The sequence below is a fragment of the Bufo gargarizans genome, chromosome 2 (assembly GCF_014858855.1).
Source record: "Bufo gargarizans isolate SCDJY-AF-19 chromosome 2, ASM1485885v1, whole genome shotgun sequence".
NCBI classification, from domain to species: Eukaryota; Metazoa; Chordata; class Amphibia; order Anura; family Bufonidae; genus Bufo; species Bufo gargarizans.
The window spans coordinates 637970685-638259042 of NC_058081.1; the positions used below are offsets into that span (position 1 = coordinate 637970685).

General features: G+C 46.4%; 2 protein-coding genes across 2 annotated transcripts; one reads left to right on the plus strand and one right to left on the minus strand.

Annotated features, from left to right (window-relative positions):
• Window positions 1-8946: 8946 nt before the first annotated feature.
• On the minus strand, window positions 8947-68454 carry TMEM130 (transmembrane protein 130). The gene is made up of 8 exons (XM_044277607.1): window positions 68335-68454; window positions 64659-64964; window positions 45424-45595; window positions 37938-38098; window positions 34532-34616; window positions 29255-29457; window positions 27045-27166; window positions 8947-9138 (listed from the first exon to the last, which is right to left on the minus strand). Exons 1-8 carry the CDS (start codon window positions 68408-68410, stop codon window positions 8947-8949), a joined length of 1317 nt encoding a protein of 438 aa, XP_044133542.1. The 5' UTR covers window positions 68411-68454.
• Window positions 68455-81760: 13306 nt separating this feature from the next.
• LOC122928872 (transformation/transcription domain associated protein) lies at window positions 81761-234889 on the plus strand. Its single transcript, XM_044282163.1, is given in 72 exon segments — window positions 81761-81875; window positions 90534-90688; window positions 92127-92176; window positions 92638-92748; window positions 94135-94239; window positions 94327-94410; window positions 94989-95045; window positions 95544-95669; window positions 96371-96448; window positions 98168-98256; window positions 99431-99527; window positions 99619-99757; window positions 100002-100080; window positions 101089-101323; window positions 102019-102337; window positions 102415-102512; window positions 103390-103584; window positions 106016-106207; window positions 107865-108030; window positions 108108-108364; window positions 110465-110665; window positions 113220-113371; window positions 114990-115189; window positions 116568-116657; window positions 116660-116784; window positions 117174-117371; window positions 119248-119508; window positions 120092-120253; window positions 121909-122005; window positions 128013-128134; window positions 130631-130801; window positions 131282-131350; window positions 137350-137469; window positions 138716-138835; window positions 139335-139505; window positions 139719-139900; window positions 139982-140180; window positions 140483-140611; window positions 140699-140965; window positions 141073-141279; window positions 143099-143254; window positions 143364-143498; window positions 143624-143734; window positions 144864-145010; window positions 147552-147765; window positions 153072-153197; window positions 156185-156331; window positions 156521-156723; window positions 166564-166685; window positions 167080-167293; window positions 169535-169714; window positions 172101-172247; window positions 172385-172504; window positions 174823-175110; window positions 176940-177077; window positions 178150-178262; window positions 180450-180585; window positions 191886-192077; window positions 196212-196407; window positions 196806-197071; window positions 199795-199895; window positions 203066-203267; window positions 204397-204561; window positions 211187-211277; window positions 213835-214034; window positions 214458-214719; window positions 217444-217669; window positions 220110-220327; window positions 224984-225168; window positions 227915-228118; window positions 229857-230051; window positions 233381-234889. Coding segments are annotated over 71 exon segments (11505 nt in total). The 5' UTR covers window positions 81761-81875; window positions 90534-90588; the 3' UTR covers window positions 233666-234889.
• Window positions 234890-288358: the final 53469 nt, after the last annotated feature.

A 288358-nucleotide genomic window follows, 5' to 3' on the forward strand; every position in this document is an offset into this window, starting at 1 on the left:
ATAGCTGCCTTCAGCTCATATCCATTGTTGGGTCTGGTGTCTCTCATCTTCCTCTTGACAATACCTCATAGATTCTCTAAGGGGTTTAGGTCAGGCGAGTTTGCTGTACAAGCACAGTAATACCGTAGTTATTAAACCAGATATTGGTACTTTTGGCAGTGTGGGCAGGTGCCAAGTCCTGCTGGAAAATAAAATCAGCATCGCCATAAAGCCGAGTAGAGGGAAGCAGGAAGTGCTCTAAACTTTTCTGGTAGATGGCTGTGCTGACTTTGAACTTGATATAACACAGTGGACTAACGTCAGCAGATGACATGGCTCCCCAAACCATCATTGACTGTGGAAATGTCACATTGGACCTCAAGGAGCTTGGACTGTGTGCCTCTCCACTCTTCCTCCAGACTCGTGGACCTTCATTTCCAAATGAAATGCAAAACTTACTTTCATCTGAAAACAGGACTTTGGACCACTGAACAACAGTCCAGTCCTTTTTCTCCTCAGTCTATGTAAGACGCTTTTGACGTTGTCTCTGGTTTATGTACGGCTTGACACAAGGAATGCGATGGTTGTAGACCATGTCCTGGTATGTGTGTTGTGGCTCTTGAAGCACTACCACTAGCCACAGTCCACTCCTTGTGAATGTCCCCCCAAATTCTTGAATAGCCTTTTTGTTGACAATCCTTTCAAGGCTGCCGTTATCCCTGTTGCTTATGCACCTTTTTCTACCATACTTTTTTCTTCCAATCAAAGTCACGCTTAGGGGGGAACAGGGAATCAGGCTTGGGAACTAGAGAAGGAAGATGGACACCTCCTAGTAAAATCCTAACCGAAATCCTGACTGACTACCAGTATGAACAGACCCCAGAAGTAGCTGTGTTCATACGCAGGAATACCTAGAGTCCTATCTAGTCTTATAGGACCCTGGTACTAATGGCAGGGACGTGACTACCTGTTCCTCCAAAAGGAAGGATGAACAGGAGTCTCCCTCAGGACTAATATAAACAATAGGGAAATGCAACACACAGAACCGATTACAAAAGGGAAAGGAAAGACTTAACTAAGGAAAGACTTAAGTAAACAAAATTTGGAAAAAATAGTGAAAAAAAGAAAAGTAGACATATTAGGTATCGCCGTATCCGTATCGACCAGCTCTAAAAAAAATATTACATGACCTAACCCAGGGGTGGCCAACCTGTGGCTCTTGAGCCGCATGTGGCTCTTTGCTTCTTCAAGTGCGGCTCTAGCTGTGGAGCCGGGAAGCAGTCAGGCCGGATCACTCTCCACCCCATGCTCGGATCTCTTTTCCTGATTGGGCACTGTTGCTACTCTGCAGCTCCAGCTCACTCTCTGCTAAATCCTGATGCACACAGTGTGAGAACGTAGTACCTGGAGACACGCACTATGACCTGACGTTGTGCTCATCAGGTCACAGTGGAGAGCGTGTCAGACCCGCAGAGTAGCAGGTGCCCGAGCAGGAGCCCAGTGCCTGATCAGGAGAGGGAAGAGATTTTTTTAAATTATGGAACTGAGCATTGGGGTCTGATCTAAGCATGGGAGGTTCTGATCTGAGCATGGGGGGGTATGTCCTGATCTGGGCAATGGGGGTCTAATCTGAGCATGAGGGGGTCCTGATCTGAGCAATGGGGGTCTAATCTGAGCATGGGGGGGATCTGAGCATGGGGGTTCAGATTTGGGCATGGGTTTGTCAGGTCTGAGCATGGGGGTCAGATCTGGGAAATGGGGAGATCTTAGCATTGGGGGAGATCTGTGCATGGGGGGGGGCAGATCTGAGCATGGGGGGATCTGAGCACTGAGGGTCTGTTACTGGGAATCTGATTTGTGTTGTCTGATCCGAGCATGGGGGTCTTATTTTGGGGGTCTGATGAGGTTTGGGGATCTTATTTTAGGTCAGATGAGGATTGGGGATCTGATTTAGGAGTTTGATCTGAGGTCTAATGAAAAATATATTTTTTCTTTTTTTTCTCTTATTTTTCTTTGCTAAAACCTAGGTGCATCTTGTAGGGTGAAAAGTACGGTGACTCGTGTGTAAATGTGTAGCTTGTGGCTCCTCGTGGCCATACTTTTTTTTGTTGGGCTATTTGTGTCTGTAAGGTTGGCCACCCCTGACCTAACCCCTCAGATGAACACCGTCAAAAAATAAAATAAAAACTGTGCTAAAAAAGCCATTTTTTGTCACCTTACATCACAAAAAGTGTAATAGCAAGCGATCAAAAAGTCATATACACCGCAAAATGGTGCCAATCAAACCGTCATCTCATCCTGCAAAAAATTAGCCCCTACCTAAGACAATCGTCCAAAAAATATGGGAGACACTAAAACATGATTTTTTTTTTTTTGCTTAAAACATGATATTATTGTGTAAAACTTTAATAAATAAATAAAAAGTATACATATTAGGTATCTCCACGTCCGTAACAACCTGCTTTATAAAAATATCACATGACTTAACCCCTCAGGTGAACACAGTCAAAGGCCATTTTTTGTCTTCTTACATCACAAAAAGTGTAATAGCAAGCGATCAAAAAGTCATATGCACCCCAAAATAGTGCCAAACCATCATCTCATCCTGCATACCTTACCTAAGGAGACACTAAAACATTTTTTTGTTTCAAAAATGCTGTTAATGTGTAAAACTTAATTCAATAAAAAAAAAGTATACATATTAGGTATTGCCACGTCCATAAGAACCTGCTGTATATAAATATCACATGACCTAACCCCGCTGGACACTGTAAAAGATTTTTTTTGTCACCTTACATCACAAAAAGTGTAATACCAAGCGATCAAAAAGTCATATGCACCCTAAAATAGTACCAATCAAACTGTCATCTCATACTGAAAAAAATGAGCCCCTACATAAGACAGTCACCCAAAATGTTAAAAAAAATTATGGCTTTCAGAATATGGAGACACTAAAAAATTCAAATTTGTTTCCAAAAGGCTTTATTATGTAAAACTGAAACAAACAAACCACCATATATGAGTCCAGCGTGAAGGAGCCCCGCATCCTCCGAATCTCCTCCTTGCTCCCTGACGTCAAAAAGCTAGAGCGCCGTAATTTCGTGCATCGCGAGATTACGGCGCTCTAGCTTTCTGATGTCGAGGAGCAAGGAGGAGATTCTGAGGATGCGGGGCGGTGCTGGGCTCCTTCACGTTGGACTCATCTCAGGGACAGGACTCATCTCAGGTTAATTTGCATATGTATCAAATCTTTTTTTTTTTACACAATAAAAGCACACAGAGCTATGGGGACTGGATATTGCGGATGTGCTAGCGGCCATCTAGCAGCCCATGTCCTCAGCTCTATACCCGAAATCCAGGTGACAGGTTCCCTTTAAGGTGTTAAGTTTGTGGGTGTAACATAAAAAAATGTGGAAAAGTTCAAGGGGTATGAATACTTTTTCAAGGCACTGCAGGAACAGTCCTGGCAAGCACTGAGTGACATCATCAAGTATCATCATCTTCTGCTCTTGGAAAGCCACTTCTTGTCCAATGATTTAGACATCTGGCTATTGCCGTGGACTAAGATGCAACATTTTGCACCAAAATGACACAATTCTGGTGTAAAATTTGGTCTCAAAGTAAGGCAACCAATAGTTGGTATAAAATTAGGCAATAGTGCATAGCAGTGTAATCAACATAACTTTGCTTGGGGCCCCAGAAATGTCACTTCCGCCCCCATGCAAATGAGTGCTTAGAGGGAGCCCATATGGCTGTATAAAGAAAGGGTGCACAGTCAAAACTGATACCAATGGTAAGAACCTGTTTCAGTCTGGGAAAGCGCTGGCTCCGAGATGAGAAAAGTAAAGAGAATTTATATTGTGCACAATCATTCCGTGATTCCAAGGACAATGGGCTTTATAATTGAAGTCATCCATTTACGAGGTCTCAGAGAGCCACCTGCTGGTTGAAAAGAGTACTGCATACTTGCAATCATTTCCCATTCAAACATGACATTACTGACCATGCTCCCCTTTTTTGGGGGATATCACAATGTGGCAAGGCTTCAATAAGAAAAATCTGTGCTAGTCAAAAGTGAATGAGTAAAAAAATGGAAAATTTCTTTTGCAGAAGTTAATTTATTAATTTATGGAAATTTTCCATACAAATCAAACATAATTACAGCATCGGACTGTATATTTCATATACAGTATTCACAATATACAAAATGTATTATTAGTGCTGAGACTTGTACTGCTGGCTCATGATGGACTCCCCCAACCCTCAACAGAAGCTTCAAGTAAGCTGCAGTAATTACACCCTAAGGTAGACATGGACGAGCTACGAGTAAGTAAGTTATCCCCAAGACTAATATTCTGTGTAGGCAAGGTGGCTCAGTGGCACTTTGTCCCAGCAGCACTAAGAACCTGGGTACAAATCTCACCAGCAACATCTGCACTGAGGTTGGTATGTTCTCCTTGTATTTCCTCCAACACGTCAAAAACATACGGAAAAGTTAAAAAGGTCCCTCCAATGATAATGTTTTCCACCTTCACCAAGTGATACTGGGAGGGCAGGGAACTCTGATGCTCAGGCACCCTTTCCTCCAAGACTTGCTCTATGTTACAGATGCATCATCTAAATTTGAGGTGGGATCATTCTTGGATTCAAGCTGGGACTACATGGTGATCTTGGCTAGGACACCCATGATGCAACCAATGATCACTGTGTACTGAACTGAATTGGGTCACTGTAGCTGTGCAAAAAAAATTAAATGCTGCTCCATATGTGTGAGAGATAAGGGAAATCAAATATGGGGGAATTCGTTACATAACATATATTGATGATATATATAAAAAAAATTAAAAAAAAATTGAGGCACACTTTTACCAAATTCTGTTGCACGCTGCAAAACAAAAATGGAGACATTTTTTTTAAAGGGGTTGTGCACATGAACGTATTTTCTTTCCATGTTCGTTCCTTTTTTTTTTGCATACCGTATGCGGAACCATTGATTTAATGGGGCCACAAAAAAAAAACTAAAGTTACCTCGTGTGCATTCCGTTTCCGTATGTCCATTCCGCAAAAAAATAGAACATGTTCTATTATTATTCACATTACGGACAAGGATAGGACTGTTCTATTAGGGGCCAGCTATTCCTGCAAAATACGGAATGCACACAGACGCCATCCATATTTTTTGAGGATCAGGTTTTGTGGACCTCAAAATACATACAGCCGTGATGCCTATTCTCAGGATAGGTCATCAGTATCTGATCGGTGGGAGTTCGACTCCTGGCACTTACGCCAATCAGCTAGTTAAAGAGAATGCCCATTCCGTGCGAACGCAGCCTTCCCTTCATTCTTTACATGCTCGCCGTCAACATCGCAGCGGTGAGCAGGTGTAATTACATGTTGTCCCGTTTACTTCAATGGGACGGCTCTGTAGTATACACTTGAATAAGAAGGATATGTCCCATTGAAATGAATGGGACGGCTTCTTGTAATGACACCTGCTCATAACTGCTGTGATGTCGACGGCGAGCAGGTAAACCATGAAGGGAGGGCTGCGCTGGCACGGAGCACAGCGTTCTCTTCAACCAGCTGATCGGCGGGGGTGCCGGGTGTCGGACCCCCGCCGATCTGATCCTGAGGATAGGTCATCAATATTAAAATCCCAGAAAACCCCTTCACACACTTGGACAACCCCTTTAATGTGTTTTAGACACTTCTAACTAGTGCTGAGCGAATCGAAGTCAGGATAAATTCGATTTGCCGCAAAGCCGAATTTCCTCATGCTTCGTGGTAGCAAATTAATTTGACCTGAAATAGTGTAAAAAACTAAAAAAATCATACTTACCTTATCCATTTGCTCGTGACGGGTCGGCTGCTGCCATCTTGCTTGAAGACCTCACATGAAATCCTGTGCGCAGTGACGTATAACATCACCATGGCGGCCCACGTGATGACGTCATCATGGGCCACGCGAGATTTTGTGCCAGATCTTCAATCAAGATGGCGGCAGCCGACCCAATACAAGCAAATTGATGAAGTAAGTATGATTTCTTTAGTTTTTATTTTATTTAACACTCTGTTAATACTATCAGATGCCGTGATCATCTATAAACGCGGCATCTGAGGGGTACAGTGACGGGGAGCGGCACACTTGCCATTCCCTGTCATTGCACCCACTACTGACAAAGAAATGTACTTCGTCGCAAAGCAAATTGTTTTGTAAAATTCGACAAAACCGCTGAATCGTATTTTGGAATACTTCGCTCATCTCTTCTTCTAACGTCGGCTGTCTTAAAGAGGGGCACGCCTAAGAGAAGTGATAAAATGCATCATTACAGACGGTGCCACTTTTTGGCACCAAAAGATTAGTGAAAATGGACGCCCGTCAGGTGGGGGCACAAAAAAGACAGAGGTGATTCGAAGGCCTAGGAAATTGTAGCACATTTCTAATCCCTAGCAATTGGTCTCCAACAACTGGGCAGCAGATCCATGACAGATGGGCACCTGGTCCACCGTGATGTCCAGCATGCGTGGTGCTGATGCCATGGCAGGAAGTGCTGGACTATCAATTACGTCTCTATGAATAGAACATGGGACTATTTTTGTAGCATGGAGTCTAGTCCAGATTAATGGAATTTTACATTCACTTTTATTCTCCGCTGGTTGTCACAGAGGGTAATTAGCAGGGGACAGGTATGTAGCAGGTTACGGAAGGAATGTCTCACACAGTCCTAATGTTTAAACTGCATGACTGATGTTGGTACGTGAACCAGGTGTGAATGTGTACTCCAGACAAGCGTTGTCAGTCGGGATTCTTCACAGGCTAATGTGTGTCCACTAACCCGACCGTCAGTACTGGCCTCATCGTGCTCCTAGTGATGTAAAATCTATGGCTTCATTGGTGGAACGCGTCTGTCAATGGGCCCTCCTAGTACTGTATAGTGAGGGCAATCCTGCCATGATTGCAGTGCCCGCTCCGTCCTTTTCCTACAATTTTCTTATCTGTTTATGGCATTCAATGGATGACTTTTCTGTAAACTTGCATTCAAGCAAAGGCAATGCAGTGCATTATTCTCAAAGCAGGGGGGATTTATCAAAACTGGTACAAAGGAAATATAGAGCTTTTGTCCATAACAGCAAATCAGATTTCGGTCCTAATTGGCTCTTATTGGCAACTGCTCCACTTTTTCGTTACACTAGTTTAGATAACTCTCCCCCATTTAGTTTTTCTAGGTACAGTTGTGTACAAAATAATAGCAGTGTGTTTAAAAAAGTGAATAAAGCTCAAAATCCCTCTAATAGCTTTTATTTCCATACATACAAATGCATTGGGAACACTACACATTTTATTCCAAATCAAAACATGAAGAAAAATAAATCAAATTTGTGTTGTTCCACTAAACAAATTGAAGAAAAGTGAATATTAGACTGTTCAAAAAAATAGCTGTGTTTGTATTCTTCTTTACAAACTCAAACATTCACTATATAAACTGAAAAATGTTTGAAGATTTTGCTTTCCTTTGAATCACTTCACTAATATCTAGTTGTATAACCGCTGTTTCTGAGAAAAGCTGTACATCTGTGTTGCATGGAGTCAACCGACTTCAGGCCCCTGTGAGCAGGTATTCCAGCCCAGGATGATTGGACGACATTCCACAGTTCTTCTCTATTTCTTGGTTTTGCCTCAGAAACTGCATTTTTTTTATGTCACCCCACAAGTTTTCTATTGGATTAAGATCCGGGGATTGGGCTGACCACTCCATAACGTCAATCTTGTTGGTCTGGAACCAAGATGTTGCACGTTTACTGGTGTGTTTGGGGTCGTTGTCTTGTTGGAACAGCCATTTCAAGGGCATTTCCTCTTCAGCATAAGGCAGCATGACCTCTTCAAGTATTCTGATGTATTCAAACTGATCCATGATCACTGGTCTGCGATAAATAGGCCCAACACCGTAGTATGAGAAACATCCCCATATCATGATGCTTGCGCCACCATACTTCACGGTCTTCACAGTGTACTGTGGCTTGAATTCAGTGTTTGGGGATCATCTGACAAACTGTCTCCGGCCACTAGACCCAAAAAGAACAATCTTACTTTCATCAGTCCACAAAATGTTGTGCCATTTCTCTTTAGGCCGGTCAATGTGCTCTTTGGCAAATTGTCACCTCTTCCGCACGAATTTTTTTCAACAGTGGGACTTTTCGGGAGCTTCTTGCAGATAGCTTGGTTTCATATAGACGTCTTCTAATAGTAACAGTATTCACAGGTAACTTTAGACCTTCTTTGATCTTCCTGGAGATGATTGTTGGCTGGGTCCTTGACATTTTAGCTATTCTTCTATCCATTCGAATAGTAGTTTTTCACTTTCTTCCATGTCTTTCAGGTTTTGGTTGCCATTTTAAAGCATTTGCGATCATTTTAGCTGAGCAGCCTATCATTTTCTGCACTTCTTTATATGTTTTCCCCTCTCCAATTAACTTTTTAATCAAGGTATGCTGTTCTTCTGAACAATGTCTGGAACGACCCAATTTCCTCAGAATGCACTGTAACCAGCATGTACTACATTTGCTGCCTTCCTTCCGTAAATAAGGGCAATAATTGCCACCTGTTTTTCAAAGAATGAATGACCTCACTCATTAAACTCCACACTGTTATCATTTTGAACATGCCCCTTTCAATAAGTGATTGAATTACAGAGAATCAGCAGCATGCATGGCGTGACTGTTGGGTCTGTTGGGTTTCTAATTCTCTACTACACCTGCTAGTAAATTTTTTGCCATGTAGAAATATCATTTCTATCAAAAACAGTGATCGATCAGGTTAGTGATGTATGACTGCTATTATTTTTAACACAACTGTATGTCCTAATAATGCATTCAAAACTTACAGTCCTGTGGGTACAATAGTGAACTGTACAGCAAGCACAGAGCTCATTAAGGCAACACTATAGGCAGTGCAATATTAAACCCAGGTCACAAAGTGTAGCTCCTCGTGGGTGTGGCTGATGGATGGAGGAGGGGCTGGGTTTCTCCACTCTGTTCTCCTTCCTCAGAGGTGCTGACAGAAGTACAGTATGAACAGCATAGATGTCCTGCCTGGATTTCTTTGTACTCTGGAAGAGCTTCATACTTCTCACTAACCGGAGAGAAATCAAAGTCTGCCACCTGGAAAGAAAGAAAACAGTTAATCGTTTGACATCTTTTCTATTACTCAGCTAGTGAGCGTACATTAAAGAGGTTTTCTGACTTTTTTTTTTATACTGATTGGCGGGGGGTCTGACAACCAGAACTCTACCAATAAGCCGTTTGAGGAGACTGTGGCGCTCTTGTGAGTACATTGGGTAGCGGCTGTGCTTTGTATCACAGCTCAGCTCCATTCACTTGAATGGGACCAAGCTATGCCTAGGCCACGTGATGTCACTGGTCTGACCCCCACCAATCAGATAATGTTGACCTATCTGGAGGAATAGGTCATCAGTATAAAAAAAAATAGGAAACATATATAAAGGAATTACCACCCCTAAACGTACTATTTGTCGGGGACGTAAATACTTTCTGTATGAGGGGCCCGGGCATTGTGGGTGGGTTTTTCAGGTTTCAATACCCCTTTAAGGCACGGGCTGTTGTAACGAAGCGCCAAATTTATGTAGAGGCCTGTGCTTCTACATCACTTTGGCGCTTCCTCCAGCATGGAAAACTCTGGCCTTAATAAATGTCCACCTTAATATGTATGTTCTGCTGAAAGGGGTTCTCTGGGCTATAGACATTAATGACCTACCCTCTGCACAGGACAGCAGTATCAGATTGTTGGGGGTCTGACAACCGGCACCTTCACCAATAAGCTGTTTTGGGCTGCTGTGGAGCCAGAGGCAGACACCTCCATATACTATGTTGTGGCTGTGCAGAGATACTGTGCGGAGCCTTCTATCCTGTACAATGTTAGTGTCCAGCGCTGCAGCAGCCTGACGCAGCTGATCAGTTTGTGAGACCCCCAACGAGCCGATATTGGTGACCTATCCTGCGGATAGGTCACCAATATCTGTAGCCCAGAGATCCCCTTTAAGGGCTCAGTCAGAATGGTAATAGTGCCTGTATTCCAGACCAGATACCCACTGCACCACAGCTCCAGCACCGCAGTGATCTACGTGATATTTTACATACTGTACACCCTTGCAGTAAAGCTTTATCCCTGCCCTACTGGAATTGAGGCAGAAAAAGGAGCAAGTACAGTCACTTTCTATAAAATACCATCTTTACTGCCGCCCACGTGAGTTGTCACCTCCAACAGATCAAGGACAAAATGGGGAAAATATACAAACACCTCCCCCAAACTTCCATCACTCTGCAAGGCTGAAGTTTGGAACTGCCTGTGCTCATTACAGAACAAGAAGTCCAAGCCGGCAGCTGGGAGTTTTGTTATTTTTGCACAATCTGACATATTGCTTCTCTATTGAACGCCTTCACAGATACTAACAATCGCTCTCCGTACTGTCAGCAGACTTACAGTCACACACAATGTGAGAAGAATGTTCGGAGCCTGCGCTGCAAAAAAATTCACTTATCGGTATAGCAGAACCTCAAGCTCAGGGTGCGGGGTTTCGGGGTGCAGGAGCTGTATCACCCTATAATCAGTCAATATGTAAAAGAACAATGGAAAATGTCAAAGTCTGGAGAATAATGGATTCCTGGAAAATCATTCAGGCTCCAGTGAACCTTGAGGAATCTTTCGTTTAGGCTAGAGCTACATAGAGACTTGCAAATTGCAGTTGCCTGGTGAGATTGCATCTAAGGAATGTTGTGTGGTTATGTTGGGGTGTGCAAAATAATGCAACCAAACCTGTTGGATTTTTGGTCACATGCTCAATCGTAGACTGCAACGCGAGCAACATTTGAGAGCAACTTGCTGGTCACCAGGTTGAAATTCAGTGCGTTCTTTGACAGCTGACTCTAAAATAGTTAACAGGGTTGTCTCATCTCAGACGTTGGTCATCTATTGGAAGGATATGCCATCCATGTCAGATAGGTGCGGGTCCCACCTCTGGGATAGGCTCTGATTTCCAGAACAGGCCCCCAAAAGTGATTGAAAGCGCACCATGCAAGTGTGGCCATCCTCCATTCACCGCTGTGGGAGTTCTGAAAATAACTGAGTGCCATGGAGGTGAATGGAGAGGTGGCCGTGCAATGCATGGTGCACTATGGGACTTCCGAAAATACCCATGCCGGTGCTACAATTGCCCAAAACAGCTAATTGTGTGGGTACTGGGTTTGGACCCCACCAATTTGATATTGATGATCTATGTTGAGGATAGGTCATCAATATCTGTAACCTGGAAAAGCCCTTTAAAAGGGTATTTCAAGATTTTTATACTGATACAGCCGGGAACCCTGCCGATCAGCTGTTTTGAGAAGGCATCGATGCTACAGTGAGCGTCGCGGCCCTCTCAGCTCACCAAGCACAGCATCTTACATCGTATAGGGGTTGTGCTTGGTGTGGGGCTGAGCTGCGTCTAGGCCACATGACACATGAACGTGTCGTCACTGGCCTAGGAAGGGCAAATAAAAGGTTGCAGCGCTCACAGCTTTTAAAAGGGTAGAGATTATCACTCTGTATTAGGCTTGACAAAGGCTGGGATACAGTCGAAACGTTGCTGCTTGATTTTATGGCACACTTTCTGTAAAGTCCGTCTAATAAAGGATTCACTGGAGATGCTGCCGCTACCTCTCTTCATTTACTATACGGTTGACTGCTGAGGATATGTGGTCGTGGCTCGGCTGTTGCATTACCGGTGTGGCCATTTATGTCCGTGGGTGCTGCTCTACAAACACTTGTGTCTACTATGCAGAGGATAAGTCATCAGTATATCTTGGAAAACCCCTTTAACTCTATGACCTTGTGGATATATACCTGGTCAAAGAAAATAATTCTTGGGTGACCACTGAGCTCTCCCCATGCCAGGGCATACATTCCATAGTGGTGTACCATTTGGCTAATATTGGGCTCTTGAAGGTAGGGGGCTAGTTCTACCTGTCTCTACAAATTTTGAGATTGTCCAACCAGTGGTAGATGTGTCAAGCAGTGTAGGGACACATATATTAACATGGGGAATGCTAATACCCAGTTGTCAATGTATTTAGTAATTTCCAGGAGGAATAACAAAGGACAAGTACAATGCAGAATTCTACTACGCCGGGTCAATGGGAGTTTATGGCTACAACCAGCATATGCACTATGCCCGGTCAATGGGAGTCTATGGCTGCAATCAGTGTATGTACTATGCCGGGTCAATGGCAGTCTATGGCTACAATCAGCATATGTACTATGCCGGGTCAATGGCAGTCTATGGCTGCAATCAGTGTATGTACTATGCCAGGTCAATGGCAGTCTATGGCTACAATCAGCATATGTACTATGCCGGGTCAATGGCAGTCTATGGCTGCAATCAGTGTATGTACTATGCCGGGTCAATGGCAGTCTATGGCTGCAATCAGTGTATGTACTATGCCAGGTCAATGGCAGTCTATGGCTACAATCAGCATATGTACTATGCCGGGTCAATGGCAGTCTATGGCTGCAATCAGTGTATGTACTATGCCGGTTCAATGTGAGGGTATGGTTACAATCTGTGTATGTACTATGCCAGGTCAATGTGAGGGTATGGTTACAACTAGTATATCTACTGGGAGCATTCTGTAGCCATAAAAAAACTAGATGAACCAAAACTGTAGACAAAAAGCCAGGGATCCCCCAACCACATGTTACACTTTATGGATTTATTTCTGCAAAGTAATTGTAAAATACAAAAAAATCAACATAAGGTTCTCATTCTGATCCACTTGACAACTTCACAATGACCTCTTTCAGGTGGGCCCTTGAACTGTAGTCGCTATGGTGTGGGTTAGTGTGGACCAGAGTCATTGGAGCCTAGCCTCAAAGCAAGGCTGCAGTGGGGCTGTTGGATTGCCTCCTCCGGTGGGTGCTGCATGGGCGGATTGGCAATAGACCCTACAGGGAGATTTCCTGGTAGGCCGATGCCCAGGGGGGCACTTAATCCCTGCTCTTAGCCACCAGCAAGGTACATAAAAACCTGATGCTCTCTGCGTTAATTAATGTAGGAGAATCAGGCACTTATGTACCTGGCCAGTGGCCACAGGTGCACTTCTGAATTTAATGATATTGCCATCCTTAGGACGATGACAGGTTCACACTGTGGGGAAGGCGGCAGTATTTTGTGCTGCACTGTGGTATTTAGCTTGGCTGATGCAGTATTTTGTGCTGCACTGTGATATCTGGTTCTGCTAGGGCAGTATGTTGTGCTGCACTGTGTTATTTGGTTCTGCTAGGGCAGTATGTTGTGCTGCACTGTGTTATTTGGTTCTGCTAGGGCAGTATTTTGTGCTGCACTGTGATATCTGGTTCTGCTAGGGCAGTATGTTGTGCTGCACTGTGTTATTTGGTTCTGCCGGGGTGGTATTTTGTCTAGCACTACGGTATTGCTGGCCACACCTACTTTTGTTGTCCCACCTTTTATTAACTTGGACACACCTATAACATGGGGCCACTTTTATTTTCTTTTCCAGGGCCACTTTAAGCTCCCAGTCCGCCCTTGGGGTGCTGAGTTATAGAACAGCATCGCCATGTGGTGCCTCACCCAATAGCATGGGGGCCCACTTAAACGAGGTCGCCATGAAGCTGGCAAGTTGGCTTACAGAGTTAGATCAAATATGTATACTAAGAAGCTGGATAAATGTGGATATGAGCACCATGTTTTTCGCTCTACAAGATGTGCACAATCTATCAGTTTAAGACATTGTTCACACAAATATAAATTACAGCTGTGTGCTGGCCGTGGCTGCACGCGGACCCACAGAAGAAAGTGGTACTATTCACGCCTCCGTTTTTCCACACAGATCCATGGGGCATACACTATCCAGATCCGAGTCTCACAGAACACGGACCTAAAGACCACTGGAAACAACTATCTCCAATGGTTGTATGCCATGGAGACCATTGGAGACCAAAATCTCTGACAAGACACAGGGACATACAGATCTACTGCCGTATTAAAACCGTCCCAGTGTTTCGGCTGATGATTTATGATATGGATAAGATCTTGGGGTATGAAACCCTGTAGCTTTTGAGCCAGGATCCAAATGGGTGGGGGATTAGTTAGTTTAGAAGGGGGCATTAGAGTTATATATGAAATGTTAATTTCAAGTCATTTCGAGTCAAGAATAATCCTAAATCCTACCTGGTTTATACATTTCATTGCACTTTGAAGAACTCTATCAAGCTACCCCACATTTATGTTGACATCACCTCAAGCAGGGGCGGACTGGGAACTTTATGTTTCAATGGGGTATTTTGTTAAAAGAATTATGCAAAAAAGTACGCCAAGTACACTCTGCTTTTAACCCCTTCCGGTGCCATTACAGCTTTCATCAGATCCAGGGATGCAAGTACCAACATGCATGCTGAACCCACTATATACTTCTCCTTGAGCCAAATGGCTACTAGTAGGTGCTATATAAGCAGACTGAGTTTTATACTGACTTTAAAACCAGCCTCCAGGGCAGACTAACTGGTCAGGTGTGCATGACTGCTTGGAGATCGCCACGCCTCCAATATATACTACAAAGAGAAAAATGGGGGGGGGGGTTCAGCCAGCACAACTCTGTATGCAGGTGCACATTGCTATGGCGAAATACAGATACAAACGCAAAAACACAAATGCAATGGCACTCTGCAACCAGCACTCTGCCCTGCCTCTATGCTGGATGTTGAATGAGGCATTGGTGTACATTTTGGCCAAAGCGTAATAAGCCACTCACCACGTCAAGGTCACCGGACGGGGTTAAAAGCAGAGTGTACTTGGCGTGCATGCTGTACCTGCGCTCCCTGGACTTTGTGTGGCTGTCATGGCCCATAACAGGTAGGGACTAGTGTTAGGGACCACTCATGGAGGCGACCTTGACGTGGTGAGTGGCTTATTACGCTTTGGCCAAAATGTACACCAATGCCTCATTCAACATCCAGCATAGAGGCAGGGCAGAGTGCTGGTTGCAGAGTGCCATTGCATTTGTGTTTTTGCGTTTGTATCTGTATTTCGCCATAGCAATGTGCACCTGCATACAGGGTTGTGCTGGCTGAACCCCCCACATTTTTCTCTTTGTAGTATATATTGGAGGCGTGGTGCTCTCCATGCAGTCATGCACACCTGACCAGTTAGTCTGCCCTGGGGACTGGTTTTAAAGTCAGTATAAAACTGAGTCTGCTTATATAGCACCTACCAGTAGCCATTTGGCTCAAGGAGAAGTATATAGTGGGTTCAGCATGCATGTTGGTACTTGCATCCCTGGATCTGATGAAAGCTGTAATGGCACCGGAAAGGGTTAAAAGCAGAGTGTACTTGGCGTGCATGCTGTACCTGCGCTCCCTGGACTTTGTGTGGCTGTCATGGCCCATAACAGGTAGGAACTAGTGTTAGGGACCACTCATGGAGGCGACCTTGACGTGGTGAGTGGCTTATTACGCTTTGGCCAAAATGTACACCAATGCCTCATTCAACATCCAGCATAGAGGCAGGGCAGAGTGCTGGTTGCAGAGTGTGATTGCATTTGTGTTTTTGCGTTTGTATCTGTATTTCGCCATAGCAATGTGCACCTGCATACAGGGTTGTGCTGGCTGAACCCCCCACATTTTTCACATAATAGAATATGTTGTAAACATGAACATAAGTTGAGGATACAACATTCCTATTATAGCAAATACATTAGTTAAACAAAGGTATGCAGCATTAGCGATTTACATAGCCAATATGAAGTACAGTTTCAATTGCCAAGAATTCAAAGAAAACATCCAGCTAGGTTGATATCAATCACAAAGTAATGCAATGACAGAGATCTGTGGAGTGGGAGGAGGACAGCCATGGTTCCCAGAACTTTTCAAAAGTAATGAAAGTATCCATACGAATAGCCGTTAGCCGTTCATATAAAAGGATCCTGTTAATCCTATCTAAAACTGCTTGATAACTAAGTGAGGGAGATCGCCATTTGAAAGCTATATGGAATCTAGCCGCCAGGAGTATGAATTGTGATAGTTTAAATTTGGCATATTGAAGCCAGGAGGGTTTGTCTCCTAGGAGACATAATTGGAGAGAAGTAGGGTAAACACAACCCAATACGGATGTCAATAGGTTGCTAATCTGGTTCCAAAACCTCCTATCGGGCACGTCCACCAAATGTGGAGCATTGTACCATTCTCCTCACAGCCCCGAAAGCATCTGGGAGATACTTCAGGATAAATACGGTGCAATCTTGTTGTACCAGATAGGTCTTGTGTAGGATTTTTATAGACGTCTCTGCTAATGTGGTTTTCCATGACCCCTTGGTAAGGGTCTGGGAATGTTGGCACTATCTGGATACAGAGTAATCCATATGTATATCCTCCTCCGAAGCCCTCATATAGGGTAACTTGACCCCCTCTGGTGGTGCGTTAAGCACTCCATAAATCTGGGACAATAATCCTTGCTTGTATAGTGAGTAGGTAACTAATCGCTCAAAGGGAGTGAAATCAATGGTTTGATTATTTGCCTGCAGCGAGTATAGGAAAGAAGAAATAAACTGCTCCTGATCAGGGAGGGAATATTTATCTTTAAATTCGGATAGAGAAAGCAATTTACTCCTAGTCAGGAACCTATGGAGAGTGCATAGTTTATTAGAGATCCACCATGCGAAAGCATGTGTCTGAAGGCCCGGGAGAAAAGCAGGATTACCTATCAAGTATGTTAATGGTGAGAGTTTAGATTGTAATGAGAACTTAAATCTTACAGATCTCCATAGGAGAAGGGAAAAGTGTGATAAAATAGAATTAGTGCAGATGACATCTGGTAGGGGGAGAATAGACCAAGTTAAGGCCCTCCAGGTCTAAGGAGCAATCATAGATTGTTCCAGTGGGATCCATAATGGATGTGTTTTGGGATCTAGATGGGTTAGGAACAATTGAGCTGCTTTGTAATATTTTATAAGGTCTGGAACTGAGAGGCCTCCTTGGGTTTTATGTCGGCACATCGTTATCCTGGATATTCGGGGCGTTTGTTTGCCCAGATGAATTTCATGATAACAGCCTGGAGAGCCCGTAGGTCTTTGGTAACGATTTGTACGGGGAGGGTTCTAAATAAGCAGAGAAGTCTGGGGAAAACTACCATTCTTATTATATGGATCCTTCCTACCCAGCATTCCAAGACACGAGGTCTTCTTTAATCTTGTGATATAGAGGCAGGTAGTTGATTTTGTAAACTGAGTCAATTGTTGTGGGCAGTTGTGTTCCCAAATATGGGATATGGGGAGGTTTGCATTGAAATGGGAAGTTTCGCAATATGAGGGATTTAGTAAGGGGTGTAACATTGCATAGCAGAAGCTCTGATTTAGTATTGTTAATCCTAAGGCCTGAGGTCATTGAGAAGGAATCCAACATGACCGGTGTATTGTCGAGTCGCTTACCCCTTAAACTGAACTCCCCCCTCCAATAATGACAGACTCAGCAAGTGGATTATATGGCCACAGCAGCCTTTTATTAATAACATAAATACAAATAAATATCATAAATACATAACTTAACCCTTGGCCTTCTTACCTGAAGGCCCCACCCTAAAACCTTACCGAGAACCCATGAATGCCAACACGGGGAGGGTCCTTGGAGCCCCATAAATGACGGATAACTGGCCTCGCCCTCAGTTAAATTACCTCTAGCCGATAAACGCCAGCTCAGAGGCAGGAACCGGTAACCAAGGGCAACTAACTTGGGCCGCTACCCGCCATATCACACCTTAAACCAGTACCTGGGGAGTCCAGAGCCTCCTTTGGCTCCCTCCCCACCACGCCAGAGCCACCATAACCACCAACTCCAAGGACCCACCACCGCCCCAGGCCGCTATGACAAAGCTTACCCTCCAATCACTGCCGGACCATCCGTAATCCACTCGAAACCCCCCGGCCTAACACCAACACTAAGAAACACTTGAGGACCCCCACCTAACCCAGGCAAACAGCAGCCAAAATAAAAACAAAAAAGGGGTGGGGGCGCGATTGCTGCTGCCACACTGCTGTCCTCACAAAATGGCCCCTTTTCCTGCCCTTGCTATCCCTTTTATGCCCTTAGCCACACCTCCATCCCTTCGTCACTATCCTTCCTCCTTAACCCTTCATAACCCCGAATCCTCTCCCTCCAAGCCCCAGTCATGCCAGGCCTCCATCCAGCCTTGCAGCCCTGATTCCGCCCTGCACTTCTTCATTAGAGAGGGAAAGGATATAATGGGGTTGGTAATGGACAATAGGATATTAGTATCAAATAATTAGAAAAGGCTCCACCAGCAAACTACTGGAGCTCAGCCTCTCAGTTACCAGCTGAAAAAAGAGATAAATCAATACTAATAATACAGGCTGGCTCACAGTATTTTTGCGTAAAATCAATAATAGAATTTAGTATCAGTATCAGCATACATACATAAACAAATAGGTATAAATGTGCAGAGCTCACGCACAGACCTAAATAACCGGAGTACTCCTATAAATGAGACCTAATGGCTAGAGTTATGGTGCAAGGGGTGATGTGTTAAACCGTTCAAATGTCCATGATTATAGTTACCGAATCACCGAATAGTTGGAACCATAGATTCAGGATTGTTGTAATTTCCCACAGGGGGACTCTGTGTTTAGATGTCGTCTAACCGTTCGTAACCACGCTTTCTCCGATCTGTGGGGCTCCACTTACTTGTTCCTTGCGGAGCAAACCATCAGACCCGCTCGCTCAGCGTCCCACGTGTCCAGCCAGGTAGTTGATCGCTGGTTTGTGACGCAGGCGCCTAAGCCGTCAGGCCAGACGGAAGCTGGTATAGCTGAGCCGAGCCGGTAGTTGCCTGAACTTGTCAGGTCAGGGATAGTAAACACAACAGGATTTACCTTGTGTTTATGGTAATCTCAGATGTAGCAACACAGTTTCAGTCCACTTAGTTGATTCTTGGTGAACGGAATCTTTGTAGCGGTAACTCGTTTGAAAAAATCTTCTTGCGTTTTTGAAAAAGCCGCACCGATAGCCAGGTCTCAATACACACTAGACGCGTTTCGGAAACAAGTTCCTTCCTCAGTAGATAGTTGTGTAATGCTAGATACAGACACGAATTGTTGCTTTATATACCCTAATTGGGTTTATTACAAAATATGGGTCGGATTGCGGATTGAGCTAGTTGCACAGCCGCAATCTTCACTTTTAATATAACCAATTGCTGACTACAAATATATCACAATGTATGTCTTCATTTGTACATTATGTTCATACATTGTGACTTACATCTTAAAATAAAACAGTTAAATTGTAACACATGCTGAAATGACTGGATTTTAACATAGGAGGGTTTGATAGAAAATATGGGTCGGATTTTAGACTGGACCAAGTACACAGTCTCAACCTTTACCCTAAATATATAAAGGTCAGTATACAAACGCATATTCAAAATAAATGCTCACATTTATAAATTACAATAAAAATAAAAAACCTTGTAAATAAAATAAAATAAAATCGATAAAAATTACATGCTGGGATGTAGTGTAATATTGTAAAACGTATGCAGCAATGTACTGGAGTATACTGACCTTTATATATTTAGGGTAAAGGTTGAGACTGTGTACTTGGTCCAGTCTAAAATCCGACCCATATTTTCTATCAAACCCTCCTATGTTAAAATCCAGTCATTTCAGCATGTGTTACAATTTAACTGTTTTATTTTAAGATGTAAGTCACAATGTATGAACATAATGTACAAATGAAGACATACATTGTGATATATTTGTAGTCAGCAATTGGTTATATTAAAAGTGAAGATTGCGGTTGTGCAACTAGCCCAATCGGCAATCCGACTCATATTTTGTAATAAACCCAATTAGGGTATATAAAGCAACAATTCGTGTCTGTATCTAGCATTACACAACTATCTACTGAGGAAGGAACTTGTTTCCGAAACGCGTCTAGTGTGCATTGAGACCTGGCTATCGGTGCGGCTTTTTCAAAAACGCAAGAAGATTTTTCAAACGAGATACCGCTACAAAGATTCCGTTCACCAAGAATCAACTAAGTGGACTGAAACTGTGTTGCTACATCTGAGATTACCACAAACACAAGGTAAATCCTGTTGTGTTTACTATCCCTGACCTGACAAGTTCAGGCAACTACCGGCTCGGCTCAGCTATACCAGCTTCCGTCTGGCCTGACGGCTTAGGCGCCTGCGTCACAAACCAGCGATCAACTACCTGGCTGGACACGTGGGACGCTGAGCGAGCGGGTCTGATGGTTTGCTCCGCAAGGAACAAGTAAGTGGAGCCCCACAGATCGGAGAAAGCGTGGTTACGAACGGTTAGACGACATCTAAACACAGAGTCCCCCTGTGGGAAATTACAACAATCCTGAATCTATGGTTCCAACTATTCGGTGATTCGGTAACTATAATCATGGACATTTGAACGGTTTAACACATCACCCCTTGCACCATAACTCTAGCCATTAGGTCTCATTTATAGGAGTACTCCGGTTATTTAGGTCTGTGCGTGAGCTCCGCACATTTATACCTATTTGTTTATGTATGTATGCTGATACTGATACTAAATTCTATTATTGATTTGGTGTATTAATAAATCTTACGCAAAAATACTGTGAGCCAGCCTGTATTATTAGTATTGACAATAGGATATTGTCTGAAAAACGGTTTAGTTTATATTCCTTCCCTCCAACTGAGATACCGGTAATATCTGGGTGAGCTCTTATGTGGGTAGCTAGGGGTTCCATTGCCAAAGCAAATAGGGCCGGGGATAGAGGACACCCCTGTCGTGTACCCCTATGAATCTGAATAGGTGAGCTATATGTGGCTGGTAATTTAAGGCTTGCTTCGGGTGTGGAATACAGGGATTGTATTGCTGTCAGGAAAGGCCCCCCCAAAGCCCACTGAGAAGAGGACCTTATATAGATAGTGCCAAGTCAGTGTCAAAGGCCTTTTCTATATCCAGTGCTAGCACCGCCAGAGGGATATTGGTTTTGTTGGCTCTTTGTATTAGATTCAGGATTTTTCAGATGTTATCTGGGGCTTCTCTATCGGGAATGAAGCCCGCTTGGTCTTTATGTATGAGGTCAGGAGGCAGCCTGTTAAGGCGGCGTGCTAGAATAGAGGTAAATATTTTGTTATCCAAATTGAGGAGGGAAATGGGTCTGTAATTGGAGGGCGATAAGGGGTCCTTGTTTGGCTTGGGTATTACAGTGATTTTGGCAGATAGGAATTCTGACGGGGGCTTGGAACCTTGTGTGGTTACAATAATGGGTGATGTGCGGGATTAGTGAAGGGGCAAATTTCTTATAATATAGTGCAGAAAACCCGTCAGGGGCAGGAGCTTCACCAAGTTTTAGGTTTTTAATTGTAAATTCTACTTCCTCCACCGTAATACCTTCGCCTAAACATGCTGACGCTTCAGGGGTGAGTTTCGGAAGTGGGATAGAAAATCTTCCCCATTTGATCCAGGATGCGCCCCAGGATTAGAATAGTCGCTTGTAGAAAGCATGAAACGTATCGTATATAAGGTCAGGATTTGATGTGGTCTGTCCTGAGCTTGTGCGTATTTGGAATACCTGATTGATTTTCTGTCTAGCTTTAAGTTGGCGGGCTAGCATCTTGTCTGGTTTGTTGGCATATCTATAGTAGTAGGAAGCTGTCCAGCGGAGGGCATTTTCTGTATTGTTGGAGAGTAGCATATTTAGCTGTAGTTTAACATCTTTGATCGCTTTTAGAAGGTAAAGTGAAGGGGCTTGTTGGTGAGCTCGGACCAACCTGGTCAATTTAGCTTCTAAAGCAATTTGGGTTGAGGGACTGGGAACTTTAGGGAACTTAAAGTGAACATAAATAAAAAATGGACCCATGTTGTAGGTGGGTCCAAATTGACAGAAGGCGGGAAAACACAAATAGGCAGGGACAACAGAAGTAGGCGGAGCCATCAATACTGTAGTGCAGAACCAAATACCACAGTGCGGCACAAAATACTTCCTCTGCAGAACCAAATACCACAGTGTGGCACAAAATACCGCCCCATTAGAACCAAATACCACAATGCAGCACAAAATACTGCCTCTCCAGAACCAAATACCACAGTGCAGCACAAAATACCGCACCAGCAGAACCAAATACCACAATGCAGCACAAAATACTGCACCAGCAGAACCAAATACCAAAATGCAGCACAAAATACTGCTGCCGGTGCCACAGCATGGATGGATGGCAATACAGGGCCTGATGCTCCTACATTAATTAACGCTAAGAGAATCAGATCTTTATGTACTTGGCTGGTGGCCATGAGGAGGGCTTGGGCGGCCCCCCTGCACATTGGTCCACCAGGAATTTCCCTGTAGGATCTATGGCCAATCTGCCCCTGGAAGCCAGAGATACTAGGTAGCACGGCTTTGATTTTTCCAGATATACATTTCATCTCCCTTTGTTTTCTTTGTATCTTTGTGATCCAAGGGAGGCTTACGTCATTCCAGTTTATTTTCACACCCGCTGCTTTCTATACGTCCGTACAGCAGTCCATTTTTCGCAGAGCCTGTCTTCTCTGTACATCACACCAGGAGTGTAAATTAGCTTTCTGGTCCTGTGAAATATCCTTTCTCATTCATTTCCCTTGAAACGCGTGGCCCTGGGTATTGTACCTGCCTTCATCTGCAGCCAAGAATATCAAGATGCTGCCTCCTGAAACATCAGCCGTCATTATCGGTGAAAACCAGAATGTTCTCACTCAACACGACACGTCCTCGAACGCCATTGTAGGGCGCATCAAAGGACGGGAACAAACAACTAGCCACCAAATTGAACCCCGTGCCGGTAATGCTCCTCAGTCTACCTGGAAGATCTGAGTATGCAGGTTTTTTGTGTATTATTTCCCATCATGAATCGTCTTTCTGTTTGATGGAGGGCGCTGACGTGCAGAGAAGAGGATTTACAGGTAATAGTGAGTCATAGCTGGAGATTGGGCAGAGGTCGTCAATGGCTTGTGGGTAGGGGGAGTGCATAAATGATGCATCGGGACAAGGATCCAATTCTCCCGCATGCTACTGAAACGTGTTGACAGCCTATAATGAAATGTACGGGGGATAAAGAGGATGACGTCTTCTCCATTCAGTATCTGGAGGCCATTCACAGTTTACCGAGTTACGGGTCACATTGAAGTGCAAGGACGTCATGCCCACAGCGTCAATCACAGGCACCATGCACATAAGTGATGGAGTCATGGCTGGCAATCTATATCTCCATTGTGAGCAGTGAAATTTCCATAGTCTTTGTTCTTCAGTCCATCAACAGAAAAAATAAAATAAAATAACGGCATAGAGAGAGAAAAGACTTGTACTGTGCAAGGTCTGCAACGTCTAACGTTAAAGGGGTTTTCATAGAGCTTAAAGGGGTTATCCAAGACTTAGAGTGGCTAACCAGTGGTGGGGCTCATACTTACCTGGTCCCCTCAGCTGGGTTCCGGCTCCATTGCTCCCCGGCCGTCTATGCGGCTCCGCGATGCTCTGGCATCAACATCCTGTTGATGGGCGCCACGTGACCGCTGCAGCTAGCCTGTCACCCGTGTGGCATGTAACCCAGTGACGTGTTGCATGGGTGACAGGTCACCATTGCATCTAGTGATTGGCAGCAGGGGTCACGTAGGGCCCGTCAACAGGGTGTTGATACCAGAGCATCGTGGAGCTGCAGAGGCGGCCGGGGAGCAATGAAGCCGGAACCCAGCAGTGAGGACCAGGTAAGTATGAACCCCACCGCAGGTCGGCCACTCTCTGAGGTCTTAGGTAACCCCTTTAATATTAAGAACTAATCTTTAGAATAGGTCATCAATATCGATTCGGGGTGGGGGGGTCTGACTTGCACCCCTGTGTGAACTGGTTGCACTTTAGAACTGGCACTGTAACAGCACAGCTCCATACACTGTGTAGTGGCCGTGAATGGTAGTGCAGCACTGTTCCCTCTCCTGGCATGCCTATTTTAGTAACTACTTGCATTCCGCATGTAATAACAATTCTGATTCTTATGACTCTTTGTTGAAACTGGCTGACCTGCTACATATGACCTTGGCAGCGGAAGGCATCTGTGTTGGTCCCGTGTTCATATGTGCCCGCATTGCTGAGAAAAATGATGTTTTAATATATGCAAATGAGCCTCTGGGAGCAACGGGGGCATTACCATTACACCTAGAGACTCTGCTCTCTCTGCAACTGCCGTGCCCTCTGCACTTTGATTGACAGGGTCAGGTGTGATCACATTTATATTTCCAGGCTCTGTCAATCAAAGTGGAGAGGGAACGGTAGTTGCAGCGAGAGCAGAGCCTCTAAGTGTAATGACAACGCCCGTGTTGCTCCTAGAGGCTCATTTGCATATATTAAAATATGAACATGAGACCAACACAGATGCCTTCAGCTGCCAAGTGCACATGTAACAGGTCAGTCAGTGTCATAGCTGCAAATCTGCTGGTAGATGCCCTTTAAACATTGCTGGCCTATTCTTGGGATACATTTCACCTCCAGGACCCCCACTGATCAGCACAATGGTGAGCCCCGTATTCTGAATCCTACAGGACAAGAGCTGACACACACACTAAGGCCTGTTTTATTGCATGCTACTTTTTCTATTGGTACATTCTTGGGTTGTGGAAAGACACCAGAGAACCCAAAAGAACCCAAACAAAACTCACTAAAATATGAGAATTAGGGCTCGTGCACACATGAATGGGTCTGCAATCTAGAAGGTGTGGTGCCCATGCCTCCGCACAGTGTAGTACATGCACTACTTTTTTGTGGTGCGGACCATCGGATGCAGATCACGGACCCCATTTAAGTGAAACAGTCCTGCATTCGCATACGGCGGCCCTATAGTCTACTAAATGGTCACACAATTTCGTCTAAATCAATAGTGCAAGAGAAAAGAAACTTTGTAATATATATTTTCAGAGAAAACGCCTTGTTCTCCAGTTATCAGCTCTTCCCTCTTTTCACAAACTAGCATTCTCTTTAAATTGTGTGATGAATTCATCTTGTTAAAACCAAGATGGGCTGTCAGCTCACTTAAAGGGAGTCTGTCACCACATTTGACCATATTAGACAGATCCTATAGCGTTATATGTGCCACCCAGCAGTTAAAAACGGTACCTTTGTTGCATATAACCGAGTCTTCTTTCTGCCAAAAATGAACTTTGAAGACTGTGTAAACGAGCCCTCAAGTGCCCAGGGCGGTGTCTCAATCTTCCGAGCCCAAGACCGGACCTCCCTAACGGCTCATAACCCTGCCCTCCTTGTGCCTGTGCCCGCCCGTTTACTCCCCTCCCCTCGCCTTTTCCATTGCGGCTGCGCGGACAAATTCGTAGCCGGCGCATGCGCAGTAGGTATTGCGATGCCCTGCCAGGACCGGGCATCGCATTGCGCATGCGCCAGCTACGAGTCTCGTAGCAGGCGCATGCGCAATGCGATGCCCGGTCCTGGCAGGGCATCGCAATACCTACTGCGCATGCGCCGGCTACGAATTTGTCCGCGCAGCCGCAATGGAAAAGGCGAGGGGAGGGGAGTAAACGGGCGGGCACAGGCACAAGGAGGGCAGGGTTATGAGCCGTTAGGGAGGTCCGGTCTTGGGCTCGGAAGATTGAGACACCGCCCTGGGCACTTGAGAGGGCTCGTTTACACAGTCTTCAAAGTTCATTTTTGGCAGAAAGAAGACTCGGTTATATGCAACAAAGGTACCGTTTTTAACTGCTGGGTGGCACATATAACGCTATAGGATCTGTCTAATATGGTCAAATGTGGTGACAGACTCCCTTTAAGGATTGCATTACATCTTCCCACAGACGTCTATGGAGAGGGAAGGGGTGGAGGAGTGAGCAGCAGAGCGAGACAGACAGCCACAGAGGCTGGAGCTAATAGTAATTGTTATATCTCACCCAAGTGTTTATTTACATCCATACTGATCTGTACTTTTCTATAATATCATATATGGTGCTCCTGAGTGAGAGAGCAGGAGGAGAATCTGCTGTCTCCATGTGTAGTCTATGGGGAGACTAGTTTATACTGACAAGATCAGAGATGCAGCCTGCAGAGGAGAAAACTGCTACAACTGCCCGCTACAAGTCACACAATGGTCAGATATAATGCTGTCACTCATGTCTATTATTCTAAAATGTTATCTGAAAGGACCTCTTTAAAGATATGACTAATATGAATAATATGGCTCTTACCCAAGTGCTAATTACCAGTCATTGGTTGGTTGTCCCACGAACAATATTCTACATTTTTCAAACCAGGACGTTGATCTGAATACTTTTGTAATTGCATGTAATTAAACATTTAGTATAGCCGCTGAGTCATTCTCTGAAATCTTTATAGCGCCACCTGTTTTTTTTTTTTTTTTTTTTTTTTTTTTTTTTTTTCTAAATTCTCGGAGGTGGACACACATGTTCAATGCCATCTTTCAACTGCCACCAGCTACAGCAGAAAGTACACGCCCCCTGGGAAAATGCATGACCCCTGAGCTGCCAGCATGAAATACATCTAACAGAGCAACTGAAGCAATGAATGTGGAGATCTCTGGATCCATGTGAGGTGCAGGGCTTTGTTAGAAAGAGGTTGTCATGTCCTATATGATGTCTGATTTTCATTTTTTACATTAATCATGGGATAATACTTTTCATACCACGTTCTAGAAATACTAGGACCGTATAATGTACGAGAATACCTATAGCTGCCAACATCTGATGAGCCACATGCAGAATGCTGCTAGACACTGGTGGGGGAACCGACATTTACAGAATAAATGCATATAATGTTCTAGTGGACAGCGGACATTCCTTGGTGGCTAATGCACAATCCCTGGTGACTTGGGTTTCTCATACAGTAGATCCATTATATATTACTTTCTGTGCACTGGATCCCGTTATCTGACAGCTAGGACACAGACCAGAACGGGCTTCTCCTTACAGGATAACATATGGCAGACCCAGGAACATACCTCCACCAATGACTTCTGATGAGGGCTGTGACTGCCGGCTCGGAATAAAGTATAGAAGATGAAACCAATAGCGATGGCAATGAACGCACCGCATGGGAGCACAAACCAGACTGGGTGCGCGCCTGTAGGAAAAGAAGCGCGCCGTTAGGACTGACAATTCTGTGATGTCTATGATACTTAGACTAGGAGAACATCGTCATATAACATATTGTGTGAGTGGGTAAGTAACTGGCTCAGTGACCTAAAACCGCGGGTGGTTATTAACAGCGGACTGGGTCACTGTTACTAGTGGGGAACCTCAAGGGTCAGTATTGGAGGGGTCACTGTTACTTGTGGGTACCACAAGGGTCAGTATTGGAGGGATCACTGTTACTTGTGGGTACCACAAGGGTCAGTATTGGAGGGATCACTGTTACTTGTGGGTACCACAAGGGTCAGTATTGGAGGGATCACTGTTACTTGTGGGTACCACAAGGGTCAGTATTGGAGGGGTCACTGTTACTTGTGGGTACCACAGGGGTCAGTATTGGAGGGGTCACTGTTACTTGTGGGTACCACAGGGGTCAGTATTGGAGGGGTCACTGTTACTTGTGGGTACCACAAGGGTCAGTATTGGAGGGGTCACTGTTACTTGTGGGTACCACAGGGGTCAGTATTGGAGGGGTCACTGTTACTTGTGGGTACCACAAGGGTCAGTATTGGAGGGGTCACCATTACTAGTGGGTACCACAAGGGTCAGTATTGGAGGGGTCACTGTTACTTGTGGGTACCACAAGGGTCAGTATTGGAGGGGTCACTGTTACTAGTGGGTACCACAAGGGTCAGTATTCGAGGGGTTACTGTTACTAATGGGTACCACAAGGGTCAGTATTGGAGAGGTCACCATTACTAGTGAGTACCACAAGGGTCAGTATTGGAGGGGTCACCATTACTAGTGGGAACCACAAGGGGCAGTATTGGAGGGGTTACTGTTACTAATGGGTACCACAAGGGTCAGTATTAGAGGGGTCACTGTTACTAGTGGGTACCACAAGGGTCAGTATTGGAGGGGTCACCATAACTAGTGGGTACCACAAGGGTCAGTATTGGAGGGGTCACCATAACTAGTGGGTACCACAAGGGTCCGTATTAAAAGGGTTACTGTAACTAATGGGGTACCACAGGGGTCAGTATTCGAGGGGTTACTGTTACTAATGGGTACCACAAGGGTCAGTATTGGAGAGGTCACCATTACTAGTGGGAACCACAAGCGGCAGTATTGGAGGGGTTACTGTTACTAATGGGTACCACAAGGGTCAGTATTGGAGAGGTCACCATTACTAGTGAGTACCACAAGGGTCAGTATTGGAGGGGTCACCATTACTAGTGGGAACCACAAGGGGCAGTATTGGAGGGGTTACTGTTACTAATGGGTACCACAAGGGTCAGTATTAGAAAGGTCACTGTTACTAGTGGGTACCACAAGGGTCAGTATTGGAGGGGTCACCATAACTAGTGGGTACCACAAGGGTCAGTATTGGAAGGGTTACTGTAACTAATGGGGTACCACAGGGGTCAGTATTGGGGGGGTTAATGTTACTTGTGAGGCCCACAGGGGTCCGTATTGGAGGGGGTTAATGTTGCACAGGGATTAGCATTTGAGGGGTCACTGTTACTAATGGGGTACTACAAAAGTCAGTATTGGAGGGAGTCATTGTTACTAGTGGGGTGCAACAGAGGTCAGTATTGGAGGGGTTAATGTTGATAATGGGATACCACAGGGATTAGCACTGGAGGGGTCACTGTTACTGTGGGAGTCAGTATTGGAGGCGTCACTGATATCAGTGGGAAATCCGATAAACAGTCCGAGGTCGGGGGCAGGCAGTTCAGGGTCAGTACAAAGAACAGTCAGAGGTCAGGCATTGAAGGGTCAAATCCAAAAGTAGATGAAACAGGCAAACAAGACAATGGCACACCTGGCAGAATACTAGAACGTATTACCCAGGCACCCTCCTAGAGGGGAAGGGCCTAAAATAACCCAGGGTGGACAGCCGTAGACTGGAGAATGTGCAAGCACCCTGCCCCTTCAAGAGCTGTAGGGAGAGCGTACGAGGGCCCTATAGGTAGTGAGAGGCATTGCCGGCAGGGAGGAAGCCTCGGCCTGAAGAAGGGAACATCGCTATTGTTCATTCATCACTAATTAATGTCATAGATTACCATCCATTTCTTACCTGGAGAGGTGACGGTGATACTCTGATGTCCTGACAACCTGCTGACTTCATTCTGGGCTTTTACACTCAAGCAATAATGTCCGGCAGATCTGAACTGAAATCTTATAATGCTGGTAGTGCCATTTATCACCACTGGGTGGCACTCTTCTCCTTCCAAAGAGACACAGTCAGACTTGATTAGCCAGCAGACTGTCAAAGGGGGGCTGAAAGATGAAGGGTCATGTCATCGATTTCATCTCAATCACCACTTTAAATCTTTAAACATTTCTTAAATAATTAGACATGTATTTTTATATATTCAGTCATCTTGTCCATCATCCTACACAGTTTCATTTAGGTTCACCTTAGAAGATTGTTTAAATATCCCAGATATACAGTAGGTAACCTTAAAGGCAACCTGTCTTCAAATACACCGCCTCTGCACTGCCGTCATAGCGCTATACAGCATGGTAATAACTATAGTCACTCCGTCCCACCATTACAAGCCAGCTCCAGCGGCAGATGAAGCCTGGGCCAGTACACCTCTCTTCACTGCGCATGCGTCATATGCTGCTGGAGCTGGCTTGGAATTACAGATGAGCAAATTATTGGAAAATTTGATTCGCTTGCTTCGCCGAATTTTACTGAAAAATTTGCTTTGTGACGAATGAAGCGCATTTCTTTGTAAAGAGTGAGTGCAATGGACAGGGAGCGTTGATTGCGCTGCTTACCCGTCATTGTATCCAGCAGATGCCGCGTTCATACATGATCGCGGCATCTGATATTAATAACAGAGTGTAAAATAAAAAACAAAAATACTTACCTGATCCATTAGCTCGCAACGGGCCGGCTGTCGTCATCGTGCTTGAAGATCTAGGGCGAAATCTCGCGCGACCCCAGATAATGTCATCATGCCGGTCAGACTGCTCACAGATTTCGTGTGAGATATTCAAGCAAGATGGCGGCGCCTGGCCCATTGAGAGCAAATGGATCAGGTAAGTATGATTTTTTTTTAGTTTTTTACACTTTTTCTGGTTAAATCGATTCGCTACCACGAAGCACCAGGAAATTCGGCTTTGCGGCGAATCTAATTTATCCTGAAATTCAGATGAAGTCAACTTCGTGGACTTCTATTCGCTCAACACTACCTGTAATGCCAGGACTGACTGTACTCCTGAGACTGGGAGCAATTCCATGACACAGCCAGCAAGTTCTACTTTATAACTTTACTTTTCCCTTCGAGCTCCAAGGCTCATTTGAGAAAGTTACTTCATTACCATCAGTACGACACTATGCCTACTTTCCAGATATATAGTTATAGGTAAATTTGGGGCATGTTATCCCTACCCTGGGAACGCCCCACGGGTTAGGCTTACATAAGTCCTACCCATTTTGGCTCAGGACAGCCTGAATTTGAAATTAGAGACAGTTCCTGCTAATTCGGGACTGTTGGCATCTATGCACTATGGTGGCCTTTTGGGGGTTCCTATATTTGATAATAGGTAAATTGAACAATTTAAATGTCTCCCACATTCCAATTAAATCGTATTATTATGGAACTGCCATAGGATCAGACAAGCCCACCAAAGTACCAAAAAGTTTCAAAAGGGTTTCTCGAGACCCCCAAAAATGCAGGTAGAGGAAGCGGGTGTCCTGTTTGATCCTCCACTGTTACAGCTCTGCTGCTCCATGCAGGTCTCTGTTTCTGGAACTGTAGTCCCTGACTACCCCGTTGGATCGCTGCAGCCTGTGACTGGCCTCAGCGGTCAGGTAGGTGGACAGGGACGTCATTGATGGAGCGCCGGTCTCTCGGCAGCTGTGATGACTACCCCACGTGACCACTGAGGTCAGTGATTTGCTGCAGCACCGGCACTGGATCGGACAGGTTAGTAAGGCTTTATGAACACTCCTCCGCTATTATTCAGACACTAGTAGTGACATAGACAGGTCTCTATACCACAAAACCTGCGTCAGCAAATCTCATCTGGAAGCGGGACGTGCCGCATATGCCCTTTACCTCTTCCTTCCTCTTCTGTCATCTGTCAGGTCGTCATAAGGCAATGCTCTCATGACTTGTCACTTGTAATGGCCACACGCTGGTTGTTATACAGGTCCTTCTAAAAAAAATTAGCATATTGTGATAAAGTTCATTATTTTCTGTAATGTACTGATAAACATTAGACTTTCATATATTTTAGATTCATTACACACCAACTGAAGTAGTTCAAGCCTTTTATTGTTTTAATATTGATGATTTTGGCATACAGCTCATGAAAACCCAAATTTCCTATCTCAAAAAATTAGCATATTTCATCCGACCAATAAAAGAAAAGTGTTTTTAATACAAAAAAAGTCAACCTTCAAATAATTATGTTCAGTTCTGCACTCAATACTTGGTCGGGAATCCTTTTGCAGAAATGACTGCTTCAATGCGGCGTGGCATGGAGGCAATCAGCCTGTGGCACTGCTGAGGTGTTATGGAGGCCCAGGATGCTGCAATGCGGCGTGGCATGGAGGCAATCAGCCTGTGGCACTGCTGAGGTGTTATGGAGGCCCAGGATGCTTCGATAGCGGCCTTAGGCTCATCCAGAGTGTTGGGTCTTGCGTCTCTCAACTTTCTCTTCCCAATATCCCACAGATTCTCTATGGGGTTCAGGTCAGGAGAGTTGGCAGGCCAATTGAGCCCAGTAATACCATGGTCAGTAAACCATTTACCAGTGGTTTTGGCACTGTGAGCAGGTGCCAGGTCGTGCTGAAAAATGACATCTTCATCTCCATAAAGCTTTTCAGCAGATGGAAGCATGAAGTGCTCCAAAATCTCCTGATAGCTAGCTGCATTGACCCTGCCCTTGATAAAACACAGTGGACCAACACCAGCAGCTGACATGGCACCCCAGACCATCACTGACTGTGGGTACTTGACACTGGACTTCAGGCATTTTGGCATTTCCCTCTCCCCAGTCTTCCTCCAGACTCTGGCACCTTGATTTCCGAATGACATGCTAAATTTGCTTTCATCCGAAAAAAGTACTTTGGACCACTGAGCAACAGTCCAGTGCTGCTTCTCTGTAGCCCAGGTCAGGCGCTTCTGCCGCTGTTTCTGGTTCAAAAGTGGCTTGACCTGGGGAATGCGGCACCTGTAGCCCATTTCCTGCACACGCCTGTACACGGTGGCTCTGGATGTTTCTACTCCAGACTCAGTCCACTGCTTCCGCAGGTCCCCCAAGGTCTGGAATCGGTCCTTCTCCACAATCTTCCTCAGGGTCCGGTCACCTCTTCTCGTTGTGCAGCGTTTTCTGCCACACTTTTTCCTTCCCATAGACTTCCCACTGAGGTGCCTTGATACAGCACTCTGGGAACAGCCTATTCCTTCAGAAATTTATTTCTGTGTCTTACTCTCCTGCTTGAAGGTGTCAATGATGGCCTTCTGGACAGCAGTCAGGTCGGCAGTCTTACCCATGATTGCGGTTTTGAGTAATGAACCAGGCTGGGAGTTTTTAAAAGCCTCAGGAATCTTTTGCAGGTGTTTAGAGTTAATTAGTTGATTCAGATGATTAGGTTAATAGCTTGTTTAGAGAACCTTTTCATGATATGCTAATTTTTTTAGATAGGAATTTTGGGTTTTCATGAGCTGTATGCCAAAATCATCAATATTAAAACAATAAAAGGCTTGAACTACTTCAGTTGGTGTGTAATGAATCTAAAATATATGAAAGTCTAATGTTTATCAGTACATTACAGAAAATAATGAACTTTATCACAATATGCTAATTTTTTTAGAAGGACCTGTATATTAGGCACATAGGGCAAAGTACAATACGTCCCAGGTGCTGTTTGGTAAATGGGAAGAACATCTACGATGTCATAGACTAAGGCCACTTTCAGGGGGATCATTTACTTACATCGCTATGCTAGTTTTTGGGGTAAAAAAGTCTTAAAAGGGTTGTCCGGGTTCAGAGCTGAATCCGGACATACCTCCATTTCCCCCCCGGCAGCCCCCCTGACATGAGCATCGGAGCAGTTCATGCTCCGATGCTCTCCTTTGCCCTGCGCTAAATTGCGCAGGGCAAAGGCATTTTCAGGAGTTCCGGTGACGAACCAGGCTCTCCATGGGGCTGCCAGGAAGCCAGGTGACGTCACCGGCACTGATGGGCGGGCTTTAGCGTTGCCCTAGCCAGTAAAAAAGCTTCCGCCTGGCAGTGTGTTATTGTAAACAAAAGAGCCCGTGCCCTGCGCGATCTAGGGCAGGGCAAGGGAGCGCATTGGAGCATGAGATGTTCCGATGCTAGCATCAGGGGGGCTGCCTGGGTAAAAATATGGGTATGTCCGGGTTCAGCTCTGAACCCAGACGACCCCTTTAAAGCCTCATTTTGCCTCTTTTTAAACACGTGAGAAAATATTTTGTCGCGGGGCATTTTTGCGCCGTGCTCACCACCTGGCCCAGGCAGCTCAGGCCCGTTTACTTGAAAGAGACTAGGCTGAGCCCAGACCAGGGATCCGTAACCATTGGCACTCCAGCTGTTGTGAAACTACAACTCCCAGCATGCAAACTTACACGGCTGTTCTTGTAACTCCCACAAAGGAGGATTCAGAGAGTTGAAGTTTCAGAAGAGCTGGAGTGCCGGAGGTTGCTGATCCCTGGCCTAGACCATGGGCCCAATGAATGTGACATCACTGATTTAGGGCTTGTTCACACGACTGTGCCGTGTTTTGCGGTCCGCAAATTGCAGATCCGCAAAACACAGATGCCGCCTTTGTGCCTTACGCAATTTGCAGAATGGAACAGACGGCCCTTTATAGAAATGCCTATTCTTGTCCACAAAACGGACAAGAATAGGACATGACTTATAATTTTTGCGGGGCCACGAAACGGAGCAATGGATGCGGACGGAGTGCTATCCGTATCTTTTGCGGTCCCATTGAAGTGAATGGGTCCGCCCCGAACCACAAAAAATGCGGCTTGGATGTGGAACCAAACCACGGTCGTGTGAATGAGCCTTAGGAAGAGGCCTAGCCTCTCACTGGTGCACGACAGCCTCTTCACACTTCTGGGATGCTGGGAGTTGGACCCCCACCGATCAGATATGGATGAATAATCCTGAGGCTAGGCCGTCAATATGAGACTCCTGGAAAGCCCCTTCAAATTTATTGGACTCCAGACTGATACATTGTCCCTGCCCTGATACATTGTAGCAAACAGAACAGGAGACAGACATGCTGATGACGTATTGGCAACATGCAACCAATCTACAGCACATGGAAAATCGTCACCCTATTAATTTTACAGGTCGCCCTTACCTTCCACAGATATGCAGAGACATGTTGACTCGTTGCCTGGTGGTGGTCTCTTTAGGGCCGGCGATGGTGATACTACTTATAACATCTGGAAACCAAAAAATTAATAACTTGTAAACTTTCCTTATTCTATGTCCTGATCCTATGATGTTCCAATAATCCAGAATACCTGATAATGTGGCTTTAGTGGCAGTAGTGTTAGTAGAGGCCCATAGTAATACAAACCGGATTCCCAAAAAGTTGGGACACTATACAAATTGTGAATAAAAACTGAATGCAATGATGTGGAGGTGCCAACTTCTAAGATTTTATTCAGAATAGAACATAAATCACGGAACAAAAGTTTAAACTGAGAAAATGTACAATTTTAAGGGAAAAATATGTTGAATCAGAATTTCATGGTGTCAACAAATCCCCAAAAAGTTGGGACAAGGCCATTTTCACCACTGTGTGGCATCTCCCCTTCTTCTTACAACACTCAACAGACGTCTGGGGACCGAGGAGACCAGTTTCTCAAGTTTAGAAATAGGAATGCTCTCCCATTCTTGTCTAATACAGGCCTCTAACTGTTCAATCGTCTTGGGCCTTCTTTGTTGCACCTTCCTCTTTATGATACGCCAAATGTTCTCTATAGGTGAAAGATCTGGACTGCAGACTGGCCATTTCAGTGCCCAGATCCTTCTCCTACGCAGCCATGATGTTGTGATTGATGCAGAATGTGGTCTGGCATTATCTTGTTGAAAAATGCAGGGTCTTCCCTGAAAGAGATGACGTCTGGATGGGAGCATATGTTGTTCTAGAACCTGAATATATGTTTCTGCATTAATGGTGCCGTTCCAGACATGCAAGCTGCCCATGCCACACGCGCTCATCCAACCCCATACCATCAGAGATGCAGGCTTCTGAACTGAGCGTTGATAACAACTTGGGTTGTCCTTGTCCTCTTTGGTCCGGATGACATGGCGTCCCAGATTTCCAAAAAGAACTTCGAATCGTGACTCGTCTGACCACAGAACAGTCTTCCATTTTGCCACACTCCATTTTAAATGATCCCTGGCCCAGTGAAAACGCCTGAGCTTGTGGATCTTGCTTAGAAATGGCTTCTTCTTTGCACTGTAGAGTTTCAGCTGGCAACGGCGGATGGCACGGTGGATTGTGTTCACTGACAATGGTTTCTGGAAGTATTCCTGAGCCCATTCTGTGATTTCCTTTACAGTAGCATTCCTGTTTGTGGTGCAGTGTCATTTAAGGGCCCGGAGATCACAGGCATCCAGTATGGTTTTACGGCCTTGACCCTTACGCATAGAGATTGTTCCAGATTCTCTGAATCTTCGGATGATGTTATGCACAGTTGATGATGATAGATGCAATTTTTCGCTGGGTAACACCTTTCTGATATTGCTCCACTATCTTTCTGCGCAACATTGTGGGAATTGGTGATCCTCTACCCATCTTGGCTTCTGAGAGACACTGCCACTCTGAGAAGCTCTTTTTATACCCAATCATGTTGCCAATTGACCTAATTAGTGTTAATTGGTCTTCCAGCTCTTCGTTATGCTCAAATTTACTTTTTCCAGCCTCTTATTGCTACTTGTCCCAACTTTTTGGGGATTTGTTGACACCGTGAAAATTTGAATCAACGTATTTTTCCTTTAAAATGATACATTTACTCGGATTAAACGTTTGATCTGTCATCTACGTTCTATTACAAATAAAATATTGACATTTGCCATCTCCACATCATTGCATTCAGTTTTTATTCACAATTTGTTTAGTGTCCCAACTTTTTGGGAATCCGGTTTGTAATAAGGCGGGCGAGAGTTCCGTGCGGGTGCAAAGCGTGAGGTGAACGCATTGCACCCGCACTGAATCTGGACCCATTCATTTCTATGGGGCTGTGCACATGAGCAGTGATTTTCACGCAACACTTGTGCGTTGCGTGAAAATCACAGCATGCTCTATTTTGTGCGTTTTTCACGCAACGCAGGCCCCATAAAAGCGAATGGGGCTGCTTGAAAATCGCAAGCATCCGCAAGCAAGTGCGGATGCGGTGCGATTTTCACGCACGGTTCCTAGGATGGGGACCCGATCATTATTATAAGGGAAAATAATAGCATTCTTAATACAGAATTAGTACAATAGGGCTGGAGGGGTTAAAAAAATAAAAATAAAATTTAACTCACCTTAATCCACTTGTTCACGCAGCCCGGCATCTCTTCTGTCTTCATCTTTGCTGTGCACAGGAAAAGGACCTGTGGTGACATCACTGCACTCATCACATGGTCCGTGGTGATGGATCATGTGATGGACCATGTGATGAGCGCAGTGACGTCATCAAAGGTCTTATTTCTACTGCACAGCAAAGATGAAGACAGAAGAGAAGCCGGGCTGCATGAACAAGTGGATTAGGGTAAGTTAAATTATTTTTTATTATTTTTTAACCCCTCCAGCCCTATTGTACTAAGCATTCTGTATTAAGAATGCTATTATTTTCCCTTATAACCATGTTATAAGGGAAAATAATAAAATCTACACAACACCTAACCCAAACCCGAACTTCTGTGAAGAAGTCCGGGTTTGGGTCTGGGTACCAAACCGATTTTTCTCATGCGCGTGCAAAATGCATTACTATGTTTTGCACTCGCGCGGAAAAATCGCGCATTTTCCCGCAATGCACCAGCATCTTATCCGGGCCAAAAACATGACACCCGTGTGAAAGAGGCCTAACTGTAGAGCAGTAATGGTGAGTGTAAGAGAATCTTCCTGTTCGCTGCTGCTTTGCCATAGAGAGCAGCAGCAGGAAGAGAGCCGGGCGTCTCCTCATACAGCTGTACAGTGGGGGATGCCGGGTGCAAGGACTGCCATATACAGTATGTGCCTAATTTATGATAAGGCACACGCATACTACGGTAGTGCAGGGGGGGACAACTAAGACTGGTGTAAAAAGTTATCTTAGTAAATGTCCCCCAATGAATTAAATGATTAGGAACGAATTTAATCCACAAGTAAGAAGAAGATTGTCTGGTAAGTAGGCCAAATGAGCCTCAGGAAGAAAAAACCTCGACACCCACTTTACATTTCTCAGTGGAAAGGAATAGGACTTTAAAAAGGACCTGTCCCCTCTCCTGACATGCCTGGTTTGGTAACTAATTGCATTTCCGATGTAATAACATTTCTGGAGCATCTCTTCTTATGACTCTATGCTTCACCATTCCTTTATTATTCCTGCGAGAAGTCATGAATGAAATACTAGCAACTTGTAATGAAGGTCCTGCTGGATGTTACCAGTTGGGGGCGTGTCCCTGCAGTCTGACACTATCCAATCAGTGGTGCCACCAAGAAAAAGATGTAGTTTGGCAACAAAGGAATATAAAAGGGAAAAGAGCAATACGGCATTTTGCACATTTACCTTGTAGTGTCAGGAGAGCTGTGAAGTTTCCAGATTTTTTATCAGAATGTCTTTGGTATTTGGCATCATGGAGATGAGCAGTGACGTGAAGGGACACTTTATAGTCTCCTGGTGACGGGTAGTTGTGATGAACAAAAGGATCTGATGACAAAACTGAAGTCCTGAAAATAAAATACACAAATGCTATATATATATATATACCAAGATGAAAAGTAATAGTAGCACACACTAAATGCCAGGTGCTAAATCCTTGCTATGGATATATGGATTCCGGATCAAAAATCCCCAAACAATGATGAAGGTAACGACACCTAATGTACATAAGTGCCATGCACAATCACATACAACCACATACAACCACAGCGATTAAATGTGCACAGCATAGATAGTAAAATATTGTCTTTATTAGTACAAATCAAAATCTTTACATAAATGAACAGCGGATAAAATACACAGGAACAAACAGGACCATAGAACTGGATCACAAGTAAATGTAAACTACAGTCCAAGCTGTATACTGATGCTGGAACAGATATCTAGTAATACCAATATAAAACCCTGAGCTAGGATACAATATACCAGCAAGTAAATATATTTATGTAAAGGGAATAGTGCCGAAACAATTAATAGACAATAAAGGAGAGTAGGTAATAATAAATAATACAGACCAGTATGGTTCCCAAAAATCCTGACGCACGTTTCGCATGTATCTTCCTCAGGGGATGTGTAAACTCTGAGCTAACAGGGCTTTTTGTATTCCTGCCAACAAGACATAATTAAAAACATATGGGGTGTGTTTGATGGTGAGTGGCAACACACAAGGATGTGTCCGGAGTGCGTTCCACGCTTGAACGCACGGCATTACATCCTGTTTAGGCTTGGGACCGCCCACAAATCGGAATAGTGCCGATAATAAAACAAGTGTGGAACATATAAATATAATATATATAAAGTACCAGGTGGGGGAGCGATATGGAGGGAGGAGAAATTGATATAGAGGAGGAAAAAACACATATATGGATCCGATGGATCTAGAAGACAGGGGCCAGCCCCGGCAGACTGGATATCCGGCGCGCGCTCCATGCTGGAACACAACAATAATTCACGTGACCATGTGGAACACAAGCCGGAAAACCAGGCAGCCGGGGAAAGCCGGTGCCTCTGCGATCCATTGGTCTATAACCTCAGGGCATGAAGTAGATAATAAAGATAATGCTTAGTGAGATTAGTGAGTGTCTGAATGAGTGAATAACATGGTAATTAAAAACATGATAAATACATATAATATTAATGCAATATAGACACTAATATTTCATCTGTGGGGATTCGCTCTGGTAGACAGAACAAGCGGACGCAGAATAGAGGCAAAGACCAGTTTGTAATTAAAAAACTTTAGTGTTTTATTCACATTTAAGGCAACAAAAGAGTACGACAGTCCATTTGCATTTTGGTGTTCGTTCACACCTAGACAGTTCATACAACAAAAATAGTCACCTTTTATCCTGGGTGTTAAGCCACACCCGGTCGGCATAGCACAGGACAGAGCAGTCCTCCCCGATTCAGGCCTCCAGCCTGGCACAAGGCTCAGATCCCACAGAGATTGCCTGAGCTCCAATGTGAGAGAGAGAGACCATCACCACCACCTGACACTGCTGGCTGTTTTTTATAGGCCTCTCAAAACCCGGCCTGGAACGTGAGGAGTAGTCACCCACCCAGCACTTTGACTACTCCCAGTAAGAGCAGTCCCAGATCAGCTATTACAGCTATACTCAATAGCAAGGTGTTAAAAAGCAAGTACGGCGCTTTAACTCCTGTGATGTCATCACCACATAAAGAAGTTCACAAGGACAGCTTGCAACATAAATCCCCCCAACCGTATTGCATGAAATAGTATGTGTGATTTGATATGTTTTACAGTCCATTGCGTTTTTAAAAAATGTGGTGGTTAGAATGTTGGAACAGGATACACAATTCCCAAAAGGGGGACAACCCCATTTTGGGCCCCTAGAACCAAATAGTTTATTGGGATTTGTACCTTGATGATGGCTATGAACCAACATATCCCGTAAGTTCATAGACGGATGAGAAGGTATGTTGGTTCATAGCCACCATCAAGGTAACATGTCCTGGGCATATATGCAGCCATGGAGGAAGAAGACGTCACCCGACTTAATACCATTCCCCGTCACTTCAAGACTCATCATGCATGCGATGGCTCCCTCTTAGGGATTGATAGAAAACTTTTTGGGAGTAGGGGAGCAAATTGGAAGCGCCTACTAGCCCAACGTGAAGTGAAATGGATTTTTGAATTAAATACAGTTACCCCCCCATGGTCTTAATGAGGGCTTGAGTTTTCCCCTTTTTTATAACCACTTTATTTTGCCTTAATAACTAGGATGCCAAGTTGGGCTTAATTGTGGTTTAAGCTAGTGTTATCTATGTTGTCTTCTTGACTAGCAATATCCTTGGCTTTCAGGTCTCTTCAGCTTTAGGGGTGTATTGATGCTGGGGTGCACAATGTGCACCCCTCTTTGCGCTCTTATATCATGTAGGTTTTATCTGTCTTGTCTCAATTTTAATTGTGCACTTATTTTATTTTTTTATCATAATTTTTTCAGGTGTACTGGTCGTCTACATTTCATAACAACATTTTCGCCTTTGTGTATGGAAGTGATTGGAATAATTGACATCATCATGGGATATACATCGGGGGAGTGACGTGGTTGTTATATTCATAACCTTAGGCTTATCCTATATAACAACCATATTATTGAATTTACAATTTAATATATATTTTTCTCTTCTCTTTCATGTTTAGTAAATTCTAAACATAGGTTTTCACTCATTGTTTTGTGTCACTGCATGTTCACTTTGCACTAGTCACTTTTTACATAATGGCACGTATTTAATTATCTATTACATGTTTGTTTTTTCACCATTTTATCAGAAGTTCATTAATAATTATAATCTTATTTTGATGTGTAGGAAGGCACAAGGGACCGTCGTTGACGGAAGGTATGTGTCACCGAGGTTCCTGGCCTCGGTGGAGTAAGAACCAGTTTTCATGTGTCAGCAGCAGTTGCTTTTTGACACCTTGCTATTTAGTATAGCTGTAATAGCTGATCTGGGACGGCTCTTACTAGGAGTAGTCAAAGTGCTGGGTGGGTGACTACTCCTTACGTCAGGCCGGGTTTTGAGAGGCCTATAAAGAACAGCCAGCAGTGTCAGGTGGTGGTGATGATCTCTCTCTCTGACATTGGAGCTCTGGCAATCTCTGTGGGATCTGAGCCTTGTGCCAGGCTGTAGGCCTGAATCTGGGAGGACTTCTCTGTCCTGTGCTATGCAGACGGGGTGTGGCTTAACACCCTGGAGAAAAGGTGACTGTTTTTGCTGTGTGAACTGTCTAGGTGTGAACGAACACCAAAACTGCAAATGGACTGTCGTACTGTTTTGTTGCCTTAAAGGGAACCTGTCATCGGGATTTTGTGTACAGAGCTGAGGACATGGGTTGTTAGATGGCCGCTAGCACATCCGCAATACCCAGTCCCCATAGCTCTGTTTGCTTTTATTGTGTAAAAAACCCGATTTGATACATATGCAAATTAACCCGAGAGGAGTCCTGTCCCTGACTCATCTCACATACAGGACTTGAGTTACAAACTGGTCTTTGCCTCTATACTGCGTCCGCTTGTCCTGTCTACCAGAGCGAATCCCCACAGATGAAATATTAGTGTCTATATTAGATTAATATTATATGTATTTGTCATGTTTTTTATTACCATGTTATTCACTCATTCAGACACTCACTAATCATGTACTAATTGCATTTATTTTTATTTAATGAGGTATGATATGGCCGCTGTATATTTTGTTACACAGGTGTTTTAATCACGATAAATTTACTTTATGTTTCACTAATACAAAAAAATTTATTTTTAATGCTTTGTTACACCATTTTTTTTTAAATATATTTGGCTTATGCTTTATCTTTATTATCTACTTCATGCCCTGAGATTATGGACTGATGGATCGCGGAGGCACCGGCTTTCCCCGGCTGCCTGGTTTTCCGGCTTGTGTTCCACCTGGTTACGTGACTTATTGTTGCGTTCCAGCATGGAGCGCGCGCCGGATATCCGGTCTGCCGGTGCTGGCCCCTGTCTTCTAGATCCATCAGATCCATATATGTGGTTTTTCCTCTTCTATATCAATTTCTCCTCCCTCCATATCGCTCCCCCACCTGGTACTTTATATATATAATATTTTTATGTTCCACACTTGTTTTATTATCGGCACTATTCCGATTTGTGGGCGGTCCCAAGCCTAAACAGGATGTGACGCCATGCGTTCCATGGACACATACTTGTGTGTTGCCACTCACCATCAAACACACCCCATATGTTTTTAATTATGTCTTGTTGGCAGGAATACAAAAAGCCCTGTTAGCTCAGAGTTTACACATCCCCTGAGGAAGCTACACGGGAAAAGCGCGTCAGGATTTTTGGGAACCATACTGGTCTGTATTATTTATTATTACCTACTCTCCTTTGTTGTCTATTAATTGTTTCGGCACTATGCGCTTTACATATATATATATTTACTTGCTGCTATATACTTATGGTATATTGTATCCTAGCTCAGGGTTTTATATTGGTATTACTAGATATCTGTTCCAGCATCAGTATACAGCTTGGACTGTAGTTAACATTTACTTGTGATCCAGTTCTATGCTCCTGTTTGTTCCTGTGTATTTTATCCGCTGTTCATTTATGTAAAGATTTTGATTTGTACTAATAAAGACAATATTTTACTATCTATGCTGTGCACATTTAATTGGTGTGGTTGTATGTGATTGTGCATGGCACTTATGTATTTTTGAACTGTTCATTAGGATTCATTTTTCCTTCAGGCATTAATTAGTTTTCTTGCAGAGGTTTTTAAATTCCATTATAATAGATTTTTTGGCTCGGGAAGCCTCTTGGAGATCCCAGGCAGAAGCAATTTTTAATCAAAGCGGTATTAATACACAGGATGTGGAACAACAAAAGAACACACGTGAACTGAAGGGGGCCTTCAAAAATCTCCTACATAAACGACTAAGAATATAGTGGCATAAGACTTCCATGGAACAGTATGTACTAAAAAATTTAATCCCTCGAGGATTAAGGGTGCAAATTTTCCCTCTTATGGGTTGGAAGTGGACCAACTGAACACTAAGTGGGAAGATGCATGTAATAATTGTTCAACTACTTTTATGAAATTGCTTATTTCGGCTAATGATGTGATGTTGGTAGAGATTGATAAGGACTTAGTGAGTACGGAGACACAGCTCAAGCAAGCGATCAGCAATACAGATTTTGAAACCTTTAAGAATGAGATGGAGGAAGCCCACAATGCGTGGGGAGAACAGATTAAAGAGCATAAAGCCAATACATTTCTGAGGGTTCTCCAAGATTATGAGCAGAACCGTGTTTACAAATGGAAACAGAATAGATGGGAGCCACGTAGCAGGAGTGTGTCCGTGTCTTCCCATTTTTCTACAGATGCTGAGGAAGCCAATCATGATGCTGGTTCCAAATCCTACTTGACAAGGTATAGTGGGAAACGGAAGGAGGAATCCAAGAACCGTCTCTCTAATAAAATACACCGTACAGGAGAATCTGGTCACTCAAGACCACAGGTAATAAATCTATCGGATGTAGTCTTGACAGAGACACAAATTGAGGTACTGAGCTTAGGTTTGTACTTTATCCCAGTAACTAAATTTGATCTTTTCACAGCAGTAAAAGACCTTAATTTATTTGCACGGAACTTGATGTTTAAAAAATTTTTCATAAGGAGGGCGAGGATATAGCTGCGTTTACTAAAGAAGAACAGGGAGCCATACAAACTTTATGTGACTTATTGGATGAACAAGACCAAGGTCCGGTAAGTAGGTTACCGAAGTCACTATTGCCAAAATCTAAGAATTTTCCATCCACTTCACTCTATCCTAATATAGACATCTATGTCAAATTTGTGACAGAAGACCTGAAGGGTATCTCGGCCAGGATTCAGAATGATAACTTAAACAAACAACAACGGATTGCAGTTAAACAATTGAGCAAAATGAAAAACTTGATTATCAAACCCTCCGATAAAGGAGGTAATGTTGTCACCTGGCCAGTAAATCTATATGAGAGAGAGGCATATCGCCAACTACGTGAATCTAGATGCTATAAAAAGCTAACTTTCAATCCATTAACTGCCTTTCAGGTTGAACTTGGCAAGATACTTCATGTAGCCTATGATAAGGGTATAATCAACCAAAAAGAATAAGGATAGATAGATAAGGGATAGGTAGATAGAAAGATAGATAGAGCGCATAAGGCTTAGATATTATAGCTTAGACTAGGCCATCAATGTAGGATTATTTGGGGTCAAATCTGAGGGACCACCATTGAGGACCAAGGCCACGCTCACTAGAAATCCCTGCTCCCTTCACAGCGGTACTTTACTCTTGGCTTCTCTTATTCTATGTGGCTATTTCTGGCACTGCAGCTCTATTCACGTGAATGGGCCTAAGCAATAGCCCTGCCTAGAGTCCCACAGACCCTTGTTATAAAGCACACGTGGGTCTCTGTACGGAGAAATTGGCCCTCGCCATGAACTCTTATTTTATTATTGCCGATGGATAATCTATGAATAGAGCGATGGATTTTGCATCCATCACGGTGCGCTGTGCAGTTTTTGCGGAATTCTTTGAAACTGAATAGATTTTGTTATTCTAGATCTTTGTGTTGTACTGTTTCATGGTTACTCCTCCTGGAAATGTATGAGTAAATTGACAGCAGGGACCTACCATTCCCCTTGTCAGTAGGACATGTCCTTACACAATATGACACTGCCAACGCGGACTGATCAGTGTCAGTGTATAGGGATGCATCTTATTAAAAAGTGGAGTGTTAGCACCAGAGGAATAGATGAATGGAGAGTTTTTGTGTTTGTCTTGCTCAGTCATTTCCTAATCTCTGAATCCTCCCCTACATACAAGTCATTCTCCAGCACAAGCACTTCTATGTGGATTATTGATTAGACGTGTTACTAAGGTACTGACAGAGGGCGCAGCTGGCCGCATGAAGCCGAGTCAGGCCGCGCACACCCGCAGCAGTTTTTTCTGTAAAATCGTACGATTATTAGCTTCCAAGGTTGGACGTGACTGGGATGCCTACGTTCACCTATGCTGTCTGGCCGTTCCCTAAGGGTTCATGCCCTAGGCCACTTTAGAGCTCTGTATGAAGCTGAAATCGGGCGCAAATACCAGTCTATGGGCCCAGAATGCGCCAATTTCATATGCAGCAGATGGAAAAAAAAATTGGCATGCTTTATTGCATGCTGTAAGGTGTATCTTGGGGCTGTATGGCGGCACCCTACTGCACAGAATCGTGTGTAAATGAGGCCTTACTTACAAGCACAGGTAAAACGACCACTGTTCTCTGTACTGACAAACCTGCCATCGAAGGTCCATCTGTAGGTGAACGCAGCCGACTTAAAGAAGTCACTTGGGTCGTGAATGAGGAAAGATAATGTCACATTGCTGTTCGTAGCCAAGAAGAAGCCGTCTCTCCAGTGTGTGCCGTTTCTGTTCGCCTGTGACACCGCGAGATGCCCCACAATTCCTCCTGCGGAGTAAATCATTATGTCAGTCTATGATGATAAGTTCTATCTTCTGTAAATCAGTACAACAAAAAGCTCTACAGCATTGTAATTAGGGCTGCAGTAAACGATTATTTTAGAAATCGAGAATTCTATTGATTATTTTTTACGATTAATCGAGTAATCTAATAAGAAAAAGTGAATTAATAGACTGTTTTCATCAGACCCCCTACCATCAGTCCCCAACACCCTTTATTTTCCCCTGTGCGATCAGCTCCACTATCCCCCAGTGCCATCAGCTCCGCTCCCCCAATGACATCAGCTCTCCCCCACCCCAGTGCCATCCGGTCTCCCCCACCCCAGTGTGGCAGACGCAGCACTATGAAGTGCCTTTTGCGCTGTGGCATTAGAAGAATTCTGATATTTCTGACTTTTTAGTCTAACCAGACTGTCTATGTAATTCCTCTAGCGCCGTTCTATGGAAACAGTAACTTCTTTAGTAACTTCAACTTTTCTTCATATATAACACTGCTGCTTCTGCAGCAGATAGTCCATGTACATAACACGTGTTGAAAATATATCACAAAATGGCGGTATGCATAAGATGGTGGTTCAACTGTTCAATCTTGTCATTCAACATAAAATGGTGGATATATTTCTCTCTTCAGTATCTGTACTCTCACTTTAAGTTATTTAAGCACTTTATGATCTCTCTGAGAGTTATATCTGAGGTCTAACTAATAGTTCTACTTGCTGAATTTGGTCACAATTTGCAGTATGCAGTAATTATTTGCAGATTGGTTGAGTATGAGCTGGTATGGTTGTATGCAATTTGGATTGCAATATAGAATTTGAATTGTGAACTTTGTTGTTTGCAATTGGTGGAACTGTAAGTAAGCACACATATAACTGTTTCAGTATACAGTTCTAATCACTATATTAACAGTAGGAACATTATATAACTGTTTTAAATACCTATTTTGGCCTATCTGCTTCCATAAAACACAGCTCTTAGTGGAGTGAATGTCTGTTAAGCTTCTCTCCTTTTGTGTAATGATTCTAGCAGCTCCTGCTAGGGGGATTTCCCACACAGATTGGGTGTGAGGCTGGATGTGATTGGTCAAAACTCCTGCTGTGTGTGAGGCTGGCTGTGATTGGTCAAGACTCCTGCTCAGCAACAACAGTTTAACTCTATGCTTTCTGTTGTTTCTGCTGTGTCATTGAGCTTACCTTACATTATATAATGAATCTTAAAGGCATATTATCTTTTCTGCTTCTGTGGGCACAAAATATAACTATTACATGACATCCAAACGAAGTCACTGTAAATAACTCTGCTTTTGTCTTTAACCCTTTCATGAGCAAGGGTCATTGATGCCCCAGTGTCCAGGTCAAAATTTACAAATCAGACATGCGTCACTTTATGTGGTAATAGCTTTGGAACACTTTTATTTATCCAAGCAATTCTGAGATTGTTTTCTCGTGACACATTGTACTTCATGATAGTCATATATTTGAGTCAATATATTTTACCTTTATTTATGAAAAAAATTCACAATTTTCTAAATTTCTATTTCTCTGCTTCTAAAACAGAAAGTCATATCTAATAAAATATTTATTACTTAACATTTACCATATGTCTACTTTATGTTGGCATCATTTTGGAAATGTCATTTTATTTTTTTAGGACTTTAGAAGGCTTAGAAGTTTAGAAGCAATTTTTAAGGAAATTTCCAAATCCCAGTTCAGGTCTGAAGTCACTTTGTGAGGCTTACATAGTGGAAACCACCCATAAATGACCCCATTGTAGAAACTACACCCCTCAAGTTACTCAAAACTGATTTTACAAACTTTGTTAACCCTTTAGGTGTTCCACAAGAATTAAAGGAAAATGGAGATGAAATTTCACACTTTGGGCAGATTTTCCATTTTATTACATTTTTTTTCTTTAACACATTGAGGCTTAACAGCCAAACAAAACTCAACATTTATTACCCAGATTCTGCGGTTTACAGAAACACCCCACATGTGGTCGTAAACTGATATAAGGGCGCACGGCAGGGCGCAGAAGGAAAGGAATGCCATATGGTTTTTGGAAGGCAGATTTTGCTAAACTGGTTTTAAATGTCATCTCCCATTTAAAGCCCCCCTGATGCACTCATACAGTAGAAACTCCCAAAAAGTGACCCTATTTTGGAAACTAGGGGATGAGGTGCCAGTTTTATTGGTACTATTTTGGGGTACATATGAATTTTTAATTGCTCTATATTAAGTTTTTTGTGAGGCAAGGTAACTGAAAAATGGCTGTTTTGGCAGTTTTTTTTTTTTTTTACAAGATTCATCTGACAGGGTAGATCATGTGCTATTTTTATAGAGCAGGTTGTTACGAACGCAATGATATCAAATATGTCTACTTTCTTTGTTTGTTTGTTTCAGTTTTACATAATAAAGCAATTTTGAAAAAGAAATTATGTTTTTGTGTGTCCATTTTCTGAACGCCATATGTTTTTTTATTTTTCTGCCGATCGTCTTGTGCAGGGGCTCGTTTTTTGCAGAAAGAGTTGAGGTTTTTATTGGTACCATTTTTGGGTACATAGAATTTTTTGATCATTCATTATTACACTTTATGGGGCAAGGTGACCAAAAAATTGGCTGTTTTGAAACAGTTTTTATTTATTTATTTTTACAGCGTTTATCTGAGGAGTTAGGTCATGTGACAGTTTTATAGAGCAGATCGTTACGGATGTGGCAATACCTAATATGTATACTTTTTCTTATTTATTTAAGTTTTACACAATAATAGCATTTCTGAAACCAGAAAAAAATTATGTTTTAGTGTCTCCATAGTCTGAGAGCCATAGCTTTTTTATTTTTTGGGCGATTGTCTTAAATAGAGTATCATTTGTTGAGGGATGAGGTGATGGTTTGATTGGTATTATTTTGGGGGTCATACGCCTTTTTGATCGCTTGCTGTTGCACTTTTTGTGATGTAAGGTGACAAAAATAGCTTTTTTGTTTACACAGTTTTTTTAATATTTTTTTATGGTGTTTATCGGACGGGGTCTATCATGTGATACCTTTATAGAGACGGTCGTTACGGACGCGGTGATACCTAATATGTGTAGTTTTTTATTTTTCATTTTTTATAGGAAAAGGCAATTTATTTTTTGAGTTTTTTACATTTTTATTTATTTTTACTTTGATTTTTTTTCACATTTTTTTTATTTTTTATCAAGTCCCTCTTGAATCTTGAAGATCCAGTGGGGCTGATGGCTGTACTATACTTTGCAATGCTCTTGTATAGTACATCCAGATGCCCTGTAGGTGGCAACAGCGGACGCTTTTGCAAAGCGTCCGGTTGCCATGGCAACCATCGGGGCTGCCAACGCAGCGCGGCAGCTACGATGGTGGAGAGAGGGAGCCCCCTCCCTCTATTAACCCCATGGATGCTGCTGCCGCGGCATCTATGGGGTAACAGCAGAGTGTCAGCATAGAGCTGACACTCTGATGATGGCGGCGGCTCAGGAATGGAGCCGCCGCCATCAAACACAGCAGGGGGACCGAGCGGGGGGCAGCGCTGGAAGGGGGGGAGGGTGTCACGGCCAGCATTGAGGGAGGTGGGCAGCAGGAGGAATGTATGGGGCGGACTCAAGGAGGGGCGGACATCAGGGCACTGTGGACACAAGGTGGGGCGCAGATCGAGGGGGCACATATGGGGGGGGCTGCACAGATCGGGGGGGTGGGGTGGGCACGAGGACACTGTGATTTTAGGCTCTGATCTGTAGAGTGCAGATCAGAGCCTGAAACCGGCATTTTTTCACTGCCTCAATCTGATTGGTTAGTCTGCACAGACTAACCAATCGGATCGATTGCCGGCAAGGGGCCACTCTGATTGGTCCCTTGCCGGCATTACTGCACTGTATGCTGTCCGTGACAGCAGCAGGGCAGGGGCAGAAGCTTTAATCTAAGCGCTTTGCAGTGCTTAGATTAAAGAGCTGCCAGAACGTTTATATATGTGGTAGCTGCACGAGGTATGTGCAGCTATCACGTATATATACGGATTGCGGTCGGGAAGGGGTTAATACACAAACATAGGAACTGTATTAATGTTATTTGCAGGTTTAGCTATATAAACATATAAGCTATATTAGCAACCTAGGGCAGGTCTTAGCTGGCCAGCTACACTCCCACCAAAATTACCTATAATTCTGTGTTCTAAGTAGTAGGACTTAAACATGAATTTGAGGAATTTCCCATCATGTTCTCAACTCTCAAGTGTCTATTATCACTCTCAAGAACAACTAACTTCTGTATAGGACGTTCCAACTTGAGTGGAGTAGTGAGACGTTTTCCTTTTTTGTCAAGTTATGAGTCTCCTATATGTATCTGCCCACCTTGGCCTCAAATTTTCAGGTATGGGTTCATCCCATCCTAACTTTTGTCTGCATAATTCTTGCAGTATTTTTCTTGCTTTCAGGATCACTGGGGCCAAGAATCCAAATGGATCATATATAGAAGCCACTGTGGAAAGAATGGTACGTCTAGTTGTAACCTTCTCTTCAAGAGATACTTCAAAGAAGAACTTGTCATTCTCTACATTCCATCCCAATCCAAGTAAGTTTTGAACTGGAAGATGATCATAATTGAGATCTACATTCTTCATTGATGATGCACGTTTAAAGTCAATGATGGCTTCCAGTACCTCTCTGTTGTTTGAGATGAATTTATGAAGGTGCAGGTTTCTTTCTGCGCATAACTCTTGGCTTTCTTTAACTAGTTTGATTGCAGATTCTGTGGACTCTAGACTTTTGAGACCATCATCTACATAAAAGTTTTTCTTCAGAAAATTTGCTGCTAATGGGCAATCCTTTTCATTCTGATTGGCCAGGTACTTCATACCATAATTGGCGCAACCTGGAGATGATGCTGCTCCAAACAAGTGTACTTTTAGTTCTGTATTCTGCTGGCTCTAAATCTGTATTTCCGTCCTACCACAATAAAAACCTCAGGAAGTCTCGATCTGCATTCTTCACATGAAACTGGTGGAACATCTTTTCAACGTCACACATGACCGCTACGGGATACTTTCTGAATCTACAGAGCACTCCAGGCATAGTGTTTGTAAGATCTGGTCCTTTTAGTAGATGATCATTCAATGCAACACCATCGTACTTTGCTGAGCAATCAAATACTACTCTAATCTTATCTGGTTTCTTTGATTGGTAAACACCTGATGTGGGATGTACCACACTTCTCCTTCTTTAGGCTGGTTTTTAACTTAACTTCTTCGAGGATGCCTTCCATGAATTTCAAATAATCATTCTTGAGTTTCGGATCTCTTCTCATCCTTTTCTTCTAACATTTCAATCTTGCTAGGGCAAGATTTCTGTTATTTGGCAGACGGGGTAGTTCTCTAAAAGGTAAGGGCATTTTAAGATGACCTTGTTGATTCTGCTGAACAATTTCTTCTAGAATGTGTACGAACTTTATGTCTTCTTGGGATACACTCTTTTCTTTAGAACTTATGTCTGCAAAGTCGGAGTCAAGAATCTTGATGACTTTTGCTGGACTTACAGTTGGTAACTCTTGAACAGATATTCGATGACACAATCCTGTCACCTGTCTTGAATTTGCGATCTGCTGTTTTCCTCCAACAACTCCCCATCCTAGATCAGTCTGAACAATGTAGGGTTCACCCCTTCCTCCTGTGATTACCTTTCGTGGTACCAAGGCTTCGGGACAATCGTAACCTATCAACAGTCCAACACTAAACTCCTTCAGCGGGGACATTTCATGAGATATGACAGATAGGTGCTCCCATTTATTGGCTGTTTCACAGGTAGGTATGCGATCTCGATCTTAGAGGTATATCGTCTTTTGTATAAGCTGGAGGTAGATCTAATGTGAAGTTTGAATGAAGTCATCTAACTCTCAGTCCTTTTGACCCTTTGACTGTTCACTAATGTGTCTCTCCCCGTCATTGTGGTGAGTTTGAGCTTCACTGGTTCTGTAGCAACTTGTAATTTCTTGCAGACTTCTTGATCAATGAAGGTGAAGTTACTCTGGGCATCCAGTGGCACATAGGCATATACCTTCTTGTCCCTCCTTTTAGGATTTGAAATGCAAAGTGGTACAACTATTGATGTGCCGTTGCTTTCTCCTTCCCTCACTCTGCAAGAGAATACAGATACTTTCTTTCCTTCCTCAGTATCTTTAGGTATTGAGGATTTAGGATTTATCTTTGTTTGGACGTTCTTCATGTAGTGGTGTAGGATGGTGTCCTTTGCAAACGTTGCATGTGGCCTTATTCTTACACTCCTTAGTAACATGGCCTTTTCTTAGGCATCCGAAACACAGTTGGTTATCCAGTAAAAAACCTTTTCTTTTCATCTGGGGACTTCTCCTTCAATTGTTGGCACTTGTGTATGGAGTGGTTCTCTCCACAGAACATACATTTGAAGGTAGTCTGAAGATTTGTTGGTTCTGTCTCTCTAATTATGCCAGTAGTGACTTTGGACTTGCTCTTATAGGTATCTGGACCTTTAGCTGCTGTGTTGGTTGCACATCTAGTTGCTCTTGCACGTCTTATATCTCTCACAGGCCTTTCTTCTGATTTTAAGACATAAGATGCTGTTACTGGATTACATGCTATCCGTGCTTCCTTATTGATGAACTCAGAGAACTCTTTAAAACTTGGGAAGTCCTTACCTAGATTTAACTGTTCAGTCACATAGCGATTCCATGTAGAAGCCACTTCTTTAGGTAGCTTAGTGTCACCACCAGACATCTGAGAAGCTCTGACAGACGTCCTTCAGAACCTCCTCCTTGAGGTTCCTTTTGTTTTGCTTTCATTTTCTCATCTCGTTAGCCTCTCTCAGCTGTCATGTAGTTGCACTGATTGCATGCCTTTAAATCCCTCCCCATACTGCATCACTTTGCAGTTTATATTACTTCCTGGAGTGTGTGCATGCTGATGCTACTACTGAGTCTTCTACAGATAAGTTTTGTTCGTTCATTTGTGTTTTCCTGTTAGCTGGATCCCAGGTGACCCTGACTCCCTCCGTATCAAGTGTAGGGAGCCGGTGGTCGTGTCCCCTCACTATTATAGGGTGTTCAGGTGTTATACAGTCGAGGTACGAGGATATGCGATCATCTACCATTGGGATTTTCGCATAGGCTGAGCAGTTAGGGAGAGAGCCAGGTCTGATGCAGGGCTCTCCTTTTTGTTCCTTAGTTTTGGATCCAGTCAGTCGGATCTTCATTTTGTGTCTTCTAGTTTTCTGTACACCTTCCGTGACACTTAGTTAGCATCCTGTGGTTTTCTAGCTAATCGTTCAGTACTTCTAGTCCTCGTACATGTGGGATGGCATTGCTGCATGCTTGCAGGAAGTCACCATACTTTTGGAGTCTGAAATGTTCTTTAGGACCGATTTTAGGCCAGTTATTTCGTTTCTCTCTAAAGGCTCTTTGTACTAAGAAAGGATGACCATATCTTGCATTAATTTTTTCCCGACCTTGCTTGTAGGCTTTTTCGTCTTTTCTATAGAAGTTACCTTCAAGAACTTCCTTGGCTTCTCTGCCAACATACAGTCCTGATCAAAAGTTTAAGACCACTTGAAAAATGGCAAAAAATCATATTTTACATTGTTGGATCTTAACAAATTTCCAAGTAGAGCTTCAACATGCAACAAGAAGAAATGTGAGTGAGACAAAATATTTTTTGAGCATTTAATTAATTGAAAATAACGATTAAACTGAAACAGGCTGTTTTTCAACTGATCCAAACTTTAGGACCACATGCCTTTAACCACCTCCGGACCGCCTAACGCGCCGATGCGTCCGGAAGGTGGTTGCTTTTCTCCTCCTGGACGCATCGGCGCGTCATCTCGCGAGACGCGAGATTTCCTGTGAACGCGCGCACACCGGCGCGCGCGCTCACAGGAACGGAAGGTAAGCGAGTGGATCTCCAGCCTGCCAGCGGCGATCGCTCGCTGGCAGGCTGGAGATCCGAATTTTTTAACCCCTAACAGGTATATTAGACGCTGTTTTCATAACAGCGTCTAATATACCTCCTACCTGGTCCTCTGGTGGTCCCTTTTGTTAGGATCGACCACCAGAGGACTCAGGTAGGTCAGTACAGTCCCACCAAACACCACACCACACTACACTACACTACACCCCCCCCCCCGGTCACTTATTAACCCCTTATAAACCCCTGATCACCCCATATAAACTCCCTGATCACCCCCCTGTCATTGATCACCGCCCTGTCATTGATCACCCCCCTGTCAGGCTCCGTTCAGACGTCCGCATGATTTTTACGGATCCGATCCATGTATCCATGGATCCGTAAAAATCATGCGGACGTCTGAATGGAGCCTTACAGGGGGGTGATCAATGACAGGCGGGTGATCACCCATATACACTCCCTGATCACCCCCTGTCATTGATCACCGCCCTGTCAGGCTCCATTCAGACGTCCGCATGATTTTTACGGATCCGATCCATGGATCCGTAAAAATCATGCGGACGTCTGAATGGAGCCTTACAGGGGGGTGATCACCCATATACACTCCCTGATCACCCCCTGTCATTGATCACCCCCCTGTCAGGCTCCATTCAGACGTCCGCATGATTTTTACGGATCCGATCCATGTATCCATGGATCCGTAAAAATCATGCGGACGTCTGAATGGAGCCTTACAGGGGGGGTGATCAGTGACAGGGGGGTGATTACCCTGATCACCCCCTGTCATTGATAACCCCCCTGTAAGGCTCCATTCAGACGTCCGCATGCGTTCTGTGGATCCGATCCATGTATCCATGGATCCGTAAAAATCATGCGGACGTCTGAATGGAGCCTTACAGGGGGGGTGATCAATGACAGGGGGGTGATCACCCTGATTACCCTGATCACCCCCTGTCATTGATAACCCCCCTGTAAGGCTCCATTCAGACGTCCGCATGCGTTCTGTGGATCCGATCCATGTATCCATGGATCCGTAAAAATCATGCGGACGTCTGAATGGAGCCTTACAGGGGGGGTGATCAGTGACAGGGGGGTGATCACCCTGATTACCCTGATCACCCCCTGTCATTGATAACCCCCCTGTAAGGCTCCATTCAGACGTCCGCATGCGTTCTGTGGATCCGATCCATGTATCCATGGATCCGTAAAAATCATGCGGACGTCTGAATGGAGCCTTACAGGGGGGGTGATCAGTGACAGGGGGGTGATCACCCTGATTACCCTGATCACCCCCTGTCATTGATAACCCCCCTGTAAGGCTCCATTCAGACGTCCGCATGCGTTTTGTGGATCCGATCCATGTATCCATGGATCCGTAAAAAATCATGCGGATGTCTGAATGGAGCCTTACAGGGGGGGTGATCAGTGACAGGGGGGTGATTACCCTGATCACCCCCTGTCATTGATAACCCCCCTGTAAGGCTCCATTCAGACGTCCGCATGCGTTCTGTGGATCCGATCCATGTATCCATGGATCCGTAAAAAATCATGCGGACGTCTGAATGGAGCCTTACAGGGGGGGTGATCAGTGACAGGGGGGTGATCACCCTGATTACCCTGATCACCCCCTGTCATTGATAACCCCCCTGTAAGGCTCCATTCAGACGTCCGCATGCGTTCTGTGGATCCGATCCATGTATCCATGGATCCGTAAAAATCATGCGGACGTCTGAATGGAGCCTTACAGGGGGGGTGATCAGTGACAGGGGGGTGATCACCCTGATTACCCTGATCACCCCCTGTCATTGATAACCCCCCTGTAAGGCTCCATTCAGACGTCCGCATGCGTTCTGTGGATCCGATCCATGTATCCATGGATCCGTAAAAAATCATGCGGATGTCTGAATGGAGCCTTACAGGGGGGGTGATCAATGACAGGGGGGTGATCAGGGAGTCTATATGGGTGATCACCCCCCTGTCATTGATCACTCCCCCCCTGGTAAGGCTCCATTCAGCCATTTTTTTTGGCACAAGTTAGCGGAAATTTTTTGTTTGTTTTTGTTTTTGTTTTTTCTTACCAAGTCTCATATTCCACTAACTTGTGTCAAAAAATAAAATCTCACATGGACTCACCATACCCCTCACGGAATCCAAATGCGTAAACATTTTTAGACATTTATATTCCAGACTTCTCACGCTTTAGGGTCCCTAAAAAGCCAGGGCAGTATAAATACCCCACATGTGACCCCATTTCGGAAAGAAGACACCCCAAGGTATTCCGTGAGGGGCATATTGAGTCCATGAAAGATTGAAATTTTTGTCCTAAGTTAGCGGAAAGTGAGACTTTGTGAGAAAAAAAAACAAAAAAAATCAATATCCGCTAACTTATGCAAAAAAAAAAAAATTCTAGGAACTCGCCAGGCCCCTCATTGGATACCTTGGGGTGTCTTCTTTCCAAAGTGGGGTCACATGTGGGGTATTTATACTGCCCTGGCTTTTTAGGGGCCCGAAAGTGTGAGAAGAAGTCTGGGATCCAAATGTCTAAAAATGCCCTCCTAAAAGGAATTTGGGCCCCTTTGCGCATCTAGGCTGCAAAAAAGTGTGACACATCTGGTATCGCCGTACTCAGGAGAAGTTGGGCAATGTGTTTTGGGGTGTCATTTTACATATACCCATGCTGGGTGAGAAAAATATCTTGGTCAAATGCCAACTTTGTATAAAAAAATTGGAAAAGTTGTCTTTTGCCAAGATATTTCTCTCACCCAGCATGGGTATATGTAAAATGACAGCCCAAAACACATTCCCCAACTTCTCCCGAGTACGGCGATACCAGATGTGTGACACTTTTTTGATGCCAAGGTGGGCAAAGGGGCACATATTCCAAAGTGCACCTTTCGGATTTCACCGGTCATTTTTTACAGATTTTGATTGCAAAGTACTTCTCACACATTTGGGCCCCTAAATTGCCAGGGCAGTATAACTACGCCACAAGTGACCCCATTTTGGAAAGAAGACACCCCATGGTATTCCGTGAGGGGCACGGCGAGTTCCTAGAATTTTTTATTTTTTGTCGCAAGTTAGTGGAATATGAGACTTTGTAAGGAAAAAAGAGAAAAAAAAAAAAATCATCATTTTCCGCTAACTTGTGACAAAAAATAAAAAATTCTAGGAACTCGCCATGCCCCTCACGGAATACCTTAGGGTGTCTTCTTTCCAAAATGGGGTCACTTGTGGCGTAGTTATACTGCCCTGGCAATTTAGGGGCCCAAATGTGTGAGAAGAACTTTGCAATCAAAATGTGTAAAAAATGCCCTGCAAAATCCGAAAGGTGCACTTTGGAATATGTGCCCCTTTGCCCACCTTGGCAGCAAAAAAGTGTGACACATCTGGTATCGCCGTACTCAGGAGAAGTTGGGCAATGTGTTTTGGGGAGTCATTTTACATATACCCATGCTGGGTGAGAAAAATATCTTGGTCAAATGCCAACTTTGTATAAAAAAATGGGAAAAGTTGTCTTTTGCCAAGATATTTCTCTCACCCAGCATGGGTATATGTAAAATGACACCCCAAAACACATTCCCCAACTTCTCCTGAGTACGGCGATACCACATGTGTGACACTTTTTTGCTGCCAAGGTGGGCAAAGGGGCGCATATTCCAAAGTGCACCTTTCGGATTTCACCGGTCATTTCTTACACATTTTGATTGCAAAGTTCTTCTCACACATTTGGGCCCCTAAATTGCCAGGGCAGTATAACTACCCCACAAGTGACCCCATTTTGGAAAGAAGACACCCCAAGCTATTCTGTGAGGGGCATGGCGAGTTCATAGAATTTTTTATTTTTTGTCGCAAGTTAGTGGAATATGAGACTTTGTAAGAAAAAAAATAAATAAATAAAATCATCATCATTTTCCGCTAACTTGTGACAAAAAATAAAAAGTTCTATGAACTCACTATGCCCATCAGCGAATACCTTAGGGTGTCTACTTTCCGAAATGGGGTCATTTGTGGGGTTTTTCTACTGTTTGGGCATTGTAGAACCTCAGGAAACATGACAGGTGCTCAGAAAATCAGAGCCGTTTCAAAAAGCGGAAATTCACATTTTTGTACCATAGTTTGTAAATGCTATAACTTTTACCCAAACCATTTTTTTTTTGCCCAAACATTTTTTTTTTATCAAAGACATGTAGAACTATAAATTTAGCGAAAAATTTATATATGGATGTCGTTTTTTTTGCAAAATTTCACAGCTGAAAGTGAAAAATGTCATTTTTTTGCAAAAAAATCGTTACATTTTGATTAATAACAAAAAAAGTAAAAATGTCAGCAGCAATAAAATACCACCAAATGAAAGCTCCATTAGTGAGAAGAAAAGGAGGTAAAATTCATTTGGGTGGTAAGTTGCATGACCGAGCGATAAACGGTGAAAGTAGTGTAGTGCCGAAGTGTAAAAAGTGGCCTGGTCATGAAGGGGGTTTCACCTAGCGGGGCTGAAGTGGTTAAAAGGCCAAATCTGTGCAAAGATGTGGATTAATTGTCATTTTCTGTCAGGTAGTCACACGTTGTGATGGCAAAGGCAAAAAAACTCTCCCTTTTTTAACGTGGTCGGGTTGTTAAACTGCATAAGCAGGGTCTCTCACAGCGCGCCATCGCTGCTGAGGTGGGATGCAGTAAGACAGTCATTTGGAATTTTTTAAATGATCCTGAGGGTTATGGAACAAAAAAGTAAAGTGGAAGACCCAAAAAACTGTCATCAGCACTGAGCCGGAGGATCCAATTGGCTGTCCGTCAAGACACTGGACGATCCTCGACCCAAATTAAGGCCCTTACTGGTGCTGACTGCAGCCCCATAACCACCAGACGGCATCTGAGACTGAAGGGCATCAAAAACAAAAAACGTCTTCAAAGACCTCGTCTCCTTGAACGCCACAGAACTGCTCGTTTGGACTTTGCAAGAGAGCACCAAACCTGGGACATTCAAAGGTGGAAGAAAGTTTTATTCTCTGATGAGAAAAAATTTAACCTTGATGGTCCTGATGGTTTCCAACGTTACTGGCATGACAAGCAGATCCCACCTGAGATGTTTTCTACGCGCCACAGTGGAGGGGGAGCCATAATGGTCTAGGGTGCTTTTTCCTTCAGTAGAACAAAGGAGCTTCAAGAAGTGCAGGGGCGTCAAACGGCCACTAGCTATGTCCAGATGTTGCACAGAGCATTCCTCATGACTGAGGGCCCTTGTCTGTGTGGTAACGACTGGGTTTTTCAACAGGACAACGCTACAGTACACAATGCCCGCAGGACAAGGGACTTCTTCCAGGAGGATAACATCACTCTTTTGGCCCATTCTGTGTGTTCCCCTGATCTAAATCCAATTGAGAACTTTTGGGGATGGATGGCAAGGGAAGTTTACAAAAATGGACAACAGTTCCAGACAGTAGATGGCCTTCGTGCGGCCGTCTTCACCACTTGGAGAAATGTTCCCACTTACCTCATGGAAAAGCTTGCATCAAGCATGCCAAAACGAATTTTGGAAGTGATAAACAATAACGGCGGAGCTACTCATTACTGAGTTCATGTTTGGAATTTGGATTTCTGTTTTGGGGGGGTTTATTTTTATTTTTTTTGGAGGTGTGGTCCTAAACTTTTGATCAGCTGAAAAACAGCCTGTTTCAGTTTATTCGTTGTTTTCATTAAATTGAATGCTCAAATAATGTTTTGTCTCACTCCCATTTCTTCTTGTTGCATGTTAAAGCTCTACTTGGAACCTTGTTAAGATCCAGCCATGCTAAATAGGATTTTTTGCCATTTGTCAAGTGGTCTTTTGATCAGGACTGTATCACTAAAGGTAGAATAACTTGTCAACTGGACTGAAGCAATGATGCACAATGATCATCTCAAAACTTGCCTTCCACTCTATGAACTTCAGTACGTCTCTTGAAAATACAGTAGGTTCCAGAACGGGAAGTCTAGCTAGGACTGTTCTCTGTGGTCTTGCTGGGACAATGGCATCTAGGAATAGAATCATCAGGTTCTATTTTCTCACTTAGTTCTGAATTACGTGAGTCCCTTTCTTCTTTTCCGGTAGAGATAGAGGGTAAATCCACACACCTTCTTCCTAACACTGGACTAGGCCTCTCTTTGTCTTTCTGAGCAGGGATGGAAGAATAATGACTTATTTCCTCATTAAGTGCTGGAGATTTCCTTCCATTCTCCTGGGAGTATGTAGGAAAGTAGGAGTCTGATTCTTCACTTAGTACAGATTTTAACCTATGACTACTCTGATTCATATCCTCTTCGTGTACTCTGAGTCTGGCTTCTATGATCTTAACTTCTTTTTGCCTTTCCAGAATTTTCAATTTAGCTTCCATTTGATGGTTCTGTGCCTCCATTTCAGCTTCCATTTGATGCCGCTGTGCCTCCATTTCAGCTTCCATTTGATGCCGCTGTGCCTCCATTTCAGATTCCATCTGATGGCGCTGTGCCTCCATTTTCAGCTTCCATCTGATGGCATTGTGCATCCTTTTCAGCTTCCTTTTCAGCCATCAGTTGGCGCTGTGCCTCGATGGCAGCTTCCATTTCAATTTCTGCTCTCTTGACAACAAGTTGTTTAGCTAATTCCTTTCTTTTGGCTGAAGTATTTGAAGACTCTGATATATAGGTGGCACTTCTGCTAGCGAAGGAAGTCACACTTGAGATTATGGTTCCTCCTAAGGACCTAGCATAGTCTCTTATAAAAAGCTTATGTATTCTACTTTTTGCTTTAACTTCATCATTAGCTGCAGATGAAAGTTCTCTCATGAGCTTTACTAAATCTAAGTGACTGCAGTACATGTGTTCATGTTCCTTACAATATCCTGGCAAGGTGTCGTAAACGACCGCAGGTTGACATATGCTGCCATAAGCTCTGATTCAGATTCTTCTACCGTCTCTACCATATCACTCAAGTTCTCTTTTATACTTTCTTGCTTTAGCTTTTTACGAATGTCTTTAATGTATAATTTTTCACTTATCATACATTCTGGCGAACTTTTTTACTTTCAGTGCTGCTTCTTGCTCCAAATCTTCCAGCATCTTTGGGGTCCGTTTTTTGGCACGTGATAAATGTCTTAGTTCAGCTGCTTGAGCTATATTTGTTTGAGGCAAGACTAATGCTGCATTAGACTCTTCTACCTCAGACAGGTTCCCTTGCTCTTCAACTTCTACTCTATCTATCTTTGTATCCTCTAACAGTGGCATGGTAATACTAGGCTCAGACATTTTACTTTCAATGCTATCACAATCAATACAAATAATAAGATGCCTTTCACTTTAAATGCAATAATGACAAATGCAAAAATAAATTACTTTCACTTTAAATACAATACTAACAAAATGCAAAAATAAATGACTTTCACTTTAAATGCAATAGCAATTGGTGCAGGCAATAAATGACTTTCACTTTAAATACTTTAGAGTCCATATATTACAAACTGTTCTTTGTTTTTACTTTAAAGTCTCTTATTTCTGAACACAAAAAAAATGTCTCTTTATGCCAAAGCCTATATGCAACGATAAGTAATAAAAGGAAAGCTCTGACCTTATTCTGAAGAGCAGGAACAAATGTCAGTCTTAAAGGAGACGTGTCTGTTCTTGATATGATGCAATGCTTTGCGCTGACTTGCGATGCTCTGTGCAGACTTGAGATGCTCTGTGCAGACTTGTGATGCGCTGGCTTGGACACCCTGCTTGCAGGCTTTGGGCCTAGTGGCGGGAAACTAGCTGGCTGCAGTACGTGGTCTCTCCGTGGATAGCGGTGCTGTTGTTTTTGGCCTCCCACCATGCGTCTCTTTCTCTCTCTAGGGATCTCAGGAGGGTTGGCGCGCTTTCTCTGACTATTTTGCCTTTGCCTTTTTGCCACTTTAAAAGTCGGCTGCAGTTTGACTAATGCACAGGCTCTATGGTCTCTATGGTAGCTCCGCTGAGGTGTCTTTGCTTGCTCACTCAGAGAACAGTTGCTGCGCGGTGGTATATGATGGTGCTCGGCTGCTCTAATGCGCTCTTTACTGTGCAAGTTGAGAAGCACTATCACTCCGCCCTCTAAGGGCAATAGTTCCACTGTGGCAGGCGGAGCACTATGAAGTGCCTTTTGCGCTGTGGCATTAGAAGAATTCTGATATCTCTGACTTTTTAGTCTAACCAGACTGTCTATTACTCTGTAATTCCTCTAGCGCAGTTCTATGGAAACAGTAGGTTTAAAGAGCACACCAAATGCTTGAAATATCTTCTTTATTAACTTCAACTTTTCTTCAAATATAACATTGCCGCCTCCGCAGCAGATAGTCCATGTACATAACACGTTTTGAAAAGATATCACAAAATGGCGATATGCATAAGATGGTGGTTCAACTGTTCAATCTTGTCATTCAACATAAAATGGTGGATATATTTCTCTCTTCACTATTTGTACTCTCACTTTAAGTTATCTAAGCACTTTATGATCTCTCTGAGAGGTATATCTGAGGTCTAATAGTTCTACTTGCTGAATTTGGTCGCAATTTGCAATATGCAGTTAGCAGTAACTATTTGCAGATTGGTTGAGTATGAGATGGTATGGTTGTATGCAATTTGGAATTTAAATTTGGATTGTGAACTTTGTAGTTTGCAATTGGTGGAACTGTAAGTAAAGACACATATAACTGGTTCAGTATACAGTTCTAATCACTATATTAACAGTAGGAACATTATATAACTGTTTTAAATACCTATTGTGGCCTCTCTGCTTCCATAAAACACAGCTCTTAGTGGAGCGAAAGTCTGTTCAGCTTCTCTCCTTTGGTGTAATGATTCTAGCAGCTCCTGCTAGGGGGATTTCCCACACAGATTGTGTGTGAGGCTGCCTGTGATTGGTCAAGACTCCTGCCCAGCAACAACAGTTTAACTCTATGCTTTCTGTTGTTTCTGCTATGTCATTGAGCTTACCTTACATTATATAATGAATCTTAAAGGCATATTATCTTTTCTGCTTCTGTGGACACAAAATGTAACTATTACATGACATCCAAACATGAAGTCACTGTAAATAACTCTGCTTTTGTCTTTAACACACAAACATAGGAACTGTATTAGGTTATTGGCAGGTTTAGCTATATAAACATGTAAGCTACAGTATATCAGCAACCTAGGGCAGGTCTTAGCTGGCCAGCTACGCCCAGTGCCAACAGCTCTCCCCCACCCCAGTGCCATCAGCTCCACTCCCCCAGTGCCTTCAGCTTTCTCCAACCAGTGCCTTCAGCTCTCCCCCTTGTGCCATCAGCTCTCCCCCCTTGTGCCATCAGCTCACCCTCCCTTGTGCCAGCAGCTCTCCCTCCTTGTGCCATCATCTCCCCCCCCTTGTGCCATCAGCATTCCCCCCTTATGACATCATCTCCACCCCTTGTGCCAGCAGCTCTCCCCCCTTGTGCCAGCGGCTTTCCCCCCTTGTGCCAGCGGCTTTCCCCCCTTGTGCCAGCGGCTCTCCCCCCCTTGTGCCAGCAGCTCTCCCCCCTTGTGCCAGCGGCTTTCCCCCCTTGTGCCAGCGGCTTTCCCCCCTTGTGCCAGCGGCTTTCCCCCCTTGTGCCAGCGGCTCTCCCCCCCTTGTGCCAGCAGCTCTCCCCTTGTGCCAGCAGCATTCCTCCTTGTGCCAGCAGCTCTCCCCCCCCCCTGCTCCTAATGACACCCAGAGTGCACAGCGTCATTGGTTGCTATGACGACGTGCACTCGGGGCGCCCGGCCTTAGTCGCACCAACTTACCTTTCCAGCAGGGGTGCCGCCGACAATCCATCGTTGGCGGCGGCAAAATTTGCATCGAGGATTTTTTTGTGTCGAATTACTCGATTTAGTTGAGTACTCGTTGCAGCCCTAATTGCAATACACCTTGTGTATTATGCCTCACCATTTCAAGATCTCTGCTTGCTGTCAGTAAAAGTTACAGAGTCAAGGAAAATCCCTTTTTCTTCTATACAGTGTGGAAATTTTCTGAATGTTAATTGACCTGCTGTGCGGATTTTGAAATGTCAATGGTTTGTGCAGCTTTTCAGTGCAGATTTACCTCTTTGCAGGTTTACAGCTTAATTGAAATTAATGGGTCTGCATTTTTGCGGAACAGATGCAGACTCATTCATATGGTCATAAAATCACCTCGTGTGAATGAGCCTTAATTTTGGTGTGGTTAGCCGAACTGAAATTCTGACGAAAAAACCTGCCCGAGGTTCTGCCTCTCATACATCTCAATAGGAGGCAGCACTGAGGATCGCTGAACAGTAACTTATAGCCGCAGCTGCGCCAAGCGGGGATATGTCCGTTTTCGGTGTGGCCGCGGCTTTAAGCTGCTACTCCGCCATCCTCAGTGCTGCCTCCCATTGAAGTGAATGGGAGACAGAAAGGACGTGGCTGCTGGTAGCTTTTCCGCGAAATTTCGGTGCGTTTGTCCACAGCAAAATGACAATGTAAAACCTGCTGTGTGAACAGGCCCAGAGGGTAAGATCTCTGCAAATCCACAACAAAATCTGTAAGTAACACATGTGGATATGGGTGCGGAAACGCACCCTCTTAATACATTTGGAGCATTTCTGGGCATTCTCTGAGCCAGAAGTTCAAATCGACACTGTTATTTTACATGTTACACCAGTTTCTGGTGTAAATGAGGTAAATAATACGGGGCACAGGAGACCAAACCCCCTTCACTGTCCCCTGGCCACCTTTTAAAAGTGGTGATAAAAGTAAAAAGTCGCAAATTATGACACAAGTCTGGCGCCAGCCATAATCTGAGCTTTTTTTTTATGCCAAAGGTCTGCAATGTGATCCCCCAACGTCCATTGAATCTATGTAGAGCAGGCCATATACATCAGATGAAGGTCGGAGGATATCGACTGATGATCCTATGTAAACGGGAACCTGCCGAATGCCCCCCACAGGGATATGCCATCACTTTGGGATTGTCAAACACTGTCAGGCCAAGGATGTTCTGCTGGGGACCCCAGGATGACTTGTTAAGCCACTGGCCGGGACAAATTCACAGATCATATCAGCACCCAGAATCTTTGATACCCCGCCATCTATGTACACCCCAATACACCCTGGATGACACAGGACATGATGCCTACTTGTAACCTGGAGCACTGTGGTGTTCCTTGCGATGGGCTCACATGCAGAGCAGTGTCTTTCTGTCACCCGGGCCGATATAAGGTAGGACCCCGGAGATTCGCCCCGCACAGTAATGGCAGAGCTGGACTCTTTCTGTGAGTGGTGGGTGAGGAGCAGAGGGGTGTAGATCCAATGGAAATGGTAGCGTCCTGGGTCCACTATGAGACTTGTGCTTTCATTCGCTATCAGCAAGCTGGCGTTTACGGTCGCCTGTGCCCCGGACGTTATGGGGCCGTCTGAGGAAACCATCAGGAAGTATGATTCACCTGGAAGTCAATAAGGAGACAGGTCAGGACATGGTTATAGCTGGGCATACACATAAAGTTGTATGGCATACATCTAGCGTATACAGGGTGTATATAGGAGGGACCGACACCCCAAACATGGTCTGAACAGAGCCATATATGGTAATGTTCTGTGGGTACGACCTGTACGAACATGTAACATAAAAGTGGTTGTGCCATGAAAAATATTCTACAGTTTTCAAACCAGCACCTGGATCTAAATACTTTTGTAATTACATGTAGTTAAAATGTAGTACAGCCACTGAGCTATTCAATAAAACGTATCTGTATAGCGCCACCTGCTGGTTGTTCTTTTCTTTATTGCTCCGTCCATCTCACTGAGGTAGTCGCATGCGCTCAGTGTAAATATTCAACTGCCACCAGCCATATCTTCTGTTAGAAGCTGCGACAGTTCAGGGGTGTGGAAATTCAAAACCATATTTAAATAAGGTCTTTATTGATAGCAACTTAGAAGACAGGCCCAAAATGTACTGTAATTCAATCAAACAAACCCAAAAACTCCCCCTCCCCATCATTGGTGGCAGCGGCAGTTCCGATCGGAGTCCCAGCAGTGTAATACTGGGGCTCCGACCGGTTACCATGGAAGACAGGACGCTACTGAAGTCCTGTCTGCCATGGTCAGTTACTCAGCAGCATTATACTTACATGCGCTGTGGCCGCCCGGAGCTCCTTCTTGTAACTCACAGGTCTGTGCGGCGCATTGCTTATGCCTATAGCAATGCGCCGCCACAGCGCATGTAAGTATAATGCTGCTGAGTAACTGACCATGGCAGACAGGACTTCAGTAGCGTCCTGGCTTCCATGGTAACCGATCGGAGCCCCAGCATTACACTGCTGGGACTCCGATCGGAACTGCCGCTGCCACCAATGATGAAGGGGAAAGGGCACACTGCCCACCAATGATTTTAATACTGGGGGGGGGGGGCGCTCTCTGGAGCCATCTGAGGTACAGGGCTGGTTTTAGCTTTGTTAGAAACAGATTTGTATGTGCTATATGGTGTCTGTTATTTTTTACATTAAAGGGGTTAAATAAAATTACTGAAAAAAACTTAAATAATACCCATATTTTCACCCAGGCCCCCCTGATGTTACCATTGGAGCATCTCATCTCACTAGATCGCACAGGGCAAGGGCTCTTTTGTTTACAATTACACACTGCTGGGTGGAGGCTTCCGCCCGGCAGTGTGTTCGCTGACGTCACTGTATCTGATGAGCGGGCTTTAGCGCTGTCGTAGCCATTTTACTGGCTAGGGCAACGCTAAAGCCCGCCCATCAGTGCCAGTGACATCACCGGGCTTCCTGGCAGCACCATGGAGAGCCTGGTTCATCACTGGAACTCCTGATAATGCCTTTGCGATTTAGCGCAGGGCAAAGGAGAGCATCGGAGCATGAACTGCTCCGATGCTGAAGTCAGGGGGGCTGCCGGGGTGAAAATGGGGATATGTCCGGGTTCAGCTCTGAACACGAACAACCCCTTTAAATATTAATTTAACCCAACCATATTAATGTTATTTTTTCAATGTGCTTCAAGATTGTAAAAAAGAAGAAGGTCAGTCAGGAGAGGACAAGAGTGTCTCCCTGATTACTGCTCAGTGAACAAAATCAATAAACTAAGGGGGCAGTAACTATTAAAATATTACTTTTATTAAATCCTATGATTTAATAAAAGTAATATTTTAATAGTTACTGCCCCCTTAGTTTATTGGCTTCAAGATTGTACTATGTATACTACGCCAAAGATTGTTTTGTACGAATAATTGTGACTTCACTGTCGCTATGTGATTCCTTGTACTAATGCGAATATCCTTCTGTTAATGCAGTCTTGTTATGTTGTAAATGATCTTAAATGTTCAAAGAATGTTATACATTAAAATCCAATAAAAACAATTTTTAAAATAAAAAAATATGTACATTCTGAAATACCTTTCATTAGTTATAATGGCTCGTTTTGTCTGGGGAGCAATGATTAAGAGAAACAAAATGGCTTCCATCCTATTAGTCCACACAGAACCTGTCCTAATCAGACAGGAGGACAAGTTACCGTATTTTTCGCTTTATAATACGCACCCGATGATAAGATGCACCCCAGATTTTAGAGGAGAAAGACCCCCACAAATATCCAGACATCATATCAGCCCTCCATGTCAGACCCCCAACGGAGCTCAGAATAGCCCTTTTTTTTAGACCCCATCAGACCTCAGATCAGCCCTTTTCTTTTAGACCCGGATCCGTTTTCTCTGACACAATAGAAAACACATCCATCCCCCCATTGACTTTCAATGGTGTTCATGACGGATCCGTCATGGCTATATAAGACATAATACAACCGGATCTGTTCATGACGAATGCAGGCGGTTGTATCATTGTAACATAAGCGTTTTTGCAGATCCATGTTGGATCCGCAAAAAAACGCTAATGTGAAAGTAGCCTAAGCTGAGAGAAGGCTGCAGCACCACTGCAAGCGCCGCTGCCTTCTCAAAGAGCTGATCGGCGGGGGTCCCGGGTGTCGGACCCCCTCCGATCAGATACTGATGACCTCTCGGAAAACCCCTGTAATGTGTTTATCCACACAGTCTTAGTTTTCCACGGGCCATGGAGCACTACTTTGGTCCGTGGTGTGGAAGAAACACGCTCATGGAAGTCTACAGGTCCGTGAAAACCACTGACAGAACACATATGGCATGGACCAAACACGGATCTTCACGGATGAAGACAGTGACCATCTTATCACGGACAGACGATCCAAAGTAAAAATGGAGGTCAGCTGTAGCTACACATCAACCCTAGAATGACAGCTTCAGTGGGAACAGTTGGAGAAGCTATGGGCGGCTATGCACTTCTCCTGCGGCGCGGGCAATGCAGTATAATTTGGCGCAGCCATAGAAGAGCTGATTCCCCCCTGGTCGTCCAGAGCGAGACACGTTTCCAGCGACTTTCCACTCTGGCTAACAGAATGGTGGTCACCAGAAGGGCACTATCCTCTATGACAGGCATGCTCAACCTGCGAACCTCCAGCTGTTGCAAAACTACAACTCCCAGCGTGCCCGGAAAGCCTACAGCTATCAGCCTACAGCCGAGCATGATGGGAGTTGTAGTTTTAAACCAGCTGGAGGGCTGCAGGTTGAGCGTTCCTGCTCTATGACATTTATATGATAAAAAAAAAAAAGACCTTGTGAATCAGGAAAAAAATCTGCATAAGAAGCTTTTTGGGGGGATTTTGTCCACATAAATATTCCAGTTGTCTGGAGATGCACAGATTACAGGTGACAGCTCCCGCCTCCTAACAGACCTGACATGCAGCAGTCCAGCCTGATATGGACAGGTCACTTACCTCCAGATGAGGAGCCCACAGCAGCAGCGAGGAGAAGAAGGCAGTGGATCACAGGGGAGAAGCTGGAGGAGGCCATGACACCTCTGTGGAAGGGGAGCGGGGAAGATCTGGAGCAGCTTTGTGCGGTCACATAATATGACAGCATCATCTTCCTCCTCTGTGCCAGGGCTTTGTAGCCCTCTAGTGGTGGTAAGTGGAAGTGCAAAGACGTGAAGACAGCCGGTAACTAATGATTTTTTTTATATATATTTTATGTACTAAATGGCTCCCACCAAGATTTTTTTTTTTTTTTAATGGCACAAATAATTTAATTTCAAAACAGGCAAATCTACCACGGCAAGTCATCATGTCCAATGTACAGAGACGCCGATCCTTGTGGATGTGCAGTCACTGCGGCTCAGGGGTGTAGCTAGGCTTTCCAGCACCCGGGACAAGGGTTCAGCATTGCGTTTATGTCCTCCTTGTGCTCCTTTACAGTAGTTGTGGCCACCTTTGTACCTCTTCACAGTAGTTATGTCCTCCTTGTGCTCCTTCACAGTAGCCGTGGCCACCTTTGTGCCCCCTCACAGTAGTTATGCCCACCTTTGTGCCCATTCACAGTAGTTATGTCTAGGGATCGACCGATATTGATTTTTTAGGGCCGATACCGATAATTTGTGAGCTTTCAGGCCGATAGCCGATAATTTATACCGATATTCTGGTAATTTTCATTTTTGAAAAAAAAAAAAAAATCCCACAAATCTGCTGAAAATTAATGTTTACTGTTAATGTGTATTTTTTTTTGTAAATCTTTCTTTTTGATTTATATTTAATATTTTGGTGTTTTTATTTTTGTAACTTATTTTTTTTTTTTAACTAACTTTTAGCCCCCTTAGGGACTAGAACCCTTGTCCTATTCACCCTGATAGAGATCTATCAGGGTGAATAAGAGCTCACGCTGTCCCTGCTGCTGTGTGCTTTGTGCACACAGCAGCATGGAGCTTATCATGGCAGCCAGGGCTTCAATAGCGTCCTGGCTGCCATGGTAACCGATCGGAGCCCCAGCATTACACTGCTGGGGCTCCGATCGGAGGAGCAGGGGAGGAGGGGATCCTGTGGGGGGGCGCACTGCGACTGGGGTGGGGGGGCGCACTGCGACTTGGGGGGGGGGGCCTATGCGCCACCACTGCTTAATACTGGGGGGGAGGGGGGGCGCACTGCGCCACCAATGCTTAATACTGGGGGGGAGGGGGGGGGGCACTGCGCCACCAATGTCTAATACTGGGGGGGCTTGGGGGAGCGCACCGCGCCACCAATGAAGCTTATTCTCTCATTTATTCATATACAGGAGGCGGGAGCTGGCTGCAGGATCACATAGCCGGCTCCCGGCCTCTATGACAAGTAGCTGCGATCCGCGGCACCTGAGGAGTTAACTACCGCAGATCGCAGCTACAGCTCATAGAGGTTGGGAGCCGGCTATGTGATCCTGCAGCTCCCGCCTCCTGTATATGAATAAATGAGAGATTAAGCTTCATTGGTGGCGCAGTGGCCATAGCTCCTCCCCTCCTCTTGTCCCCTGTCCTCTCATTGGCGGCAGCAGCACAGGGGGAGGAGACACTGCTTCCTTCTCCCCTGTGCTGCTGCTGAGGGAACACGGAGAGCGCTGTCAGCAGCGCGATCCTTGTTCCCCATACGCTATCGGAATATCGACAAAATAAATGCCGATACCGATAGCGTTCAAAATCCTGAATATCGGCCGATAATATCGGTAAATCCGATAATCGGTCGATCCCTAGTTATGTCCTCCATGTGCCCCTCACAGTAGTTATGCGCACCTTTGTGCCCGCTCACAGTAGTTATGTCCTCCTTGTGCCCGTTCACAGTAGCCATGGCCACCTTTGTGCCCCCTCACAGTAGTTATGCCCATTCACAGTAGTTATGTCCTCCATGTGCCCCCTCACAGTAGTTATGCGCACCTTTGTGCCCCCTCACAGTAGTTATGTCCTCCTTGTGGCCCCTCACTATAGTTATGCCCTCCTTATATAGTTATGTGTAACACCCCAGAGTTGTGTTACTACAGGCCTCTACCCCGCTACTATCTTCTGAGAGCCTTTATACTGTCCTCTGATGTAATTTATATTATGTCTTCCACAAGTGGACCATATAAATCAATGTTAAAGAGGACCTTTCATCAGAAAATAGTGTGTTAAATTCTTATACGACCTTATGGGGCTGCTCTCACTGATGTCCGGACACTTTTTTTCTTTCAAATGGACCCCCCGTTCGGCCGCTACGCTCTCCGTTAGTTTCGTCGCCTCATATGCAAATGAGGCGACGAAGTTATAGTAGGCGTTGTTCTCTAAGTTCTGGTGGGCGCGGTTATGCTCTCCCTGGCAGCGAGCACATCCAATCGCAGCGCCCCGCTCTTAGCCAGGGAGAAGGAGCTCAAGTTCTCGCGAGATTCGTGAGAACTTGAGCTTCTAGACATCCGGACCGAGCGCCATCTTGGAGTCCCCAGCGCAGAGCATCGCGTATTTGCATATGAGGCGACGAAACTAACGGAGAGCGTAGCGGCCGAGCGGGGGGTCCATTTGAAAAAAAATAAAGTGTCCGGACATCAGTGAGAGCAGCCCCATAAGGTCGTATAAGAATTGAACACACTATTTTCTGATGAAACGTCCTCTTTAAATTCAATTGTTCCTGTAATTTGCTTGGTTACCAGTAGGTGGCAGCAACACATTGGCAGGTACAAGTCCCAGTTTAGTGAATCTAAGCTGGAATGGATTATTCCAGCTTACCTCCCCCTCTGTGGAGAGAGTGGACTGGTCCCACATCATGCAGCAGGGGTGGAGAAGGAAGTTAGAGTCAGTGTGCCAGCCACCCCTGTTGGGGAAAGCTGTGTGTTAGTGTCCAGGAGAACCCCTGCATAGGGAAGACATCAAGGACCTAGTCTCGGCTGAGACTTGGCCATATACCCAGTCTAAGCACCTTCAGCTCAGCTGGATGAGAAAAGCAGAAAACTACAGACAACCTCCAGAGTTCCAGGAAGAAAGCATCCCCTGACAGAGCATCTGTGAGATAAGTCCAGAGACCTAGGAGAAGCTCATTCCTCCTCAGCTAGTCTGTCCCCACCAGCAGAAGGTACCAGATAAGTGCAGAAGCTAATCCTGCCACAGTTACAGAGCTACCAAGCAGATGTTTATCCTGCAAGCAACACATTTAAAGCAGAAGTACTCATTCCTGCCAATGATTGCCAAAACCTGCTGGGACCAAGAGACCAAAGCTGTATACCACTTAGATGAAAGTTACCTCAAGTAAAGAAACGTTTTAACTTTATCTAAAAGTCTGGACTTCATTTATTTTGCAAAATTCCTCTATTACTCCTACTATCACTACACTCAAATTTATTGCAAGTGAGCCAGGAGCCAGGAGTCCAGCCGTACCCAGGTAGGAGACACCATGACACAACTACCACAGTGCCACAGAGACATTATAGGCCATTACACCACTCTGGCATTCCTAATCTAGGACGTGCATTATAACACCTTGGAAGGGCCCTGGGATAGTACCCTGCGCACGCTGCAATTGGCGTCACGAACAAATACAGGATTTTTTATCCACTTGACCCTGCCACTGCATTACAGTGGCGTCAGCGAACCCGTTCCTGGTCACTGCATATGTCCCCCCTGTGTCCCCCTTTTGCCCCTAGTGTCCTCTACAGCTCCATAAAAAACGCAAATACCATACCTCTCAACGTTTGAAAATCACAGAGAGGGATAATATGTGTGGCGGTCATCACAGCAGTTTTTTTCAGACTAGGCCACGCCTCTAACTCCGCCCAAAGCATAATTGCTGACTCCATCAGAACTGCAGGAGCTGGGGATCGGTTAGGTGAGTATACGTTCCTTCCTTTTTTTTACCATTTTTTTCTTGAGCTTCCATATCTATTTTAATATTAGCACATAAATGATCAGATTATAAATATTTTAAGGTCCAAATTGCACCAAATAATGAAGTTCTGGTGTAATATACAGGTAGAGACTAGGGATGAGCGAACCCGAACTGTATAGTTCGGGTTCGTACCGAATTTTGGGGTGTCCGTGACACGGACCCGAACCCGGACATTTTCGTAAAAGTCCGGGTTCGGGTTCGGTGTTCGACGCTTTCTTGGCGCTTTTTGAAAGGCTGCAAAGCAGCCAATCAACAAGCGTCATACTACTTGCCCCAAGAGGCCATCACAGCCATGCCTACTATTGGCATGGCTGTGATTGGCCAGAGCACCATGTGACCCAGCCTCTATTTAAGCTGGAGTCACATAGCGCCGCCCGTCACTCTGCTCTGATTAGTGTAGGGAGAGGTTGCAGCTGCGACAGTAGGGCGAGATTAGGCTGATTAACTCCTCCAAAAGACTCCATCCAGTGATCGATCTGCAGCTGTGGGTCATTGAGCTGCTGATACTCAATTGCTCACTGTTTTTAGGCTGCCCAGACCGTTTGTCAGTCACTTTTTTCTGGGGTTATCGGCGGCCATTTTGTGTCTTGTGGTGCGCCAGCACAAGCTGCGACCAAGTGCATTTAACCCTCAATGGTGTGGTTGTTTTTTGGCTAAAGCCTACATCAGGGTGAAGCTGTCACACCAAGTGCATTTAACCAGCAATAGTCTGTTTATTTTTTGGCCATATACTACATCAGGGGCAAGCTGCGCCCGTCACCAAGTGCATTTAACCCTCAGTAGTGTGGTTGGTCAAGCTGTCACACCAAGTGCATTTAACCAGCAATAGTCTGTTTATTTTTTGGCCATATAGTACATCAGGGGCAAGCTGCGCCTGTCACCAAGTGCATTTAACCCTCAGTAGTGTGGTTGGTCAAGCTGTGACACCAAGTGCATTTAACCAGCAATAGTGTGGTTATTTTTTGGCCATATCCCAGTCTAATTCTGTCAGTAAACGTATACCTGTCACCCAGCGCCTAAATACTAGGCCTCAAGTTTATATCCAGCTAAATCTGTCGTTACCGCTGTACTGTTGTGGCTGGGCAAGTTATTTAGTGTCCGTCAAAGCACAGTTTTTGTTCTGGGTTGAAATACAATTCCCAATTTAGCAATTTCCTAATTTAGTGGTTTCTGCTGTATCAGCCCTACTTTAAATACATCCCTAAAAGGGTATATCAGAATCAAGGTGCACATAGGGACATTCAGAATAACTTCACACACACCCGCTACTGTGCATTTCCAAGTCTAATTCTGTCAGTAAATCTATACCTGTCACCCAGCGCCTAAATACTAGGCCTCAAATTTATATTCAGCTGAATTTGAATACAATACATTGGGCCAAATAATATTTTTGTTGTTGTGGTGAACGATAACAATGAGGAAAACATCTAGTAAGGGACGCGGACGTGGACATGGTCGTGGTGGTGTTAGTGGACCCTCTGGTGCTGGGAGAGGACGTGGCCGTTCTGCCACATCCACACGTCCTAGTGTACCAACTACCTCAGGTCCCAGTAGCCGCCAGAATTTACAGCGATATATGGTGGGGCCCAATGCCGTTCTAAGGATGGTAAGGCCTGAGCAGGTACAGGCATTAGTCAATTGGGTGGCCGACAGTGGATCCAGCACGTTCACATTATCTCCCACCCAGTCTTCTGCAGAAAGCGCACAGATGGCGCCTGAAAACCAACCCCATCAGTCTGTCACATCACCCCCATGCATACCAGGGAAACTGTCTCAGCCTCAAGTTATGCAGCAGTCTCTTATGCTGTTTGAAGACTCCGCTGGCAGGGTTTCCCAAGGGCATCCACCTAGCCCTTCCCCAGCGGTGAAAGACATAGAATGCACTGACGCACAACCACTTATGTTTCCTGATGATGAGGACATGGGAATACCACCTCAGCATGTCTCTGATGATGACGAAACACAGGTGCCAACTGCTGCGTCTTTCTGCAGTGTGCAGACTGAACAGGAGGTCAGAGAGGAAGACTGGGTGGAAGACGATGCAGGGGACGATGAGGTTCTAGACCCCACATGGAATGAAGGTCGTGCCACTGACTTTCACAGTTTGGAGGAAGAGGCAGTGGTGAGACCGAGCCAACAGCGTAGCAAAAGAGGGAGCAGTGGGCAAAAGCAGAACACCCGCCGCCAAGAGACTCCGCCTGCTACTGACCGCCGCCATCTTGGACCGAGCACCCCAAAGGCAGCTTCAAGGAGTTCCCTGGCATGGCACTTCTTCAAACAATGTGCTGACGACAAGACCCGAGTGGTTTGCACGCTGTGCCATCAGAGCCCGAAGCGAGGCATTAACGTTCTGAACCTTAGCACAACCTGCATGACCAGGCACCTGCATGCAAAGCATGAACTGCAGTGGAGTAAACACCTTAAAACCAAGGAAGTCACTCAGGCTCCCCCTGCTACCTCTTCTGCTGCTGCCGCCTCGGCCTCTTCTGCTGCTGCCGCCTCGGCCTCTTCTGCTGCTGCCGCCTCGGCCTCTTCCTCCGCCTCTGGAGGAACGTTGGCACCTGCCGCCCAGCAAACAGGGGATGTACCACCAACACCACCACCTCCGTCACCAAGCGTCTCAACCATGTCACACGGCAGCGTTCAGCTCTCCATCTCACAAACATTTGAGAGAAAGCGTAAATTCCCACCTAGCCACCCTCGATCCCTGGCCCTGAATGCCAGCATTTCTAAACTACTGGCCTATGAAATGCTGTCATTTAGGCTGGTGGACACAGACAGCTTCAAACAGCTCATGTCGCTTGCTGTCCCACAGTATGTTGTTCCCAGCCGCCACTACTTCTCCAAGAGAGCCGTGCCTTCCCTGCACAACCAAGTATCCGATAAAATCAAGTGTGCACTGCGCAACGCCATCTGTAGCAAGGTCCACCTAACCACAGATACGTGGACCAGTAAGCACGGCCAGGGACGCTATATCTCCCTAACTGCACACTGGGTAAATGTAGTGGCAGCTGGGCCCCAGGCGGAGAGCTGTTTGGCGCATGTCCTTCCGCCGCCAAGGATCGCAGGGCAACATTCTTTGCCTCCTGTTGCCACCTCCTCCTTCTCGGCTTCCTCCTCCTCTTCTTCCACCTGCTCCTCCAGTCAGCCGCACACCTTCACCACCAACTTCAGCACAGCCCGGGGTAAACGTCAGCAGGCCATTCTGAAACTCATATGTTTGGGGGACAGGCCCCACACCGCACAGGAGTTGTGGCGTGGTATAGAACAACAGACCGACGAGTGGTTGCTGCCGGTGAGCCTCAAGCCCGGCCTGGTGGTGTGCGATAATGGGCGAAATCTCGTTGCAGCTCTGGGACTAGCCGGTTTGACGCACATCCCTTGCCTGGCGCATGTGCTGAATTTGGTGGTGCAGAAGTTCATTCACAACTACCCCGACATGTCAGAGCTGCTGCATAAAGTGCGGGCCGTCTGTTCGCGCTTCCGGCGTTCACATCCTGCCGCTGCTCGCCTGTCTGCGCTACAGCGTAACTTCGGCCTTCCCGCTCACCGCCTCATATGCGACGTGCCCACCAGGTGGATCTCCACCTTGCACATGCTGGACAGACTGTGCGAGCAGCAGCAGGCCATAGTGGAGTTTCAGCTGCAGCACGCACGGGTCAGTCGCACTGCGGAACAGCACCACTTCACCACCAATGACTGGGCCTCAATGCGAGACCTGTGTGCCCTGTTGCGCTGTTTCGAGTACTCCACCAACATGGCCAGTGGCGATGACGCCGTTATCAGCGTTACAATACCACTTCTATGTCTCCTTGAGAAAACACTTAGGGCGATGATGGAAGAGGAGGTGGCCCAGGAGGAGGAGGAGGGGGAGGAAGAGGGGTCATTTTTAGCACTTTCAGGCCAGTCTCTTCGAAGTGACTCAGAGGGAGGTTTTTTGCAACAGCAGAGGCCAGGTACAAATGTGGCCAGCCAGGGCCCACTACTGGAGGATGAGGAGGACGAGGATGATGAGGAGGTGGAGGAGGATGAGGATGAAGCATGGTCACAGCGGGGTGGCACCCATTGCAGCTCGGGCCCATCACTGGTGCGTGGCTGGGGGGAAAGGCAGGACGATGACGATACGCCTCCCACAGAGGACAGCTTGTCCTTACCCCTGGGCAGCCTGGCACACATGAGCGACTACATGCTGCAGTGCCTGCGCAACGACAGCAGAGTTGCCAACATTTTAACGTGTGCGGACTACTGGGTTGCCACCCTGCTGGATCAACGGTACAAAGACAATGTGCCCACCTTACTTCCTGCTCTGGAGCGTGATAGGAAGATGCGCGAGTACAAGCGCACGTTGGTAGACGCGCTACTGAGAGCATTCCCAAATGTCACAGGGGAACAAGTGGAAACCCAAGGCCAAGGCAGAGGAGGAGCAAGAGGTCGCCAAGGCAGCTGTGTCACGGCCAGCTCCTCTGAGGGCAGGGTTAGCATGGCAGAGATGTGGAAAAGTTTTGTCAACACGCCACAGCTAACTGCACCACCATCTGATACGCAACGTGTTAGCAGGAGGCAACATTTCACTAACATGGTGGAACAGTACGTGTGCACACCCCTCCACGTACTGACTGATGGTTCGGCCCCATTCAACTTCTGGGTCTCTAAATTGTCCACGTGGCCAGAGCTAGCCTTTTATGCCTTGGAGGTGCTGGCCTGCCCGGCGGCCAGCGTTTTGTCTGAACGTGTATTCAGCAAGGCAGGGGGCGTCTTTACAGACAAACGCAGCCGCCTGTCTACAGCCAATGTGGACAAGCTGACGTTCATAAAAATGAACCAGGCATGGATCCCACAGGACCTGTCAATCCCTTGTGCAGATTAGACATTAACTACCTCCCCTTAACCATATATTATTGTACTCCAGGGCACTTCCTCATTCAATCCTATTTTTATTTTCATTTTACCATTATATTGCGAGGCTACCCAAAGTTAAATGAACCTCTCCTCTGTCTGGGTGCCGGGGCCTAAATATATGACAATGGACTGTTGCAGTGGTGGCTGACGTGAAGCCTGATTCTCTGCTATGACATGCAGACTGATTCTCTGCTGACATGAAGCCAGATTCTCTGTTACGGGACCTCTCTCCTCTGCCTGGGTGCTGGGCCTAAATATATGACAATGGACTGTTGCAGTGGTGGCTGACGTGAAGCCTGATTCTCTGCTATGACATGCAGACTGATTCTCTGCTGACATGAAGCCAGATTCTCTGTTACGGGACCTCTCTCCTCTGCCTGGGTGCTGGGCCTAAATATATGACAATGGACTGTTGCAGTGGTGGCTGACGTGAAGCCTGATTCTCTGCTATGACATGCAGACCGATTCTCTGCTGACATGAAGCCAGATTCTCTGTTACGGGACCTCTCTCCTCTGCCTGGGTGCTGGGCCTAAATATATGACAATGGACTGTTGCAGTGGTGGCTGACGTGAAGCCTGATTCTCTGCTATGACATGCAGACTGATTCTCTGCTGACATGAAGACAGATTCTCTGTTACGGGACCTCTCTCCTCTGCCTGGGTGCCGGGGCCTAAATATATGACAATGGACTGTTGCAGTGGTGGCTGACGGGAAGCCTGATTCTCTGCTATGACATGCAGACTGATTCTCTGCTGACATGAAGCCAGATTCTCTGTTACGGGACCTCTCTCCTCTGCCTGGGTGCTGGGCCTAAATATATGACAATGGACTGTTGCAGTGGTGGCTGACGTGAAGCCTGATTCTCTGCTATGACATGCAGACTGATTCTCTGCTGACATGAAGCCAGATTCTCTGTTACGGGACCTCTCTCCTCTGCCTGGGTGCTGGGCCTAAATATATGACAATGGACTGTTGCAGTGGTGGCTGACGTGAAGCCTGATTCTCTGCTATGACATGCAGACCGATTCTCTGCTGACATGAAGCCAGATTCTCTGTTACGGGACCTCTCTCCTCTGCCTGGGTGCTGGGCCTAAATATATGACAATGGACTGTTGCAGTGGTGGCTGACGTGAAGCCTGATTCTCTGCTATGACATGCAGACTGATTCTCTGCTGACATGAAGACAGATTCTCTGTTACGGGACCTCTCTCCTCTGCCTGGGTGCTGGGCCTAAATATATGCCAATGGACTGTTGCAGTGGTGGCTGACGGGAAGCCTGATTCTCTGCTATGACATGCAGACTGATTCTCTGCTGACATGAAGCCAGATTCTCTGTTACGGGACCTCTCTCCTCTGCCTGGGTGCCTGGGCCTAAATATATGCCAATGGACTGTTCCAATTTTGGGTGACGTGAAGCCTGATTCTCTGCTATGACATGCAGACTGATTCTCTGCTGACATGAAGCCAGATTCTCTGTTACGGGACCTCTCTCCTCTGCCTGGGTGCTGGGCCTAAATATATGCCAATGGACTGTTGCAGTGGTGGCTGACGTGAAGCCTGATTCTCTGCTATGACATGCAGACTAATTCTCTGCTGACATGAAGACAGATTCTCTGTTACGGGACCTCTCTCCTCTGCCTGGGTGCTGGGCCTAAATATATGACAATGGACTGTTCCAATGTTGGGTGACGTGAAGCCTGATTCTCTGCTATGACATGCAGACTGATTCTCTGCTGACATGAAGCCAGATTCTCTGTTACGGGACCTCTCTCCTCTGCCTGGGTGCTCGGCCTAAATATATGACAATGGACTGTTGCACTGGTGGCTGACGTGAAGCCTGATTCTCTGCTATGACATGCAGACTGATTCTCTGCTGACATGAAGACAGATTCTCTGTTACGGGACCTCTCTCCTCTGCCTGGGTGCCTGGGCCTAAATATATGCCAATGGATTGTTCCAATGTTGGGTGACGTGAAGCCTGATTCTCTGCTATGACATGCAGACTGATTCTCTGCTGACATGAAGACAGATTCTCTGTTACGGGACCTCTCTCCTCTGCCTGTGTGCTGGGCCTAAATATATGACAATGGACTGTTGCAGTGGTGGCTGACGTGAAGCCTGATTCTCTGCTATGATATGAAGACTGATTCTCTGCTGACATGAAGCCAAATTCTCTGTTACGGAACCTCTCTCCTCTGCCTGGGTGCTGGGCCTAAATATATGACAATGGACTGTTGCAGTGGTTGCTGACGTGAAGCCTCATTCTCTGCTATGACATGCAGACTGATTCTCTGCTGACATGAAGCCAGATTCTCTGTTACGGGACCTCTCTCCTCTGCCTGGGTGCCGGGGCCTAAATATCTGAGAATGGACTGTTCCAGTGGTGGGTGACGTGAAGCCAGATTCTCTGCTATGGGACCTCTCTCCAATTGATATTGGTTAATTTTTATTTATTTTATTTTTATTTTTATTCATTTCCCTATCCACATTTGTTTTCATGGGATTTACCTACATGTTGCTGCCTTTTGCAGCCCTCTAGCCCTTTCCTGGGCTGTTTTACAGCCTTTTTAGTGCCGAAAAGTTCGGGTCCCCATTGACTTCAATGGGGTTCGGGTTCGGGACAAAGTTCGGATCGGGTTCGGATCCCGAACCCGAACATTTCCGGGAAGTTCGGCCGAACTTCTCGAACCCGAACATCCAGGTGTCCGCTCAACTCTAGTAGAGACCATACAGAGACTTCAGTAAGGTGCAATTTAGTAAATGTATTGATGCACATTTCTGCATTAATTCCCCAAGTAAAAGAAGGACATTTAAAGATCAAAGAGGGGCTTTCCGTTCTCCTGCCCTGTTGAAATGAACGTGTCCGCATCCGATCCGAACGTCCAGTCGTGTGAAAAAGGCTTTATACATAGCGGCCCGAATACAGCGCCACATCAGTGTAACGCATGCCGTTTTTCCATCATGAAATCAAATCATATTTGCCAATCAGCGCTGTCAGGAACTGAATATCTACCTATACATATGGCAGGTATTAGGCCACAAGGAGGACATAACTACTGTGAGCGGGCACAAAGGTGGGCATAACTACTGTGAGGGGGCACAAGGCGGACATAACTACTGTGAAGGGGTACAAAGTGGGCATAACTACTGTGAGGTGGCACAAGGAGGACATAACTACTGTGAAAGGGTACAAAGGTGGGCAGAACTACTGTGAGGGGCACAAGGAGGACATAACTACTGTGAAGAGGCACAAAGGTGGGCATAACTACTGTGAAGAGGCACAAAGGTGGGCATAACTACTGTGAAGAGGCACAAAGGTGGGCATAACTACTGTGAAGAGGCACAAAGGTGGGCATAACTACTGTGAAGAGGCACAAAGGTGGGCATAACTTCTGTGAAGAGGCACAAAGGTGGGCATAACTACTGTGAGGGACTTGGGTCAAAAAGAGGGACTCCAAAAGAGGGGCACTTGGGAGGCAAGAAATACCCGCTTCCCTGATGGTCGGCACATCCAGGAGCACGATGCGCTCACACACATAGCTGTGCAGGAGGCTGGCTTCTGGGCTTTTCACCGCTCGTCCCACGATGTGCGGCTGCTGTGGAGCGCAGGCGACCAACAGAACGGTGAAGCAGGGAGCGGACGGCTCCCCGCTTCACCATGTAAACCAACTGCCCGGCGGTGTGCCGCCCCACCTCCCCTGGCTGCGCTGACACCATTATGTGTTTTCTGGGGAGAACACGGGACTGTGAGAGCGAGGGGATGGGCTAGATCGCTGCTTTGTGACTAGTAGGGTACGTCCACACGAGACACAAATTCCGTGTAAAGGTTCCACCACATGTGGATTTGTTATGGATTTTGCTGCACTGCAAATGGATAAAACCGTGGTGGAAATCGGCAACATAAGTTAACATACCGCGGATTTACAGGCTATGTACAGCTTTGGGGGACATTTTTTAATTTTATTTTTATTAACCAATCAAATTCAATCCATTTCATGAGATCTCCTTTGAAACAAATGAAAGGTGGAATCTGATTGGTTGCTATGGGCTAACTAAGCCAGTTCTACTTTACACCAGTTCTGTTAAATCTCCCACATAGGGTGCTCACATGCCATTTGTCCCTTATGTATGCTCCCGATATATCAAAATCAAAAGATGTTTTACCTCCCACATTTTTTTTAAACACTGGATAAAAACAATGAAATGTGAACTGAGACCTATTTGTAATCCTTTTATTTTCACAGGTTTCTGATTAGCACTGAGCCCTACAGCTCCACAACCTGTACATTCTGCAACCAAGCTTTACCAGCGATCCCTAACCAGACTCCACCAGAGCCAATCAGAGCGCAGAACGTTATTCGCATGCTGCCGTCGCAAACCGATGACGTCAGAAGACATTCTAAATGTATGGTCTTACTGAACAATATCCCTCCGCTCCGCCATATAGTTCCTTTCCTTACAGATCGGTTTGCCGTAGCGGTTTCTTCTATAGAGAACGGGGACGATGATGGTTTTCGGACATGGCCTGATTTGGCCTGTCATTAGAAACTATTAGATCAGAAGGTTTTATTCTGGATGTGTAGAAGACCCTGGTCGCTCACGCGCAAGGGCTGCTGGGACGGGATGCTGGCTGTGTGCTGAGCGGGAGACGGCGGATGTGGCTGGTGCTGGGGCTGAATGCCGGGCCGGTAGAGACGAGGTGATCGCCGGGGTAAGATCTGAAGGTGGGGGCCGCGGGGATCACGATCTGACGATTATATGGTCCTTATCATGATATTATTTGATGGGGGAGGGGGTGGCGAGGCCTGAGCTCTTACCTCTGTCCACACTGGGAGGGAGGGATGCAGCTGCAGGCTCAGTGCTAATCCTGAGCACATCTGCTATGGCTGTATGGGGGAGTATTGTGTATTACTATAAGGGTTAACACCTGATTGTATGCTCTGTACCTTATGGCAGCCATGGATCTCACCAGAACACTGGATGGTGTACACCTGGATGGCACTGGTATTGGTATGATGTGCAAAAAGACATGTTTTTAAGGCTAGGGCTACATGATGCCGCGCGATATATAGGGTACAGCTGCACTGCGACATATTCTGTAATGCTAGTGTATGGTGTCGTACTGCGACACGACAGTCGCACAAAAATCCATCTTGGATGGACTTTTTTTTGTTGCAACTGTCGTGTCACAGAGCGCAACACCATAGACTAGCATTACATGACATCATCGTGTACCCCTAGCCTAATACCTGCCGTATGTATAGGCAGATATTCAGTTCCTGACAGCGCTGATAGGAAAGTATGATTTGAATTCATGATGGAAAAACGGCATGTGTTACACTGATGTGGCGCTGTATTCGTGCTGCTATGTATAAAGCCTTTTGCACACGAATGGACGTTCGGATGGGATGCGGACACGTTCATTTCAATAGGGCCACAAAAGATGCGGACAGCGCACTGTGTCTCTGTTCTGTGCCCCCCCCCCAAAAAAAAATAAAAAGATGGTGGCATGCACTCGGCTGGGAATCGTGTTTTTCGGACCGCAAAACGTATACAGTCGTGTGCATGAGGCCTAAGGGTACTTTCACACTAGTGTTTTTTTTCTTTTCCGGCACTGAGTTCCGTCAAAAGGGCTCAATGCCGGAAAAGAACTGATCAGTTTCATCCCAATGCATTCTGAATGGAGAGCAATCCGTTCAGAATGCATCAGGATGTCTTCAGTTCAGTCTTTTTGACTGATCAGACTAAGAGATAATACCGCAGCATGCTAGGGTTTCATCTCCGGCGAAAAAAAACCTGAAGACTTGCCTGAATCGCCGGATCCGGCATTTTTTTCCATAGGAATGTATTAGTGTTTAGCATTCAAAATACCGGAGTGCTGGATCAGAAATAAAGGTAAAAATAAATGTCGGATCCGTCATTTTAATGCATTTTTAAGACTGATCAGGATCCTGATCAGTCTTAGGGCTCTTTCACACTTGCGTTGTCCGGATCCGGCATAGAGTTCCGTCGTCGGGGCTCTATGCCGGAAGAATCCTGATCAGTTTTATCCTAATGCATTCTGAATGGAGAGAAATCCGTTCAGGATGCATCAGGATGTCTTCAGTTCAGGACCGGAACGTTTTTTGGCCGGAGAAAATACCGCAGCATGCTGTGCTTTTTGCTCCGGCCAAAAATCCTGAAGACTTGCCGCCAAGGCCGGATCCGGAATGAATGCCCATTGAAAGGCATTGATCCGGATCCGGCCTTAAGCTAAACGTTGTTTCGGCGCATTGCCGGATCCGGCGTTTAGCTTTTTCTGAATGGTTACCATGGCTGCCGGGACGCTAAAGTCCTGGCAGCCATGGTAAAGTATAGTGGGGAGCGGGGGAGCAGCATACTTGCCATCCGTGCGGCTCCCGGGGCGCTCCAGAGTGACGTCAGGGCGCCCCACGCGCATGGATCACGTGATCGCATGGCACGTCATCCATGCGCATGGGGCGCTCTGACGTCATTCTGGAGCGCCCCGGGAGCCGCACGGACTGTAAGTATACCGCTCCCCACTACTACTATGGCAACCAGGACTTTAATAGCGTCCTGGGCTGCCATAGTAACACTGAACGCATTTTGAAGACGGATCAGTCTTCAAATGCTTTCAGTACACTTGCGTTTTTCCGGATCCGGCGTGTAATTCCGGCAAATGGAGTACACGCCGGATCCGGACAACGCAAGTGTGAAAGAGCCCTTACTAATGCCATCAGTTGGCATACGTTTTTCCGGATCCGGCAGGCAGTTCTGGCGACGGAACTGCTTGCCGGATCACTCTGCCGCAAGTGTGAAAGTTGCCTTAAGACTGTGTTCACATTTCCATAAAAAAAATAGACCTATATTCTTCCATAGGCAGCGCTCTTTTTCCCATCATGATGGATCCCTGTTGTAAGTCAGTGGATCTTTGTATGATGGATCGGCTGCTGTTTCATGGTTCATGCAGGTGTGAACAGAACCTTACAGAGCAGATACAGTCTCCTTTCTGACTGCTCGGACCAGTGACTAGCTGCCGCGTAGCGGCGATTACCGTCCTGTGGATATGGCCTGTTATCATGTCTGTGGCAGATGTTCAGCATCAGCTGTTTGGCGGAAGCCCGATCGGTGTCGATCAGCTGATCTCTGGCGGATTCAGTCTGGAGAGAGGAGTTATCTGAGGAGCGGAGGCTTTATGACCAGTTTTATGCCTTGTGCAGATCCTGTCAGTGGGAAGCGGACTTTCCTCTGATGGGATCCAGTCTTGAGTACGGTCTCGTGAATGGATCTTCAGGACTCTTTCATAATGTAGCAGAATATTGGGATCCGTAATTTGCCAACATTACCCCCGCCTTGTGTGGTTCTACAGGATGGTACTTGGGTGACTATGGGACCTTTTGGTGATCCAAGCTGATTATAGTACAGCCGTAAGGCCTCATGCACATGGCTGTGCTTTCGGTCCGCATCCCATCAGCATTTTTTTTTTGCGGATCAAATGCGTAGCTATTCACTTCTATGGGGAAGCATAAAATGCACACAGATATCATCCATGTTCAGGCTGTGCCGCAAATGATGGAACAGGTCCTATAGTCCATTTTGCAGACAAGAATAGGCATTTCTACAACGAGGCCCGGATCGTATCTGTTTTGCAAACCGCAAAACGGATACGGTTGTGTGCAGGAAGCCTAGGGTGGATACATTACAGAAATTTCTAGGACTGTCACATCCATGATTAGGGCTTTCAGATCCATTTGGCTGAAACGACGGTCCTTTTCAGGTTGCACTCTGGGTGACGATGACGATGATGAGGATGGGCTGACGTTGTTTTGGAAGGAGAGCAGTACGCTGCAGTTGTGGCTAACTTATTGAAGACTGGATAATTTTTTTTAATGTATGGTGGTGGTCAGTACCGTGGACAGCAGGTTAGTCCACCATTTGTTGGCCACCTCAGATCCCAGGTAAGGCTACTTTCACACTGGCGTTTCTGGGTCCGCCTGTGAGATCCGTTTCAGGACTCTCACAAGCGGCCCAAACGGATCAGTTCAGCCCAATGCATTCTGAATGGATAAGGATCCGCTCAGAATGCATCAGTTTGGCTGCGATTGGTCTCCGTTCCGCTTTTGAGGCGGGCACCAAAACGCAGCTTGCAGCGTTTTGGTGTCCGCCTGATGATGCAGAGCCAAACGGATCCGTCCTGACTTAAAATGTAAGTTAATGGTGACGGATCCGTTTTCACTGACACGATATGGTGCAATTGAAAACGGATCCATCCCCCATTGACTTTCAATGTAAGTCAAGACGGATCCGTTTTGACTTAGGCCTCATTCACACAGTCAGTGTTCGGTCAGTGATTTCCATCAGTGATTTTGAGCCAAAACCAGGTGCGGCTCTGAACACAGAACAGGTGCAGATCTTTCCTTTATACCTTATCTCTGTGGAGGCTCCAATCCAGGTTTTGGCTCACAATCACTGATGGAAATCACTGACCGAACACTGACGTGTGAATGAGGCTTTAGACTTTTTTTTTAAAGAATAATTCAATGGGATCTGTTCTGAACGGATACAAGCGTTTGCATTATCAGTGCAGATTCGTCTGTGCAGATACAAGACGGATCAGCACCGAACGCAGGTGTGAAAGTAGCCTTACAGTGCAGGATGTCATTGATTATAATTGTAGTAGTCTTTCAGCATTGCAGGTCGAGGTGCCCACGGTTGGGTCTCCCTGGGACATGTTCTTACTCGTAAGGTCCATGCACATGACTGTATTTTTGGCACGCAACCGATCCACATTTTTTGCAGTTGGGACGCAGACCCGTTTATTTCCATGGGGCAGGAAAAAATGCGGACAGCACATGGACGTCCTATTCTTGTCCGTTTTTGGCTGAGTTCACATCACCGTTTAGCTTTCCATTCTTCTAATTAGGGATGAGCGAATCGACTTCGGAAACCAAACCAGAGTTCAGGAAGTGTTTTTTTTTTTTACAGTATAAGGCTACATGCACACGACTGTTATTTTGGTCCACATCCGAGCCACAATTTTTGCGGTTTGGATGCGGAGCCATTCACTTCAATAGGGCCGCAAAAGATGCGGACAGCACTCCGTGTGCTGTCCGCATCCGTTGCTCCGTTCCGTGGTCCGCAACATAAATATAGCCTGTTCTATTCTTGTCCGTTTTGCGGACAAGAGTAGGCAGGTTTTTTAATGGCTGTCCATGCCGTTCCGCAAATTGCCTGAGATCCGTTTTTTTTTTAAATGGGGTAAAAAAAGTACTGCATGCAGGACTTTTTTCCATCTAAAAAAACGTTTCTGTTCTATAGATCGTGAATAATTGACCGCCAGTCGCTTGCCTATTGCTACGAGCTGTGTGCTTCTGCTGTATACCTGTTGACAATCGATTTTTAATATTACGGTATATAGAAAATCGCAGCGGCTTGTACTGAATGAAAGGTGTCTGGACGCTTCACCTGCTTCTCTGTGAGATACCTGCATCGGCACTGAGGAGAGGGGAGCCAGGGAAGCTACTGCGCATGTTAGGCCTCATTCAGACCACTGTATGTTTGCGTACGCATTGTGGAACGGATGCGGACCCATTCATTCCAATGGGGCCGCAAAAGATGCAGACAGCACACTGTGTGCCGTCCGCATCTGTACTTCCGTTCCGCTGCCCTGCAAAAAAAAAATATAGAACATGTCCTATTCTAACAGGCATTTCTATCACAGGGCTGGCCTTTCCTTAAAATGCAGAATGCGCATAGCTGGTATCTGCATTTTGCAGACCGCAAAAACGAATACGGTCGTCTGAATGAGCCCTAAGAGTACCTGCACACATGTGTGGGTTGGCAAACAGAACCCCCACGCGAAAATGTCCGTCTGGATTTCTCCTCATATGTTTTTTTTTTTTTTTTCTTTAGCAGATTTGATGCAGATTTGCCGCAGATCTCATCCTTTGCTTAGCAATAATCCGCAACGTGCAGGTAGCCTTAGTCTGCCACTGACTGCAGGTGGAGGCGAAAGATAAACAGCAGGGGGCGCTACCAGAGAGGAATAGGGAAACAAATGGTCTCCCATTGCATGATATGGGAACGTGGTCCGTGTGTCACCCGCATCTCCTCGGCTAACTGCAGCTCCCCTGACCCAAACTTAGGGGTTTTCAAAGCTGTCGCCCTGTTCAGACTTGGTGGGGTTGATGGAAACCACTGAGGGCAGTGACTTCTCGGCCACAGTAAATAAATGTACGATTCTTCCTTGCTGACTGACCTCCTTTATACCAACCCTGAAAGCTGGAAGTGTGACCCGTGCCAGCCAATCACATTCCGGCTCTCATTTTTCTGGAACAGGTTAGAAAATAAAAGCTGCGCTCTGGTTGGTTGCTATGGGCAACTGCTCTTGTATTGCTTTGTATGGGTGAGGCCTAGCGCGCAGTTGATCATTATATGTTGTAGCAGTTGGTAAGGCTAGGTTCACATTAGGCTACTTTCACACTGGCGTTCGGGGCTCCGCTTGTGAGTTCCATTTGAAGGCTCTTACAAACGGCCCTGAACGCATCCGTACTGCCCCAATGCATTCTGAGTGGATGCGGATCCGCTCAGAATGCATCAGTCTAGCACCGTTTGTCCTCCGCTCCGCTCAGCAGGCGGACACCCGAACTCTGCTTGCAGCGTTCCGCTGTCAGTCTGGCCATGCGGAGACAAACGGATCCGTCCAGAGTTACAATGGAAGTCAATGGGGGCGGATCCGTTTGAAGGTGACACAATATGGTGCAATTTTCAAACGGATCCGCCCCCCATTGACTTTCAATGTAAAGTCTGGACGGATCCGTCTGAATACAAATTACACTTAGAGTTTTTTCTGAAATATAATGCAAACGGTTCCGTTCTGAACGGATCCCATCGTTTGCATTATAGGAGCGGATCCATCTGTACAGATACCAGACGGATCCGCTCTGAACGCAAGTGTGAAAGTAGCCTAACTTTGTCACATGATAAAATCTGATAAGCAATCTGTAGTTGAAATTCAAGGCTGAATCTCAGATTTCTGTTGCCAATTTGCGGTTTGATACGCCACAGATCTACACGGAATAAGTGACGTGAATGGCAAGGCAGATACTAGTTGGAAACTATGAGGTGTGCTTTTTGCACGGGTTTCATCATGGAATACACGCTGGAATTCCCATAAAATTTGCATGTTGTGGGTGCGTTGCAGATTTTTTTTTTTTTCGCAGAATTTGGTGCAAGACTTCTTAAGTGTATTAGTGCCAGCAGAGTAAGAGATTTTACTCAAAGGGTTGTCCACCTTGATAAATGATGGCCATAAACCCTACCTGGAGGATTCTTAGCAAACTGATGCTGGATTCCGGGTTGTGTTGGCACAGATTCCCGATCCCGCCCGCTGGATTCCTGTTCCTTCTCTCATGCCGTTTGATGCGGGTCACGTGGCCGCTGCAGCCAATGACTTTTCACACTCGCTACTTTCACACTCGCATTTGGTGCGGATCCGTCATGGATCTGCACAGACGGATGCATTCAGATAATACAAACGTCTGCATCAGTTCAGAACGGATCCATTTGTATTATCTTTAACATAGCCGAGACTGATCCGTCTTGAACACTATTGAAAGTCACTGGAGGATGGATCCGTTTTCTATTATGCCAGATTGTGTCATATAGGATCCGTTCCGATTGACTTACATTGTGTGCCAGGACGGATCCGTTTGACTCAGTTTCATCAGGCGGACACCAAAACACTGCAAGCAGCATTTTGGTGTCCACCTCCTAAGCGGAATGGAGGCAGAACTGATGCATTCTGAGCGGATTCTTTTCCATTCAGAATGCAAACTGATCCGTTTTGGACCGCTTGTGAGAGCCCTGAACGGATCGCACAAATGGAAAGCCAAAATGCGAGTGTGAAAGTAGACTTACCTATGCATCATGTCTCTGGGTCACTTGATGCATGGGTGACATGCCACCCTTGCAGCCAGTCATTGGCTTCAGCAGCCACGTGACCCTCATTAAACCGGATGTTGACGTGAGTAAACTGGGGAGTGAAGGAGCCAGAACCCAGAATCAGGTAGTATGGTTCCTTGTACACGTCTGCCAGAAGGGCCCCTGGGGGTGAAATGGTACCCTAGTGGGCCAGAGGTTATGGAGTGAAGTCAGTAGTTGATCCCGCTCCATATGTTGCAGGTGCCAGCTTTGCAAATGCTCTACGTCTAGATGGATTTGCAGCATGGCAACCTTTTAGTCCATATACAGAGAGCAGTTACGTGCACCGAGGGCGGGCCCAAGGCACTCTGCGCACCCTTGCTCCTCCTGCTTCCTCTGACAGCCCCTCCATCTCTTTCTTGATTGACAGGACCAGGCAAGGTAACTGGGCAGAAACCTATTTCTGTCAATCAGAATGAGAGGGGGAGGGGCTAGCAGGGGGAGCAAGGATGCACCGAGTTGGTTTGGACCCGCCCTCGGTGCACTTAACTGTTCACTTGCATATGGATTAGGCCGAATGCACGCGGCCGTGAGCGGTCCGTGGTAACCCGGCCTGGATTCCTGGTCAGAGCAGGCGCGCACGGCGTCATTGGTTGCTATGACGCCAGTGCGCTTCATGCCGCCAGCTGCACTACAGTAATACACTATACGAGTGTATTACTGTAGTGCAGCGGCGGCATGAAGCGCACGGCGTCATAGCAACCAATGACGCCGTGCACTCCTGCTCTGAACAGGAATCCAGCCCGGCATACCACGGACCGCTCTCGTCCGTGTGCATTTGGCCTTAGAGGAATATGAAAGCAACACATCGCTAAGTGAAAGGTATCATTACATTCAGCTGATCTAGCCCTACAAGGCGCTATGCCTGGTGTAACAGGGAGTTTCCTGCTGGCATTGTCCGGTTTTCCGACATTGAATGGGATGGACACCTGTATTTTCACTGCACCGCCGCTGCAATATAGACAACGTGCAGGTACAAATTGAGGAGGAAGTTATAAAAAAGAAACTATAGAGATGAGGGGTGAAAAAAGCCCCTATATGTATTCTATAAATGGGGGAGATTTAACGATAGTGTGGTTGGATGTATAAATTTGTGTCTGCGCAAATGAAGTTAACTGCGCCAATATTATAACAACATAACATATTTGATGCAAGAATTGGAATGACCAAAAACAACATAGAAATGGTTATCAAATAGGATCAGCAACCTTCGGTACTCCAGCTGTGGTGAAACTACGACTCCCAGTATGCACACTTGCTTGGCTGTTCTCAGAACTCTCATAGAAGTGAATGGAGCATGCTGGGGGTTGTAGTTTCACAACAGCTGGCCCCTGCAGTGTGGTATTAATAATGCTGCAAATCCCTCACTGCTTCTGTGTCTGGACAGGTGGAATGACTCAACTGCACTGCTGAAAAGAACAAGAAGAAGATAAAGAAGAAAAATGGCGTTCGTACCTCCGACGGTGCCCACCGTGGTGGACCAGACCACCCTAATGAAGAAATACCTCCAGTTTGTGGCTGCACTTACAGATGTCAACACACGTATGTGTCCTGGAAAAGCAAGAGTGATTTGGGATTTAAAGGGGTCGTCTCATCTCAGACATTGGTGGCAGATTGCAAGGATCAAAAGCATATCATCTCCCTCTGGGACCTGCACCTATCTCCAGAATGGGCCCTCGAAAGTGAAGGAGAGCACTCCATGCCTACACGGCCACCCTCCAATCATTCAGCCAGGCTCTGGTCTGGCTACCTCCGGCAGTCTCATAGAAGTGAACGGAGTGGCGGCTGCAAGTGTGCGGTACGCTCTCCATTAATTTCTATGGGACTTACGAAATTAGCCAAGCACGCTCGCTCAGCTCTTTCGGAGCGCCCATAGAAATGAAAGGAGAGCACATGTGCATTGTGCTCTCCTTCACTTTCGAGGGCCCGTTCTGGAGATACAGTACATGTAGGACCCACACCTATCTGACTTTGCTGACATATCCCATCCTAAGAGGAGACCACCCCTTTAATGGCCCCCCTTATGGTGTTGGGGACAGGGCCCCAGCAGGGGGCTATTTCAGCAGTTTTTTGACATTAGTGATGCACAGCAAATCCTTGTTCTCGACACTACTGCTCCTGGTACAGTTGCTCATTTGAACGCCCAAGTAGCAATGTTGTCTCCTCAAATTTTAGGAAACTATCTTAAAGGGGTGTGCCAAGATGCTAATGTGTCTACTATCCAGAGAACAGTTTGATCAGTGGGGGTCTGATAGCTGGGACCACCACAGATCATGAGAATGGGGTTCTGCGTCTTGTGGATGGAGAGGTGGTTGAGCATCCACATTGAAGCCCCACTCTTCTTTATGGGACTGCCGAATTGAAGCAAAGTACAGCACTCGGCCATTTCCGGAACTCCTGTAGAGATGCATGGAGCGTCAGTGCGCATGTGGGACCTCCTCTCCGTTTATTTGGGGGGGGGGGGGGGGGCGGTGTCTACGAGGGGTATGCGGTCCCTATTCTTGTAATTAGTTTGGGTTACAGAAATAGAACCCCTACTGTTCTAATAACTCCTTATCCACATGATGGGGGATAACTTGTCATTACCGGAATACCCCTTTAAAGGGAACCTGTCACCTGGATTTTGGGTATAGAGCTGAGGACATGGGTTGCTAGATGGCCACTAGCACATCGGCAATACCCAGTCCCCATAGCTCTGTGTGCTTTTATTGTGGGAAAAAAACCGATTTGATACATATGCAAATTAACCTGAGATGAGTCCTGTATGTGAGAGGAGTCAGGGACAGGACTCATCTCATGGTAATTTGCATATGTATCAAATCGTTTTTTTTCCACAATAAAAGCACACAGAGCTATGGGGACTGGATATTGCGGATGTGCTAGCGGCCATCTAGCAACCCATGGCCTCAGCTCTATACACAAAATCCAGGTGACAGGTTCCCTTTAAGTCTTTTTAACTTTTCCTCTTTGGTTGTTTCAGCCGATGAAACCAAATTGAAAATGATGCAGGAAGTCAGCGAGAACTTTGAGGTAGGTGTTCCAGACTCCCAAATCACTTGATGCTTTTAAGGGTGCATTCACGCGACCGTGTCTGTTTTGCGGACTGCAAACGGCAGGTCCTCAATACACGGACATCACCCCTTCCGTGTGCATCCAGGTCTTTGTGGCCGTGCCACAAAAGATAGGACATGTCCTTCCATTGGCTGCAACATGTGGATTGCGAACCCATTGAAGTCGGTGGGTCCGCGCTGCAGGGTGCACACGGCCAGTGTCCATGTTTTGCAGATCTGAGGTCCACACAACGGACACAGTCGAGGGAACTCAGCCTAAATTTTAGCTTGTTTGGCCTACCTGACATTTAAACCCCCCACTGCCCTATACGGTCCCTTCCACGGAGAGGATTTGTGGGTGCTGTTAGTGTCCTACTTTCTTGGTAGCAGTCATGCAATGGATGGATAATTGTTAATTTATTAATTTTTTCCTCCTCATAGAATGTCACCACCTCCGCCCAATATTCCACATTCCTGGAGCACATTATCCCACGATTCCTTGCTTTCCTGCAAGATGGGGAAGTTCAGTTCCTTCAAGAGAAGCCAGCACAGGTATTGGTATTACCAGGGCAATACTGCCGCAAGAGGGAACCATCTCCTGTCCACGGCCAAACAAATGCTAGAACTTCAGGTTTTGAGGGACATGAGATATTGTATTTCATGAGGATCTGGTATGTTTCTTAAAAGAATTGCAAAATGATGAGAACATCAGTCTTGAGCCCATATGATGTGATGTGTGTGTTTCACTGTATGAGCAGTGTGTGTATATGTGCATGTATGTGTGTGTGCATGGTAATAAGCTCACATCGGGCACTGAGAGTAAAACTGATAAGATCTGACTCCTGGAATGATGAAATTATCAGGCTTGAGCCCCCAAGATGTGACTGTACGGATGCGCTGGGTGATTGTGATTGTGTGTATGTGTGCGCGCGTTTTGTGTGTATCCCTCACATCGGGCGCTGAGAGTAAAACTGATAAGATCTGATTGCAGTTACTCTCCTGATAATTTAGACCAGAGATCAGCAACCTTCGGCACTCCAGCTGTTGTGAAACTACAATTCCCAGCATGCTCCTTTCACTACTGTGGGAGTGCAGAGAACAGCCAAGCAAGTGTGCACGATGGGAGATGTAGTTTCACAACACCTGGAGTGCCTGAGGTTGCCTATCCCTGATTTAGACTATTGGTTAAGGGAATTGAGAAATTACTTTGCTGACAACCCATAATCCAGCATGGAGACCCAGCAGCCATCTTCCACCCCTTAGTGGCCAGAAATGGAAATGTTGTCACTTGTCGATTGTCGAGTGGGCAAACATACAGTACCGTGCAAAAGTTTTGGGGAAAAATGCTGAAAATAGGAATGCTTTTGATTAACAAAATGAGAAGAGAAATTTAAATCCAATCAGTATTTGGTGTGACCCCCCCTTTGTCTTCAGCCTCAGTTCTTCTAGGTCCACTTGCATACAGGTTTTTGAAGGAACTTGGCAGAGAGGCTGCTCCAGACATCTTGGAGAACCAACCACAGTTCTTCTGTAGATATAGGCTTGCTCAGATCCTTCGGTCTCTCCATGTCATCCCAGGCAGTCTCTATGATGATTAGATCAGGGCTCTATGGCGGCCATATCATCACTCCTGGGACTCCTTGTTCTTCTTTTCGCTAAAGATAGGTCTTAAAGATATTGCCTGTATGTTTGGGGTCATTGTCCTGCTACAAATACATTTTAAATATTAACACCTCTTTTTTTTTTTTTTTTTTTTTTTTTTTTTTTAAAGCATTCTCACTTTGCAGCATTTCCCCCCACCTGCCTAAAACTACTAATGCTTAACAAAGAGGTTTTTGCTCAGAAGTGATTCCTCTTTTTCCTTTACCCTAATGATCCTGTATAGGTTAAGGAAATGCAATGACATTTTTATATCCCTTTGTAATGTCTTTCTTGCAGCAACTGCGGAAACTTGTCCTAGAAATCATCCACCGGATCCCTACCAATGAGCACCTGCGACCCCACACCAAAAATATCCTGTCCGTCATGTTCCGCTTCCTGGAGGTAGAGTGATGCGTTGACCTCTTCATGTGATATCTGTGTCCAGTCTGCTACGCAATGCAATGCTAAGTGATCTATGTCTGCTTCTAGACCGAGAACGAGGAGAATGTCCTGATCTGTTTGAGAATCATCATTGAGCTGCACAAGCAATTCCGACCGCCAATCACTCAAGAGGTACGTTTGGGTATGAGAACGTCAATTGCTCAGTCTTTGGCAGTTGTGAAATTAGAACTCCGAAGCTTGCTGGGACTTGCAGTTTCTATATTGCTGGACAGCAATTGATTTTATTGCCTTCGGTGCGTTCATTCAGTTACATTAAAGCTGGTTTTCGGGGACTCAGTATAGGTCATCAATATCTTATTTGTTTGGGGTCAGACTCCCAGCACCCCTGTTGGATGGGGCTGCAGCACTCGAGAGAGAGAGAGAGGCCTCAGCCTGTGACGTCACGTCCATCAGTCACCTGGCCTTTCCGCAGCTCAGTCTCGTTCAAATGAATTGGATTGAGCTGCACTTACCACATGCAGCCACTATACAATGTACGGCGCTGTGCTTGCTAAATTATAAAAAGGCTGCAGCTCTCCTCTGAGTGTTGCAGCCCCTTCCAACAGTTGATCCCACTGAGTGCCAGAAGTCGGACACCCACAGACCAGATATCGTTGACCTATCCTCAGTATTTGAGTCCTGGACAGCCCCTTTAATAAAATGGCTTCCTCGTATATATGGCTAATTCTTTTTCCTTTCATTGGTTTTAGATTCATCATTTCCTTGACTTCGTAAGACAGATTTATAAAGAGCTTTCTAAAGTTGTGGTAAGTGTTATGTTCCTTTACTTGTCTTTTATGCCATTAAGGGGCACTAACAGAAAGACAAATCTTTAATTGTTTCCCTTTTTTGCAGGAGGTGTTTTATAGTCATGTGTATTCATGTGGCCTTTCACTCCATGTTGTCATTTTCAGTATAGACTTGTGTCTTAGGGCTCATGCACATGACCACGATCAGGCCTCGGAAACATGGCCCATGTACCAACCACATGTTCTTTGCCAACTGTGGCGACCCTGAACCGGCCTTAGTGCATCAGTCTCTGTCTGATCGCAGTGTATTCACATCATGTGAGCACAGTACAATCAGATATGAACCGACTGTATTATAAATTACTATAATGCGGTCAGTTTGGGTCAGGGGAGCTGTGGTCAGTTCGGGAGATGCAGACGACACACTAACCGATACCTGGTCGTGTGCATGAGCTCTAAGGCATCTTGATCTGGTATTAGGGTTCTAAATTTGCCTCCCTATGTATTCAATCCTAGAATCGCTACTTTGAGAATCCTCCTGTGATCCCAGAAAACACTGTTCCTTCTCCGGAAATGGTTGGCATGATTTCCACCATCGTGGTCAAAGTAAATCCAGAGCGAGAAGACAGTGAGACTCGGACGGTAAGCAGGGCAGCCCTCCGTGTTCCCTCCTTCATGATGTACAGATAATTGTAAAGGGGAAGCAAGTTGTGTGAAAGTTGAATGGATCCAACCGTACCGTTGATCATCTAGGCAGTAAACGTGAGGAGTATGATCCAAAAGGCTACTTTCACACTCACGTTTTGGGCAGATCCGTCATGGATCTGCAAAAACGGATCCGTTGCTATAATACATCCACCTGCATCCGTCATGAACTGATCCGTTTGTATTATCTGTAACATAGCCAAGACGGATCCGTCATGAACTCCATTGAAAGTCAATGGAAGACGGATCAGTTTTCTATTGTGCCAGATTGTGTCAGAGAAAACGGATCCGTCCCAATTGACTTACATTGTGTGCCAGGACCGATCAGTTTGGCTCAGTTTCGTCAAGCGGACGGCAAAACTCTGCAGGCAGCGTTTTGGTGTCCGCCTCCAAAGTGGAATCGAGACGGAACGGAGGCAAACTGATGCATTCTGAGCGGATCCTTTTCCATTCCAAATGCATTAGGGCAAAACGGATCCGTTTTGGACCGCTTGCGAGAGCCCTGAACGGATCTCACAAGCGGAAAGCTAAAACGCGAGTGTGAAAGTAGCCTAACACAATTCCGCTCCCCTCCGCCATTTTATGTACACGACACTCATCGGTGGTTTAATTCATGGCTGTGTATTTTCTTCTTGCAGCATACCATCATCCCGAAGGGTTCCCTCTCCCTTAAGGTGCTGGCGGAGCTCCCAATAATAGTTGTTCTAATGTACCAGGTAAGACTCATTCTCCAAGGACCATGAGCAGGCGCAGAAATACCTATCGTCTGGAAATGGGATTGTGTGAACAGATTTAAAGGGGAACGCATACTGAAACATTGGAATTCATCTCAAATTCTTCCCTGTGTTCTCTAGTAGAAGGAACCTGTAACTATAAAAATCCAGTGCAATCTGCAGGCAGCAGGATAGAGCGCAGGAGGAGCGGAGCAGATTGATGTCTAGTTTTGTGGGATAAAATTCAGTCTGACCCGTATTTCATTCATTTAAATCCCTGCTCAGCAGTCTGTGTGTACAGTTGTACAAGGGAACACCTACTCGACTCCAAAGCCTAGAACGAGCAGGAATCTAAATGAATAAAATGCAAGTAAGGGTCCATTCACACGTCCGTTGTTTCTTTTCCTGATCTGTTCCGTTTTTTGCAGAACAGATCTGGACCAGATCTGGACCTATTCATTTTCAATGGGTCCTGAAAAAAAATCGGACATTGTGCTGTTTTTTTCAGAACCCATTGAAAATGAATGGGTACAGAACTGGTCTAGATCTGTTCCGCAAAAAACGGAACAGATCAGGAAAGAAACAACGGACGTGTGAATGGACCCTTATTCTGGATCTTTTCTCGCAAAACTATACAGGGGTCCCTCGGACAAGATTATTTGGTTCTGGGGCGACCACTGTATGTTGAAACCATTGTAACTTGAGTCAATAACTGTATGGAAAACTGGTTAATGGGTCCAAAGCCCTAAAATAAGAGAAAATTAAAGATTAAGAAGAATAAGCAGATATGGGTACTTTCACACTTGTGGCAGAGGATTCCGGCAGGCAGTTCAGTCGCCGTAACTGCCTGCCGGATCTGTAAAAAACGCATGCAAACTTATGGCATTTGTCCGACGGATCAGGATCCTGATCCATATGACAAATGCATTGAAATGCCGGATCCATCTCTCCGGTGTCATCCGGAAAAAACGGATCCAGCATTATTTTTTCCCACATTTTTTGCGGTCTGAGCATGCGCAGACCGCAGTGCCGGATCCGTTTTGGAGGGGCTGGGTCCAGCATTAATGCATTTCAATGGGAAAAAAGGCCAGATTCGGCATCCGGAATTTTGGACGGAGATAAAACCGCATAAAAAAGACTGAACTGAAGACGTCCTGATGCATCCTGAACGGATTGCTCTCCATTCAGAATTCATGGGGATAAAACTGATCAGTTCTTTTCCGGTATAGAGCCCCTAGGACGGAACTCGATGCCGGAAAAGAAAAACGCTAGTGTGAAAGTACCCTTAGTGAGACAGATACAGCCAGGCCTTACACATAACAGCCAGGAATAGATGCTGGGAGTTGTAAATTGCATTCTATGATGAGGATAGAAGCTCCTGTATAGCACATAGTTTACCAGAAAAAGGAGCCGCCCTCATGACATCCACAGGAGCAGCTCGTCCTGGTACAAACAGAGTGCAGTACCGAATATGTAGTACCGCACTGTACTCTGAAGAAGAGCTACTAGGCCAGGGATCAGCAATCATTGGCACCCCAGCTTCTAGTGAAACTACAATTCCCAGCATACACACCAGCTCGGCTGCTCTTGTAACTCCCATAGACGTGAATGGAGCATTCTGGGAGTGGTAGTTCAATCCAGGAGAACTCCTTTACATAGTGTCAGATTTGGACTTTGCCTTGAATTACAGTCTGCTTTGCTCTGCTTTTTTTTTCCCGACAGCTCTACAAATTGAACATTCACAACATGGTGTCGGAATTCGTACCACTGATCATGAGTACAATCGTCACACAGGTTTCTGCCAATGCCAGGTATGTAACCGTTTTCATGCAAGCGGCCATGTTGAGGAATCCATATCAGGTCGGTTGGGGGTCTGAATTTTACGGCTACGAGGGACAGATTTTCCATAGCGGAATCTGTACGCGTCACATGCAAATTTTGCCACTTTTCCAGCAGATTTTACCCTATGCATTGCAAAGCATAAATCCGCCCCATTGGTCAGCTTGTAGATTTAGAGAAGGCATCCTCAAACTGCGGCCCTCCAGATGTTGTAAAACTACAACTCCCACAATGCCCTGCTGTAGGCTGATACCTGTAGGCTGTTCGGGCATGCTGGGAGTTGTAGTTTTGCAACAGCTGGAGGGCCGCAGTTTGAGGATGCCTGATTTAGAGCTACTGTAATATGCTGCCTGACAGAAAACCCACCCCATGTTCTCTTTGTGTGGCTTTTGAGCTTCCCCCACCTCCCCCTGCTGGACCTGTGGAAGGAGACATACTTACCTGGTTCCAGCTCCTTCGGTGCTCCTCCTCCTTGCTCATCAGCTTCCGGAGTGGATGGGGGTCACGTGTCCTGATGAAGCCAATGACTGGCTGCAGCAGTCCACACAGGCATATGACCCAGTGATGTGCCTCTTGGGACATGTCACCACTGTGGCTGCAGCGGCGCATGTGATCCTCGTCCATTCTGGAAGTATACAAGCGGGGACTGTAGAGCAGTGGTGGACCAGGTAAGTATGGTTCTCTTCACTGGTCACATAAAGGTTTAAAAACTAGACAACTCTTTTAAAGTTCCAAAAGAGAGCGTTAATGGGTTGTCTCATCAATACGTTGGTGGCATATCTCTTCGGATATGCCACCATTGTCCGATAGGTGCGGGTTCCTCTTCTGGACCCTCTCCCATCTCCAGCACGGGGCCCCTAAGTGAGGAGAGAGTAGCTGCGTATGAGCGTCCGCCATCCATTTATTTCTACGGGACTGCCGAAAATAGCCAAGCGTGCTTGCTCGGCTATTTCGGAACAGTCATAGAAATGAATTTTCAGTGGCACTTTTTAGAGATGGGTGCGGGCCTCAGAAGTAGTACCTGCACCTATCTGACTTTGATGGCCTATCCTAGCAATATGAAACAACCCCCTTAATCTAGCGGTCCTGCGAATCTGAATGGTAATTGTATATCTTTCTCATTCCACTTTGCGTAATCTTTTTCAGGCAGCACAAGTTATACAATAAAGAGCTTTATGCCGACTTCATCGCCGCTCAGATCAAAACCTTGTCCTTTCTGGCTTATATCATCCGAATCTATCAGGTAGGTTGCTTCATTACAGGACCTCTGTTTTGTCTGTATCTCTAATATGTTCTTGGTACTTTTATGTTACCTTTTCACTTTTGCTGTGTAGGATACCGTAGCAAAGCACTCCCAGCAGATGGTGAAGGGCATGCTACAGCTCTTGACCAACTGCCCGCCGGAAACCGCCCATCTTCGGAAGGAACTGCTGATAGCTGCCAAGCACATTCTCAGCACGGACTTGAGAAGCCGTAAGTACTTGTTTCATGGCTGCTCTTTAGGGTTTTTGGCTCACGCATTTCGGTCAGCTTTATTAATAGAAGAAGGCTTTCTCTTCGGGGTATATATGGATGCACTGCTGTGACTGTATATATGTATCTGGCACCTAAATTCATGAGACACTTTGGCTTCCATTGGATTTAATGACGTTGCCTAAGCTCGGACTCCAGCCGCAGATTACCTGGTGATAACGTTGTCATTTTTTTTACCTTTCAGAGTTCATCCCCTGCATGGATAAGTTGTTTGACGAGTCTGTCCTCATCGGCTCTGGGTACACAGCCCGGGAGACACTCCGGTAGGAGTTAGCAATCGTTTATTCATAAAATCACCCAGAAATATAAATCTTTGACTTTTCGTCTTCTATCCGCTTATACACTTTTTTTTTTTAAGGATATACTGACGTGTTGGATTATTTTTGCCTCCATTGTTTAAAGGGGTTCTCCGGGCTTTAAATATGCTCAGCATAGGTCATCAATATCAGATTGCCATGGGTCCGACACCCGGCACCCCCGCCGGTCAGCTGTATGAGGAGACGGCGCGCGCAGTGCGAACGTGCCGTCTCCCATCTCTCTTGGGATAGACATACAGCGGTGAACAGGAAGAGAGAGAAGGGAGACAGCGCATGGGCTGTCTCCTCATACAGCTGGTCGGTGGAGGTGCCGGATGTTGGACACCGCTGATCTGATATTGATGGCCTATCCTGAGGATGAGAGCCCCTTTAATGGAGCCCTATGGATACTCTTAGTGTGTACAGTGGGAGTTCCTTCTGGCGCATCTGCTTAAAGGGGTTGTCCACTCCTTTTATATTAAAGCTCATCAATATTTGTTTGTCAGTGGCTCTGGCATCAGCTCCTGCTGTAGTGTAATGGACTGAGCTGGTTATTGCAGCGCGGCTCCCATTGAAGTGAATGGAAGCACCTCTCCAGTATCCTGTATACTACACAATGGACGGGGCTGTGTTTTTACAGTACCTGCCTCCGAGCATTTAATCTGTGGGTGCGCAGGTTGTCGGATTCTCACTAATTGGTATAATAGGCCATCCGTTTTAAAGGCGTTGACAGCCCCTTTGAGGTTAGATCAAAATTGTGATTTGAACAGGGCCTCTCTCTGATGTATGAAAGTTCAGATGTGCTTGTAATCTGCCACTTGGTACCAGCAAGGAAACCTCTCAAGTTCTCCTAATGGAACATCTGATAATCCAGCATCTGTCAGGCTCTTCTAATCCCGTGGATCTGTATCAGCGTTTCACTTGATATTCCCCGTTTTGTAAGGTTGTAGAATTGACTCCTTGTGTAATCTGCAGGCCTCTGGCGTACAGCACATTGGCAGATCTCGTGCACCACGTCCGGCAGCATCTTCCACTCAATGACCTATCCCTCGCCGTGCAGCTCTTCGCCAAAAACATTGACGACGAGTCAATACCCAGCAGCATCCAGACCATGTCCTGCAAGCTGCTGCTCAACCTGGTGGATTGCATCCGCTCCAAAAGCGAACAGGAAAACGGCAATGGGCGAGATATTCTGATGCGAATGCTGGAGGTAAGGAATACTGTGGTTGAGGAAACGCTTCGAAAACTGTCTGCAATTTAAAGGAGCGTTCGGGTTTCTGCTAATTCCGCCGTTATTCTTTGTTTTCCAATATACTTTATCAATTCCTTGCGGTTTTCCAGACCTCTGCTTTCTCTGTCATTCAGTAAGAACCTCCATGAATTACTTTCAGTGGATATAAACCTGTCCTGGTCACGGTACCATCACAGAGGGGCATGGCTCATTACAGGACACCCCTCTGATAACTGTATTGGACCTTAGAGGGACCATGAGTAGTGTTGAGCGAACTTGTGTTTTAAGTTCGGCGTCGGGTTACTGAAGAATCGCGTTATGGATTCTAAATTCCGTTATGGTCCGTGGTAGCAGAATCCATAACGCGATTCTTCGATAACCCGAACTTTAGACGCCGAACTTAAAACACAAGTTTGCTCAACGCTACCCATGAGTAATCTTCTTTTTTTTTTTTTTTTTTGACTATCCCTTTTACCCTGGACAATCGCTTTAAAGAGTCCCAAGCGTTTAACATTTACCATTTTGTGTAATAATGTGGTGCCTATAGGGCGACATGTTGTGACCACACCGTGTCAAGGGAAAACCCTTTAATATGGCTCTGAACCTAGCTAGTCATATTTGCTCCTCCCGGAAGTGCCACCATTTTAACTCTTGACCTTGCATTTCTCCATCAGGTATTCGTTCTGAAGTTCCACACTATTGCCCGCTACCAGCTATCTGCCATTTTCAAGAAGTGCAAGCCCCAGTCTGAGCTGTGCGCTGCTGATACCATCCTTGCCAGCGTTCCAGTGGCCACTCCTGCCAATGCTTTACCCGCCGCTCCTTCTACTCCCCTGACCCAGGTCCCTCTTCTAGTGTTTGATAAGCAAGGTGAGAAAGACAAAGAAGACAAGCAGACCTTCCAAGTGACGGACTGCCGGAGCCTGGTGAAGACCTTGGTGTGCGGGGTGAAGACCATTACCTGGGGAATCACTTCATGCAAAGCACCAGGAGGTAAGCTCCTCACACAGCGATTTATCATCTGGTCAAAGCTCTACATTTTCCTGACGTTTCTTCTCTTGACTTTACAGAAGCACAGTTTGTCCCTAATAAGCAGCTCCAACCTAAAGAGACACAGATTTATATCAAGCTTGTGAAGTATGCGATGCAAGCGCTGGACATTTACCAGGTAACTGGAGGGCCTTTCTGCTGCCCATATGGCCATATATTTGTAACTATAAACCCCTGATCTCTGCTGGTAGAAATAATAAAGGACTGGCACAACACAGAGCCATAAGACTAGATGCTCCAGACGTTATTACATGGGGAATGAAAGTAGTTACTAAACCAGACATGTCAGGAGTGGTGACAGGTCCTCTTTAAGGAAAGGGTTAAGTTCTGGCCACAACATCCAGGAGTAATGGGGTCTCGGCGGGCAGAATTTTCAAGTTCGGTGCAGGTCCAGATGTTGGACTCGCACTTATCAGACATTTATGACGTATCCTCTGGATATGCAATCCCTTTAAAGGGGCTGTGTCCTGGAAATAACCATAGACGTCGTAGAGGATGGTCCTCTTCTTGTGACCCCGATCTGTATGCCAAAACCTGGAGTTGCTTTGTGAGAGCGTCTCCTGCTCTAGAAGACGAGTCCTGTCCATGGATGACATGGATGGCCTCTCAGCGGCTTGTCTTCAGAAGACTATTGACTGTGGCTGCAGTTTTCTTGTTGTGGAGCAGATATCTTACAACCCTTGGCTTCTATATAGATGGGAGTGTGTGCCTTGATCCCTGTTGCTGCATACCTCATACACAGAAGCTAGGACTACTGGCACGTCCTCCACCTTCCTCAGCGGTATCAAATGTTTTAACCTATGTACTACAGAAAGGATCATTTTATCCCCTGCCTGTTGTTTTAGAGCCGCTTCTCTCATTAGTAATGTCCTCACTTCTGGTAGTTTGCCACCGACACAACAATCACATTAAATGCCAGACATATTAATCTCCATTCTGTGCTGGGGGGAACGACGACGCTCTGCGCTTTATGAATAGATGTATTTCCCTTCCAGGTCCAGATAGCGGGGAACGGGCAGACCTACATACGCGTCGCCAACTGTCAGACGGTGCGGATGAAAGAGGAGAAGGAGGTTTTGGAGCATTTTGCTGGCGTTTTCACCATGATGAATCCTCTGACATTTAAGGAGATTTTTCAGACTACTGTCCCTTATATGGTGGAACGGATCTCCAAAAACTATGCCCTGCAGGTGTGTGGACAGTCTGAATGCTTTCAGCGTTGTGTTTTAGAGGTTGGGCGCAAAGACTGGTATCTTAAAGGTGTTTTCCAGGCTTTTAATATTGATGACCTATCCTCAGGATAGATCATAAATTTCAGATTTTCGGGGGTCCGGCACCAGGCCCCCCGCCGATCAGCTGTCTCCCTTCCTGTTCGCTGCTGCCTTTCCATAGACTGCACCGGTGAGCAAGAAGAGAGGCGGGAGACGGCACGCTCAGTCACCTCATACAGCTGCTCGGCGGAGGTGCTGGGTGTCAGACCTCCGCCGATCCTAGGTGATCAATATTACAAGCCTAGACAACCACTTAAAAAATAAAAAAAAATTTTTTTTTAAATCTGTGAAGAGAGATCCCGCTGACCTAACCTCAGGCAGCGTGGACTACTGACTGGCTCCCACTGAAATGCTACTGCATGTTAAAGCAGGAAGAAGAGTCCGCTGTGAAGGGATTTACACTGCTCTTATCGCTTTAGCAAAAAAAAAAAAAAATTCTAAATGGCTTAGCAGGAGGGAGCGTGGCCTGTGCCTGTCACTCAAGTGTTTTTTTATTTAAAGGGGTTGTGCAAGAATTGGGAAGGGGAACCTGTAAAGGGAAGCCTACTTTACCTGCTTCTTCTCCTGGCCTGCGATGCTCCGCTGGGCTCTCTCGCTGCAAGCATCTGGCTTGACATGGCTGTAGCCCATCGCTGGTCGCGGCGGAGACTGAATCTCATTGCGTCATGTGACCATTTGTCATGACTTAAGGGGAGCCGGCCAGTGAAGGAGGCCATCAGAGCATCGCAGGTCTGTAGAAGAGGGAGTGGGAAGCAGGTAAGTAAGCTTCCCTTTACAAGTCAGACCAAGTGGGGGGGGGGGGGGGGTTTGCTAGACACTCACCTTTAAGGAAATCGGTCACTAGTTTTATGGCCTCCTGTCTGGTGAAATTGAAACCATTTTGCTAAAATCTGTATTTAGCAGCTCCACGGCGAACCTAGTATTGGAGTCCATTCAATAATACATCACACACCTGAGAGCCCCCGGATCTCCACTTCTGCACTGCCGGTTTATGCTATCCGGTTTTCTTATGGTGTTGGTGACAGGAGGAGTCTGGAGCTCACGAATTTCAGGACTCTGGTGCACTCTGTAGTGAACCGTTCCAGCACTTGCCGGACACCCGTGCTGTTCAGTACAGACTTGAGCAACATCGCTGGGACAGTTCAACTAAGTGACTTTCTTCGGGTGTCTTTCGACAGCCTATGCTGCATGGGCACCAGGGGAACCTGTGCAGCAGAAAACCTGGAGGCCGGTTCCTGGAGGCCGGTTCCTGGAGGCCGGTTCCTGGAGGCCGGTTCCTGGAGGCCGGTTCCTGGAGGCCGGTTCCTGCTTCTGACTGGCTCCCTATAGTGCTTGCTGCAGGGGAACTGTAATATGATTGGCAGCAGTGATGGTCAGTTCGCAGTGTTTGCCATCGAACACATGCGGGTTGCCATCTTTAGTAAGGTAGACTCACTCGTCTGGCGATGCACAGGTAAGCCCTTGCCTGTGTCGGGAGCCGGTCTGAAATCGAATGCAGTCACCGCGAGCAGGCAGTTCCCAGAACAGCCACTGGGGGCCTTCATCGGGCTGTTCTCGGAACTGCCTGCTTCCGGTGACTGCATTTCATTTCAGACCGGCTCCCGGCACAGGTGTAAGGGCTTAGGCTACTTTCACACTAGCGTTCTGCTGTCCGCTCGTGAGCTCCGTTTGAAGGAGCTCACGAGCGGAGCAGAACGCTTCCGTCCAGCCCTGATGCAGTCTGAATGGATGCGGATCCGCTCAAACTGCATCAGTCTGGCGGCGTTCAGCCTCCGCTCCGCTCGCCTCCGCACGGCCAGGCGGACAGCTGAACGCTGCTTGCAGCGTTCAGCTGTCCGCCTGGCCGTGCGGAGGCGTGCGGATCCGTCCAGACTTACAATGTAAGTCAATGGGAACGGATCCGCTTGAAGATGACACCATATGGCTCAATCTTCAAGCGGATCCGTCCCCCATTGACTTTACATTGAAAGTCTGAACGGATCCGCTCAGGCTACTTTCGCACTTAGAAATTTTTCTGAGTTATTAATGCAGACGGATCCGTACTGAACGGAGCCTCCGTCTGCATTAATATGATCGGATCCGTTCAAGTAGCCTTACCTGTGCATCGCCGGACGGGTGAGTCTACCTTACTAAAGATGGCAGCCCGCATGTGTTCGCTGGCGAACACTGCGAACTGACCATCACTGATTGGCAGCCCTTCAAAAGGTTGAGCTGCCGTGCACTGCATGGTTTCTTTCAGTCTTTACCATTTCTACATTATGGCACTGTCTCTGTGGTAATCTTAGGACCCCCGGGGAAACTTGTCTTTTTTCAGGATTGTTGCATTTGAACAAACGTCTTGTTTTCTCAGATTGTTGCCAATTCCTTCTTGGCGAACCCCACCACGTCGGCTCTCTTCGCGACCATCCTGGTGGAGTATTTACTAGAAAGGCTTCCGGAGATGGGATCCAACGTGGAGCTGTCCAACTTGTACCTCAAGCTGTTCAAGCTGGTGTTTGGCTCGGTTTCCCTGTTTGCTGCAGATAACGAGCAAATGCTTAAGGTGAAGAGCTGAATCTCCGCGCAGACTGGCCTGTTTAATTAAGAATCCTGTTACACACGTCGGGCCTGTTCTGAATAGTGATCCTGTTCACATGTATAGTAGCTGATGATTAGGGCCCAGGAGGGGTACGAGGCAGGATATTGGGCATCCCAGTACATCCTACTGATAATAAGGTGATGATAAAGTTTTTCACATTTTTTATGAGGCTTCAATCACACTTAGGCCTCATGCACACGACCGCAGTTCTGGTCTGCGGCTTGGATGCGGACCCATTTACTCCAATGGGGCCGCAAAAGATGCGGACAGCACTCCGTGTGCTGTCCACATCCGTTGCTCCGTTCTGTAGCCCCGCAAAAAAATATATAACATGTCCTAGTCTTGTCCGTTTTGCGGACAAGAATAGGCATGTCTACAATGGGCTTCCCGTTCCGTTCCGCAAATTGCGGAAGGCACACGGGTGTCTTTCGCTTTTTGCTAATCCGCGGTTTGCAGACCGCAAAAAAAACGGAACGGTCGTGTGCATGAGGCCTTAGGCTACATTTACATCTGTGTGTTTGCTATCCGGTTTTGAGATCCGGCAGGGGGATCTCGTTACTGGAGGAAAACGCTTCATTTTTGTCCTCATTCATTGTCAATAGGGGCAGAACGGAGTGCACCAGAATGCGTTCTGTTCAGTTTGGCTGCATTCCTACGCCGGACACAAAAGTGCTGCAAGCAGCGTTTTGTGAGAGTCATGGGGTACTGATCGAGACAGATCCGGCATAAAACACAATATAAGTCAATGGAGACGGATCAGTTTTCTCGGACACAAAAGAAAACTGATCCGGCGCCATTGACTTACAGTGGTTTTAGTGCCAGATCTGTCATGGCTATTTTAGAGATAATACAACCGGATCCGTTCATGTATTATCATGACGGAAACTTTTTTGCTGATCCATGACGGATCCAGCAAAAACGCAGGTGTGAAAGTAGCCTTAGGGGTCTCATGCACACAAACGTATTTTCAATCTGTGTCCATTCCGTTGGTTTTGCGGACCGTATACGGAACCATTCATTTCAATGGGTCCGCAAAAAAAATGGAAGGAACTCCGTGTGCATTCCGTTTCCGTATGTCAGTGTTTCCGTTCCGCAAAAAACTAGAACATGTCCTATTATTGTCCTCATTACGGACAAGGATAGAACTGTTCTATTAGGGGCCAGCTGTTCCGTTCCACAAAATACAGAATGCACATGGATGTCGTCCGTATTTTTTGCGAATCTGTTTTTTGCGGACCGCAAAATACATACGGTCGTGTGCATGAGGCCTTAGATGGAGTACTTACTGGTAGGACCCCAACAAAGAGGTCCCAGTGCTAGAAGCAGCCCCTTCAGTACTAGCCCTATTGGCTGTAAAAGCCCAAATCGTGGGTCCCAGCAGGTTGGACCACCACTGATCAGTAAGTGAGGGCACATCTACCTGCTGCTACACATCTGCTGTTTGGACATAAGAAGCTCTTTTACATAATTACTGTTATGTGAACAGTTCCCTCACCGTTTTCTACATCTTTGCTTGCTGTCATTGAATCGTAACCTTCTTTTTGATGTTGCGGCCTGGAGTAAGATGGGAATATGAACCGTGTTGGTAATGAAATTATTTTCCAATGTTTCTCTTCTGCAGCCCCATTTGCACAAAATTGTGAATAGCTCAATGGAGCTCGCCCAGACTGCCAAGGAACCGTACAATTATTTCTTACTTCTCCGGGCCTTATTTAGGTCTATTGGGGGAGGCAGCCATGATCTTCTCTATCAGGAGTTTCTGCCTTTGTTGCCAAATCTACTGCAAGGTGAGTCCCCCCTCCTGCGCCAGTCCCTGTATGGATGTCTAATGACGGTAGCATGATCACTTGTGTCTCGTTTATAGGCCTGAACATGTTACAGAGCGGCCTGCACAAGCAGCACATGAAGGATCTCTTTGTGGAGTTGTGTCTCACCGTGCCCGTCCGCCTGAGCTCTCTGCTGCCCTATCTCCCCATGTTGATGGATCCGTTAGTGTCTGCGCTCAATGGCTCCCAGACTTTAGTAAGTCAAGGCCTGCGGACCCTGGAGCTGTGCGTGGACAATCTGCAGCCCGACTTCCTCTACGATCACATCCAGCCCGTCCGTGCTGAGCTCATGCAGGTATTCTTCATGTTTCACCACTAGGGGGCAGCAATAGTGCACTTCAGCCAGGTGATTCATGGCAGCAATTTTCTCGATATCCCCAACGGTGGCGACATTTTGTTCTCGTCTCCTGGGTGACTTTGGTGGCATTTTCTGTGCGTTTGTTGTCCGATCGGCATAATCGCTGTGTAAAATATTTAAAGGGGAAGCTTGTGAAAAGTAAACTTTCACACATTCTTTTCTAATGGGAAACTTTCTGCCTTGATTTGAAGCTGAAGTTCTTTCCAGACCTGGTTGCTATAAGGTTGTGTGGACTTTTTATGTTATTTTGTGCTGTCTTTAGTTACTTGCAAGTGTTTGCAATCTGTCATTGATGGGAGGCTACTGGTATGCTAGCTCCTATGATTATTCTAGCCATGGCATACTTTGAGCATTTAGTTGTCTGGGAACTTGGGTACATACGTCATATAGGAGCTTTTCTAACCTTGAAGATTTGCTTGGGTTGTTCTCTGGTCCTAAATGTTCATCCACTGATGGGGGGAAAGGGTTTCTGAGCCTAATAACTATTTAGGAGGTATTACTATCTGTTTTAAAAGCGGAGAAATAGAAATTTTGACAATTGCGAATTTTTCTAAAGTTTTTGGTAAACTTGGTATTTTGTTTATAAGTAAAAATGAAATATTTTGACTCAAATTTACCACTGTTATGAAGTACAATATGTCACGAGAAAACAGTCTCAGAATGGCCTGGATATTGGATAAGTAAGTGTTTTAAAGTTATCACCACATAAAGTGGCACATGTCAGATTTGCAAAAAATGGCAGGGGTTAAAGTGTAACTGTCATTCTTTCTTTTATTTTTGCAATGTGTAGGGGCAGTGGTACTGATCATTTTTGTACTATATATTAATTACTGAAATTCTACATTTCTATAAGAAAAATAGCTCTAAAGTGGCCCATTTTGAGCCTTTGCAACGCTCCTCTGTCATCTGTTTACATAACTGTGGAGACTTGCTCAACACCGACTGTGTTATATAAACAGAAGACAGAGGAGCGTTGCTAAGGCTCAAAATGGGCCACTTTAGAGCTATTTTTCTTATAGAAATGTAGAATTTCAGTAATTAATATATATTACAAAAATGGTCAGTATCACTTCCCCTTCACATTACAAAAATAAAAAAAAGAACAGCAGTTACTATTTAAGGCGCTTTTAGACTGGCCAGTTGTTAGGCAGATTATCTGGAACAAACCTTTTGTACGGCTGCTCGTTCCCGATAATCGACCCGTGTAAAGGTGCCCCAGGTCCCCCAATGAGCAAGCAAAACGCTTGTTCATCGGGTGAAATAATCTTTGGACCGGACACCTCAACCATCAGTTTTGGGCAGCAGATCGTGCTGTGTACATATGGATCTGGTGCCCAGAAACAATGAATTTGTGTGAGGGAAAGCGATGGCAGTAGGCCACGCCCAACCTCGGGCAATAGAGGTGATTGTGGCATGTAAACTTTTCACCTCCGGTGACTAACAGCAATTGTCTGCTTATCTGCGCTTTGTACATGTGCCTGTATAAATCCAGTACTGTACTCCTAGCCCTAAAGCAAGTATAGGACTGTCCCTGTATAGCTTTGAGGTTACTCTTGTCCAGATCCAGCTGCTGTATAGGTTACACCGTTAATTTCCTAGGGTGGAAGCACCAAGGTCGCTTTCAGACAAGCGATTTCCACGCATTGCACTCGTAGCATAAGTATGCTGTAGCTCCCGTCCTCACCTCCCAGCACTGACGCAGTCGCATAGCATTATATTGATATATGATGCTATGTAACCCTTACAGTTCTGGAATGTATTAGATGACATGGACATAATGATGTCAGTGTTATCCAATAAATTCCAGAACTCTAAGGAGTACATAGCATCATAAATCAATATCAACCAATCAGGATTGGAGCTACAGCATTACGCTACGAGTCCGGAGGGTGGAAGTCGCTCATCTGAAAGGGGCCTAAAAGGGTTAACCTATAAATGATTACAGCTGGTGGTGGTGTGGGACCTGCCATTTACCAGATAAGAACATCTTGAGTTTTAAGTTGCTGTTGGCTATTATGCATACTGCCTGTCTTCTAGGCTTTGTGGAGGACCCTGAGAAATCCAGCAGACAGCATTTCCCACGTGGCTTACAGAGTCCTTGGAAAATTTGGTGGGAGCAACCGGAAAATGCTGAAAGAATCACAAAAGCTTCAGTATGTTGTAACGGAAATCCAAGGGCCAAGCATCACGGTGGAGTTTGCGGACTGCAAGGCATCGATTCAGCTGCCCATGGAAAAGGTAATGGATTGAATACTGTATGTGCACCAACCTATGACCAGCAGAGGGTAATATTTTGTGTGCAGCGACCTTGCAGATAGAAATACCCTGCCGCATGAACACTCCCCCCTATCTGGGATATTCAGGACATATGAAACCTGTAAGCCGTAAATGTCTGATAGCTGCAGGTTCAACTTCTAGAAGTCCCACCTATCGAGAGAATGGGTGGTCTCCTTCTCTCCAGTTGGCACTCTAGAGTGAAGGAGACCATGCCCTGCATATGGTTCTCTCCTTTGCAGATTTTAGGTCTTCTGGTTACAGCATGGCAGGGGACCCCATTCTCGTGATATATAGGGGAATCAGAGATGGCTGCACAGTATACCATTAGCATTTTTGGGTCAGATGGTTGAGGGCCACACAGAATAGCATCATGTCCCGTACGTGGCCTCAGGTTCTGCAACTCTTCTGTAAGGTAATACCTCTTTATAGGGGTTGAAACTGATGGTGTGTCCTAGATGGACCATCCGTGTTAGATCGGTGGAGCCTGGCTTTCGGGACCCGCATGGATCAGTTGTTTCAAGGGACCGCAAAATGTGAATTTCTGTGGAAAGGGAAAGTTTATTTTTTTTGTGACGCGTCAGGCGTGAATCTACCCCCGGGACACAGTGATATTTTGACTTGTGCTCTTTAAAGGTCACTTCCAATTTCATATTAATTAAGATTTAATCGGGTATGAAATTCATGTTTCCTTCAGGAGAAAGTTTAAATGTCTTTATTCCAAGCTCTTAAATCCTGTTTTGTTTCAAGCCACTTTGGTTGAGGGAACAGGAATTATGGAGCTGGAGGAGATGCTGTCAATATAAATGTGTGTAGATTTGGATTGTCGCTGTTCCATGCCATCTCACATAGGAACACTGATAGAGGGGGATAGGGCAGGCTGAGAGAGGGGGGGGGGAATGGCAGGCTGAGAGGGGGAAATAGGGCAGGCTGAGAGAGGGGGGGGAAATTAGGGCAGGGCTGAAGAGTAGTGGGGGGTAATAAGGGCAGGCTGAGAGAGGGGGGGGAATAGTGGCAGGCTGAGAGAGGGGGGGGGATAGGGCAGGCTGAGAGAGGGGGGGGGAATAGGGCAGGCTGAGAGAGGGGGGGGGGAATAGGGCAGGCTGAGAGAGGGGGGGAGATAGGGCAGGCTGAGAGAGGGGGGGGGATAGGGCGCGCTGAGAGAGGGGGGGAATAGGGCAGGCTGAGAGAGGGTGGGGGATAGGGCAGGCTAGAGAGAGGGGGGGGGGAATAGGGCAGGCCTGGAGAGGGGGGAAGGCTGAGAGAGGGGGGGGGGGATAGCGGCAGGCTGAGAGAGGGGGGGGGGATAGGGCAGGCTGAGAGCGGGGGGGGGGAATAGGGCGGCTGAGAAGAGGGGGGGTGATAGGGCAGGCTGAGAGAGGGAAGGGATAGGGCAGGCTGAGAGAGGGGGGGGATAGGCAGGCTGAGAGAGGGGGGGGGGGCTAGGGCAGGCTGAGAGAGGGGGGGATAGGGCAGGCTGAGAGAGGGGGGGGGACAGGGCAGGCTGAGAGAGAGGGGGGGGGATAGGGCAGGCTGAGAGAGGGGGGATAGGGCAGGCTGAGAGAGAGGGGGGGGGGATAGGGCAGGCTGAGAGCGAGGGGGGGGGATAGGGCAGGCTGAGAGAGGGGGGGTAGGGCAGCTGAGAGAGGGGGGGGATAGGGCAGGCTGAGAGAGGGGGGGGGATAGGATAGGGCAGGCTGAGAGAGGGGGGGGATAGGGCAGGCTGAGAGAGAGGGGGGGGGATAGGGCAGGCTGAGAGAGGGGGGGGGATAGGGCAGGCTGAGAGAGGGGGGGGATAGGCAGGCTGAGAGAGGGGGGATAGGGCAGGCTGAGAGAGGGGGGATAGGGCAGGCTGAGAGAGGGGGGGGGAATAGGGCAGGCTGAGAGGGGGGGATAGGGCAGGCTGAGAGGGGGGAAGTAGGGCAGGCTGAGAGGGGGGGGAGAATAGGGAAGGCTAAGAGGGGGGGGGGAGAATAGGGCAGGCTGAGAGGGGGGAATAGGGCAGGGTGAAGAGCGGTGGGGATGGATAAATAGAGGGATATACAGCAAGAGATTGATGGATGGATATATGCTTGATGGATGCAGGATGGGTAGATAGACTGAAAGCTATATAGAGAGAGGGCAAGACAGGGAGGGATGGATAGATATGAGAAAGCACTGTAAAGCAGAGCATACAGAGGAACAGTGTCACTGACATCCATACTTTTGGGACTCTTCAGATCAGTCCTGTCACTTAGGTGGGCTAAGCTGTAGTACCGTACTCTTACAGTGAAGGGGCTGGTATGCTCCAATGAGCTCTTCCCTATATCCCCCCGATCACCTAATTTAATTTGGAAAACTCCCTTTAACAGTTTTCTAGAAGTAATTCTGTATGTCACTCCGTCAGAGCTGAATGGTAGCCTCATATTTGCAGACAAGCGGGGGTTGTTTTTCTGGGAAGTTGGGCGGCTGAAGTTTGATGCTGATTTCCTAGGAGACCCTGAAGTTTTTTAGGTTGAATCACTGTTTGCTCTTTCAGGCCATCGAGACAGCGTTGGATTGTTTGAAGAGCGCAAACACTGAGCCCTACTATCGGAGACAGGCCTGGGAAGTGATCAAATGTTTCCTAGTGGCGATGATGAGCCTGGACGATAATAAGCACGCCTTGTACCAGCTGCTGGCACATCCCAAGTAAGGACCAAGGGCTTTTTTCATATAGTTTCATTGGATAAGGGATAACTATGAGATCGGTGGGGATCCTACCGCTGGGATGCCCTCCGATCATGAGAACATGGGCTCTGTACCCCCTACAGCCGCCCAAAATGAACAGAGTGGCCGGTTGCAAAATGTTCATTTCAGAGGGTTACAGGGGTTACAGAGCCTCCGTTCTTTTGATTGGTGGGGGTCCTACCACCAGGCCCACCACCAATCTAACAGTTATCCCCTATTTTGTGGAGGTTTACATGGAGGTACCCAAGACAAATAGAGGTTGGGGAGTGAAGGAGCCGGGACCCAGCATCTATGAGCGCCTAGGCCTCTTCCTTGCCTTTTGAGATCATTCATCGGTCACGTGGCCTTGGTGCAGCTCAGTGTCATTCAAGTGAATTGGGCTGAACTGCAATACCAAGCACGGCCGCTGTCCTTGGTAAGCTGTGAGGAGGCCTCGGTGACCGATGTGGCTTCCTCAAACAGTTGGTGCCGGGAATCGGACTCCTGCCGATTTTCATATTGATGACCTGTCCTGAGGATAGGCCATCAGTTTGAAAATCCTGGAGAACCCGTTTAATGCCGCCCCTAAGGGAGTCATCTATGTAGTATATTTATGAATTATGTCTGGCCAAAGAGTTTTGAGCTTGGCCTCCCCCACTATAATGGAGATCAGAGTACCGTTCTATACGAGCGGCTCTCCTTCTGGCTGACTCGAGGCTTCCTTGTATTACACAGACAACCATTCCTCTGACGGGCATGTCGCACTGCACTGCAGGGGACCTGCCTGGCCGTCCATAGCTCTTTTAGGCAAAGATCAGCTGTTTGCTGGGAGCAGGACCCCAGACGATTGGCGGATAGTGTTGAGCGAACTTGTGTTTCAAGTTCGGCGTCTAAAGTTCGGGTTATCGAAGAATCGCGTTATGGATTCCAGTTTCAACTGACCATAACTTGGTCCGTGGTAGTGGAATCCATAACGCGATTCTTCGACAACCCGAACTTTAGACGCCGAACTTGAAACACAAGTTCGCTCAAAACTATTGGCGGATCGTTCCGGTAACTTTTGTGTCTCTGATTTGATGACTCCCGCTCCTGTGCTTTGCTTCTCGTCGGCACTTATATCAATGTGTTGTGTAGTCAGGTAATGAAATATATTACAAGTTCATTGGCGGCCTCCCAGCAGGATAATCGCCGGCTTTATCGTGTAAATTCTGTGCGCGACAAAATGTCAAGCAAACACGAGAGCGAACAGTCCAGCTGTTAAAAGGTTTGCGACAGTCCCGCCCGGTCATTATCAAATCAATATCAAACCTTCCCCTGGTAAAGGCCAGGCTGGTAATAGCCTTCTCCCGCGCCGCCTATTCACTGCGTTTCCCTCGCCGCGCCGCTGCCTTTAAATGCTGCCTGTCAAATGGAGCCATCCGTCACGTATTAGCCTAATAGGTGACAAAATGAAAATGCGATAGATGAGTCGGATCAGAGCTGTTCCAGCGTGGGAGACGTATGGGCAGGGAAGCTGGGTGATAAACTGAATTTATGGCTTCCAGCGCTGCTGCTAACGGTTGTTTTCTCCCGTTTTTTTTTAAAATATTTCTCTCTACAGTTTTACTGAAAAATCCATCCCCAGTGTCATCATCTCGCATCGTTACAAAGCTCAGGACACTCCAGCCCGCAAGACCTTTGAACAGGCTCTGACAGGAGCCTTCATGTCTGCCGTCATCAAGGACCTCAGGCCTAGCGCCCTTCCGTTCGTCGCCAGCCTGATCCGCCATTACACAATGGTAGCCGTTGCCCAGCAGTGCGGTGAGTTGGCATTTGATGACCGTTCGTGGCCACATTTGGTGGCCCTAAGACTTGTCCTTTTGGTTCCATACTAGAGTGGTATTTTAAAAGAGCACCTATCTGCAGGATCAACCGTATTAAACCAGACCTGATCGAGGAGATTTATCAAAACTGGTGCAAAAAAAAGTAGGGGAATAACAGTCCCATACAACAAGGCTCCTTTGGAAAATGAAAGGTGGAATCTGGTTGCTATGAGCAACTACGGTAAATCATTCCCCACTCCCACACGGTCTGGTAGGGCTGATCCTGTTGATTAAAATGGTACCTGTCTTGTGAAAATCTGTTATGGCGCTCATGAGAAAAAAAAGCGTATTTTTTTTTATGTAAATGAGAACTTTATTGTTCTCAGGGGCGGTGCTTAGCCTCTGGGCCCTCCCCAGCTTTCCAGAACTGGCCACGCCTCTCTGTGCACTGAAGCTCTCATTTGCATAAATAATAGAAGTCTCTTTTTCTCTGGAACGCCACAACCAATTTTCACACGACATGTATTATTTTAATCAGCAGGATCTAACCTTCCTGGCAGTATGCCTGGTTTAATACAGTTGATCCTATAAACCGTTTGCGGGGTTGTTCCAGCTGGAGTGCCTACACACAAATAAGGAGAGAGGCTGGGCTGGGAGGAAGCTGAAGAGGAACCGCCCAATGGACACTTGTCCCCGAGCCTGGCACTTAGAGGACCTTTCCTCTGTTTTACTTATAGGAGCTAAATGCCTATACTTGTGGGGTACCCAGCTGATGCTGCCACCCATTTAATTTTTTTAAACCTCGCCCCGCTGCGCCCTCCTGAAGTTTTCGCGCCCAGTATGCTAATGCTAAGTATCGGTACAGGGAGGAGACGACGCCAAGGTTTCTCAATGGGCGTCTCCTTCTCCCTGGCTGTTGCGCGGTCCAATCACATTGGAGAGCGTCATAGCCAGGGAGAAGGAGACGCCCATTGAGAAACCCTGGTGTCTCCTCCTCCCTGTACCGATGCTCAGTATTAGCATACTGGGTGCGAAAACTTCAGGAGGGCGCAGGGGACGATGTTTAAACAAAGAAAACAACGGGTGGCAGCATCAGCCAAGTACCCCGCAAGTACAGGCATTTAGCTCCTATAAGTAAAACAGATGAAAGGCCCTCTGTAACACTGGCTGCAACACTTTAAAGTAAAATATAGGATTGGGATTCTTGTCAGCAATCATGCTGCCTTTGCTTAGGGCATTCTTGCTGACAGTTTCCCTTTTATTCTGTTTTCTAGGAACACATTATGTGGTTGTTTGGCACCTTCATTTACCCCCTTTTTTTTTTTTTTTCCCCCTTTTAAATAATATGGCCTGCAATTTCTGTTCTCCATATCCAGGCCCCTTCCTATTACAATGCTACCAGGTTGGCAGTCAGCCCAGCACGGCCATGTTTCACAGCGAAGAGAACGGCTCGAAAGGCATGGATCCCTTGTGCTGATTGATGCCATAGCAATCTGCATGGCCTACGAAGAGAAGGAGTTGTGCAAGATCGGAGAGGTCGCCTTGGCTGTGATATTTGACGTCGCCAGTATTATCCTTGGGTCAAAAGAAAGGGTAAGGACGCTGTTGAGTCTGCACTTGAGTCTGTTATATCGTGTGGACTGTAACGACCTATGACATTACTAGTTATTTCTTTAATGCCATATTTTCCAGCATCCGCAGCAGCATATATTTCACTGCATACGCTGCACATTTGAGCCTTTTTTCTTTCGTATCGTATATAGTGCAGAATTAAGTGTACTTTTATGCGTCAGTTGCAGTGGACAGTTTGGTCGCAGCCAGTGGTCATCCAATTGGGCCTGTATTTAAAAAAAAAAAAACATGCTGTTTCTTTTTAATGTGTAGATGGCGCTGTAACCCTTAGATTTGGCTATTTGTAGTACATGGCGCCTTATATAGGAGAATTAATTTGCAATTAGTTTTTTCTTCTTTGTCTCTTTCAGGCATGCCAGCTTCCATTGTTCTCTTACATTGTGGAACGTTTATGTGCGTGCTGCTATGAACAAGCCTGGTATGCAAAGCTTGGCGGAGTGGTTTCCATAAAATTCCTCATGGAACGCCTTCCTCTGATTTGGGTGCTTCAGAATCAGCAGACCTTTCTGAAAGCCCTTCTCTTCGTCATGATGGACTTGACCGGAGAGGTATTTAATCTGTTCCAGTTGTACATGCTCGGGGCGCTGCTCAGGGGACACACGGGGAGAAAAGCCTTGTCCTATAGCAGCCGCAAAAATAGACTGGAGGAAATTGGGTCTGCCTACTTCATTGTATACAAGTTCCAACATCAGTGTGCTTCTATAGATGATCCTTTTTTTTTATTTATTATTATTATTATTTATTAGTTTCTTTTTGATAATTTGAGGTGTCTTTCAGGAGACCTTGGGGGGAGACTTATCAGGACTGACTTCTCCTGCACCAGTCTTGATCTCCTAAATAGGCCTCTTAATAAGGCTCCATTCACACGTCCGTGTAATGGGTCCGCATCCGTTCCGCAAATTGCAGAACGGGTGCGGGCCCATTCATTCTCTATGGGGACTGAATGGATGCGGAGAGCCCAATGTGTGCGCTCTGCATCTGCATTCTCCGGAGCGCGCCCCCGATCTTCCGGTCCGAGGCTCCGGAAAAAAAATAGAACATGTCCTATTCTTGTCCGCAATTGCAGACAAGAATAGGCAGTTCTATGGGGGTGTCGGCCGGGTGTATTGCGGATCCGGTGTGAATGGACCCTTTAACTTTAGAGAGTTACATTTATTCTAGCTAGGGGCTGGCATAGGCTAGTGCTATAATTTATGCCAGTTTATGGTGTAAATTGTAGTAAATCAAGTAGTTTGTGGAGGCGCCGTCCCTCTCGCTAAGCCCCACCTCCTTTTAATCATGTAGACGCTATCCCATGACTAATGTAAATTAATTATCAGACATCATATAGTACATGACAATTGCTTTCTAACAAAATTACAACCAGCCCTGTACCTCACATGGATCCAGAGATCTCCCCATTCACTGCTCTGCTAGATTCTCTCTAGTGTCCTGCAGCTCTATCCCTATGACAACTCGGGGGTCGGGGGGGTCTTTTCTTCTGCAGCTTTCTACCTATCATAGTTCGGGGGCATATGTCTTTTCTGCTGAAGCTCTCTTCCTGTAACGTGCAGCTTCTAACAGTTTCCTCCTAATTGGAGGCAGTTAAAGGAAGGAACTGAGCATGTGCGACCTATCTCAGGGAGGTGGACGGAGAAATAAGGAAATGAACAAACAGCAGGTGGCGCTATACAGAGATTTTATTGAAAAGCTCTCTGGCTCTACAACATTTTTAACTAGATGCAATTAGAAAAGTATTCAACCCAGTGCTGGCTTCGAAAAAGTCTAGAATATTGTTTGTGGCACAACCCCCTTTAAGCACAAAAAGTCACATCTTATGGTGCAGGTATAGCGCGCGTCATCATTTGTGACTTTAATGCCGTGTTTGTGGTGTAAAAGATTTGATATACATCTCTCTGTGAGTGTTTGCTTGTGCGCCTCGTGGTTGGTGAGCTCCTTACAAAGATTTGTCGTTATCATTTTTGGGAAATTTTGGGGCGAGATTTATCAAAACTGGTGTAAAGAAAAACCGGCTTAGTTACCCGTATCATCCAATCAGATTCCATCTTTCTTTCTGCAAAAGAGGTTCTGAAAAATGTTAAGCCATTTTTATGCTTATTTTGATAAATCTCCACCTTTGTATGACGAAGAGTCTCAGTGAAGAAGAAAGAGGAACACGTTGCATGGCATTGGTCTCTAACCTGTGGAACACCAGCTGCTGTGATATTACTACTCCCAACATGCTCTCACTGCTCACTGGGTTGTCGTCACAGGTTGGAGTCCAGTGTAAGGGGTGCCATGTACGTCTGCTTCCCAATTCTCATTCATATCATTAGCCACCTTGGGCATGTGTGTGACAGGAGATGGCCTACGACTATATCTTGATACACGTCTATAGATTCGCTTGTCCTGTCTTAGGAAATCAATTGCTGTGCTGCTTCTTAGGTTTCCAACGGAGCCGTCGCTATGGCAAAGACCACCCTGGAGCAGCTTTTGATCCGGTGTGCCACCCCACTGAAGGACGAGGAGAAAACGGAGGAGATCGTAAGTGCGCAAGAGAAGTCCTTCCACCTGGTAACACACGACCTTGTGCGCGAAGTGACGTCGCCTAACCCGACGGTGAGGAAGCAGGCCATGCACTCTCTGCAAGTCCTGGCCCAAGTGACCGGCAAAGGTGTCACCATGATTATGGAGCCCCATAAAGAGGTAATGTAGAGGTCTTGTAAGATTTTTGGAAATGTGCAGGGTTTCGGTTATAACTTCAGCAAGCCGGACCGTCTCTGTTTATACGTTCTCCATGTCATAAATAGTTTTCTAATGATTTAAAGGGGTTTTCTGAGACTTTTCTACTCTGGCTAGGTCATCAGAATCTGATCGATGGGGGTCTGACACCCGGGACCCCCTCCGATCAGCTGTTTGAGAAGACATTGGCTGTTTGGTATCAAAGCTCTCTACGATAGGGCTGAGCTGGGCCTAGGCCATGTGACATATGAACGGAATGTCACATGGCCTAGATTTAGCGCAGAGAAGGCTGAGGTACTGGTGCCGCTGCCTTCTAAAGCTGCTGATGGGCGGGGGTCCCGGGTGTCGGACCCCCACCAATCAGTCTTGGAAAACCCCTTTAAATTTTATTTCTATAATTTCAGTTTGTTTTTTTATTTTATTTTTATTTATTTTTGCTGGGATTTTTCGCTCCATTATGGCTTGAAAATACTCTTATGATGAATGAAGGCTAAAATGGGAGGTGGCTGGGTTACCATTTACAATCCTATTGATTATTCCCCCATAGGTATTACAAGACATGGTTCCTCCTAAGAAGCACCTCCTGCGTCACCAGCCAGCAAACGCTCAGATCGGCCTCATGGAGGGAAACACCTTCTGCACGACCCTGCAGCCCCGGCTATTCACTATGGACCTCAACGTTGTAGAACACAAAGTCTTTTACTCGGAGGTAACCTAGTAGGATACGTTTTAGGTCTGACTCCTGTCACTACCACCGATCGGCTGTTTTAAGGGGCCGCAGCTCTACAGCCATGGCAGCATACATACTCCACTGATACACTATAACCAGCTTGCAGGTATACACTGAAGAAGATGCAGCACTTACACGAGCACCGCAGCCTTTTCAAACCGTGGACTGGCCAGGAGTTGGACCCCCACCAGTCTAATATTGATGGCCTATCCTGAGGCCTCTGCTGTGGTGTCGCTCTGCGTCCTATTACAATGCCACTGTTTAGGGAAAACATAGAAGGGAATGCAGAGCTACCTTTCATTTGCGGGATGGGTGGGAGTTCCAGGGGTCAGACCCCATCGATCAAAGTGATAGCATATCCTAACGTTGGCATGGAAATAACCCTTAATGGGCATCTGTCAGCAGATTTGTACCTAGGAAACTGGCTGAGGGTACTTTCACACTTGCGACAGTGGATTCCGGCAGGCAGTTCCGACACTGGAACTGCCTGCTGGATCCGTCAAAACGCATGCAAACTGATGGCATTTGTCAGACGGATCAGGATCCTGATCCGTCTGACAAATGCATTGAAATGCCAGATCCGTCTCTCCGATGTCATCCGAAAAAAATGGATCCGGCAATTTATTTTTTTTCACATTTTTTGCGGTCTGGGCATGTGCAGACTGCAATGCCGGAACACTCGGGGCCGGATCCGGCATTAATGCATGTCAACGGGAAAAAATGCCGGATCCGGCAAGTGTTCCGGAATTTTGGACTGAGATAAAACCGCAGCATGCTGCAGTATTATCTCCGTCCTGAAAAGTCAAAATGACTGAACTGAAGACATCCTGATGCATCCTGAACAGATTGCTCTCCATTCAGAATGCATGGGGATAAAACGAATCAGTTATTTTCCGGTATAGAGCCCCTAGGACGGAACTCAGTGCCGGAAAAAAATAACGGTAGTGTGAAAGTACTCTGACCTGTTGCTTGGCGCTTGGCAACTGAAGGCATCTGTGTTGGTCCCATGTTCATATGTGCCCGCATTGCTGAGAACAATGATGTTTTAATATATGCAAACTAGCTCCTAGGAGCAACAGGGGTGTTGCCGTTACATCTAGAGGCTCTGCTCTCTCTTCAATTGCTGCACCATCTCTACTTTGACAGTGTCAGGCATGATCACGTTTATGCTGCCTGTTCCTGTCAGTCAAAGTGCAGAGGGCACAGTAGTTGCAGAGAGAGCTGAGCCTCTAGGTGTAATGGCAACGCCCCCATTGCTCCTAGAGGCTCATTTGCATATATTAAAACAACATTTTTCTCAGTAATGCGGGCACATATAAACATGGGACCAACACAGAGGCCTTCAGCTGCCAAGCGCACATGTAACAGGTCAGCCAGTGTCATAGGTACAAAACTGCTGACAGATGCCCTTTAAAAGACGTTCCCTGGTTCATTGTCTAAAGAAAAGTTTGGTCTAAAACAAGTTTTCTGTTCACTGACAGCAACCACAGACCTTGGGTGCTGGGAGGATTTAAAGCTGCAGAACCTCTCGGTAGAGAAGATTCGTGGTTTTTCTGCAGTTTACTAGAAGAGCGCAGCTCCAGTTGATGCCTTTTCCCCAGATGCCTTCTATAAATTTTTCTCTTTCCTTTTAGCTCTTAAACTTGTGTGAAGCGGAGGATGCGACGCTCATGAAGCTCCCTTGTTATAAAAGCCTTTCTTCTCTTGTGCCGCTGAGAATTGCTGCTTTAAGTAAGTCTGTCTGATTTTCTTGTAAATCTTGAAACTTTTACCCAGAAAATGCCTGCATTTAAAGGGAATGTGTCATCAGAAAATGACTTTTTCTATGAATCAAGTATTTTTAAAGAAGTTTTGGTTGTTGTTTTTTTTATTTTTTATATCAATGTCTATATTTAAACAATCCATAAAATCCTGCAGTTCTCGCACTGGGCACTATGTCTAATAATTGCCGCCACGTCTTGTTCTGTACAGATCACTTTACTGCAGTTATCTGAATATCTGTCATTCTAATCCTACCTGATAAACCATTCACAGTAGGCGATTGTCAAAGCTTTTCTATTCCTTCCTTGTACAATGACCTCTGCACAGGTCACAGATCATGCCTAGATAACTCTCCCATAGAAGTCAATAGGGTCCCCTCTAGGGGTGCGCGATATGGCCTAAAATCTATATTGCGATATAATTTTAAGCATGTGCGATATGCGATATATATTGCGATATATTGTTTTCTATATTGGGGGGGGGGGGGTGTTTAAACTTTTTTTTTTTTTTTTTACTTTTTATTTATTAACTATTGGCCTCCTTAAGGGCTAGAACTCTTGTCATATTCACCCTAATAGAGCTCTGCTTTGTGCACACAACAGCAGGGAGCTGACCATGGCGCCAGCCTCTCCTGTGCCCCCAGCCTCTGATCTGCCCCCCCCCCCCCCCAGCCTCTGATCTGCCCCCCCCCCCCCAGCCTCTGATCTGCCCCCTCTGGTAACGCAAACCCCCCCCCCCCCCCCCCAGTATTAATCATTGGTGGCAGTGGCCACAGGGTCCCCCTCCCCCCCCCCCCCCCCCCCCCCATCATTGGTGGCAGTGTCAGTTCCGATCGGAGCCCCAGCAGTGTAATGCTGGAGCTCCGATCAGTTACCATGGCAGCCAGGAGTCACGCTGCTGAGTCCTGGCTGCCATGGTATGTTAGTGAGCAGAGAGCAGCGCATTATACTCACGTGCGCTGTGGCCGCCGGTCGCTCCTTCTCATAGGTTTGTGCGGCGCATTGCTAATGCTGTAAGCATTAGCAATCCGCCGCACAGACAGAAGAAGGAGCGACCGGCGGCTACAGCGCACGTGAGAATAATGCTGCTCTCTGCTCACTAACATACCATGGCAGCCAGGACTTCAGCAGCGTGACTCCTGGCTGCCATGGTAACCGATCGGGTGTCATGGACGGTGTCATGGACTGTGATTACGACCGACGCCAGCCTCCGCGGTTGGGGAGGGGTTTTCGGTACTCGGACAGCCCAAGGAGTCTGGTCTCTGTCGGAGTCCAAACTACCCATCAATATCCTGGAGCTCCGGGCCATCTACCTCTCCCTTTGCCATTGGACCACCGAGTTGCGGGGCCGTCCGGTAAGGATACAGTCGGACAACGCGACAGCGGTTGCCTACATCAATCACCAGGGGGGGACGCGCAGCGGGACGGTGATGGACGAGGCCGCGAGGATTCTGCAGTGGGCGGAGGCCCATGTCCCAGTGATCTCGGCGATTTTCATCCCGGGCGTGGACAATTGGACGGCGGATTTCCTCAGCCGAACGACGGTGGACTCGGGGGAGTGGGCTCTCCACCCGGAGGTGTTCGAGGACCTTTGTCTCCGGTGGGGTCGCCCGGAGGTGGATCTAATGGCATCTCGGTTGAACCACAAACTACCGTGCTTTCTGTCTCGCGCAAGGGACCCGAAGGCCTACGGCGTAGACGCACTCGTGGCACCGTGGGACGACTTCAGTTTTCTGTATGTGTTCCCGCCGCTGCCGCTCCTACCACGGATTCTTCGCAGAGTCAGGATGGAGGGTGTTCAAACGCTCCTGATTGCCCCGGATTGGCCGCGCCGAGCTTGGTGCTCCTGGGGGACGCGCCGTGGTCTCTTCCACTCAGGCCCGACCTGCTCTCACAGGGCCCAGTCTTCCACCAGGGTTTACATACGCTGCGTTTGACGGCGTGGCTATTGAAACCTTCCTGCTGAAGAAAAGGGGTTTCTCGGATGCGGTCGTTCGCACGATGATTAGGGCTCGGAAGCCCTCCTCCGCGAGAATCTACTATCGTACGTGGAAGTCGTTCCTGAAATTCTGTGAGGACAGGGACCTCCCCTCTAGGAGGTTTTCCCTCCCTACGGTGTTGGCCTTTCTTCAGGCGGGTTTGGAGCTGGGTCTGGCCCTAAGTTCGTTGAAAGGGCAGGTTTCGGCCCTTTCCATATTTTTCCAGCGTACGCTGGCGGTGCTGGGGCCCGTCAAGACCTTCATGCAGGGTGTTGCGCACACCGCGGTTCCATATCGGCCACCGTTGCATTCCTGGGACCTGAATTTGGTGCTGGTGGCGCTTCAGTCCGAGCCGTTTGAACCCCTGCGAGAAGTCTCCCTCCGCATGTTGTCATGGAAGGTCGCATTCCTAGTTGCCATTACGTCCATACGTCGGGTGTCGGAACTGGCGGCACTTGGTGTTCCATCAGGATAAGGTGGTGCTCCGGACGGTGCCGTCGTTTTTGCCGAAGGTGGTATCGGCGTTCCATGTCAATGAGGACATTGTCCTCCCTTCGCTTTGCCCTAAGCCTTCCCATCCTAGGGAAGTGGCGCTTCATCGTTTGGACGTGGTGCGGGCCTTACGGATCTACCTGGCCGCAGTAGCCTCTTTTAGGCGAGCGGACTCTGTTCCTAGTTCCGGAGGGTCCTCGGAAGGGTTTGGCGGCATCCAAGGTGGCGATTGCTCGGTGGATTAGATTGGCCATTCACGAGGCCTACCACTCCAAAGGCAGGGTTCCTCCGCCTGGTATCACGGCTCACTCTACCAGGGCGGTCGGGGCTTCTTGGGCACACTTTCACCACGCTTCGGCGTCTCAACTGTGTAAGGCGGCAACTTGGTCTTCGTTGCACACCTTCACCAAGTTTTACAAAGTGCATTCGTTCTCTTCGGCGGATGCAGCTCTTGGCCGTAGGATCTTACAGGCCGCTGTGTAGTGGCTCGACTGTGGGAGGTGGAGTCAGCGGTTTTTCCTACCCTGGGGACTGCTTTAGGACGTCCCATGGTCCTGTGTCCCCCAATGATATGAGCGAGAAAACAAGATTTTTGTGAACTCACCTTGTAAAATCTCTTTCTCGCTTTATTCATTGGGGGACACAGCACCCACCCATTGTTGTTGGTTTCTACTGAGACCAGTGGTCCAAGTTGCCGGTTGGGACTGAGGTCAGGTTCGGTTGTTTTGTTGGACTGTGGTCTTCCTGTTTTTGTTTTGTTTCGGTATGTTTCTCCTACTGCTGGAGCACAAACTGATATGCTCTCTCCAGGCTGGAGGGAGTATAGCCTGCAGGGGAGGAGCAAACAGCTTTCAGCCTAGTGTCGCCTCCTAGTCGCAGCAGCAAGCTATACCCATGGTCCTGTGTCCCCCAATGAATAAAGCGAGAAAGAGATTTTACAAGGTGAGTTCACAAAAATCTCGTTTTTCATTGCGTAGATTATAAAAATAACAATGTTTTTCATTTAAATGCTGTACATAGTATGGTGCCACCTGGTGTTAAAAGTGTAATGCAGCCTGCTTGTCCTGCACCTAATGATTTGGGTGCTGCTCAGTTACTCTCGCCATAGCCAGGTCTTTGTAGTGTGATCCTCTGTTCCCTGCAAGGCAGCCAATAGAAATAGCTCTCTGCCCTGCTCGTCAAGGAAGGTGCAGAGCCTCTGCAGTAACATGGCAATAAAGGTGATAAGACACAGGAGAGTAGTAAGAATAGACTATATTTTCAGCTGCTAGAGGGAGAAGAAAACTAATTCTTCCTAGATTCCTTCCCCCAGCAGATAAGCCCAAAAAAAATCACGAAAAAGGTATTTTTGTATATTCGAAACGCTGAAAAGTACTTTAAAGTAGACATTTATAACCTTTCAGGACATTTAGTATGAAAACGATTCATGGAATACCTTTAAATATGTTGCTATCTTGACCAACCCTTTCCATGTGCCCTCCTATTAAATAGGGGTGGCATATAGGGTTGCACCGGGTATCGAATTATCCATACCCAATCGATACTTTTGTCCCGGGATTTGCCATTTACCGATACTAGGTTGCTCTACTGTGCAGCCTAGTATCACATAACATGGCGCGCGCTGCTCTCAGCGCGCACCATGTTCCCTCAGCAGCACAGGGGAGAAGGAGTCTCTCCCTCCCTCCCCCCTGTGCCGCTGCCAACAATGAGAGGAGAGAGGGGCGGAGGAGGGGAGGGCTTGTCGCCACTGCGCCACCAATGATGACTAAACCATTAATACAAATACAGGAGTGCCGGCGGCAGAATCACATAGCCGGCACCAGCCTGCTGTATTTGTATTAATGGTTTAAAAAAAATTGGTGGCGCAGTACGCCTGCCCCAACCCTCCCAGTATTAAATCATTGGTGTGCAGTGGCCACAGGGTCCCCTCCTCCTCATTGGTGTGCAGTGGCCACAGGGTCCCCTCCTCCTCATTGGTGTGCAGTGGCCACAGGGTCCCCTCCTCCTCATTGGTGTGCAGTGGCAGTGAAGTTGCTGGGCTCCGATCGGTTACCATGGCAGCCAGGACGCTACTGAAGCCCTGGCTGCCATGGTAAGCTCCCTACTGCTGCTGTGTGCACAAAGCCCAGGGCAGCAGGGAGAGTGTGAAGTCCTTTTCACCCTTATAGATCTCTATTAGGGTGAATAGGGCAAGGGATCAAAAGATCCCAGGTTCTAGCCCCTAAGGGGGGAAATAGTTATTAAATAAAAGTAAAAAAAAACACCAAAATATTAAGTATAAATCACTCCCTTTCCCAATTTTACATATAAAATATATAAACAATAAATAAACATTACATATCGCCACGTCCGAAAAGTCCAAACTATTAAAATATAAAAAATAGTTCCTATGTGGTGAGCAACGCAACAGAAAAAAAAAAAAAAAAAACGCACGATTCGCCATTTTTTTTGTCACCTTGTCCTCCCCAAAAACTAGGATAAGACTGTTCGATTATGGGCCGGACGTTCCATAAAATGCGGAATGCACGCAGATTTTTTGGTGGTTTATTTTTTTCGCATGGTATCTGGTTTCGCAATACTTTTTTATGGTATCGAAATCGAATCAAAATTTAGGTATCGTGACAACCCTAGTGGCATACGGGATGTCCCCCTCTATCAGCCATGGCCACCAGGAGCTCTGACAGACCTACGGTGTCCAGTACATGGATGGCCATCTGTTGAATTACTACTATGTAATACTAAATTTTTCCTGTAGAGGCCACTGCAGGGCAAATGTATATCCGTCCTCATGTTTGGTTAAGTTGCGCCAGCTTGGTCTTTCATGGCTGAGATGGCAATAACCGCAGTAAGTGGCCGCCAGGAGTGAATGGACTTACGGGAACATCTGAGCAGCTGGAGTTTGATGTGCTATGCTGTTATCGTAGCTCCCATTCACTGCTATGGGAGTTATGGACACAGTGCTTGCTGAGGTTATTCTCATCTCTGCCATGAAAGGCTGAGATGAGACAACCCCTTTTAAGATTCATTTTTTTTTCCCCTTTAAAAGGCATCTGTCAGCAGATCTGAAGGCATCTGTTTTGGTCCCATGTTCTTATGTGCACGCATTGCTGAAGTTTTATTATATGCAAATAAGCCTCTAGGAGCAACGGGGGCGTCGCCATTACACCTAGAGGCTCTGCTCTCTCTGCCACTGCTCTTTAGTTGACAGAGCTGGGCAGTGTAAACGTCATCACACCAGGCCCTGTGAATCAAAGTGCAGAGGGCGCAGCAGTTGCAGAGACAGCAGAGCCTCTCGGAGTAATGGCGACGCCCCTCTTGCTCCTAGAGCATTCAAAAATCATTTTTCTCAGCAATGCGGGCACATATGAAAATGGGACCAACACAGATGCCAAGCGCACATGTAACAGGTGCAAATAGCTGACAGATGCCCTTTAAATTTTTTTATTATGAATATTGTTTTTTTGAGTTTTTTTTTTTTTTGTCCTAACTTTGGTTTTATCTGAACAGATGCTCTCGCTGCCTGCAACTACCTGCCGCAGTCCAGGGAGAAGATCATTGCTGCGCTGTTCAAGGCCCTTAACTCCACAAACAATGAGCTTCAAGAGGCTGGAGAGGCTTGTATGAGGAAGGTGAGGCGAGCGCCGATACATCTGCATTCGTTTTCACCGGCATACAATGCATGCTTAAGAGCAGGGCATGCTTATTATGCTGCGCCAATCACTGGCTGACTACAGGGTACAAGACCCGAGGCAATAAAGGCGTTTGGAGCAGAGATACGACATGTGCCGAGGATTAATGGCGAATCTCCGACAATAGCCCAGAGAGCTGTCGGGTTGTCATGGTGATCCCAAGTGCTTCATACTAGGAGTGATACCGTCAGGCCGGTCTGATCAAAATGTGTAATTGAAGAGGCTGCGTGGACAAAGCATTAAAATTCCAGTAAGGGGGTACGTTCGCATTTGCGTCATGCCTGATCCACAAAGCTCCGGCTGTCGGAAGTTCGGAACGAACAAAAACGTTGCTTGCAAAGGTTTTTGCGCGGCTGGAAAGGGGCCTAGATCAGCGCCGGAGATCTGGCGGGGAACTTGTAGAATCCGGAGCGCCAGATCCAGCTTGTCGGATCCTCGACCATATACAGGTCCTTCTCAAAAAATTTGCATATTGTGATAAAGTTCATTATTTTCTGTAATGTACTGATAAACATTAGACTTTCATATATTTTAGATTCATTACACACCAACTGCAGTAGTTCAAGCCTTTTATTGTTTTAATATTGATGATTTTGGCATACAGCTCATGAAAACCCCAAATTCCTATCTCAAAAAATTAGAATATCATGAAAAGGTTCTCTAAACAAGCTATTAACCTAATCATCTGAATCAACTAATTAACTCTAAACACCTGTAAAATATTCCTGAGGCTTTTAAAAACTCCCAGCCTGGTTCATTACTCAAAACCGCAATCATGGGTAAGACTGCCGACCTGACTGCTGTCCAGAAGGCCATCATTGACACCCTCAAGCAAGAGGGTAAGACACAGAAAGAAATTTCTGAACGAATAGGCTGTTCCCAGAGTGCTGTATCAAGGCACCTCAGTGGGAAGTCTGTGGGAAGGAAAAAGTGTGGCAGAAAACGCTGCACAACGAGAAGAGGTGACCGGACCCTGAGGAAGATTGTGGAGAAGGACCGATTCCAGCCCTTGGGGGACCTGCGGAAGCAGTGGACTGAGTCTGGAGTAGAAACATCCAGAGCCCCCGTGTACAGGCGTGTGCAGGAAATGGGCTACAGGTGCCGCATTCCCCAGAAACAGCGGCAGAAGCGCCTGACCTGGGCTACAGAGAAGCAGCACTGGACTGTTGCATGTCATTCGGAAATCAAGGTGCCAGAGTCTGGAGGAAGATTGGGGAGAGGGAAATGCCAAAATGCCTGAAGTCCAGTGTCAAGTACCCACAGTCAGTGATGGTCTGGGGTGCCATGTCAGCTGCTGGTGTTGGTCCACTGTGTTTTATCAAGGGCAGGGTCAATGCAGCTAGCTATCAGGAGATTTTGGAGCACTTCATGCTTCCATCTGCTGAAAAGCTTTATGGAGATGAAGATTTCATTTTTCAGCACGGCCTGGCACCTGCTCACAGTGCCAACACCACTGGTACATGGTTTACTGACCATGGTATTACTGGGCTCAATTGGCCTGCCAACTCTCCTGACCTGAACCCCATAGAGAATCTGTGGGATATTGGGAAGAGAAAGTTGAGAGACGCAAGACCCAACACTCTGGATGAGCTTAAGGCCGCTATGGAAGCATCCTGGGCCTCCATAACACCTCAGCAGTGCCACAGGCTGATTGCCTCCATGCCACGCCGCATTGCAGCATCCTGGGCCTCCATAACACCTCAGCAGTGCCACAGGCTGATTGCCTCCATGCCACGCCGCATTGAAGCATCCTGGGCCTCCATAACACCTCAGCAGTGCCACAGGCTGATTGCCTCCATGCCACGCCGCATTGAAGCATCCTGGGCCTCCATAACACCTCAGCAGTGCCACAGGCTGATTGCCTCCATGCCACGCCGCATTGAAGCATCCTGGGCCTCCATAACACCTCAGCAGTGCCACGGGCTGATTGCCTCCATGCCACGCCGCTATGAAGCAATCATTTCTGCAAAAGGATTCCCGACCAAGTATTGAGTGCAGAACTGAACATAATTATTTGAAGGTTGACTTTTTTTGTATTAAAAAAACTTTTCTTTTATTGGTCGGATGAAATATGCTGTCGGATGAAATAAGCTGTATGCCAAAATCATCAATATTAAAACAATAAAAGGCTTGAACTACTTCAGTTGGTGTGTAATGAATCTAAAATATATGAAAGTCTAATGTTTATCAGTACATTACAGAAAATAATGAACTTTATCACAATATGCTAATTTTTTTTAGAAGGACCTGTATATGCGAACGTACCCTAATCTGGCATGTGATCGTTCACCAGTCGTAATAGTCTGCCATTAATTTAAGGCGGTTCTGTCAGTGTAATGTTCTGTTCTGGACACATAAATGCCCCAAAAAGTGTGTGCTAATAGTCCTCTCGCACAGTATCCACCAGACTCGCTGATTCTTTATTCCCCTGTGTAGTTTCTGGAGGGAGCCACCATAGAAGTAGACCAGATCCATACACACATGAGGCCCCTTCTCATGATGCTCGGAGACTACCGCAGCCTGACCCTCAATGTGGTCAATCGCCTGACGTCCGTGACCCGTCTCTTCCCCAATTCCTTCAATGACAAGTTCTGCGATCAGATGATGGTAAGACACGTATATTACAGTGCACCTATATCATTCACTCTTTCATCTTTAACCCTTTCATGGCCGGGCCTAAAAGAGGCTTGTATGTCCAGGCAATTTTGTGTGATTTTGTGCACCTGGTGGTTTAGTGACCCTAACTTTTTAATTTTTTTATTTGTCTGACTAACAAAATAATTGTTTATCAAATTTTTTATTTTTGGTTTAATTTGGGGGAAAACTGCTAATGGTGCGCTCCCATTCACTTGTATGGGGAGAGCATTTGGCGGTGGCCCGAACCCCAGGAAACCCATGGTCCTCCAGCCACCACTCTCTCCGCTCCATTCTCTGTGTAGGTGCGGGTCCCAGAGGAGGGACCCGCACCTATCAGACAATGGGGGTATATCCTTGCGATATGCCCCCATTGTCTCAGATGGGAATAGCCCCAAAAATCAGATCTTTGACTATTCCCCTAATCTATAGAATTGTCTATTGTCCCCACAGCAACACTTACGCAAATGGATGGAAGTCGTGGTCATCACCCACAAAGGAGGGCAAAGAAGCGAGGGGAATGTAAGTATAGTTTACACTGACTTTTTTGTATAGTTTTTCGCTTTTTATTCGTCACCATTGAGGGCATTAACCCTTAGGCTACCGGAGTTTTTTTTTTCATTTTTGCGTTTTCATTTTTCTTCCCATTATTTTCCATGAGCCATAACTTTTTTATATTTCCGATCACATAGCTATATGAGGGCTTATTTTTGGGGGGACAGGTTGTACTTTCTAATGCCACCAACGGGGTGGAATTGGAAAAAGAAACGCAATTCCTCCGTTTTACGGGTTTTGTTCCCACAGCGTTTTGTTTGCGGCAAAACTGACCCATGCCCTTCATTCTCTGGGTTAGTACGATTACAATGATACCCCGTAAGTGTCGTTTTTTATGTCTAAATAGTGTAAAAATAAATGTAAACTTTGATTAAAAAATTTTTTTTTTACATCACCATATTCTGACCCCCATAACTTTTTTTATACTTAGTTCTACTGAGCTGTTTAGGGGCTCATATTTTGAGGAACAATCTGTCGTTTTTAGAGAAGCAATGAAAAAATGGCAAATTGGCCATTTTGACCCTTTTTTTCTGTTACGCCATTCGCCTTATTTGAATTTTTAAAATATATATTTTAATAGGATGGATGTTTTCGTTCACGATCATGTTTATACTCATTATTATTATTTAGGTATTTATTTTTTTATTATACGGAAAGAGGGGGGTGATTTAAACTTTTATATATATATTTTTTTTTAAATTGTGCTGATTTTGAAGCTCATATATGAGCCTATAAATGTTTTTTTAATTTTTGATTTTGTTCTATCAGGGATTTTTAAATTGACATTTAAACTAGAAGTTGCTCATTTCTTATCCTGGCCTGCCATCTGGTGGCCAAAATAAGAATTGCAGCATGAACATTTTAACCATCGTCAGCGAGGCTTACAGTGTTCAGCGCAGCTACCGATGCCCACATTGCCGGTCACTGTAATTAGCCGCAGGTCTCTGCTGTATAAAACACCAGAGACCCTGCCGGCCATGGCGCCCGCTGCACGTGCGATCGGGTGCCATGTGTACATATCGATCCAGCGCCGTGCATGTACGAACGGGCTAAAATTAACCTTGTAATATTGCTGATCCAATTAGGCACGGTTAATGTTTCCCACGCAAGCAGAGAGCCCTGGTCTAGCGAAAAATCTAATGAGAAAAATGTGTAATTGATTTCTGTGACTTTTGGACATGACAGTCATTAGCAGTGTTTGGCTTGTGGCATTGGAATCTGATAAATGACAGGGCCGGGTGTTATCTGCCGCGTTCACCTAGTCTCCTGCATCATGTAGCGGACTACACAAAGTCACTAAGATTTAGACCAGGAATGCCCAACCTGCGGCCCAACAGCTATCGGGGCATGCTGGGAGTTGTAGTTTTACAACAGCTGAAGGGCCACCGTTGGGCATCCCTGATTTAGACCGCGCATACTTAGATTAGACAGTCTAAAATGTGACTGATGCTGGATGAATCTGATGTGTCTTTAGACTGTCTAGTCTAAGGGCCATATTTATTAAGACCGTCTGTCTTAATAAGCCCCTGCGCTGGCGGTGGATCCGCAACAGTTATGAAAAGGCGCCGGCCTCTACCTAACTTAGGCGGATCCACTGCTGCTTCTAGACCATTTTCTACACCTATGAACGTTGTCACAGGGCAAGTCACATGTGCCGAGACTGCGACCCCTTAATCTAAAAAAATCCAGCAAAGTAGAATTTTTGGTGATTTGGGGTTCATAATTGTGGTATGTGTGCGACCCCCATTATTTTCTATGGGATTCCAGCTACACTGCGATGCCCCTGCGATCCTGGCCATGACAGCTGTCCCACGACGAGTGTCGCCCTGCCCTTAAAGGGGTTGTCCAGGAAGTAAATACTGCTGATCTATTCACTGATAAAAGGGCTGCAGTGCTCGACCTCTTCCCCAGCCTGTGATGTAAACGTCCATTGATCACTTGGCATTCCTGCCGCTGACTCAAGTGAATGGGATTGAGCTGCAGTACCAAGCACCGCCACTACGCAATATTTGGCGCTGTGCTTGAGGATAGGTCACCACTATTTAGTTCTTGGAAAACTCGTTTAAAGGGGTTATCCACGATATTAATGGGCTCTTCTAAGAATAGGCAATCTATATAAGATCAGAGGGGGGCTGACACCCCCACGATCAGCTGTTTGAAGAGTGTTGGTGCCAGGACTGCACACCTCTGTCCATCGTGTTGCGGAAGGAGCTGGTATTGCAGCACCATTTCCATTGAAGTTATTGGGAGAAGCGTTGCGGTTGTGCATTGGACTGAGCTTCGAAGTTGGGATGCACTCACACGAGTGGTCCGTAAATCAAGTATCTGCAAAATACGGATGGGGTCTGTGTGTATCCTGCGCTTTCCAGGGGCCCCATTGAAAATGGAAAAATGCCTATTCTGGTCCATAAAATGGACAAGAATAGGACACGCTCTATCATTTGCAGTGCGGACGTCCGTGTGCTGACTGCATTTTTTCGATCCCATAGAAATGAATGTGTCTGTGTACCGAAAATACAGTCATGTGAATTCCCCCCAACAGCTGATCGGCAGGGGTGAATCTAGTATGAATTGGCCCATCCTGAGGATAGGCCATTAGTATTAAAATCCTGGGCGACCCATTTAGTACATAGACGGTAAATAATGCATACGCCATAATCCCTGTGCATTTACGGTAATAAATCTGCCCCACGGTGTCTTTCTGAAACGGTTTATATATTCGGATTCTCTTTCATTTGTCTGGTTCGTTCGTTTTCGATGAATACAGTTGATTGAGGTAGTGTTATAGAGATGTTGGTCTCACTGTGTCTTCTACAGGAGTGCATTCACTCTGCGAGGCTTCACAAGATTTGACTGGCTTGGCGGCACACGTTCTGTACTGCAGTACAATTAGACCAGGGATGCCCAACCTGCTGCCCTTCGGCGGTTGCAAAACTACAATTCCCAGCATGCCCAGATAGCCTCTCATTGGAGAATACTGAGAATTTTGGCTCCGTAGTTGAAGACGGTTTGCACTAGACAGAACTGCTAATAGCCCTGGCAAGCAGATGTGACGAGTTCCGTTCTTCACGGCCCTGTCATATACTGAATATTTCAGCTCTGCAGTTAGATAAAACGTCCAGCAGGGGGCGATATCAGTATAGGAAGTAAGCAGCATATGAGGATTTGTGCATACCTTACCGCTGTGCCAAATCGGTAAAAATGGAATTGGGGCGTTTTGCTTCGGATTGTTAAAATGGTCATGAATTATTATTGTGCTGCTATTGCCACATTGTGTCAGGGACGGGACGGGGACGGGGGATTTCGTCATATCTTACATATCATGTACACACGTGCGCATGTTTTGTGCCATTCTAAAATTTTTAAAGGGTTCTTTGCACCCGTCTCCTTTGCCCTCGTTCTACATGGCGTTCTTTGGGTCATATCGGAGTGAGATTAGGTGGTTTGCTCTTGGTCGTGTAGGTTAAAGCTGGCAAAGTTTTACAGGCAGTCTTAAAGGAATTGTCCAAATAAAAATAATTTTTTTATTTTTTTTTTTCTTCAAAACAGTGCCACCCCTGTACACATTGCAGCTCATGTCCTTTCACTTCACTCGAACCTGAGCCGGCAATACCAGACACAGCCCTGGCACATTCGAAAGCAGACATGTTTTTCTAAATCTAGACATCCCCTTAGGCCCGGAAACACACTTGCATTTTTTTTCCATCTGTGGTTTACCCCTTTGCAATGTAGAGCGTGAAATCCACGGCAAAATCTAAACCTGCAGTGGAAATTCCATTCTTTGTGGCCGTACCCCACAAAGTTTATTTATTTATTTATTTTTATTTTGGAGTTAATCTCATTAAAAGGGGTTGTCTCATCTGAGGCAATGGGGCATATCGCTATTTGCCCCCATTGTCTGATAAGCGTGGTTCCCACCGCTGGGACTCGCACCTATATAGAGAAACGAGCCCCTGATAGTGGTGGAGGGCGCATGCGCAGCCACCCTCCACTCATTTGTAGGGGGCGGCCGAAAATGCTTGCTTGGCTATTTCCGTCGGGCCCATAAAAGTGAATGGGAGAGGTGGCCGGTCATGCTCGGTGTGCCCCCATTCACTTCTATGGGGAGAGCACTTCGTGGTGGCCGGACCAGAGTCCTCCAGCCACCACTTTGTGGGGCTCCATTTAGGAGATAGGTGCGGGTCCCAGCTATAAGACAATGGGGGGGGGGGGGGGGGGAGGATATCCTAGAGGTATGCCCCCCTTGTCTGAGATGAGACAACCTCTTTAATCTAGCTTTAATGCAAGCACACTGCAGGCTACCATGTTACTATAACTTTTAATGCCAGGGTACTAAACCAGACACGTTCTCCGGGAATAAAGACTTTTTTAAATCTAATTCCCGCAGCCTGCCTCTGAAATATAAGAGTCCTACTTACCTGCCCCACCCGTTGCTCTGGTCCTCAGCGCTGCCCCCGGCATGTCTATCTCCCGGACTGTTTACATCTGTTATTGCATGGTCACAAGCTCCACTGCAACCAGTACATGGCTTCAGCGGTGACGTGGCCACATCACTGCTGAATCCGTGTGACCATACCAATACTTGCATTTCTAATCTTGCACAACTCCTTGAAATGATATGTACGGATCCGACCCCCCTCCGCTCTTGGTGCTCCCGCTCCTCATTCTCACTGTCCTCTTTTTTTGGTCCAGCCTGCCGTGGAAGGGGTAGAGGTGAGAATTGGAGTTATCGAGAACGTGTTGTTGTCCTGGTCTCTTGTATCTTTTTCTTTGCCTAAAACCTTAGTCCTCAAGCCTGTCCTCATACGCCCCCTGAGAGTGTCTCCAGTTCATTGACCCTTCACACACCCATCCTGTATGGAGGTGCGGACGGTCATGCATTGTCGGGGGTGTCTCAGGACAGATGTGAGAACCGCGCATCGTACCCTGTACGAGGTCTTGTGCTTTTTGTACCTTTCAAGTGTTGTGTGCCGTCATCTATATGTTTGTATGTGGCGCCCGTCGTACAGGCGACAGCTGTACACTTCCTGCATGGCTTAACTGTATGGTTAGGAGTCCTTGTTTGAGACGTTTAAGCACGCTTCTTCTGTACTGTTTTCATGGTCACTGCTTGTTGTCAGTGATTGGAAACCACCTTATCGTGTCTGGCCAGTGCAGATACCTAGCTGTTCAGTCTGTCAAAAGGAATAAACCTGCTGTCAGCAAGCAGTGATCTTGAAAATGGCAAGGCATTGAAATACACAGTATGTTAGGAAGTTGAAGAGCTTTCCACTACACACTGACGAGACATCTGCTAAAGAAGGTATCAATGTGTCAGACGGTGAAGGCAAGAGTACCTATCATTTTAACAAACTTTCAGAAGTTTTGATCAGTGGTGGTCCGGGTGCTGAGGGGGGCAGGAAACCGCAGCTGAGCACTGTGTTCCTTTGGTTCTCCAAGTGAGCGGTGTACGGATTTATAGAAAGTCCATAGACTGAAGTGGAGCTGAAGGGAAACGAAGGGGCGCAGCGGTCATCTGAAGACTTCTGCCCTTTGGTTTTAGCAGTTGATGTGGGGTCTCAAGACCTAGACCACCACCAGTCAAAAATGTTTACAAGTCAGAGGTTTGTTTAAATGATAGGTACCCTATAATACTCGCCCTACTTTTTACCTGGGAAATTCTCTGCCTTGTTTTTTTGGTTTTTTTTTGGAACCCCCCCCCCCCCCAAATTTCATTACTTCAGTAACCGTTCATTATATTTGTGTCATGTTCGGGTAATGTCCAGCTCCCATAGCGCCAGAACTAGTTAGCAAAATCTCATTTTGGGCAGAAGAAAAATCTATATTCCCTTATCCCAGCATCAGCAGCAAGATTTCGGAACAGAACATCCACAGCCGAGAGGGTTTGCATGAGCAGAGCGGCCGGCGGTCTCTCCACATCCCTGGCGATTACCCTTGTGACTCCGTGTCCCTTTCTGTTCTTCTAGGAAATGAAGATTTGTTCCGCAATTATAAATCTCTTTCACCTGATTCCGGCTGCTCCTCAGACCTTGGTGAAGCCTTTACTGGAGGTGGTGATGAAAACGGAGCGAGCCATGCTCATAGAGGTACGGCTACAGTTTTTGTTTTTTTTCCCCAACTTAATTTTTTTATTAAACATATATTTCCTAACTTGGGGTTGCAAGGCGACTTTGGTGGTGGATTTCCAGTCTTGAAAATTGTCACTAGATTAGATTTGCAAGGTATTTTAGGTCGCAATCAAGTGGCAACGTTGCAGATGACCAGCAACCCAAAAATTCTGCAGTTTTCATGTTGCGGTCGCGTTACATTGGGTACCGCAAAGAAACCACACTGACATTTGTTGCAATGAGTGACATTGGCTTCTTGCTGTCACCCAACTGAAGTCACCATGTAAAGGGGTTATCAGAGACTAAAAAATGCCCCCCATATGCCCGAGCCGCTCAGACTGATTCTACTTACCTGGTTCCCCGCTCCCTGCGTGGCTCCAGGTCCCCGCATAGCCGCCGCTGCTTCTCCCCGTGGGCGGATGAAAACATCCGGTGTCGGGAAGGGGAGGGGGGGGTAGCCAATGGCAGACGTTTACAGGTACATACCGCGGGTGACGCTAGGGAGGCTTGTCCCCGTCACTGGCTGCCCCCCCACCTGACACCAGATGTTTTAATTTGTGCAAGGGGAGAAGCAGCGACGTGGGGAGTCAGGTAAGTAAAATCAGTGTGAGGGGCCCGGGCATATGGGGGACATTTTTATTTATTTTTTGTCTCTGTTGGCCCCTTTAACCTAGAAGTTTACAGCCACCTGAAAGGGGTTTATGACATGAGAATAACATGGCTGCCTTCCAGAAACCGCACCCCTCGTGCTTGGTCTGCGGCCCATGACTAGGTGTGGCGCTCTTTCTAGAAGTTTTGTCTGCAATTGTGTTCAGTGTTTCAGTTTTTCCGCGTGGGTGCAATGCGTTTTGATGCGTTTTTCACATGCGTGAAAAAACCCCAATGAAGATAAACAAACATAATCTCCTAGCAACCATCAAAACGCATTACATCCGGATACATTGCGTTTTTCACTGATGCCCCCTTCACTTCTATGGGCTCAGGGCTACGTGAAAAACGCAGACTATAGAACATGTTGCGATTTTCACGCAACGCAGGAATGATGCGTGAAAAACGACATTCATGTACACAGACCCATAGAAATGAGTCAGGATTCAGTGCGGCTGCTATGCGTTCACTTCACGCATTGCACCACCCGCGCGGGAAAACTCACTTGTGTGAAAGGGGCCTTAGGGTGCAGACAGTAAGAATATATGTGAAAAAGTCTCTCTCTGGTTATCCATAGGCTGGAAGCCCCTTCAGAGAGCCTTTGATAAAATTCTTAACTCGTCATCCATCTCAGACCGTGGAGCTTTTCATGATGGAGGCAACGCTGAATGATCCTCAGTGGAGTCGAATGTTCATGGTAAGTTTTTGTGGTATCATGTATTACATGTTCCTACTGGATGATTGGCGGGAGTCCGACTCCCAGCACCCCCGCCGATCAACTGTGGCCCCTGGAGAGGGGGGGGGGGGGGTGCCTTCAGTTTGGACCCATCCTGATCACTGGCCATCGGTATTGACATTCTGGACGACCTCTTTAATGCTAAGCCTGTGACATGGCAGTGTTGACTTTGGTACGACCCCGATCGTCCGGTCCGCGGCTCCGGAAAAAAAAATAGAACATGTTCTATTCTTATCCGCAATTGCGGACAAGAATAGGCATTTCTATGGGGGTGCCGGCTGGGTGTATTGCAGATCCGCAATACACTACGGACGTGTGAATGGACCCTTAAACTGATGATACATGTAGTTCGAGGTTCACAACTGATTTTTTATTTTTTTTATTTATTTTTTTTCCTTTTTAGATTAAACTTGGTTGAGATGGTTTTGTACTGATTTATATTGTATTTTTTAATCTTTAGAGCTTTTTAAAACACAAGGATGCGAAACCTTTGCGAGACGTCCTGGCTGCTAACCCAAACCGCTTCATTACACTCCTGCTGCCCGGAGTCACGCAAACCACTGTGCGGCCGGGCTCCCCCAGCACCAGTACCAGCACAATGCGGCTTGATCTGCAGTTTCAGGCCATCAAGGTAAGATAAAACAGTGGCGGAGCGGAGCGGATAGAAGACATTGGTTCTGTACAACTGCAGATCGCTCCTACAGTGCCTCCCTGAAGGTTGTGATCTGTCAGGTTTCTAGTAGACCGTGAACATGTATTTCAGTCCTACGTCGTTTTGTACAGGTTGTGCTTTCCCGTTGCATTCCTATCGGCATGAATCTTTCTCGTCCTTAGTCACTTCTAGATAATCAGCATCATAGTGAAGAACGATGAGAACTGGCTGGCCAATCAGCATTCCCTGGTAAGCCACTTGAGGCGCGTGTGGGTCAGCGATGCCTTCCAGGAACGCCATCGGAAGGACAATATGGTGGCGACGAACTGGAAAGAACCCAAGCTCCTTGCCTTCTGCCTCCTCAACTACTGCAAGTGAGTACCGTAATATGGAAGGAGGTGACCTCACGAGCCATTCTCACTGCTCTGATGTTATTCCCTCTTTGATTTCTTTAGGCGCAATTTCGGGGATATCGAATTACTCTTCCAGCTTCTTCGCGCTTTTACCGGCCGCTTCCTGTGTAACATGACTTTCCTGAAGGAGTACATGGAAGAAGAGATTCCAAAGACCTATAGTATTGCCCAGAAGAGAGCACTGTTTTTTAGATTTGTCGAATTCAGCGATTCTAACTTTGGAGATGAACTTAAGGCTAAGGTGATTGTTATAACCATAGCAGAACCCCCCCCCCCCCCCCCATCCAATTCCAGCCATACTACCTATAGCTCACCATCTTCATTGTTCCCCCAGTTGGGTTAAGGGGGTGTAGAGGAAGAAATTGTTCATTTTCACATACATATATATATTGTACATATGACTTCTCTGTACTTGCATTGTGTCCATAGCTCCCTATGGCAGTATCTCCTCCATGGACCATTATGTTCTGCAGACCCTTTCTTCGGTGTCGCGATGGTTGAGGTTTTTAGTGTTTCTGATCTCTTGGCCATTCTTTTATCCAGGTCTTACAGCACATTCTGAACCCAGCATTTTTATACAGCTTTGATAAAAATGAAGGGGAGCAGCTCCTGGGACCACCAAACCCTGAAGGAGACAATCAAGAAAGCATCACCAGTGTATTTATTACCAAGGTAGTCTTGTCTACTGATTCTAGTTCATGGGGTCTTCCTCAAACTCAACCAGCACTTGAGTGACATCTATTCGCCGTCTCTTTACAGGTGTTAGACCCTGAAAAACAGACTGACATGCTGGACTCGCTCAGGATTTACCTTTTGCAATTTGCGACACTCCTGGTAGAGCACGCTCCCCATCACATCCACGACAACAACAAAAACCGCAACAGCAAGCTGAGACGTCTCATGACGTTTGCCTGGCCGTGCCTGCTGTCCAAAGCTTGTGTGGACCCCGCCTGCAAGTACAGCGGACATCTGCTCCTGGCTCACATCATCTCAAAGTTTGCCATACACAAGAAGATTGTTTTACAGGTGAGGAACCTTTCCAGATTTTGACATTTTATATGGTCTGTCTCGAAAATTCCATGGCCACAGTGGAGGTGGTGATGAAATGTCATAGTTTGCTTCTTGTTTGCTAGGTCTTCCACAGCCTCTTGAAAGCACATGCAATGGAAGCTCGAGCCATTGTCCGTCAAGCAATGGCTATCCTCACACCAGCGGTGCCTGCACGGATGGAAGATGGCCACCAGATGCTGACCCACTGGACTCGGAAAATAATTGTAGAGGAAGGACACACTGTCCCACAGCTCGTCCATATCCTGCATTTAATAGTACAGCATTTCAAGGTTTGTTGCGTGTTAATGCAATGAGACGGCTTATCACTTATGGTGTAAAATTAGCACCTATGGGTTTGAGGAACCTAGGCTCCTGTAAGACATCTGCAGTTCCGAAATGTATTTCATGAGACTTTAGATACACTACAATACAAATGTCACAATCAAAATCCCCATGGGTGTTCCTAGAGCTTGTCGATACAATCGTATAGTCCTTCATCACATAACTTCAGTTTAACAGATTTGAAGAAAAGATCATGTTTCTCCATGTTTCTAAGCCAAGAACCTTTCTAATTTGGTGCTTCTCACACTGTTAGGCCAGCCTCATTGGTGAGGTGCCTGCCAGTTGTTGGTAAGGAGTGATTATATGCTGGCTTGCTGCAAAGGTTGGGTGTCGCAGTCTCTGGTTTAGCACCATAATCGACTATGTGCCTAATTCATGGCCTCCAAAAGCTGTGCAAATAAATTATACAAAAGTGCCCCCAAGTTAAAGGCATTATCCAAGTTATTTTTTTTGTTCTTTTCAATTCACTTCATCTCCAGTGGCCCCCGTTCTCCTAGTTAGCTGAGCATCACTTGACCTGTCATGTCCGCTTCTTTCCATGCAATGATGACGTTCTGTGCTGCAAGAGGAACCAGGTCTGTGTCTGTGCACTAGTTAGAGTGACAAGCCACACCCCCTGCACTGCCTGATCTGCTGGTCACGCCCCCTGCACTGCCCGATCTTCTGGCCACGCCCCCTGCACTGCCAATCTGCTGGCTGAGCTGTCTGCCCTGTGTCTCCCCTCTCACTGGATTATTCAGCACAGTTTAACCCCTTCTACCATCAGCAGCACAGACTCAGGGCAGGAGGCTCTGCCTCATATGCTGAGCCGCTGCAGGGTTTCCTCTTCTCCAGGCACTGAGAAGATAAATGCTGTGCACACGATCTTCCCTTCCTCCTCACCTTGCAAACATAGAGCTGACAAAAACCAGAGAAGTTCTCTCCTCTGTATTCTGCTGCTGGCTGTGAAGAAGTGTCTGCAGAGCATTGCACAAGAAGAGAGGTAGGGGGAAGATCCTGTGTATCAGCAGTGTCGTTGTACTGTACAGCTGGGACATGAGTATCCCAGCAGTCAGACTGCAGACAGAGCAGCAATTTTATGCACTCCCTTGGCAGAGCAGGGGGATGGGAACAGGAAGTCTTTTTTTGACACCCACAAATATTCATGAGGAAAACCTCAGAGATTGTTGTTATGCGCCTCCACAGCTCTGCAACTGCATGTCAACAAAGGGGCCAGAACAGAACTAGGGAAATGAGTCAATATATATATTTTGCTTGCTTTGCTTGTGTATATATTGCTGACGTCTGATTTATAGTCCATGTGCAACCCGCACTTTTCTTGGGCCCCTTTGTAGAAATGCCTATTCCTGTCTGCATAATGGACAAGAATAGGACATATTCTTTAGGTTGCAGCACGGATGCGGACCGATAATAGTCTTGTGCATGAGGCCTTAATTTGGATTACTTGTTCTGTCCTATGTTTAATGAGAAGGTAATCAAAGAGTTAATAATGCCTGTGAAGAAAGCTATACTTACATGCTCCCTGTTGCTGTGTTCCAGCTTCCAGTCTGTCTTCACTGGACTTCCAGTCCCCATCTATCAACTCCCTTCATGGGTCACATTCACTGCTGCAGCCACCAATGACTGGTGTCAGCATTGACATTGACCCACGTGATGTGAAGACAGCCCGGGAGTCCCGGAGTCATAGCCGGCATACCATGTGAAAAAGTATGTGTAGCCTTAATAATAATAATCTTTTTTTTTTTTTTTTTTTGTGTATATCTTTAGGTTTACTATCCAGTGCGGCATAACCTGGTGCAGCACATGGTTAGCGCCATGCAGCGACTGGGCTTCACTCCAAGTGTTACTATTGAACAGAGAAAATTGGCTGTCGACCTGGCGGAGGTGGTCATCAAGTGGGAATTGCAGAGAATAAAAGACCAGGTAAAACGATGCCTCCATGATCTGATGCCGGAGGGTTCTCTTTTTTTTTTGTTTGTTTGGGGTGGATGATGTAATTAATCATTTAATCTTGCTTGGCCGCTTCCCTTAGCCCGATTCTGACATGGATGCAAATGGCAGCAGTGATGCTGGCAGCTCCAGTGCAGGAGGAGTGAAGAGGAGTATGACGGTGGATGCCAGCCAGGAGGTGAAGCGTTTCAGGACGGCCACAGGGGGAATTAGCACGGTAAGGCGGCTGACCACCGATTTTCATTTCTTTCCTGTATAGCCGTCCATCTCCAGTTGGATTCACCTGGCTCTCTCCCCATGTTCAGAGCCCAGAGACTCAGGACTTGATCTTTTTCATTGCAGGTTTTCGGTCGTAGCCAGACGCTCCCGGGGGCCGACGCTGTTGTTACAAAGCCTATTGAAAAGCAGCATACTGATACTGTGGTGAATTTCCTGATTCGGATAGCTTGCCAGGTACTAGTGGTATCAATTCATACAGCAAAATGTTTAATGCTCACTCGTGGAAATATCCGTTGTCACATGTCGTATGTCTGGTATCTTCCTAGTTTCACATATGTCCTTACTCCTTATTTCACATCCAGTATCTTACAATTGAGTCCAGTCTAAAATGCAAGCATTTGGTTCATGATCATGATGGAGACCACCAGGGCTTACCCCCCCTCCAAATGTAGGTGCATCCATATGAGTAGCATGCTCCATGGCAATAATACATACACAGGGTTTTCTTATGACCTTTCATCATGGTTGGGTCTTCTTCTCGTGGTCTCCATTATGGTTGTGTTGGGTAATGATATATATTCTTAGAATCTATTGGCGGGACACCCATGGGACCACCTCCAATCCTCAGGGGGACTTAGAAGGGTGCTTCAATACAGCCTAATCACTGTGTGTCCATCCTAGAAGGATATTCTCATGATGTGGCTAGAATATGGTGTCACATTATGCTGGTGGTCTGACCTGTGGGACCCCTACAGATCGTGATAATGAAGGAACTGCTGCGCTGACTCAGTTCTGTATCAGCGCGCCCCAGCCTCCCACTGTAAAGCTGCATTCTAGTGGATTTTTGTTTTTTTAATTTATTTTACTCGCTTATATAACTCTGACGTATTCTGCAGCACATTACAGACATTATCATCGCTGTTCCATGTGGTGCTCACAATCTAAGTTCCCGATCAGTATGTTTTTGGAGTGTGGGAGGAAACCCATACAAACTCCATGCAGATTTAAAGTATCCCAGTGCTGTAAGGCACGACTGCTAACCACTAAGCCACCGTGCAGCCCATGGATAGTCGAGTGGCACTGTTGATCTGTTTCTTGGTCCTTCTTGACACACAAGAAATGTCAGGAGACGCCCGCCATTCACTGACTAATCGGGTCATTGCTGCGGCCAGTGATTAGCTGAGTGGGCATCTCCTGCCATTTTCTATGAGCTCAGAGCCGGTCAGGAACCTGTGAAGTGTCAGCAGCAGCAGTGCTGGGGGATTGGTAAAGTGGGTAAAGCTGATATTATGCCAAGTTGCTTCCTTTACCTTATCCATAAGATGGAGAATGTTTCTCATCTGTGATGCCTCTTGGTTCCCAGGTAAATGACAACTCCAACACAGCTGGATCTCCTGGAGAGCTGCTATCTCGACGTTGTGTCAACCTTCTGAAGACGGCTCTTCGTGCTGACATGTGGCCTAAATCTGAGCTGAAGCTGCAGTGGTTCGATAAGCTGCTAATGACTGTGGTAAGTTTGCTCTGCGACTTGTTTACATGGTTCCAGAAATAGATACCCATTCTCAGAGGAGCATCTGTGTCCCTCAGCAGCATTTTGGGGTCTGCTTCTTCTGCCTTTTCTTGGGGGGCGCTTTCCAAGCTATATATTATTACCCGTACACCTAAGACTTTTGACGGTCGCTGGAGGGCCACATTGGTCAACCAGGCACTTCTGCCTTTTTGTTCTAGCTCCAGATTGGGGCTTGCCATCAATTGGGCAATGAGTGGTTTAAGATAATGCCACCTTTGTGATCTCTGGTGCTCTAAGGCAGTGTTTCCCAACCAGTGTGCCTCCAGCTGTTGCAAAACGACAACTCCCAGCATGCCCGCACAGCCAAAGGCTGTCAAGGCATACTGGGAGTTGTAGTTTTGCAACAGCTGGAGGCACACTGGTTGGGAATCACTGGTCTAAGGTATTACCTCTACCTTGGTGGCCTAGAATAGCCCAGCTCCCTTCCAGCCCTTACTGGACCGGAAGTGTGACATGCTGACTACATGCATGCCACTGCTGCTGGCCACCAATCTATGGTGACAGCAGTCAAAAGCTGGACCTGCACTCGTCACAGTTGAGGCCATTGATTGGCTAGCAACAGCAACGTGTCTAGATGGACATGTCACACTTCTGGTCAAGAAGGGACCAGAAGTTTGAAAGGAAGGGAGCTCACCGCTGGAACTGAGGCGTCAGTAAAAGGGGAGTTTTTGTGTAATATAAAATATTATATATATATATATATATATTATATTATATTATATTATATTATATTATTTTTTTATTTTTTTAACCCTTGCAGCCAGCCTGTAAATATAAAAATGGGTCCGCCCTTTAATATTGTACTCCCAGGTGGTCTAGTTTAGAGGGAATAATACCACACCGCGCTCTGCTCAGTAGTTTTGGAAGCAGTCGTTGGGGGTCTGCTGGCATTAGGCTTTTCAGACTCCAGTCTTTAAATGCAGAGAGATTTTTTTTTTTATGCTAAAATGACATCTTATAGTCCCCCAAAAAAAGGTAATTTTGAAACCTCTTCAGTGATAACGCGGCCTCGTATTCTTGGTTATTTTGTTTGCTCATCCATTGATTCTTATACATAACAAGCTCGCCAATAATTAGCCGCTGAAATCCCAAGTCCGATTCAGCTGGTGAGTGCAACTTATTAACGGGGAAATGTGCTGAACAAGGGATCGGCTGAGAGGATTTCATGTAGTCTTGTCATTTTTAGGGGGACATCGTTGTATGTCCTAATTGCGGTGTTCGGCAAACCTGCTTGCAGATACAATTTGCCTGTGTTTCGCAATGCTGAGCGGCCGCTCGTGTGATGCTGATTAATTAAGCTGTGATACATTAATAGCCACAAATCAGTTCCCGAAGCCTGAAAAACAGGCGATGAGCTTTTATCACAGCGGGCCATCCCAGGGAAGGAGCGGATTCCTCTATAAAGATGACATTTTGACATCTCCATCTACGCAGAGGAGCCCGTACCGGCACTTTCAGCCCGTTGGCAACGTTTAGCACTTAGAAAATGGCATCTGACATAAGACTGACAAGTGTGGCTCCATAGGCTCCAAAAAGTCCCTTAGGCCCCCTTTTGAAAAGCATGTGCCGGTTGCTTTAGCTCCATTCTGTTTACTTGCCCTCTTTTCATAGGGGGCTGTGCAAGTTTTTATTTTTTCCCCCCCATGGGCTGCAGTCATTTTACTTCTGCTTTGAGGGACATTAAAGGGGTAATCCAACCCCTATAATGCCCCCCCAAAATGCCCGGGCACCACATACAAGTTATACTTGCCTCGCTCCCCGGAACCCACGTCGCACCTGATGCCCGCATGGCCGCCTCTGCATCTCCCAGTCACGCGGCGACAGGAGGGTGCAGCCAATAGCAGGCCGCGACAAGAACGAGCCTCCCTAGCATCACAGGTGATGCTAGGGAGATCTAGCGGTGGTGATGCCGGCGTCAGGGGAGACGTGGGTGCCGGAGAGTGGGGTAAGTATAACCTTTATGATGTGCCCGGGCATTTCGAGGGGATTATAGAGGTTGGAGAACCCCTTTTAACGGCAAAGCACTATTTTATCGACAACAACTTAAAAAAAAATTCCCCTAATGACTGTTAAAAATTATGCTAAGCTATTCCCAGGCTGTATTCACATTAGCGGCATGGCCGCCTTCATAGCAGATCAACGAGGGTTTTTCAGAATCCATTTTCACCTGTAATGTGGATTTATTTTTTTAACTCTTGATGCCAAAATAGCTCTGCAGACAAGAAAAAGCAGCTCTGATGAAAAGGACCTATTGTAAATGTGAACAGAGCCATACACATCCATTAGCTGTCGGCAGCCATTTCTCCCCGATTTCCCCCCCTTCCCATACACATGCAGGGCCTGGTCTGAATAGAGAGAGGGATGCAGGGACCAGCAACCTGCAGCAGTCCAACCTGCTGTGAAGCTACATACTATACGGCGTTGTATATCCCTGTACTTTTCTATGATTGTAAATATTTTCTCATGTTTGCCCCCTTACAGGAGCAGCCCGCACAAGCCAATTTTGCCAACATCTGTACTGGTCTGGAGGTTCTGAGTTTCCTCCTCACCGTGCTCCAGAACACGGCTGTTCTCAGCAGCTTTAAACCTCTCCAGCGGGGTATCTCCGCCTGCATGACCTGCGGAAACACCAAAGTCCTACGAGCCGTCCATACTCTGCTTTCCCGACTGATGAGCCTCTTCCCCACGGAGCCCAGTAAGTTTTATACAAAAGGGTGTTTAGGACATTGACGTATTCAGAAGCGGAGTACTAAAAGTGGCAATACACCTTGGATAGCCATCCTTCAGCTGACAGCCATTACTACCGACCCATTATGTTCACATGAACACTCGGCTCAGCCCAGCCTGGGATGCACGTATTCTCATTAGGGAGAAGAATAAACTGCTGCTAGACTCCTCTGGCGGTGGCTTATCTCTTGGGAGCAGAAGGTTCGGGCATGTTGAAATCCAGCTGCCCGATCTTTCTTTCCTCTACATCTGCCGTCACTGGAGAGTTGGGGCACCCCCATATACATTCAGTGGTTGGATGGTCTTGCCAAATTCAGCTGGTTTGGCTGCAGTTTGTATGTGAATGGCCACTTAAAGGGAACCTGTCACCAGGATTTTGTGTATAGAGCTGAGGACATGGGTTGCTAGATGGCCACTAGCACAACCACAATACCCAGTCCCCATAGCTCTGTGTGCTTTTATTGCTTTAAAAAACCGATTGGATACATATGCAAATTAACCTGAGATGAATCCTGTATGTGAGATGAGTCAGGGACAGGACTCATCTCAGGTTAATTTGCATATGTATCAAATCATTTTTTTTCCCACAATAAAAGCACACAGAGCTATAGGGACTGGATATTGCGGATGTGCTAGCGACCATCTAGCAACCCATGTCCTCAGCTCTATACACAAAATCCTGGTGACAGGTTCCCTTTAAACTCTGTTTCTTCTGGCCATGATCCCTTTGTCTGACCTCACTGGGTCTTTTTTGGGTAAGTCTTATGCTGGAAGTTTGCAGTTGCGTAGTGAAGAGAGTGGTCTTTACCATGGTTATATCGGTCTAGGATGTATAGCTATCCCTGCTGGAAGCGGAGGATCCCTTCAGAGTCTATCACCTTGGAAATTCACTGTTAAACCTTCATCTTGCCTGGTCCTGTCAATCAAGATGGAGAGGACGAGGCTGGCAGAGGAATCAGGAGGAGCAAGAGTGCACAGAGCGGCTTGGGACCGCCCTCAGTGCACTTAACGGCTGATTTGCATGTGGATTAAATTACAAGACCTTGTGCCTGGTGTATCGATGAATTTCTAAAGGTGCCAATAGACAAATGATCATTAGGCTGGAAGCCTCTGAATCCGCCGCATATACACAATTGATTCAGCTGAGCATGCATGTGTTTTCAGAAGAGAGGAGAAAGCCTCTGCTAGACGACGCCTCTGCGGCTTAGCTCTAAGGAGGAACAAAAGGAGCATGCAAAAATGCATCATCTGTCGGGATCTCCCCATACAGATTTCATGAGCGGTTGGTCTCAGCTGTATTGAATTGGGGGGCTTTTAGTGTTAGTATGTTTTTTTTATTTGATTTTTTCCTAAATGTGAGAATGACCCTCCCCAAGCATATTAAGTCCCCCCCCCCACCACCCCCTCTACTCCAGAAAAGCAGGTAGGTCACCAGGCTTGATGAAGGTACTTGGTTTCACAATGAGCTGTATTGTATCAGGTCACAGCCTGCACTTTTTTTATACGGCCTGGTCTCTGGTTTATCCGGTTGGGCCTTGAAAACCGTCATTTAGAAGGCCGGCTAATTCACGGCAGTGACTTACAGCTCAGACAGTCCCTCATTGTCCATTCTGAATTGGATCCAATACCGGCGGTTGAGGACAAGTGCCCCTTTCAGAAAGGACCCATTGTGCTCCTCACTTTGTGTATAATCCTTCTCGGCAGTGATTCCCCGCGTCGTGCTCACAGGAGCTTTTCCAGTCTTTTTCTATATAATGAAATACTTATTTGTCGTACATTGTTGACCCCACACACTTTACATGAGCGTTTGATAGATTGTAAAGCGTGCACCCGGTCACTGTAAATCTACATTATACTTTATTACATCTCCTTGATAAAACACCATTTTTCATTTTTGGCTTTAGGATATTTACCAGTGACGCTTCCCACTGGGACGGGTTAATAGATTCCCCAGTGTAGTACTTAGGTCCTGACGTCACAGAAATAAAGTGACCGCTGGAAACCGTCCTTGTAGTGGTGCATCACGGTCCTCAGAATTTTTTCCTGGGGCCTTTTTCATCTTCTTCTTCAGGTTTGGATGTGAAGACATTGTGATCAGCTGGCTGTATTTTGGGGCGCTCAAAGGTGGCCACTTACCTGATGACTGCACAGGACGACATCGCTTTCAGGCAGAATTAAGACCTGGGGTAGACTGACAGAAACACACGTGAGGGCGGTGTGCACCATAACAAAGATAACAGCAGTGCCTCCCATTACAGTGATGGCGGCATTACCCCTCCGTAAAGGGGTTCTGCAGTTTGTTTAAACTGAGGATCTATCCTCTGGATAGATCATCAGCATCTAATCGCCGGGGTTCCGACCCACGGCAATCAGCTGTTTGAGAAGGCCGCGGCGCTGCTGGAGCGCTGCGGCCTTCTCAAACAGCTGATCGGCAGGGGTCCCGGGGGTAAGCACTGGCACTGATCAAGTGCTGATGATCTATCCAGAGCATACAGGTCCTTCTAAAAAAATTAGCATATTGTGATAAAGTTCATTATTTTCTGTAATGTACTGATAAACATTAGACTTTCATATATTTTAGATTCATTACACACCAACTGAAGTAGTTCAAGCCTTTTATTGTTTTAATATTGATGATTTTGGCATACAGCTCATGAAAACCCAAATTTCCTATCTCAAAGAATTAGCATATTTCATCCGACCAATAAAAGAAAAGTGTTTTTAATACAAAAAAAGTCAACCTTCAAATAATTATGTTCAGTTATGCACTCAATACTTGGTCGGGAATCCTATTGCAGAAATGACTGCTTCAATGCGGCGTGGCATGGAGGCAATCAGCCTGTGGCACTGCTGAGGTGTTATGGAGGCCCAGGATGCTTCGATAGCGGCCTTAGGCTGTATTCACACGTCCGCAATGTGTTTTGCGGATACACGGAGACACGGATCCGCAAAACACGGAAAGCGGCAATGTGCTTTCCGCATTTTGCGGACCGCACATTGCCGACATAATAGAATATGCCTGTTCTTGTCCGCAATTGCGGACAAGAATAGGACATGTTCTATTTTTTTGCGGAAACGGAAGCACGGATGCGGAAGTGCGGATCCGCAAATGTGGATGCGGACAGCACATTCCGTCCCCATAGAGAATGAATGGGTCCGCACCCTTTCCGCAAAATTGCGGAAAGGATGCGGACCCATTTTGCGGACGTGTGAATGGAGCCTTAAGCTCATCCAGAGTGTTGGGTCTTGCGTCTCTCAACTTTCTCTTCCCAATATCCCACAGATTCTCTATGGGGTTCAGGTCAGGAGAGTTGGCAGGCCAATTGAGCCCAGTAATACCATGGTCAGTAAACCATTTACCAGTGGTGTTGGCACTGTGAGCAGGTGCCAGGTCGTGCTGAAAAATGAAATCTTCATCTCCATAAAGCTTTTCAGCAGATGGAAGCATGAAGTGCTCCAAAATCTCCTGATGGCTAGCTGCATTGACCCTGCCCTTGATAAAACACAGTGGACCAACACCAGCAGCTGACATGGCACCCCAGACCATCACTGACTGTGGGTACTTGACACTGGACTTCAGGCATTTTGGCATTTCCCTCTCCCCAGTCTTCCTCCAGACTCTGGCACCTTGATTTCCGAATGACATGCAACAGTCCAGTTCTGCTTCTCTGTAGCCCAGGTCAGGCGCTTCTGCCGCTGTTTCTGGGGAATGCGGCACCTGTAGCCCATTTCCTGCACACGCCTGTACACGGGGGCTCTGGATATTTCTACTCCAGACTCAGTCCACTGCTTCTGCAGGTCCCCCAAGGTCTGGAATCGGTCCTTCTCCACAATCTTCCTCAGGGTCCGGTCACCTCTTCTCGTTGTGCAGCGTTTTCTGCCACACTTTTTCCTTCCCACAGACTTTCCACTGAGGTGCCGTTGATACAGCACTCTGGGAACAGCCTATTCGTTCAGAAATTTCTTTCTGTGTCTTACCCTCTTGCTTGAGGGTGTCAATGATGGCCTTCTGGACAGCAGTCAGGTCGGCAGTCTTACCCATGATTGCGGTTTTGAGTAATGAACCAGGCTGGGAGTTTTTATAAGCCTCAGGAATCTTTTGCAGGTGTTTAGAGTTAATTAGCTGATTCAGATGATTAGGTTAATAGCTCGTTTAGAGAACCTTTTCATGATATGCTAATTTTTTGAGATAGGAATTTTGGGTTTTCATGAGCTGTATGCCAAAATCATCAATATTAAAACAATAAAAGGCTTGAACTACTTCAGTTGTGTGTAATGAATCTAAAATATATGAAAGTCTAATGTTTATCAGTACATTACAGAAAATAATGAACTTTATCACAATATACTAATTTTTTTTAGAAGGACCTGTAGATCATGAGTTTAAACAAACTGCAGAACCCCTTTAAGACTAATCCCATGACAGTGCCCCTATGACAGTGATGGTGCCCATACATAAGAGTGACAATTGCAGTGCTCTACCATAACTGTGATCGTTGCATTGAAGCCCCATAACAGTGGCATTGCATATCTATAAGTGACAGTTGCGGTGCCTTGCCATAGGAGTGACAGTTGCATTGCCCCCCCATGACAGTGCTTCTACATAAGAATGACAGTTGCAGTGCCCCCCGTGACAGTGACAGTTAAATGCCCCTCCATGACAATGGCAATTGCAGTGCCCGACCAGAACAGTAATAGTTGCAGTGCCCCACCATAACAGTAATAGTTGCAGTGCCCCACCATAACAGTAATAGTTGCAGTGCCCCACCATAACAGTAATAGTTGCAGTGTCCCACCATAACAGTAATAGTTGCAGTGTCCCACCATAACGGTGACAATTGTGCTGCCCCTTCTCCATAACAGGTTGAGCCTCGGTGCCTCACCTGCAGTATTAGTAAACAGCATGAGACAACTGAGGCCAGTGATTGGCTGCAGTGGTCATGTGGGGTATACAGCTACATCACCTCGATTTAAACAAAACCTGGCAAAGAGCAGTGTCGGAGCTGGATGCAGCTGGGGATAACAATTTACACAAATCTTGATTTGCACCAAGTTTTCATTATCACTGTAACCCCTTTCACCCGGGGGTGTCAGCTGCAGCCATCGTTTGGGTGTTGTTACTGATTCTTGTCTCCAGCTTGTGGATCAGGTACCTCTTCCTACACAGTCTTTTCTCCTAGTGGTGGAACGTATTCCAAGTCCTTGATTCCAGATGATGCCCGTAGTACAAACCGTAGCTTTATCGTGATACTAAATCTGTGCATTCTGTCCTAGGCACCTCGAGTGTTGCCTCCAAGTACGAGGAGCTGGAGTGCTTATACGCAGCTGTGGGCAAAGTCATTTACGAAGGTCTTACGAATTATGAGAAAGCTACCAACGCGAACCCGTCTCAGCTCTTCGGTAAGTGCTGGACCCCCCGCCGCCTTCCTGCCTGTAGGAATACGTCTCTGAAGATGCACCCACGGACTCCGGTCAATTATGCCACAGCGTGATGCATCCCGTTTCCCAGAATGCCGCGCTGTAAATATTCATTTCTGAGACTGATGGCTTTCGGAGTGGTTATTAAGAGAAGTTCATCCCTTTCCCCGTAGGAGTGATGCATAAACACACATTTACACTTATTTCAAGGGACACATTTGGTGGTGGCGTTTAGTGCGCACGTTTTTATATAAAAGTCATATGTGCTATAAAATAGTCTTATCGACTAGATATATGCACTTTCTCTTCCCCCCAGGGGGGTGCTCCAACAGGGTGATCAGTGGTTTTCCAGAACAATACCTCTCTGACGGCTGCCGCGAATTGGTTCTGTCAATAAAGCAGGTGTAACGCCACAAAAGAACCTAGGCTGTGCAAAATGGAAATGCTGGCTGTCCCCCACTGCCCTCCCCTGTGATCGGTGGAATTTTATATAAAGCATTGCCTGCTTGTCAGGTGTCATGGCGCATTGTGCGAAACACTTAGAAAGTCTGTAGTTTAATTTAATCAGTTGCTTGCAAAGCGCTTCAAGGTCAAAAGCTAAGCAATATGCTTTGTACCGTCAATGAAGGTGTAATCCACTTATGCGCAGCAGGCACCAGCCGCTAAATTTACCTTCATTTGGTTCGCCGCTTTAGCTGCAATGTCCTGGGAGTGTAGACAACAGCGATGCCAATTTCCTCCCCCCGCAAAGGAGACCTTAGCAAGTGTCACTGACCTGTCAAGAGATTGGTGGGGTCCTGGTGCTGAGACCCCAAATGATTGTTGAAATGCTCAGGTTAGGGCTACGCCTTTTGGCTGTGATCGCCTCCGCTCGGCCGATCCCTGGAGTGGTCGGGTAGAGATATATACGAGCTCATGCAAGTTATCCATACACTGCTCTGTTTGAGTCTCAAATCGATTACCGCCTAAGGCCGCATTCACGCGACAGTGGGACGGGCGAGCCCATTTTGCAGACAGCGGATCCCCACACAGGCACCAGCTGTGTGCATCGCGGTGTGGACCCATTGACTTTAATGGGTCCACGATCTGCAAGATGCGGCCAAAGACAGGACATGACCTATCTTTTGCGGTGTGGAGGCACGGACTCTTAAAGGGGTTGTCCGGGTTGAGAGCTGAACCTGGACATACCCATATTTTCCCCCAGGCAGCCCCCCTAATGTTGACTTCGGGCTCTTTTGTTTACAATAACACACTGCCGGGCGGAGGCTCCGGCCCGGCAGTGTGTTCGGCGACGTCACCGCCTCTGATGGGCGTGCTTTAAAACGGCTAGGGCAGCACTAAAGCCTGCCCATCCGTGCCGGTGATGTCACCGGGCTTCCTGGCAGCCCCATGGAGAGCGCAGTTCATCACCGGAACTCCTGAAAATGCCTTTGACCTGCGCGATTTAGCACAGAGCAAAGGAGAGCATCGGAGCATGAACTGCTCCGATGGTCAAGTCAGGGGGGCTGCCTGGGTGAAAATGGAGGTATGTCCGGGTTCAGCTTTGAACCCAAACACCCCCTTTAAGCACGCATTAGGGCTTCCTTGTGTTTCAGGGTCCGTGCCTCCACGCAACAGAAGGTAGGACATATCCTATCTTTGGCTGCACCTTGCGGATCGCAGACCCATTGAAGTCAGAGGGTCCGCACCACGATGGAGGGTGCTCACGGCCGGTGTCCTTGTTTTGCAGTCTGAAGCTTGTGATCTGCAAAAACGGTCACAGCCGTCCTACGGTCATCTGAATGAGGGGGGTCGTACTCTAACCAATCAAAACTTCTGACATATCAAAAGTTTTCAGCCCTTATAGGTCCACTTTTAGCAAATGTCGAATATTCTTCTTTGTATTTGTAATTCTTCAATTTTGGTATCTCTTATATTCAGTCAGTAGATGCAGCTCAGCGGGTGGCACTGGCTCTCCTTAAGGAGACAGCTGCATATGGTGGCAATGCTCCTTGGGAAAAGAGTATGCAAAGAGGTATCCCCCAGAGAAAGAGAACGGTCTTGCTAGCGCCACCTATTGGAAGGAGCACCCTATTAGTCAACGTCTGACTTTTTAACAAGCCTTGGAACATGACAAGGAAAAATAGCCAAGCCATATATCCGTCCTTCGACATAAGTATAGTAATAGGGTTCTGGCCAGCATAGTGAGACTGAATACGCCTTGGACGTAGCCCTTGTGGATGGGGGTGGGCACTGGTCCTCCTTAAAGGGGTATTCTCATCATTGATATCGCTAGGACATGCCATCAATGTCAGATAGCTTCAGATCCCACCTCTAGGACCCTCCTCTATCTAAGTGAGAGAGCGCACACTGCACATGCGCGGCACGCTCTTGATTTATCCAAGCGAGTGCGCTCTGCTATTTTCAGAAGTCCCATAGTGATGACTAGAGAGCGCACGGTGTGTGACCATCTCTCCTTTCACCACCATGGGGCTGCCGGAAGTAGCCGGGCCCGAGCTACTACTTCTCACAGCTGGGTGTTTGTTATAGTGTATACCGTTTTAGGTAATGCTTTGTGCGCCAAGCACAGCAGTAGTGCAGATCTGTCCCCTGCCCTGATGGTTTGCTACAATGTATCAGTGTAGCTGGAATGAGTTAAACGTACGGATCAAGGGGCAAAATGAAAAGTTCACCTCTGCTACATCTGCTTTTTTCTGTCGAGTTTGATGCCTTTAGTATAACGAAGAAAAAGGGTATTCTGGGCAGTAATCTCAGTAGTACGGAGATCCAGCACTTAGAAAAATGTGTTCACTACAAGGGTTAACCAGTCCGGTACTATAAGCAATAGAACGTACATTGGAACCTGTGCATTTTAAATATACAGGGGAATAGATTTGTGGCTAGAAATGGCATTTACTACATAAAGTGGCCCCTTGTGCACCCAAAAGTGTAGGAAATGGCAGCAAATGACTTGTGTTTGGTTTGGCCAGGTACGCTGATGATCCTAAAGTCGGCCTGCAGTAACAACCCCAGCTATATAGACCGGCTGATATCCGTCTTCATGCGCTCCCTCCAGAAGATGGTGCGGGAGCATCTGAACCCACAAGCCGCCGCCGGAACAGCCGAAGCCAATCCAGGTACGTGAAATAACACGGAAGTGGCCAGACACAGCTACTGCGAGGTTCTCTGCACTTTGGAAGGAATTCCCTCCAGCTTGAATTTCAGTCCCTCTACATGATGGATGACGATCCATGGTGCCAGCTCCCGGGGTGGGATCGGCTGACATTCTTTCTTTGAAAATAATTCCACTTTCTTTTGCTCTCCAGCGGGCACCAGCGAGCTGGTGATGCTTAGCTTGGACCTGGTAAAGACGCGTCTGGCAGTCATGAGCATGGAAATGAGGAAAAACTTCATCCAGAACATCCTGACTTCCCTCATTGAAAAATCCACCGACGCCAAGATCCTGCGGGCAGTCGTCAAAATAGTGGAGGAGTGGCTGAAAAATAACACCCCCATGGCGGCAAATCAGGTGAGCGCAGTGTGAAAGTGGTCTGTAGCTCTCCAGCAGCAGCAGCTGTGGCACTACTACTCCCAGCATGACCTGACCGCTTCAGACTGCAGACTACCAATCTATGCCGTGCATTAAAAGCTAGGTTTCTGCCCACCAGCTCTCTCTAACTTATCTGCAATCTACAAGCGAGCAGGTAATTTGGAAGCCGGGATTTTCAGCTTCCTAATCCGGAGGGGCTTAGGTTGCCATCGTAACTTGTGACTGCCTTGGGCTCTATACGAGCTCTTCGTCTTCTCCCCACAATGCTCCTGTCCGTAATGTGGATAGCAGATAACTGAACAGGGCACTTCTGTCGGAGGAGAACACGAAACGCGGGCGACTTCTTTGCAGGGGATGATGGCGTGTCAGTTGGCTAAAACAACAGTTAAAGGGGTTATGCCATGACCATCAGACATCATATAGTACATGACAGTACCTTTGTAATACAGCTAGAACCAGTCCTGTACCTCACATGGATCCAGAGATCTCCTCATTTATTGCTCAATTTGCTCTGCTATCTTAAGCCTGGCATCTCAGGGGGCTTGTCCTTTCTGCTGCAGCTCTCTCCTTGTAACTGCTACAGCTTCTAACAGAACGTAAGTCTGGAGGCAGTTGAAGATTTAAACTGAGCGCGTGCGACCATCTCAATGAGACTGACAAACAATAAGGAAGCAAACAAATAGCAGGTGGCGCTATACAGATACGTTTTATTCAATAGCTCACGGACTATAATACAGTTTTAGGCCTCATGCACACGACCGTTGTGTGCACCCGTGGCCGTTGTGCCGTTTTCCGTTTTTTTCTGCGGCTCCATTGACTTTCAATGGGGCCGTAGAAAACTCGGCTTGTGCACCGTTTTTACACCGCGCCCGTGACCCGTGTTTCGAGGCCGTGAAAAAAATATAACCTGTCCTATTTTTTTCACGGCCAACGGTTCACGGGCCCATTCAAGTCAATGGGTCCGTGAAAGAACACGGATGCACACAAGATTGGCATCCGTGTCCGTGATCCGTGGCCGTAGGTTGCTTTCATACAGACGGATCCGAAGATCCGTCTGCATAAAAGCTTTTTCTGATCTAAGTTTTCACTTCGTGAAAACTCATTTCCGACAGTATATTCTAACACAGAAGCGTTCCCATGGTGATGGGGACGCTTCAGGTTAGAATATACTGAAAAACTGTGTACATGACTGCCCCCTGCTGCCTGGCAGGTGCTGCCAGGCAGCAGGGGGCAGACCCCCCCCCCCCCCCCCTGTTTTTAACTCATTTGTGGCCAGTGCGGCCCCCCCCCCCCCTCCCTCCCCTGTAGTTAACTTCTTGGTAGCCAGCCCCCCCTCCCTCCCCTGTAGTTAACTAATTGGTGTCCAGTGGGCCCCCCCTCCGTCCGCTATAGATAACTCATTGGTGTCCAGTGGGCCCCCCCTCCGTCCGCTATAGATAACTCATTGGTGTCCAGTGGGCCCCCCCTCCGTCCGCTATAGATAACTCATTGGTGGCCAGTGGGCCCTCTCCCCTCCCACCCCCTCCTAATTAAAATCGCCCCCCTATCATTGGTGGCAGTGGTGAGTACCGATCGGAGTCCCAGTGTAATCCCTGGGGCTCCGATCGGTAACCATGGCAACCGGGACGCTACTGCAGTCCCGGTTGCCATGGTAGCTTAGCAATTTGTAGAAGCTTCATACTTACCTGAAGAGCTGCGATGTCTGTGACCGGCCGGGAGCTCCTCCTACTGGTAAGTGAAAGGTCTGTGCGGCGCATTGCTTATAGCACAGACCTGTCACTTACCAGTAGGAGGAGCTCCCGGCCGGTCACAGACATCGCTGCTCTTCAGGTAAGTATAAAGCTTCTACAAATTGCTAAGCTACCATGGCAACCGGGACTGCAGTAGCGTCCCGGTTGCCATGGTTACCGATCGGAGCCCCAGCGATTACACTGGGACTCCGATCGGTACTCACCACTGCCACCAATGATAGGGGGGCGATTTTAATTAGGAGGGGGTGGGAGGGGAGAGGGCCCACTGGCCACCAATGAGTTATCTATAGCGGACGGAGGGGGGGCCCACTGGACACCAATGAGTTATCTATAGCGGACGGAGGGGGGGCCCACTGGACACCAATGAGTTATCTATAGCGGACGGAGGGGGGGCCCACTGGACACCAACGAGTTAACTACAGGGGAGGGAGGGGGGGCCCACTGGACACCAACGAGTTTACTACAGGGGAGGGAGAGGGGGGGGGGAGGCCGCACTGGCCACCAATGAGTTAACTACAGGGGAGGGAGGGGGGGCGGCCGCACTGGCCACCAATGAGTTAAAAACAGGGGGGGGGGGGGGTCTGCCCCCTGCTGCCTGGCAGCACCTGCCAGGCAGCAGGGGGCAGTCATGTACACAGTTTTTCAGTATATTCGAACCTGAAGCGTCCCCATCACCATGGGAACGCCTCTGTGTTAGAATATACTGTCGGATCTGATTTTCACGATGTAGCTCATATCCGACAGTATATTCTAACATAGAGGCGTTCCCATGGTGATGGGGACGCTTCAAGTTAAAATATACCATCGGATTGGAGAAAACTCCAATCCGATGGTATAAAAGAACTCCAGACTTTACATTGAAAGTCAATTGGGACGGATCCGTTTGAAATGGCACCATATTGTGTCAACATCAAACGGATCCGTCCCCATTGACTTGCACTGTAATTCAGGACGGATCCGTTTGGCTCCGCACGGCCAGGCGGACACCAAAATGACTTTTTCTCGTGCATGGCATTGGGGGACACAGCACCATGGGTATATGTCCAACTACCACTAGGAGGCACTAGACACAAAAAGTGTTGGCTCCTCCCAGGTGGGCTATACCCTCTCCACAGGCACGAGGCTATTTAGTTTTAGTCTAGTGTCCGTAGGAGGCAGACCTGTCCTGCTTTTTTGCAGGTTCTGCTGTTTATTTTTCTTCTTTTTCTTTTTTTCTTCCGCAGGTCGGTTTTTTCCACCGTTATACCTGCTGCAGGCTGGGGCTCCATCGTGTTCCACTTTAGTTGCCCCCCCTGCGGGCGCGTACTTCGGTACCATCGCCGGTCACCCAGTCCCCACGGACTGCATCCGCAGTGGCTTGCCGGCATTCCCACGGTTCCCGTGTTGAGTCTGCCGAAGGGGTGACCGTGCTGCGCCCGAAGACATCGGATGGTGAGTATATCGGATGGTGAGTATACTCCCCTGTCCCTGCCCCAGGGTTAGGTTTCCTTCTGTGGCCAGGGGGATGGGATCCACCTTAGCTGGGGGTCCTGGGGAGCCTCTTCTTCCCTCCTAGCCAACCCCCCCCCCCTCCTGGGGGGGGGTTTATATTCATGGTTTTTCCTCCCTTCTTTTCCCCCTCGGTTGGTCTTTTCTGTCCTCCCTGGCCACACAGTCTCTCCCTGGCTTCCCCGCTACTTTAGTCCCCGGCTTCTGCCGGGACTAGGCCTCATCTTCTATGGCCTGTCCCCGGCTCCCAGGTTCTCCGTTTGCCCTGATCTGCCTATCCCCAGGTGTCGCTTCTCCCCCCCTACCCTACTCACCTATTTTTATGGTCCGGTGGGCCCTCTGTCGGCCGCGGTTCACCCCGCCCCCCTTGCTCCATTCCCGGCCGCCTCATAAATCGAGGCCCCGGCTTTTGGGCCTGCTAGGCCGCAATCTTCCCGGCCCCTCCCCCTTGCTTCCCGGGCTTTTCTGAGCCCCGCCCGGCCCTCGGGAGGAGCTATCTCCTCTCCCTTTCCTGGGCTAACGTGTTTTTTCTGTTGGAGGGGGTGGTTAACCCCTCGATTGCTTCATGTCCCCTGCAGCCCTACTGACCACCTCTTTTTAGGGAACAAGCTGCTGCTGCTGCACCTCTTTGGGGGAACTCTGCGTCCGGGTCAGGATAGACAGCCTCTGCTGGCTGCTTTTTGAGCATCTCTTCTCCCAACAGCTCCTCGGTCGCCACGTGTTTTCACGTGCGTCCGCTGTCTACAATGGCTGCCATGTGGTCAGCCTGTCCCTGCTGGTGTGCAGTACCTCTTCCCAGATCCCATTGTTTTCCCTGAACAATCTTTTTGTGTAGGTTCCCCATGAATGGGTCCCTCCGTGTCAATGCCATGGGAACCTTGGCCGACTCTCCCTAGCAGTGTCGCTGGCACGCTACCAACCCAAATTGCGGCCACCTCTGCCCTCCAGGGTCCTCCCTGCAGATGGGGCATGCTCAGTTAGGGGTACCTGCACCCGGGTTCGGCGAGGGGTAGCTCACAGTACACCCTCGGGTGGTCTCAACGGGGTCCCACCCCTCCTCGGCATCCTCGGATCCCCCCCAGGACAGGCCTGAGGCTGGTGATGAATCCTTCCTGTCACCCCATCCGTTGCCTCTGGGGACACCTCTGCACCGATTCCCTCGGAACAGAGCATCAGGCAGTCTTCCTCCATGTAGAAGCCCTCTGGGAGGTCAAGACTACGTGCACAGAGGAACCTCTCCTACCTACACAGGGTTGGTATCGCCTCTAGTGGATTTTCGGATGGTGCTCCCCTGACCGCACAGGTATTCAACCGCACAGGTAAGGCAGCCGTCCCCGTGTTTAGCATACTGAGTCACCTACCCGGTGTCTGATACGTACGCCTTCTCCTTAACAGGGGGGTTCCTGCACCACTGCCATAGGCTGTCCCTGACAAGCCTTCCTGGTTCCCCTATACCAGGGGTTATCCTCTACACATTTGAGAGTGTTTCCGTGGGGTCCCCATCCTGGGGTTGGTGTTCGCCACTCTACCTCATTACAGGGAGTTCCTGTTCTGGGCAAGCGGTTAGCTCGGCTATCGCCTCCTGTAGGTTGGTGAGTTTAGAGCAATTGTACAGCCGCCTTGCCCCTTTGCTTAGGTAGTGTACCTACAGAAGCCATTACTCCTGGCTGGCTCTATGGTGTTCCATACAGCACTATTTCTCCCTTCCGGGGGAGATATACAGGCCGCTTCAATTGCCGTTGCAATTGCACCTGTCTGTTCCCAGCCACTTTGCTCCTGTCATAGGTGGAGTACCTACACCATCTCCTGATGCTGTAGCCGATTCCCCTGGCTGGCGCTATGGTGTTCCATGCGGCACTATTTCTCCCTTCCTGGCGAGAGATACAGGCTGCCTTTAATTGCCGCTGCAATTGCGCCTGTCTGTTCCCAGCCAATTTGCTCCCTTCACAGGTAGAGTACCTACGCCATCTCCGGTGCTGTAGCCGATACCCCTGGCGGGCTCTGTTGTGTTCCATGCGGCAACATTTCTCCCTACGGGCGGAATGTAGAGGCCACTTTCAATTGCCTTAGAATTGCCCCTGTCCGGTTCAGTTACCTGTCTGTTCCCTGCCGCCTTGATCCCTTAACAGGTGGAGTACCTGAGCCATCTCCGGATGCGGTAGCCGTTCCTCCTGTCCGGCTTTATGGTGTTCCATGGGGCATTTTCTTTCCTTACAGGACGAGATATTGAGGCCTCCTCCAATTGCCGTGGCCATTGCACCTACCTCATCATAGTGTGCACCAAACGGCCATCTTACTCCCTTCATGGGTAGAGTCCCTGAACCGTCTCCGATGCTGCAGCCGTTCAACCTGTCTGGCTTCTAGGGTGTACTATGCGGCCCTGTTTCTGTTGCCATTGCACCTACCTGATTGTGGTGTGCACCTGTCTTGTTCTTTGTGGTACCGTGCGGCCCTACTGGGTTCCATTCTTAACGCGGTTGCTCTTGCACCTCTCTGGGTCTAGGGTGCACCATGCGGCCACATTGCTTCGATCTTAAATGTAGTTCCTCTAACACAGCCATATTTCTACTTTACAGGTTGTGTACCTGTACCCTCCGAATGCTGTCCCATTCCCAGATGCTGTGGCTATGTTTCCACTCTCCTTAGTTGGCAACATGCAGCCACTTTACCCATATTTTAGGCGTGTGTTTGTAGTACCCCAAGCGCTGGGCCCTGTGGTGCGGTCTGTAGCTCAGACAGTTTCTGTATTACTGGGTGTTTTCTGCCCACGAGTTCTAATCTGTGCTGCGGTTGTTGGTTCCATCCATTTGGTTCTTCCATACATCTGCCACTCCTTTACTGTCGCGCTCATTGGTCTCCTTGTACCTCTCAAGGCACTGTCTGCACCAGGCCCCCTTCGTTCAGCATGTGCATGGTTACCATGTCTGGCAGGTGTGGGCCAGCCCAACCCCCACCTTGTCGGTCTACTGCTACTTCTGGTAGCTCCAGTATATGACCGATGTGTCTGATCCGGCGGGTGGTCCTCATTCAACCACGCTCCCTACTCCGTGGCCAGGTGGTTGTTGGCCTTTGTGCTGTAGTTGCTCTTGCCTTCTCTTTACGGTACTACGGTATGCTGTGCTCCGCGTTACCCCATGTTATAGGGGAGTACTCGCGTTGTTTCATAATTGCTGAGCGGCCCATTCCTGGTGAAGTACAAGGATCTCCACTGGATCTTCTACCTTGTTTGGACACGTAGCTGGTGGCATCGGCCGCGGTTGCGGTTTTCTGTCATCGCTGGATGTCCGCCACACGGAATCCTTCTGGGTCCACGGCTTTTATCATTGCTGGACGTCCTCCCTGACGGGTCAAGGACAGGACCTCTGAGCGCCACACACACCTGTCTGAATTTTCAGCTGATTGCTCTGGTATCGGACAGGGCCCCGTAGTTCCTTCTGGGTCCAGGTGTTTTCGGTGTTCCCTTGTATTTTCTGCTTAGTTGTGCTACATGGCGAAGGGGCAGTCCTCTTGGACCTTGCCGTCGTCTGCACCTGTCTGGTACTTTCTCCCCCCTGGCAGTTTTCTGTATGCCGGTCGCAGCTGGTTTCTACATTTCTATGTAGGCTACCCCGGTTTTTTCATGGCGACTTCTGCATTCCTTATGCATATGGATGTCTGTCGTTTTGTGGTACATCCCGAGCTGCTGTACTTGCCCTCTCTGGGACAATGTTTAAGGTTTGCTGGTCAATATTCTTGGTACGGCTAGTTGTCCATGGCCAATGCCCCGTCCCCTATGGTGGTTTCTTTTCGCCTTTCCTGGATATTCTGGCTTGCGTTGTCTTCTGGTGGTTCAGCTCCTGGTTCCTTGTGAGCCCATACTGGGTACTCCTTTCGGGAGTCCCTGTTCATTTGAGGTCCTCTTTGGATTTGTGTCTCTTTTTTTCCATCCTCCCACGTCAAGTACCTGGTATTGAGTGGTTTAGTGCTGCGGTTTGCAGTTCCACCGTATGGTCTCCTTCGGGAGGGACCTCCTCCTGTTGTAGGACCTTTCCTCTTTAGGTTTTTTGGAGTGCTCTCCTTCTACTCCCATGTCTCTCAGTCCAGTGTGTCCTGCCGAGGTTGCCTGGCCTGTATCTGGCTTCTTTTTTCCATGATACTTCACATGCCCAGAGTTTCCTCTGGTCTTACGCTTCACGGTGATATCTTGTTTTCGGAGGCTTGTGCCTCGTCTCCTGTTTTTGGGGACGCAGGAGCTATCGTTCTTTTCCTGGTTTTTTACCTACAACCCCCTCCTTCTCCAGGGTTGGCGGTTTCCTCTGGCAGCCTTGGGTTTTCACCTTTTACATGGGGCGCTTAGCTTCTTTCCTGGCCTTGCGGTGAGGGGAGTCCCCTCCCTTCACATGTGAGCCTTGCTATGGCTTCCCCCACTCGTTTGGTTTTCAGTGCTTCCCTGTTTCTTTTCTCCCCTGGCCTTTCAGGGGATGGCCACAGGTTTTTTGGGTCTGAGACAATGTAGAGCGTTGGGTAGTTTCACCACGCGGTGCTGTCCTAATTTTTTCTCCAGCCCTTGGCTGCGCTCTGTTTCCTTTTGCCACCTTCTTGCATTTGGGATTTTCTTCCAGTCATTTGTCCTGGGGTGCTGGCAGTCTTCCCTGCTTCTTCTGAGGTTTCTTCCTTGTTATGGAACCTCTTGCCCATCTCGTGTTTTTTCCCGTTGGGTCACATGGTTCTCCTGCACCTGTATGCCCAACCGGTGGCGCGTCTCTTCTTTTCCCTCCCTCAGGGACTGCTTTGGGACGTCCCATGGTGCTGTGTCCCCCAATGCCATGCACGAGAAAATTGGATTTTTTGTACTCACCGTAAAATCCTTTTCTCGTAGTAGGCATTGGGGGACACAGATCCCACCCTATGTTTTTTCTTCCGCTTCTCCGGGCTGGTCTCTTGATCTTTCCCGGTACGGGAGTTGTTGGTTCCTTGCTTTTCTTCTCTCTCCTACTGCTTTTGGTACAAACTGAATAGCCTCGTGCCTGTGGAGAGGGTATAGCCCACCTGGGAGGAGCCAACACTTTTTGTGTCTAGTGCCTCCTAGTGGTAGTTGGACATATACCCATGGTGCTGTGTCCCCCAATGCCTACTACGAGAAAAGGATTTTACGGTGAGTACAAAAAATCCAATTTTTTTCATGTCCGTGGATCCTCCAAAAATCAAGGAAGACCCACGGACGGAAAAACGGTCACGGATCACGGACCAACGGAACCCCGTTTTGCGGACCGTGAAAAAAAACGTCCGTGTGCATGAGGCCTTAATGGAATGCAATTACAACAGTATTCAGATCCAGGGGCTGGCTTGAAAAATGTAGAATATGTTTTGTGGTGCAACCCCTTTAAATTTTAACTGACCAACGTTCGTCAATATTAAAATAGAAAACCCCTTTAAGTTTATCTCAAACCAAAACGAACTGTCCTCAGGGTCTGACACCCGGCACCCCCGCCGATCAGCTGGTTGAAGAGAAGGCCGCGCTCCGTGCGAGAGCTGCCTTCCCTTCATTGTTTACCTGACATCTCAGTGGTGAGCAGGTGTAATTACAAGAAGTCTACCCATTCATTTCAATGGGACGGCTCTGTAGTATTCAAGTGTATAGGAAGGAGCCGCCCCACTGAAGTGAATGGGACGGCTTGTAGTTACACCTGCTCACCGCTGAGATGTTGATGGGAAGGAAGCGCTCACACGGAGCCAGACCCTCTCTTCAACCAGCTGATCGTGGGGGTTGCCAGCAGTCGGACCCCCGCCTTATCTTATATTGATGACTTATCCTGAGGATAAGTCATCAATATTAATATCCCGTAAAACCCCTTTAATGCCACATTCACACAGACTGCAAACCGTGGGTCCGCAAAACACGGGCACTGGGCACTTCGATGGGTCCACAAGATGTGGCCAAAGATAAGACATGTCCTACCTTTTGCAGAGCGGAGGCACAGGCCTGCAAGAAGATGGCCGGTGTCTGTGTTTTGCTGATCCAGGCACGGGATGATTGCAGCCTAAGGCTACTTTCACACTGACGTTTTGGCTTTCCATTTGTGAGATCCTTTCAGGGTTCTGTGAAGCGGTCCAAAACAGATCAATTTTGCCCTAATGCATTCTGAATGGAAAAGGGTCCTCTCAGAATGCATCAGTTTGCCTCCGATCTGTCTCCATTCCGCTCTGGAGGCGGACACCAAAACGCTGCCGTTTAGTGTCCGTCTAACAAAACTGAGCCAAACTGATCCGTCCTGGCACACAATGTAAGTTAATGGGGACGGATCCGTTTTCTCTGGCACAATAGAAAACTGATCCGTCCCCCATTGACTTTGAATGGAGTTCTTGACAGATCCGTCTTGGCTACGATACAGATAATACAAATGGATCCGTTGATGACGGATCCGCCCAAAACGCAAGTGTGAAAGTAGACCAATGTGTACGTGTACGGCCATCGTGATAAGTCAGCAATACGTTGGATGGTTCCCGTACCGGTTGTAATCTGCCATCTCTCAGGTGAAAGCTACGGCCTCCCATTGTCTATGTCTGGGCGTTGTATGCTATAACCTTTCTTATCATGCAGACTCCCACACTGCGGGAAAAATCCATTTTGCTGGTGAAGATGATGACTTACATAGAAAAGCGCTTTCCAGAGGACCTTGAGTTAAACGCACAGTTTCTGGAGCTCGTCAATTATGTTTACAGGTAGGTAAAGCATTAGACGCATGCTTCGTGTAGTGTGTAGGGTTGTGCATCAGCGTGTGGGCCTTGTGCTGACGAAAATACCATCAGTTGACATCGCTGTAGTCTTAAAGGGGTTGTCCAGTTTTATGATATCGATGACTTACCCTCGGGATCGTTTGGGATTCCGACTCCCGGCTGCGCACGCCGTCTGCATTGTAGCAGCGCTGCAGGTTATTACAGCGGTTCCTCCCTTTTAATTCAATGGGAGTGGAATGTAGAACTACACTGCAGCTCTGCAGGCAGGTGAACATTACAGTGGACACAGCGCCTGCACAAGAGCTGATCGGCGGGGTGTGCCGGCAGTATTGAGCCGTAAATGTCACGGATGTCATTTCTCCATGACTTATTCTTGCAGAGACGAGAACCTGTCTGGAAGCGAGCTGACTGCCAAGCTGGAACCCGCCTTCCTATCTGGACTGCGCTGCTCGCAGCCCCACATTCGGGCTAAGTTCTTTGAGGCCTTTGACACGTCCATGAAGCGCCGTGTGTATGATCGGCTGCTGTACCTCACTTGTTCTCAGAACTGGGAAGCAATGGGCAATCATTTCTGGATTAAACAGTGCATAGAGGTAAGCCGGAGCTGCTCTACCGTCCAATGGCCGGAGCTCTCCTGACAGGTCTGTTTTAGTAAATACTTGCATTCCTCATGAATTTACATTTCTGGAATATCTTTCCTCAGAACTCTGCATTGTGCCGTTCATTAGTTATAGAAAGGTAGGATTAAATGGACAGTTGGGTTCTAGCTCTACACGACATTGCCCAATCAGTACCGGATTCTGACAAAGGGAATGGTCGCACCCGCTTGTCGATTTATTCATCCGCTTCTTAAAGCAGGCATGCTCAACCTGCAGCCCTCCAGCTGTTGCAAAACTACAATTCCCAGACAGTCTGCAGCAGGGCATGGTGGGAGTTTTACAACAGCTGGAGGGCCACAGGTTGAGCATCTCTGTTCTAAAGCAATAAGTGGAGCGGCACAATGTAGAGTTCTAATAAACGGGAATGCAATAGTTTAGTAAAGCAGACATTAGTAGAGCCGACCGTCCCTCTTTAAGGCATTAGAAAAAGTCAGAAGGGTTTTCCTGCCTGTCAGGTGACTAGTCAGGCATTTAAAGGAATTTTCCATTTTGAACAGCCCCCCTTATCACATTACCCTTTAGGGTAGGGGGGATGTTGGACATGTTTGCTGTAAGTGTACCTGTTGACATCAACAGGAGTTCAATGCATTCATTGGAGCAGATTTATCAAAATCTTATCAAAGCAGTCTTGGTTGCCCATAGCAACCATTCACAGATCAGTTACATTGTTACATAGTTGCTACGGTTGAAAAAACACAGGTTCTTCAAGTCCAACCTAGAGCCTATTGTCCTTCCAGGCGGCAAATCAGAATAAATGAAGATTACTTCCCATTTTCATGGCGACAGGCTCCCTTTAAGGGTACTTTCACACTTGCGTTAAACTTTTCCAGTATTGAGTTCCGTCCTAGTTTTATCCTAATGCATTCTGAATGGAGAGCAATCCGTTCAGTATGCATCTTCGGTTCAGTCACTGTGCGGTATTTCCTCCGTCCAAAATTCCGGAGCACTTGACGGAATGCCGGATCCGGCATTATTTTCCATTGAAATGCATTAATGCCAGATCCGGCCCCAAGTGCGCAGACCTTTAAAAATGTGAAAAGGATAAATACCGGATCCGTTTTTCCGGATGACAACCGGAGAGACGGATTCGGTATTGCAATGCATTTGTGAGACGGATCCACATCCGGATCCGTCTGCAAATGGTATCCGTTTGCATGCAGATTGCCGGCGACGGACCTGCCTGCCAGAATCTAACAACACAAGTGTGAAAGTACCCTAATTGTAGGATCCCAAAAAGTATAACATTTTTGTGCAAAATCCCACTAGTACAAAAACGTGGTTTTTTGTCCACCAGAAGAACTTCCCTACAGCGCTGATGCATTCCCCCATCCCACGATCTGAGCCGCTGTAACCCCCTGCATGCAGATACGTTACTCTGATGGGGGCCATTTTCCTATGGAATTTTCCAATAGTAGCAAGTCCTGTTTGCACTGAACCAAAAAGCTGATTCTCCGTTTATGTTGACTATATAGCGGGAGGAGTCATTTTACATCATGGTTAAATGCTGTTGGCAGATTGTATGAAATGACCGGATAGTCAGATGTCTGTGAGCGCTATAGAAGTAGATGTTAGGCGCGTATATATGGCTCCATACTGCAGTATATAGGTGACGCAGCCCCCCAGGAGCATGTGAGCGCTATAGAAGTAGATGTTGGGCGCGTATATGGCTCCATGTTGCAGTATATAGGTGACGCAGCCCCCCAGGAGCCTGTGAGCACTATAGAAGTAGATGTTAGGCGCGTATATGGCTCCATACTGCAGTATATAGGTGACGCAGCCCCCCAGGAGCATGTGAGCGCTATAGAAGTAGATGTTGGGCGCGTATATGGCTCCATACTGCAGTATATAGGTGACGCAGCCCCCCAGGAGCATGTGAGCGCTATAGAAGTAGATGTTAGGCGCGTATATGGCTCCATACTGCAGTATATAGGTGACGCAGCCCCCCAGGAGCCTGTGAGCGCTATAGAAGTAGATGTTAAGCGCGTATATATGGCTCCATATTGCAGTATATAGGTGACGCAGCCCCCCAGGAGCAGAGGAGAAAGCATTAAGGAAAACTTTGCATTTATTCGTTTATTTCGTGGAGTTTTCTGTCATTTCCCTTTCACCTTCTCCCTCTTTTGTACAGCCCTTGTCCTATTAACCCTTTGAACCCCTTGACTTTGACCCCTGCAGCTCCTGCTGGCCGTGTGCGAGAAGAACACTACAATTGGCACAAGCTGCCAGGGCGCCATGCTCCCATCTATCACTAATGTCATCAATCTAGCAGACAGTCACGATCGGGCAGCCTTCGCTATGGTAACCCACGTCAAGCAGGAGCCGAGGGAGAGAGAGAACAGCGAATCCAAGGAAGAGGTATTGTTTTTTTAAAGGATTTCGTACATCCTTTAGAGCCGCACTTTAGTTATCAGAGTTGTGTACTTTGCGCGGCTTCGCAGTCTTCGCCATTGAGTGTATATAGGTCATGTGCCTCGGGGTTCTCGAGGGATGAGATCGCTTTTACAGACTCTTCTAAAAACTTCTCTCCCTTCTGAAGTGTCGATGAAACTTTTCCTAACAGTCGTCCCATTGTTCCACGTGTGAAAGCAGATCTGTCCAATACCTCCGCACCCCGGGGTACAAGAAACGAAAAATAGTGGAGAGACTAAACAGTCTGCATGTGCCATAGTAGAAGGGTACATCCATCCACGTTGCACTTTAGCCTTTTCACTAGGTAGTGGGAAATTTGCCTTTATTACAAATTCCAAAAATACTTACATTAGCAGATTCTGCAGATTGCGTGTTTATTCAGGGTCACCCAAATTTGTTCACTTGAACTCTTGAGAGTCCAACTCTTGCAACCTTAAATAGGCTGTCTCACTTCAGCAAATGGCATTTATCATGTAGAGAAAGTGAATACAAGGCACTTACTAATGTACTCTGATTGTCCATATTGCCTCCTTTGCTGGCTGGATTCATTTTTCCATCACATTATACACTGCTTGTTTCTAGCAATAACTTCGCCTCATCAGAGCCTATACATTCTAATACTGTACGGAGCGCCTGCTCCGTACAGTATTAGAACAAAGTTTTATGTGAATCGATTTCGGATGTTTTCTTCCGAAGTCGATTCGCTCATCCCTAGTTATGGCCACCACTGCAGCGCTGATACAAGGAGGCCAGGACGGGTGCTGGTGTGCCTGTGTGCCTAGGCGCTCTCTCAAGACCACCAGAGATGCCAGTGCTTTTTTCTATAATGTGCAAGCACGACCACCGCTGCTGGATTGCAGAGTGGTTGCAACCAATGAAAACGAGCCGTGTATAATGTGATGGAAAAATGAGTCCAGCCAGCAAAGGAGGCACTATGGTCAATCACAATACATTAGTAAGTGGCTTGTATTCACTTTCTCTACATGATAAATGTAATGTGCTAAAGTGAGACAAGGCCTTTGAAGGGGTATTCCAGTTTCCGTTATTGATGTCCTCACTGATATCTCTGGATCGGTAGCAGCCAGAGAGTTGTTTCTAGTCTTGTTTGAAAGCTGATAGTCTAGGCTTTAAAATATGTCCTCCTGCTTTTACTCTTGACCCAATTTCTAACAGCTATCTCTCCCAATGTAGTGGAGATAATGCTGCTGTTTTGATCTTGTTTTAAAGCTTTGCTTTCAAACAAGTCCATGAACCATAGCTGCTCCCAATCCGGAGATATGGTTAAAGCAGCACCCCCCCCTTCAGCTGTTTGATACCTAAGCCAGCTGGAAAGGGCTTAATGTGTGTGTGGGGGGGGGGAGAATCATATCAGGGAAAGAAGGACTGGGCATGTTGAATTTCAGTGCCAATCCTTTTGTTTTCAGAAGAGATAAGCTGCAAACACAGTTGAATAAAGTATTCGGCATATTGGCTTTTATAACATTGCTGGAAAATGTGCTCATACAGGGCCATCTAGTAGATGGTAATTATAAGAAAAACTTTTGAGGGGTTAAAGGGGTTCTCTGGGCTTTGCTGAAAAACGTGGAGCGTTCTGACCTTGTGGTGGCAATCTAGTTTTTTCAGTGGCCTCCGTTGCCTCCATCCCCGCTACGATCAGGCCAGCGGTGGGCTCTTACGCTCAGGTCCTGACCAAATGTATTCCCACGTCTTCCTGTTCAGCTGTTTAGACAGAGGCCCAACCGAGGGGTAGGTACTGATAAAACTCTTTCCTCCACAGCGTCAGAACACTCCAGGGGTTAACCAGGAACGGATAATGATGACCTATCCTTAGGATAGGTCATCATTAGCGGGGTTCCGAGTCCCGTCACCCCTGCCTATCAGCCGTTTCAGGGAGCCGTTGCACTCACCAGAGGTCTGGTGAGCGCAGCCCGGCTCCTGGCAGCTTTCCAAGCACTGGACCATACATTGCATAGCGGCTGCGCTTGGTATTGCAGCTCAGCCCCGTTCACTTCAATGGCACTAAGCTGTGGCCGATGTATGGTGATGTCACATGGCCTAGGACAGTTATGGCAAACCTATGGCACAGGTGCCAGAGGCGGCACTCGGAGCCCTCTCGGAGACCCTGAAAAAAGTTTACGGTGTATCAATATGCCTTAGACTTTTGCTATCATTCATCAGCGCAGGCGTACTATGATCGGCACAGGCAGCGCACTGTATGTAGACAGGCTATTATAGCTAAATAATAAAGTACATGGAAGATACACTATAGGATAGGTCATCAAAACTAATTACCGGATGACCCCTTTAAGACCACCATTTGTTTTGTATTCAGGATGTGGAAATTGACATTGAGCTCGCCCCAGGGGACCAGAGCACCAACCCCAAGACTAAAGAGCAGTCGGAAAAGGACATCGGCAATCAGCTTCACATGTTAACCAACAGACATGACAAATTTCTGGACTCTCTGCGTGAAGTAAAGGTCAGTGCTGCTTTTCCTTCCTTCGCCGTGAAGTCCACGGGCTTTCACGCTAATGTACGATAATCTGCATATTAGAATAATATGGTCGGAGCCTTCAGTTTCATCTGTGATTGTGTTCCCCTGGTTGTCCACCGCAGACCGGAGCTCTCTTGATTGCCTATGTCCAGCTGTGTCACATTTCAACCCCCTTGGCTGAGAAGATTTGGATACAACTTTTCCCAAGATTGTGGAAAATACTTTCTGACCGGCAACAACATGTAAGTGGCTCTTAGTAGGTTAGTGTGGTTTTTGGCAGTAGATGGCTTACTCCCAGGACTGAAGGACGCGCTCTTATGGTTAGTGCTCTGCTGGGCGGAAATGTGGCTTAGTGTAGGTGATGGGTTACCTCTAAGGTGGGCCATACACATTAGATTAGTCTCAGACAACCATCTAGTGTGTGGTGGTGTCCTGACTCTCTGCCGATGGATTGCCTATGCTGAATTTTAACATGTTTGATCCTTTAATGTGGATTTACACGGCCCAATCTAATCCGCCTGTGCAGTTCACCCTATGAATGAGTGAAAAAAAAATCTTTCACTTGGGCACCTCAGTCATTGCTTTTGGGCTAGTTTCACATCTGCGGCTGCCTGTCGGGCAGGTTCTTTCACCACAGAGCAGCCTCCGGATCCGGCATTGCCGAATACTGCCGCCTGCCCGCCGGACCCCATTGACTATAATAGAGTCCGTCAGAGATATGGCGGCTACCCGGCAAATATGCCAGGAATTGGCCGGCCAAAATGTGCTGCACACAACAGCTTTTGTTGAGCCAATTCCCAAGGCACAAGGTCGTAGGTGGGAAAGTAGCCTAAAAAGAGATCTGCTGCCCAGAAACAATGACTCTGTATGGGGACGAGCGATTTGCAGTAGCGATCGCTCATCATACAGTGGAGGGGATTGCTGCATATAAATGTAACTCTGCACCTCCACTGACAAGCAGGCAGTTGTCGGTAAACTCTTCCTCACTGACAATGGCTTCATCAGGACGTGTAAACCCACCTTTATACTCAAGGAGATAAGCCACTGCCAGAAGGGTCTAACAACTGCTTACTCACCTTGGACAAGAAATGAGCCTGCCACAGAAATGTATGGCGGTCTTAAGCTGTCCATACGCTTGGTTTGGCTGAGTGTGTATGTGTTTTCATGGGGGGATTGAGGAGAAAGCCCCTGTCAAGACACCTCTTATCTTCCGGTAGAGGTGTTGAAATGAAATGCTCTCGATCCTTCTCTTCTCTGACCTCAACCGTCTGAGGAGAGAGTCAGGACCTCCAGGTTCGGTTGACAATCCATATGTTTGGGGGCCTTTAGTTAGGATCCGTAGGACTGCAAGATGTCGGGTTGTTACAGCCGTAATATAAAATGCAGCCATTGGCTGGGTCCATACGTAGAACCAGAAGAACGGACAGACGGTCTCAACATGTGACCTACTAAATGGGTTTTACACCTTCACTTAAATGGGTTTTCTCATTCCATATTTCATAGCTTTATGATTGGTGGGGTCTGACCTCTGGGATCCTGGTGTAGCACAACATCCCCCTTTTTACCTGCACTGCGGCGCTCCGGCTAACTGTCTGCGGCACAGCTCCATTCAAGTGCATTTGACTGACTGGACTCCGTGCAGGAAACAATAATGCTGTGGCCCCTTCGTTCTCAGGAACAATGAAGGGTCTCATAGGATGACCCCCTCCCCCCCACCGATCCGATCCAAAAGTAGGGATGTATCCTAGCAATATGCCATCAATTTGTCACACTCCCTTTAAGGGGGTATATCTTACAGCTTATCTCCTAGCCACTGGGTTATGTCTGATTGGTGGGCTCTGACCACCGGGGCCTCCATCATGAAAATGGCGGCCCACTTTCCCCTGTTTTGAAGGAAGCAGTTGTCATATGAACGCTTCTGCGCCATTCAACTCTATAGGGCTTGCTGGAGATAGCCAAGCGCTTGTACTTGAGTATCCCTGCCATCCTATAGAGTTGAATGGAGAGATGGACACACATACCTGTCTGCGGCTCCATTCAGATGGGAAATCACAGGGCCCCAGTGGTCAGACCCCGCCGATCAGACATACCACAGTGGATAAGGGGATACTTTGTTTTAATGGGACAACCACTTTAATTAGTCGGAATGTTTCATCCATGGGATTCTGGGTCTATTTCTACATATATTTATATTTTACCTTTTTTATTATTATTATCACACATTTACTAAACTTAGTATTAAGAAAACTATTTTATGTAGGAGGAATTGGCTGAGGTTTCTTCTAGACTGACACCCGTTCTTCTCGGTGTATGTCTCGCCTCTGTCACACCCATGTGTGTGTCTCATTGAATGGGGTGTGAAGTTCTAATATCAGGTGCCGATTGTTTAAATACTGTACTCGTGCAGCCCGGCTTATGCACGTTGCTCAGATACATGGTGATGATAGTCGGAGGTGTAGCTGTTTATCATTCACGTGAGTTATGTACTGATCCAGGTGCTCCGGAGATCCCAGTTCGCTGGAGCTTGCCATCATTGCTCTTTCTTTTTTTGTGTTCGCAGGCGCTGGCTGGGGAAATCAGCCCGTTCCTGTGCAGCGGGAGCCACCAGGCGCAGAGAGATTGTCAGCCGAGCGCCTTGAACTGCTTTGTGGAGGCCATGTCTCAGTGCGTCCCCCCAATCCCCATCCGGCCTTGCGTGCTCAAGTACCTTGGAAAGACGCACAATCTGTGGTTCCGCTCCACCCTCATGCTGGAGCATCAGGCCTTCGAAAAGGGTCTCAGTCTGACAATCAAACCCAAGCAGACGACAGAATTTTACGAACAGGAAAGCATCACCCCGCCCCAGCAAGTGAGTGTCGTTTCTTCTGCCTCAGCGCTTTCGGAGAAGGTATTTCTGTAGATTCTGGCCGGCAGACAGGAGGGGAGTAATATCTTTTACTGAGCGGATAATGTTCTCGGTTTTTCGTGCCAAATGCACTATGAACACGTATCCCTTGCCATTATAACTTGATTTGATTTTCCCTTTGCTCAGTTCTTTTTTTCGGCTCTTTTCCTGTAGACAGAGATGGTCTAATAATAAAGTCAGACGATGGCCTGCTCTTAAGGGCAATTAATAAGGAGCCGCGAGCTTCCAGCGTTAATATTGGAGGGTGCCATGAGAATGTGCTGGCGTATCATGCAGACATCAAAACCCACAAAAGCAGCCCATTAAAGCTTCATAATGGCGTGCAGTAAACACTGGCATACACTGCCGCAGACAGCTGCCAGCTAGGAGGGGCGCAAAGGTCATAGCGTGGGTTGCAAGTCTGTGCCCTGCTCCCCTCTTTATCCTGACAAAATATTATGTTCATGACTTGCGTCCTTTGCAGCGAAAGGGTAAGGGCTCATTTAGACGGCCGTGTGCTGTCCGCAAAAATGCGGATCCGTTTTTTGAAGATTAGATGCCGTCCCATTCACTTCTATGGGGCCCTTTTCTTCCATTGCAGGGCTCAGCAAAAAAAATATGAAACCTGTCCTATACAATGAAAATCAGGACACGGCCCTTTTAAAGTCTATGGATCAGCAAAAAAACGCAATGCAATCCGTTTTTTTTTGCAGACATGCTAAAATGTCCGCAAAAAAATCTGCATTTTTGCAGACAGCATATATGGCTGTCTGAATGAGCCCTTAATCTGTATAATAATGAGCACATCCACCTACTGAGCTGGATGAGCATTTGGTCGCACGTGCTTAATGCCATCCTTCAACTGCCACCAGCTGTGACAGTTGCAGGGAGAGAGCTGCAGCAGAAAGGTCACACCTCCTGGGCTGTGAAGGGCGAGAGAGCTGCAGCTGAAAAGACACACCTCCTGAATTAAGAGAGGCTGAGACCTGTAGCAGAAAGGACACGCCTATTAAGTTGTTATAGAGAGAGCTTGAGCAGAAAGGGCATGCTTACTTTACTAACCTGTGATAGAGAGAGCTGCAGCAGAAAGGACACGCCTATTGAGTTGAGATAGGCAGAGACCTGTAGCAGACAGGGCACGCCTCCTAATCTGTGATAGGGAGAGATCTGCAGAAGAAAGGGCACCCCTGAGCTATAATAAGGAGAGAGCTGCAAGAGGAAGAACAATTCCTTCTGAGCTGTGATAGAAATCTGTGGTGGGAGGGAGAGCTGCAGCAGAAAGGACACACCTCCTGAGCTGTGGTAGAGAGAGCTGCAGTAGAAAGGACACACTCCCTGAGCTATGATCTTACCTGACAAAAGGAATAAGTATGGTCCTGAAACCGGTAGTTTTCTACACCAATCAAAGCTTCTTCTTTCACTTCTTGGGAATCCTCTAGTCCTTTTGGAAGTGCCGGCAGAAGTTCCCGTTTTTTCTTCTGTGACAGTTGCTCGGACGTCCTATAAGTCCTGTAGTCACATGGTAGCCCTGCCCTAATAGAGAGCAGCCAAGATGCGACATCGGAGGAATATGAACAGCCGGCAGGGAATGACTCCAATACCTGTCATTGTCCAGCCTAATAGCTAAGCATTTAGTAGAACTGGGTCAGTTCTGGTTCTTATTGTGCAAGGGGAAGTGGTACGATTCAAAGCACCCCCTCCCCAATCACTACTAGTAGGGTACCAGCTGCCTGTAATCCAATGCCATTGACTTGAAGTCATCCATGTTCCTACGCTGTGCCTCTCTCTTTCAGGAGATTTTGGATTCCCTTGCCGAATTGTATTCCCTTCTCCAAGAAGAAGACATGTGGGCCGGTTTGTGGCAGAAGCGCTGCAAGTTCCCAGAGACGGCTACGGCCATTGCGTACGAACAGCACGGCTTTTTTGAACAGGTACGAGATCTTACCCTGTCCTTAGGTGTCCTGATACAGATCTTCTGGCCTCCAGGACGGACGCCCTGTTCCCTTAGGAGTGACTGAGCGATCTTGAGCACCTCTGTGTCCCAGGAGGGCGAATACTCTGCCGAATTATTAGGCTAGGGTCACACTACGACATTTGTGTCAGTAATTAGGGATGAGCGAACCCAACGTTTTCAAGTTCGGCGTTCGGGCGGTGGAGGAATTCCATCATGGATTCCGTTAGCACGCAATTCTATGAGGGAATGCCAAACGGAAGCCTTTAGGAGGCATTCCGTCATAATAGAAGTCTGTGGGCCGCATAACGGATCCGCCTGGTTTCCGTTATGCAGGACGGAAAACAAAGTCCTGTCCTGCATAACGGAAAGCAGACGGACCCGTTAACGCGGCCCATATTCCGTGCTAATGGAATCCATAACGGAATTCTTCCACCGCCTGAACGCCGAATCTGAAAACGTCGGGTTCGCTCATCCCTAGCAGTAATTACATGCGACATTTTTTGTAATCCTAGTCTATGCTGTCCCACTGCGACGTGCAACATGCTGCGACACGACAGTCGCACAAATGTCCATCTAAGTTGGATTTTTGTGCGACTGTCATGTTGTATGTAGCCGTGCGGCACCATAGACTGTCATTACAAAAAAGGTCGCGCAACATGAATGTCACGCGACGCGTGTCACAACGTAGTTGTACCCTTTTTGTCGCCGTGTAGCCCTAGCCTTAGTCCGATTGTTGTTCATCGCGTATTGAAGTTATGCTGCTTTTTCGTATATCAATACCATGGAAGCGCTAGTGTGGTGGAATCGTGTTGTGGATTACCGCTAGTGTGGTGGAATCGTGTTGTGGATTACCGCTCCGTGCCCCTTTAAAAGCCACAAAGGGATCAAATCTGAGCTACTTTCTGAAACTTTGCAGGTCTGATCCGGTTCTGTTCTTCATGTGTTGGTAGATGTGTGAACATATTGATCTGTCTCCGGGTTTCAGAATGTGCACGTACAGATCCTGTAGATGAAAAGCTATTGATTCTTTTGAGCTTTTGTTCTTTTAGGCTCAAGAAACATATGAAAAAGCAATGGAAAAGGCCAAAAAAGAACATGAAAGAAGCAACGCGTCTCCAGCTGTTTTTCCAGAATATCAGTTGTGGGAAGATCATTGGATTCGGTAGGTGTGAATTGTGACTATTCTTTCTCCTGCCTTTTTTTTAAGTTTTGCGCTGAACAATTTTGCAATGACATGTGTCACTTTATGTGGTGATAACTTTAAAACGCTTTTACTTATCCAGGCCATTCTGAGATAGTTTTCTCGTCACATATTGTACTTCATGACAGTGGTAAATTTGAATCAAAATATTTCATTTTTATTTATAAAAAAATAAATAAAAAAATTACCAAAAATTGGGGAAAAAAATGCTAATTTCCAAATTGCTATTTCTCTACTTTTATAATAGATAGTAATACCTCAAAAAATAGTTATTACTTTACATTCCCCATATGTCTACTTCATGTTTGGATCATTTTGTGAATGCCATTTTATTTTTTGGGGGGACGTTAGAAGGCTTAGAAGTTGAGAAGCAAATCTGTAGTCACTTTGTAAGGCTTACATAATAGAAACCACCCACCATGCGCATAAGCTACTGCGATGCCGTGCTAGCAATGGGCATCGCAGTGCGCATGCCCCGGCCAAGGAAATCAGCGCAGCGCAGTACCGCAGACTGCCTGCGCGATGTAGAAGCTCCTGAGAGCAACCGCTTCAAATGCATCACTGGGCATGCGCCGAGCCCAGTGACAAATTTAAAGCTATTGCCCTCAGGAGCTTCTACATCCCACAGGCAGTCCGCAGTACTGCGCCTGCGTAAGATTTCACATAGCGGAGGGGGGCGGCGGCAAAGAGTTCGGGTGTGGGCAGTTACTTATGCTGGAAGAGGCGTGCTTGTTCTCTAAAGGCAGGCGGGCTGGGCACTGTGCGGGGGAGTTTCTGGGCTCCAGAGTAGGATAATAAGGCTCCATTCACTTGTCTGCAGTTTCGTTCTGCATTTTGCGGAACGAAATTGCGCCCCCATTCAATTCTATGGGGCAGCACGATGTGCTGCCTGGACACGGAATTGCGGACCCGCACTTCCGGGTCCGCAATTCCGTTCCCGAAAAAAATAGAACATGTCCTATTCTTGTCCGCAATTGCGGACAAGAACAGGCATATTCTATGAGTGCCGGCAATGTGCGGTCTGCAAAATGCGGAACGCACATTGCCACTGTCCGTGTTTTGCGGATCCGGACGTGTGAATGGAGCCCAACGCCCCTCTGGGCACCTTGGACACTCTTTTGCATAACATGAAAAGTGGATTTTATTGCTAATGAAACCATGAAACAAAGAATGAAGCCTACAGCGAGAAATAAGGTATTTTATTGTACATGGCAGTAGTAACACCTTAATATGCTCAAACCAGGTGACAGATTTTTTATTTTTTATGATGGCATTTAACTTATTTTTGGCTAAAAATCATATTTTCAATTGGTTAAAATATTGAGCTGTTCAGTCACAAAGGGTTAACTGTTTTTCTAGCTGTGTGACTGTTACTTTCACTTTCACTTTGTGCCAGTCATCTAATTACCCTTATTTCTAAACTGAAAGGTCATAAACACTTATTTAAGCCACATTCTTATCAGTAAGGTAAGGATTGAACTTTAAAGGCAACCTGTCACCGGGATTTTGGGAATAGAGCCGAGGACATGGGTTGCTAGATGGCCGCTAGAACATCCGCAATACCCAGTCCCCATAGCTCTGTGTGCTTTTATTGTGTAAAAAAACCAACGATTTGATACATATGCAAATTAACATGAGATGAGTCCTGTATGTGAGATGAGTCCGGGACAGGACTCATCTCAGGTTAATTTGCATATGTATCAAATCGTTTTTTTACACAATAAAAGCACACAGAGCTATGGGGACTGGGTATTGCGGATGTGCTAGCGGCCATCTAGCAACCCATGTCCTCAGCTCTATACCCAAAATCCCGGTGACAGGTTCCCTTTAATGAGTGTTTATAATGTGAGAGAGCAGAGATAAGAAGTCTGTCTGCTCCTCAGATGATGGAAAGGACAAAAAAAATCCACAGGCAGCTACTAGAGCATCTCAGCTCTGCACAGAAAAAGGATTCCATATTGTTAATAAAGACCAATTGAAAAAATGATTTTGAGCTCAAAATTAGTATAATGCAATAATAATAAAAAAATAAAAAAATGCCCCCAAAGGTGTACATAACCTTTAAATTGCAGACTGGTTGTCAGAGCAATGCGTTGTCGTCTCCTCATTCATCCCCCATTCCCATTATGCGCCTTGTCTCTTTCCTAGATCCTCTAAAGAACTGAATCAGTGGGAGTCATTGACGGACTACGGCCAATCAAAGGGCCACATCAATCCATACCTCGTCCTTGAGTGTTCCTGGCGAGTCTCTAATTGGACGGCCATGAAAGAAGCCCTGGTCCAGGTCAGAATCCTCTCCCTTCACTTCTGGTTTTGAAAATGCGTTCCCTCGTTCTTCCGTGCAGTGTTTGCACACAGTCAGCATTACAGCTCATTTCACTGAGGCAATAAACCGCTCTTTGGGGAATCTGTTTGATTTAGATCACAGCTGCGGTTTCTGGCACGTAAGGCGGGTTGCAAATAAATGTTTTTGTGTGTTTTTGATACAGCCCTGTTGCCTTAGAGGAGAATGATTAACCGTTTGCGGTCAGGGCTTGGGTTGAGTTTTGTGGGTTCATTTAGTAACACTTGCTACAGATTTCAGGAGTTAGGCCTCCTGCACACGACCGTATGGCTTTCTCGTGCATGGCATTGGGGGACACAGCACCATGGGTATATGTCCAACTACCACTAGGAGGCACTAGACACAAAAAGTGTTGGCTCCTCCCAGGTGGGCTATACCCTCTCCACAGGCACGAGGCTATTCAGTTTTAGTCTAGTGTCCGTAGGAGGCAGACCTGTCCTGCTTTTTTGCAGGTTCTGCTGTTTATTTTTATTCTTTTTTTCTCTCTTCCGCAGGTCGGTTTTTTTCCACCGTTATACCTGCTACAGGCTGGGGCTCCATCGTGTTCCACTTTAGTTGCCCCCCCTGCGGGCGCGTACTTCGGTACCATCGCCGGTCACCCAGTCCCCACGGACTGCATCCGCAGTGGCTTGCCGGCATTCCCACGGTTCCCGTGTTGAGTCTGCCGAAGGGGTGACCGTGCTGCGCCCGAAGACATCGGATGGTGAGTATATCGGATGGTGAGTATACTCCCCTGTCCCTGTGTCCCTGCCCCAGGGTTAGGTTCCCTTCTGTGGCCAGGGGGATGGGATCCACCTTAGCTGGGGGTCCTGGGGAGCCTCTTCGTTCCTCCTAGCCAACCCCCTCCCCCTCCTGGGGGGGTTATATTCATTTTTTTCCTCCCTTCTTTTCCCCCTCGGTTGGTCTTTTCTCTCCTCCCTGGCCACAGTCTCTCCCTGGCTTCCCCGCTACTTTAGTCCCCGGCTTCTGCCAGGACTAGGCCTCATCTTCTATGGCCTGTCCCCGGCTCCCAGGTGCTCTGTTTGCCCTGATCTGCCTATCCCCAGGTGTCGCTTCTCCCCCCCTACCCTACTCACCTATTTTTATGGTTCGGTGGGCCCTCTGTCGGCCGCGGTTCGCCCCGCCCCCCTTGCTCCATTCCCGGCCGCCTCATAAATCGAGGCCCCGGCTTTTGGGCCTGCTAGGCCGCAATCTTCCCGGCCCCTCCCCCTTGCTTCCCGGGCTTTTCTGAGCCCCGCCCGGCCCTCGGGAGGAGCTATCTCCTCACCCTTTCCTGGGCTAACATGTTTTTTTCTGTTGGAGGGGGTGGTTAACCCCTCGATTGCTTCATGTCCCCTGCAGCCCTACTGACCACCTCTTTTTTGGGGAACAGCTGCTGCTGCACCTCTTTGGGGGAACACTGCGTCCGGGTCAGGATAGACAGCCTCTGCTGGCTGCTTTTTGAGCATCTCTTCTCCCAACAGCTCCTCGGTCGCCACGTGTTTTCACGTGCGTCCGCTGTCTACAATGGCTGCCATGTGGTCATCCTGTCCCTGCTGGTGTGCAGTACCTCTTCCCAGATCCCATTGTTTTCCCTGAACAATCTTTTTGTGTAGGTTCCCCATGAATGGGTCCCTCCGTGTCAATGCCATGGGAACCTTGGCCGACTCTCCCTGGCAGTGTCGCTGGAACGCTACCAACCCAAATTGCGGCCACCTCTGCCCTCCCAGGGTCCTCCCTGCAGATGGGGCATGCTCAGTTAGGGGTACCTGCACCCGGGTTCGGCGAGGGGTAGCTCACAGTACACCCTCGGGTGGTCTCAACGGGGTCCCACCCCTCCTCGGCATCCTCGGATCCCCCCCAGGACAGGCCTGAGGCTGGTGACGAATCCTTCCTGTCACCCCATCCGTTGCCTCTGGGGACACCTCTGCACCGATTCCCTCGGAACAGAGCATCAGGCGGTCTTCCTCCATATAGAAGCCCTCTGGGAGGTCAAGACTACGTGCACGGAGGAACCTCTCCTACCTAAACAGGGTTGGTATCCCCTCTAGTGGATTTTCGGATGGTGCTCCCCTGACCGCACAGGTATTCAACCGCACAGGTAAGGCAGCCGTCCCCGTGTTTAGCATACTGAGTCACCTACCCGGTGTCTGATACGTACGCCTTCTCCTTAACAGGGGGGTTCCTGCACCACTGCCATAGGCTGTCCCTGACAAGCCTTCCTGGTTCCCCTATACCAGGGGTTATCCTCTACACATTTGAGAGTGTTTCCGTGGGGTTCCCATCCTGGTGTTGGTGTTCGCCACTCTACCTCATTACAGGGAGTTCCTGTTCTGGGCAAGCGGTTAGCTCGGCTATCGCCTCCTGTAGGTTGGTGAGTTCAGAGCAATTGTACAGCCGCCTTGCCCCTTTTCTTAGGTAGTGTACCTACAGGAGCCATTACTCCTGGCTGGCTCTATGGTGTTCCATACAGCACTATTTCTCCCTTCCGGGTGAGATATACAGGCCGCTTCAATTGCCGTTGCAATTGCACCTGTCTGTTCCCAGCCACTTTGCTCCTGTCATAGGTGGAGTACCTACACCATCTCCTGATGCTGTAGCCGATTCCCCTGGCTTGGCGCTATGGTGTTCCATGCGACACTATTTCTCCCTTCCTGGCGAGATATACAGGCTGCCTTTAATTGCCGCTGCAATTGCGCCTGTCTGTTCCCAGCCAATTTGCTTCCTTCACAGGTAGAGTACCTACGCCATCACCGGTGCTGTAGCCGATACCTCTGGCGGGCTCTGTTGTGTTCCATGCGGCAACATTTCTCCCTACGGGCGGAATATAGAGGCCACTTTCAATTGCCGTAGAATTGCCCCTGTCCGGTTCAGTTACCTGTCTGTTCCCTGCCGCCTTGATCCCTTAACAGGTGGAGTACCTGAGCCATCTCCGGATGCGGTAGCCGTTCCTCCTGTCCGGCTTTATGGTGTTCCATGTGGCATTTTCTCTCCTTACAGGACGAGATATTGAGGCCTCCTCCTATTGCCGTGGCCATTGCACCTACCTCATCATAGTGTGCACCAAACGGCCATCTTACTCCCTTCATGGGTAGAGTCCCTGAACCGTCTCCGATGCTGCAGCCGTTCAACCTGTCTGGCTTCTAGGGTGTGCTATGCGGCCCTGTTTCTGTTGCCATTGCACCTACCTGATTGTGGTGTGCACCTGTCTTGTTCTTTGTGGTACCGTGCGGCCCTACTGGGTTCCATTGTTAACGCGGTTGCTGTTGCACCTCTCTGGGTCTAGGGTGCACCATGCGGCCACATTGCTTCGATCTTAAATGTAGTTCCTCTAACACAGCCATATTTCTACTTTACAGGTTGTGTACCTGTACCCTCCGTATGCTGTCTCATTCCCAGATGCTGTGGCTATGTTTCCACTCTCCTTAGTTGGCAACATGCAGCCACTTTGCCCATATTTTAGGCGTGTGTTTGTAGTACCCCAAGCGCTGGGCCCTGTGGTGCGGTCTGTAGCTCAGACAGTTTCTGTATCACTGGGTGTTTTCTGCCCACGGGTTCTAATCTGTGCTGCGGATGTTGGTTCCATCCATTTGGTTCTTCCATACATCTGCCACTCCTTTACTGTCGCGCTCATTGGTCTCCTTCTACCTCTCAAGGCACTGTCTGCACCAGGCCCCCTTCGTTCAGCGTGTGCATGGTTTCCATGTCTGGCAGGTGTGGGCCAGCCCAACCCCCACCTTGTCGGTCTACTGCTACTTCTGGTAGCTCCAGTATATGACTGATCTGTCTGATCCGGCGGGTGGTCCTCATTCAACCACGCTCCCTACTCCGTGGCCAGGTGGTTGTTGGCCTTCGTGCTGTAGTTGCTCTTGCCTTCTCTTTACGGTACTACGGTATGCTGTGCTCCGCGTTACCCCATGTTATAGGGGAGTACTCGCGTTGTTTCCTAATTGCTGAGCGGCCCATTCCTGGTGAAGTACAAGGATCTCCACTGGATCTTCTACCTTGTTTGGACACGTAGCTGGTGGCATCGGCCGCGGCTGCGGTTTTCTGTCATCGCTGGATGTCCGCCACACGGAATCCTTCTGGGTCCACGGCTTTTATCATTGCTGGACGTCCTCCCTGATGGGTCAAGGACAGGACCTCTGAGCGCCACACACACCTGTCTGAATTTTCAGCTGATTGCTCTGGTATCGGACAGGGCCCCGTAGTTCCTTTTGGGTCCAGGTGTTTTCGGTATTCCCTTGTATTTTCTGCTTAGTTGTGCTACATGGCGGAGGGGCAGTCCTCTTGGACCTTGCCGTCGTCTGCACCTGTCTGGTGCTTTCTCCCCCCTGGAAGTTTTCTGTATGCCGGTCGCAGCTGGTTTCTACATTTCTATGTAGGCTACCCCGGTTTTTTCATGGCGACTTCTGCATTCCTTATGCATATGGATGTCTGTCGTTTTGTGGTACATCCCGAGCTGCTGTACTTGCCCTCTCTGGGACAATGTTTAAGGTTTGCTGGTCAATATTCTTGGTACGGCTAGTTGTCCATGGCCAATGCCCCTTCCCCTATGGTGGTTTCTTTTCGCCTTTCCTGGATATTCTGGCTTGCGTTGTCTTCTGGTGGTTCAGCTTCTGGTTCCTTGTGAGCCCATACTGGGTACTCCTTTCTGGAGTCCCTGTCCCTGTTCATTTGAGGTCCTCTTGGGATTTGTGTCTCTTTTTCCAGCCTCCCACGTCAAGTACCTGGTATTGAGTGGTTTAGTGCTGCGGTTTGCAGTTCCACCGTATGGTCTCCTTCGGGAGGGACCTCCTCCTGTTGTAGGACCTTTCCTCTTTAGGTTTTTTGGAGTGCTCTCCTTCTACTCCCATGTCTCTCAGTCCAGTGTGTCCTGCCGAGGTTGCCTGGCCTGTATCTGGCTTCTTTTTTCCATGATACTTCACATGCCCAGTGTTTCCTCTGGTCTTACGCTTCACGGTGATATCTTGTTTTCGGAGGCTTGCGCCTCGTCTCCTGTTTTTGGGGACGCAGGAGCTATCGTTCTTTTCCTGGTTTTTTACCTACAACCCCCTCCTTCTCCAGGGTTGGCGGTTTCCTCTAGCAGCCTTGGGTTTTCACCTTTACATGGGGCGCTTAGCTTCTTTCCTGGCCTTGCGGTGAGGGGAGTCCCCTCCCTTCACATGTGAGCCTTGCTATGGCTCCCCCACTCGTTTGGTTTTCAGTGCTTCCCTGTTTCTTTTCTCCCCTGGCCTTTCAGGGGATGGCCACAGGTTTTTTGGGTCTGGAACAATGTAGAGCGTTGGGTAGTTTCACCACGCGGTGCTGTCCTAATTTTTTCTCCAGCCCTTGGCTGCGCTCTGTTTCCTTTTGCCACCTTCTTGCATTTGGGATTTTCTTCCAGTCATTTGTCCTGGGGTGCTGGCAGTCTTCCCTGCTTCTTCTGAGGTTTCTTCCTTGTTATGGAACCTCTTGCCCATCTCGTGTTTTTTCCCGTTGGGTCACATGGTTCTCCTGCACCTGTATGCCCAACCGGTGGCGCGTCTCTTCTTTTCCCTCCCTCAGGGACTGCTTTGGGACGTCCCATGGTGCTGTGTCCCCCAATGCCATGCACGAGAAAATTGGATTTTTTGTACTCACCGTAAAATCCTTTTCTCGTAGTAGGCATTGGGGGACACAGATCCCTCCCTATGTTTTTTTCTTCCGCTTCTCCGGGCTGGTCTCTTGATCTTTCCCGGTACGGGAGTTGTTGGTTCCTTGCTTTTCTTCTCTCTCCTACTGCTTTTGGTACAAACTGAATAGCCTCGTGCCTGTGGAGAGGGTATAGCCCACCTGGGAGGAGCCAACACTTTTTGTGTCTAGTGCCTCCTAGTGGTAGTTGGACATATACCCATGGTGCTGTGTCCCCCAATGCCTACTACGAGAAAAGGATTTTACGGTGAGTACAAAAAATCCAATTTTTTCAGTATTTTGCGGTCCGCAAAAAACGGATCCACAAAAAATACGTCCGTGTGCATTCCATTTTTTTGGCGGAACGCAACAGCTGGCCTCTAATAGAACAGTACTATCCTTGTCTGTCATGCGGACAATAATAGGACATGTTCTATCTTTATACGGAAATGGAAGACATACGGAGTACCTTCTGTTTTTTTGCGGATCCATTGAAATGAATGGCTCCGTATACGGAACGCAAAAAAAAGAAACTTAAACGGGAAAAAAAACGGCCAAATGCATCATAGAGATGCGATTTGTGCTGTGCATCTCACTGTAATGAAAGTAAATGGGGTCACGCCGTGACCAGCTGACGTGGATTTCTTGCGATTGCTGGGTCTCGGTAAGTTCGACCCCCTTTGCTTTCGTTGCTTTGTGATGCTCCATGCAGCTTTATTGACGGCTGTATTAAGGGGTACTTACAAATTGATGACCTAATCAGCGGGGGTCCGACACCTGGGAACCCCCACCGATCAGCTGTTTTGGGCAGCCTCCAGCACTGGAAGCTGTACAGTGGACACAGCGGGAAGCAGAAGGCTCCGTACACCGTGTCACATATGATCGCCAGCAGTTGAGTTTTCCATTTGTCCAGACAGCTGTCCCGTGCACCCACTTTTCCTTAGAAGCTGGTAAGGATCGCTGTGCATTAGAGAAACCCACTAGGGCGTTCGTGTGTTTTAATTTAGACCAAGACTCCTTTTAGATGATGGATATGAATAAGTTCAAGTAATTTGCATCCGTCATCCGTTTATTCTAAGAACATACTTGCCCGTTGAATGCCACTTCTCATTATAAACCAGAGGCCGACCATGAATTGGAGACGCACCTTCCTAATGAATTCTGATTCATATACCAGACCTGTCATTCTATGTAACCTTCAGCTTGTCCTTGATGAAACCTCAGCTCGGTGGGATACTCGCTGCGCACAATGGTTCGTCCTGACAAATGAATCGTTCACGAAGCCTCGGAGTGATGGAGAGCAGCTGGCGGTAGGCGGTGTGACATCGGTCTTAAACAAATGACATGGGTCTGCAAGGTCCCTGGCTGGAAAGGCGCAGAGCCTCAGTTATCTTATATGGCGGCGGCCAGAGGGTCATATTTCCTATTAATTGACCAAACTGCCTTGTATGAGAGCTCGGTGGGCAGGTTGTGACACCACGCGCAAATTAATAGAAGAACCCGATCCATCAGAATTCAGAATGTGTATTGGTAGGGAAGCTGGGTGAGAAACCACTAAAGCACATTCTGATGTATTGCGCTGGATCGATGGGGGCGAGCCGTCATGTGTTTTAGTTACTCTACCCGTAAGCTTGACATCTTCCCTTATGTTGCCCTAACGGGAACCTGTCCCTTGGTTTGGGGACGCTAAGTCACCAGCATGCCATAATGTAGCAGAGGTATAGGATCCCAAACCTGCCCATAGCAAAACCCATCCGTCTCTGCAAAGGATAGTGAATTAAACTTACCAAGAGAAGAGTCCTGGACTCTTCTCTAGCAGCATTAGTTGCACTGATAAAGCTGATGGTGTTACATCTTGCTTCAGTGTACATGCGCTGCACATCGGGCACATGCACAGTGAATTAAGGCCTACTGTTTTTGACTTTATCGTCGCAGTGTGTCTGCAACCACTGCTTCTGGAAAAGAGTCCTGGACTCTTCTCCTGGTAAGTTTGAGTTTCATTTACTATTCGTTGCAGGGACGGTTTGGTTTGCAGTGAGCAGCTTTGGGACCTTGTACCCCAGCATCGTAATGGCATGCTGGTGGTTTAGTGACACTCTAACCAGGTGACCGGTTCCCTTTAACGTTAAGGGACACTGGTGAGCATGGGTCCATGATAGGATCTGCCATCCAATGCTGCTACCATCTGTCTATGTGGTTCCACGTTCCTCATGGCCACATTTGGCCATCTCTCCATTCCTTCCCCAGTGGGATGTCGCAGCCACCGGCCACCTTGCCAGTGGATATGACATAAACGCCTGCGATAGGAATAGCCCACAGAGAGCACACGGGTATTAACTTCCCTGTAATCCCTTTCATCTTCAACTGGTAGACGGCCGACAGGGGTGAGACTTATTGCTCCTAGTTTTCTAAAGCCAACACCAGTGGAGGAGGGCTTCTGGTCCAGCTAGATGCCTTACAGCCAGTCCTAATCCAATGGATGCAATGAAAGAAAATGGTAGGAGGGAAATGAATGATCTCCTGGAACATACAAAGAAGAATATCGAGTTTTGAATGCAATGCGAGACAAAGGCCTGGAGGATATTAACTGAATCTGTGACCAGAATCACTCCTGCTGGTGAAGGAACTTTCTAGACTACTGGCTGCTGTGAAAGCCCTAACTTATTTAGGGTGGCTCCTAAGCCTGATGCAGTCTTTTGAATCCTACCTTAAAGTGAAGTTCTTCCTGATTGTGTTTCATCATTCAGTTAGGGCTAGGTACGTTGTTTAGTCAGTATTTAATCCCCAAGATGAAACTCTGAGAATTGATCAGGTCTGACAGGACTAGGTTGTGATGCCTCGAAAGTTAACTGAAGGTGACAGCCACCGGTGACTGCAGGCGCAGACCTGGATAGAAAAATGTTTTCCGTAATGAGGCATGTACTAATTTACTAAGCCAGAACGCTAAAGCCACATACTGTGATTCTGCTGCCGTATTCCTGTCTGTGAAACACGCTTGCTTGCCAGGCGCACTTCAGAGCTGCAGTCCGCGGCGGCTGGATAATGTGGGATTCTGTCAGTGCCTTGTTCTGCTCTCCTGCTGATGGATTGGTTTCCTACCTGGACTTTTTGGGTTTAGTTTATGAACTCGGGGCCAACCCCCCCGCCATGAACACTGCTTTTCTTTTCAGAGGAGGTGTCCTCACTAGTATATCAAATAGCTTACTGATCCACCTGTGAAATACTGGTTTAGGGTGGTTTCACACTACGTGTCTTTTTAGATTGTCCAAGATATTTTTGACCGGTAGGCTATCCTCTGGTAGGTCATCAGTATCTGATTGGTGGGGGTTCCGGGTGTCTGATCTCCACCAATAAGCTGTTTGAGAGGGCATCGGTGCTCACAGTAGTGCAACAGCGCTACTGCGAGCACTGCTACCTTAAGCAGCTGATGGGTAGGCATCCATCCTGAGTGTCAGACCCCCACCAATTAGATACTGATGACCTATCCAAGCCGGAAGTCAGACCCCCCTACCCATCAGATATTCTAATTCAAATTTAAAAAAAAGTAAATATATATATATATATATATATATAATATATATATAAAATTGTAAAATAGAAAGACCTCCTTTGTGCTACCAATCCACCCAGATACGTCTATATTTCGACACAACCCCATACATTTTTGCGTAATTCCTGAAAGCTGCTCTTTTGAGTATTTAAGACCTAGAATATTCTTACAACATAGTTGCTTTAAAGGGTTGTTCCACAATGTACATTTATCACCTAATCGCAGGATATGTGATATGTCTGATTACTGGGACTCCCACCCAGAACCCCGCGATCCTCCTCACTGCATAGAATAGAGTAGCGGGGTGCACGATAGATCACCGCTCCATTCAAACGCCCTTCTCTGCTCATACAGTGAAGAGGAATAGGGTGGGGGTCCCAGCAATGAATCCCCCAGATATGTATCACCTATACTGTGGATAAGTGATAAATACCCATTGGAAGGCATCCCCTTTAATGCTCCTGTGACAACTTGCTGGCGACACTGGGTAATTAATGGCCTTTCTTTTGGCTTTTCACATTTTGCAACTCTTTGCAAGACAAATGGCTGCTTTATCCGGTCTGCAGTCCCTGAAGTCCCCGGCCGCTCACCACGTTATAAAGACATCAATCCCTCGGTTCTCCGCTGCAGTCGTTTGACTTTGGTTGTTTTGTGCAGCGCTCTTCGGTTGCTTAGAGGACGTCATTCTCATCCCCACGGGGCAGATGTTGGCAGGCATTTTTATTTTTTATTTTTTTTCCAGTTCACCTTATACCACTAAGCACTGCTATGGTCTTACAAGTAGGGACCGACATTTAAATAATTAATTCTCTGTAACCCCGTGCCCCGCGCCGTCTCTGCTCCCCTCGCGTTTGATCCTTAGCAATGTCACAGCTTCCTGAAATAGATTGCATTAAAGAAGCGAGGTTCGGCCTGTTTACCTGATTCTGAGTAAACCGTGAGAAATGGAAACGCTTGTTAATATTTTATTAGGTCCTGTCGTCGGCACAGATTTGTTAGGAGAGGTTAAATCCTGTCACTAGCACACATCGTAAGGTATTATTGTCTGCAGCTTAGATCTTCCCATACTTATATTTCTGGGGGCCCCTAGTTGGGGTATACAATGGAATACTTTGTTCTGCAGTAGTTAATACAATTCTTCTAGCTACCACTAGATGGAGCCCAGTGGAAAATATTTAGTTTCAGTTAGATCAATGGAGCCTGTATTAAATCTGTTTAAAGGGAGCACCCTCTAGTGGTGGCTGCAGGTAACGAGAATTTTAACATTTCTCTCACTGGAAACAGCAGACGCAATAAAACTTCCCTATCCACCCCTTACCACGGGCCCGCTCTGGCTCTGGGGTAGGTAGGCCACTAAGGATCAATGGCTGTGTGCTTTATGTATCTCATTTTCAGTGTAGAAACCATATTACACAAAGCATTATAGGAATGGGATTTCTTCCAGGTTTAGGTTCTGAAGAGGGCCCTGGCAGGATATTTGGTTCTGATAGTCTTTCCTGGGAATAGGTTATCAATATTGGGTCTCTGGGGGATATGACTCCTGGCGTTCCCACCAGTCAGCTGACTGATGAGGCGGCCGCACCACTCCAATGACGTTGCTCCCTTTTAACATGGCCTGGTATGGCAGCTCAGTCCCCTTCCCTTGAATGGGATTGAGCTGTAGGAAACTGCAGTACCAGGCACGGCCACTACAAAATGTACGGCGCTTTGGTTGGTAAATGGTGAAGGCATGTGGCGCTTGCAGGAGCACCATCATCAACTATCTCATGTGGTGCCAGGATGTGGACCTTCTACTGGTCAGATGTTGATGGTTTATGCTTAGGGTAAGATATCAACATCAAGGACCTTGGAGACTCTTTGAAGTGACCAAAGACACTTGTCCATTGAGAACTTTTTGCTACCTTGTCTTTAAAATTTTCAGCTTGTGTCCTGGTCGTGTGTAGAGGCTACAGGTAGAATCCTTTTAGGTGTCACAAAGTACATGAAGCTCTTGGTTGAGATTACATTGAATGTCACCCATGTCTTTCTGATCTGACCGTTTTTGACTTTTTTTTTCTAGGTGGAGCTGAGTTGTCCAAAGGAGATGGCATGGAAGGTGAACATGTATCGTGGCTACTTGGCTATTTGCCACCCAGAAGAGCAGCAACTGAACTTCATAGAAAGACTAGTGGAGATGGCCAGCAGTCTGGCAATTCGGGAATGGAGGAGGCTTCCATATGTGGTGTCTCATGTTCACACACCTTTATTACAGGTAATAATCCAGCGCCAGAATATTACGCATGGATTAACCATTAACATGGTGGTTAGGATGTTGATACTATCAAGATCAATAAGTGACAGATCTCCTATTAAAGTAAGTTCTGCATAGAAACGGCGGCTGGTTGTCACACATGGATTAGCGGAAATCTTACTTCAAATCTGTGACAGAAACTATTGGCTTTTTGACGCAATTCAGTGTCTGATTTTTTTTTTTCTCACATGCAAAACCGTTGTCTGAATATTCCCTTACAGCTGGTTGTCAGAAAGCTCTAAGATAATAGTATGGTGTGCAGTTTGCTTCTTAGCTCCCTCTAGTGGTGGCTGTCATAATAAAGAAAAAAAGTGTCTGATCGGCAGGGGTCCAACTGCTGGGGCCACCAGCCAATCATGAGAATAGGGCCCTGTGTTCCCCTTTTGAATGGAGCAGCGGTGACACGTGCACCGCCATAAGTAGGTTGTCCGATGACAAATACGTATTCTCTATCCACAACATAGAAGATTAATGTCTGGTCTCCGGGGGTCCAACCGCTTAGGCACTGTCCTGACCATTCAGACACTTTAGGCCCTGTTCTGTGGAAAGGTGATAAGTCTTTGTCATGGAATCTCTATGACAATGATAAGTCTTTGTCATAGAGTTTAATGGCGCAGCAGCATGTGCCGCTACTTTCAAAACGGGGAGGCGGGGAAGGCCTCCGTTCTTGTGATTGGCTGGGGGCCCCGTCCTTCTGACCCCCGCTGATCAGACACTTATTCCCCAATCCTGTTTACAGGTCTTTTTCATAAAAAACCCTTTTAAAAGAGTTTTCTGAGATTTTTTATTTTTTTTTATCCAGAGGATAGGTCATCAGTGATCAGTGGGAATCCAAAAACCGGGGCCCCCCAGTCGATCAGCTGCAGCGGTGCTCACAACTCACCAATCACAGCGCCACACATTGTATAGTGGCTGTGCTTGGTATTGCACTCAGCCCCATTCACTTGAACACGGCTGAGCTGCTCCTAAAGCGCGTGATCAATGAACGCGGTGTCACTGGCCTAGGAAAAGAAGAGAGAAGGCGGTAGTGTTCACAGAAGCGCCGCTGCCTTCTCAAACAGCCGACCGGTGGGAGTCCTGGGTGTCGGACCCCCACCGATCAGATACTGATGATCTAACTTTATGTTGTGCCATTCCTTTATTATTCTTGATAGAAGCTTATCAATGAATTACTAGCAGTTTGCCATCCTGTCCAGCAGGGTGTTACCAGTTTGTAGTGTCTGACACAATCTAATCAGTGCTTCCACTGTCAGACTGTGCAAGGGCACACCCAGCTGGACCTTCATTGCAAACTGCTAGTAATTAAGGCCTCATGCACACGACCGTTTTCATTCCGTGTCCGTTGTTCAGTTTTTTGTGATTTTCTGCGGACCCATTGACAACTCTGCTAATGCACCGTTTGTCGTCCGTGATCCGTGGTTCCAGTCCGTCAAAAAAATATAACCTGTCCTATTTTTTTTTTCACGGAAAACGGTTCGCGGACCCATTCAAGTCAATGGGTCTGTGAAAAAACGCGGAGGCACACAAGATTGTCGTCCGCGTCCGTTTTTTTTCCCTATCATTTGCATGGCAAACTTGACTTAGACTTTGTGTGCATGAGGCCTAATTCAGAACTTCTAGCAGGAATAAGGCTGGGTTCACACCAATGATTCCCTATGGGAATGGTTCTCACCTGAGCGTTTTACAGCGCGTACGATCGCGCTGTAAAACGCCCGACGCCCCAAGCAGTACATGAGCTTCTTTGGAGCGTCTTGTCGCGCGTTCCCCGTACATAGACTTCAGCGGGAACGCGCGACAATGGGCGTTCGCTTGTCTCTGTATGCGCGATTGCAAACGCCTGTACAATCGCGCATACAGAGCGCTCCATCGCGAACGCTCAGGTGTGAATCCGGCGTAATAAAGGAATGGCAGCACATCACAAGTATAGATGCTCCAGAATCGGTATTACATGGGGAATGGAAGTAGTTACTAAAACGGACATGTCAGGAGAGGAGACGGCTCCTCTTTACATATCTGACTGTCCAATTAGTGTCTATATTGAGCGGTACACTATTTGAGCTGCTCCCCTGCATATATACCCGCGACTCTTCACACACAAGGATTAAAGACATTGAATGACAAAAGTACAAACTGAGCCGTGAGTTTGCAGCTGCGGTAATTACTTTTTTTTTTTTTAATATCAGATAGCGTGTGATTAAATACCTGCAAGAAAATTAAATTTACATGATGAATGGCGGAAGAAAGGAGGTTAAGGTATTGTGCGAGCTGATACGGCGATAATTGTGAAAAATATTACTTTGCTTAATTTATTTTGTTTCAGGAGATTTGACTTTGTAAATGTGAGCCGAGTCCTCGGGCATTTATCTTATTTAGTTGATTAGCAGCAAATACAACCGTTATCTTCCTCTTGTCTCTCGGACGCTCGGAGAGGTTTATTTAATGGCTATGGTAATGGGATGTGCAGGAGAGTGTCCCCCCCAAATATTCCTCCTATTCTCTTTCGCAGTGGAAGCTCTTTTAGTCTTGCGCTCGCTTAAGGTTTCATGTGATTTCAATTAAAAGTTTTCACGTTTTTACAAGGGCCCTCTGCGTCTTTCTCCTGGTAGATTAGCATTAAACCGGTTGTCCGAGATTTAAACGAAAAAGGATGTTTTTTGTTTTTTTTCCTTTTTCACCTTGTCTGCTCCATTTTCTTAAATGGAACGAGCTGCAATACCAGATGCAACCTATGGCAAAAGAGGGGCGCCGTTTCTTAGGAAAAAAGTAAACTTGCCCTTAACGTGCCCTTTTTTTCTAATCTCGGACTAGTTTTGAATAACTATACCTTTTACAGAAGTTGTATAATTGCAGTAAACATAAAAAATGCACAAAACGTTAACTTTCATCACCTCAATATTGATAGGTCAACAATATCTGATCGTAGGGATCCGACCACCCTGTTTACCACTACGGTCTCTTCCTAGGCCAGTGATGTCACCTTCATCGGTCACATGACCTATGTGCAGCTCAGTCCCATTTAGGCTACGTATTCATGTCCGCATCAGTATGTCCGTTCTGTAGCCCCGCAAAAAAAAAATAGAACATGTCCTATTCTTGTCCGTTTTTGACATTATTACAATGGATCAGCAAAAAAATAAAATAAAAATACGATAGCATACGGATGTCATCGGTTTTTATTTGCGGACCGCAAAACACATACTGTCGTGTGCATGTAGCCATAAAGGGGTTGTCCAAGTTATATTTATTGATGACCTATCCTCAGGATAGGTCATCAATATCAGATGGGCGGGGGTCCGACACCCTGCACCCCCGCCGATCAGCTGTTTGAAGAGGAGGCACGCGCCGTGCCAGCGCTGCGTCCTCTGCACTGTTTACCTTTTCGCCGTTGCGTCTGCAGTGGTGAGCAGGTGTAATTACACCCAAGCCGTCCCAGTGTAATGAATGGGACGGTTAGGTGCAATTACACCTGCTCACCACTGCAGACGCAACGGCGAGAAGGTAAACAGTGAAGAGGAGGCAGCGCTGGCACGGCGCGTGCCTCCTCTTCAAACAGCTGATCGGCGGGGGTGCCGGGTGTCGGACCCCCGCCCATCTGATATTGATGACCTATCCTGAGGATAGGTCATCAATAAATATAACTTGGACAACCCCTTTAAGCAAATGAGTCTGGGCTGCAATACCAAGCACAGCCACTATACGATCTATGGCGCTGTGATTGGTAAGCTTTGAGAAGGCTGCCGTCCCATTGAAAACTTAAGAGGTGGATTTGATATATGAAACTCCTGTTGCGTGGCCCCAAGCCAAAAAAAAATGTCTACAAAAACTGCTAGCAATACATTGTTTCTTGAAGAGGATCAAGAACTGTTCATATTGTCTTAATTTTCAACATCTGTCTGCAGTGGAGACCTGGTAATCACCCCAGTTTCCCAGCAGTTGGTTCCTAGCAGAAAGTAGACACCTGTTCTCTACCCGATATCTCGATTTTTTATTTTTTTTTTATCAGCGTTTGATAGAATTTTTATCTTGATTCAACCCCTGGTGGCACCTTTCATTCCTGCCCCGTGTTTTAAGCTCGGTCTCACTTGTGTCTTTCAGGCAGCACAACAGATCATTGAACTTCAGGAGGCCGCTCAGATTAACGCAGGCCTGCAGCCCACCAATTTAGGAAGAAGCAACAGCCTCCATGATATGAAAACCGTAGTGAAAACCTGGAGGAACAGACTGCCCATCGTGTCCGATGACCTGTCTCACTGGAGCAGTATCTTCATGTGGAGGCAGCACCATTACCAAGGTGGGTACGGTGGGCAGTAGACCCATCATATTGAGATACATCGGTTGGTTTTAGTTCAGCACCCTCAGCCATTGCTTTAAGTTAGGCCTAATTTACATGACCATATACCGGAGCCGCGTCTGATCGCACGTGGACCCATAAAATTCATGTGCTGTGGACATCCGTGCGGCTGTTCTGCAAGTGTTAGAACATGTCCTATTCTGGTCCATTTTGTGGACAAGAATAGGTATTTTTATAAAACGGACCGAGCAAAGTGCGGGATGCACATGGCTAGTATTTGTGGATTTGCAAAAACTGCAACGGCCATGTTCATGAGGCCCTATATGAAGTCCTTCTGTGTCACAATTCCCTTATCTTGTGCTGTAGTAACTGATGATCACTTCTTGTCATCTCGACAGCTATAGTGAACGCCTATGACAACAGCACTCAGCACGACCCAAGCTCCAACAATGCAATGCTGGGGGTACACGCCTCAGCTTCTGCAATCATCCAGTATGGCAAGATCGCCAGAAAGCAAGGACTGGTGAATGTGGCACTGGATATCCTGAGCCGCATCCACACCATCCCCACTGTGCCCATCGTGGACTGTTTCCAGAAGATCCGCCAGCAGGTCAAGTGCTACCTTCAGCTAGCTGGAGTCATGGGGAAGAATGAATGCATGCAGGTAAGACTATGCACAAATGAGTTATAAATACCTTGCACTCAATATAAAATTGTAAAAAAAAATGCAGTAGATCTATAGTTGATCTTTGGAGTTGTCTTCATTTTCTTGGAACCAAATGTAGACGCATGAATGCACAAAGACAACCTTCCATTGAAAGAAAATGGAAACCTGCTAACGTCTAAGCATGTGGATGCCCATACTTCAGTGTAGGGTTGTCTTCTGTGTTTTGCAATAATCCAGGTAGGGACAAGAGCTGAAACTGGTATTTCAGTGGAATAAAAAAAAAAGTTTATGGGCTGCAAATGAAAAAAATAACCAAGGTTATACTCATAGATTCCCCGCCATTGCCCTTCCTGTAATACCTAGGTTCCTGCTGCGCTCCACTTCCTCCTCCTAGGTGCCTGATGCGCTCCACTTCCTCCTCCTAGGTGCCTGATGCGCTCCACTTCCTCCTCCTAGGTGCCTGCTGCGCTCCACTTCCTCCTGCTGCGCTCCACTTCCTCCTCCTAGCTCCCTGCTGCGCTCCACTTCCTCCTCCTAGTTCCCTGCTGCGCTCCACGTCCTCCTCCTGGCTCCCTGCTGCGCTCCACGTCCTCCTCCTGGCTCCCTGCTGCGCTCCACGTCCTCCTCCTGGCTCCCTGCTGCGCTCCACGTCCTCCTCCTGGCTCCCTGCTGCGCTCCACGTCCTCCTCCTGGCTCCCTGCTGCGCTCCACGTCCTCCTCCTGGCTCCCTGCTGCGCTCCACGTCCTCCTCCTGGCTCCCTGCTGCGCTCCACGTCCTCCTCCTGGCTCCCTGCTGCGCTCCACGTCCTCCTCCTGGCTCCCTGCTGCGCTCCACGTCCTCCTCCTGGCTCCCTGCTGCGCTCCACGTCCTCCTCCTGGCTCCCTGCTGCGCTCCACGTCCTCCTCCTGGCTCCCTGCTGCGCTCCACGTCCTCCTCCTGGCTCCCTGCTGCGCTCCACGTCCTCCTCCTGGCTCCCTGCTGCGCTCCACGTCCTCCTCCTGGCTCCCTGCTGCGCTCCACGTCCTCCTCCTGGCTCCCTGCTGCGCTCCACGTCCTCCTCCTGGCTCCCTGCTGCGCTCCACGTCCTCCTCCTGGCTCCCTGCTGCGCTCCACGTCCTCCTCCTGGCTCCCTGCTGCGCTCCACGTCCTCCTCCTGGCTCCCTGCTGCGCTCCACGTCCTCCTCCTGGCTCCCTGCTGCGCTCCACGTCCTCCTCCTGGCTCCCTGCTGCGCTCCACGTCCTCCTCCTGGCTCCCTGCTGCGCTCCACGTCCTCCTCCTGGCTCCCTGCTGCGCTCCACGTCCTTCTCCTGCGTCAACACAGCAGGAAATTGCTGTGAGTGCCATTCAGCCAGTCACCGGCAGCAGCCATGACTCCCCCTCATACTGAACTGGTATATCTTGTTTGTCAAGAGGGACCAGTGGTGGCCCAGTAAGGGTACGGGAGTGGCAAAGGATTGGTCACGCGAGTACCTTTTTCTTCGGAAAAAATGTATATATGTTTTGGCCAGGCAACCTCTTTAATAACATTGGCAGCTGCCTTGCCCTTTCACCCTTGCCCGTTTTCTTGCTCGGCGGTGATCGCCGCAGTCTGCCATGTTTTTGCTGGAGGCAGGTAAACAGCCGCTTTATCTCCTATACACCCGTAAATCATTGAATACATGAAATGATCTTGAACCCGTCTGTGCCTGATCATCCCTGAAAGACAAAAGCAAGTGGCACAGCGGTGCGTCTTTGATATCCGGCCATTATGAGATTAGTTTAAGTGGATAAACCGCTGTAGAGTTTAGCAGATCCAGAGCCAGACAGTCGCCCGGGTCAGATGACGAAGCCAGAAGAACCAATAGGGGACATTGCGTAAAAACCCAATTACCAGAGCCTGAAGCGTTAATTGGACCAGCCTGGTTTAACCTTGTACAAGGACCCATTAGCTGCCGCGTTCTCTCTGTAGGACGCTGTCCCATTTCATGGTAATGTTTCCAGGGAGGTTTAGGTTGTGCTTGGCTGAAATGCGGCATCCTCTCAATGTTTGTTTTATGGCAGCAGAAGTCTGATCAGTCTTCGCACTCAGGAATTCATGGCGGGGTGTCCCCATACCTCCACATGGAAAGCCTCAAATTTCTTATTATGATTTTTAATCTCTAAAGAAACAGAAATCCAGCTTCCAGTACAAAAAAGTGTCAGCTTTTATTGGAAATGGTGCATTAAAAACCAAACTGGGTATTCATGTCTATAGTAATGATCAATAATTAAAGGGGTGAACCCTGTGGGGTGTCTCCTACTCTGGGTCCCTCACCAGCCACCGCCGCCTCCTGGCTCTACTTCTTAGATTGACTGTGGAATCTAAGGGGTTAAATAAGCCAAGGCAGGTACAGACACTGCATCGTCCTGGAACGCCCTGCTGGAAAATGGCACCTTCTACGAGGATGTGCCTCAATAGCGCTTTGACGGGTAGTGGTTAAAGTTGAGATCTTGCGTGTCAAGATCACAGTGGCAGGGTCCAGGGTCACGCAGAAGATGTGTCCTCAGCCTTCTGTCCCACTACTTTTGACAAGAGGGATGATAACACATGTTCAAGTCCCTTCTTTTGAGATCATTATGTCTTGAAGCAATAGGAGGGATTTTTGCGGCGTAGAAGCTGATTGGCTTGATGGCCTTGGGCGAGACGTCTCTTGGTTGCATTCTGGAACCGTTCATCGATCTTGTTTTTCCTTCCTCTAGGGCTTGGAGGTGATTGAATCCACCAACCTGAAATACTTCACCAAGGAGATGACAGCTGAGTTCTATGCTCTCAAGGGAATGTTCCTTGCTCAAATTAACAAGTAAGTGGTGTACATCATGTGCACTGGTAATGACCATGCAGAGGAGTAAAAACCTCGGAGCATCCCACCTTATTTTCCAGTATTCGTGGTAAGGGACGGGGTGGAATTCCTGGCCTGTTGGAACATTGAGAGAATATTGCTTAGATTCCACTCTTACCCTGTGAAGCAAAGCATGCTTACCTGTTCCCTGATGTCCGTGGTGATGTATCCCCAAGCCTGAGGCTGCACTACTGAGAGAGATCTCCCTTCTCTGTTCTGCCAGATGCAATCTTCTTATGAAGACCCAATGTGGCTCCAGATCACCATCCTATGTATGAAAATTGATGTGCATGGTGATTGGCATCCACACAGTCTTTACAACACTACCTCTGAGAGAAATCAAAAGGGGGCACGTCATCGGAACCTCTCAGTGGGGCAGCCTTGGGCTTTCAGCCTGTTAATTTAAAGGGGTTGTCTCATCACAGACAATGGGGGTATATCGTCAGCAGTGGGACTTGCACCTCTATCAAGAATGGAGACCCAAAAGTGTTGGGAGGGCGCACTGTGCATGCACAGCTGTCCTCCATTATTTTTTTCTGGGGCCGCCGACTATAGCCGGGCCCATAGAAGTGAATGGGAGTGGTGGCCGGTCATGCACGGTGCGCTCACATTCACTTCTATTGGGAGAGCGCTTGGTGGTGGCCAGACCGGAGTCCTCTAGCCTCCACCTTGCGGGGCTCCGTCCCGTTATAGGTGCGGGTCCCAGCGGAGGGACCCGCACCTATAAGGCAACGGTGGCATATACTGGCGATATGCCCCCATTGTCTGTGATGATGCAACCCCTTTAAGTGATGCCATCTCAGTGTAGAAGATTTTGAAGGGAGCATGCCACCAGGTTTTACCCATTCCGTACAGTTGATCTGTGTGGATGACGATGCATATGTCATCCACAGTCTGCTCAGTGTTTCGCTTGTACATTGTAGCATAGAACCAGCACGTGCGCAGTGTGTGCGCCCTCTTCTGCGCATGTGCCGGTCCCCATGTAACTTCCGGGTCATCAGCTTTAAAAGTCATTTGGCTGCAGCAAGAAAGCACATTTATATGGAGACCAGTCGTCCTTAGGACAAAATGTATTCTCTGTCCAGAACAGGGCAAACGCACTGCACATGCGCCATTTTCTTTGCTGTACTGAGCAGCCTGTGGATGGCGTTTACGGCGCCATACACTTTAATCAAAGCAAGAGGCATCAGAGTTTTTTTTTTGTTTTGTTTTTTATACAAGTGCTTTCAAGGCATACCATTTCTAAAGGTTCCCTTTAAGACATTTTGTGCGCTAATGTTTTTTTCTGGTAGGCCAGCTTTAAGTATAAGGAAGGGGAGGGGGGGTACCTTGAGTAATCTCTATCATCTTGAGAGCAGACGCCCATACAGTCATGTAGCACAGCAGGGCTTATAACGGCGCAGCGCCATTCCTCCATACCGCAGATTGTGGAGCGAGCGTCCACGTATCGGTCCTCTGCAGAGGTCAGCCGTGGACACACATCTTTCTCTGCCTCCTGGTATGTGAACAAGGTGATAGCGCAAGTATGAAGAAAGTCATCAGAGGTGTCAGTGTGATAGATCACCCGGGGCGAGGAGAAAGAAAAGGAAGGCCTTGTGACAAATCTGGTTAGAGAGGGAAAGTGTTGATAAAGTGAGTCATTTATCAGCGCGCTCCCTCAGTAATGGCGTTCCCGGCCGCGCAGTCCACCAGACTGGTAGATACGCCTGTGTGGGCTTTTTAAAAAAAAATATTTTCTCTCTTCTTAACTTCCCCCTCTCACTAAAGCAAGGGACAAAATTGGTTCTGCTATATTAGGGCTAATTAGCTTTTTAATAGACTCTCTGTCAGTTGGAGTTATTGGCTTATGCATCATGCTTTCTTAAGTTTTCGGAGCAGTGTAGGGGGAGGGGGGATAGCTTTGTGTCCCGTAATCCTCTGCTCGCACCATCACTTACACAATGGAAGCCATTAGAGTAGCAGAAGTTTTGCAATGTTGGGTGTTTTTTGTGGATTGGCAGCTTCAGGTCGAGGACGGAAAATATTTTATTCTATGAGGACTGGAATCCGCTAAACACTGGTCGTGCTCATGATTGGGTCATCGGTCAAACCTCTGCATTCGGCAATAGAAATGTCTCTGCCGTGTCCTCACTGTAGCAAAATATGGGCATCCATTGTGCCGAAATAAAGCTCACAGGGCAGGAGTAGTACTCCTTGTGGTTTATATTCTCACTGGTGCTTAGGATCAGTCAAATTGAACCAATGATCGACTGTATATTTGGTCAACCTGCCCTCCAACCATCTCGGGTAACCCCCTTCCCCCCCCCTCCCGAAGTCTGATCGGAGGGTCTGAGTTTTTATTTCCACACGAGAAATGCTGTATTAAAGGAGCTCTGTACTCTGCTTTGAATGGAGGGGCAGGATGCATGCTCGATCGCCGCTCCATTCAAGCCCCTTTTCACGTGGATCTGAATTGAAACCTCTGTGACCTTTACAGAGGTCAGTTGTGCAGGGAAGGGGAAGGAGGCAAGTTGCGTCCATCGCTTAAAGTGAATGGTGGATCCTGTGTTATGTATACACAGGTGTTGTCTGTTGTCGTAATCCAGCCTGTGATGATAATGAGATGGCTGCTGAGGAGTGATCTCCCTGAAGATAACATTATATTAGGAAATGGCTCAAAATGCAATCCCATAATGTCAAAGTCTAAGTCCAAACTTTTGGGAGACCGTAATGTCGGGCTAATATTACTAATCTGCACGTTCCATCCCCCAATGTATTTGTTCACCACCGTTTCGCACATACTAATTCTTCATTTAGTGAACAAATATGCAAATACATATTTTGGGAAATCATTAGTCAGGATCCATAAACGAGCTCGTAATGGTCCAATTAATCAGATGAAAATGCAGGACAAACCAGAGCGAACATTAAAACGTTTCCGGCCCTACGTGTAGCCGGGAGCCAATTAGTAATGCAGCATTGTAATGATCTTTAAATGAGTCGGTATAGGCCTCCAACGAGCTTGTGTGGGTTTTTAGATATAACGAGATTCTTCAAGTTTTGTCAGATTTTCATAATTGTTTTTTAGTTATCTCTTTGACCATAACAGATCATTTTATATCTTTTCTCTTTTTTTTTTTTTTTCTCCCAAGGTCAGAAGATGCCAACAAAGCCTTCTCTGCTGCGGTGCAAATGCATGACGTTCTTGTCAAGGCCTGGGCCATGTGGGGCGACTACTTGGAAACCATCTTTGTCAAGGAGCGTCAGCTGCATTTGGGCGTGTCAGCCATTACCTGCTACCTCCATGCCTGCCGTCACCAGAATGAAAGCAAGTCAAGGAAATATTTGGCAAAAGTATGTTTTTGGCCCTAGTTTTTGACCTGCATTAACCCGAATGAGCTACTTTAATCACTAGTGGCACCATGTACTCATCGGATTGGGTTCTCCATGTCCATCCTAGACCCACCGGGCCTACTAGATTGTTGATGGACCCTGTTGGAACTAGTTGGAGCAGTAGGCAGAATCTAAATGTGTGTTGACCACCTTTTAAAGGGGTATTCCCATCTTCCAGAGGAATAATGCCATCAATATTTGATAGATTGGGTTCACCCGACTGGTTAAGGTGTCCTCTGGCCACCGAACCCAGGAGAGGAACAAAAAAGAAATGGTGGTTACGTAGGTGTGCAAGTCTCTATTCAGTTATATGGGAGTTAGCCGAGCAAGCTTGCTTCCACGAATGTCACAGAAGTCATTGGCGAAAGGGGGGGGGGGGGCGCACACACACACCTCTCCATACACTGTGCCTAGGTGCAACATCCAGAAGCCCCCTCACTAGGCAGGTAAGGTGTCAGAGGACCCTCCATTCTGGAGTTAGAGGTGGAACCCATCCCCATTTATGGCATATCCTATAACTATGCACTAAATGTGTAAGATACGGTAATTAACAAAAATATGCAGTGCCTACCGATTGCCAGGGGTTTCATCATCCATACCCAAGGTCATTCAACCGAGCAAGCTCCGGCCAACCGCACATTTACCTTGGCAGTGAAATAGATGGCATCCATTGAAATGAATAAGCAACCACAAGAGTGGAAGCCACTATTTCCATCTAGCTAAAGGAGAGGACTCGTGATTTGTGGTACTTTCCTTCTGTGATGTTCATATGCCTGAGGAAATCTTCAGGGAAACTCCTTCTAGATCAGATATCGGCAACCTTTACCATTCGAGCTGCTGTGAAACTACAACTCCCAGCGTGCACACACATTTGGCTGCTCTTGTAAATTCTATAGAAATGAAAAGAGGATTCTGGGAGTTGTAGTTTGATAACAGCTGGCTATCCCTGCTCTAGATTGTGAACAGATCCTGCCAATAGTGACAGGTCCCACCCGCATGCATTTTGTGTATGTGACCTTCTTTTCTATGTCCTGTGCTGTCTTTTACATGGAGCTGAACATTTACATTTTATTTACCTCCGTGGTCGCAGGTCCTGTGGCTCCTGAGCTTTGATGATGATAAGAACACTCTGGCGGATGCTGTGGATAAATACTGTATTGGGGTCCCCCCTATCCAGTGGTTGGCTTGGATCCCTCAGCTTCTTACCTGTTTAGTAGGCTCCGAAGGCAAACTGCTTCTGAATCTCATTAGCCAAGTAAGTTCTCCTTGCTGGTATTTTTTGGTGTATTCTAGAATTATCCAAATATTCAAACCCTGCTTTTGGCTGCCGTGTTGTTTTAGAAATCACACAGCTCCTCATATGGGAGAAATTACCCTGGCAGTGTAACTGCGGGTGTTCAGGGAGTAAAATATTGGTCACCTATCCTCAGGATAGATCATCAATATCTGATCAGGGGAAGGTTCTGACTCTCGGTACCCCACCGATCAGCTGTTTGGAGAAGCCGTAGTGCTCCTTTGAGCATTGTGCCTTCGTCCTAGGCCAGTGATGTCACTGTCATCGGTCACATGAGGTTGTCCAGGTTCAGAGCTGAACCCGGACATACCCATATTTTCACCCAGGCAGCCCCGCTGATGTTAGTATCGGAGCATCTCATGCTCCGATGCGCTACCTTACCCTGTGCTAGATCGCGCAGGGCAAGGCCTTTTTTGTGTACAAGAACACAGTGTGTTCGGTGAAGTCACCGGCTCAGATGGGCATGCTTTAGCGCTGCCCTAGCCATTTATACTGGCTAGGGGCAGCGCTAAAGCCCAGCCCATCAGTGCCGGTGACCTCACCGGGCTTCCTGGCAGCCCCATGGAGAGCCCGGTTCGTCACCAGAAATCCTGAAAATGCCTTTGCCCTGCGCGATTTAGCGCAGGGCAAAGGAGAGCATCGGAGCATGAACTGCTCCGATGCTCAAGTCAGGGGGGGGCTGCCTGAGTGAAAATGGAGGTATGTCCGGTTCAGCTCTGAACCCGGACAACCCCTTTAAGTGATTGGCCATGGGCTGCAATACCAAGCACAGCCACTATACAGCGCTGAGTTGGTTTCTTGTGAGGAGTAAGGATGAGCGAACTTGTGTTTCAAGTTCGGCGTACAAGGTTCGGGTTATCTAATAATTCTGTTATGTATTCCGCTAACCACGGACCATAAGGTATGGTCTGTGGTAGCGGAATTCATAACGGAATTCTTAGATAACTCTGACCTTGTACGCCGATCTTGAAACACAAGTTCGCTCATCCCTAGTGATGAGGTCTCAGCGCTGTGGCCCTTTCAAACAACTGATCGGCAGGGAGGGGGGGGGGGGGGGGGGCATATGTTGGATCCCCACTAATCTGATACTGATGACCTATCCTGAGAATAAGGTTAAGTATACTGCTGGAAAAGCCATTTAAGGCTACTTTCACACTCGCGTTTGGTGCGGATCCGTCATGGATCTGCACAGACGCATCCGTTCAGATAATACAACGTCTGCATCCATTCAGAACGGATCCGTTTGTATTATCTGAAACATAGCCAAGACCGATCCGTCTTGAACACCATTTAAAGTCAATAGAGGACGGATCAGTTTTCTATTCTGCCAGATTGTGTAAGTGAAAACGGATCCGTCCCCATTGACTTACATTGTGTGCCAGGATGGATCCGTTTGGCTCAGTTTCGTCAGACGGACAGCAAAATCCTGCAAGCAGCGTTTTGGTGTCCGCCTCCAAAGCGGAATGGAGATGGAACGGAGGCAAACTGATGCATTCTGAGCGGATCCTTTTCCATTCAGAATCCATTAGGGCAAAACTGATCCGCTTTGGACCGCTTGTGAGAGCCCTGAACGGATCTTACAAACGGAAAGCCAAAACGCGAGCGTGAAAGTAGCTTAAAGTGGTTGTCCAGGATTAGAAAAACATGCCTGCTTTCTTCAAAAAAATGCACCACCCCTGTCCATGAGTTGTGCGTGGAATTGCATTTTCAATGGGGCAGAGCTGCAGTATCGCAAACAACCCATGGACAGAAATTTTGCAGTTTTTCTTTTGAAGAAAGCAGCCATGTTTTTCTATTCCGAGACAATCCCTTTAAAGCCAGGGGGTCCACTGAGGTTTGCAAGTATACATTTGAAAACCCTTCTAACATTGTTGTCATGGCTCAGTTATGAAGGAAAGCCTTGACGCTAGTGTGAACAGAGTCTTAGAGAAAGATGGCTGTATGTGACGGTATCAGAAGCACTTAGGAACAATGGCAGTTCACCTAAGATGAAGATCTGCCATTGTCCCCTGATGTCACTTGTATTGGGCCATTTGGATGTGAAAACTTAACTGCAAGCTCCCACACCTCTGGTAGCTAGAGAGAGCCTTCGTCTGGAGGGCACGCACCGACAAATTTTTATGTGTGCCATGTAAAGTTTAATTTTGGAAAAAGTGAGAACTCGCGACCGCTGCAAAGACTGTTGTGGTACAATTTGTAAAATACCTTTAAATGGTTGCTAAATTTTGACATAACTTTGGATAAATCATTAGTACTGGTGACTATAAGAAAGTTTGTAATATAGAAAAGTGCTGCTTTCTCTACCTAATAGTTTCTTCTTTCTCCTTCCTCCTAAACTGAACTCCTCCTGTCTCTGTAGTCTCCTGGGGCAGCATGTCATCTGATCCTTTAGTCATTTTACAGTCCGTCTCAGTTGCTTAAGGCAGAGATATATTACAAAGTTTCTTATGTTCCCCTAAACTATTTATTTATACAAAGTTTGGCTAAAGATTAATAAACATTTTAGAGTAAGTTGTTCATTAATGCCTCCAACAGAAGTCTAAGCCTCAGTACTATATATATGCAGAATGGTCTACTCTCTGCACTGTTGCTTTATGTGCATGACGGTGTATTTTGTGTTTAACTCACGTGATTAATTTTATATATCACCAATTATTTCTCTATTAAACCCCTGGCTTTGTATGTAATGTAGACATTTTGGGTATTGGGGGGGGGGGGGGGGGGTGTTATTTTTATATAGTGGAGCTAAAGTGGTGCTTTCCTGTGTAATTTGCAAATCTAGTTAAGTTATTGGATGTAAGTGCTTGCTAATTATTTTATAAAGGCAAAATGGAAATGAGCAGAAATTACCTCGTGTTTCACAGTAATTGTTATGTGCATTGTGCGGATTACGGGAGACGACGAAATCGTTTCTCAGATTCCATTAAGCCAATTCAGCTAATGTATATGTGTGTGTGTGTGTCTGATTATAGGTAAGGTAACATTCTACATGTATAGGCTATATATAGATAGATACAATTAATGTACGTGTTGTGTATTTTCCACGTTCCATCCATCTTCTCCATTCATGTCCAAACCTGCCAGTGCATTGTGGATGTGGGTCTTATCTATAGGGATGTTTGTATGCGTATTCTGCAAAGGAGCCCCCCCCCCCCCCCCCCCCCTAGTAACGTGACCATCTGATCTCCTGCCATGGTTTTCATAATTTTGGAGGGAGGTTCGATCATACTCGTTGAAGATACGTTTTTTTGCATAACCTCCAGACTGATTACAGAGCAGAACTTTTACAGTGCGGCTAGCCACATGTGGCCAAGCCACGTCCATCCTCCTGAGCAAACTTGGCCGCATGTGGCCAACTGCACTGTGGGATTGCACCCTAAACTCTTGCTTTTGGACTTCTTGGCTTTTATGTAGAAAATGCAATATAAGTGAATCACTGAAAAATCTTTAAACTTTAGGGCAAGTGCTCAGCAGTTCCCTCTATGAGCAGGCGGTCTTATCGCTGATTGACAGTTTTCTGTGCATATACAATCATAGCAGGAAGGCTGTCAATCACTGATAGGACCGCCTCCTCATAGAGGGAAGGCTGTCAATCACTGATAGGACTGCCTCCTCATAGAGGGAAGGCTGTCAATCACTGATAGGACTGCCTCCTCATAGAGGGAAGGCTGTAAATCATTGGTGGGACCTCCTCCTCATAGAGGGAAGGCTGTCAGGTCCGCCTCCTCATAGAGGGAAGGCTGTCAATCACTGATAGGACCTCCTCCTCATAGAGGGAAGGCTGTCAGTCACTGATAGGACCACCTCCTCATAGAGGGAAGGCTGTCAGGTCCGCCTCCTCATAGAGGGAAGGCTGTCAATCACTGATAGGACCTCCTCCTCATAGAGGGAAGGCTGTCAGTCACTGATAGGACCGCCTCCTTGACTTTAAAGACCATTCAGAGCAGGAGTTTAAAAGAATAAATTACAAGTTTAACTGAATCTTTTCCCATAAAACTATATATCAATCTGCCTAATTCCTCCCGCTCTATAAGATGCTGCCTGCAGAATTATTCACATTTTTATAGTGACAGCTTCCCTTTAAGACAGCAAAGAAACAACTTTTCCATTATCCGTCCACAGTCTTCCATTTTCTCGGAGGCTGCTCGTTCCTTCCCCACAGTGAATCCAGAAAAAGTTGCAGCGAGCGAGAATCCTGCCTATTTCATGATCTGACCGGTTTCCATGGCAACTCGGTCCTTGTTATAAATTACATTGCCGCATCCTGCCTCACAAGTGACACAATTTGTGCATATTTTATGAAGCCTTGTTAGGAGAACAGCCCTTATGACAAAACGCTCCACCACAAGATCGCTCCTGCTCATCAGTATGCCGACGAGGCGCCTTAACCCTCCAGCTGCCGCAGGGCCGGCTCTATTTGCAGGGCTGCTAATGAGACTCTTTCAAGTGCACGGTGCCCGAATGTAATGGAGCACCTAATGCGCGACGGCTGAAACCCTCCATCTCCTAATTCTTCCTTAAGCAGGCGTGCGATTTTGCACTCACGGAGGATATTTTTTACCTTTGGAGCCTCAATTATGTAGAGTAAGATTACTCTCTAATGGGCACTGCCAGTGCGCGCCATTGGGTACGTTGGGAATTGTGGCCTCATTTCGGAGACTTGCTGGCTGGTGTCATTACGCCTGCTGTTTTTTCCCCTCTATCTAGTACCATACCTAGCTGGTATCATGCCGCACTGATCACATTCTGCTGCCTCGTTGTTTTACTCAGGAAGATGATCAGGAGGACGCTCTTTAATTGACCCCTAGCACCAGGCGGAAGTGCTGAGGTGGCACACCTGTTGCTTTTTTCGTCATGGCATTGCCAAAGACACAGCTTCGCATTGATATTGATCGCCAAGTTGGTGCATTGTACAGAGGGAACCTATCAATTCCTGTCTTATTGCACTGTATAAATCAATCAAATCGATTAGCCATGTTTTTTTTGTACTGTAACAGTGTTGATGGCTGGGCATATATGAACGTTCATTTCACTAACTGTCCCAATAGATGATATACGTATATATGTGATGGACCTCTAGTCATCAACTGTAATCTGGCAGCAAGTTTTTGCCTGCAGTGCCTCCGCAGGGGAAATTAAGTATGACATGGTGCTCGTCACAAAGATTTTACAGATTGATGACCTACCCCCAGCTCCAACTGCTAGCAACCCTCACCGATCAGCTTTTTGAAGGGGATGTGGCTCTTATACTAAGCACAGCGCTTTACTTTGTACAGTAGCTGTGCTTGTTATTCGCTTGAATGGTACTGAGCTTGCGCCTGACTGGTGTGACCAATGGATGTGACGTCACAGGTCTCTTCAAACAGCTGATCAACCAGGGGACCCGGGAGTAAGGTCCCTGTCAATCAGAGATTGATAACCTATTCTAAGCGCAAGTCATCAATATAACTGTAATGCAACTCCTGGAAAAGTTCTTTGAATGCTATGGACACCTTCAGGCAATTAATTTTTTTTTGTGATTTGTGCATGATTTTGGGCTAAATTTCAGCTGTTTTGGGGGTTAAAAATCTGTCTATTTGCAGACTGTCCATTCTGAGTTCCGCCAACTGACTGCTCATGTAAAGCCTCATCTGTGACCTCCTAAAAAAAAAAACATTATAGCTAAATTGATATCAAACTGGTAAGAATATGGCTTAAATTAGTGTTTATGAGGTCAGGAGATCAGAGATAAGTCTGCACATGAGCTCAGGAGGGACAGTCTGCAAACTGATTTTTAACCCAATTTATCACAAAAACTGCTGAAAATATGTAAGAAAGACCAATTGTGAAAATGATTATAGCCCCCCCCCCCCCCCAAAAAAAAGTTGCCCCGAAGATGTCCATAGCCGTTAAAATCACTGGGCTTTTTTTGTACTGCATGGACATGCTGGGCCCTCCAGAAAGATAGATGCGCTCTGTAGCCACTTTCTGCTCCAGCATAATGCCTTAAAGGGGTATTTCCAAGAAGTCGTGTAAGCTCCATTGTTGCACAACTGAAAACGAATTAACATTTGCAAATACCATCAGTTCCTAAGAATGTAGCCAAAAATCAATCCAGGATTGTCTTGTCAGAGTTACATCCTCCATTAGTTCCCATCCTAACAGGTGGAGCATGCGCAGACCTTAGCTGCTGTTTCAGCATTAAGAAATGACGCATGCGCGGTCTTGCTATCATCGCTGCACAGGGTAAGGGTGTGCACTTCAGCCGCGCTTGCGCTGTGTGTCCTGTGCACCTGGCAAATGTCAGTTCTAGTGCCAAAGTGAGCAGTCAAAGTGTTTTTTTTCTCATTCTATGAAAGGAGTGCCAATTTTGACGGGAGGACACCAATGCAGGTATGAGACTGCACAGTTTGTGCACATTTGCAATGTCTGCGTGTATGTAGACGTTTTAAACATCGTGCCATATTCCCCATGGAAATGTATGGAGCCCGTCCATAGACCTAATTCCAATGGTTTTATTAGTCTATTCTAGTCCCTTTTACACGCTTGTTTCCTTTTCGCCCTCCATAGAAATGAGCGTAACGTCTGAACTCTTTGCCTTTCTCAGGTTGGCAGAGTATATCCTCAAGCCGTGTATTTTCCCATCCGGACGCTGTATTTAACACTGAAGATCGAGCAGAGGGAGCGTTACAAAAGCGGTGAGTCTCGGGGCCCCCGGAGGAGCTAATCTCCGGGTTTTACACATAGATTACATTAGGAGAGGAAGTCATTTCATGCTTCCTATTTGTGTGCTGACACAGCGTAAAGATGGCAGAAGACTGGAAAATATATTTTGCTTCTTGCTAAACGTTTTTCTCTGGAATCCTATGAACAGGTTTTTATTGAGGGCGGCAGCGCTTTCTACTCCGCATCACAAATTGATTCCATATCCCATTAGTCGTCTGAGGACTGTTCTTGTAGCGCGGAGTGATCCCGCCATTCATGCATTTAGATTAGGGTCTGGCCGTCTAGAACAGGTTCAGGGGTAAATGTCCCCAAATCTTCTGCCATACAATGTCCCTCTTCTATACGCCTTTGTGTCCGACGCAACCTAGTGTATGTAATTCAGCACGCGTGCAGTAGCTCCAAAAAGACTGGCTGCACCCAATGTATTCCAGGTAACTGATGACGTTGCATACATCGGGCAGTGATATTACTTTAAGGCCTCCTGCACACAACTGTATGTATTTTGTGGGCCGCAAAATACGGATACAGTCTGTGTTGCATGAGCATTTTTCGCTGACCCGTTGACGTCAGTGGGTCCATGGTTCGCATTTTGTGGTTCTATCTCTTGGCGGACCGGACATACCAATGTGTAAAACACACAGATGATCCGTGTGCTTGCCGCATCTGTATGTCTGCAAAGTGCAGACCACGGACCCACTGAAGTCAATGGGTCCGCAAAAAATGTGGACAGCACATGAACTACTTACGTATTTCGCGGACCGGTCTTGTGCATTGGGTCTTATTAATGAAATGAGCATTCATGAATAAATGCAAAAAGTCCTGGAAAACTCCTTTAAGGGTATGTTCTCATGATGCACCAGAATGCCGCCAGAATCATGGCACAGATTCCGCCAGTTTAAAGCCGCGACCACACCGAGAAAGCACAAGTGTTTTTTTTTTTTGTTTTTTTTAGAGTTGTGCTATCAAATAGAGTTTAAGAGGACCTATCCCCGCTCCTGACATGCCTCTTTTAATAGCTTCATGCATTTCCCATGTAATAATAATTCTGGAGCATCTATTCATTATGGCTCTATGTTGTGCCATTCCTTTATTATTTCTACTGGAAGTTATGAATGAATTGCTAGCAGTCTGCAGTAAGGGTACAAAGGGGCGGTGACCAGTTGGGGGTGTGTACCTGCACAGACTCACTCTATCCAATCAGTGCTGTTATTTTCAGACTGTGCAGGGACACCCCCCCCCCAACTGGTTACCTCCCCTCGGTACCCTTACTGCAGACTGCTAGCAATTCATTCATAACTTCTAGTACAAATAATAAAGGAATAGCACAACATAGAGCCATAAGAATAGATGTAGAATTGTTGTTATATGAGGAATAGCATGAAGCTATTAAAACAGGCATGTCAGGAGAGGTGAAAGGTCTTCTTTAAGCCACAAATTGGTCCATGGCATTCAAAGTAGAAACCAGCTGTGGATTTTGCCTCTGCAAAGTCTGCTGCGTGAACATACCCTAACAGATAATTCTGACTGCAACCATCACTAGAGGGAGCTTGAAAGCTATGATAAAACCTGTACGAAGCTCCCTCTAGTGGTGGCTGCAGATATTTTATCTTTCAACTGCTTGAGTTCTCCTCATTTGTGAAGTTCTCAGATTCTGATCAGCTAATTGTTCTGGATGACCTCCAAGTTCACGATATCTGCCTTGTTATGCATCCCTTTCTCCCATATTTCTGCATAATTAGGCAGAGTGGGCCATTCAGGACACTGGGAAAGCTAGGTGGCATCCCCCGACGCTGCTTTAATGGCGTCTGTATTCCTTTTGCATCCTGCCTACCCAAATACAGATAGAAGGCTAGCTGCACAGAGCTTTGCAATATATCCCAGCGGACAGCACGGTGACTTACAGCGTCCCGTTATTGTTTCATTGGTTATTCTTCAAGCATTATGGGCGGATGTAAAATGTTCTTGTTGCAGTAATGATGTCTCCTATAAAATCACTTTAGCTTGTAGAAAAATGAATACGAACGGAAGATGCGCGGAATAGAGCGGCAGCTAAAATAGATTATAATTTTATTTTTTGTTTAAAGGGACTGATCCTTTCTGCATAGCCTTCATATATACAAGGCTTTCTGAGCTCCAGAGCTTAAAGGGGTTAAATATTGATGATCTACTTTCAGGATAGGGCATCAGTATCCGATCGGAGGGGGCCCAACTTCCTACACTGTCGCCGATCAGCTGTTGTAAGGGGCCATGGCGCTCGGGAGAGCTCTGAGGCCTCAGGTGAATGGGATTGAGCTGCAATACCAAGTTCAGCACCTACACAATATAGGCGCTGTGCTTGGTATATTAAGAAGAGGGCACAGCGATTGCCCTTTCAAACCGGTGATCGGCTGCAAAATCTACCACTAAATCTACAAAGGAAGTGTCTGCCTGTATGCAGGTTGATGGGAACTGGGAATCTACTGAAACGGTCTCTACCTGTAATTTGTGCCTATGCTGTAAAGTGATTGCATCTATATTGCTCTCCCGCAGACTCTGGGCAGCACCAGCCAAGCTCTGTGGGTACCCAGTCCCATTCTGCCTCTGACCCGGGGCCAATCCGTGCCACAGCACCCATGTGGAGGTGCAGCCGAATCATGCACATGCAGAGAGAGCTGCACCCCACCCTTCTGTCATCTCTGGAAGGCATCGTAGACCAGATGGTTTGGTTCAGAGAGAACTGGCATGAGGAGGTAAGTGCGGAGTCCTGTACAATGATACAATCAATGGGTGGCTACTGGGCACTTCTTGGTCATATACCTTAAAGGGGTTGTCTGAACCCGGACATACCTCCATTTCCCCCCCCGGCAGCCCCCCTGACATAAGCATCTGAGCAGTTCATGCTCCGATGTTCTCCTTTGCCCTGCTCTAAATCGCGCAGGGCAAATGCATTTTTTGGAGATCCGGTGACATACCGGGGCTCTCCATGGGGCTGCCAGGAACCCTGTTGACGTCACCAGCACTGATAGGCGGGATTTAGCGCTGCCCTAGCCAGTAAAACGGTTAGGGCAGCGCTAAAGCCCGTCCATCAGAGGCCGGTGACGTCACCAAACACACTGCCGGGCGAGTTTTAGGAGAGCTTACAGTGACATTCTTCTTTATTTTCGTTCTTTCAGGTCCTCAGGCAGTTGCAGCAAGGACTGGCGAAATGCTACTCCGTGGCCTTTGAGAAAAGCGGAGCCGTTTCTGATGCCAAAATCACCCCTCATACTCTGAACTTTGTCAAGAAGCTGGTCAGCACCTTTGGTGTGGGGCTGGAGAATGTCTCCAACGTCTCAACCATGTTCTCCAGCGCAGCCTCCGAGTCGCTGGCAAGAAGAGCCCAGGCCACGGCACAAGACCCGGTCTTCCAGAAGCTGAAGAGCCAGTTCACAACAGGTAACGAGGGCTTGTTTCATCCTATTCTGCTTCTCTTCGCTACTTATAGGTTCCACTCTGCGTCCGGGATTGAGGATGTAATATTATATCCTACCCTATAGCAGTAGGTTAGGGACAAACCCTCCTTTTTGTTTTCCGTTTTAGAGGTCAGTAACTAGTATTTAAACCACTTGCTCCAGAGAAACGGACTTGACCATATAAAGCTGGGTACGTGAATGGCGTGGCTTTGACAATGTTGCTGATACGTATAACAAACCACGACTGTCACCGGTGTAGTTGGGCTATGCTTTACCACTGACGCCCCCATCAAACAGCAAATTTTGGCAGGGGAAGCCGAGGCCAACCAGACACCGTTGTGTTGTCAAGGCGGCCATTTATATGTAATACATGGATAGCTTGAGACTGCCAGAGCGACAATCTCTGCTCTGTCTCATAGAGTGGGGTCACGCGTACTAGGACATAGGGAACGGGCGGAAGGAGACATCTTTTCTAAGGAGGTGACACAGACTAGATGATGCACTATCAATATCTGCAGTGTTTATTCCTCCCTGACAACTGTTGGAATAAGTCAAAAATGGGGTCAGTGCAGTTGTCATTCCCTAAGGCTCCTTTCACACTGTGTCTTTTGGAGGTACAAAAGACATCAGTAGGATTTTTTCAACCTATACCTCGGATGGATGCTACCTGGTTGGCGTTCATTGGCATATGTTACCCATAGGCAAACCTATACTGTGCAGTATACTTTTTAAAAAGTTTTTTCCTGTATGGCATAGCACAGTCTGCACCCCGCTTTCATACAGCCAAAAGGACACTCTTTGATTTGGGACCTATGATCGGGTTTGACATATGCTACCTTACACCATATTAAACATAATTGGTATCGGTTGGATTGGACTCGGGGACATCTGTCCCTTTTTGCCTTCCCTTTTAACCCCCGCCATTACATTTTTGAGTCTGTACAAACTATTTGGGGCACCCAAGGTTAGCACTTTCCCCTTTCTAAGACTCGCCGGCCATCTGGTGGGACGCTGATTTCTCCCGCCGTGTGGAGCCGCCGCGATATCGAAATTGGCTGATGAGATTCACTGTAAAGTAGCTTCCAGCTTTAAATATGACCTACATATCTGGAGCCCACTAAGTCTTTCATGATGCAGGCCGTGTGGCACAACAGTTGCATGACAGCAGATAATGGAAGACGTGAACCATGTGATTAAATTTAATGGATGAAGGCCAGCAGGGTAAGAGGCAGCAGCGCGTTCTCCTCCGGTCCCAGCGATTGTTTGCCCAGCCTCAGAAATTCAGTTGCGGTTAATGCTCTGAAATGTTGCTTTCCTTCTGTTTAATGGGTCGACGTTGCTTCCGGAAATGCAGTTTTGAATAGAAAAAGCCCTTCGGAGGGAGACGTGCCTGATTAACCTTTAAATATCTATTTATGGCTCTATATAGTAAAATGTCTCCTGACCGGTGGGAGCTGGAGAAGGCTTGTGTGAAGAATGGGCACATCTTGTGCACCAGGGACTCGGAGTCCTCTTGAGTATATATCGCAGCAGATGTTTATTTTTAATTCTTAATAGTCTAACTTTATTCAGTCCATCGCCGGTCCGTTTTTATGTGCGGTGTGCAGCTGTGTTCGGAAGCCTCTCCAATTTAACTAGCTGTTTTAACATAGTGATTGCATCATTAGGAATGGGAACAGCTGAAGAACACCCTTCAACTGCACTGGAGCACTGGTGCATGGCGTTTCGATTTGTCGTCTACTCTCAGTGATCACTGCAGGAGACCTTGGGATGATGACATTTGTAAAATGTGAACTTAAAGGGGTAGTGCATCCTTAGACATTCATCGCTCATCCACTGGCTGAATGGGTCTGATGTCTGGGTGGGTCCCAAACGCTTGACTTTTGCGAAAAAATATTCGGAAAGGGGGAACTTCCTACAGAACGGGACACCCGAAGTGAGAGGATAGCAGCCACACATGTGCGGCCGCCCTCTATTCATTTCTGTGGGACTGTCGAAAATCCCCATGCACTATTTCGGCTATCTCCGCCAGTCCTGTAGAAGGCGCGTTCTTCATTCAGTTCTGTGGGACTTCCGAAAATAGCTTATCGCGCTCACTCCCCTAGAAATTAATGGAGAGCACGCTGTGCTCGTTTTCACTTTCAGGGACCCATTCTGGTGAAAGATGCGGGTCCTATGCTAGTGATGTGCCACCAATGTCTCAGATGAGACAATGTTGTTGTTGTTGTGTTTTTTTTTTAATTAAGACTGGCATGTAAAACGCCAGTCTTAAAGGGGTTCTCCGGAATTTTCAGATTGACGGCCTATCCTCAGGAGAGGTCATCAATATGAGATCCGCAGGCGTCCCACTCCTGGCACCCCGCCGATCAGCTGTTTTAGGAAGCCTCTGCGCTCACTGGACACTCTCTTCGCAGCTTACCAGTCACAGCGCCATCCATTGGATAGTGGCTGTGCTTGGTATTGCAGCTCTCACCTGCATTCATTTGAATGGGACTGAGCTGCGCCTAGGCCATGTGACTGATGAACGTGACGTCACATGGCCTAGGAAGGGGCGTAAGCGCCGTGGCTTCTTCATGCAGCTCATTGGCGGAGGTGCTTGGAGTCGGCCCTTGATCATGAAGATAGGCCACCACTATCAAAGATGGTGGTCACCCTCTGGAATAGGTCCACACTTATTCATTCCGTTCTCTCTTTCTCCCCCCTTTAGACTTTGACTTCAGCGTCCCGGGCTCCATGAAGCTGCACAATCTCATCTCCAAGCTCAAGAAATGGATCAAGATCCTGGAGGCCAAAACCAAACAACTGCCCAAGTTCTTCCTCATCGAGGAGAAATGTCGCTTCCTCAGCAATTTCTCCGCCCAGACGGCAGAAGTGGAGATTCCCGGAGAGTTCCTCATGCCGAAGCCAACGCATTATTACATCAAGATCGCCAGGTAACGTGAAGCCCCCCCATCGCCCAGAGAAGGCGCTTACCTTACAATGGAGATCGCTGCCTTGATGATGGCTTTGAAGCAAGTTTCATTGTTTGCAACTTTGTGACCTCCCGGTTGTCATAGCGTGATGAATTGTTTATTCACATGGCCATTGTGGCTAGCGCTCTTAGCGTTACCTTGCTACCTGATTGTTCCGGAAATGTGTTCTCATTTCTCTCGTTGCTATGACAGTTCTGGGGCATTGTCCTTTCTGGATAGTAAAATGCTAGAATACAAAAGAAAAATTGAATGCGGCCGAACTAATGGCTTCCCGAGTGAAGTCCTTGACAGGTACCGGCAGGCTGGCTCAGAATAATAGTATAAAAGGGATATTGTAGGAAATGAATCTTATTCAACAAGGCCTAAAAAGCTCGAGGAAAAGCGCGAGACATGCACGCACACTGCGGCCTCACGCGAAGACCTGCGTTCATGTGGGTGCCTTCTGTTTGCATGATTTTTGGTGATTTCACTGCTAATAGATATGCAGTTTTGTGCCATCCATCATCAGAGATTATGAAGAAGGGTCTCCTCATTAACAGCGCCGCTCTTGTCCGCAGGCTGTTTCTGGTATTGTAGCTCAGCCACATTTAAATAATGGAGCTGAGTATTAATGCTAGACACAACCCGTGGGCAACAGAGGTGTAATTTTAGTGACATCGTACAACCCCTTGAAATGACACTCGGAATAGGACAACGTTGCCCCCCTCCACTATTTGTCCTTCCGCTCCAAAAATTGATGACAGAGGAGATGAGACGGATTTCTGGGTTCTTTCTTACACTTTATTAAAGGGGTTTTCCAAGACTTTTATACTGATGACCTGTTCTCTGGAGAGGTTGTTGAGGGTCCGAGCGTTGGACCCCCACTGATCAGATAGTGGTGACCTATCTACAGGATAGGTCATCAATATAAAAGTCTCAAATTCCTTTTAAGGGCATAATTGGCCATGAATATACCGTAAAATAGCTGTTGGCCAACAGTAATTTCTCCCATACACATGCATGCCGGGTTCAGCCAAGTCATGCATGTGTTCTCAACGGGTAGAGAGGTGTACTGGCTGCCAGACTCCCTGGCGCATCTTTATCTCCTTCAAGAGCAAAGGATTGGGCATGTTTAAATTCGACATGTCTGATCTTTCTTCCCCCCTTCATCACCCTATACACATAAGATAGTTGGCCAGTCCTGCCCACTTTGCTTGTATGTGAAGGCCTGCTAACTAAATTTAAAGGGATGGTTCAGATGATAGACTCCCTTTGAATATGTCCTGGACTTAAAGGGGTTGTCCAGTTTTCATTACGAGTGACCTATCCTCAGGATAGGTCATCAATATCAGATCGCCAGGGGTCCCACTCTTGGCATCCCCGACGATCAGTTGTTTGAAAGAAGCTCTAGTGATTACAGCTCCTCCGTCCCATCCACTTGAATGGGAAGGAGCAGTTATAGTTCCGCTTCCTATGAATGGTGCGCAGGACCGAGCAAGTTCTCTTCAAACAGCTGATCAGTGGGGTCGCCGGGTGTCGGACCCCCACCATCTTGATTTTGATGACCCATCCTGAGGATAGGTCATCAATATAGGGAACTCGACGACCCCTTTAAAGAAATATAGACGTGTTGCAGAGGTAGCCATTTCCGGTGTGTATGAGGACAGTTCCACATGTTGCATCCCCTTTAATAGGTCAATAATCATCTCCTTTCGTTTGGACACTTATACGAGTTGATTTATGGACCAGCACGGGGTTTGGACTTGGGAGGGGAGGGGGGGGGACACATAAAGCACTTCTGCACCCAGCGCTTCAGCGGTCAGTGATGGATGTCACCCTGTCTATAAGCGTCCCTGTGGGCCAGGTGTCATTTACAGCATCACCGCTCGTAAATGAATGGTTCCCGAACTAAAGTGAGAAACGACCGCACTGAAGATGGTATTTGGCCGGGAAAGTGATTCTAGCTGGCCGTCTGAGCTGCAGCATCGCTTTCCCCATCATGCTGATTACCGCCGAGCATACATTTACAACTTGGCAGCTCGTCACAGAGAACAAGAGCTTCTCCTCATTTTTGCTGATTGGACTTTGAATCCAAGTAGACTTATACCCGTCATCTTTGCAGTCTCATCACCACTTTAGTGCTTTAACCCTTAAAGATCCAGATACGCACTCTTGGGAGGTCCGCCTTCATCTCTAGGAGCACGCTTTCCATCATGGTGCTTTATGGTAGTTTTGTCCCATTATTTTGGGCTGCGATTTTTGCAGAGTGGTGTTCAAGATGGTAAAATCTGTACCAGTTATATTGCCTCATGGATTGGCGTTCTGCAAGGTTGGCTATCAGTAGGTGGCCTCTCTCTCGTCGAGAAGCCATGACATCCTGTTGGCCATTTTGGTGATGATATCCTCTTGTTGTTTTCTATAGATTTATGCCCAGAGTAGAGATTGTCCAGAAGCACAATACGGCTGCCAGAAGACTCTACATCAGAGGTCACAACGGGAAAATTTACCCCTACCTGGTCATGAACGACGCCTGTCTGACCGAGTCCCGGAGGGAAGAGCGGGTCTTACAGCTCCTGCGTCTCCTCAATCCATGTCTAGAAAAGAGAAAGGAGACCACAAAGCGCCACCTTTTCTTCACTGGTAAGTCTGTGCCTCTATGAGTGTTCGGGATATAAAGCAAATGTTTGATATAAAAATAAAAAAACTAATGGATCAAAAGAAAAATTATGCAAATTATATTGATCCGCGAGGTGGACATATATAAACACCTCCAAGAGTTCGATCGAGAACCTAATTATTTTGTGCAATCAGTAAAAACAGAGTACAAGCGTCTATGCATAACAACAGACCAAGAAGTGGGGTCTATTATTAGGCTTAGTAGCCAGTGCGAAAACTGCAGGATTTTATAGTTTTTGTTTAAACGTATATAGTGACATGAAAAATTAAATATACCTATAAATAATATGTTTAACATAAAAACTTGAGTTAAACGATAGGTCATTTAAGGGTAAATGCATACCACCCGTCTAGATGACATTTTAACACCTCCATCTACATGCTGCGGAGATTAAATTGACCTGCAGCACAGATTACAATGTACAGGGGGTGAAATCAGCAGCAAAATCCCTATATTATACATGCAGATCTTGCCGCCGATTCGTGGCAAACCCCGACACTGGATTTGATATGTCTGTGTATCGCAGTATGAGCGACTTCCCTGCGCTCTTTACCATTGATGTGACCGCCTCACTACAGGGTTCTACAGTATGTAGCCAGAGATGCAGATCGCAGCCTCTAGCACCGCATTTATAGTTAATAAATTATGGATGGTGCTCAAGCTCGTGTGGGGTTATTTATTCGATTATAAGCCGGAGCCTGTCTACAGCGATGCTTCTAGTCAACCCCCCGCTCGAGTGATTTGGAAAGAGAATGCAAGATCCGGCTGACTAATGAAGAGACGGCACGTGACCCATATTGTGCTAATGAGCCTGTAATTATCAGAAAGATAGCGCATCTCGAGCCATGTAATCAAGACTTTCTCTTCTCCCCACAGCCACGTTCTGCTTTCGCCAGGATTAGAGCCTGGACTTTAACCCCTTTTATTCCTTCCGTATTGCATCAGCCATCATTGCTGGCCCTTGGAGCGCATTCGGACGGTGCAGATAAACCTGCACGTGTTTTCCGGTGCGGTCGTGGACTTGGCAGGTGAAACACATTCACCTGTGAGAACGGTGACAGAAAACACTTGCTACTTATTTCTGTGTGGTTGTCTGAATGTGCCTTAAAGGGGCTGTCTCACTTCAGCAAATGCCATTTATTATGTAGAGAAAGTGAATACAAGGCACTTGCTAATGTATTGTGATTGTCCATATTGCCTCCTTTTGCTGGCTGGATTTATTTTTCCATCAATTTATACACTGCTCGTATCTAGGGGTTGTGACCACCGTTGCAGCGCAGATACAGGGCGGTCGGGACAGGAGCTGCAGCGCATGCGTGCCTATGCATGATCCCATAATTCTAGCCACCAGAGAGGCCGGCACTCTTTTTCTATAGTGTGCTAGCACGACCGCCGCTGATGGATTGCAGGGTGGTCGTAACCCCATGAAAACTAGCCGTGTATAATGCGATGGAAAAATGAATCCAGCCAGCAAAGGAGGCAATATGGACAATCACAGTACATTAGTAAGTGCCTTGTATTAACTTTCTCTACATGATAAATGCCATTTGCTGAAGTGAGACAACCCCTTTAAAGGATTTTTTTAGGGTTAAGGGTTTCACATCGGGCAGATTTCTCATCCTGATTTCAACCCTGAAAATCCGCTGCTCATTACAGTAGAAGCAAATTGGATTGGATGCGACTTTTACCAACTCTCATCCTCGTGCCGTGAAAAAAATAATCAGCTCGGAAATTGACTGGCGGTGTTTCAAGACTTCACCCTTTACAATATAGGGGGTGAAATCCGAGGGCGAAGCTGCGATAGATCCACATCCAACTCAGGCTTTGCTGTGGTTGATTGCAATTTTTATATATATATATATATTTATTTTTATTTTTTTGCACAATTTGCATCCCCCAAAGAGATTGATGGAGATGGAAGGCTTTATGTTTTTCTTGAGCTCAGGAAGAGGCCACGAGGTTGCAGATTTCATTGTTTTGTCCGGCTCGGTAATCCTCCTTTGGTAAATATTCCTTCTGCTTCGTGCGAGACGATGGAACGGCTTCTCTAATCTCATAATGCCAATTGTAATCCTCGGATGACAGTCTGTACCTGCTCAGCTTCATTTTTCAGCCAAGCTGTCACTATTGCCGCAGGGTTGTGGTTATGGCGCAACTACAGATTTGTGTTGCACGTGTTTTTCGACTCCGTTATTTGGATAAGCCGGTACATTAGGAGCCGCGTCTAAGGAATGGGCGATGTGATCGGGTGTGTGACCATCGACAGTCTGATATGAATCATCAGGACAGACCTCTCGAGTACACAGGCCCTTGTAGGATCAGACTGGCTGACAACCTAATGCACACAGCTTTTCCCCGGCTGTTGTCAGCGGAGAGAAGGATCGAACACATTGAATTTCGGCACGCAAACCTTTTCTTCTCCTGGGAGATGAGAGGTGTCTGGCTGCAGCCTTCTCCTCTCTACCCTTTGAAAACACACGCATGCTCAGCCGAGAGGGCGAGTCTGAAGAGTCTTTTTATTATAATTATAGTTAGTGAATGGGAACTTCTGTATTCTTATTCACTTACATATGTAATAAAAGCGTCACTTTAGTGTCTTTGCGCCAGTTTTTCCCACTTGGATCCGTCCGCGTGATCTGTTTCTGCTGGAAGCCTCAAGGCATCCGTGTGAAAATACCAGAGAACCCCTTTAACGGAGGATACGGTTACCTCAGAATTCTCTAACACAGTATTTGAAAATGGGGTTTTCACACAAAATAAAATGCTTTTTCTGCAATGCCTTTCATGTCCAGAACTGCACCACTCTCACCCTACATGAACCCGGCTTTACTCCTAGGTTCCTCATCACCCTATAGAAAATACCGATCACGGTGCCATATGTTCATTATCTGCATGTGAGTTACACCCCTAAAGAGTATTTCCACGCAACATGTCCAAGAAATCTGCCGCCCTGGTTACGTTTATTTTTTTTTTCTCTCTCTCTCTTTTATGATTTTTATGACGATGCTCAGTAGTGTATTTATAAGGCTACATGCACACGAACGTATTTAGTTTCCGTGTCCGTTCCGTTTTTTTTCTTTTGCGGATAGGATGTGGACCCTTTTATTTTATTGGGTCCGCAAAAAATGCGGACAGCACAACGTGTGCTGTCCGCATCCGTATGTCCATTCCGTAGCCCCGCAAAAAAAATATAGAACATGTCCTATTCTTGTCCTTTTTTTTTTTTTTTTTTTTTTTTTTTGCGGATCCGCAATTTGCAGACCTCAAAAAATTTGGTCTCTGCCATTCCTGCAAAGGAAGGAGGACCGGGCAATTGCTTCACAAGTATTATAGAGGGCCCATCAGCTCTTCTAACTCCATCCTTCTTAGGCCTCTTTCACACTACCGTTTTTTTTTCCGTTTTGCGGTCCGTTTTTTGCGTTCCGTATACGGAACCATTCATTTCAGTGGTTCTGCAAAAAAAACGGAATGTGTTCCGTATGCATTCCGTTTCCGTATTTCCGTTTTTCTGTTCTGTTGAAAGATAGAACATGTCCTATATTTGGCCACAAATCACGGTCCGTGGCTCCATTCAAGTCAATGGGTCCGCAAAAAAAACGGAACACATACGGAAATGCATCCGTATGTCTTCCGTATCCGTTCCGTTTTTTGCGGAACCATCTATTGAAAATGTTATGCCCAGCCCAATTTTTTCAATGTAATTACTGTATACTGTATATGCCATACGGAACAACGGAACGGAAACGGAACCACAACGGAAGCAAAAAAACGGAAGCAACGAATCCTGTGAAAAACGGACCGCAAAACACTGAAATGGACATACTGTAGTGTGAAAGAGGCCTTAGGATGCCGTTCCTCTGTTATCCCTCCTGGACACGTAATACTGATAGAACGTAGGGCAGTCTCTGTTGACACAGGGAGTCCGTTTTTCCTCCTCTGCGCTGCTTGTCATCTATTGGCCTTTCCTTTGTAATTTCTCCTGGAAATCTGTGAATGCAGAGACAACTGGGCATTATCTTTCTCCTTGGCAGTAGACTGACTGTCCTGGTCCAGGAAGTGCAGACGGTGTAAGGACAACCCTTGTTGACAAGTTATTCATAGATTTTCAGGAGGAGCAGCAGAGGAGCAGGCACTATGCAGAATTCTGAGAGGAGATACTTCAGAATTGTAATTTCATGGGGAATACAAGTATTTACTAACACAGACACGTCGTAAGAGGGTAAGAGGTCCTCGTCATATTGGGTGACCAGGGCCGAAATGGATGTAACCGGTAGGGAGCGTCTCCCCACTTTCCATTGCTGCATTTCCATTATGATACTTGCAAAGTATATCACGTTACATGTAATTTTTTAAAATTCTAATTATTTATAGTTTATTTTTTTTATATTATTATTATTCATTTATTGTTACAATTTATTATATATTTTATTGGTCATTGTTATGATACGTGTTTGCTGATCTCGTTTTCATTAGCTGGACCTATGATGCTTAGCCCATGCCTTGTAGTGTATGTCAGAGGTCAGGTAATTAGTCTAATTCCTCGGTCCTGCAGAGGTATGTACAGGCGATGCTTGGGCCTCCACATCTGCATTAATCCATCTCCCTCTCCTAATTTCCAGTCCCCCGTGTCGTGGCCGTCTCACCGCAGATGCGTCTGGTAGAAGACAATCCCTCTTCTCTCTCCTTGGTGGAGATCTACAAGCAGCGCTGTGCCAAGAAAGGCATCGAGCATGACAACCCCATTTCACGTTACTATGACCGACTGACCACAGTTCAAGCGCGAGGGACGCAGGCCAGTCATCAGGTACGGGATCTCTGATTAAGGATTTTGGAAGCCGCACTGTAGAACGCTTTGTGCCCCTTGCTCCGGCGTAATCGCCCGATAGAATACGCTGCCGTGCAAGTATGTCATGTCACTGGAAATGAGCTTGACACAAGATGATGGTAAGCTTAGTCATCTTCAGCTGCTGGACCAGCCCTACTGAGGCTCATGTGGTCATCTGCTCCGTGAAATGATGCAGATGTCGGCGTGAATTGATTTTCTTTAACTCCCTAAGTGATGACAGATCGTCAGATGTTCTGGATTATCAGGCGATCACTGGAAATCCTGTACAGCTTTACTTTACGGCTCATGCACGCAACGGTTGTTTGATGATGCGCATATTGCGGCCCGCAAACAGCAGGTTTGCAATATACGGGCACAGGCCTTTTGAGCACCGCATCACGGATGCGGACCCATTCACTTGAATGGCTCCGCAATCCAGAAGGTGCGGTGCCGAACAGGTGCGGTTCTATTTTTTTGCGGTGCGGATGGATCACTGATCCATTCAAGTCGAATGAGTCTGCATCCGTCTGCCCAGCCCCACGGACTGTGCCAGTGCATTGGGGTTCGCAGTTTTCAGTCCTCAATGCACGGAACGGGCAGGACACGTTCGTGTATATGAGCCCTTAAGGATAGTCAGTCTCTCAAAGTCAACCTAAAAGAAGACACTAACATAACCTACATTATGAGTTCTTCATCTGATAATCCAGAATTTATTATAATCAGCCATCAATATAGGATTGGTGGGCGTTTAACCTTCACAGATCATAATGAGGGGCTTCTTCCCTCTTGCAGCTCAGGGGTGCAGTACCAGGCACCGCCACAGTTGTATGTATGGCGCTCTGTCTGAGTAAACAATGAAGGAGACATGATGCTCCAGGAGACTCCATTAGGAGGCATTCACGTGACCGTATCTGTTTTGCGGCCCCAATATTTAGTGTCCACAAAATACGGATGCGGTCCATGTGCATCCCGCACTTTTCGCGGTCCCCATTGAAAAAATGCCTGTTCTTGTCTGCAAAACGGATAAGAATAGGACATGTCCTGTAATTTGCGGATAAGCCACATAAATGCGGATAGCACACGGATGACACCCATGTGCTCTCTGCATTTTGCTCATTTTGGTCCAATAGGAATGAAAGGGTCCGTGTGCGACCCTAAAAAAATGTGGATCAGACGCGGACTGAAAATACGGTTGTGTGAGTACCCTTATTCCAGGGTCAGGCGGCTGTCTGAAGGATTAGCATTCTGCACCAGGTCTGGTCTGGGCGCCACACACACTGCAAATGAATGCACAGCCTCCAGTGAGTTATGAGACCTCGTGGCTTAATATGACAGAAGTGTTAATATCCAATAAAGAGAGCAATTTCTCTAATTGAAACAAATGGATTGTATAATAAAAAAAGGGGAAAAAAAAATGGCTTCCAGGGCATAAGATTGTATTCTCTAATTACAGTGGAGATGTTGTCCTGACTGGTTTAAAGAACAGTCGGCTTTATGTCTGTGCTATAACATACTTTTTAGGCCTCATGCACATGACCGTTTTTTTGGTCCGCATCCGAGCAGCAGTTTTTGAGGCTTAGCTGCAGACCCATTAATTTCAATGGGGCCGCAAAAGATGCGGACAGCACTCCGTGTGCTGTCCACATCCTGTTGCTCCGTAAAAAAATAATAATATAACCTGTCCTATTCTTGTTCGTTTTGCGGACAAGAATAGGCAGTTGTATTAATGGCTGTCCACGCCGTTCCGCAAATTGCGGAACGCACACGAACACCATTTGTGTTTTGCGGACCGCAAAACACACAACGGTCGTGTGCATGAGGCCTTACTGATGATAAACCCCCTGCAGCTCACTTAACCCCCGGTAAATGAGGAGATAGGTGGCTGTTCGCAGGAAAGATCTGTCTAATAAGCACTGTTGGATCAGTCTACCATGGAAGGGACCTTCCTCTAGGTCAGAGCTGGCCATCCTGTGGCTCTCCAGCTGTTGTAAAACTACAATTCCCACCATGCCCTGCTGTAGGCTGATAGTTGTAGACAGTCTGGGCATGCTGGGAGTTGTAGTTTTGCAACAGCTGGAGAGCCGCAGGTTGGCCATCCCTGCTCTAGGGAAACTGCTGCCATGGCAGGGGACCTCCTTCCTCACAGGTAAGGAAGAAGGTCCCCACCTTGGTAGATGTATTGTCAGAGGATAGAGTGTCCCTCTTGGATACTGAAACTTTCACATGTCCATAGAGCCACCCCAAATCCAGAGATCCTCATAATTCCCTAAAGGCTTCAGGGCGTTTTTTTATTTTATTTTTATGATTGCATTTTACTCATTTCGGGCTACAAAATCATTTTTTCAATTGATCTTTATTAAACATTTTCGGCAGTTTTTTGTGATCTATGCGGTTAAAAACAGTCTATTTGTAGACTGTCCCTCCTGGAGGACCTGTTGCATGGTCACTTGGCAGCTGAAGGCATCTGTGTTGGTCCCATGTTCATATACGCCCGCATTGCTGAGAAACATGATGTTTTATTATATGGAAATGACCATCCTCTGGCTGATATTTCTGATGTCACTCCTTTGGTGAAGATCTGTCTCAGAATCACTTCACATCCCCAGTCTCCATCATTCGCTCTGGAGGCAGCAGCTATGAAGCCATCAATCAGCTTCCGAAGCCTCTAGATTACGCCCAAGGCTGCAGGCTGAAATAATAGCAACCCTCTTGTGATTTGTTGTAGGTCTTGCGTGACATCCTGAAGGAAGTGCAGAGCAACATGGTGCCGCGCAGCATGCTGAAGGAGTGGGCCCTGCACACCTTCCCCAACGCCACCGACTACTGGACCTTCCGGAAGATGTTCACCATCCAGCTGGCTTTGATCGGCTTTGCGGAATTTGTCTTTCATTTGAACAGGCTTAATCCAGAGATGCTGCAGATTGCCCAGGTGCGTGGAGTATTTGAAGAAGCATAAGATATTGCGCCGCCCGTCAAACCACCGGAGCAGGACACGGCTGTACAAATCCTCCCTTAATTGCACGCTCGGCCTCACCCTTTCAGCGCCAGCTGCTTGTGGACTAGATGAGCAGTTGTGTGCTTTGGATTAAAGTGATGTGTGCCTTGCATCAGATGAGCGTACAGCGACTTAGTGTAGCGGAATGACACAATGAAAACGTTGCGTTTCTAGAATACCTGAAATCATCCTAAATCTGATTATTCAGGAGCATTGCTTTCGTGCTCGGAGACTTCAGTAAATGCTAATGCCTGCCCAATTCTGCCGCTACAGGTTCTGAACTACATAGAGAAGGTCGGATTTGCCTACGTACTTAAAGGGGTAGTCCCTTTAAGTACATAGGTATTCAGGGATATTCACTTAGAGTTTACATAAAGTTATCGCCTATCAAAAGCATAGAGGATAACTTTTAGATCGGTGGGGGTCCTACCACTGGGACCTCCATTGATCACAAGAATGGGGACCCTGTACCCTCTGAAATGAACTGAGCAGCCAGTCTGGTATGCATGTGGCTGCTCCATTCATTTCTATGGGAGTTCCAGAGATAGCCGAGTACAGCACTTGGCTATATCCAGAATTCCCATAGAAATGAATAGAGCGGTTGCACACATGCCTGACCGGCTGGTCCGTTCATTTCAGGGGTTACAAGGGCCCCTGTTCTTGTGTTCGTGGGGGTCCTGTGGATAGGATATAACTTAATGTAACCGAAATACCCCTCTAATAGGATTATCTGAGATTCACATATTAAGGACCTATCCTCAGGATGGGACATCGGGATCAGTTTGGTGGGGGTCCGACTCCTGGCTTCCCCACCGATCAGTTGTTTGCAGGGGCCTCCTAGTTCAGGCCACTTCATTGTTTACAGAGCACAGTGCCACACGTCGTATAGTGGCTGTGCTTGGTATTGCAGCTCAATCCCATTCACTTGAACGGGACTGATCTGCAGAAAGGACACATCGCTCACCTGAGCTCCACAACTCCTAAGAACTGATCAGTCTGGGTGGCGGGAGTCGCCCTACCTATACGATACCGATGGATTCCGCTACCACGGACCCGAACTTTAGACGCTGGACTTAAAACACAAGTTCGCTCAACACTAATCCTGAGGATAGGCATCAATATTTGAGTCGTGGACAGCCCTCCATTATATTTTGTTATACCTGGTATAGAATCAGGAGCATGACACAGGTGTTTTTTAAATTCTTGTCACGCACTGCCCCTAAAGCCCTTCGCTAGGCATTTCGCCCCGATTTATCCCTTCACGTAGGTCTCCCAATTACACTTGCATTGTACAGTACAAAAACCCTAACCCAAACTGCCCCTAGAGAAGCTCATTCTCCTAGAAGAGCCTAGTGCGTCCTGAATATACTGGTTACCTCCGCACAAAGGGATGCCAGAATGCTCCTATACAATGTTATTCCTCTTGGAAATGTATGAATAACTGAGCGTTATCATTCTCCTTGTCAGTAGCTTGTGTCCCTGCGCGGTCTGATGTTGTCTGGTCAGTACGGACAGTGTCGGACTATGTCATTGACAATTTATTCATACATTTCCAAACGGGTATTACAGAGGAACAGTTGTTGTTCTATGAGTAAATGCACGTATGTACCAAAGTATGCCAGGATTGCTGACATTTACCGGGGTCCCTAATTTCTTTTTCGTTCACCTGTAGGATACGGGCAAGCTGAATGTTGCTTATTTCCGGTTCGATATCAATGATGTCACTGGTGACTTGGACGCTAATCGCCCCGTCCCATTCCGGCTCACCCCAAATATTTCTGAGTTTCTGACAACCATCGGAGTATCCGGTCCACTGACTGCTTCCATGATCGCAGTTGCTCGTTGCTTTGCACAGCCAAATTTCAAGGTATTTTACATTTATTATACAAATGTCGGACTTGAATAACAGAATAAAGTGGTCTTAGGGTACTTTCACATTAGCGGCAGGCGACTCCGGCAGGCTGTTCTGCGGGTGAACAGCCTGTCGGATCCGTCCTGCTGCTAGTTCACGTGTGCCCCCGGACTGCCGCTCTGTCCCCATTAACTATAGCGGGGACGGAGTTCCGGCGGCAGCACGGTGAGAGGCAGCCGGACTAAAAGTACTGCATGCAGTTCTTTTAGTCCGGCTGCCTCTCGCCGTGCCACTGCCGGAACTCGGCCGCTGTACCTATTATAGTGAATGGGGACGGAGGGGCAGTCCAGGGGCACACGTGAACTAGTGGCAGGGCGGATCCGACAGGCTGTTTACCTGCCGGAACAGCCTGCCAGAGTCCTGCAGCGGACCACATGTACCACAAAAACATCCTACACAGGATAGCCAAATGTGCGGATGTAATTGGCTATATAAAGCAGAAATTTACAGAAAATGGTGCACTACAATGGAAAATGCAATTGACAATATATGGCTAAACCCTCACACTGATATTAAAATGAGACTTTGGCCAATATATTCTTATATCAAGAACATGCCGGAGCCCACGCACCCAGTTAAGGTCTCTCAAAGTGGCACGGGACCTAACGCTAATCTACCTTTGCGGTATTGGGCAATTACAAGGGTATAAGGTCTGACACAGCGAACAACTCCCAGTTACCTCCAGCGTGAAATCACACATACAATGGGAGGAAGGAGGAGGCTGTGAGTCCCACCTATCACTGACTCATGTGATGCAGGCCGGACAGGTGCACCTGAATGTTACCCATAGATCAAAATCAAGGCACATTCAAACCTGGCGTTGCCACACCTCCAGGCGTGCATGTACAGAATAACAAAATAAAGTGGTCTAAAAAGGCAGAAAATGCTCAAAACCCCATATGCTGTTGCGCATTTCTAATTGGGGGAGCAAATCCTGCACATGTGATCCGTTGGTAACAGCAATCCCCAGCAAAAATACATACAATGGAGGATGCCCGCAGCGGACCACATGCATGCATTGTATGCATTTTTGCTGGGGATTGCTGTTGATCTATGGGTAACATTCAGGTGCACCTGTGTGGCCTGCATCACATGAGTCAGTGATAGGTGGGGCTCACAGCCTCCTCCCATTGTATGTGTGATTTCATGCTGGAGGTAACTGGATGCTGTTCGCTGTGTGTCGGACTTTATGCCCCTATCGGTAATTGCCCATATGGCACAGGTAGGTTACCGTTAGGTCCCGTGCCACTTTGAGAGAACTTGACGGGGTGCGTGGGCTCCGGTATGTTCTTGATATAAGAATATATTGGCCAAAGTCTCATTTTAATATCAGTGTGAGGGTTTAGCCATATATTGTCAATTGCATTTTCCATTGTAGTGCACCATATTCTGTAAATTTAAGTGTCGGACTTGAATTAAAGATTGGAGCTCTCGAATAGTCACTTATCACCCCAACTGATACTGAATAGGGAAAACCTAGGCTAGCAGCACACTTATCTTGCTTGTTTATCCATTGGCCTTAAAGGGGTTGTGTCACATCAGCAAGTGGCATTTATCATGTAGAGAAATTTAATACAAGCCACTAACTAATGTATTGCGATTATCCATATTGCCTCCTTTGCTGGCTGGATCCGTTTTTCGATCAAATCATACATTGCTCTTTTCCATGGTTACGACCACCCTGCAATACATCAGCAGTGGTCGTGCTTGCACACTATAGGAAAAAATGCCGGCCTCTCTGGTGACCGGGATCATAAGAGCGCTCATAGGCTAGTGCTTTTTTTATTTTTTTTATATAGTGTGCAAGCACGACCACCGCTGCTGCATTGTAGGGTGGTCGTAACCATGGAAACGAGCAGTGTTTAATGAGATGGAATAATGAATACAGCCAGGAAAGGAAGCAATATGGCTAATCCCAATACATTAGTAAGTGCCTTGTATTAACGTTCTATACATAATAAATGCTATTTGCTGACCTGACAAAACCCCTTTAAGAATTTCTGTACTCTGGTGCTGGTTTCTATTACACTGCCCCCTGTGGACAAAAACATGGACATAAATATGACTTTGCTTTGAGGTTTTGTGGGAGTACAATATTGGTGACTAATCCTCAGGATAGGCCATCAATATTGGATCTCTTGGGGTCCTATGTCCCGCACCCCAGCCGATCTGCTGTTTTGGAGAGCCTGCGATGCTTTGGTGAGCCTCTTAGACCAGCGACGTCACATTCATCGGTTACGTGGCCTGGGTCCAGCGCAGTCTCATTCAAGGGAATAGACTATGGCTGCAATATCAAGTACAGCCACTATAAAATGAATGGCGCTGTGCTTGGCGGAGGCCTTTTTCAAACAGCTGATCAACGGGAATGCCGGGTATCGGAACCCCATTGATCAGATATTAATGACCTGTCCTGAGGATAGTTCATCAGTATTTTATTCCCGGAAAACCCCTTTAATTTGGCACCACATGTCTGTTGCACCTTTTTATCCATTTCACAATATCTATAAACTCATTCCAGACCCAGAACATGACAGCGCTGCTTTAGCACACAGGCTTTCCGCTGCCAGTATCTGAAATCAATAAAATCTAGGGATGCAGTCATCCAAACGGGAGGTCCCTGCGGGGTGGACCTTATTCAGAGCAGGCCGCCATAATCCTGTTCTTGCAAATTATCTCATTTCCGCCCAAATTCCTTCCTGCTGAAAGCTTCTATGTGAACAGGCCTGGGCCGACGAGTAGAGCCGCCCAGTCATAGCAGCTGCTACTGTCTCCTGCCAAAACCATCGAAGCCCGTTTGACAATTCCGAAGCGTTTGCTCGCATATTTTATTACAGAGGGTAGAACATGAGCTGCATCACTCTGCACAGTAGATGAAGTAACTCCCCACGTCTTCTTATCATAAATCCCAGTACTCCTATTATTATTACACGCTGGGAGTAGCTGTAGACGAGCTCATACTGAGACCAGGGCCGTTGCCGTTTTTATTGCATTCGTATTCTAGTCATTCAGACCCATTTTTTCCCCCCCGTAGGAGATAATTGGATGCCAGAGCAGATCTCATCCCATCTCTGACATGCAACGCTAAGGATTTAGAAAAAATAAAAACTGACTTGTGGTCTGCTAAGAAAGACGCAGGAAAAATGTTACTGTCCCTTTAAATGCACTCTGCAACTTTTACAGTAAATCTCGTACAGAAGTCTGTTTGGACTCATTGCAGGTCGCCAAATCCTCCCTCCCAGCTGAATGTAATCATACAATGTTTTTTTCCGCCCCCTTTTGCCCAGGTTGACGGCATCCTGAAAACCGTTCTGAGGGACGAAATAATTGCCTGGCACAAGAAGACACAAGAGGACACGTCTTCTCCGCTATCGCCGGCCGGGCAGCCCGAGAACATGGACAGCCAGCAGCTGGTTTCACTGGTCCAGAAAGCCGTCACCGCCATCGTCACCCGACTGCACAATCTGGCCCAATTCGACGGAGGGGAGAGCAAAGTCAACACATTAGTGGCCGCCGCCAACAGTCTGGATAACCTGTGCCGTATGGACCCTGCATGGCATCCCTGGCTCTAACCGAACTTGAATTGAACCCCCTGTGCTACCAAGAGAGAACCCTTAACCAATAAAGGATTTTTAATGCTGTGAAAAATTTTTTTTATTTTTATTTTTGTTACTTTTTGTACAGCTTTTTCCCGAACCGACCATAATGTAAACTAGAAAAACCGTCCCTTATGGGCCACCTCTGGCTTAGTCGACGCCACCGTTACAGCACACGTGACGGGCTTTTTGGGGACAATCTGCCGGTCTCTAAGGAAGCTAATCATGTTTACAGAACACTTCTTTCTCATGTCATTAAGCGCTCCCCTTTTTACAAAGAGAATATTGATTTTCTTCAAGTTCAAGCACATTTCAGAGCTTATAAAATAGCAGCTATAGAGGATGAAAAACACAAAGGGACCCTGTACAGACACATAATGATTTTTTTTTCCCCTTCCCCTCTCTATTGTTCTCTTGCTTTATACGATTCGGAAAAAGAAGGGGGGGGGGGGGCTGTTTAATCCAAGGGAGTTGTAATATTTTATATGTTTAAATAGCGGTGAGGCCACAATGGCGCCTTGGTATGGAGCCACGTACCTTTCATTACGCTGGGGGCAATGTTCATCTGAATGGTTCTTTTAATAAGACTTGTACAAAATGATGCATCATGTATAGATTTTATTTTATTTTTTTGTCGTCTTGTTACATACAGTTCTTAAAGCCGTTCTCTGCAAGTGAGGAGTCTCGGCTGGAGCTCACAAAGCCATTATGTGAATGTGGGAGCATAAAAGTACAGATATGCGGGGACTTAACTTGCTGGCAAAATCCTGTATTCGTTACATGCAGATATTACCCTGTACATTGCAAAGGGTGAAATCTGCAGAATTAATTGACGTGCTGTAGATTTTAAAGCCGCTATGCAGCTGAATTTTGACATGGATTTATTTTTTATTTTTTTGGGTAGCCACTTTGCTGCTGCCGGAAATGCTGCAGATATATGCCCCGTGTGACCATGGTATGAAGGCATTTAAAGGGACCCATGGACTGTTTTACTGTTTCTTGGCGTTGCCTTTCATTTCTTTGCTGTTTGGGGAATTATTTGTCAACACCGAGGAAGACTACTGGTTTATACTTTTTAAGGACCGGTGACGCTTCCATCATTCTTTGCTATGAGCTGTTTTATAAATGCCCAGTGTTAAGAGAGTTGGTTCTTACAAGTATTTGTACATGCATTTTCAAATTAAATATTTTGAAAAATTTCTCTCCAGGCTTCTTTTTTTTTTCCACCATGAAGGTTCGCGGTTTAAGGCTTTGTTCACACTGTAATGAATGGATGTAAATGGACAGAGAAATGTCAATTATTAGGCCTCTTTCACACGGGCGTTGCGGGAACACCCGTGGTTTTTCAGCGCGAGTGCAAAACATGGTAATAAGGGAAAATAATAGCATTCTGAATACAGAATGCATAGTACCATAGCGCTGGAGGGGTTAAAAAAAATAAAAAATTATTTAACTCACCTTAGTCCACTTGATCGCGTAGCCCAACATCTCTTCTGTCTCCTTTGCTGAACAGGACCTTTGGTGACGTCACTCCGGTCATCACATGATCCATCACCATGGTAAAAGATCATGTGATGACCAGAGTGACGTCACCACAGGTCCTGTTCAGCAAAGGAGACAGAAGAGATGCCGGGCTACGTGATCAAGTGGACTAAGGTGAGTTAAATTTATTTATTTTTTTAACCCCTCCAGCGCTATTTTACTATGCATTCTATATTCTGAATGCTATTATTTTCACTTTTAACCATGTTATAAGGGAAAATAATAATAATCGGGTCTCCATCCCGATCGTCTCCTAGCAACCGCGCGTGAAAATCGCACCGCATCCGCACTTGCTTGCGGATGCTTGTGATTTTCACGCACCCCCATTACTCCTTTCACACGGGCGAGTATTCCGTGCGGATGCGATGCGTGAGTTGAACGCATTGCACCCGCACTGAATACCGACCCATTCATTTCTATGGGGCTGTTCACATGAGCGGTGATTTTTCACGCATCACTTGTGCATGGCGTGAAAATCGCAGCATGCTCTATATTCTGCGTTTTTCACGTAACGCAGGCCCCATAGAAGTGAATAGGGTTGCGTGAAAATCGCATGCATCCGCAAGCAAGTACGCATGTGGTGCGATTTTCACGCACGGTTGCTAGGAGACGATCGGGATGGAGACCCGATCATTATTATTTTCCCTTATAACCTGGTTATAAGGGAAAATAATAGCATTCTGAATACAGAATGCATAGTAAAATAGTGTTGGAGGGGTTAAAAAAAAATAATTTAACTCACCTTAGTCCAGTTGATCGCGCAGCCCGGCTTCTCGTCTGTCTCCTTTGCTGAACAGGACCTGTGGTGACGTCACTCCGGTCATCACATGATCCATCACATGATCTTTTACCATGGTGATGGATCATGTGATGACCGGAGTGACATCACCACAGGTCCTGTTCCTGCAATGAATGCTCACCACAGGTCCTGTTCAGCAAAGGAGACAGAAGAGATGCCGGGCTACGCGATCAAGTGGACTAAGGCGAGTTAAATTATTATTTTTTAACCCCTCCAGTGCTATTTTACTATGCATTCTGTATTCAGAATGCTATTATTTTCCCTTATAACCATGTTATAAGGGAAAATAATACAATCTACAGAACACCGATCCCAGACCCGAACTTCTGTGAAGAAGTTAGGGTTTGGGTACTAAACGTGCGAAATTATTTATTTTTTTCTCACGCGAGAGCAAAATGCATTACAATGTTTTGCACTCGCACTGAAAAATCGCGGGTGTTCCCGCAATGCACCCGCACATTTTCCCGCAACGCCCGTGTGAAAGAGGCCTTAGAGTCTAGGACAGGGTTTTAGCCACCTCCGGCACTCCAGCTGTTCTGAAACTACAACTCCCAGAATTCTCCTTTCACTTCTAAGGGAGTAAAAAAAACAGCCAAGCAAGTGTGCATGCTGGGAGTTGTAGTTTTACAGGAGCTGGGGTGCCGAAGATTGCTGATCACTGGTCTAGGAAGTGATGAATTATCGCCTCCTTCCATAAAAACCCAGGGATGTGTTTTTCAAAAAACGCCATCCCACATGTAGCATATATTTTCCAGGCAAAACAAATAAAATGCTTTGGATTTTCCAATCCACAGCATGCTCATTCTGTTGCCTGTTCTGCATGCTCATTCTGTTGCCTGTTCTGCATGCTCATTCTGTTGCCTGTTCTGCATGCTCATTCTGTTGCCTGTTCTGCATGCTCATTCTGTTGCCTGTTCTGCATGCTCATTCTGTTGCCTGTTCTGCATGCTCATTCTGTTGCCTGTTCTGCATGCTCATTCTGTTGCCTGTTCTGCATGCTCATTCTGTTGCCTGTTCTGCATGCTCATTCTGTTGCCTGTTCTGCATGCTCATTCTGTTGCCTGTTCTGCATGCTCATTCTGTTGCCCGTTCTGCATTCTCATTCTGTTGCCCGTTCTGCATTCTCATTCTGTTGCCCGTTCTGCATTCTCATTCTGTTGCCCGTTCTGCATGCTCATTCTGTTGCCCGTTCTGCATTCTCATTCTGTTGCCCGTTCTGCATGCTCATTCTGTTGCCCGTTCTGCATGCTCATTCTGTTGCCCGTTCTGCATGCTCATTCTGTTGCCCGTTCTGCATGCTCCTTCTGTTGCCCGTTCTGCATGCTCCTTCTGTTGCCCGTTCTGCATGCTCATTCTGTTGCCCGTTCTGCATACTCTGTTTCACCACTAATTTCACCCTTTCAAGAGGAGAAATTTGCCACAAAATCACTGTGGATTTGTGGCAAAATCCTGACTAGATCTTTGGATTTACCCTGAATCTCCCACCCTCTGCATAGCCTGTCCCAGTCTACACAGCAAAGCTGAATAGTGAGTTTCAGAAATGTCCTGTGTTTGTGACAGCTCTAGTGGCCAGTGTGAAAACTGTAATGTTTTAGGGTCCCTATTTATATGATTAGATGCATACAAAAAAAAACCAGTACAACCATTTAAAAGGAGTGCATCAAAAATTTGTAAAACATGTTTAAAGGGGTTGGCCACTTTCTGGGTTCTGTTAACCAATCGGTTTGCAAGATGATGACATGACACTTACTAATATAGCCTTTGTTGAAATTCTTCACCATTTTCTAGATATATAAGTTATGCCTCCTTGTTTACAGACTCTTTTCTGCTGTCCACACAGAGGTCCTGTCCATAAAATGGCTGCTGATGGAGGGTCATGTGCCCAAGCAAATCACCTCCTTGTGATGTCTTCTGCATTCTAACACACTGCATCTGCTCTAAACTCCCAACTGTGCAAGTACAGATGGCAGGTGCAGTATATTTGAACGGAGGAGACATCACATGGAGTCGATTTGTATGGTCACATGACCCTCCATTAGCAGCCATTTTATGGACAAGACCTGTGTGGACCGCAGAAATGACTTTGTGTACAAGGGGCCATGCTTTATGAAATATGGAAAATGGTGCAGAATTTCAGCGAAGACTATTAGGAAGTGCCATATAATGATCTCACAAACACATTGGTCATCAGAAAGTGGCCAACCCCTTTAACATAAATTTAAACAATTGGACATTTTCTAATGACATATTTCTTTTAAAAGGATCCTGTCACATTGAAAATAATAGGATTTTTTTATTGTGCAGAAATACAGAAAAGGTCTACCTGATGAGGGGGATAATGCAGTGGTAGCCATAGTATCCCGTGGTAGAGCCCATATGCCACCTGCTGTGGGGTAAAGGCAATAAGTATGTACCATCTCTTGACAATATTCCACCTGTGGAAGTGAAGTAATACAACAGAATGTACATAGCGATAGCAGTACCTCTTCCAGTGCTAGTGCCAATATTCCAGTGTCCGGAAGTAGAGTGGTAGAAGGCACAGTATCCAATGTTAGTGGAAGGGGGTAATGCGACAGGATGTACAGTATCCAATGTTGGGGCAATTACACTGCCTGTGGAAGGGGGTAATGAGTCAGGGGTACAGTATCCAGTGTTAGTGCCATTACTCCGCTTGTTTAAAGGGTTAAAGTATAACTGTCATATTCTTTATTTTTTTGGGAGTATTGGATTGTGGTGCTTAATATCTCCTTGGTGGCCCTATTTCAACTTTTCACTGTGTACTCAATTACCCCTTAATTCCACAGTTTTGTTCCCTGTACTGCCTGCTTTTACCTCTGCTTAAAATCAGGTTGCTAGGCATGGTCCATCTATGTGTTGAAGGACGGAGGACGCAGAAGCAGCAGCGTGCAGGGTCACATTCCTGACAGCCAGGGACTGTAAGTAAATGATTAAAGCCAGGTCCTCCCCAGCAGCTGATAACAGTGCCTGGGCTGTGTGCACTTCTCCCTGTCCCTGCGCTTGGCAGACGCTCCCTCACTCAGCAGAGCTGGGCAATGCAGAGTGGAAGCAGCGCAGAGCATTGAAGGGAGATCTGCCGTCTGCTCAGTGTATAAATGACAGCAACATGTGGTAAGAGGACCCCTTTGTGCTGCAGGAGATTAACCCTTTAGGGGGAGGGCTGTGGTTACTGACACTTTTGGGGGGCTATTGTTACTGGCTAGTGAGGGCAGGCAGGATTAGCCTCAGGGTGAGGGCAGTGGCGGCCATCTTAACTGAATAGTGAAATTGCAGTTTTATGCAGACTGGTTGCTGAGGGCTGAATTTTATTAAATATGGGGTAAGTCAGTCTAATAGTAACCGATTCTGGAATATCGAAATTAGGGTCTAAGTGTGATAGTTATCCTTTAATGCGACAGGATGCACCAAAGCTGTAATTGCTCCCGCTTTCAGTGCTGGTGGGAATATTCGGCCTTTGCAAAATTGCACCTGAAGAAAAAAAAAAGGGGGGGGGGGGGGGTCTGCCTCTATGGTTCTTGCTGGTGGAACATGTATTGATGATGGGGGAGAGGGCCGGTGGAGAGTCTGTCTGAAACTGAACAGGATATACAGTAACCAGGGGTTGTGTTTTTTTAAAATGTATTTATTTGACTATGTATTTAAATATTTATTGAAACCTGCAGCCTCAGCGTTTAGCTCTATTTATTGAGCTATCCTGGCTTTATGGAGAGGCCAGGAAGAGGTAGACTTGGGAGAGGGCCTAGGACATTAGTTCTAGACCTAGACTAGTTTGAGGAACGGGGGAGGAGCACAGCGGGCTCCTCGAGGTGAAGGGTGTATGGGGAGCAAAGATTTTGTGCCTGGAGGACACCGTTCTAACCCCCCAAACCGGCCCAGAAGTTGCGGCCTAGGAGGCCACAAAAGCTGGGGCCTCGAGTAGTGAGAGGGGCTGACCATGATGCCCGTACTGCCAGATGGGATGCGACTTCTGCGAAAAGGGCCCGGTGGCCCTGGAGGGAAAGGAAGGATTTATGCTAGCAGCTCTAGGGGAAATAAACAGGAGGATGCCCTGGTCTTGAGGGAGTGGGGATGGTGTGTGCCCCTAAGGAAGGAGGGGGGGGGGGGAGAAGGTGGAGTGGGAGTATAGAGGGAGTTATACTTGCCCAGGGTTCACCATACTTGTCCCATCTTCATCCTCTTCACCTCCACTGTGGGTACCAGCAGAGTCACTGCTTCAGCCGCTAGCATTGGGGAAGGGGGGGGTCTCCAGAAATACAGGTGACTTACAAGGCTGGCTGGATGCAGGGGAGCCGGGCTGCCCTGGTCTACTTTGTCTTCTTGGAGGAGGTTGGGAAGTCAGAGGAACCGATACCAGCATTCCTCCTGAGGTAAACGGGCAAAGCGTCTGTTTCCATACCTAAAGAGGGGATAAAAGGTAAAGTAACAAACTAAAATAAATCAAAAGCCTCCTACGGACCCTAAGCCAAAACTGATTAGCTCAGTGTCTGCAGGAGGGGTATAGCCGAAAGGAGGAGCTAACAATTTTCAGCTTAGTGTCTCCTAGTGGCAGCAGCTATACTTCCCCCAATGATACGAGCGAGAAATATAATTTTGTGGAAAAAAGATTCAGTATAACTTGTATTTTATTTATTTAAATAGTCAGTAGAACTCCTAAGCATAGAAATTGCAGGAAGGAGCAGAATCTGGAACCATAAAAGTTATCTTTGTACTGTTCTCCCCAGCCCCTATCTTGTGCTGTCACCAGTTTTGCATGGTCAAAACTGCTGACAGATTCCCTTTAAATGTCAACAGTGGGCAGTAACCGCCATCTAGTGGTGGCTGTAGGAAGACACTGTTTTATATATGGAAAGGGGCGCTATATAAAGAAAATCGCAATAATAATCACACATAGGCACAAGCAGGAGGTTGTATTTTTATTCGCTTAGGAACATATACTCATTTAGGTAACAGTTTAAAAGGAAAAAAATCTCCAGAGAGAAAAACCTGTATTAACGCTACATCTCAGCTGTGTATGTAAGTGAAATGTAATTTGGGAACTTTATGATTTTCTCCCCATAGAGGTTTTTCTAAAACTTTGAAGTAATTTCCTTGGACAGAATTCTTTTTAGACTTCAGGTTCTCGCTCAGTAAGATTATTAATTCCGAATGCAGCCTTGAAGACACCTTGTCATTCACAATAGGAATACATCTCCTGGGTATACCTACCCTACTGAAGCTGCTTGAAAGCTGTCTGTCCATTAACCGTTTCCTGTACCGGTTTCTTAGTTTTGAGTAGAACGGTATTGCAACTTTACCATCTAAATGGTATTGGAAAGAAATTGTTTGCCCATTTGTTAAATGTAGAAACTTTATGAAGAGGGTTTTTTCCCCATCCTTTAAAATTATGGCTTAGGATAACCTCTGCAACTCAATTGATCCTGGGAATGAAGGTGACACAGAAGAAGATGCCAAAGCAGCACTAAGTCTTCATTTCATAGCAGTTCCCCCTAGCTATGCAAGGAGATGCAGTCTGCCCCATTCACTTGAAAGAAGGTATGTAGTTCCCTGTAGAGCCAGGTGGCTGGGGCACCACCATTCTGGAGGCAAAAACTCAGTGACCCAGTGCTGCGCCCCCTTCGTTCTCAGGTTAATGCAGTCCCAGAAGTTGGATATGCTGTTACTTAATAAGATAAGGGAACCCCTTTAGAGTAGTCCTCTGCTTTGGGCATTCCCTTATTATTGATTAGATTCTGTGGCAACCCCACCCATTAAGTACTCACCTCCCCTTGAAGTTTCAATCGACACTGGGTTCCTCCTTTCTTATTCCATGTGAGCAGTCTGTCTATAGTTGCCCTCATCAATGACATCTAGGACCTGCCACGATTAGCCTGTCTCTGAAAAAAATAATACATTTTGCTGTTAAATACATGTTATGGTGCCCCCTGCTGTTCTTATTTGATCCTTCTCAGAACTTCACCTCATGTGGCCAGGGCCAGTAAGAAGCTTCTTCTATGCTGACTTATTGTTTGGACTGTGCAATAGAATGAATCACTCAGCTGTCTAAGAGGATCCAGACCAAAGGACTGAGATACCGAGCACGTGTGACCACCAGCACTGGACACTAAGTGGATTTTGTGAGAAAAAAATTAATGAACACCAGGGGGTGCCATAACAATTCCTTTAGGCTTAAGGGCTCATGCACACAAACGCATTTTCTTTCCCTGTCCATTCTGTGTTTTTTTTGCGGACCGTATGCAAAACCATTCACTTCAATGGGTCTGCAAAAAAAGTGCAAGTTACTCTGTCTGCATTTCGTTTCCAGTATGTCCCTATTTCTGTTCCGCAAAAAAATAGAAAATGTCCTATTATTATCCGCATTACGGACAAGGATAGTACTGTTCTATGAACGGCCAGGTGTTCCGTTCTGCAAAATCTACATAATGCACACGGATGTTACGTATTTTTTGCGGATCAGTTTTTTGCAGACCACAAAATACATACGGTTGTGTTCATGAGCCCTAATACAGTAAAAACGTTATTTTCCAGCTGAACCCTCATGACAGCACCACAGGAGGATGTTCACCTTTGATCTTCTAGGGACAGGAAGCAGAGAGGTTAAAAAGGTCCCTCCCACCTCCACCCACCAGTGTTCTTCCTGTCCCTACAGGGGATAGACGCAGAGAGGTTTCCTGCTCTAGGGTTGAAAAGATTCTTCAAGAACTTTCAGGGCCTAAGGCTGGGACTAGGATTGGGGGGGTCCGACCTCTCCTTCCAGTTCTCGAATAGCCTTGCTAACACCTCTCGAGGTAGAGGTCCCTTAGCAGCCCGAAACCCACCGGGCGCTGTCAGAGCCTATAGGTGGGTTCTCTGATGGCCTGAGTTCGATCTGTGGGTTCATCCTCATCCTTCCTACCCTATGAGCGGCTGTATGAGTACCTTCTAAGCTGGAGGTTCCCTGGCTTTCTCCTAACTCCCATGAAGTAAGTAATGCAGCTGGTGGTTACCTCACTATGGACGGCTATGGGTTCATGGAGCTTAGATCTGCTGTTCCTTGGTGGAGTTCAGCAGGATCGCGCCTCAGTGCGCCCTGAAACAGTCAGCAGCTGGAATGGGGCCATTTCTCCTCTCCTTACCAATGCTCTGTATGCAAGTGTTGGCAGAAGCTGCATGACAATATTGGCTTTGGCAGCACATACTCCAGATTAGTAAGCAAACCATGCAGACTGTTTGTCAGGTAAGTAAATCATGCAGTGAACCATTAGGTCTAGCAACCTGTCTTAGTTATGTCTGACTTGATTTCCTTTATCTAAGTAAATTTATTCTGAGTGGATTCCTGACATGGCCCCTGTACCTGATGGCCTCTGTGCCTGGCGTGCCGCTTCATGGCCTCTGTGCCTGGCGTGCCGCTTCATGGCCTCTATGCCTGGCGTGTGCCGCCTCATGGCCTCTATGCCTGGCGTGTGCCGCCTCATGGCCTCTGTGCCTGGCGTGTGCCGCCTCATGGCCTCTGTGCCTGGCGTGTGCCGCCTCATGGCCTCTCCTCCCAAAAAAACGGATGTCGCATCCATTTTTTTTTAGCGGATGCACAATTTGCAGACGCAAAAAATAACTGTCGTGTGCATGAGGCCTTAAGCTAATGCGCAACCCAAAGGGGTCAAAAGGTGAGCAACCATAGGTAAGGGACCCAGTGTGACAGAAAGATTATGGAAAGCCTAGTAGAGATTAGTGGTAGTTCAATTTATGGACTCTACTAGCATTCGGTGAACGGGATAAGCCTACAGTGCCTATCCACAATCTAACGTTTAGCGCAAAGCTGTATTTGGAGCCACTTTCCTCCATGAACAATGTGGACAATATTAATGGAAATTGTAAGCAACTCAACGAGTGCAAGACATATATGTATACTGGTCATGTGAATTATAGGGTATAGTATACTCTACATCTGGAGATAGTATGGGTCAGCCTGAAGTTAAAGGAACATTATTGTGACCAGAGCACTGAAATTTTGTAAAGATCCTACCCCAACCTTTTATAGTGGGAGGCAGCACCAACCTAGTTGTGAATTCCTTCTATGGCAATAAATTAGTATACCTACCTCAAGACAAGTGATTTTCAGTAAACTCTGCTCTGTTATTCTACCTATTTGCACCTATGGGTACTGGTGTCACAAATATTAGGGACATTGCCTTCCCTGCACCTAATACAAATTACATCAAGGGCACCTCTGTCGCCACCGAGAAGGAGACTACCCTCACTGCACGCCAACCCAGGGAGCTACAAAACGGCAATAGAGACTGTGTATTCCTCTGTCCACATTCACACTTGCTGCCATGCTCACACATATAAGCTGCAGCTATGTATGCTGCACAGGTTCTGTAATCTCTTCCCACTCCATAATTCCTGTGTCTCCTGGCTAGTGCCATGTAACTAGGTCTTGTAAAACCAATAAGTCTGCCTCTGACCTTGAAGCTATGTGGCAGGTGGGTTCTCGGTTGGCCTGGTTTCGTCAGGAGGGTTCTTCTCCCTGGAGTTTATAGCAACACCTCCTGGTACGAGGTCCTGAGCTTGTCCTAGACCGGTATGATGTTAAGGGTACAGTTTTTGTTACCTCAACATTGATGTCCATGCCTGCTGTGCGCCAATGGGGTCAGCTTGGCTCGGCTTCTTACTTATATTTTACAGACATACCGAAGATAGTTAGTTATTTTTCTGTACGCCTCTCACAACGGCACTTCAGCAGGAGGATACCCCGCCCCCAGGGACAGGAAACGACATAGAAAGCAGAAGTTTAAATGCCTCCCTCCCGATTACCTTCTCCAGTCGTTTCCTGTCCCTTGGGATGAGTGGAAAGCTGGCAGGGCTCCCTCCTGCCGAAGTTCCATGCACCCAGCCTGCGGTGAGTATTCCCTGCTTGTCAGGAGGGCTGTGGCAGAGCGGCGGGATCCAGTTGCAGGGCCAGAAGGCGCGCAGGATCTCTGGGCCGAGATCTCGCAAGATCCAGTCACGTGACCTCGGCAGGACCACGTGACGCTCCGGCAAGTCATGTGACCAGGAAGTGATTCAAATTTAGCGGCGGGAAGCTGCAAAAACGCTGCAGAGTGTCTCCAGCAGAGCAGAGTGGATGCCTCATCATGTCTCTGCAGCAGAAGAAGCTTTCTGATGCCCTTAAGGCCCCCAGGCCGGTAAGCCTCCTCCTCTGGAGTAGTTTATATATACTATCACCTGTGGGATTTTGTTTTTTGTAATCCTGGTGATGGCTACCCCACTCCTTCCCCTGTACTAAAGAAGAGCCCCTGCTCTCTTTTTGTACTTACAGAATAGAGAAACCGGAAGGAGTTTTCTCTATTCTGCACAGAAGAAAAAATTTGCTATTTGCAAAAAGCATCTGGCAGGACAGCAAAAAACATATCTGCCAAAAGTGTACTGACAAAATAATGGCTGAAGATTCCCCTTCTCTACTGGAAAATTTACGATCCATTATAAGAGAAGAAGTGAGTTCAGCAGTGGAAGCAAAAATGGCGTCTTTTCCCCAAAAACCTTCCACTTCTAAAATGGTCACAGATCCCCAGATAGAATGATTCGTCTGACTCAGGATCCTCCTCTGATGAGCAAGTCAGCGGTCCGTTATGCTCATTAGAAGACACTGCTGGTCTATTGAAGGTTATAAGATCTAACTCTGAATATTGGGGAATCTAGACAGTCACAGTCAGTTCAGGATCAGATCTTCAAATGGCTGGGTGATAGGAAGAGGAGAGTGTTCCCCATCCATGACAGAATCCGAAAGCTTATACGGGATGAGTGGAAGGACCCAGAAAAAAGGGCCGGTACTTCAAAAAACATTGAAAGGAAATATCCCTTTAGCGAGGAAGATTCGGCTCTTTGGGATAAAACACCAAAGGCTGACGCCCCTGTTGCGCGAATCTCCAAAAAGGCAACCTTGCCTTTTGAAGATGTCGGCTTATTAAAAGAATGCTATGGATAAAAAATGCGAATCTGTACTTAAAAAATCTTGGGAATCCAATACCGCTATGTTGAGGCCTAGCATAGCTGCCACCTATACGGCTAGATCTCTGGCTCTCTCGGCTGGAGGAGCACCTGGTCTCTGACACCCCCAGAGAGGATATCCTGGCCTCCTTGCCGGTTTTGAAACAGGCCTCTAACTTCCTGGCAGACGCTTCTGCCGATCTTGTAAAGTTATCAGCTAGGTCAGCGGCCCTTTCTAATACGGCAAGGAGGTCAGTCTGGTTACGCTCTTGGTAAGGTGATACCGCTTCAAAAAATAAACTCTGCAGTATCCCTTGCGAAGGGGATCGTCTATTCGGTTCAGTCTTAGACGATATTCTTGAAAAGGCCTCTGATAGAAGAATGGGGTTTCTGCCAGAGTCCAGGCTCTTCCAACAGCGCCGTTCCTTTCGCCCCCCAAAAAAGGGTAGACAGGACCGTAGAAAAAAGGATCCCTCTAGTTCTTGGCAGTCCTCAAAGGGGAGAGGTAGGAATTTCCTCTTTAGCCAGGATAAGTCTACAAAACAATACTCCCAATGATGCCATGGGCCTGGTGGGGGAGAGGTTGAAAGAGTTTGTCCCTTCCTGGGAAAAGATCTCAAACTCAGCCTGGGTCCTAGATGTAATCCGTCAGGGATACCAGCTGGAATTTTGCACTCCCCCTCCAGACAGATTTGTATTAAACAAAAAATTAAAGTCAGATCACAGTCTCCTAGAGTCTCAGATTTCCCTTTTGTTAGAAAAAAGAGCGGTGGTTCCAGTTCCAGCAGACCAGGAAGGAAGGGGATTCTACTCCCCAATTTTTCTCGTAAAAAAAACTAATGGCTCCTTCAGAGCAATAATCAATCTAAGGCTCCTCAACAAGTATATCAAATACAAAAAGTTCAAAATGGAGATGGTAAGATCTACAATAAACCTTCCTTTCATTTGCCAAGGAATCCTGGAATCCCACTCTTCCCCCAGATATGAGGGTAATCCTAGACTTCCTTCAGAAGGGGCTAGATAAAGGTCTTCGTGTCAGTACCATCAAGGTCCAGATTTCAGTCCTTAGTGCCTTCTTGGATATGAGATTGGTGGATTTGGATGTGGTCAAGAGGTTCATAAAGGGAGCCAGCAGACTTCACCCAGTTATTAGATCTACGGTTCCGCCTTGGGACCTTAATTTGGTCCTTTCCGTCCCTATGGACCATCCCTTTGAACTTCTTGAGTCAATTCCCCTAAGGTTGCTGTCCTTTAAATCTGCTTTTCTCATAGCTATCACCTCAGCTAGGAGAGTGGGAGAGATCCAGGCTCTTTCATGCAGACCTCCATACCTATCCATCCTTGACGACAGAATTATATTGAGACATGAACCCTCCTTCTTACCAAAGATATTCTCAAAATTCCACTGCCAACAGGAGATTTCCTTACCCACCTTCTGCGCACGGGCAAAATCTTCAAAAGAAAGACATTTCCACCATCTGGATGTACGCAGATGCATACTTGCCTATCTGGAAGCCACAAAAGGACTGCGAAAATCCGACCATCTTCTGGTCCAGTATGCAGGCCAAAATTAGGGGGCAGGCAGCATCAAAAATTACTATAGCCCGCTGGATAAGAATGACCATTGCAATGGCCTATACAGTTAAAGGGGTTGTCCAGGTTCAGAGCTGAACCTGGACATCCCTCCATTTTCACCCCGGCAGCCCCCTGACATGAGCATCGGAGCAGTTCATGCTCCGATGCTCTCCTTTGCCCTGCGCTAAATCGCGCAGGGCAAAGGCATTTTTCTGAGTTCCGGTGACATACCGGGCTCTCTATGGGGCTGACAGGCAGCCCGGTGACGTCACCGGCACTGATGGGCGGGATTTTGCTCTGCCCTAGCCAGTAAAACGGCTAGGGCAGAGCTAAAGCCCGCCCCTCAGAGCCGGTGACGTCACCGAACACACTGCTGGGCGGAAGTTACCTCCCGGCAGTGTGTTATTGAAAACACAAGAGCCCGTGCCCTGCACGATCTAGCGCAGGGCACGGGAGCGCATCGGAGCATGAGATGCTCCGATGCCAGGCTCAGGAGGGCTGCCGGGGTGAAAATAAGGGTATGTCCGGGTTCAGCTCTGAACCCGGACAACCCCTTTAAGGGTCTTACTCCTCCAGACGGTTTAAAAGCCCATTCAACCAGAATAATTTCCACCTCTTGGGCAGAATCCGCCTCCTTGTCTCAGATCTGCCAAGCCGCTACATGGTCAAATCCTTCCACCTTTTTCAACCACTATAGGTTGGACGTTCAGTCCAATTTGGATTTGTCGTTCGGACTAAAAGTCTTGTCAGCAGCAGTCCCCCCCCCCTAATGGATTCCTTTGTTATTCCTCCTGCTGAAGTGCTGTTGTGGGAGGAGTACGGAAAAGATGATAATTACTCTTACCGGTAATTGGATTTTCCGTATAGCCTCCACAACGGCACTGGGCTTTTCCCACCCATTGTTTGCTTGTATTCTTTCATCTATTATAACTTGATTCATATCTCCCTACAACTAAAAGGTTACTTCAGCATCATCCTGGTTCCTTTGGTACTTACTAGAGAAGGTAATGGGGAGGAGGCATTTAAACTTCTGCTTTCTACGTCGTTTCCTGTCCCTGGGGGCGGGGTATCCTTCTGCTGAAGTGCCGTTGTGGAGGCTATACAGAAAATCCAATTACCGGTAAGAGTAATTATCATCTATCATAACCATTAAGCTCTGGGGAATGAACTGCAATGGCGATCTACCGTAAATTCTTACTCTGTGCAGTGGTTATATATATTTTATCTGGTAACGGGTCACTTAGATGCAATGGTACTTATCATATAGAATAAGCTTTAGAAGTAAAGTAAAGCATCCTTTTTTTTAATTGATGTCTAATAAGACATTTTATTCTTCGTCTAATTCAGAATATACGTCTATAAACAGAGGTAGGTCTGTTGGTCAAGGATGCAGATAAAGTGACATTTCAGAGTTACGACTGGGTTCACAAATTCTGTCATCAGTATTTAGTTCTCTTGCAGGATCAAAAAGTTTCTGTCTCAGGTTTATTTCCTGATTCTATGAAATTTGTATTTTTATCTGATGAGAAATATCTGGGATATGTTATCCTTAGACTAGACTTGTGCCCCCCACCAAAATAATAATCTGGTACTTCTCCTGTGGTGCTGTCATGAGGGATGAGCTGGAAAATAGGAATTAGACTTACCGGTAATTCGATTTCCAGGGATTCCCTCATGACAGCACCCGTACATTCCCTCCCTTACCAACTACTATGTAAATATTACATATAAGATTTTCTTATGGTTTTTATAAATTGGTTGCATCCATCCTGGTGTAGTAATCTGGAAAAACACTGGTGGACGAGGGTGGGAGGAACCTTTTTAACCTCTCTGCTTCCTGTCCCAAGAAGGTCAAAGGTGAACATCCTCCTGTGGTGCTGTCATGAGGGAATCCCTAGAAATCGAATTACCGGTAAGTCTAATTCCAGTAAGGCCGGACTATAGGTTTACCATAAGGGTAGGCCTTCATGAGGAATTTGGTCCCAGGGGCCAGGTAGAGGTAGGGTTAATGTGTGGCGGGAAGCGGAGGGGCGGGATGGTGAAGATGGAGTTAGGGGGGAGATTATTTAAGGGGGTGTAGCCGGGGGGGCCATTTTAGAGTTAGTGAAAAAAGCACCCTCCCACCCTCCCTTTGAGTAGGTGTTGGTGAGGTGGCAGTGGTAGTGGTAGGAGTTCTGTAGGTTTGGGGTAATGGTAATTTTTTTTTTGTTATGTATGTCTCAGCAGTCGGGGCGGGGGGAGGTCCTCGGAGCTGGTGGAATGGGTTGGTGCTTGAGAATGAGAGGGCCTCAATGGTGGGGCTGGACTCTCAGGATTGGGCACTCGGTTAATCGGTGAGGGCATCCATCAGTTGGTGGCTCCGAGCTAGGTGTTTACGGCTGGAGGCAAGGTGGATTGTCTAGTTGGTGGTTGTTCTGGATGTATACAGGTTGGGGCTTCTAGGACCTCCCTCGTCTGGGGTAATTCATTGTTAACTTATTTGTATTTTTTGTTTAATAAATAATGGCTGCTGTGGCCGATTCAAATCCGACTCAAGTCTCTGTGTCTTATTGGTAAGGGGGAAGTTAAAGGGTAAAGGACGGGGGTATTACAGGGGAAGAATAGTGGATAGGGCCCTGAAGGGTCACCAATAATTCGCTCATGTTTTTCCTATATTTTCAAATATTTGCTTGGGGCTCAGTTTTCTTTCCATGGGGCTACAATGCCACCCTTTTCTTATAAACCTATCGGAGGCTATTGTGCCGTTCCTCTTGATTTTACTTTTGATGACTGTATAACCTTACTGACCTTTGTAGATTGAGACATTGTCACGACCCTTGGCCATGGTCGTGACTCCTTGGGAGCCGCATGCAGTTGCCCGCGGTTTGGTGTTGTGTCAACCGCAGCTGGGGGCACTTAGTGGTTTGCCTCAGGTGCGGACAACAGGCATGCGTGCGGTTGCCCTTGGCAACATGTGTTTGTATGCACTTCCTTTGTCTGTTTGTTGTGCACGAGGTCATGTTTGTATGCACTTAGACACCTCCCTTCACTTGCGGTTGTCCGTGGCAACATCTGGTGTTGTGTGCATGTGGTGGCAGTGTCTCTGCCTGCTGGCTGTTCTTCAGGACACGGTTGCCACGCATGCCGTTGCCGGCGGTAACAGGTGAGTGTGTTTGTGTGCTTTTCCCTTTGTGTGGCTTCACTACCCTGCCTGGTGTAGAAAGGGTTAACTCCCTTCTTTCTGTGTGAACCCTGGGTGTGTCTGACTATTGGGTGTGGCTTCTTGGCCCTATAAAGCCAGGCAGTAGTCAGAGAGGGTGCTTCAGCCATGCTTGCTGGAGACATCCTCCTGGTTACTTTACCATCTGCCAGTGGGGGCCACCCTTCTGGTCATAAATTTATGTTACACAGTGTTATGAAGGTGTGTGTGGGGTTTTCTTATTATTGCAGCTTATGGTCGTGGGTTCCTGTGTGATGTCTGGTGTGTGCTGTGTTCGTTGGTGTTCTGAACAGCAGCACTTGCACATGGGTTCCAGGCTTGGTTGTCTGTGGCAGGTGAGTTTTGTGTTTGTTGCACTTGCCTGTCACTGCCATAAGTTGTTGCTGTTCCCCTTGTAGCTTGGCCACTTTAGACTCCTGTTTCTCCGTGTCCAGGAGGAACGGGCTGTCTACCCAGCTCCTAGCTCAGGGAACGACGGAGGGTCAGTAGGGATCCGAGGTTCCTGAGTATGGGCCCTCCTACCTTTAAGAGCGGCCCATGCAGCTAGGAGTCAGGGTCAGATTAGGGAAGCGCTAGGAGGTGACCTGCTCCCTAATTCTGTGGTTCTGGCCAGGTAGCAACCTTACCATCACCTGGCACCGCACGGCTGAGGGTTTTCCCCATCCTCAGCCGTGACAGACATGTAAAACACATGATTTTTATGATCTCCCCAGCGTCGTATAACTCTCATCTTGATGTATATTTTATAGTGTTGACTGTATCTTCTACACCGATCACAGAGAAAGCATGACTCCAAATGTAAGTGAACCCTTGTACTAAGGGGGCGGGGGGTGCATATTTTATTTGTGGCCTCTGGCTACTGAAATTCTCAATTGTACAAAATTTATATCAACATAAAATCCACAGAATCGCTCTTTACGCCTCATATATTTCTCAAGACTTGGACCGCTGTAAGTACCGATCTTCCTGCCTCAGGGGAAATTTTATATTAGACACATATGTTGCTAGCTGCCAAAGTCCACATTTCATGAAACCTTGCATTTCCTAAAATTATTAAAAGGGCAAACATCTTTTACAACATGACTACTGGTTTTCCTGATACTACTGTTCAGATATGCAATCTCCAAGAATATGCAATTGCGTAACTACTACCTTATAATCTTATTATTGAGACCACAACCCTTGTCATCAGGATTAGTCTAATAATACACATTAAAGGATATGTCTAAAATCAAATAAAAAATGAAATTCTTTTGCATATAGTCTTGATTAAAAATCTACCATTTTGTGTCCACAGATCAAATGCAGACAAGTGTTTACATGGTCTACAGACTACAATGAACCTTGTGTGTATTCGGGTCCTGCAGTCATATTCCCTTCTCTTTGCTCCTAATTTCTTACTCATACACATTCAGTATATCAAGATGAGTTTCTTAAAAGGAAATGGTGGGCTTGTTTAGCTTAAAGGGGCTATCTCACTTCAGTAAGTGGCATTTATCATGTAGAGAAAGTGAATACAAGGCACTTCCTAATGTATTGTGATTGTCCATATTGCTTCCTTTGCTGGCTGGATTCATTTTTCCATCACATTATACACTGCTCGTTTCCATGGTTACAGGCCACGCTGCAATCCATCAGTGGTGGCCGTGCTTGCACACTATAGGAAAAAGCGTCAGTGCATGCAGCTGAGTCCAGTGCATGCAATGAAATGGGTGCCCACAATATTCCTCACAAAAACCAGGCTAGGACCAGTTATGTGTTGAGGAACGAGGCTCCATCTTCAATGTAGGAAAGGATTCTTTCCAGTAAGAGCAGTCAAACTTTTAAAAGCCAGCAGAATAGCCCTTGGGGCCCCATGATTATTTTGCCAAAGGGCCTCTATTCCTCTGTGTAGGCCTCTGTCAGGATATGAAGAGGTAGGTACTGTAGGTAGCTGTATACTCATATCTTTGTTGGATGTACAATCTAATTAAATAAGCCTTAATGTATTTCCTGGGCTTATCATTCCTATGAAGTGAGTTGTAAGATGCACCTATCTCATTTGAAGCCATTTACTTTTATAATTTGTCATTTTTCCCCTCATCAGAGATGCCAGGCACATGTGTAATTGCCTTTCCTATAAAAAGCCTGTGTGGTACGGCTGGATGCGTGTATCTGTTGGATTTGGATAGCAATTATTTCCCAGCCTCAATATTCTCTTTGAGCCATTGACCAGGAACCGCTCCTCTAACACATGACATGGCCCTTAACATTTTCTCTCAGATATTTCAATATCAGGTTAAAAAAACAGCATTTTAAGTACACTATTGTATGCATCAATGCTTAAAAAGTCCCTCAAACTTAAATTGTTTTTTCACGCTCTTCTAAAGTGCCTTTAAAATCTGTTCCCTTCTAACTAATGGAAAAATTAGGATAGACTTCAAAAGACCTGTGAATGTCACTTTGTAAATGTTATCGAATCCCACCAGATACTCAAAAAGTGCTTGTGCCAGGACACTGCCAAAGTGCTCTAGGGGCATCAACCCAAGTCTAGACTGGCCCTCCAGAGTATGAGAGGATTCTCCAGTTGGTCCAAGCACTGTGACAGTAATAGGCCTAAAAGGTGGACCAAAGACAACCTCGTTTGGAAATTACTGGAGCCAATTCCTTATCACTAGGGTCAATTTCTTATGGGACGATTGACAAATAACCTATTAGATCTCAATGATACGTCTGGTGTGCAACAAACAGGGGCAGACTGGGAACTTAAAGTGGCCCCAAGTTGTAGGTAAATTCAAGTGGACAGAAGGTGGGGCAACACAAATAGGCATGGCCAACACAAACCACAAGTAGGCAGGGATAACAGAAGTAGGTGGGACCAGCAATAACGTAGTGTAGCACAAAATACCGCCCCAGCAAAACTAAACACCACAATGCAGCATGAAATGCTGCCGTATCACCCTACTGACGACGGTGATACAGTTAAATTCAGGAGGCCATCTGAAGCTGTGGCCATGAGAAGGACCTGGTTGGCCTCCTGGGCTTTGGCCCACAGGGAAATTTCCCTGTAGGGTATATAGCCAGTCCGCCCCAGGCACCAAAAATGATAACATTTAATAGTGTACGTTTTATGTGTAGGTGGAAGGAAGGCTTGGTGATCCCAATAAATCTAAGTCCGACTGATTGGCCTGTCACTGAATTATCAGCTGGAATTGGATCTTGATGCCTGGAATTCATACAGGGTCTTTATGCAGTTAACGTTATTATGGGAGAAGAGAATGAAGAGATCTCATGTGGTAACGCAGGTTAAAGGGCTTTTATGGGACTTAGATATTGATGGTCTGATCTCAGATCATCAATATATTTGTGGGAGTCCGACACCGGCACCCACATTGGTCAGTGGTTTCAGGTAGCCATCAGTGTCAGGAAACTATACCGTGGACAGACCTGAAAGCACAATGTTCCGTCCACTGTGCAGTTCAAGTGGATGAAAGCTGAGCTGCAATACATTGGCGCCAGAAACTACACCGTAGACAGAGTCTTCTGTTCAATGTATAGTTTCTGGCATTTGCATCTGTCTGAAACAGACAATCCGTGAAATCTGATAATGATGACCTACCCTGAAAATAGGTCATCATTATCTAAGTCTCACAAAGACTTTTTACCTACATATCATCATTGTCTCATAGGCATAAATATCCACACTTTAGAAATATCTGAGTAGTATATAAGTATTCACAAATTCTTAAAATATAGTTTTGCAAACCTCAGATTGGTATGGCAGCTAGATACAGAAAAACGGTATTAGTAACTTGAAGCCTCCTCCAGTGGCGTACTTACATAGAGACAAACCAAGAAATTACTATGGGGCATGGGGTGAGAGCTGGCCACCGCTGAACTTCTTCTTTTCCCAACATAAATCCATGGCATTTTCCAGCAGCTACCAATAGGGAAAACTGAGCGCAAAGAAATTTCACAGGTTCCATTGATTTCAGTAGTAATTGCATAAACTCCTCTGCCCTGAGTTAAGGGGCGAACAGGGTGAGATATGGACCCCAGGCGGTTCCCCAGTATATATTTACAGCTATCTGTATCCACTTGATTGAGCATCCGGCGGAACAAGCCCTGACATTCCTGTTGCGTCATCGCACTGCCTGCCATGTTCCACAGGAGCAGGCCGAGTCTGCATCACTGTATTGTGGGACCATGCCCTAACTAGGGATGAAACATTTGAAGTCGATTCGCATAAAACTTCGTTCTAATACTGTATGGAGTAAGGTGCCAGTATTAGGAGCAGTATTAGAGTTAGGGGCCAGTATTAGGGTAAGGAGCCAGTATTGCAGTTAGAATATTCGAATAGCGAATATTAATCGCGAATATCGGCACTTCGAGAATTCGCGAATATTTAGAATATAGTGATATATTCGTTATTTCGAATATTCTATATCTTTTTTTCATCAGTGACCTCCCTTCTTGCTTGTGGGCCAATGAGAAGCCTGCAATGTCTTTGTCTGAGCTTAGCAACATCCCTAGCAACCAATAGGAAAGTTGCCTACCCCTTACTATATAAGAACCTCCCCAGCAGCCATTTTTGCAGTTCTGAGAGAGAGAGAGCAGTGTCATTGCTGTGCTCTGGGCTTTGCTGAGTCATTACATTAGTTAGTTAGCTTATATATATAATACAGATAGTCAGTGTAGGTTAGATAGTGATATAGTGTAGCTGATAGGCTCTGCTGTCCATACTGTAGGAAGGAACAAGGGGCCATCATTGATGGTCGGTACATTTCACTGAGGTTCCTGGCCTCGGTGAGGTAAGAGACTCTTTTTAGTTTTCCTGAAGTGTCATTATTGCAGATTTCAGTCTGACACTTCAGCTGTTTACTATGGCTGTAAAGCTGATCCGGGACGGCTTTTACTGGGAGTAGCCAAAGTGCTGGGTGGGTGGCTATTCCCCACGTTGCAGGCCGGGTCCTCGCAGGTTTGAAAGCAGTCAGCACTGTCAGGTGGGGTGGATTACTTCTCTCTGACAGGGGAGGGACGTCAGTCTGTGTTTGGGATCTGTGGCTTTGTGCCGTGTTGGAGGGAAACAGGCCACCTAAAGCCTGTTATGGACCACTGGTGAAAAAACTGCTAACAAGGTGATTGTTTTGTTCCTTGGACTTTCCATTGTGTGAACTAACACCAAGACTGCAAACTGTCATTTAGTTTCTTCCTTATGTGTGAATAAACACTGAAGTTTTGCTTTGCCAACTGGTTTTTGCCTCTGTACCGCGTCTGCTTACCCTGCCTACCAGAGCAAATCCCCACAATACATACATGCTACATACATAGTGCTGTGATGTCACAAGTTCACAACAATACTTAGTGCACCAATCAGTAATAAGTAGTCAGACCTGTAAAAATGTGAAGTTGCACGTATTGCGCCAAAATATTTGTATCATTAGTGCCGATTTCGCAATCACGAATATATTGGAGCACTCTATCTGCATATAAAGCTATTGTAATGTTCTGCTGTCTCAGAAAACTTCTAGCAGCTTGAAAAATGTAGCTAGTAGTGACCCACGCCTGTATTTTGCCGCGCATTACACGAATATTACATTGCCGATTTTTCGCAATCAAGAAAATAATCTCGAATTCGCGAATATATGATGAATATTCGCCCAAATATTAGCAAAATATGGCGAATTCGAATATTGCCCCTGCTGCTCCCGACTAGTAGCCACCCCCTGTGATGTCACAGCCTGAGAAAACCCTCATCCCGGGCAGTCTCTGCCGTTGTCCTGTGAGTTCAGCATAGGGAGAGATGTGGCAAGCGCTCATGTGCGAGGAACAGTGTTCCTGAAAATGATTAATAGAAGAATATTGGAAAAGGGAGAGTGCAGGGATATAGTAGGGAGAGTGTAGAGAGATTTATTCTGTGTCAGTTTTATTTATTTTTTCCTACATTTACTTATTCCTACATCAGCCATAAACTAAGATATGTAATTCAATGCCAATAAGACGGAAGCCTTTGTTATTCCACAGGCAGCGTGCCAACCAGTACCATCCAGTCTGCACCTCTTAGGGGGGCCAGGTCTTAATGATGACCAGGGGCGTAGCTAGAAATGACTGGGCCCCATAGCAAAAAAAATGTATGGCCCCCCCCCCCCGGATCTCCCACCCTCACATACCCCTCGGACCTCGCCGCCACATCCGCAGCTCCTCATGCACTTGCGACGGTTACGTATTGGTCACTGGCTACGCATTTGTGCCAGTGTAGGAAATGTATGAATAAATATCTGTGTATTAAAGAAGATTGTTAAGTTGTACAGGGGTCTGTAACACAAGAAGGTGAAAGTACATATCGTGGGGTGTGTATGTGTATTAGACAGAAGGTAGGGATATGTATCTTGTGTAGTTTGGGTATTAGGGAGAGTAAGGGGTATATATCTAGTGCTGATACACGTGTAGGTGAAGAGCGGCTCTGTATCAGCACTGGATATATACCCCTTACTCTCCCTAATACCCAAACTACACAAGATACATATCCCTACTTTCTGTCTAATACACATACACACCCCATGATATGTACTTTCACCTTCTTGTGCTACAAACCCCTCAGATAGGATTAGGTGGCTGTGTAATAGGGATTAGGGAAGATGCTGAGATCCGGCTGTACCTCACTGTAAGGTATAGCCGGATATCAGCATCTTCCCTATTCACACATATACTTGCTGAAGCCTGGCAGGCGCAGCTGCATTATTTAATAGTGTGGTGTGGTAATGGTTAATGGCATTTTGGCGAAGACACATCCACCTAATCCTATCTGAGGGGTCTGGACACACAGATGAAATAACTTTTACTCCAGTCTCCACTTGTCCACTACACTAGTCTCCAGTACTCCACTGACTGACGCTGCTGCTTCGGTCGGACACACACCGATACAGACTACAGTGACAGGATCAGTCCCACTCCCCAGCCAGACCAGAGCCAGCCCTGAGCCCTCACCTCAGTCCTCAGCCACTTGAACTGACCGACTCCAGCAGCTCGCCTCGCAGCTTTGCCTTCATTGTACTTCCCGCTCCGAGTCCGCGACTCCGCCTCCTCCACTTCCGGCTAGGACTAGTTAGATGAACCGCCGCCCAGACTGCCTCTCTGCCTCCGGCTCCGACTGCCCCCTATCACAGCGCCACGCCCGGCCCACGCCACACAATAAATTGTATTTATTTTTTTAAACCTCAGTCGGCGGCGGGCCCCCAGTGGCTTAGGGCCCCATAGCCGCTGCTATGGCGATCCCTACGCCACTGATGATGACTATCCTCATCTTTTGCTGACTTTACTTCTTCCAAATCATACTTCTTGGTCTCCAGGTCCTAGAAAAGTCAGTAAAATGCAGAGAGAGGAGGAGCTGGATGTTGGTGATGACATATTCTCATTGATACTAGATGATGTGGCACTGACTGTTCTACACCTTCTGCTACAATACACCCCACAAGCTGCCCGTCAGGAGCAGGGCAGGAGAGGAGAGCGTGTCAATACTCAAGGGCCGTGGTGACTGCTGGGTTAGTAACTAATTTCTTTAAGAGATTGACCAGCGGGCTTAGCTTGGTCCATGTCCATGCCATTGCCATGCCTGCCATTCCTTTACACTACACTACTACAGTAAAGAACTTGTCCGGAGTGACACTTACCCCAGAGATGCTGCATGTCCCCTCCTCCTCCAGATTGCTGGAGATCTACAGGATCCCATAAGTGATGAGCTGGAGAGACTGGAGACAGGAAGCGGCAGGACCAAAATCACCTTTAACTACCAGGGTCACAAACAGCTTCAAAAATAATAACGCAGTGATTGCTTTGATTTGTTATCGTTGCAACCATAGGATCAGGAACCAATCATGTTCCTGGTCCTTCCAATGATCAAGCTGTTGCTACAAACTCAATCATGTACTGTATCTGGGATTGCACATGTGGAGCTCCTCCTAGTGGTGGCTGGACGCAGACAGTTTTATCATGTAATCTCTAAAGTAAGGACCTTACTATAGAGATCACTTTTTTAGTTTGGAACTGGTCTGTAGGCACCGGACAGGTGAGAGTACTTGGCATAATCCGATTTGATGTAATTATTATTTTTATCCATATACAGTACAGACCAAAAGTTTGGACACACCTTCTCATTCAAAGAGTTTTCTTTATTTTCATGACTATGAAAATTGTAGATTCACACTGAAGGCATCAAAACTATGAATTAACACATATGGAATTATATACAATTATATAATCCCTTACTGAAGAAGGGACCAAGTGTAGTCCCGAAACGCGTTTAAGGAGAAAGGAGGAATCTTGCCAAACGGGGCAGTGATAGTGGATATAGAAGTAGAAGCGCTCCCCCAGCTCTATTTCTACTTGCAAACCGGCCCGGCAGATCCCGATCACGTGACCGACACTAGGTCACGTGAACATTACAGACCTAACTACGAGCGCGCGCGCCTGGAGACCACGAGGGACGCCGACAGCCGGAGAATCCTACTGCAAGCAACAACTGACCGGAGCAGTGAAGGAAGACACCTCCACGTGGCGGGTAAGCGATCTCTGTACCTAAGACAGTGCGGGACGCCGCACCGAGGTCCAGAGCACCAATTCCCCCACAGGAGCTATACATCTTCCCACAAATATAAGGCCTTCTATTACACAGAAAAGTATCACTTTTTAACTTACTGAAATCTTGTTTAAAGTGCTACTTATGGGACAATATGTTACATATGTAACACATACTATCTCTCTACTATTTTTAATTTTTCTTTTTAGCGCTATCTTTGGGACCACCGGATGCTGAACTATAATACATAAGACTGTACTCTTTTCTATTTTTATATATTTTTTCTATTTTTTATCCATTTTTATTTCACCTACTACATGAATTGTTTTTTTCCCTTTTAGCCCAATTCACTCTATTCTACACCATATATCACAAACTACTGGGAAAGGCTACCCCACCTACTCTAGCCAGTCTCAAAAGACTGTACTCCCCGACCATCCCCCTTTTTTATCACAACACACCACCTACCCCAACGGACTAAATACCGTCCATTTTTTCCCCCATCCATTCTCCACGAATTTACCCCAAGATCACCTAATATCAGTCACCTCCCATCTGGCACCCGTAACAAGTGCCCAGACTATTACACCCACCTTTTTCTTGAAACACCAGTACCCAATTTTAACATATGTAAGATTTTAACAAAATAAAAAAACACTTTATTTATCCCATCTATGAGTGTGCCTGCTACCTTCTTATCCGGAATTATATACATAACAAAAAAGTGTGAAACAACTGAAAATATGTCATATTCTAGGTTCTTCAAAGTAGCCACCTTTTGCTTTGATTACTGCTTTGCACACTCTTGGCTGCTTTGCACAGCTCATCAAGAGAATGCCAAGAGTGTGCAAAGCAGTAATCAAAGCAAAAGGTGGCTACTTTGAAGAACCTAGAATATGACATATTTTCAGTTGTTTCACACTTGTTTGTTATGTATATAATTCCACATGTGTTAATTCATAGTTTTGATGCCTTCAGTGTGAATCTACAATTTTCATAGTCATGAAAATAAAGAAAACTCTTTGAATGAGAAGGTGTGTCCAAACTTTTGGTCTGTACTGTATATCACTGTGAGCCGTCCAATACATGTACGTTTTATCATGCATACTGTCAGTTGTCTGATGGAAATATCTTTGAGAAATATGGTGTTAAAAATGAGCGCCACAATTACGGTATACAGCACCTGTTTCACTTTTTCCAAGTTAGGGTGAGGCAGATTTTTATTTTATTTTTTTTACTAAAAAAGCCTTCCATATTATAAAAAAAATTACAAATATGGCATAAATCTCACTGGGGCCCTATGACATGTGTACCCCTTGCTCTTGCTTTGTCATCAACTCAATGTCAGCTCAGCTTGAGCAGAATAACTGAATACATTTAGGAGACATGCCTTAATTGACTATCCATGTAATTTTAGGTCCAACATCCTGTGCTGATTAGCGATTTATTACATATAGTTCAGTTCTCCTTTCTTCTGATGCTTCGCTCCAAATGCCCTGCATAGATATAAAGTGGAATGCGACAATTCTGTCTGCCTGCAGCTACCACTAGGGGGAGCTTCAGAGCTTACTGCATACTGGATACATAACTCAATAATAAATCAGTGTGCAATAAGCTTCTGGCCTCCCTTGAATGGTGAATGCAGGTATTCATAGTGTTATTTTTTTTCCTTCAGCCTGTGCAGGGGATTTGGAGCTCTGTATCAGCATCAATTGCTGTAATAATTAATGAAGAAATTAAACGGCACAGATTTCTGAAGCTAATCACAACAAGATGTTGAGATAGACATTCAAATGGCATGCAGTATTTCTGCTACCCAAAGATAAAAGAACGTGGATTTGGTGATCACTCGGCTCTACGGCTTGTTTGATCTCCCTTCCTTCTCTCACAATTTATATATTTCTAAGAAGTATATATGTATCAAATCAACGTATCTGTATTAAATACACGAGTCCATGTCAAAAGTTAAGATTAGAGTAAAACAGCATTAAATTCCTTTCAAATATCCGTCTGATGAATTGGAATTTATTTTTTATTTTTTTTGATTTGCCGATCTCTTTGTTAAAAATCCCATTTGGGCACCGCACGAATCGGCTATCACAAGAAAACAATGCTCTTTTCTTTGGGGTTAGTGCTCATAGAAAATTAAAGTGTTATCTCAATACCGCGGAGCAAAAGAGACTGCCAAGGCATGATAAAAATGAGAAACCGCCAATCCAGGTATATTCCTTATGGAGGTCTAAAATTGCTTTCACCTTTTGATGCAAATCTCTTTTTTGAAGGTGAAAATAGCGCCGCTTGGAAATTGAAAAGGGTTTCAAACAATTACATTTGGTGAATATGTTATTTGGACAAAGATCCACTGGAAGAAAGAAAAAAAAAAAATTCTGCTATTCAAGGGAGAAAGACAAGAAGTTCTCCTTGGTTATTTAAGATCTCTTCAGTTCTGAGAAAATGGTCTTTTGTAGAAATCCGCCGGCCCATTCAATGGCTCTGAAGGCGGTAATAGATACGTTTAGCGAGCCGCAGTTAAGCTTTCTTTCAAAGCAAATGTTTTACAATAGCTGTCAAGTGATAAGGAAGACAAAGCGTAATCTTAATCTCAATAGGCGACATCAAATATTGAGATTTAATCTACAGGTGCAAAAGGGAAAAAAAAAAAAAAACTTCACGGCCGCGCAGATCTGAGATGATTTAATTTCAAAGGATGGGTTTAGCGCTCGGCCTAATTGCCAGGTGTTAAAGGTTTTGGAATGTGACAAAATTACTGACTGGCTGGTAGGGGGCATCTGTTCTACCAGCGATGATCTGTCAGTCACAATTAACCATTCGAGGAGAAACACAATGCCTAGTGGTTATATAAATAGGGATCCTCGGGTGAATTTTGATTCTTGGTTCTATAGAAGGCGTACCTACCATGGAGGCAGACCACGCGACTGCTATGGGGCACAAGGTCTAAATTCTTTCTTCTGTTTCCAACACAAAACAATGGCCTATTTCTGACAGATACCACTAGGGGGAGCTGACTACAAAGAGATTTTCTCACAGCTTCCATTCATTTCATGTTGTCCACGGAGCTCCCCCTAGTGGTGGCTGCAATCAGCCAGTATGCTTTATTCGGGAGATTTATACATTTACCAGTTGAATACTGTAAATACACTAAGAAAGATCTTCTCTCCGTGTAGGCCAGGGAGACAGTGGCATATATTCAATGGAGGCAGACACTACATGACTGCTATGGGCCCCAGGAGGAATGGGCAGCTGGTGCTGGACTCCTACTCTTTCTAATGTAAAAACACAGCATTTTCATGCAGCCACCTCTAGGAGAAGCTCAGTGCCAACATGATTACAGCTTCCATTTTCAAGCTTAAGCTCCACCTAGTGGTGGCTGCAGGCAAATAGCTTTGTAATAGATGGGAAGCAGGAGATTTATCAATGTCCCGGCTTGAATACATAAAAAAAAATTGTGTTCAGGAAGAGCGCCACATTTATGAAGCACCTGTTCCACTCTTCTCTATGTGTGCTTTTTTTAATCTTAATTATTTTCCTCTGCATAATAAAAAAATAATATTTTTGGTAGAAATCTGACTGGGGGGCTTGGGGTTGGGGCATACTACATTTTGCTATGGGGTTCTGTAAGATATGTTTGAGACCCAGATAAAATGTGAACACTGTAATAAAAGTTGATTATTGGGAGAGAGAAAGCCCAGCTGGGGAGATAAGAATCTATGCAGGACCCACTTCTGTGACAATTTGTCATGATGTAAGGGGAGCCGGTCATGGCCAGTGATTGACTGCGACGATGTCAACCCGGATGTTAACATCAAAGGATCCCAGTGGAGCATCGCAGGCCTGGAAGACCAGGAACGGGGACACAGCACTGGGAATTCCTTTACAGGTCAGGCCATTCTTTCGTAACCCCTTTAAGGCTGCATTAAAGATATTGTCCAGTACTTTGATATTGATAGCCTATTCTCAGCACAGGTCATCAGTAACAGAGCGGTAGGGGTCTGACAACCCACATCCTCTTTGATCACCTACACAGCAACATCCAGTCTGTAATGGACACAGCAGATAATTTCACTTCAATGAAAGTAACGTTGCAGCTACCAGCTTCATCCGCTATACAATGGTGGTGGGCATGTGGGGTGTCGGACCCCCGACAATCTTATATTGACTGGCCTATCCTATCCATATCAAAATCCTGGACAATCACACATGTAGACTTGTAGAATTTTACCACATTTAGGGTATATCATCAGGAAAGCAATATCTTATATTTCTATTGTACGTGGCCCAAGCTCAGCATGAATCTACTTCAATCTATGGCCCTGGGCGCGGTGAAACGGAACCTGCTGCCAGAGCACAAGAAACACACTCATCCACGATACTTAGCTTCATGTCCCAGTTTGCAGGTCAGTGCAGAACACCACTCTCGAAGTCACACCAGTGCGACCAGGTGGTCGGTTGGATTGCAGCAGATAATGCTTCTAGTCTGTTAAGCACCACCCTGTCTTCCACAAAGTCCAGTCTCAATAGCCAAGAGTCTGGTCAACAGAATACTCACCCTGATCCTCCTTCCTCCCACCATGGAGAGTCTTGGCATACAAGTGATCCCACACTCGGATATTCCGAGGAGCTCTTTTCATCGCCATTTCTTGATTCGGGCCTCTGATCTTGTGCACTGATTCTCAAACTCTTGAGCATCCACAGTCAGAAGAAGATGATGGTGGAGAACAGCAATTAGTGTTTCACGAGGCGGATGATGATGAGACACAGTTGCCATCAAGTCAACCACAATTAGTGTCTCAAGAGTTTCATGATGAGGATAAGACACAGTTGTCAATAAGTGAGGTTCTTGTTAGGTCAACAAGCCAGGAGGATGACCAGAGTGAGGAAGTGCAAGAGGAGGTGGTGGACGATGAAATCACTGACCCAACCTGGGAAGGTTGCAAGCCGAGCAAGGACAGCCGTACAGAGGGGGAGGGATCCGCAGCACCGCAAAAGTCTGGAAGGGGCAGTGGGGTGGCAAAAGAGAGAAGGCGGGTCCACACCAAACAGCCCCTTGCCAAGGGGTAGGTGTTCCGCAGTCTAGCGCTTTTTTGAGGAAAGTGCGGACGATAAAAGAATTGTCATTTGCAACCTGTGCCGTACCAAAATGAGCAGGGGCGCGAACACTAGCATAATCCGCCACATGGCATCAAAGTACCCTTATAGGTGGGCTGAATGCCTGGGTCCACAATCAATGTCTCCGGGTCACACCACTGCCTCATCTTCCCCTGTGTTACGTGCTGGCCAATCCTCTGTCCAAGACGCAGGCCCGGATGCCTCCCACCCTGCACCTAGCACATCCACTTCTGAGTCCCAGCGCAGCGTACAGAGGTCCATACCCCAGGTCTTTGAACGAAAGTGCAAATACCCAGCCATCCACCCACAGGCCATAGCACTAAATGCACACCTTTCCAAATTGCTGGCCCTGGAAATGTTGCCATTTAGACCTGTGGACACTGAGGCTTTCCACAGCCTGATGGCGGCAGCGGTCCCTCATTACTCAGTCCCCAGCCGCCACGTTTTTTTCCTGGTGTGCCATCCCCGCCTTACACCAGCATGTGTCCCGTAACATCACCCATGCCCTGACCAATGCAGTTATTGGAAAGGTCCACTTAACAACTGACACATGGAAAAGTGCTTTTGGCCAGGGACGCTACATTTCCCTGACGACACACTGGGTGAACGTTGTGGAGGCCAGGAGCGAGACGTACCCTGGGATGGCACAGGTGCTACCAACGCCAAGGATTGTGGGCCCTACTTCCATCAGGATTTCCGCCACCACCTACATTAGTGGCTGCAACCCCCTCCTCCCTTCTCCTCCTCCACTTCTACCTCTGAATTCTCATCTTGCTGAAACTAATTTGCTTAGGTGACAAACAGCACACCACCGCAGAGCTATGGCAGGGTAAAAGGGACCAGATGATCTCGCCACTCAACCTACAACCAGGCATGGTTGTGTCTGATAATGGCCGTTACTTGCAGGTGGCTTTGGAGCTCGGCAAGCTCACACACATACCATGCATAGCCCACGTTTTCAACTTAGTGGTTTAGCGGTTTCTCAAAACCTACCCCAATTTGCCTGAGCTACTGGTGAAGGTGCGCCGCGTGTGTGCCCATTTCCGAAAGTCATCTACAGCTGCCGCCAGTCTGGCAATGCTGCAGCAGCGCTTGCAATTGCCAGCTCACCGACTGTTGTGCAATGTGAGCATGCGCTGGAACTCGACGTTCCACATGTTGGCCAGGCGTTGTGAGCAGCAGTGGAATACCAGCTGCAACATGGTCGTTGCCTTTCCAGTCAGCTTCCGCTCTTCGCAAGCGATGAGTGGGCATGAATGTCTGACCTCTGGGAGGTTTACGCAACATCAAGGAATCAACACAGATGGTGAGTGACGATGTCGCTATTATCAGCATCACAATCCCACTTCTGTGTTTACTGAAGCGCTCGCTGCTCACAATGAAGGCAGACGCTTTGCATGTGGAAGAGGTGGAAATGGGGGAAGACAGTACACAGGGTAATAGCCAGACCACGCTCAGTTTTTTTTCTTAGCACGAATTGGATGATGAGGAGGAGGAGAAGGAGCAGGAGACGTTGCCTCCGCTACAGAGGGTAGTGCCCATAGCAGGTTTATTCCATGTGTTCAGCGTGGATGGGCCGAAGAGGATGAGGAGATTGAGAGCAATCCTCCTGATGATGACAGTGGTCTTGTCTGTTGATACTCTGGCACACATGACTGACTTTATGTTATGCTGCCTTTCCCGTGACCCCCGTGTTATACTCATCTTAGCCAACAGTGATTACTGGTTGTTCACCCTTCTCGACCCCCGCCTACAAAGAGAACTTATCATCTCCTATTCCTGTGGTGGAGAGAACTAGCAAAATGGTGCAATACCAGAAGGTGCTTGTGGAAAAATTGCTTCCAAAAATTTCCAGCGGACAACTCTGGCGGCAGAGTACGTAGTTCCTTGGGCAACCGAGGAGGGGAGATGAGGGGAACACACAGCAGTTCCAACAGAGGCAGAGCAACACTCTCCAAGGCCTGAGAAAGTTTCATGACACCCCCCAGAAACCACACCCTGATGCGCGGCCTAGTGTACCAAGAAGAGAAACGTTTTGGAAGATTGTGAAGGAGTACAGTAGCAGACTGTGTCAGCGTCCTCAGTGATCCCTCTGTGCCTTACAACTATTGGGTGTCCAAGCTGGGCACGTGGCACGAACTGGCGCTCTACGCCTTGGAGGTGCTGGTCCTGTCCTGCCGCCAGCGTTTTGTCAGAGCGGGTATTTAGTGCTGCTGGGGGCATATTAACTGATAGGTGTACTCTTATCAAAATGAACAAGGCCTGGATTGCCCCTGACTTCTCTACTCCACCAGAGGAAAGCGGCTGAACATACAGTGCCTTGCAAAAGTGTTCACCCCCCCCCCCCCTTGACTTTTTTCATATTTTGGTGCCTCACAACCTGGAATTAACATGGATTGTTTGAGGATTTGCATAATTTAATTTACAGAACATGCCCACAAATTTGAAGATGTTTTTTTTTTTTTTCTTGTGAAGCAAACAACAAATAGGACAAAATAGCAGAAAAAGTAAATGTGCATAACTATTCACTCCCCCTAAAGTCAATATTTTGTAGAGCCACCTTTTGCGGCAATCCCTGCTCCAAGACGCTTTGGATAAGTCTCTATGAGCTTGCCACATCTTACCACTGGGATTTTTGCCCATTCCTCCTTGCAAAACTGCTCCAGCTCCTTCTAGTTGGATGGTTTGCGCTTGTGAACAGCAATCTTTAAGTCTGACCACAGATGTTCTATTAGATTGAGATCTGGGCTTTGACTAGGCCATTCCAACACATTTACATGTTTCCCCTTAAGTGTTGCTTTAGCCGTGTGTTTGGGGTCATTGTCCTGTTGGAAGGTGAACCTCCATCCTAGCCTCAAATCACGCAGAGAGTGGTACAGGTTTTGCTCAAGAATATCCCTGTATTTAGCACCATCCATCTTTCCCTCAACTCTGACCAGTTTCCCAGTCCCGGCTGCTGAAGAATGTTGTTCTTTGGCTGATGTGATGTAATGTGTTGGGTTTGCGCCAGACATAGAGTTTCTTTTGATGGCCAAAAAGTTAAATTTTAGTCTCATCAGACAAGAGCACTTTCCTCCATACATTTTGGGAGTCTCCCACATGCCTTTTCGCAAACTCACAACGTACCCTTTTGTTTTTAGCTGAATGTAATGGCTTTCTTCTGGCCACTTTGTTATAAAGCCCAACTCTATGGAGCGTACGGCTTATTGTCGTCCTATGTACAGATACTCCAGTCTCTGCTGTGGAACTCTACACCCCTGTTAAAATATCAGGTTTCTGTGATGTAAAAAAATGAGACAAAGATAAATAATTTCAGAACTTTTTGCACCTTTAATGTGACCTATAAACTGTACAACTCAATTGAAAAACAAACTGAAATCTTTGAGGTAGAGGGAGGAAAAAATATAAAAAAATAATAATATGGTTGCATAAGTGTGCACACCTTTAAACTAATACTTTGTTGAAGCACCTTTTGATTTTATTACAGCACTCCGTCTTTTTGGGTATGAGTGTATCAGCATGGCACATTTTGATTTGGCAAGATTTGCCCACTCTTCTTTGCAAAAACACTCCAAATCTGTCAGATTGCGAGGGCATCTCCTGTGCACAGCCCTCTTCAGATCACCCCACAGATTTTCAATCGGATTCAGGTCTGGGCTCTGGCTGGGCCATTCCAAAACGTTAATCTTCTTCTGGTGAAGTCATTCCTTTGTTGATTTGGATGTATGCTTTGGGTCGTTGTCATGCTGAAAGATGAAGTTCCTCTTCATGTTCAGCTTTCTAGCAGAAGCCTGAAGGTTTTGTGCCAATATTGACTGGTATTTGGAACTGTTCATAATTCCCTCTAGCTTAACTAAGGCCCCAGTTCCAGCTGAAGAAAAACATCCCCTTGGCATGATGCTGCCACCACCATGCTTCACTGTGGGTATGGTGTTCTTTTGGTGATGTGCAGTGTTGTTTTTGCACCAAACATATCTTTTGGAATTATGGCCAAAAAGTTCAACCTTGGTTTCATCAGACCATAACACCTTTTCCCACATGCTTTTGGGAGACTTCAGATGTTTTTGGAAAATGTAGCCTGGCTTGGATGTTTTTCTTCGTAAGAAAAGGCTTTCGTCTTGCCACTCTACCCCATAGCCCAGACATATGAAGAATATGGGAGATTGCTGTCACATGTACCACACAGCCAGTACTTGCCAGATATTCCTGCAGCTCCTTTAATGTTCCTGTAGGCCTCTTGGTCGCCTCCCAGACCAGTTTTCTTCTCGTCTTTTCATCAATTTTGGAGGGACGCCCAGTTCTTAGTAATCAATGCAAAAAATCTGCAGCACTCCAATAGTGGGTTTATTTAAAAAAAAACAGCAAGGTGATGCAACGTTTCGACCTTCTTTGGTCTTTTTCAAGCAATACAATAAATTAACAAACATGTGCCTTATATAGTGTACAGTGGGTGGGATTGACCCTGCCCCAGGTGAGGTGATACATCCTTATTCATATATATATATATATATATATATATATGTCATTTTATACATTCATATATATGGATCACTTCCGATCCAACTAAATATATAATCAAAGCTTCCAGTGAATTGTACAATCTTATAGGTTAATATTACCTCTTATGTTGTGATGGCAGTCCCCGGGGTATTATACCATGTACGCAAGAATTCTAAAGTGCGCCGAACTCGGCGTCCCAGAAGCTGCAGTGCGCATGCGTCCCCATCCGTAATCAACCAATGGGGAAAATTCCTCAAATGACGTCAGTTGTTGCTGATGCCATGGAGGCAGACTATGCTCCATGGCACTGCAGCATACAGATCATGTCGCTTATCGATGACGCAAGGGTTGCCATGGAGACGCGAACGTCCACAAAACGGACGTCCAGTTCTTAGTAATGTCACTGTTGTGCCATATTTTCTCCACTTGATGATGACGGTCTTCACTAGTGTTCCATGGTATATCTAATGCCTTGGAAATTCTTTTGTACCCTTCTCCTGACTGATACCTTCTAACAATGAGATCCCTCTGATGCTTTGGAAGCTCTCTGTGGACCACGGCTTCTGCTGTGGGATGCAACTAAGAAAATTTCAGGAAAGACCAACTAGAGCAGCTGAACTTTATTTGGGGTTAATCAGATGCACTTTAAATGATGGACAGGTGTATGCTGACTCCTATTTAACATGATTTTGAATGTGATTGCTTCATTCTGAACACAGCTACATCCCCAGTTATAAGAGGGTGTGCACACTTATGCAATCACATTATTAAAGTTTTTTTTTTCTTCCCTCCACCTAAAAGATTTCAGTTTGTTTTTCAATTGAGTTGTACAGTTTATAGGTCACATTAAAGGGGGAAAAGTTCTGCAATGATTTATCTTTGTCTCATTTTTTTACAGCACAAAAACCTGACATTTTAACAGGGGTGTGTAGACGTTTTATATCCACTGTATGTAATGATAGATCATGTGACACTTAGATTGCACATAAGTGGACATCATTTCACTAATTATTTGATTTCATTTCTGAAGGTACTTGGTTGCACGAGAGCTTTTTATGGGCTTCCTAACAAAGGGGTGAATACATACGCACATGCCAATTTTCTGTTTTCTATTTCTAAACAATAGTTTTATTTATATATTTTTCTCATTTCACTTCACCAATTTAGACTATTGTGTTCTAATCCATTACATAAAATTCAGATTCACAAAACATTGAACTTTACTTTTGCAAGGCACTTTAAATGTGGCTTTTATGGTGTACTGAATACACTGTATCCCATGCACCCCTTCCACCACAAAAAAGGGTATATGGTTCAATCTCCCTTTTCTCGTCCTCCCCCTCCTCCATCATATGAACATGCTTATTAGGCTGCCCTTGCTCCTAATGTTTTAGAGGGTCAGCTCAGCAGCAGGCCCTCACCCCTAATGTTTTAGAGGGTCACCAGCAGGCCCTCGCCCCAAATGTTTTAGATGGTCAGATCAGCAGCAGGCACTCGCCCCAATGTTTTAGAAGGTCAGCTCAGCAGCAGACCCCCACCCCTAATTTTTTAGATGGTTAGATCAGCAGCAGGCCCTCGCCCCTAATGTTTTAGATAGTCAGCTAAGCAGCAGACCCTCATCCCTAATGTTTTAGATGGTCAGATCAGCAGCAGGCACTTGCCCCTAATGTTTTAGATGGTCAGATCAGCAGCAGGCCCTAGCCCCTAATGTTTTAGATGGTCAGATCAGCAGCAGACCCTCACCCCTAATTTTTTAGATGGTCAGCTCAGCAGCAAGCCCTCGCCCCTAATGTTTTAGATGGTCAGACCAGCAGCAGGCCCTCACCCCTAATGTTTTAGATGGTCGGATCAGCAGCAGACCCTCACCCCTAATGTTTTAGATGGTCATATCAGCAGCAGGCCCTCGTCCCTAATGTTTTAGATTGTCAGATCAGCAGCAGGCCCTAGCCCCTAATGTTTTAGATGGTCGGATCAGCAGCAGACCCTCACCCCTAATGTTTTAGATGGTCGGATCAGCAGCAGACCCTCACCCCTAATGTTTTAGATGGTCATATCAGCAGCAGGCCCTCGTCCCTAATGTTTTAGATGGTCAGATCAGCAGCAGACCCTCACCCCTAATGTTTTAGATGGTCGGATCAGCAGCAGACCCTCACCCCTAATGTTTTAGATGGTCATATCAGCAGCAGGTCCTCGTCCCTAATGTTTTAGATTGTCAGATCAGCAGCAGGCCCTAGCCCCTAATGTTTTAGATGGTCAGATCAGCAGCAGACCCTCACCCCTAATTTTTTAGATGGTCAGATCAGCAGCAGGGCCTTGCCCCTACTGTTTTAGAGGGTCAGCTCAGCAGCAAACCCAGTCTTGGACTGACCCACCGGATAGCTGGGGAAATCCTCGGTGGGCCCCTGCCCAGTTGAATCCCCGCCCTCTCCCGAGAAGCCCCTCCCCTCTCTAGAGAAGGCCCACCCCTCACGGACATCTCTCCCACCAGGAGAAGCTCCAGAAACTGGACTAAACACTACGTTGTGGTTACAGGACCTTTGGTGATGTCACAGTCATGTGATCAGCCATGTGTGTGGGAGGAGTTAGAGGAACACAGGCTGTGTTTTGGAGAATGCAGAGGTACTTCATGTATAGAAGGTGTGTATAAAGCAATGCTATGCCAGTGTAACCAGTCTATTGTACAGTTTTCTGTGTGTAATGTGCACACGGTAGTTCTATGTGTGTAATGGACATGTAGCAGAGCTGTGTGTGCAATGTGTATATAGTAAAATAACTGTTTAATGGACATGTGGTAGAGCTGTGTATGTTATGTATATAGTCGAGTCAGGTGGGCCCTTTGTCTGGCAGCGTCAGGTGGGCGCAGTGTATGGCAGCTTCAGGTGGGCGCTATGTATGGCAGCCTCAGGTGGGTGCTGTGTATGGCAGAGTCAGGCAGGCGCTATGTATAACAGCATCATGCGGGCGCAGTGTATGGCAGCATTAGGCGGGCGCAGTGTATGGCAGAGTCAGGCGGGCGCAGTGTATGGCAGCGTCAGGTGGGTGCAGTGTATGGCAGCGTCAGGTTGGCAGCAGTGGTCTTATGTTTAGTGTATGATGTTGGATAAATGTAAAATTGTCTACATTTTTTTCTGCATGGGAGACTAGCAATGGGTCCCTGCAGGAATATCACCCTCATAACGTTATGTGGGCCTATGCATTATACACTGTCGAAAAAAAAGTCGCCACCCAAAAAAAAGTTCACACACTATTTAGTTGGACCGTCTATAGCTTTGATTACGCTACGCATAAGCTTCTGCAATGTCACAAGATTTATTTCCATCCGGTGTTGCATTAATTTTTCACCAAGATCTTGCATTGATGATAGTAGAGTCTGACTGCTGCGCAAAGCCTTCTCCAGTACATCCCAAAGATTCTCAATGGGGTTAAGGTCTGGACTCGGTGGCCAATCCATGTGTGAAAATGATGTCTCATGCTCCCTGAACCACTTTTGGCATTGTCATCTTGGAATTTGCCCGTGCCATCAGGGAAGGAAAAAATCCATTGATGGAATAACCTGGTCCTTCAGTATGTTCAGGTAGTCGCTGACCTCATTCTTGGAGCACATACTGTTGCTTAACCTAGACCTGATCAACTGCAGCAACCCCAGATCATAGCACTGCCCCCACAGGCTTGTACAGTAGGCACTAGGCATGATGGGTGCATCACTTCATCTGCCTCTCTTCTTACCCTGATGCGCCCATCACTCTGGAACAGGGTAAATCTAGACTCATCAGACCACATGACCTTCTTCCATTGCTCCAGAGTCCAATCTTTATATCTTTATGCAAATTGAAGCCTTTTTTTCTGGTTTACCTCACTGATTTGTGGTTTTAGTGGTTTTCTTACGGCTCCACAGCTGTTCAGTCCCAATCCATTGAGTTCCCTTCGCATTGTGCGTGTGGAAATGCTCTTACTTTCACTATTAAACATAGCCCTGAGTTCTACTGTTGCTTTTCTTTGATTTGATTTCACCAAATGTTTAAGTGATCGCCGATCACGATTATTCAGGATTTTTTTCCAGCCACATTTCTTCCTCGAATACGATGGGCCCCCACTATCCTTCCAGCTTTTAATAATGCGTTGGACAGTTCTTAACCCAATTTTAGTAGTTTCTGCAATCTCCTTAGATGTTTTCTCTGCTTGATGCATGCCAACGATTTGACCCTTCTCAAACATCTTTTCCACGACCACGAGATGTGTCTTTCGACATGGTTGTTTAAGAAATGAGAAGCAACTCATTGCACCAGTTGGGGTTAAATAACTTGTTGCCAGCTGAAAGATAATCGCCCATGCAGTAATTATCCAATAGGAGGCTCATAACTATTTTACCACACAGTATATACTCAAATAATCTCAATTTTTATTAAACATTTCATAAATACAAAAATCTGGCTTCACATAATTAAGACCATTTAAAATCTCATAGGTTGGAGGTATATGGTGAGATTAATTCATCAATGTAAAGTGCAAGTGCAAACATATACCTAAGGTAGTATGAAAAATGCATACATGCAGTATTATTACTGACCAGCAGTGTGTAAATATCAGCAGATATCCAGTGTTGCTTCTACTAGACTCATGGGTACTGTATAACGTACATCAGTGAAGTTGATAAATAGGCATCACAAAGGAATGTTACATAGAGGCCGACTGCTAGTATTATGCAACAATCGGTACTGCAAGATCACAACATAGTTACCAGACTATACCAAATATAACATATGGTCAATGCAGTGCAATACATACTAACTCAAAATATACACCACACCACCGCCAGACCTTGCTCCGACGCGCGTTTCGCCGTCAGCTTTTTCAAGGGGTTATGACATCTACTTAGCCAGATATTTATAGTCAAAGGAGTAGGCAAAGTCTAGTACATTCAACCAATGAAAACAGATTGAGCCAAGTTTGAACTCAGTGAAGGTATTGCTCTCACCTGAGTTTAAACCGATATTGTGCCCTGCTGTGTATATGGCGCGCGACTCGCCGCGCACCGCCGGTACGTGCGTGGTCACGGCGACGGCGGGAGGCGGCCGCGCTCACTTGAGCACGAAATGCATCACGCCGGAGCCAAGACCACGTCACCACGCCCGCGGCTGCGCAGAGAGACGCGCGCTCTGCGGGCCCAATCTTGGATTTGGGAACAAGAATCACCCAGCACAATATACAATATAAGGATCAATACATGCACAAAAACTAAACAGAATGTACAAAGAAAAACAAAATAAATAAACAGTAGGATATAGAGAGGACTAGACATACAGTCATGTGAAAAAATTAGGACACCCTTTGAAAGCATGTGGTTTTTTGTAACATTTTTAATAAAAGGTTATTTCATCTCCGTTTCAACAATACAGAGAGATTAAAGTAATCCAACTAAACAAAGAAAACTGAAGAAAAGTCTTTTCAAGATCTTCTGTAAATGTCATTCTACAAAAATGCCTATTCTAACTGAGGAAAAAGATAGGACACCCTCACATGTATTCCCTCTTAAATTGGCTCAGATCTCACACAGGTATATCACACCAGGTGCACATAATTAGTAGATCGTTACTCTGCATGTTGAATGAGGCTTGCCCTATTTAAACCTCAGACATTTAGTTTGGTGTGCTCCTGACTGTTGAAGTGAGAGTGAGCACCATGGTGAGAGCAAAAGAGCTGTCAGAGGACTTCAGAAAAAAGATTGTAGCAGCCTATGAGTCTGGGAAGGGATTTAAAAAGATCTCAAAAGATTTTGAAATCAGCCATTCCACTGTCCGGAAGATAGTCTACAAGTGGAGGGCTTTCAAAACAACTGCCAACATGCCCAGGACTGGTCGCCCCAGCAAGTTCACCCCAAGAGCAGACCGCAAGATGCTAAAAGAGGTCTCCAAAAACCCTAAAGTGTCATCTCGAGAACTACAGCAGGCTCTGGCTACTGTTGATGTAGAAGTACATGCCTCTACAATCAGAAAGAGACTGTACAAGTTTAACTTGCATGGGAGGTGTGCAAGGAGGAAACCTTTGCTTTCCAAGAGAAACATCGAGGCCAGACTGACATCTGCCAGAGATAAAGTTGACAAAGACCAGGACTTCTGGAATAATGTTCTTTGGACAGATGAGTCCAAAATTGAATTATTTGGACACAACAGCAGAGGACATGTTTGGCGTAAACCAAACACAGCATTCCAAGAAAAGAACCTCATACCAACTGTGAAGCATGGAGGTGGAAGTGTCATGGTTTGGGGCTGCTTTGCTGCAGCAGGACCTGGTCAGCTCACCATCATAGAATCCACGATGAATTCTACTGTGTATCAGAAGGTGCTTGAAGAACATGTGAGACCATCAGTTAGAAAATTAAAGCTGAAGCGGAACTGGACCATGCAACATGACAATGACCCAAAACATACTAGTAAATCAACCAAAGATTGGCTGAAAAAGAAGAAATGGAGAGTCCTGGAATGGCCAAGTCAAAGTCCAGATTTGAATCCCATTGAGATGCTGTGGGGTGACTTGAAAAGGGCTGTACGTGCAAGAAACCCCTCAAACATCTCACAGCTGAAAAAGTTCTGCATTGAGGAGTGGGGTAAAATTTCCTCAGACCGATGTCGAAGACTGGTAGATGGCTACAAGAACCGTCTCACTGCAGTTATTTCAGCCAAAGGAGGTAACACTCGCTATTAGGGGCAAGGGTGTCCTATCTTTTTCCTCAGTTAGAATAGGCATTTTTGTAGAATGACATTTACAGAAGATCTTGAAAAGACTTTTCTTCAGTTTTCTTTGTTTAGTCGGATTACTTTAATCTCTCTGTATTGTTGAAACGGAGATGAAATAACCTTTTATTAAAAATGTTACAAAAAACCACATGCTTTCAAAGGGTGTCCTAATTTTTTCACATGACTGTATATCTTCATATTAGATTAATCATCCGTGTCACATACGTGCAGCAGATAATATCACTCACAGCTAGATAAATAATTACATATTGTAACAACACCTATGTAATTGAATATCACAATTGATCACCCCATAAAACATTACACTACTCAATATTAAAATATAGTAAATATCATCACCCTGTGCAACATAAATATACAATTATATCCTCCAATGTACTATATATCCTTATTAATAAACACAGGATATATTAGCCATTTCAGTGGTGTTTCCATCATTTTCTGACCTTTTCCTGTGAACCAGACACCCTCCCCTCTTCAAAGTAGGGGGTGCCTTGTTCAATGTTAGGGTTCTCCCATTGACTAGCATTGTGCTAGGGGGCAGGGGGGCTGTTGCCCCGGGTGCCAAATTGTAGGAGGCGCCAGGCAGAAGGCAGTAAAATGAGGGTGATGGAAGCCTATGGCTCCCATCCCCTCCGTTCCACCTGGCCTGAAGCTTTAAGAAGCAGCAGAGCGGCGCAGGAGTCCAGGAGATCGCAATTATATCACCGAGACCTCCTGCGCCGGGTCTCGCAAGATGACGCCATGACGTGATGACGCGACCCAGGAGGGCAGGGTGATGTGTTCCTGACTGCCTGCGCCGGGACACCCAAGCAAAGATGAAGGGGTGAGTATTATTATTATTTTTTTAATGTAAGTACTGGGGGCACTTATAGAGGTGGGCAGAAGAGATACAAAGGAGCGGAGGCCAGTATATTTAGAAAGAATGGGCACCGTTTTATATTATACAGAGGGGCCATGATATATTATACAGGGGGCCATTATATATTATAGTTATACAGTGGGGCCATAATATATAATAATTATACAAGGGGGCCATCATATATTATACATAGGGGCCATTATATATTATAATTATACAGAGAGGCTATTAATAATGGTGTAGTGTCCCACTACGTAAATGTGGGCACTACTCAAGGGTCAATTGGGTCACGTTGTTCCCCATCTCTTGTGGAACATGGTCATTGTATTTTGTATTGCATTTTAATGTGTGTTGTCATGTTATCTCCTGTGTACCAGGCCTGTTAGGGGTGTAGTTCCTCCTCCTAGGCAGTAGAGGGAGCTAGGGAACCCCCTAATATATATATACAGGTCCAGTTCAGGAAAAAGGTAGTTGTAGTGTGTAGTTAGAAGCAGTGTGCACTTTAGCTAGAGAGTAGCTGAAGATCAGCTTCTAACATGCAGCTAGATAGCCCAGGTTCCTAGCTTGCATCCAGGGGAAGAAGTTGCCTCCTGAAGATATCTAGCATCTTGCCAAGTACAGAGCAGAGCCAAATTTATCCAGCCAAGTAGAAAGCTGAAGGGCAGAAGGATATTTACAGCAAGAGGATTTATACCAGAGGAAGGTTTCCTTACCCAAGGATAAAGCCAGTTATAGAGCATACGGGCCTTGGAGAAAGCCAGACAGGATCTGAAGAAAGTACAGCCTGATCTGTGAGTGTTATTCGCTCTGAGTATCTTGCAAGAACTTTGCCTGCCATTTATGTGAAGCCTGCCTGTTACCAAGTCCCTGCATATGGAACTAACTGAAGCCTGTATATAGTTGAACTGTTCAGTAAAAAGGAGTTCTGGTTCACTACAACTGTGTGTACCTCAATTATTCCTACAATAAATCGGTGTGCCACCGTTACCGGCACTGGCGTCACGAACTATAAGGGATCTCGCCACCGGCACACTAAACCTACAACACCCAGGGCACCTCACCTACCACCAGGCCTGGTCCCTATACCCAGAGAGTGCCCCAGAGGATCTATGTGCCAGCCTCTCCATCACTGCTGTACGCCTGCCTAGGGTATATTAAAAACTGTGAGTACCAATAGCAACCCTCGGTCTGTTAACTGTCCCCTGTGACCTCATAATCGCTCACCCTGCAGGACTGGCGTATTGCAATGGGCCCTCTGTCTCTGTATAGATCTAATATATAATGGCCCCCCTGTATAATTATTATCTATTATTGCCCCTCTGTATAACTATAATATATAATGGCTCTCTGTATAATATATAATGGACCCCTTGTATAATGATTATATATAATGGCCCCTCTGTATAACTATAATATATAATGGCCCCTCTGTATAATATATAATGGAACCCTTGTATAATTATTATATATTATGGCCCCTTTGTATAACTATAATATATAATGCCCCCCCCCTGTATATTATATATAGTGACCCCTCTGTAATATTAAGATTTATAATGGCCCCCTCTGTATTATTATATAATGGCCCCTCTGTATAATTATTATATATAATGACCTCTCTGTAATATTAGGATATATAATGGCCCCTCTGTATTATTGTTGTTATTATTATTTATATATATATATATATATATATATATATTATATATATATATATATAATGACCTCCCCTGTATAATTATTATATATAATGACCCCTCTGTAATATTAGGATATATAATGGACCCTCTGTATAATTACTATATATAATGACCCCCCTCTATTATAATATATAATGGCCCCCTCTGTATTATGATATATAATGGCCCATTATATATACTAATATTACAGAGGGGGCCATTATATATAATAATAACAAAACTCTGCAGAGATGTGACGCGGCTGAAAGAAGGTGTCATGGCGGTCTTATCTCCGAATGAAGACGCTGAGGAAAGTCTACATCACAGGAGACGTCACTGGATGGATGAGGTATGTGGTGCTGTATTCTCCTGTATATTTTGTAGTCATGTATGTAATGTCCAAACACATATTTGTTATACGGTAGGGTTGGGGGGTGGATTGAGAATTTGGCCCACCCTGCCGCATCCTGGCCCCAGACTTCAGGTCACACTGTGCGTGTTCTGAATTCTGGGGCCTTATACCCATCTACTACATCATCTGTACTTAGAGAGTTACCACCATGTTATCTGTGGTGTTATATAGGACTGCTACATTAAAGGGGCGTGTCCACAGGTTCGGAGGGGGGGGGCGCAATACATGACTCGCCCCGGGTGCTGGCAACCCACGCTACGCCACTGTACTCGAGCACCCGAGTATCCCAAAGTGTTCTACTCGAGCACCTGAGCAGCCGAGCACTTTGGTGCTCGATCAACACTAACGCCAAGAAATGGAAAGATATAAGGCAAGACAGCAGACAACATGTTATGGGAGAGAAGAACATCATTAGAGTTCGATCAGTCGGGTTTAGGTGCTCAGCTTTTTATTGTAATTGACCAGAATTGGTTCCTACTTGTCTCTCCTGTTAAAAATCTACAGCACCTGTGTTAATGGGTTTTTTCTTCCATCAAGACATAATGAGGACTGGCAGATCTGCAAAGTCTCCATGAGAATTGGGATGGAGACAAATACCCAATTTTTATTACCGTTTGACAGAGACTTAATGACTGCAGAGAAGCTCGTTATCATTACATTATACGATGATTTAACTTTAAATCTGTGCATTGCTGAAGCATAGCGGAGCCACGCAACATCGCAGGGATCGGATCGTGGTTGTTCTTCTGGAGAAGTCATCTTTGTGTTCATTTCTACTAGTTAACTAGTCCAAAGACTGCACTTAAATTTATTCTGAAATGTTTTTATCACCATTCATGAATATAACCATACATATAAGATACAGTAAATGTCAGATAAAACCAATGCACATGGGTGTCTTCTGACTCTTGCGTGGTGTTTGGCCATTTAATGGCGCTTGTTGAAAGACTGCAGGGCAGCCAATCAACAAGCGTTTAACTCGTGTGCCCTTAGAAGCCATCACAGCCATGCCTACTATTGGCATGGCTGTGATTGGCCAAGTGCAGCATGTGACCCAGCCTCTATATAAGCTGGAGTCACGTAGCGCCGCACGTCACTCTGCTCTTACTAGTTATAGGGATAGGATGCTGCTGCTGTGAGGGAGAGATTAGGAAAGTCTCTGATATCTGCACTTGGTGTGAAGTCTGCGATCTACAGCGTTTTAATCCGTCTGTAAGTTAGGTGGGCGTCGGCGGCCATTTTGTGCAACAGCAGTGCATATGTGCCAGGGACAATCATTTAATCCTGTTCTTGTAGTTCAGTGGCCGACATATACCCATTTTTAAAGTGCACCTGCACTGCATATGTGCCAGGGGAAGGGAAAATAATACCGTTTGTGAGTTCAGGTACCCAGGGGGTGACATATTCTCATTTTTTTCTGTAAAATACCCCTGTGCTGCATTTCTGAGAGTGAAATATAATCAGTTAAATCCATCTGTTCCATTGTGGGGTGACATATTTACATTTTTTGTTGGTAAAGTACCTCTGAGGCCTGCACTGCATATGTGACAGGCAGGCACATAAATTCAGCAAATCCATCTGTTTTATTGTAGGGGTGACATATCCACCATTTTTTATGTAAAAAAAAACCCTGTGCTTCATTTGTGAGAGTGAAATGTAATCTCAGTTAAATCCATTTAGGGTTTAAAAAAAAACTTTTTGGGGGGCAATTAAGTACCTTTTTGCCCTGTGCTGCATTTCTGACAGTCCAATAAAACCGCCAAATACTGCAGTTAAATTTTTTGTTGAAAAATTCAAATTTTTGTTGCTAGAAAGAACATTTGCGGCCTACGCTGCGTTCCTGTCAGTCAAATAAAACCAGTAAATACTGCTGTTACATTTTTGGGCTTCAAATTCCCATTTTTGGGTGTAAAGTACCTCTGAGGCCTGCACATATGACAGGCAGGCACATATATTCAGCAAATCCATCTGTTCCATTGTAGGGGTGACATATCCACCATTTGTTATGTAAAAAAAAACGCTGTGCTTCACTTGTGAGAGTGCAATATAATCTCAGTTAAATCCATCTGTTTCATTTAGGGTTAAAAAAAAACTTTTTGGGGGGCAATAAAGTACCTTTTGCCCTGTGCTGCATTCCTGACAGTCCAATAAAACCAGTAAATACTGCAGTAACATTTTTTGTTGAATTATTAAAATTTTTGTTGCTAGAAAGTACATTTGTGGCCTACGCTGCGTTCCTGTCAGTCAAATAAAACCAGTAAATACTGCTGTTACATTTTTGGGCTTCAAATTCCCATTTTTGGGTGTAAAGTACCTCTGAGGCCTGCATATGTGACAGGCAGGCACATAAATTCAGCAAATTCATCTGTTCCATTGTAGGGGTGACATGTCCACCATTTTCTATGTAAAAAAGAACCCTGTGCTTAATTTGTGAAAGTGCAATATAATCTAAGTTAAATCCATCTGTTTCATTTAGGGTTAAAAAAACTTTTTGGGGGGCAATAAAGTACCTTTTGGCCTGTGCTGCATTCCTTACAGTCCAATAAAACCGCTAAATACTGCAGTTACATTTTTTGTTGAAACATTCAAATTTTGTTGCTAGAAAGTACATTTGTGGCCTACGCTGCGTTCCTGTCAGTCAAATAATACCAGTATATACTGCTGTTACATTGCTGTTTGAAAATTCAAATTTTTTTTGACAGTGAAGTATTTGTATTAAATTCAACTGTCACACTGTTGTGTGACCTCAAGAAATGTTTTCTCTTTATGACACCGGCACAGCCTTACTGTCAGTGAGCTTAATTGTTGACTATTGGCAGTTACATTGTCGCCTGACATAAACCATCTGTTAGTTTCGTGGGTGAACGCAAAGAACGAGGAGAGCATCAAATAAGGGACGTGTCCCTGGTTGTGGTGCTGGTGGTGTTGGTGGAGCTCCTGTTGCAGGGAGAGGATGTGGTCGATTTGTGCCAGCTACACGCCTAAGTGAAACACCTTCCTCAGGTGCGAGTAGGCAACAGAACCTTCAGCGCTATTTGGTCAGGCCTAATGCTGCTCTATGAATGGTGAGGCCAGAACAAGTACAGGCTATTGTAGATTGGGTTGCTGACAGTGCCTCCAGTTCCTTTACATTTTCTCCCACCCAGTCTCCTGCTGAAAGCTCAGAGTTGGCACCTACATCCCATGGGCGTCAGTCTTTCACCTCACCCCCTTGCAAATCAGCCAAGCAGTCTGAGCCCCAAGTCACGCAGCAGTCTCTTATGCTTTTTAATGACTCTGCTGGCAAGGTTTCTGTGGGCTGTCCACATAGCCCTGCCCCAGAAGTGGAAGAGATTGAGTGCACCGATGCCCAACCACTTAGGTTTCAGGATGAGGACATGGGAAGACCACCGCAGCACGTCTCTGATGATGACGAAACACAGGTGCCAACTGCTGGGGCTTTCTGCAGTGTGCAGACCGGCAAGGAGGGCAGAGGTGAGGAGTGGGTGGAAGATGATGTGGAGGATCATGAGGTACTAGACCCCACATGGAATCAAGGTCATGCGAGTGACGTGTGCAGTTTGGAGGAAGAGGCGGTGGTCGCACAGAGGCACCAGAGGGAGCAGGGTGCAAAAGCATCTGTTACATTCTTGGGTGACATTTTACCATTTTTGCTGTGAATAAACCCCTGATCTGCATAGGTGACAGGGACCTAAATTTCTCAAATTCGTCTGTTACATTGATGGTTGACATTAACCCATTTTTGCCGGTGAAAAACTACTGCTCTGCATTGCTGACAGGGAACTAAATTTAGAAAAAACGTCTGTTACTGATCGTAAGATGCGCGAGTACAACCGCACGCTGGTAGACGGGCTGCTGGTGGCATTCCCACCTGACAGCGGGGGCTCAGTGGATGCTGCCTTGCTTGGATGTGGTAGCCGTAGCCGATTCTCAGGCTCTCTCTCTTGAATCAAACACTGATTCCCCGTTACCCGTAGTTACAATTGTTTGCGCTGACAATAACATCAAAAGTTGATAGGCCAGACATCCAAATGGATCATCGCTGTCACAGGGACGTGCGATCGGTCCCAGGTTAACTAGAGTCACCAAAGCGGCAGCAGGCCCTCACCCATAATGTTTTAGATGGTCAGATCAGCAGGCCCTTGATCCTAATGTTTTTGAGTGTCATCAGCAGGCCATCAATCATAATTTTTCAAGGGTGTGTATGATGCCCTCCTTTATGTGTAATAAAGGGTGTATTGTAGTGCCGGTTCCTTGTAATTTTTGGCAGCCCTTTCAATTAGTGAATATGCTTTATGAGTGTAGGAGTCTCACTACATAAATAATTGTACCACAATGTGAATGAGGCCCTCCTTTATGTGATATACTGGTTGTATCGGAGTGCCTCTTCCTTGTAATTTCTGGCAGCACTTGCACTTTATATACAAGTAAATATACAGGAAAGAATGTTTCCTATCAATTTTTTCCTCTAAAATCGATTTTATCTTTGATGTTGTGCGTATTATTGTCAGTCTGTAAAAGTGGCGTACTATTCGGACAACATCGTTCCCAGCAGCGACCTGAGAGTCCAAGATGCATCCAGACATGCTCCCCATGCTGTTACAGAACCATTTCGGTGGTGTTTCCATAAATGTCTGACATTTTCCAATGAATTAGGCACCCTCCCCTCTCCAGGGCAGGGGGTGCCTGGTTTAATGCTCTGGTTCTCCCATTGACTTCCATTATAGTCGGGTGCTCAGTCTATCACCTGAACATCCCAATGTGTTCGGCCCGAGCCCCTGAGCACCCAAGCACTACGGTGCTCGATCAACACTAGTGATGATTTAGGTAGGTGGTGATGATTTAAGTAGGTGGTGGTGTCTAAGCTGTAGTCCCTCACCTAGCAGCAATGTCTTTAATGCTGTTAGTAGTTGTTCACTCTGCTGTCTTTCTTCTTGAGGATTTACATGAGGCTGTTATTCTTGCAGGAGAAGGATATCTGGCTCCTGAACTTCCTTCTCAGCAGAAAAAGATATAGTTGATGGGAGTGGGAGCTCTGCATGTGCTTCCTCAGTCCCCCACTATCAGGACAGGAACTCTCTGTCCTGTCCTCTTTATGTTTCTATCTAGACTGGAACCCCCTTCCTGGCAGGAAGTAGGACCAGCCCACTACTACCAAGAACAACAACTGCAGATACTCCCAAGTCTGGGGTACTACGCATATGACATCCCCTGGACTGCCTGTTTGGTACATATGCCCTTGTATTTGGTACGTACACCCTTTCACTGTATTGCTAAGAAAGGACTATTGCATAGAGCTGTTACCTAGTGATTTGGGAAATTTGGGTTCTAGACGTAGATGACATTTCCACATCCCACATGCATAAATGTTTCAAAGTGCCGTATGGTTTGAGAGCAGCGAGTACGCCAGCTATAATTTTCCTCTCATATAAAAAATTTTTTTTGACGTTTAAGAAATGAAAATATGGCGCGGTGTGAAGGCCACCTCGCTGCAGTTTGTAAACACAAAAGATTTGATGTGGTGGCAATCAAGACAATTACTGCAAAGTGCTTGTTGCACTTTTTCCTTGGGGCCTGATAATTATCACAGTGTGGGTCAGGTGTAAATCATAGTACTCTGAAGGTAGGATTTGTTTCGAGGGAAGAAATGTTTCCTTTTCACACTGAGAGAAAGAAACTGTTAAATGAGAGAAAAGGTAAAAAAATTACATTTCTAAGAAGCAAAACGATATTTTAGCTTTTTACAGAGCAAAATAACAAATCCATGACTGGAGAATCTGAGCAAGATACTTCCTGCTTGTTCAGCCCTGTCCTTGGATTGGCCGATACTGCTCATGTGAGCAGTGTTGGCCAATCCGAGGGCAGCAGGAAGTGTCTTGGACTACCTAATGCACAGTGTGCATCAGCTAGTCTGAGAAGTGGTGGGGCCATCTTCAATGGCAGAAGAGGAGCCAGGGAATTGTCAGATGTGCAGCTAAAAAGATGAAAAGAAGAGCACTAAATAAGTGTTCGGTTCGTAACCCAGTTAAAGGGATTTTCGGAGACTTTTATACTGATGTCCTATCCTCTGGATAGGTCATCAGTATCTGATGAGTGGGGGACCAACACCCGGGAACCCCGCTGATCAGCTGTTTGACAATGTAGCAATGCTCGGTCTATCGGTGTGGCCTTCCCGCAGGTTTCCATAGTCCATGTGACTTCACGTTCATCGGTCACATGGCCTAGGCGCAGCTCAGCCCCATTGAAGCGAATACAATATATGGTGCAGTGCTTGGTGAGATGAGAGAAGGCAGTGTCACTGTTTTGAGTGCCGATGCACTCTCAAACAGCTTCAGATACTGGTGATCTATCCAGAGGATAGGTCACTAGCAGTGTCAGACTGGGGTGCCTAGGGCCCACTAGTAAAATCTATTTTGGGGGCCCACCATATGGATACATTAAAATATTACCTGCTCACACAGCAGCAAGATGCTACCAGATGATTGAATATGGGGGTCCCTGCAGCAACTTTGAGAAGTAGGTCCTGAGGATAAGAGGACACTTGCTAGCTTTCCTCTATACCTAAGCAGAAAACGAAAAACAAAAAAATTTATTAGTGGCAATTTTGGAGGAGCTGCTCAACCCCAGACACAGTAGCGTGTCCTCAATCGGGGGGAGCAACCCGACCGCATGTGGACCGCGGTAATCGACTAACCCCAGCAAAATATGCATACAATGGAGGACGTCGGCGCGGTCCACATGCACCACAAGAACAAACTACACAGAATGTAGCAATCATATGAAACACAGAGAAAGAATGCACCAAACAGATATAACACTGACTATACTGGCAAGACACAAATGAAGATATTAAAAGCTGAGACTTTAGCCAATATATACCAGTGATGGATATATCGGAGCCCATCATGCACCACGTCACGGTTCTCAGCATGGCAAGGGGTCCTAACCGCTGCTCTAACTATGGTGTGAACACGGTCTGGGGGTGATATAATTCAGCTCGCAGCAAAGCTTCCCACAAACGCCCAGCATGAATGCTGCGGTTGTGCGATGTGAATGAAGCCAGGCTGCAAGCCACACCCACATCAGACCATGTGATGGAGGTGACCAGGTGCAAAGGAGTGTTTAAATGCCAGGTAAAGGCAGACACACTCGAATCTAGCAAAGCAGAAAACGAAAAACAAAAAAATTTATTAGTGGCAATTTTGGAGGAGCTGCTCAACCCCAGACACAGTAGCGTGTCCTCAATCGGGGGGAGCAACCCGACCGCATGTGGACCGCGGTAATCGACTAACCCCAGCAAAATATGCATACAATGGAGGACGTCGGCGCGGTCCACATGCACCACAAGAACAAACTACACAGAATGTAGCAATCATATGAAACACAGAGAAAGAATGCACCAAACAGATATAACACTGACTATACTGGCAAGACACAAATGAAGATATTAAAAGCTGAGACTTTAGCCAATATATACCAGTGATGGATATATCGGAGCCCATCATGCACCACGTCACGGTTCTCAGCATGGCAAGGGGTCCTAACCGCTGCTCTAACTATGGTGTGAACACGGTCTGGGGGTGATATAATTCAGCTCGCAGCAAAGCTTCCCACAAACGCCCAGCATGAATGCTGCGGTTGTGCGATGTGAATGAAGCCAGGCTGCAAGCCACACCCACATCAGACCATGTGATGGAGGTGACCAGGTGCAAAGGAGTGTTTAAATGCCAGGTAAAGGCAGACACACTCGAATCTAGCAAAGCAGAAAACGAAAAACAAAAAAATTTATTAGTGGCAATTTTGGAGGAGCTGCTCAACCCCAGACACAGTAGCGTGTCCTCAATCGGGGGGAGCAACCCGACCGCATGTGGACCGCGGTAATCGACTAACCCCAGCAAAATATGCATACAATGGAGGACGTCGGCGCGGTCCACATGCACCACAAGAACAAACTACACAGAATGTAGCAATCATATGAAACACAGAGAAAGAATGCACCAAACAGATATAACACTGACTATACTGGCAAGACACAAATGAAGATATTAAAAGCTGAGACTTTAGCCAATATATACCAGTGATGGATATATCGGAGCCCATCATGCACCACGTCACGGTTCTCAGCATGGCAAGGGGTCCTAACCGCTGCTCTAACTATGGTGTGAACACGGTCTGGGGGTGATATAATTCAGCTCGCAGCAAAGCTTCCCACAAACGCCCAGCATGAATGCTGCGGTTGTGCGATGTGAATGAAGCCAGGCTGCAAGCCACACCCACATCAGACCATGTGATGGAGGTGACCAGGTGCAAAGGAGTGTTTAAATGCCAGGTAAAGGCAGACACACTCGAATCTAGCAAAGCAGAAAACGAAAAACAAAAAAATTTATTAGTGGCAATTTTGGAGGAGCTGCTCAACCCCAGACACAGTAGCGTGTCCTCAATCAGGGGGAGCAACCCGACCGCATGTGGACCGCGGTAATCGACTAACCCCAGCAAAATATGCATACAATGGAGGACGTCGGCGCGGTCCACATGCACCACAAGAACAAACTACACAGAATGTAGCAATCATATGAAACACAGAGAAAGAATGCACCAAACAGATATAACACTGACTATACTGGCAAGACACAAATGAAGATATTAAAAGCTGAGACTTTAGCCAATATATACCAGTGATGGATATATCGGAGCCCATCATGCACCACGTCACGGTTCTCAGCATGGCAAGGGGTCCTAACCGCTGCTCTAACTATGGTGTGAACACGGTCTGGGGGTGATATAATTCAGCTCGCAGCAAAGCTTCCCACAAACGCCCAGCATGAATGCTGCGGTTGTGCGATGTGAATGAAGCCAGGCTGCAAGCCACACCCACATCAGACCATGTGATGGAGGTGACCAGGTGCAAAGGAGTGTTTAAATGCCAGGTAAAGGCAGACACACTCGAATCTAGCAAAGCAGAAAACGAAAAACAAAAAAATGTATTAGTGGCAATTTTGGAGGAGCTGCTCAACCCCAGACACAGTAGCGTGTCCTCAATCGGGGGAGCAACCCGACCGCATGTGGACCGCGGTAATCGACTAACCCCAGCAAAATATGCATACAATGGAGGACGTCGGCGCGGTCCACATGCACCACAAGAACAAACTACACAGAATGTAGCAATCATATGAAACACAGAGAAAGAATGCACCAAACAGATATAACACTGACTATACTGGCAAGACACAAATGAAGATATTAAAAGCTGAGACTTTAGCCAATATATACCAGTGATGGATATATCGGAGCCCATCATGCACCACGTCACGGTTCTCAGCATGGCAAGGGGTCCTAACCGCTGCTCTAACTATGGTGTGAACACGGTCTGGGGGTGATATAATTCAGCTCGCAGCAAAGCTTCCCACAAACGCCCAGCATGAATGCTGCGGTTGTGCGATGTGAATGAAGCCAGGCTGCAAGCCACACCCACATCAGACCATGTGATGGAGGTGACCAGGTGCAAAGGAGTGTTTAAATGCCAGGTAAAGGCAGACACACTCGAATCTAGCAAAGCAGAAAACGAAAAACAAAAAAATTTATTAGTGGCAATTTTGGAGGAGCTGCTCAACCCCAGACACAGTAGCGTGTCCTCAATCAGGGGGAGCAACCCGACCGCATGTGGACCGCGGTAATCGACTAACC

Excerpts from the sequence above, each read along its gene's own strand:
- TMEM130 (XM_044277607.1), bottom strand. The coding sequence starts at position 68,410 with ATGGCCTCCTCCAGCTTCTCCCCTGTGATCCACTGCCTTCTTCTCCTC. Across the intron at positions 45,596-64,658 it reads CACAGTGCTCCAGGTTACAA|GAGGAATTGTGGGGCATCTC; the intron begins GTAGGCATCATG and ends TTTACTCCGCAG. Across the intron at positions 27,167-29,254 it reads TATCACCGTCACCTCTCCAG|GCGCGCACCCAGTCTGGTTT; the intron begins GTAAGAAATGGA and ends CTTTTCCTACAG.